Below are 242,321 nucleotides of genomic sequence, written 5' to 3'. Positions count from 1 at the left end.
CAGTTATTTTTTGTTATTGATTTCTAGTTTAATTCCATTGTGGTTTTAGAGCAGACATTATATGATTTCTACACTTTTAAATTTGGTAAACTGTGTTTTTTATGGCCCAGAATTTGATCTATCTTGGTGAGTGTTCTATGTGAACTTGAGAAGAATGTGTTATCTGCTGTTTTTGGATGAAGCAGTCTACAGAAGTCACTTCTATCCAGTTGATTGATGGTGTTGTTGAGTTCAACTATGTCCTCGCTGATTTTCTGCCTGCTGGATCTGTCCATTTCTGAGAGACGGGTGTTGAAGCATGCCTAATGTAGCTTTATATACCCTGTTGTTAGGTGCATACATATTAAAGATAGTTATGTCTTGGAGAATTGACTCCTTTATCATTATGTTTATCTATCTATCTGTGCCAGGTCTTAGTTGCAACATGTGGGATCTTCGTCGTGGCATGTGGGATCTTTGCTGTGGCATGCGGGATCTAGTTCCCTGACCAGGGATCGAACCTGGGCCTCCTGCATTGGGAGTGCAGAGTCTTAACCACTGGACCACCAGTGAAGTCCCTAATGTCCTTCTTCATTCCTGATAACCTTCCTTGCACTGAAGTCTACTCTGTCTGAAATCAATATAGTTACTCCTCCTTTCTTTTGATTAATATAAGCATGCTATATTATTTTCTCCATCCATTTACTTTTAATCTGTATGTCTTTATATTTAAAGTGGATTTATTATAGACAACATGTCGTTGGGGCTTGTTTTTTGATCCACTCTGAAAAATCTGTCTTTTAATTGGTGCATTTAGACCACTGATGTTCAGATATTATTATTGATTATTGATATAGTTGGATTAATATCTACCATATTTGTTACTGTTTTCCATTTGTTGCCTTTTTACTCATTCCTATTTTTGTCCTCTTTTTCTGCCTTTTGTGATTTTAATTCATTCCATTTTCTCTCCTTTCTCAGCTGTCAGTTATTTTTTTTCTCCTTTTTCAAATTGATTGTCCTAGACTGTAAATATACATTTACAACTAATCAAGGCCCACTTTCAAATGACACTGCTTCATAGTATAGTGAAGTACCTTAGTGTGAATACCTTATAATAACAAAATAATCTTACTTCCTCTTCCTCATTCCTTGCATCATGGTCATTTGTTTTACTTACGTAAAAGCATAAGCAAGCATATTTATATGATATATATGTAAGCATACATAATCAAATACATTGTTATTATTTCAGTTCTTAGATCAATTAATAAGAAGAAAAAGTAAGTTTTTATATTACCTTCACTTATTTCTTCTTGGATTCCTTCTTCCTTTCTTTATGTAGATCTGAGTTTCTGAATTATATTATTTTCCTTCTCTCTAAAGAACTTCTTTTAAACTCTCTTGGAAGGCAGGTCTACTGGCAACAAATTACCTCAATTTTTGTTTGTCTGAGAAAGTTTTTATTTCTCCTTCACCAAGTTGGTGGGTTTTTTTTTTCTCTCTCTCTCAACACTGTAAATATTTCAGTCCACTCTCTTCTTGCTTGCATGGTTTCTGAGAAGTCAGATGTAATTCATATCTTTGTTTCCTCTGGCCTCTTTCAGGATTTTTCGTCTCTGATTTTCTGTAGTTTGAGAATGTATGCCTAGCTAGAGTTCTGTTTTGTTTTATTGTCTTTGCATTTATCTTGCTTGGTGTTCTCTGAGCTTCCTGGATCTGGGGTTTGGTGTCTGAAATTTGGAGAAATTCTGTCATTATTACTTCAAATATTTCTTCTGTTCTTTTTTCTCTCTCTCTCCTTCTGGTATTCCCATTACACGTATATTACATCTTTTGTAGTTGTCCCACAAACTGAGTGTCTTTCTCAGTTTTCTTCTTCTCCCCCCCCCACCCCTATATTAGGTGGGTTAGGATGGCTAGAACGAACTGGAGTTGGGTATTTCCTTTCCCCCACCTCAGTTAGGCTCTGATAAAACCCTGCCGGTCGGGCTCTGATTAACTAGTTTCTCCTGAGGGCAGGACTTGTTAAGAACACAGTGCTCTGGCATATTTGAAAATGGTTCATTTTCCCTCCTCCTGCTGGAAGCACAAAGGAATTTTTCTTTAATATTTGTGAGAAGTTGGTTGAGCCCCAGGAGGTAAATCTCATAAAATTGTGGGGATCCCTGTGACTAGGTTCTCCTGGACTTCTGAAGTCTCAAAGTTGTGTGCACTTAGTCCCCAGGAATTTGTCAATACAGCTCAGGTCTTCCTACCCCTGCACTGGCTCCTGTGGTGGCTGCCTCTGTTCCAGTAAAGCCACAGATCCCTGTATTTGCCCGTCGGTCTCTCCAGTCTTGGGGGCAGCAATCTATCCTGTGTCGTCCACTGTCATCTGTATCCAAGAAAGGTTGTTGACGTTTGTTCAGATTTTTTTACCTGGCAACTTCTAAGCTCCTTCCATGTGAAGCTGGAAAACAGAAGTCCCTGTCATGCATTCTTGTGTACTTGCATTGCTTGGGTTATGCTATTTCTACCTCTTCCCCACTTTAACTTTTCCTTTGGACCAAATTCCTGATTCTCTTCTCTGTCATGTGGTACAATGGCTAAAATACTTAAGATGACAGGATTATGATTTAACTTTTATTTTTGTCTTACATGTAACTGACTTTATTTTCCCTTTTAATATTTTTCTTTGAGGTTTAATTTGCTGTATATACAGCAAAGTGCACAGCACTCAAGTGTTAAAGTCATAAGAGTTTTGACAAAACACAAAGCTTTGCTTCTGATATCTAATTGAAGCACATCACTAGGGGCTATCTTACTGAAATAAATTACAGAAGTGTCAGTGTGCAGCATCAATGAATCATTAACAAAGTAAGCTGTCATTGAGGCATAAGAGAAAAATTCAACACAGCAAGGCTATATAAACTACTACCTGGAAAGAACCAAAACTGCAACACACTGAGATCAAATTTGACCTTGAGTCGGTCTGTTTTACTGTATATAAGCCTTCTGGATTCCAAGAGTTAACTAATAAAACATAAAAACATTTGAATATTGACAACTCATTGTTGACTTCCCCACAAAGATTTAACTAAAATTGAGTGGAAATCTCTGTTCTCTAATAAGGTGGAAATACTGAAATTTTATTAGAAAAAAAGGATGAATCTGAGATATATTCCTGCAAGAGAATTTACAGCAAAAACTTCAGTTGCACTTAAACACAAGATTAGTAAAAACACCAAATGGGCATGGTTGTTACAGTAAGCAGGGTTATGTAGAGTAATGTAATTCTTTGTTTTACACTATTCCCATAAGAGTCATATGGTGATCCATCATTTTCAGTACAATATGTAAAAATAACTTATTTGATTGGCTACTTCATTGCTATAAATACCACTCTGAATTTATACTTCTATATTTGCTTTTTTTCTTTGTATAATATTGCTTTAAACTATTCTCTACTATCTTGATTTTGGGTAAATTATCAAAAAGTTACCATTTTGAGACAGCTATATTTCTTTCTGACTTAAGTACCTCTGTAAAAATGGGCATAATGCAAAGAAATAGTGAAATAAATACTTTTCTGTAGGGGGGGTCCCTTTAAGGAATATGTTTAAAGAATTACAAATGGGTGATTATATAAAATTGCACCCAAAATGCTAAATAAGTGATATAAATCTCCAACTGGAATGCTTTCAGGGAAATTAGAGAGCAAATCCTCTTAATATTAGGTGAGTGAAGGGGAACAAAAGTGGCAGAGAAGAAACCCAGTCTTTTTATAGCAGTAAATCCTTTTGATCATCTAAACAAAGCTATGCAGCACTCCCTGCCCCAAGTCGATTTTATTTACACACAAAACTTGGTGTATCTTTTCAAGGTACTCATGCCACTTGAAACTCATCCATGTACACTCTGGGGTTTCATATAAATGAACAATCTCCTTGGGATATAGAATAATCTGTAAAAACCAACAAAAGTAGAAACTGCTGTTAGAGGCAAGTGGCAGAAAATCCCACTTCAAAAACAGAGCTAACTTCCAAACTACATACATGAGGAAATAAGTTATCAATTTTAACACACTTTATTGAAAATCATGCCAGCACTACTAAAAATGTTGCCACATACCACTCCCACTTTTCATACAGTATGTGATGTACGAAAGAATGAGTCATAAAATATCTGTGTAAAGGTCTGTAATATTATGCCTATGGATAATCACTATAAAAGTTTCAGGTATGCCAAAAGATATTGGTAGAGGTAAATTTTTATAGTGATAAAATTTTATAGTAATAAATATTTCAAATATTTAAATCACTTTTAAAACATTTGCCATTGCTGAAATTATATCCCAACAGTGTTTGTTGGCTCATAAATTGAAAAATTATTTTGGCATAAAAACTTTTGAGCAGAGCACCTGCTGCCAGCACCTACATCAGCTGGCACCTCTCCCCAGGTGTGCCAAATTTTGTAATTTTCAGTGTGTGCTGTGACATGACAATGGTTGGGAAGCCCTACACTGTACCATAGGCAATAAGAGGTATGTGTAACATGAAGAATGTCAGGGCTTCTTCATTTAGATCTTTGAGTTTATTTTGGCAATAACCATGAAATGGTTCAACTATTCAAAGGGCAGACCTTTTTCTAAAAGACTCAGCATGCTCTGAGAAAAAAAATAAACTTGAAACTTGGAAGAGATTTTGTTCCCTGAATATTAAACATGTCGGCCAATGATAATCTAGAAATTTCTATGTATACCCAGATATTTAGTTAAAATTTTATACTTCTCTCCCTTACATATACGAATAATTAGTTTGTAATGACTACTGTAAGCATCACCAATTTTAATTTAAAATAATGGCAGGGGGACTTCCCTGGTAGTGCAGTGGTTAAGAATCCGCCTGCCAATGCAGAGGACACGGGTTCGAGCCCTGGTCTGGGAAGATCCCACATGCTGTGGGGCAACTAAGCCTGTGCGCCACAACTGAGCCTGCACTCTAGAGCCCACGAGCCACAACTACCGAAGCCCGCGTGCCTAGAGCCCATGCTCCACAACAAGAGAAGCCACCACAATGAGAAGCCCGTGCGCCACAACAAAGAGTAGCCTCCACTCACTGGAACTACAGAAAGCCCACGCACAGCAACAAAGACCCAACGCAGCCAAAAATAAATAAATAAATATTTAAAAATAAAAAATAAACAAGATAAAATAATGGCAGGCATTAGATGATCATTAATCTTTTTGCTAGTTTTTATTATACTATATAAGATTTGTATTTCCTGTGATCTGAGGAACATCAATATTCTATTTAAAATTTGTTCTTAAAAATATACAATATTGCACTTTAATTTTTGGCAGTTTAATTAAGGAACAGCTGAGTAAAAAAAAATCATACAAGAAACTACAGTTTTTGTTTTATAATAAGCAAAGAGCTTTGTATAAAAGCAGAACTTACAGTAGTGCCAAATAAACAAAATATTTACAGTGTCGCTATTAAAGTCTTACCTCTAAAGGAAGATTCAGTGTATTGGATGCAAACATTACTAATCTAACAAAAGTACACTCTGCCTCCCTGCCTTCTGCTGAACCATTTTACGCTAAAGGGTATTCGTGTGAAAAGTTTTTGTAATTTCTTTCTCAAGAGAAAATACATGGAAAGTATGCTTGTTCCTGAAGCATCAAAACTGCGTCACTAAACTCTTTCACAGTTTCCTACAAGACCTGAAAAATCTCTAAACTAAAAATCAGAATCCCAAGGTAAGCGTGAGTTTTAGTTTTTCTGTAGATATTCTTTTTCACAATTACAAGTATACAAGTTAGTTGGTTTTTAGTATGATTTTAAGGTCAGCTTCCTGTACTTTTTCTAAGATACATAAGATACTGACTATGCATCTGCCTAAATTATTTTTAACTTTTGTTACATTGTAGTAAAACTGTATACATTTATACTGACCCATAATTTGCTATTCTACTTTTTAGTTCCCAATTAGGTAAATACTCTAGACAGTGCAATATTTTTTACTTATCAACCAATTAGGAAGACAGTTTTGAATAGCTATTTGCAAAAACAAATATCAAGATTTCGACCTACTTAACAATATATTAAATATTCAAAAGACCAAAAAGAACATAAATAAAATGTATTGGTAATATAAATACATGACACAGAGATATTCGCTTTTGGCACCGCCTTAAAAAACAAAATCCAGCAGTACTTTATTTCCCTTCAGAGCTTTGGGAATACTTAAAATTTCTAAATTTCTATTAAACTTTTACTTTTCCTCCAGAGGAAAAATAATTCATAAATTTGAACTGGTATTTCAAAAGCACAGGATTTCCTTTTGTTACTTCTTAATTTGATGTGCAGAATGGACAGTTACTCAAAGTGTTAGCTAGCAGCCAATGAGTTAACTATGCTTTTATATTTTAATCCTACCAAGAAATGATAATGTCAAACAGTGATTCATTATGGAAAGATATGGTTTCTTCTTAAACAACCATGTACCAATTGCATAGTTGTGATCTGAGAACTCAAAGTAGAGAGCTACGAAGGCATTAATGTATGTTAACTGAACTGAAACAGACTGTTAAAAAACAGTCTATCTTGGGTAGATGTTAGCATAAACCTAGAGGGAAAAAGAAACAGTCATTAGCAAAAAAGTTTTCTTTAAAAATAGGTTAATGCTAAGAACAGTAGCTTTTAAAATTTCTGTTTAAAAATAAGCTTAATAAACAAGAATACAAATTTTAATTCAAAACTTAGTTCTCTGAAATGCCCTATTTTCTCGCATACAGCAGAAAATACATTTTTCATAGTTTTTAACATTACATGTAAAAATGAGGCACTAGTTAAACATATTTGAATATATTCACACAAACAGGAGTTTCCATGTCATCTGTAGGCTTATATTTGCTCAATGGGTTCTTGATGGCAGACTGCTCACAAAAATAAGTCTTCTGAAGGAGGTGCGTAAGAGAAACCAACAAAGGCGTCGTCGGCCTCCAGTACGCTGGCGTTCACTATGGAATAGTCAGAAGACACACACACGGAATATGGAACTGTTTCTTCTGTAAACGCTGCATCAAAGTTCCTGATATCATCTGGTCCTGCCTAAAACGTCAAAAAGCATACTATTACTCACCTTACCTTACCTTACCTTTCTTCCCCTTACTTCAGTCCCTCATTAAAGCCCCTTCATGAATTTGTCTATTTATTCCTGGCAAGTCTTCCTACTCCATCAATGTCTTTGAAACATTTCCTGCTTTCCCCTTCCTGACTCTCATTATTCAGGTCCTTCTTACAGTTAGGGTTCTCGTTGTTGGCGGGGGAGGAAAGATAAGGGTGAGGAAGGCTAGCGTGACAGGGTCCTCGCCTATGTTAATTTGAATCTTGGTTCCGGCAACTGACCCACTTTCTCTCTACCCATCACCACCTCTAAATTTAGAAAAGGGGCTCAGGGAGGTTTTCAGGAGAAAATTTTGCATCTCCACTTCCATAAAATGCCTGACCATCCAGTTTCTCAATTCTGGGGAGGTTGAAGCCTTTTGATGAAGAAATGAAGGGACAGTAAGTAAAATTATGAAAGGTGACTCTTGTGTTACAGAGGTCATTCACTGAGCATTCGGCTGTGACACCCTTAGCTCTAGAGACCTAAAGGGACTGGAACCTGGGAAATGAAGCATAGTGGCTACTTAGGCTTGAAGGTAGCGGTCAATCTTCCTTCACGAATCTGATACAAGCTAATGGACTCTCCCCTTCCAATTTATTTACAGATTAAAACTGGGATACAGATTCAGGTGATTTACTCTTAAAGCCCATCTGTGAAGCTCTAGGTTATCTCTATTCTAAGAGGAAGGGAATCCTTAAAATGTTCAAGTCATCAAGTGTAACCAAGGTAAACAGGTTCAGAGCACATATATAAACCAAGGACACAGTTAGCCTGGTGGTCTACAAACAGCAGAGCAGAGACCAGGGAAATTCGGGACGCTAGATTCTTCCATATGAGAAATTCCCCAACAGAGGAGAAAGAATGCTAGGAATTATACTCATGTATATATAAAAAAGTCATCAGGACTTCCCTGGTGGCGCAGTGGTTAAGAATCCGCCTGCCAATGCAAGGGACGCAGGTTTGATCCCTGCTCTGGGAAGATTCTACATGCTGCGGAGCAACTAAGCTCGTGTGCCACAACTACTGAAAGCCTGAGTACCCTAGAGCCCATGTGCTGCAGCTACTGAGCCCAAACAGCACAACTACTGAAGCCTGTGCACTCTAGGGCCCACGTGCCACAACTACTGAAGCCCGTGTGCCACAACTACTGAAGCCTGCATGCCTAGAGCCCGTGCTCTGCAACAAGAGAAGCCACTGCAATGAGAAGCCCGCGCAATGCAATGAAGAGTAGCCCCCGCTCGCTGCAACTAGAGAAAGCCCGTGCACAGCAACGAAGACCCAACGCTGCCAAAAAAAAAAAAAAAAAAAAAAAAAAAGTCATCAAATTCTCATTTATAACCTTAGAAGCAAGGGCACTGGAACAAGACTAAGGTTTGAATTCTGGCTGGGAAATTTGTTAGCTGTAATTCTTTATATAAACTACCCTATCTCTGTGAGCTTGTTTCCTCTTCTGTAAAATAAGAATACTGCCATCTACCTGTTAAGTTTACTGTGAGGACTGGATGCGTTAATACATAAAATTCCCAAAATTTGACACGCAGAAGGTGCTCAATAAATGATGAAAAATGTTCCTTCACTGGACTTTATAAACATTCTGTGAACGCCCTGATGGCTCCTGGCCAGTACTGAGAGGGATAAAACTGTACAACTTACGTTAAGAGTGAGAGAAGACTGTGTCTCCTTAAAGCACCTGAGCTCGAATTCTAGGTCTGCAATTTTAACTTTAAACTTCCGGCAAGTTATTTAACCCTTTCTGTGCCTAAGTTAACTCATCTGTATTACGTGGAAAATAACGGTACTATTTCGTAGGATAGCTGCCAGGCTTAAGTAGAAGGATACAAGTACTGAGGGCAGCATAGAAGCTCATTTTTTGATCTTTGTTTGTTACATGAGAAATGGCAACACGTTAGGGTTTTATCTTGCAATTCCTTAAATGTCGGTGAGTTAGAACATCTTTTAATATATTTAAAAAACCATCTGCATTTATTTTTCTGTAATTGAATATTTTGTGTCTTTTGTCCAATGTTTCTACTGGTCGTGGTCTTTCTTCTCAATGACTTATAAGAATGCTTTATGTGTTAGGGAAATTTCTCCCAGTTTCTTCTTTGCAGTGTTTTTTTCATGCAGACATTTCTAAATTTTATGTGGTCAAATTTATCACTTTTTTCCTCTTACAGCTTCTCCGTTGCAGGTCTTGCTTTAAAAAGTTTAATTATTTGTAGACCAGCAGGGATCCAAACGTGGAGGTGCCTGACTCCTCTGAAGTCAACACTGTTTCCATTTTCAGTGTTGCTTAGACAGGGTCCCTAATGCTTTAATGAGCCTGATGACACGTTCATTTGAGGATAACTAAACTCAGTAAGACTTTCAATATAAAGGAGAAAATTCAATAATTCTTAAAGGTCCTGGGTTCCTACTGCAAATTCTAGAAATGAGGACAGAAATTATTGCCAATGGAGTCAGTTCTGAAACAGACACTTCTGGATGAGCTACATGAAATAAATCAGTCTACAAATATCGTTACATTTATAGTGTACAATATCACATCTATTAATTAATACCAGCTATCAGCAATGTACTGAAACTGACCTTGAATGAAATCTGAGTACACTAAATAATACTTTCCTGAAGTGATTTTCTTATCCTGTTCTAATTTTCTAAAAAAAGTGTTTCATGAGCTTCACAGCAACACCAAAAAATTTTAAATAAAAGAAAAACAAATTCAGCTATGATCGTGTAATCTCAAATCAGTCGATTTATATTCTCTTCCCATCCTTACCTGTTACTTTTACTGCTGTAATCTTATGTCACAAAAATGATAATTACCATGTTTTCATTTAACATTATAAGGATTTTCCAAGCATCTACTCATTTTATATTTATTATCATTTACTTAACAAGAAAAGGAAATAGAGAGTAAGAAAGCATAGAAAAAATAATGACTTTGGGATCAGATACAGATCTGAATCTCAGGTCTGCTACTTTTAACCAGCTACGTGACATCTCTGAGTTTTCATTTCTTCATTTATAAAACATGTATAATAAGAATAGTAATAGCAGTAACTTGGTAGCTTATTTGAGGCATAATTTACATGTTGTAATGCATAAAAATTATATACGCCTACATATAGGAAGCTATCATTAGTAACATCATTATTGGCCTTCTGATGATTTATTAATAATCTCTCTATCATTATATATTTATTTCCAAACATTTCAACATTGTTAATCCTTTAAGTAAAATGTTTCCATCAGATTTAACAAGTCAAACATTATTTGACTTTTTTTATATCAATCTAGAAAAAAATTGTGCGTTAGTGTTACTTAAAATGTCTGTTGGTTTATAGGTATGAAAATGATGCCTCACAGTTACTCTAATTTGCATTTTTTTAAACCTGTTGGGCTTTCTTACACATGCTCTTAAGAAGCACTTCACAATTACTTTTCTGGAAGATATTCTGATCAATCTAATGTAACTATAATCTTATGGGTCATCTTGAAGTTATCAGTTGTACTAGACATCCTGAGTGACATGTTTCATAAGTACTAGGTACTGATTCAATTTGATTCAGGTTAGATTTTGAGATCTATTGCTACAATTATGTTGAGCTACAGTTCTATAATTCACTATTTAGAAAGAAAGATTTGGATGTAAACATACCACATTAGGATTAAACGGTGGTGGAATCTTCTTTTGTACAAGATCAGTCCAGCTGAGTGATTCAAAAAAAGGATGATTCTGAATTTCAAGCTAGAATAGTAAAGAAACAGATTTTTTACTAATGCTGAAGAATGTATTAAGTACGCACTGAAGAATTTTATGAAACCGAACCATTTCTACTTTGTCCCTCAGAAGTTCTTTTTAGGGGCTTCCCTGGTGGCACAGGGGTTGAGAGTCCACCTGCCGATGCAGGGGACACGGGTTCGTGTCCCGGTCCTGGAAGATCCCATATGCCGCGGAACGGCTGGGCCCGTGAGCCATGGCCGCTTAGCCTGCACGTCCGGAGCCTGTGCTCCGCAACTGAGAGGTCACAACAGTGAGAGGCCCGTGTACCGCAAAAAAAAAGTGCTTTTTAGGACATGTTTATCTTATTCAATTTGGCCAAATGGTGTAGTGAAAAGACTCCCAGAGCAGACATGGGAGAGTTACTCAGAATGACGGATTTAAGTTACATCCTCTTCACAGTCATTGTTTCCTCACAGGTACAGTGGGTTAACATTTCTGCCCTAGATATTTCATAGGTTGCTTCAAGAATCATTGGAAAATATGGAAAAGAATAAAGCACTACATAGGTACAAAGAATTATTATTACTGAAAGGGGAGGTAAAGATGTTAAATGAGAGTTTTTTACACAGTGGGGCAGGGGTAAAATCAAGGTGACAAGCTCTACTACCAAAAATGATTCCACTCTGGGCTGCTACTGTCAAAAGTCGGCACAGTATTGATGCTAGCTTTTCTTCCTACAAGGAGGCATGAGAGTGTATAAAAAGTAGGATCCAACCTAGTTTGATGGGTTTAAAAAGGCTTCTCAGAGAAAGTGGTATCTGACCAGAGTTCTGGAAGATAAGTAAGAAGTAGGCAGACAAAAAAGAATGAGGGGAGAACATTCCAAGCAGAATACAAAGGGCCTGAGGCGGCAAAGAGCTTAGTTCGGCCAAGAAAATGAGAGCCCCATATGGCTGCAGTATAGGAAAGGATTGGGATTGTCACACAAAGAGGATCTCAAGAGGTAAATGGGCTCATCACACTGGGTCTATGCTAGGAATTTTGGATTTTATTCTAGGGTCATGGGACTCCATCAAGGAGTTTTAGGAAGGGTAATGTCACAAATGTGGGGGTTTTTTTTGTTTGTTTGCTTTTTAAGATGACTCTGACTAATGGGAGAATGGACTGGGGAGTCATGATGAGAAAAAGGAAAACACCTACTATCGTGGCCAAACAGAAGATGACAATGCGAGGAAAAGAGTGGTAGCAGTGGGAGCAGAGAGAGGTGTCTGGATACGGGAAAGATCTAGGAGGCAAATATACTAGGTTCTGGCTGTTTGTTGAATACGGAAGAAAGGAAGAGAGAAGAGTCAGGAATGACTCTCAGATTTCTGGCCCGAAGAGCACAGAAGGAAGACAGCAAGGATTCAATTATGAACATGCTGAACTCTCCAGAATCCACGTGGTGGTGTTGAACAGGCAGGTACTCTTTGAGTTAGAGCTCACTAGAGAGGGGTCTAGACTGAAGATATAAATGTCAGATGAAGACACAACCAAAGCCATAGGGACAACTGAGATTGTCCAGGGAGAGAGCAACAGAAGAAACAAGGGTCTGGGGCCAGCCATAAGGAACTGCAACACTTAAAAGTCAGGGTGAAGAGGAGGAGCTTACAGAAGAGATTCTGGAGGAGGGCTCAGAAATATAGAGGAAAGCACGAGAGGAGTGTGTGCTCCTGCAGAAGCCCAGGAGAGGGCTGGAAGTTGAAATGCTGCTGAGAATGCAATCTGAGGAACAGAAGTACTCGACAATCCTAGTAGCTGTTGTGGGGTAGACTGAGAAATGAGAAGAGACTGGAAAAGGGAGAATGAATATAGAACTTTTCAACTTGGTTTTCTTTTTCTTTTTCTTTTTTTTGCGGTACGCGGGCCTCTCACTGTTGTGGCCTCTCCTGTTGCGGAGCACAGGCTCCGGACGCGCAGGCTCCGCGGCACGTGGGATCTTCCCAGACCGGGGCACGAACCCGTGTCCCCTGCATCGGCAGGCGGACTGTCAACCACTGCGCCACCAGGGAAGCCCCAACTTGGTTTTCAAGTCGAAAACTTTCAAACTATTCCCTTGGCTATGAAGGGAGAAAGAGACAGTATTGGAGGATCCAGGACAAAAGAGAGCAGTTATCTGTGCAGAAAAAAGCATGCACAAGGGTTCCTTGCAAGGGGTCAGGATCCAGGAAAGGCAGAAACCGACCTTTTCCACTATACTAGGAAGAAGGAAACAATTGGGGCAGGTGCATGTAGGTCTGCGAATCTGACAGCAGGAAGCTGAGTGAGTTCTGCTCTGCTGATTCTATTTTCCCTATAAAATATCAATAGAAGGCAAGACATCTGGTAAAAGTGAAGAAGAAAAGGAATCTGGAAATTTGGAGAGAAGGTCTAAAATAGTTAATACACAGAGTAGGAGCATAAACTGGAGAAGCACTGAGGAGACTAATGACTAGACTTCACAGCACTTCCAATATTCCCAGTTGTGCAACTCTCATCAGCACTGTTCAGCAGCCCAGGGGTGACAGCTGGATTCATCTAGGGTTGCAATTTCTGCCAGTGAATTCAACAAAAGGACCAAGAGACAAGGAGGTATGGAGCATTGGCAAGATTGCCCTGAAAAAATGGACTCTGGAGTCCAAGCTAGAGAGAAAACTGGACAGAGCTACCTGCTGCACTGGGGAGTGCAGGAGGGGAAAAGCAGCAGCAGACGAGTTTATTATTCACAGCTCAAGTTCAAGACTGGTAAAGAGCCCCCAAAAATTCCTGAGAAATTTTAATGAATTTTCATTAAAATTTCAAAGTTCATGTTCCTCAGTAGTTCATGAATTCACTAACATAACACTGGTAACTGCACTAGCAATTAAATTACCCTGATTTGAAGGAAAAAAAAAAAAAAGCAAACCTGCAGATCCCATAATTATTTCAAGGAGGTGTCACATTTAAATTCTCAGGAAAAAAAGTGATTTAATGACAGTTCAAGCAAAAGGTATTACCTCATGCAGTCAGAAGGCACTTACATTCTTGTTAAACAAAATGATCTAAAAGTTTAGGCAATCAAAAAATGCATGCCACACATTTTTTTTAGAAGGGGGTAGGAAATTCTAATAAATAATAGGGTATGAAAGCTGGATATGGGGGATGAAAAGGACAGGATCAAATTGTTATGAAGATCAAATGAAAAAAATGCTTGTACAGGAGCTTTAAACACTGTACAGTTCTATATAAACACTGGTGAAAATTGTTGGAGCAAGCATGCTTCTTTTTCATGGTGCTATTCTTTAAGAGCTGCATTCATTCCATTAAATACCACATAAAATAAGGATTTATCTTCAAATTATAAATAAGCTTAATAAAGAGGATACTGGGAAAGATGTACATACGAAGTCTTCTTTGGCACCGAGTCGGTTTTGCCTGTCTTTTTCTAGGAGTTCTTCCAGAATTGACCAGGCTGTAAGGCTCACTCCTGGCCTCAAACTTAGGGGCTTGTGAAGAATATTGTCATACATTTCAGCAACATCTCGGCAATAAAAAGGAGGCTGGGGGTGGGGGGGAGAGGAGAAAGTTAGTACTAATTGAATTATGCACAGATGGGGTTAAAATAGTTAGATTTGGCCTTGATGTACAAAGAGCAGTCTGGCTGCACAAGTACAGAAAAGCACAGGCCTCTTTGGGTGTATGAAAATCTACAGTGTGGCTTTCCATGTGAAGAGATTTTAAAACCCAGCGTGCTATAGAGCTTAATACATGTTCACTAAATGAATTAGGGTCAGTTTGTTCAATAACTCCTGCAGAGAGGTGTAAATTGTATATAAGTTGCAATAGGATCTGCTTTAAAGAAAACCACTACCAACCTCATCATTAGGCATAATGATAGAATTACTGGAAATAGAAATTCAACACAGATCAAACAAATAACTTCTTGAGACCTGGGAATAAACTAATTTAAAAAGATTTCTAGTGGAGATGGAGACCTAACCTGTGGCAGTGACAGTGTCCTGCAGAATTAAAATTTTACTCTCACAGCTTAAAGACCTGAGGTACAGCTCCAACATGAAAATTAGCCAGTTAATTTTTGAGTTACAAGTTTAAAGTAAAAATAATTTTTAAAGTTAAGGGAGTTACAAGCTTGTTATTTTTTTCTTTTGTATAGGAAAGAAAAACTTCATTTTTTAACATCTAATTTTATTTTTAAATTGTTAATATAAGTCTCATTTATGAAGTGTGTGTTTCAAATGTTCCCTTTTGAATCAATTACATTCTATATGCAATGATAATATTTTATACTTTCAAAGTCCTCTAAAGAAATACAAAGGATTTGGAAATATCAGGCTGACGAATCCCCAACACTTAAAAAAAGTAAGGTATAAAGTGGTTATCAGGTCTTCTAAGTCACCAGCATAAACAGAAAACTAGATCTTTTAACAAGCAGATCATGGTCAAGGGCAAAGAAGAGACAGCATTGGCTGTCATTAGGAATCTATCATTCAAAGTTAGCAACATGAGACAAAAGATGCTCTAAAACATACCTCAGGGACTGAATTTCACTGAGATCACCCCCATTTTCAGGGGAAACACACACACACACATACACATACAGAGCAAAACAAAAAAGCCAAGACCAGCTCAAGTCTCAGCAGACGGCAGATTTAGCTTAGTGGGAGCAGCAGTGTGGGCGATGAGAGCCTGGTCACCACCCTGAGGCTGCTGGCCACTCACGGGCCCACAAAGGGAACCTAAAAACTATTCTGAATGTTTAAAAAAGCCTAAAAGAAAAACATACATTATTCCTGCAAGGATATGTAAACTAATTAAAGTGCCTAAAATTGTTTGCTTTTGGTTGGAATGATATTAACTCAATGTAGTAAAACAATTTGACTCGTTAATCAGAAGCTCTGGCTAACTGTGTCTTTAATTAATAAAAACTGGGGAAACTGATTACACAGCACACATCACTTTTTTCCAATGAAATATTTACGACATGATGTTTATGATAAAGGGAATAAAGGGTTCCCAGTAATAAAAAAAAAGCAGAGCACCAGTATACTTATTAAATCCTATAAAAACAAAATACGAGGCAAAACCAAAAGGTATTATTATCTTCTGAGAAATAAAATCTTTTTCTTTTCATCTGTTTGAAATTAGGCAGAATGACTGGAGCAAACTGAATGAAAGTGGGTAATTTTAATGTTACAACTTGGTGTCTATTTCTTAAAAATGTAGTGGGATGAGAACATTTGAAGTAGTGATTAGTATGATAGAGAAACACTTATAAAAAATTAGTAAGAAAATGAAAAGTTTTTCTTTTTTGTTCATATCCCTAATGTGATTTTGGATTCATTTAACCAGGTTACTACTGTTCTGTTAGTGTTATCTAAGTGTCCACGAGACTACTGAAAGAAAGAGAAAACCGAAATCACTTTTAACATACTAGAATCATAATGACAGAGGAGAAATACATACCAATCCATACAGCATTTCATACAGAACAGCACCAAGGCACCACCAATCTACAGTATTGTCATAGGGCTGTTTTCTGATTACTTCAGGTGCTAGGTACTATAAAAAAGATTAAATATTAGAGCAACTCAATAAATAGTTGAAGACAAAATCTAGGAATAATTGAGAAATTTAATAAATTTTAGGTGTAATATCACACTAAATTAAACACGTTATCTAGATTTTCAGTGGGTTGGGTATATTCTATACCAGGGGTTCTTGGGTGGCACTAGTCTTCAGAATCAACTGGAGTAATTTTCAAAATACACATATTCAAGCATTTCTCCCCAGAAACTGTGATGTAGTTAAGACAAATAGAGGCCAACAAATGTACAAACTGTAATACTAAGTAGGTAAAGTAGGTATTTTTTTGGGGGGGGAGCGGGGGGAGTCTTTCTCAAAATTAATTTTAGAAATTCTTATGGCCATTATTCATAATTGATTCTCCTGAAAGAAAGAATTTTTAGTGTGGCAATTACAATTCATTTTTTTCTTTTTATTGAAAGAAAAAAGAATAAATTGCATTCTTATTTAAGAATTACAATAGCAATTCTTTAACATGTTATTTAGAAAAGTTGCTTAAGTTATTATATGGCTATTTACATTTCAAATTGTAAAAAATTTAAACATTATCATTTCACACATATAAATGGTGAATTTGAATTTTAGATTCCAAAATACATATTTCCTCTTCCCACATGAAATAGATATAAGGAAATACATTCTTAAGCTTTTTTATGTGATCCAAAGAAATGGCAACATATATAAAAAGGGTTTAATAATTTCTGATCATATTTAGGTTTAGATGACCAAAAAAACCTTCTATTTCCCTTCTAAAAATTACAGGACTTAAAGATTTTGTTAACTATTAAATGAATATACATCCATGAAAAAAGTTTCTTCATACATAAACCAAAATAGAATTATTACAAATATATACAAGAGCTAGGGTTAGATTAGCGAGAAAAAGGAAGAAAAAATACATTTCAAAGTAAATAGTTGTACTTATAGATACTTTAAGTTTCTCATCTTGATTAGAAATCTGATGTGAGCTATTTTATCACACATTTTTAACATATTTGCAATTACTCCACAATCTTAATTACTCTTAATTAACTGCAATTAAGATCACAATTAATATTTTAAAATTAGAACACTTTAAACGTATGTATGTGTGAAGTTAGAATAACAAGGCTTTCACATAAATTTTAAGGATTATTATTACTGTCTCAAATAGAAAGATACATTTTCTGCTAGTTAAAATGATTAGAGAATAGGATGTTCTGGTTAATAAATTCTGATTTGTAATTTTTTCACCCATATCCACTGCTTTATTTTCTTCCATTGAACAATTTTTATTATAAAATATTTTAACCATACAAAAAGTATAAAAATATAACAGAAACCAATAGTGCTGCCACCCAAATATAGGCAATGTTAACATTTTGCCATATTTGCTTTAGCTTATTTCTTTTAAAAAACAGCTTTATTACGATATTCACATACCATGCCATTCACCCACTTAAAGTATACAATTCAATGGCTGTTAATATATTCACAGAGTTGTCCTAACATTAACTCAATTAATTTTTGGACATTTTCATCACTGATTCATGATTGTTTTGTTGTTTTAAGAATTAGAAATGTAATCAAATGTTTGAAGAAATCTAAGGTAAACTTTTAACATTAAAAACAAGTAAGCATAATTCATCTTTGTTGGGTTATCTGTGGTATCTCAAAATCACAGTTAAAAAAATATCAACTATCAATAAACTTTAAATGTTCAGAAGGGATGATTATCAGATATTTCCAGCTGGCTGGAAGCTGAAAATATTTTTACTCTTCTGATTTCAAATTTTATATATACAAATTTTATATAAAAATTTTATATAAATTTATATATTCAATTTTTATATATACAATTTGTGATTCATTTTAGCATTTTATACATGAGTACATGAATGAGACATATATCTTACCTCTGGTGTCCCACAAAATGTTGTTGTGGTGTCAGAAATAGCAATTCCTTCTTTACAAAGCCCAAAATCTGTTAAGACAACATGTCCCTGACAAATACAGGGGCAGTAAGATAAAAGAATGCATGGACATAAATTGACACTTATTAAAACCATTGGATTTTGAAATAATCATAGATTAAAAGGAAATTGCAAAAACAGTACAGAGTTCCATGTCCCCTTCCCCCATCTTCCCCCAATGCTGACATCTTATATAACTGTAGTAGTGTCAAAATCAGGAAACTGACTTTGGTATAATACTGATAACTAGACTGCCAACTTTATTCAGTTTTTGCTATTTTACATGCACGTATTTGTGTGTGTGTATGTGTAGCCCTATGCAATAGAGACGTATAGATTCGTGTAACTACCACCACGATCAGACAGAGAATGTCCATCATCCCAAAGGAACAAAGGAACTCTCTCTCATGCTACTCCTTTATCTTTGAACTCCCCTATTCCCTCAGTCCCTGTCCCCTTGCAACCACTAATCTGTTCTCCATCTCCATAGTTTTGACATTTCGAGAATGTTATCTAATGGAATCGTGCAGTGTGGAACTGAGTCCACTTTGAGGTGGACTCTATGCCACTAAGCATAACAACACAAAAATCATAACTAGTAAATGGAACGTAATGAAACTTAAAACCTTTTGCACAGCAAAGGAAACCATAAACAAGACGAAAAGACAACCCTAGAATGGGAGAAAATATTTGCAAACGAAGCAACTGATAAAGGATTAACCTCCAAAATATACAAGCACCTCATGCAGCTCAATGTCAAAAAAACAAACAACCCAATCCAAAAATGGGCAGAAGACCTAAATAGACGTTTCTCCAAAGAAGATATACAGATTGCCAACAAACACATGAAAGGATGCTCAACGTCACTAATCATTAGAGAAATGCAAATCAAAAACTACAATGAGGTATCACCTCACACTGGTCAGAATAGCCATCATCAAAAAGCCTACAAACAATAAATGCTGGAGAGGGTGTGGAGAAAAGGGAACCCTCTTGCACTGTTGTTGGGAAGGTAAATTGATACAGCCACTATGGAGAACAGTATGGAGGTTCCTTAAAAAACTAAAAATAGAACTACCATACGACCCAGCAATCCCACTACTGGGCATATACCCTGAGAAAACCATAATTCATAAAGAGTCATGTACCACAATGTTCACTGCAGCACTATTTACAATAGCTAGGACATGGAAGCAACCTAAGTGTCCATTGACAGATGAATGGATAAAGAAGATGTGGCACATATATACAATGGAATATTAATCAGCCATAAAAAGAAATGAAATTCAGTTATTTGTAGTGAGGTGGATGGACCTAGAGTCTGTCATAGAGTGACGTTAAGTCCGAAAGAGAAAAACAAATACCATATGCTAACACATATATATGGAATCTAAAACAAAAACAAAAACAAAAAAAAGGTTCTGAAGAACCTAAGGGCAGGACAGGAATAAAGACGCAGATGTAGACACCAGACTTGAGGACACAGGGAGGGGGAAGGGTAAGCTGGGACAAAGTGAGAGAGTGGCATAGACATATACACACTACCAAATGTAGAATAGATGGCTGGTGGGAAGCAGCTGAATAGCACAGGGAGATCAGCTTGGTGCTTTGTGACCACCTAGAGGGGTGGGATAGGGAGGGTGGGAGGGAGACGCAAGACGGAGGGGATATGGGGATATGTGTATATGTATAGCTGATTTATTTTGTTATACAGCAGAAGCTAACGCACCATTGTAGAGCAATTATACTCCAATAAAGATGTTGAAAAAAAAAATCATGCACTAGTAGATTTTTAAAAGACAATACTTACTACTGAATCCAAAAGAATATTTTCTGGTTTCAAGTCTCTATCGAATTAAAAGGAAAGAAAAGGAAACCTGAATATGAACTGAAATAAAATAATAAAAAGACATTTTAGAAGTGAAATTTTAAAAATTTACCTGTACACTATTTTGATGGAGTGCAAATAACCCAATGCACTGGCAATTTCAGCAGCATAAAACCTAGCTCTGTGTTCAGGAAAGGACCGTTCTCTTTGTAAGTGAAAAAACAGCTGTAAAATAGAAAAAAAAAAAAAAAAAAAGAATATTAAGATCATTCACACATAAAGTGAAACAAATATATTCTAAAAATACAAAAACAGGATTTATTTTTGTTACTTTGAACGTGAGATAAAAATGCACCAAAGCACAGAACCGTGACTCCCCCTTGCCTATGTATCCCCTCCACCTGGCAATCATGGTCTCTTCAACCACAAATCTTTCCCTATCTGTGCTTACTGCTCGCTCATCTCCCATGTACCCCTCAATCCTCAGTGTGGCAGTATCCTCATACCACTCCAGGCAACCTCCCTAGAAAAAATTATTAATGGAGACCAATGATTTTGATACTGCCATGTAATTATCTTACTGGGCCTTTTTTGACTGTTCTTTCATTTGAAAAACCAAACACTATTTAGAGATCGTAAACTAGTGGCTGGAAGATCAAATCTAACCCACAGATATAATTTGTTTGAACCAAAGAATGTTTTCAGAAAAATCTAAAATAATTGGTAACATTTAAAAACTGGGAAATTTTTTTTTTTGGTTAAAATTCATAGTTTTGGTTTCTTCTGGGGAAAAAAAAAGGGTGGGGGGAGATCTGCACCATTAAGCCTAAATTCAATATGGTAGCAACTGGCTGGAGATCATTGGCAGCTGGACTCTCCAGTTCATTTCTTACACTTCCTCCCTAACTTTCAATGTATTTTTCACAACCTGTTCTCTAGTCATCAGGTTACCTGCCTAGGCAAAGTTTGCTCTAGGTCCTTACTCTAAGTCTTTGGACTTCTAAAACAACAATCTCTCGTTGGGGGCTTTCTTCTACCTTGGACAGTTCCATCTCCGCTCCTTTCTGGGCCCTTATGCTGCAGGGATTGACAAATTGTCTGTCCTAGGTTTCTCCACTGTTATTCTTTCTCTGGATACCTTCCCAGGCAACTTAATCCATTCCAATGATTTTAACCACCACTCTATGTTGATGTCTCTCGTGTGGACAGCCCTCTGCTTGGAGCTTCTACTGCAAAAATCTGCTGCCTGCTGCTCTTTCTTGAATATTTAACAAGCCAACAAATTCAATTTGTCTAACCCAGAGCCCCTGGTCTTCTCTTACAGACTTACTGCCACTGCTGTATTGTCTCATTTAATGATATCACCTTCTACCCAGCCCTCTAAACCATGGGAGGCAGCAAGGTAAAGTGGAAATAGATTTTCAAACTGAAAATCTAGCTGATCAGCCTTGGGTTCAAACCTTTTTGTGTGTAATTCATTTAACTTCTTTGATTTTCAAAGATTGTCCCCAATTTTTTCTTAGCCTCTTCTGAAAGGTGATGGTGAAGATCAGTTACAATAGATCGTGACAGAGTAGATAAATGGGGCTCACCTGGGATTCACCTCTACTGCTCCTTTACCCTTAGTCCCTATATCCAAAATATGAATAAATTCTTCTGTTTTTATCTCTTATTTATTTATGGGACACTCCCCCCTTTTAACCATTACCACTGCTTTTATTAGCTGCAGCTTACTCTACTGTAATACTTTATTTATTGACCTTCTGATCACATCTGTCTAATACACTACTACTGATGAAAATTACCCCAAATGAAAATCTGATCATTCACTAATAACAGCTAACAACCACTGCTTACTAAATCAAAGGTACTATGCTAAAGACTATATGCTTGTATTATTCAATCCACCCACCTATTTTGAAGTAGGAATTGATGAGGAAGCTGAGACTCAGAAAGGCTTGTTTACATGCCCAGTATCATAAAACTTATTTGTTTATACTCTACCTGACTCCAAAACAGATCTGAAGTAGTATACAAAGATAAATATCACAGGTCAAGGTTAAAATGCAAATATGAACATTGGGGGGCAAATAACAGTAATAATAGGAAACACATAATGAAATCACACTCCTCTTGCCTCTGTCCTTTCTCATCCTTATTCCTCTTCTACCTGTTGCCCCATTCAACCCCTGCACCTTAACATTCTCTTTTCTTCCCCCATTATCTTAGTCAACTCTATCTTTTAGAAGACAAGCCTACTTCCTTCCACCTTTGCCATCCAGTTTAGGAGTAGTCACTGTGTAATAAGGGCTCAGAAGCAAAGTCCTAAAACAGCATTAACAAACCACAGACAAGCAGGAAACGTGCAGCCAGTATCCCACCTGCAGTTAGATTTCTGCACGATATTTCAAAGACACAGGTGGTACTTAAGAATGGGCTTTGCAGTTGGGATGTCCAGGTTAAATCCGGGGCCTGACAAGTACTAGAGCACGGTGATACTGAGAAAGTTACTTAACCTCTCTGAGCCTTAATTTCCTTACCTACAAAATGAGTATAAGAGTGTTTATCTCAAACAGTTGTGATAATAAACTGATATAACACATGTAAAATAATTACAAAGTGCCAGGCCCTCAATAAATTCTTGTTATATGTTAGCACTCACCACATACAAATAAAACCACACCTTCAAGGTGGGAACGATGTGGGGTCATCCACATTCCTGAATCAGGGTGCATGGGGGATTCATAATCCCGCTTCTGAGGAGTCTTAAGGCATATTTACCATAGATGTAAGAGGTTGAATAATGATTCTTTTTATGACCATCCCCAAAATGATCTAGGTATGTCTGATCTTTCAGGTTTGCAGAATAGAAATCGGTCTTCTGTGTAGTTCCTTTATTCTACAGATAAGTGCACTATAGTAAGGTTGAAATACACTTCTCTTCTCCCTTTGCTCTGGGATTAAGGGATGGAAGATCCTTTTGTAAAGATATAATAACACTTACCAGTTAAAATAATTTTTAGAGACATTTACAGGTCAGAGATCAAACGAATTAGAAAAGTATGAGGATTAAGAAGCAGAGGAACAGGGGGTGGTCAGCTGCCTCGATCCTGGAATCAGACTGAGCTCAATTCCTGGCTCCATACTTACTAACCCACATGGCTTGATCAAGTTACTTAGCTTCTCTGTACCTCAGTTTCTTTGTCTTATGCAACACAACTGTTGTGAAGATAAAATAATATGTATAAAGAGCCAGAGTGCTGGGCACATAAGGATGCTCAATACATGTTAACTACTACTGGAATTATTATCTTAACAGCAGCATTTCCCAAAATGTATTTCAATATCCCTCTGATTCAGAGTTTTGGGGAATACTGTTAATAGACTTGGTTCAAACAAAAAACGGGACTGTGTGGTAAAAAAATTTTTTTAAAATAAATCCAGGCTTTCAGGCATAATTTTTCAAAGTCTTTAACATGCTGAAACATTGTAACTACCACGAAGCACACTGTTAATCACCAAGGGGATGTAACAGGAAACATTTTCCAAACTGGCTTCACCACAGAACCCTTTATTACAGGATCATCTCATCTGATTAATAGTTTGCACATTTTGGAAAATGACAGGCTAGAGTAATATTTATATGCAACTATTGAAACGATAATTACCAAATATTACAAATCAAGTTTCATTCTAATGTTTCAGTATATATTCTTGCTATATAGCTCAGCGACAAAACTACCCATGAAGTCTGTAGCTTCGTATCAAGGTTCTTTTATGAACCTTCCCACCTACACCATAAGCTGCTTAGGAAAAGAGCTTTATGTCTCACTTCTCTACATTCTGCATTGTGCTGATTAGCCAGTGCTTTAAATACTGCTGCTACTCAACATAGAGCTGTTTATGCTGGGCTTTGCTTCCAACACTGATAAGAGAAACTTGAACTCTATTTTTTTTCTAAACATTATCAATACTAGAAAACTAATTATAAAACTCACCTCCCCTCCATTAATAAAATCCAGAACAAAATAAAGCTTTTCAGTTGTTTGGAAAGAATAATGTAATCCAACCAAAAATGGATGTTTCACATTTTTCAAGAGCACATTACGTTCAGCCATAATGTGTTTTTGCTGTTAAAAAAAAAAAATGGTAAAAAATCAGCTTGTATTAGACACCAGAAAACAATTCTGTTAACTGAGAAAACAGGTTTAGGAGAAACAAAGCTATTTTACTTTACCTCTTTTCTGTTGAGAACTATCTTTTTCTGTAACACTTTGACAGCATAAAATTTTCCATCCAGTTTCCGTTTTGCAAGAAGAACCTGTTATAGTTAAAGATTGTACCTACTATTAGAAATTTCAATGTTTTGATAGGAACAATTCACTTATCAATAAGTCAATACTTAAATTTTTAAAAAATAAAGTCCACAAAGGACCCAGATAATGTGGTGTTTTTATTTTGAAAATTGAAAATTACTGAATTTATTTCTCCAATTCCACTTTTCCTTAGATATTTTAATAAAACCAAAAAGTGTTGATGATTTAAATGACCAGGCATCATTTCTTTGTCACTTAATGTGCTAATGTTTGAGGTTTTTACTAAATTTAAGTGTCAAAATCTATACTGCTTGAGAACTGTGTGTGTGTGTGTGTGTGTGTGTGCGCGCGCGCGCGCGTGCATGCATGCTAGCCCTGAGTCCTGAAGAGTGTCTTTAGAAAATACTGAGGCTATAAATTTCATGTCTACATAAAAAAAGGAGAGGAAAATGGTTTCTAGGTGATCAAAATGTATTTTTGTTTTAACATTTGGGTTTCTCTTACAGGTTTCAAATTTAGAAGCACTCAGAGCAAGAAGCACCATGTATAGCTGAGATTCTATAATGGGCTGGGGTGCATGCAGACACTTCATGGATTTGAAGAAACTTAGAAGATCTTGCCCCAGAAAAAAAGGCAGACATACTCAAAGGTTTACAAACAAATTTTAAGGGATTCAAGACACCCTACAAGTTGTGTAACTATTAGATGATATATTCTAAAACGTTTTGAGATGATCTGCCACTAGTGACAATGCTGGGCATTACTTTTGAGTACATCTGTGGTCTTCCTCACTAAAACCTGTAACCACAGTCTAATCATGAGAAAAACACCAGGCAAATTCCAAAAGAGATACACAATATACCTAACCAGTGCTTCTCAAAACCATCAAGGCCCTCAAAAACAAGCAAAGTCTGAGAAATTGTCATAGCCAAGAGGAGCCTAAGGAGACATGACAACTAAATGTAATGTGGTGTCCTGAATGGGACCAAAAAAAGGACATTAGGTAAAAACCAAGGAAATCTGCATAAATGATGGGCTTTAGTTCATAATAATGGATCAATATTGGCTCACTGGCTGGAACAAATGTACCATACTAACATGTTACTAAATAGAGCAAACTGATGGCTTGGAAATTCTCTGAACTTTCTCTTTACTCTATTTTTTTTTTTTGTAAATCTAAAAAGGTTCTAAAAAATAAAGTCTATCAATTAAAATGTTTGTTGTTCATAAAAAAGGAGTCAAAACATCTTCAGGGTGAAAATGTCCTGAGTTCAATTGCTGGCATCTTTCTCATTTCTCAAGCTTTTGTTTTTTACAATATTTGACTCTGTTGAATGTTCCTTCCTTCTTACATTTTTTCTTTTCTCGACAGCTCCCCAACCCCCTGAACTTCACTTCTCTACTTTGATTGGTTCATCTTTAAGTATATTCTAAGAAAATAATTCAAAGAATGTGGCCATTAGGAGGTACACTGAAGGGTAGACATTTTTTCAGCAGATTGGTAGACGTGGAAAATAGGTGGTTAAGAAACAGATGGGCAAATGGAAAGTGGAACCAAGACCACCCTTTGTAGAAAAGCTTAGAATAAATATGAGATTTCCATTATTTATTTTACTTTATCATGTATATTTTTCTATTTTTCAAATACATTGTGAATCTGTAGTTCTCCTTGCTTTTCCTTCTTTTCTGTATTCTGCTTTTCTTTGTTTTATTGTACTTTGTTGGTTTCCAACCATTTTGCAAGATTTAAAATTTTTATTAAACACGTATATAGAAAAACTCGTAAACATTACAGCTCGATAAATTATTCCAAAATGGACACATTATGTAACCACTTCCAGGTTAAAACAAAACCAAACACTGTCAGTAGCCTGAAGCCTCCCATTTGCCCCATTCCAGAAACTATCCATCCCTGTTCTTCCTCAAAGGTAACCACTATTTCCATTTGCAATAACACAGGTTAGGTTTTGCCTGTTTTTGAATTTTGTGTAATTAGAATCACATAGACAAAGTGGTCTCTGCTTGATTTTTTTCACTCTAAATTATGTAATGTGCGTTCACGTGTGGCATGCAGCACAGTCTTCATATTTTCATCACTGTGCAGAGTACTGCATTCCACAGACATACCACACACAATTTATCCACTCTCTCACTGACATTTAGATTATGAACAACGATGCTTACGAACATTCTGGCACACGCCTTTCCTAGCACATATGTGCTTGAATTACTGGTGGCTACATAGCTTGGAGGAGAACCAATGTGTCACAGGTAATGCATATATTCAGCTTCAGTATTTAACACCAGTTTTCACAGCATAAAAAATGAAACACACAGGAACAAATCGAATTAAAGATGTGTCAAAACTCTACAAAGAACAGTATAAAACATTATTGAGAAAAGTTAAAGATGAATTAAATTAACAAAGGGATATGCCATGGTCACAGACTGGAAGACTTGATATTGTTAAGATGACAATTCTCTCCAAATTGATCTAAAGATTCAATGCGATCCCAATCAAAATCCAACAGAATCTTATGGAACTTGCCATGCTAATTCTAAAATTTAATATTGATATGCAAAGAGCTAAGAATAGTCTCTTGAAGAGGAACAAGGAGGGGAAGACTTGTTCTGTTGGAAATCAAGCTACATTTTCAAGACAATGTGGTACTCATGCAAGGATACACAAATAGATTAATGAAACAAAATATAAAATCTAGAAACAGAAATATAAAACAAAATCTAGAAACAGATCCACGCATATAGACACTGGATATATGATGAAGTTTGCCATGCAGAGCAGTAGGGAAAGAACAGCCTTTTCAATAAACTGCGTGGGATCAGTTGAACATCCATAGGGAAAAAAATGAACTCGACCCTACACCTCACATTATAAGCAAGAACCAATTTCTAGTAGACTCTAGATCTAAACATGAAGTTTCCAAAAGATTAATGCTTTTTGTTTTTAACAACAGACTATCTCTAACATTCTAACAGACTGTGAGCATTTTGAGAGCAAGATCTATTTCGAACTTTCTATTGCTTATATTATTAGCACAATGCCCAGCATGTAGCAGGTGGCAAATACACATTTGCTGAATTAATGAACACACATGGGTGTAATTTTATGGTCGCAGTTTCTGGTCTCTAGGGAACTCAGAAAAAAAAAACTACATCTAGATATACTGAAAGCTATGAATACAGCACACTATAATTAAACACGTACATATTTATTTTTACTACAGATTGAAGTATAATGCAAAAAAGAACTTAAATATATTTGATGATTCTGACAACTCCATCTATGATGCCTCTGCCCTTAGGGATTCTTCTTGCTTGGTACGGTCACACTGTCAAGCTACGTGCTTCATCTGACATTCACTGCATGAAGGGAGACAGCGTCCTCAAACCTCCCTTTCCTTCTCCAACTGCTATTTACACAGCTGCTCACTGTTGTCTTTCCGGCCTCAACTTAAATAGCACCTCTTCAAAGAAGCCATCCTTGACCAATTCATCTAAATAGGGATTTTCCTCCCACTGACTATTTTCCTCTGTCTCTTGACTCTAGTCTTCATTTCCTTCGTAGCTCCATTGCTACGTGTAATTATTTACTTGACTGCATAATTTTTAATTGACTATTTCCCCCACTAGGTTGTGAGCATCACAAAGGTATTAACCATGTTATTTTTGTTCAGTACTATCTAACTAGGCCCCAGAACAGTGCTTGCCACATAGGAGCTCAACAAAATACTTATTCAACAAATAAATTTTGGGTTAGAATTTGAGTAGATGCTTAGTATCCTGAATTATTCTGTCAGTACTCTGAAGGTAGAGAAAGCATCTTAATTCCATAGCCTGCATACCAACAAGCCCCGTGGTCTTGCATGTATAAAGCATACATTCCTTAAGTACTTACTTACTGAATGAAAAAATAAAAACACTCTTACCTTGCCAAAGCTGCCTTTTCCAATAACTTTTAAGAAATCAAAGTCTGTTGGTTTAGCACTGAAATAAATGAACAATGACAAGAATTAGCCTCCTAGAAATGGAAAGATGTTAACTTTTCAACATTTTTTAGCGCCTCACTCTTTAATAGGCAAATCTTGGGTACACTTCAGCATGATAACTCCAGCTTTCACAGTGGTAGTATCTCATCTTTAATATAAAATAGGTAATAATGAACAGTAATAATATCTACTTTCTGATTAGATAAGACATTTTATAATTTTATTTAAGCCTTGTTAAGTTTGGCTTAAGAAGGACTTCAATAATAGTCTCTTTGGGAGAAAAAGATCTTTCTTTCTTTCTATCTATCTATCTATCTATCATTTCTCTATCGTTTTGAACTCAGGGTAGCAAACCACTTTTATTAACCATAAACCTCACCAATGCTCTTAATAAGGAAACTGAGTAACTATATAAATTAGTGACACATTGCAAGGACTAAGTAGTCTGGTAATTATTCTGAAAAGGAAGTTACTAGCTGGAATACCTAGTAAAATCACTAAGATTTTCTGACGGAGAAAAAAGTCATCACAGTGTTTTGCATACATATCACTTGTATGTTAAAGATAAAAGAACTCTCTACTTATTCTCATAGATGGTAATGTAGGAAAGCCAGGAGTCCAGAAGGCAGAAGGTTATTTATTTGCACCTCAGGTAAAAACAGCATTGGCTGTATACAGGCAAAAGCACGTGGCTGCAGAAAGATGAACTTAAGCAGCCACAAGAGCTGTTTTCTTTAACGTGGTATGAATTCCTAAGTTGTACTAGGGAGAGTGAAATGACTCCATTTAGATTTTAAACGTCCTTCAATTCATTACTGAAAGAAATAGTCAATTCAAACATAAGAGTAACACCAGGTCTGGGTTAAATAATAACAGGTCAAGATTAGGGAGATAAATACTTAACTAAGCTTAGATGCTTTTCTTCTTCAAGAACCTGCTCTTTGGACTAGTTATTTTGTTCTTTAATGATATGCTGAAATACTGAAATAATTTTTTGAACGAACGTAATAGTGAAAAAACATGCAAATCCCTCAAGCAGTAAACACGCCAACCGAGGCCATACCCAAGGCCCCACTGTTAACTGTTGGTGATGAATCCTAATTGAAAGCAAACTTCCATTTTGTGCTGCCTGACAAGCTCAATGCAATAATGATAGAAAAGATGCTCAAAACCAAATTTCCTCTTCCAGTTACCATCCCGTTTCTTTGCTGTCCTTTGCAGCAAACCCATCAAGTAAGTTGTCTAAAATCACTGTCGATACCTCCTATACCTCCTATTTCCCCTCCTGTATTTCTCTCCTGAACCCTTTCCGGTCAATCTTCTCCCCACCGCACCACTGAAACTGTTCACAGAGGTCACCAATGACCTATCAGGGGTCCATTCTCAATCTTCATCTTACCTGCCCCATCAGCAACATCAACAGAGTTATTTACTCCCTTTCTTCACCTGCTTTTGTGACACCCCATTCCTGGTTTTCCTACCTTACTAATTATTCTTTCTTAGTCTCCTTTACCATTTCTCCTGTCTATACTCACTCTCTAAGTGGACCAAAAGGGTAAGGGGAAGCACAGTGTCCTGTGATAAAAGATAGAATACTTCAGAATTAATCCAATAAGCCTATAAGGATAATTACAAGTAAGGATAGCAACAATGCATTCCTCTTCCAGCCCACAGCAGTTATGACTCATCTGTCAGGGCACTCCTCAAACTGAGCCAAGAAGTAGCCTTGGACTCCTTCTTTGTATTCCAGTGAACTGCTGGAGTTGACACTTAAGATGAAGTCCACATTTGTCACTCCTCAAAATGTTTCCCCTCTGCTCAAGTAAATCTGGGACTATGGGAGAAACTGGATAAAGAAAATTTAATAGCCTTTCATATGCTAATTTCCATCAAGACTCCTCTGGAACAAGCTGACTAACAACTAGGGTTGGAGTTGTGACACTGAGCACCAAGAGAATATCAATTTGGCCTCCACGGATGCTTTTGCCAGAGTACTTTCCCAGGTACCTCCCAGGACTTATGGTCCCCACACACACACCAGGAAAGTAACAGTGGCAAAATAGCCGAACCCAATTCAACAATCTGTGGATTAAAAACTCCTCAGAGCTCTACTAAAACAAGGAGAAGCTAGAGCAGTAAATTAGGCAAGCGTACGACAGTATTATATTCACTGTAACTATAGTTCTATTTCACAGGCTTCCAGTTAAACTGGTATAATTATGTACATCTGCACATTTGCAAAAAATCTTCCTCAAATCCAGTGAGATTGTTTGAAACAAATTAAACCTACTGAGGATTTCCAGATGGTCCCAGGTTAATGTTCTGTGAGGTAGAGTGTAGCTGTTGGGATGGAAAAAAAAAAAAAGAATTTAACATTCTTACTGGAGCGTCTTATCGGTTAATGGATATTTTTTAAATAAAATACACATAACCATACCACAGATATTTGTCATATTAAAGAAACCTAAAGCCCTAATGCTTAATAAATGTACAGACTTTTGGAAAGATACACAATCAATATAAACATAACCATTTTAATGATAAATTTCAAGAGCAGTTGTAAGGAAAAATGTAAGGCAGAAATCAAAGTCAAAGTTGGCAAATGAATGAAGTAAACTGGGGAAAGCTCTTTGGAAGAGCTGGGCATTGAAACCACAATTGAAGAGGAATCATTTTTTACATTAAAAAAATTGGTTAAAAATAGCTTTTGTTTTTAAATTTTCAAATACTTTTAATAAGCTATTATTAAAGATAGGAAATGATAGTATGATGATGATTAAGACTGCAAATGCTGGATTAAAGTTTTAATTTGAGAGGAAGTAAACTTATTTCTAAAGCAAATACATAAAATCAGGAGTGCTTTTCTTCCTAATTCCACCATTGTGATAGTATCAAATTTTTAGATAGGCTTTTCTCTTTACAACAATTAACAAAGTAAATTTAATCCCTGTTATTAACATAGAAGCAAATCTTTACTCACCTAGTATACCATAAAGCAATTTAACTAATTAAAATTCTAGCTCACTAATAATCAACTAGAAATTTAACTCAAAATCCCAAAAGATTAATCTAGTGATCCTTCTACAGTGAGCACTTCTCACAAAAGCCAAGTGTAAGTGAATTCTTCTGCACATAAATTCACTATGAAATTCTTTATACATTCAGAGAATTAAATCAGAGATGTCTCAAATATGTACACTTTTACTAGAGCTCTATATAATTATACTTCATATAAGCTATAGATATGAAGTAAGCTTTTAAAAACATCTCTTTAAGTTCATCAGAATCAACAAATTTTACCTAAGCAATTTCTTATTAGAGACATATGTCATATATATTCCCACTTAAATTCATTTGTAACTTACAATCTCCAGAATACAAGTTTTTTTTTTTTAAATAAAGGGCAAAAGATCGAAAGTATATTTCGTATGAAGTAACAACACTGGCACCAACTTTTTAGTGACAAATCAAATGTATTTCTTACTGACACCTTTACATGAAAAATCTTCATTGAATAAAATTTTAATCCACAGAAGACAGAAATAAAAGGAACCATAACAGTCTAGCTCAAGACAAAAAAAATATATAAACACTCCGGTTCATTAGATGAGATTTGTCCTGTTGTAGCATAGTTTTAACATGAAGTAATCTCCCCCTGCTCCCCAGTTTTTCTGAGATATTATATAACTGACATATAGAACCGTATAAGTTTAAGATGTATAGCATAATGATTTGACTTATATATATCATGATTATGTTTAAATATTATAGTATTCTATACAATCTGATAATGTAATCAAACTAAGTTGTAATTTCAATACACTTATTCTTTTAATGAATGTGCAGGGAACTGTATCATTTTTCTATTCAATGAACTTTTCTATAAGATGAAGAAAGTGAAGTAAATAAGTGTGGATTAAACAATAACAAGGATAACCTGTCCCCTGAATTACATTAAAATGTAATAAGATTTTATTACTTGGCAACAGTTTTTCTAATGGAGCACATTTCTGAAATAATGAAAATTTCTGAGGTATATAATTAGATAACTTTTTACTCTACCTATTATTATTATCTTTTTTTTTTTTTTTTTTTTGCGGTACGCGGGCCTCTCACTGTTGTGGCCTCTCCCGTTGCGGAGCACAGGCTCCGGACGCGCAGGCTCAGCGGCCATGGCTCACGGGCCCAGCCTCTCCGCGGCATGTGGGATCTTCCCGGACCGGGGCATGAACCCGTGTCCCCTTCATCGGCAGGTGGACTCAACCCCTGAGCCACCAGGGAAGCCCCTCTACCTATTATTTTTAAGATTACACCTAATCACTAAACTGAAGTTGAGGTATATTTCTTAACAGAATGAACACTAATCAAGAGAATAAGTTTCTTGACTTCTCTTGGCCTCTGTTTTTTTTCCTCTATATAAATTAAGAAGGTCCAGATGCCTTCCAAGATATTTTCCAGCTATTAAATTCATTTGATTATCCACTCAGAAGTCCTTAATAAATAGTTACAACTGGGGCTTCCCTGGTGGCGCAGTGGTTGAGAGTCCGCCTGCCGATGCAGGGGACAGGAGTTCGTGCCCCAGTCCAGTAAGATTCCACATGCTGCGGAGCGGCTGGGCCCGTGAGCCATGGCCGCTGAGCCTGCGCGTCCGGAGCCTGTGCTCTGCAACGGGAGAGGCCACAACAGTGAGAGGCCCGTGTACAGCAAAAAAAAAAAAGTTACAACTGGGGTGCGGGGAGTGAAGGAACTGGATGAAAGCAGTCAAATGGTACAAACTTCCAGTTATAAGAAAATAAGTACTAGGGATGTAATGTACAACATGATAGATATAATTACACTGTGTATGTTATATATGAAAGTTGTTAAGAGAATAAATCCTAAGAGTTCTCATCACAGGAAAAACATTTTTTTTATTTAATTTTGTATCTATATGAGATGATATCAATAGATATTCACTAAACTTACTGCGGTGATTACTGCATGATATATGTAAGTCAGATCATAATGCTGTACACCCTAAACTTATACCAGTGATGTATGTCAATTATATCTCATTAAAACTGGAAGAAAAAATAAATAAAAATAAAACTGATGCAGTTCCTAGAAATTTTAATTTAAAAAATAATAAAAGTTATAACTGTAAGATGAAATATAGCTCTTTCTTTTTTTTGAAAAGGTTTTTTTTAATCAGTATTTTAAAACAGGAAAAGATCCTAGTCTAAGTTCCAGATTTTATGGATGAAACGAGAAACAAAATTTAGATTGAAAGTCAACAGTGAGAGAAGAGGAGCCAGAACCCAGGAATTTCTCTTAGTCTGGTTCTTTCTTCAAAAACTATTCTCCTACAGCAAGGCAAGACATTCTTTACATGATCTAAACCTACATACTCTCTACATGATTAACAAACAAAACATGGAAAATCACGGTTACATAAATTTTACTCTTTAAAATATTTTTTGAATAATATTAAGATGTTTTTAAAAATCCATAACCTTACCAACAGACGATTTACAAATATTTATAGTACTTTCATATAGTCTTTGCATAACTTCGAAAAACTGTGATCACACTGTGTAAGTTTGCATAAAAAGTTTTAAACCCTGATTTCATTTAATGGTATGTCAAAACTTTAAATATTATCATCTTTAGAAATATTTTTTAAATGTACAATATATAGGGACAACCACTATTTGACTGATGACTATTCAAACTGATTCTAACTTTTCATTATAAATCACACTAAAATGAACATCTTTGTTCTTTTCTGTGAAGGGTTATTTCATTTGCATCAACTCCTAAGTGACATGAATTACTTTCATGCTTGATACATGTTGCCAAATTGCTTTCCAAAAGAGTTGCATAAATTTTAACACCAGTAATGCCCAAGGATGCCCATTTTACCTTACCCTTATTAGTCCTGGCGGATTTTATTTACTTTACATTTTTGTTAATTTGGCAGATTAAAAAACCTCTCATTTGAAACTTTCATTTGCTACTGGCATCAAGGTTGAATATTTTCCCATATATCTGTTTACTAAGAGTATTTCTTCATGTCCCTTTTCCTTTTATCTACTAGGGTCCTAAATATCATTCTTTTCAAAAATCCGTATGTATGAGCTTTTTTTACATAGACATTATTCCTTCTTATACTTTGTTACATGTTTTCCCAGCTTGTGGTTTCTCTTTTGACCGACTGCACAGATATAAAATTAAAATATCCTTTTATTGTCCTAAGAGCAACCATGTCACAGACGTAAGAGTTAAATCTGTTCTCTTAACTGAGAATCCTCTTAGAGCATCAGAGAAAGAAAACTACTACTTTCCAGTAGTCACATCTATTTTTCAAATGAAGATTTTTAGCTGTGGGACAGTAATGTTTCAACTCATGACATTACCTTTTAAATCACAAAAACAGAATCATGACAAAATTAAAAGACATTATAAAGACAAAAACGTACATCTCTGATTTTCATGTATATATTTAACAATAGTATTAGTCAATTTTAAATTATAAAGGTATTATCATATTTATATAATACTTGTAATTATACTTTTAATTGCTACATAATAATCCTGAGTTAAGTTGTTGTAATTTACCTTTCTAACATAACTTTCTAAAGTAAATGTTGAAAATATCTTCATAAGAAGGCACAAGCTTACGATATTTATCACAATTAATTAAAAAAACAAGAATATCCTATTCTTTATTCTTTTCGGAAAACGTATTGATTATGTACATATAACTACAGCAATAAAAGTTAGTTGATACCAACCAGCCCATGTATACTGATTGCTCTACATCTCAAGACCTGACAATGCAGAGGAAGAGGTATGTAATATTCTGGTTGAAAAGGCCTTTCCTGCTGGCCAAAATTCAAAACAACAGTTGCAATGGTGATAATCATGATGAAGATATATGACGATCAAAAAGTAAGATGTAAAGCAAAGAAAGCAGAACACAAAACTTTATATATTGTATAATTAAAGTTAGGTAATTTTAAAAATTTCCACATATTAGAGAAGATAAGAAAGAAAATCACTAAAACGTTAAAAATTACTAGGTCTGGTTGCTGATAATATGGGTAATACTTCTAAATTATTTTCAAATTTTTCTTTAATTAACATGTATTACTTTCTATTATAAAAAGTACTCATTTTATCAATTTTATAAGAAATAGTGATAAGTAAGAGGTATACACATTTGTTTTTATGTACTCTACAGAGTAGAAAATCTACAATGGATGAAATTACTTTGTTTTAAGTAAATGGGGTCCTAAAGTTGCCAATAATTTCATCTCTGGGGAATGGTATTTTTTTCTGTTAAAAAATACAATTCCTCTTACTACCTTCTGAGTACTTCTTTCATCCTCATCTTCAGATGGATCTGACTGATGTTTTGGACTGTCCATTTGAAGGAATGCTCTGACATCTGGACTAAAAACAAAAATTAACTTTATTATGACTTTGCATTTCTACAGCTTTTCTCCCTTTTAACATGAAAATAAAAGTAACTATAGCAGCATTTACAGTAAGAAAGTCAAACAAAATCCATTAATAATCATTATTATAAAAGGAATAAGCAAATTAAGTTTAAAAATAGGGAATCCAATAAACAAATGGGCAAAGGTATCAACAGTCAGTTCACAGAATAGAAAACCCAAATGGTAAGGAAATTTATGAAGATGCCTAACTTCACTAATAATCACAAAAAAAAACAAATTAAAACAACAATGAGAAATTACTTTATGTCCACTAGCCAGCAAAATTTAGAAAGACACATAATACCAAAAGTTGGTAGGGATACAGGGAAAGGAACACCCTCATGTATTGCTGGTGAGAATGTAAAATGAGGCAACTTTTCTGAAAAGCAATTTGGCAATATTTGGTTAAACTTAGTATGCAGAAATTTCAGTTGAGGCCAGAAATTTCAGTTCTAAGAATAAACCACACACACACAAAAATTATGTACAGGTTCAGTGAAAGACATATAACTAGGATACTCACTGCAATATTCTCTATAGCTCTGAATCAGAAGCAAAACAGCCATCTACCACTAGGGAAATGAGTAAGCAAGCTATGGTAACTGCCTGCAGAGAACAGCAGTCAGCAATCAGAAACAAGGAACCACAGCACACCACCATTTACGTGTATATATTAAACACTCACAGACACAAAGCAACAGTCGATAAATAGATAACCAAAGACATATAACAAACATGTTGAAGTGGGCATCACCAGTGGGGATGAAGAAATGGGTATGAAGAGGAAAAAAATGGACTAAAATAAAAGAGGGGCCTTGCATGGACTAATGACAATCCTGAGGAATGATTAAATCTCTTGTATCTGCGGTACCTCCTCCCAAATTGTTCTTTTTTTTTCTTTTTTACAAGTTGAGATGTGTTAATCCCCAAATCCTAATTTATCCTTCCCCTGCCCCGCTGCTATCCCCTTTGGTAACCATAAGTTTGTTTTCTATGTCTGTGAGTCTATTTCTGTTTTCCAAATAATTTTATTTGTATCATGTTTTTTTAGATTCCACATATAAATTATATCATGATATTTGTCTTTCTCAGTCTGACTTACTTCACTTAATATGATAATGTCTAGGTCCATCCATGTTGCTGCAAGTGGCATTATTTCATCCTTTTTTATGGACAAATAATATTCTATTATATATACCTCACATCTTCTTTATCCATTCGTCTGTCCATGGATATTTAGGTTGCTTCCATGTCTTGGTATTGTAAATAGTGCCGCTATGAACACTGGGGTGCATGTATCTTTTCGAATTAGAGTTTTCTCCAGATATATGCCCAGGATTGGGACTGCAAGATCATATGGTAGCTCTATTTTTAAGACACCTCCATACTGTTTGGGATTAACATATACACACCACTATATATAAAATAAACAACAAGGACCTACTGTATAGCACAAGGAACTATATAGTCAATATCCTGTAATAATAACCTATAATGGGAAAGAATCTGAAAAAGAATATATATATGTGTAAGTGAACCACTTTGCTGTATACCTGAAACTAATACAACAGTGTAAATTAACTATACTTCAATTTTAAAAAATGGTTAAAAAAAACGAGATATAATTGACATAAAACACTGTATCAGCTCCAGGTGTACGATATAATGCTTCTATACTTGTATACATTGCGAAACGATGACCACAGTAAGTCTAGTTAACATCCATCACCACACAGTTACACACTTTTTGTGTGTGATGAGAACTTTTAATCTGCTCTCTTAGCTACATTCAAATACGCTACCACAGTCCCCATGCTGCACATTACAACTGATGACTTATTTTATAACTGAAAGTTTATACCTTTTGACCACCTTCACCCATTTCGCCTACCCCCCAACCTCTGGCAACCACCAATCTGTTCTTTGTATCAATGATTATGAATCTGGGTTTAAGATTTCACATATAAGTGAGTTCGTGCAGTACTTGTCTTCCTCTGACTTATTTCACTTAGCACAATGCCGTCAATGTCCATCCACGTTGTCACAAATGGCAAGATTTCCAAAATTGTTCTTAATAATTAAATACAAATAATATACATTCATTGTAAGAAATTCAGGAAGATGAATAGTTTTTAAAAAGGGGAGGGGCTTGTGGGAATGTAAAATGGTACAGCCAGTGTAGAAAACAGGTGGTTCTTTGAAAAGCTATACACAGTTACTGTATGACCCAGCAATTCCACTCTTCAGTATATATCCAAAAGAAATAAAAACATATGGGCACACAAAAGCTCACACACACACACATTCATAGCAGCATTATTTATAATAGTCAAAAAGTGGATGAATGGACAAACAAAATGTGGCATATCCACATAATGGAATATTATTCAACTATGAAAACAAATGAAGTACTGATACATGCTACAATATGAATGAACTTCAAAAACATTATGCTAAATGAACAAAGGAAGATTTAAAACTGTATGGTTCCATTTGTATGAAATCCCCGTAACAGGCAAATCCATAAAAATAGAAAGTAGATTAGTGGTTGCCAAGGGTTGGGGGAAAGGGGAAATTAGAAAATATAGTTTCTTTTTGGGTTGATGTTAATATTAGCTTAGACTTGGGTGATAGAATAAGATAGTGATGTGGTTGTACAGCATTGCAAGTATACTAAAAACCACTGAATTGTACACTTCAAAAATAGATAAAATGGTGAATTTTATGTTATGTGCATTTTATTTCAAAAAAAAATTAAAGGTGGGAATCTTCATTCTTAACACCCCTACTATATTAATTTTTTCTCTGCACAGTTAAGATCATGCTATATTTTAAATATTTTATTTTACTGTTTTTCACCTAAAAATACAATGTATTCAATATATCAAAAGGTCTTTGCCATGTGGTTAAAAATTCTTTGTTAGCAATCACTTTTGATAGATGTATGATGCTGTATTAGGACACACTAAAAGTTACTCAGTGGTTCTTTCACTTTAGGATATATATATGTACTTTTTACATATATATATATATATGGCTTCCAACTTTTGACTGTACAGCTTTCACTACTATAAATAATGCTGCAAGTGACAATCACTGTGCACAACACTGGAACTGCATTTACGATTTTCACTACAGATTTTTAAAAAGAAAAGTATTTGCTCTGAACTATAAACCATTTTTAGGCTTTAAGTAGTTTGTTAAGCTAATTTCCAGAGAGGCTGTACCAATTTCTACTCTCCTAGCAATACATGAACATCCTGAAGACTTTCTCCAGCCTTGATTAAATGTTAGTTTATATTAGCATCTCTCATAGTCTGGTAAGTGAAAAATAGTATTTTAAAGAGACAGAACTCAATTATATTAGTAATCAGTGAAATGCAAATTAAAGCAACAATAAGATACCACTACCCACTCACCAGAATGGCTAAAATTGAAAAGACTAATGATACTAAGTGTTGGTGAGGTGACCCATGTGATCTCGTACACCGATGGTGGAAGTGGAAATTGGTACAATCACTTTGGGAAACTATTTAGCATTATCCACTAAGATTAAACATATACATATTCTACAACCAAAAATTCTACTCAAAGATACATCAGAAATGCTTGCACATGTGCAGCAAAAGATATGTTAATGTCAACATTACTCATTAGAGCCAAAAAACAGAAATAACTCAAATGTTGATCAGCAGAATTGTGGTATATTCATGCAATGGGGTATTATACAGCAATGGAAATGAACAAACTACTGTATAGCTATATGCAATAACACTGGTGACTCTCAATTGTTGAAAACAAGCCAGATATAGACCATGTAATATATGATTCTATTTACATAAAGTTCAGAAACAGGGCACATTAATCTATGCTGCTAAAAATCAAGAGAGTAATGACCTTTGAGAAGGAACAGACATTGAGAAGAGGCATGTGAGGGGCTGCAGGGGTGCTGGCAATGTTCTATTCCTTGGCCTGGGGTGGAGAGGGGGGATACTCAGATGTATTCATTTTCTCATAATTCATTAAGCTGTACAATCATGATTTGTGTTCTTTTCTATATGTGTTATAATGCAATGAAGCTAAAATAAGGTGTTTCGCTTCATCTGCATTTCTTAAATAGTAAAGAAATGTTCAGCTTCTCTGGTAATTAATCAGCCACTTGCATCTCCTCTTGTGTAAACTGTTAATGTGTTTTGTCTTTTTTTTGGTGCCTTAGGAATGTATTATCTGCATGAGCTCTTTTATTAAGTATATTTATCTACTGTCCTTTATCACGGGAAACTTTTTATATTTTTGGTTTTTAATTTCACTTGTAATTTTTGGAGGTCAAAAGTTTTTATTAATCAAATTTGTCATTATTTTACTTTGTAATACATCATTCACTACCAATATCCTCAGAAAACCCTTTTCTATCCAAAGGTCAGAGAAATAATAATATTTTGTTTGAGTTTTTAAATGATTTAAAATTCAATTTTAATAAGTTATCTTAAAAATAACCTTCCCTCTATTGAAGTAAAGCTATTTTTGAAGCACATATCCCACACATAATAAGAATAGACACATAGATGGTGTTCAAGATACACTTGCTGATTGGCTTCTCCTCTAACTCTCTTAAATCTGTACTATTTTATAAACAGTTTGATGTTCAAATGAAGAGTGTGAAAATTAACAAAGTTCCATTAACAGATGAGATCCAGAAAATGTGAAATGTCACTTTTTATTAAAAAGAAAATGTCAGTTAAACATTAAGTTGAAAAAAAAAAACCTCTTGGTTATTTACCTTGGGGTGCTGAAAAATGTCCTCTACCTTAAACAGAATAGTGGTAGTTACAAGGTGCATATGTATGTAAAAATCTATTGGGTAGTATACTTAAAAATTGTGTATTTTATAGTATGATGTTAAAATAATCAAATTGGTTTTAGTTGAATTTCAATACCAAATATAACATCTTTATAATACTACACTTCTAGATCCAAAATGAATACTTAGAATTTAACATATACTGTCAGAGGTTCTGAGTAACACTGTTCAAAATACCAGGAGAAATAATAAACACCACCGCCATTTATTCCACACTTATTCTATGTGAGGCTCTGTCAAAGAATGAGACATATTCAAGCTCTCAATGTACGAATTTCAAAAAAGCCAGTAATATGCCAATTCAAAGTAATCTCAAGTGCATATAACAAGAGTTAAACATTAGAAGGGTACATCTAAGCTGAAGATAACATAGAATTTGTCCTAGGGAAAAGACATAATGTTTAAAAAATAATTATACAAAGAGCCAAGTAATAACAGGCTCTCTGCTAAGGAACACACCAGACACAGGAACCCTGAGTTCAAGGATCCTGCCCAATTCTGTGCTCCTCCACCACCTGCTGGGGGCTCTGCGTGGAAAGTTGGCTGCTCCCCTTTGCGGGGGCTAATCCCAGAGCTACAGCAGGTGCTGGACCTCCCCGTGACCCTCGTCCTATCTGTGAGCATCAGGGGAAATGAAACCCAGAGCACTGGGCAGAAGACCTTGGTCACAGGAAGTCCAGCTCCAGTATTTTACTAATTTAGTAAATTAAATTAAGTTAAAAAAGGTCAGAGCACCTGCTCAGAAGATAGAAGCCCTCTATAAACTATAAAGAACTATAAAATGGTAATAATCGTTCTGAGGACAATTGCTAAAAACATAGTCCTTCAATGTTGTGATTCTGAAAAGACTGTTAAAAGGTGCCATGACTGCATCAATGTCCACAGGCAGCCTTTACATCTACCCAGACAGGTGAGCTGCAGAAACGTTCCCCAGATATTCTCCTTGGTTCTCTTTATTCTTCTTAGAATGTTAATACTTTATACATACTAAACAATATAAGTAACATACATGCACATAACAAATCACAATAAACATAATGAACACCAATGAACCAATTACCAGACTCAAAATGAAAATACATCTCAAACCACAGATCTACCTATACCTTCTAGGTATTTCTGATATGACCCACCCTTCTGCCTTCACAGGAGCTGCTGGCCTACCAGACACACATAGGGCTGGGAAAGCGCCCTCGTGTTAAGTGGCTGCCTGGAAGGTTGTGCTGAGAAGGCCTGAAGGCCTTGTCTGGGATGAGAGAACGCTGACCCAGGTCGCACAAGAAGTGGTAGCAAGTGTGCCTGGCCCTCGCCAACTCCTTCAGCTTCATCTCCTTTCTGTAAACTTACTCTGTGTTCCAGTCGTCGTGAAATGTTAATACGTGAGCATGCTGAACAATTGCAGGCTCTTTGTAGACTCTGTTACAAGCACTGCTCCCTTGGCCTAGAATGCTCTCCCTAGCTTTCTTCTTGAAAGACTGCACATCCTTTAAGTTCCAGGAAGCCTTCCTTGACACCCACCCACCCCAAGAAGAGTTGGCCACGTTTTTCTCTGTTGTCTTCCAGACTTTTTTCATAAAACTTTCTTTAATTGCTTGTTTCTACACCTGTTTCTCCACGTACCTGGAAGCCTATGCCTCTGGAAGGTAAGGATAACACTAATTTCTCTTTTTATTCCCAATGCACACAGAGGTACATACGAAATGCTTTCTCAATGCACGAATAAATATAACATCAAATAATTAGCAAAATGTTTTAACTGTGCAAATTCCTTTCAAGTTTAATCTACAAAAAAAATACAAGTACAATAGGAAGAAAGAAAATAACTAGGGCCTTGAGTTGATGGAGAGAAAAGAAGATTAAGAATACCAGAGGAAAAATTCTTGAGGAAGATTTCACAAAAATATACAGCACAATAATATTCCACAGAATGTATAAAACCTGGATCAGTAGCTTATTCAATAGTCTTAGGTTGGGTTTCAGTGCCTCCTTAGAACACGATGAAAATTACTTACTGGTTGTAAAGTTCTGGATGCCTAACTAAGTTCTGAATGAATTCATTCAGTCCCGCTCTTCTCTGTTTAATAAAATCTGTTAGGAGAGACAATACTATTATGATTATTTATATCAGACTGTAATTATCATCAATACAGTTATACAAGAATAGACAAGCACAAGATAGTGAATTTTGATTAAGAAGTTATTTCTTAATTCATGTTTCTTGATATACAATAAGGAATACTTACAAATATATATTTCTTAAATCTGTAAATACAATTATTATAAAATTAAAATAAAGCAGGTAGGACTTCCCTGGTGGCATAGTGGTTAAGAATCCTCCTGCCAATTCAGGGGACATGGGTTCGAGCCCTGGTCCGGGAAGATCCCACATGCCACGGGGCAACTAAGCCCGTGCGCCACAACTACTGAGCTTGCACTCTAGAGCCCGCGAGCCACAACTACTGAGCCCGTGTGCCACAGCTACTGAAGCCTGTGCACACAGAGCCCGTGCTCTGCAACAAGAGAAGCCACCGCAATGAGAAGCCCGTGAACCGCAACAAAGAGTAGCCCTGGCTCACCGCAACTATGCGCGCAGCAACGAAGACCCAACGTAGCCAAAAATAAGTAAATAAATTTATTAAAAATAAATAAATAAATAAAATAAAGCAGGTAACATATTCCCCAAAAGAAAATGCTCCCAAAAAATGCCTATTTTAGGTTCTAAACAGACTCACTACAAAACGTGGAGACACTTTGCTTTGTCCAACTCCTCGTGTACTACCAGGTAATAAGAATTAACACTATGACACTGGTGGCTGAAAAATCATGCTAACTTAAAAACAAACGAAATCAAGAAATACTGAAATTCTTGCAACTGGAAATTGTGATTAACTGGTTGAGTATTACCAAAACTCTGCTGCTAAAAATAGGTTTTTATTTTGTATAAATCGATTTCTCTTCAAATAGCAGAATTTAAAATTGAGAAATAAAAGTGATTTTCTATGTAAGTCATTGAAGGCTAGCATCATGCCTGTAAAAATTTTTTTCTAACTTTAGCCCTTAACACAGTGTCTTGGAATGTACTTAACTGATGTTTGTGAATGAATAAAAAAAATACCAAACAAAATGATTACACATTCTAGCATTCACAGTCTCCAAATTTCATATGCCCCATCCCTTATTTAACTCAACTGTTTTGTTACTTTGTAATTTTATTTTTCAGTAGTAAAGACAATCTTGTTTTGTTTTTAAAACTACCAAAAAAATGTAATTTATATATTGATTCCAAGATCCTATCAGCAAAAGGTTTGATATTAAACTATTTAGAATATAGAAGTATAGCTAATTCTGTGTATACTCTACAGAAAGATCCTTAAATTCAAAATGAAATTTTAACTTAGAAAAGTATAGGCAGAAATAACCCTTAAAATCTGCCTCAAGTATGTAAAACTTATCTTACAGAGGTTGGTAACCACCAACATAAAGTGGAAAAAAAAAGAGAAGAAAATGACACGCATGGACTTAGAAGCTGCAGCATAAGAACTCAGAAAGATGTATGGAAAAACTCTATATGGTAGCTGTCAAACACGGGGTTAAATTAAAAGGACAATTTCTTTCTTCATGCTCTAACTGTCCCATCTTTGGCCAGTGAAAGCCCCATCAATTGGGCCCCTGTGTCCTTTTGATAAAACCTCAGTATTCTTGTATAGCTTCTTTGCTTTCAGGCCAAGATATCCTAGGACCATCTTGTACATTTCTTGCCCAGCACCTGGAACTGCCATGGAAGTGTGGTTCCTTTAAGGGGGAAATGGTATTTAGAGATTACAACCTGGATGCTAAGGGTGTTTGCTGCTACTTATTTGTTATTGTTTTCAGGCATTTCCAGTGGAGAGCACTGGGAAATATGTATTGTTTTAGAAAGAGAAAAATAAATCATGATTTCATACTGTATTCCCAAGTTTAAAATTACAGGAATTTTTACTTAAAATCTTTGATTTTATATTTGTATCTCTTTCCTCTTCTGCTTAAAATTTTGGTTCTCATGACATTAACATAATTACAACATAACTCTATATTATCAATGAGACTATTGAATGCAGGATAAAATTTCTTTGTACACTTTTTTTTTTGCCATGAGGAATATAAAGCTGAGTTTCCATGTTTTAAAGTCATTTAAAGTAATTATTCTCCATGTGTTTCACCACCAATCAGAATACAGTTATATTTTTTCCTTGTTTATTTTCAGTTGTTAGAGACTTCAATATTGTTGCATTTGTTTTTGTTTTTAAATTGTTTAAAATATGCAAAGCTGTGCACAAGATTCATCCAGGGAGGTCTAACATCCACCTCTGTTGTCTCCAGTTGGCCTCTCCCTCCTTAAGGTCATCAGTTTTTAGTTTTTGGTTTATTCTTCCATTATTTCCTTTTGAATCTTCACATCCTTTCCTACACAAAAAATATACACTGTCCACATCTACACCTTGTTTTTTCCACTTAACCAGGTATTCTGGAGATCACTCCACAGTAATGCTCAATGAGCTTTTTCGTTCCTTTTTACAGCTGTACCATATTCCAATACTGGAAGGATGTTTCAGTTGTTTCCAGTTTTTGCTATGAAAAACAGCATCACAATAAACAGTCTCGTACATACATACATCATTTCCGATGCAGTTTATCTTTAGAATAGATTCCTAGAAATGTGATTTCTTGGTCAAAGGGAAATGTATATATAGTTTTGCTAAATATTACCAAATTTCATAAGGTTTGTATTCCCACCAGCAAAATATGAGAATGTCTGTTTAGCCAAAGCCTAATAAAATGAACATCCTACCAATCTTTGGTTTGTTGAGTATGACTTAGATTTGATCTCCCCAATGAAAGGCTTTCCAAAAATCTATAACATATAGTCTACTTCACTGTTGCCAAGTCATATACCACATGCTCAGGATTGATTTCAAAATGTTCTTCAATAAAAATCAATTTTTAGTATCAAATAATTAATCTACCAAACATAAATACCACAGGGCACTGTCTGGTATTTTGCCTTGAACCATGAAGTAGCAATGCTGCAGGTCTTTATCTCTTTGCCTCCTTCCCTGGATAAAATGATTCTGATTTTAGGGTTTAACTAAGGGCTCCACAGAACTCTAACCCAAGTTCAAGCCTCATGTTAATCACTAACATGTAGTTTGAATCCTCTTAAATGTCTGTCACTTCAAATTAATTAATTCTCTCATTCACCCAGGCCTGACACTTCAGTTATCTCTGATTCTCTTCTCTATATGTCTCCTTTACCTAAGCAATCACCAAGATTTCTTACAGATTTTTCATTAAAAGATTTCTTACACATGGCTCAATTTTTAGCCCCATTTCCACCTGAGTTGCAGCTCTCATCACCTAATTTGAGGACTACTGGAATATTCCCTTAACCAGACTCCCAGTCTCTATCTCGTGTTCCCTCTGCTGTGCCTACTATACATTATACACTGTTGGTTTCACATCATGTTGCCACTTCGCTCAAATATCTCTAAGGCCCCCATGTTGCCCTCACGATGTTTTTCAACCTATGCTCCACAGACATACTTCACTGCTGCACCAACAAAGCAGCTCCGTTTTTATTTGTTCTACACATTACATTTTTCTGCATCAGATTTCACTAGGAAAAAAGTGTTCTACAGCTAATAACAAAACAAGAGAACAAGAATACAAAAGCCACTGGCCGATAGAATCAATCCATGGAATGTGTAACTGGCTTTGCTGTGTCAACTCAATCGTCTCTTTATTAATGGATTCATGTATTCAAGTAACATTTATTGAGAATCTAATATTTATTAGGCACTATAATTAAATAAAAAAGATACAGTATCTACCTTCATAAAATCTACAGCCCGATGAGACAAACTGGCAATAATAATAAAGTGTGCTAAATTCTCCCAAGAGAATAAAAGTCTACATAAAATAGGGGAAGTGAAAAAGAACAGGGGAAACGAGAAGCCTCTCCATCCTGAGGTTCAGAAAGTGTAAAAGAATAAAGAGTCTCCAGCTGAGAGGGTTACAGGGGATTCCAGCACCCTCGCGGGGCGGGGCAGGGGGGGAACTCAGTTTTAATTACAGCAAGAACGTGAAAGAAATAAGAAGACAGAGGATAAAGGAGTTTGTTCATCGCAGGCAGAACTGCACAAGGTATAGTGAAAAGGTCTGGGAGGAAAAGGAATGGTATAAGGTTAGGTGGTAGAGAGGAAGCAAGATAAGCCATTTGAGAGCTCCTACATAAGGAATCACAGGTCTGATGGGTTACAAGGTTACAAGCAAATTAGTTTAGGAGGTAAGATGGTGGGGAGGGAGGAAACTCGATAGCATGTCAGGATCCACCTGTGGCATAAACAGATGACTTTACAGCATAGAATTTCTGGTGGATAGAGACTTCTATCTCTCTATAGGTCGCCATTTGTGTACTGGGTTAATTTCTTCTAGATTCTAGTTAAAAAAAAAAAAAAAAGTTTGAAGTTGAGGCTTCAGACATATATACAGCCTCCAGATTTCTGAGATCCTATGTGTCATCAGGCTCCCCAAGGGGGAACAACAGGACATTTTCTTGGTACCCCATTCAGAGGCCTGCAGGGTGCCGTGTACAGAGTACACATTTAGTAAATGTTTCATGGTTAGAAAAGTACTGCCCGTTATCCTTAATAATCAATAGATTTATCTGAAGCCAGACTGCTTGAATTTAACTTCCAAATCTGACTTTTACTAGCTGTAGGCGACCCTGGGCAAATCAGTCAACCTGTGCCTCAGTTTCCTTACCTATAAAATAGTGATGATAATAATACCCACCTCAAAGGGTTGTTGTGAGGACTGAATGAATTAAAACATATGAAGTGTTTAAAAACAACGGCTGGTACACAGTAAGCACCTTCCTGAGGCATTAATTTCATAGAGCATGAGATCCATTAGCTTTGTAACGTTATACTACTATACACTGCAATGAATATGTTAACTACTTTTTCAAACTTCAACCATCACTTATGGCTGGTCTATGAAGTTATTGCTTACCTGGATCAAAATTATCACCAAATATTCTCTTGGCAGGAATCTTCAGGGCCATAGCAGGAAATTGTTTCCTTAACTAGAATTGAAAACATAACATTACATGAACTTAATTTTATAGGTCTTCCAGGTATACATGTACCAAAACAAAATACAATCTGATTTTCAAAAAAATCCGCCATAAGACATACCTTTAAGTATATCATGATCAAATGTACAATATTAAATTGTACCAATAAAATACCATTAGTCTGACTAATCTCATTTTGTCCCAATAAAACACTTAGTATCTTTGTGACCTGGAATAAGTTACTTAACATCTCTGAGCTTCAGTTTTCTTGTTGGAAAATGGGGATAATCTTTGCACTTACCTTAGTGATTTGTTGTGAGGCTTAAAGAAAATCATCTATGTTAAGTGCTTAGACTAGAACCTGGAGTATAGGTTTTGAATACGTTACTCACTGTTTTGTTACCTCAGGAGATGTGATGTTTGTGTTCTCTCTAAGTGAACACACTGACAATTGTTTTCTGAGAAAGCTGATGAATTTTGCTTTCAATACCCTCTGCTCTAGCCTTCCTCCTATTAATAATTGTTTCTCAGATTTGCTTATCCCCAGAGAAAGAAAAACTTCGTCCTGAAGAAATTAAATTTGGGCAGTAAAGCCATAAAAATGGGTAAATGCTTATTTTTACTGTAAGCTTGATGTCAAAAAACCACACATACACAGTCTTACCAATCCTTGCATTCCTCTAGTAAATTTAGATGTTTTAGAAACAACAACCAAACATACACTATGTATACACAAACACACACACATTATATATATACCTCCACTGACAGGAAATACAAATAGGAGAATGTATTAATCACTCTATACCATGAGCATGCTCTCAGCAAAATTCAGAATGAAAAATCTGCAGACAAATGACCCTGTTTCTTTCAACAAAAAATTGTAAAAAAAAAAAAAAAAAAGGAAAGAGAGGTGGAGGGGAAAACAGTGATTAAAAGACAGGTCATAAAATCAACTATATTTCAACAAAATATTTTTTAAAAAGTTAAACAAAAAAATAAACTTATAACAATGTTAAAAAAAAGACACTTCAGGGCTTCCCTGGTGGCGCAGTGGTTGAGAGTCTGCCTGCTGATGCAGGGGACACAGGTTCGTGCCCCGGTCCGGGAAGATCCCACATGCCGCAGAGCGGCTGGGCCCATGAGCCATGGCCGCTGAGCCTGCACGTCCGGAGCCTGTGCTCCGCAATGGGAGAGGCCACAACAGTGAGAGGCCCGCGTACCAAAAAAACAAAACAAAACAAAACAAAACAAAAGACACTTCATAGACTTATCAACCAGTTTATATGACATTAAGTATTTGACATTAAGGCATTATTGTTAATTATTTTTAGATGTGATAATGATATTGTATGTATATTTTTTAAAGAATCTTTATCTTTTTAAAGATGTATACAGAAATATTTATAAATGGAAAGACATGATGTCTGAAATTTGCTTCATAATTCAGTGGGCTGGCTAGGGACAGAGATGAAACAAGAATGGCCGTGTACGGTAATTGCTGGAGATGGATGGCACATTACATTATCTTCTCTATTTATACTAGTCTCTCTACTTCTGTATGTGTTCAACAAGCTTTTAATAAAAAGCTTCCAAATGTAAACTACAGTCATAAATACACATTTAAACTGACAGTTAACATTTTACAGATTGGAAATTTCACTTTTTTCTTTATTCTAAAAGGAGCATAGGGAAAGAATTTGTGTTTTCAAACTTGGAGAAATCCAGTCCAAGTTTAACTTCACTTCTGTAGTTTCAAAGAACACAACTGATACCATTCCCCTGTTTTTTTCTTAGCTCCTCACCACAAAAGGCAGAATTGGAAGGAGTTACATAAGAAGAGAGGAAGACACAGAAAATGGGAAAATAAGAAAAAGATGAAAAAAGGAAGAGAAATACAGGAAAAATGAGGGAGATGGATGGTAAAGACTCAACTAACATTAGGGAGAATTTTCTGCAAAAAGCTTAACATGGGTTGCTTGATGGAAAGAGAATTAAAGTGATCATATGGGAGGAGTGCCCCCAATAAACTTTCCTACTTTACCTTTATAACTAAAGATACTCAAATATTAACACCTAACTTTCATGACTTAAGGAAACACAGGAAGTTGTGCAGCTAGACAACATTTGATTCATTCTGGCCCATTTAGGAAGTAATTTACCTCTTAACTGAGATATGCTTACCTTCCCCCATATTTAAAATATTTTACAAATGATAACCCATAGACATATATCCATCTAACACTATTTTTAAAATCAAGAGACAGGGATAAGAAAACTGAAAAAGTTAACTTTTAAAATATGAAACAGTTTTTTCTGGAGGATGCCTAATAATCTACTATTTTAAAAATAACAACATGAGGAGATTGCTATTTATTGTTAGAGCAGAAGAAATTTAAATTTGTGATTTGAGGCCCAATTGCTTTTTTTTCTTAACTGAAGCAAAGCTTGGAACCCAGAGCTGTCTCAATAACCTGGGGTCTCTAATGACCAACAAAGGCAGTGTCCTCTGGCCTCCTACGTATGCATAACCTTAAAGGCAATGCTCTCCACAAACACTGGTCCCTGTGTAAGATCTGGCCTGATGTGTTAAAATGACCATGGTGCTCTAGCTTCCTATGGTAGAAACTGTAACTGTAAACACTGGATGAAAAATAATATCTGAACTATGAATATATAAAACAGGTTTTAGTTATTTAAATAACTAATGATCTCAGGTAACTGTCAGGCTTTTGAAAGTCAATATTCATTTCAGCTGTGTTAGCTACTTAAACTCTGGAACCTTAGACTAATTTCTAACAGAGAATGAAACCATGGAAGGTAGGTAGGCTTATGACAGACTTTCAGACCTAAAGCTTATAGTTGGGCAATTTAACCACAAAGAGCATGATAATTAACAATTATTAGAAAGGTAGGTAGAAAGGATTTATTTCTAATCTCCTATGACACTGAAATGTATTTTAAGCTGTATATTTAGTTTTCATATCTTCAATAGTTTATCTGAAACTTCTCAACAGTCCTCTCTCCACCCTTTTGGGTAAGAATTCCAAAGTCAGGATGTTTTGAAGAACCCCTTACCCTTTTCTGCTTATCTGATATATATAAGTATTATTTAATTATCAAATAAATCTCATTTTCCAGTTTTCTCAGGTGTTTTGTTTTAAATAAAAATCTTGTAGACTGACTGTTACTTACAGTGTTGTAAAGCTTATCGAACTCCGCATATCTTCTGAAGACAAACCACTCACTCCTGCCCACTGAAACCAGAACTTTATAAACCTGTGGAAAGAAAAAATAACAAAAAAATTTGATCACACAAAAAAAGCACATTAGCTATTTACATATGCAAATAACCTGCTTTCATACTCATGAATCTGATATTAGACATTACTATTTATATGTGATTCTCCAAGATACAGAAGTATACCAACTGAAACTTATTTTATCTTGTTGAAAAGTGTTTTATTTTTAAAATGTTATGAAATATTTCCATAGTTTTCAGAGAATAACACAATGAATACCCATGTACTCATTATTTAGATACTCTGAATTCTGACATTTGGCCATTCTTGTTTCAGATTTTCTTCCCCCAAAATAAAACATTATAGTTTCAACGGATGCCATTCTGCTCTCTTCTTCCCCAACAGTAACCACTACCACGAAATGATAAAGTATTTTCAAAAGGAATGCCTGGAACACAGTAAACACTAAATTATTAGTTCTCTTCCTTTCAGGGCATCTTTTACACACTATTTTTCAAACTAAGAATTTATCCTCAGATTTCCTACTACCATCTTAACCTGTGTTTAATATTTTCATATATACATAATTTCACATAACCACAGTCAACAACCCTATGAGGAAATAAGCAGAATAAATATTACAACCCCCATTACAGATGAGGAAATGATGGCCCCCCAAAGTTAAGTAACTTGCCCAAGTCCACAGACTTGTGAGACTAAAATCTAAATCTTCTAACCCTCCATGCACTAGAACAAGTATCAAATCAACAGTTATAATACAGAATTAACTCTCATAATTCGTCCCACAGATACTCTCAGAATATAATTCAACATACCAATGTACAGAAAACAATTTGGAACCCCAAAGATCTTTTATAATTTCTAAAGAGAAAAATAACAAGGATCCAGGTATATGAGGAAAGGTTCACTGATGTATGGCTTGGGTTATCAATCTCACTATTTTACAGTGAAGATTAGGGCAAAGAGATATTTACAATACAATTGTCCACAGTCTGTTAGATAACAGAGTAAACCAGGTTTATTTTAGAAGACGGGCATACAAATATGTATAAACTATCCTTTCCCACAAAAGACTGGAAAGCTACACTCACCAGTTCATAGATAGATAATACTGTGAAGAAAGATCTCCCTGATACTGCATATGATTATAATGTAGGAATTCTGCAGTATTGTTGAAGATATGGTCACATTAACAGGCCCCTAGTACGAGGGGCCCCAGAACGTAAAGCCATATCCCCCTGTGAGAAAGGGATCAGGTCTCACCTGGAAAGTGAAGCAAAGTCATTGTATCAGTTACCTGGATAAGTGATGAATCACTTAAGCAGAGAGAAAAAGAGCATCCAGGCACCCTATGTGAGCTACAGGAGTAAGAGGATTTTCTGGTGTTAACTAAGAGGACATCAAATTGTCCTAAAGGAAGCTACTGGGTGTAAGATATCAGAATCGTTTATAAGATGACACTGCTCCCATGGGAGAGAGTGCAGAAGTAGAGGAAAAAGAACCTAGTCTGGGTGCTGACAAAAGTTGAGCCATGTTTTTAGGAGGAGACTACAGATTTATCTCCTACAGCATTCAGGATCAGATAGGCCTGGAAGCAGGCCTGCTACCGAAGGATCAGATACTTAGGTTTATATGATTACGAGATTCTTGAACAAACAGCACTGTTTGTGCTGACTTCCCAGTGGGATAAGTTGGCTTCCCATAGATACTCAAGTACAGCCAAGATGAGAACCCAAACCTAGGTTCCAGGCCAAAGCAGTTCTGCTGCAACTCTATTTACAGGAGCTTAAGATAAAGCCCTGTGAAGTTATTAATTGGCAGGATGATTTATGAACAAGGGCTTATTAAGTTCTAATAAAGTACCAACAGGCAAAAACAAAACCTCTTCAAATTTTAAAAAACACTCTCATTTGCAAAAATGCACAAAATTTCACAGAAACAGTACAATAATAACAGTACAATAAATCTTATTAAGTTTTTTAAAAATATATTGCCTGTCTTGCCCCACCAGAATGTAAGTTCTTTGAGAGCAAGGGCTGTATCATTCTTGCTACCCACTGTATTCCCAGTGCCTAGAACAGCCCTGGCATAAGACAAGAAACTCAAGGACAATTTGTTGAGTGGATAAATGAAAGTATAATTTAGACTTGGTTTAAGTCAAGACATCCTAGAACACAGTGCATTTCTCTGTAAAGTCGTTTAAAAGACACACGAAAACTAGAGTATAAAATTATTATTGAGGGGCTTCCCTGGTGGTGCAGTGGTTGAGAGTCCGCCTGCCGATGCAGGGGACACGGGTTCGTGCCCCGGTCCAGGAGGATCCCTCGTGCCGCGGAGCCGCTGGGCCCGTGAGCCATGGCCACTGGGCCTGCGTGTCCAGAGCCTGTGCTCCGCAACAGGAGAGGCCACAGTGGTGAGAGGCCTGCGTACCGCAAAAAATATATATATATATATAATTGAATAGTTAACGCAGTGTCTATTTTTGTTCCCCAATAATACACAGACATGCTGAAGCTGGACAGAGTCTGTGCTGGGTGGGGTCGGGTCTATCTGTGTTGTGTAGAACCAAGTTTCCCGAGGACCGGGGACTGTACTGCAGTGATCAGCAACTAACATGTGAACTTAATCCTACTTTTCGTTCAACTTCAATTCAACAAATACTGTTCTAGGTATTGGTGAAACAATAGTGAGGGAAGTTCTTGCTTCAAAGAACAAATTAAGGGAAGCACACATAAATAAACCCAAAGTATGTCAGGTGGTGATAACTGCTATTAAAAAACTACACAGGGTAAGCAGGACAGAGTGTGAAAGGGGCAGAGTGTGAAGATGCTGTTTTATATAGGGTGGTCAGAAAAACCCTCTCTAACAACAAGGCAACATCTGAGCATCTGAAGGAAGGAAGTGAACAAGGGGATGTGGATAGAGCCTTGGAGAACTCAGGGGACACCTCTGGGGACAGCCGGTAAGAGTGACACTATAGGCCTCCTCGACCTTTTCACAGAAGACGTGGAAACACCTCTACCACGAAAAACAAAAGGACACCTGAGATAACCCATCGCCTGTATTTGCTATGTATGAACTTCCATCAAACTTGGCAGGAGGTTATGCCCTTGAAGGAGAGAATGGTCCAAAGGTAAAAGTAAGGAGAGGGAAGGAAGGAAAACTTCACACACTCCACTATCTTATGCTAAGTATACCGACCTCTTGTTTACCATCAATATGATGTTTCTAAAACTGGCTTATACGAATGTGGAAGAAATGCTGAAGATATTGCTGCAACATCTGAGGAGAGGCAAATGGCCAGACACACACTGCAATCTCTCTGCTCTGGGCTTCTATGCAGGGTGTGGAGGTATGCTTATTAAGGAAGGGAGAACAGAAGACAGAAGGGCTGTTTCCAGCTCCTTGTCTGAGGCTCTGGGAGAAAACCACCAGTGGGGGGCCCCACCCCACCTAGTTAAGAAGGCAGAGTGGGGTGGTCCAAGGGTTTAGTTTAACTCCTCAGCTTTCCTCAACTCCCATGTGACATGGACCTGAGCTGAAAGTCACTTGTCATGGCACTCAGCTGGCAGGGGCCGGGTGACCCCCTGGTCAGAGACCAGGGTAGACCACCTGAGTCAAGAGAAGGTGGAGGGCACGCAGAGCTTCAGTGGGGTCTACAGCCATCACGAGCGAAAGGGAAGCTGAGTCAGCAGTCAATCACCACGACCCTTGCCAAGCCAACAAAGGGCAGATCACAAATCAGTTCATCAACTGCAGATGCCAGCAGTGGATGCCAACAAAATGCCCAGGACTGGCAGATCAACCACAGCTGGATGTCTGCCAGACCAGTCACTCTACACCTGGAATGGCAAAGATCTAAACGATGACAAGAATGCCAAGGCTTCAGCAGGCTACCATGAGGTCAGTCATCAACTGAACAAACACTGTGAAAGGGGACACCTCTCCTGCCACAAACCATGATGCCAAGTTGGAGAAGGAGTGTGTGTTCAAATAAGAGAAAGAGAGCACAATGAAGACAGGCTGGGCATTTTTACTTAAAAGAACTGCTTAGGGCTTCCCTGGTGGCGCAGTGGTTGAGAGTCTGCCTGCTGATGCAGGGGACACAGGTTCGTGCCCCGGTCCGGGAAGATCCCACATGCCGTGGAGCGGCTGGGCCCGTGAGCCATGGCTGCTGAGCCTGCGCGTCCGGAGCCTGTGCTCCACAGCGGGAGAGGCCACAACAGTGAGAGGCCCACGTACCGCAAAAAAAAAAAAGAACTGCTTAAATTTTAGCTCAAACTGTTGAACAGAATTGGGTTAAATGAATTTCTTCACACTGCTCAGTGGGTGGGGTCTTACAAGGAAGGCCAGATCAGTTACAGACACGATAAATGACATTTTTTTCAGGGAGAGGAGGACAGCAGATCTCTGTATATACTAACAAGACTACTGGAACTAAATACAATACGTTTCATTACACTAATTAGAAAAGTGACTATTCTCCAAATAGCAGTCACTGACTGATACACTGACTCAGCCAAATATTCATTGTGCTTATTCTTTATAAAGTCCTACAGTAGATACCATGGTGATAAAAAGTAAAATTAGAAATGGACTTTACCTTTATGGTGAAAAAATGAGTTAGACTACTCCTTTAAAAATATTTTTAAAATGGAGATAGAAAATGACAAATGTCTTAAGAAAGATACTGTGGAAATTTCAAGACAGTGGTTCTTCACATGGGATCAATGACTTTTGGAGGCCATTGACCCCCTGAGATGTGATGTGTCACAGAACCACACGTATGCACATTTTCTGGTGAGATGGTCTATCAGACAGTTTCACAAGTTTCTCCAAAGGGAGAGGTAAACAGGCAAAACTCTGCACTAAAAAAGGAAATTGTATTCCATTATAGTACACAGAGAAGACTGTGGAGGATATATCATTTGAAAGATAAGTAAAATCTGCAAAGTCTGGGGAGGCCATTCTAGGTTAAGGAAGAACAGCAGAATTGGAAATATTCTCTACGTTCCATTTTGTTCCATATGCTTTACATTACATACTTACAGTAAACCTCTTCTTTTTCTCTCTGTGTTCATCAGAGCTGGGAATGCTTACACTTGGACAGCTTTCCTTGTAGTCCATGGTATAATCCCTTTGAGTTTACTGCCTCAAAAGGACACCAAAAAGTGAGTCCGAAGAAATAGTCAGCAGAGGACAAACACAATTAGCTAATCCAAAACATAAAACCTCTTGAGGTAATGTTCAAATTCCATCATGCAACCTTAACCAACAGAAAAAAAAAAAAAATTAGCAAAATGATTTTAAAATACCGTGATTTGCCATTCCTTGCTCACAGAACCCATTTTATGCTTATTCTGCCAGGAATTTACCTTTGATCAAAAGTCTCAGCCCAGGTGAGAAACACAGTTTCTGTTATGTCCCTGTCAATAGCTAAGTCACAATCAAACATTTACATCCCATCTACCTTCTTTTCTACTAAGAAACTCCGGGAGTTTATACACCATGGCTCATATGGACTAAGGGCTAAAAGGACTCTCAACTAAAAGGACTCTAGTTTGATGGATTTAAGAGCAGGGTTTTTCAAAGGATGGTTTTCAAGCTTCTAGCATCAAGATGAACAGGTGAAGTTTGCTTCAGATTAGGAACCTGTATGGTAAGCTAATTATTTAACCCCCATTTTACAAGTGAGGCAACTGTCACACAGACAGGTTAAATGATTTGAAGCCAAGCTGTCTGGCTCCAGGGTCCTGACTCTTACCCACTGTGCTAGGCTGCATTTTAACAACTATGGATAACTCTTAGGCACTGGACCCCTGGTCAGAGATATTACAGTAGATCTTCATACAAAACAAATACAATTATGCTAATATTATCATCCCACCCACGGACAAAGGGCTCAAGATGTCACAATGATGTCACCTTTGCTACACACAGTAGCCCCCAGTCTCCACTGACACCAAATAATACTTTTTAAAGGGTTAGTCTGCCAGGTTCCCTCGGTGATTAATTTCAGGAAGTCACTGTGACTGATCTAACAGTTGCAAATAAATTATATTCAAGTAACGATTTCAAATATCCATCAGCAGACATCAAATAATCAGGTATAATGAAATTTAATTGATTACAAAGGTGGTTCCTTTGAGATGATTCAAAGCCTACTTTGTTGGATTTGCTGCTGGAAATGCAGTCAGGAAGGATTTATATGCAGTTAAATTAGTTGTTAGAAAACATGGTCCCCTCCTAAGCTTAGGGTGCAGCATTTGTTACAAGTTAGAATACCCTAAAACCTCAGAAGAGTAGCTTCCCCCCCACCTCCACTAGACCAGGGCACCATCTTGACAAGAGCCTTGTCCTCCAGGCACAGTGCTCTTCTGCTAAGCAATCAGAGCAAGTGGAACCACAGCTCTTCAAAGGCAGGTGAGCCCTGTCCAGGAGCCCCAGGACCCACACCAGCGCATTCTGCTCCATCTGCAGCAGACATGATGAGAGAGTGAAGGTTATGGTGCTACACTAGCCACACCTGTCCCTTGAGAATGTGGATCCAGGGGGTGGTAGGGCCTGCTGGTACTACATTTACGTACGCGCTCGAAAGCCTACTGTGCCTTACCGTGCGTGGTCCGGAGGAGCAGAACTAAAGGAGAACATCACGCCTCAGGCCTTCCCTATGGAACGGACATTAAGATATGACATTAAGTGGCATCAGGAACAGACGACGGAGAAAGACCTGAGGGGGAAGGATAAGTTGTCCACACAAGGTGCCCAGGGGACATCTCAGCCTACGTGGACAGCAGGTGGTTAAATGTAGAGCCCAGCACTCAAGGGGCACACTCAAATCTGGGCCAGAAATACCAGTCTGGCAAGAGTGCTAAATGGTCCCCATTTGCCCTTCCAGATCCAACACCACGCTTCTCCCCCCGCCATGGCCCAGAAGGCGGGCCTCTGTGGATCTCACATTGAGGCAGCCTGCCTCCTGCCCTTGCCCTCTGTCTTCTGGTTGGGTTCATCCAATGCGAGGCACTAGCAGGAGATGGAAGGGTAGGACGTATTTAGTTCTCCTCCTCCCTTTCTAACAGGCAGCGGTTTCTCCACCCAAGGCCACAGTCCCCACCAGGTGACCCCTCTCCCACAGCTACAGTTAAAGGCCTGGGAGTAGTACGGCTTCCAAACACTGTTAGAAGGGGTGCTTCACCACGCCCTGCTGCTGCTGCTTCTGTCACCTCTGCCCACAACAACTTAGTAAATAGTCCCTTTGTTCGAGTCCCTTCAATTACTCAAGTGTGTCACGACTGATGTGGTAACTGCTACCAAGAATGACCCCAGGACACAGACCCTCAAAAATGGGATGCATGTTTGATGCATCCTGATAACCTTCCTATAGAGGGAGGGGAGGGGAAACTGATAATCTGGCACATAGTGATACCAAGATCACTCAAATTCCCTGTCCCAGGATGAAGTAAAGGTGGTGAGCAAGGTGCTCTAAGTCCAAGTAGATGATGAAAATGTTGATTTCAAAGATTGTGACATGGGCTGCGGCTGCTTCTGATGATCTTTGAGAATGTGCACCAAGCAAACGACAAATTGAAAGTTATGAACTCCCAAACAGATGAGTGGAAAATCTACGGCTGTTATAAAGGAGTCCTTTTTTTCTAACAGCTGCTAATCTGACAGGGCTAAGGATCAAGCCACAGTTTGATGATAAGGGCTGCAGAACCAATTAAACATGCAACCCTGCAAAGTCAAATGATCCTAAATCATGGATGCAGCACTGGGGCAGATACAAATGAGGCTAAGAATGTTGAACTCCACATTCCGCTGAACATGTCTGCTGAAAGCAGCAATTTACAGCCCTCTGAGAAGACGCAGCCTCCTAACCCACCCCCCATAAAACCCTTTCAAGTAGTTTCACAAGGGGATGCCACTTCTCTTCACCACCTACTCCCACTAACCCCTCATGGCCTCCTAATGGGAATTAGGTGCCAAAAGAGCCCCGAAAGAAGTTCAAAGCCTACTGAGAGGAGCCTAACATTCACAGGATGTTAGACCAAGGAGGACTGAGTGTAAGATTGCTGTGGCCCTACACACAGCCACAGATGTATCCCACCAAGCTTTCTCCAGACCTTACCTAAGAGGTACCAGCAGCCATTCACAAGGGTGACTGTCCACTGGGGAAAGACAAATGTGTAGTCGTTCCAAGGGTTACCGGACACGAGCTCTGAACTGACACTAATCCCAGGAGACCTAAAACGTGGTCCACCAGTCAGAGCACCCATCTCACTCCAGAGAGGAGGTGAGAGATAAAGTCAACCCTGGTGTCTCATGGTGGGTCCAAGGGGAGCACAGGCCCATCCTGTGGTTATTTCCCTAGTCCTAGAATTTTAGTGGAAATAGATATACTTAGTAACTGGCCAAATCCCTGCATTGATTCCCTGTTCTGTCATAAAAGCCATTAGGGAAGACAGGGCCATGAAGAAGCCCTTGGAACTCTCCCCCGTTTCCCCACAAAGAAAGCAATCCAATAACTATACCCCATCCCTGGAGAAGCTCACAAACCAGTACCATCATCAAACATTTGAAGGATGCAGGGGCGTTGGTTCCTATTACATCCCCGTTTGGCATGCCTGTTTACCTAGACCAAAGGCAAAAGACCTTAGAGTATGACTACGGATCACTACAAATTTAACCAGATGGTGATGCCAATCACGCCTGCAATTCCAGATGGGATATTTTTGCTGGAGAAAATAAGCATAACCCCTGACATCTGGTAAGCAGCTACTGACCTGGCAGAGGGTAAGGGGAACGTAAAATAAGTACTAGAAAAAAAAAGGAATGATTACCAACTTGAGCCAAAAGATTAGCTACAGACGCAGAGACTACAGCAGCTTTGTTTCAGTTTTTTTCTGTTACATTACACAAAGAACACTAGCAGTGCCTCCATGGGGGAGCACGCATGAACTGGCTGCAGTGACTAGAGGACCTTCTGTTTCCCCTGAGTTAGGAACAGGAGCCTTACGCCCAAAGGGTGAGTGAGTACTAACGGACAGAAAGAGGAAGTCTGCGCTGGATATTCTCTGTTTTCCTTTTCAGATCCATCTCCACCCTGCTCCACACCCCAGGGCACCAACCTCTAAAGCCTGCACCCCACAGGCTCCCTTGCCCTATAGCTGCTGGTTGATTTCATCCAGAGAGGCACTGGCAGGACATGGGGTGGAAAGAAAGGGATCAGGAAACAGAATTCCTCACTCTGCTCCCTCCTGGGTAGGCTGCTGCTTGGCACTTGCTGCGTTCCTCTCTGTAAGGCCAAAGCTTCTGTCAGGAGATCCTTTCTCCTTTCTCCTATGACTACAAATTGTACAGATGTACAGTTCTCTACCTCGGGTCCTTGGACACGTTTAAATTATCTGAGCCTCAGCTTCCTAATCTAGGAAGTGAAGCTAGCAACACTTCATATGGTTGTTTTAAGGATTCGAGATGAGTGTAAAAAACCCAGCACTGCACAGGCAGTCAATAAACTGAATCAAATACATTAACAACTTGTTTCAAATTTGTTTTTATTCCTTCATTCAACAAACACTTATTAAAGCTTTCACTATGCATTAAGCAACAGAAAAACAAAGATAAAATTCTGCTTGCAAGGAACTTACCTAATGCGGTTGAATGATAAGCAATATAGAACCTTCAATAGTTGGCTAAGTATGATTTTAGATGTATGCATGGTACACTCTGAGAGCACAGAAAAGGGACACAGATGCAGACTGTCATGTATCCTCAGTCTTGCTAAAAATAAAGCCAAGCAGGTATGGGAGCAGAAGTTTGAAAGATATCACACTTGTTTGCCTCAATTTTCTCTGGAAAAACGAGCTAAAGTCATAGGTTGGAAATGAATATATTGCTGTGAAGAAAAACGTAGAAAGATTAAATCACTTGCCCTAGCTAGTATCCAGCAAATAGGCAATAGAGCTAGGGTTCAAATCAAATCTGTTCAACTCCAAAATCTATATGTATTAGTTTGCTATTCCACATTGTCTCTCCTTAAGAAAGATTTTCCTTTTCTTCAAACTAAATCAAACTGGCAACCTAACAATATTTAACATTGAGTGGCTAAGCAAGATTATAAACCAGACTGTGCTTTACTTGTATCAATCTGATTGCTCCTCACAACAGCCCCACTGAGAGGAAACCCAGCAGAAAATGAAGCATAAAAAGATGAAGTAGGGCTTCCCTGGTGGCACAGTGGTTGAGAGTCCGCCTGCCGATGCAGGGGACATGGGTTCGTGCCCCGGTCCGGGAAGATCCCACATGCTGCGGAGCGGCTAGGCCCGTGAGCCATGGCCGCTGAGCCTGCGCGTCGGGAGCCTGTGCTCCGCAATGGGAGAGGCCGCAGCGGTGAGAGGCCCGCGTACCGAAAAAAAAAAAAAAAAAAGATGAAGTAACCCACCCCAGGTAGTGGAGTCAGGATTTGAACCAGCAGTGGTCTGACTTTACGACCTTTACCCATTATACCACACTGCCTCTCCAACATATATATGCTCTAAAGAGTCCTCTGGAAAGCAATGAAGAAGGTTCATAGATGTTATTTTTAAGTGGTCAGAAGTAAAATTTTGAAAAAGCAACCCTATTACTGTAAATTTAAGGTATATTTATTCTGTAAAACTGAAGCAATTAAAATTCTGCAAAATCATCCAGTGGCCAGGCAGCCCAATAAAACAGAATGAGAAGAGGACTGATATAAGAATCCCACACTAAGAAAGAACAGAACAAAAAGCTGTGTTCACGTGGGAATAAAAGTTGGGACTTTTGGGCAGGTTAATAGGTATGCAGGGCTTTTCAAAGAGGAACCAGAAAAGAATCTGCCTTCACTCTGCTGGAGAGTCACAAGATAATCTTGTACATTGGTTCCCAGGAGCAGCTGGCTTGCCTAGGGGTAGATCACATGGCTCTAAGGAGACGTAGTTCAGATACTAACCCAGAAAGGAAGAGCTAACCTTAACATCCAGCTAATGAAATAACTCAGACAAGCCCAACATAACAAAAAGAAGTGGGTCAGATGAGGATAGAACTTTCAGAAGCCAGCTGGATCTTAGGAGTGAGAGTGCTTGGCAAAGATAATGTAACAGCTAGTAAATATTGTATTTATAGTGGTTCTCAACAGGGGAACATTTGGCAATGTCCAGAGACATTTTTGGTTGTCACAGCTTGGGCGGCTGCTAGTAGCTACATGTCAAGGATCATGCTAAGCATCCTACAATGCACGGGACAATCCCTACAACAGAAAATGACCTGGCTCAAAACGTCAGTACTGCTGAGGCTGAGAAACTAACATTTACTGAGTACTAACACCAGGCATCGTTTTATGTAACACATCACTTACTCCTCACAGAAGTGTCATTATTCCCATTTTACAGATGAAGAAACCTAGGCTATCAGCTCCACATCCTCACACAGCTTTGGGTGGCAGCACTGTGAAGTGAACATGGCTCTGACCCAAGAGCCCAGTGTGAACATGCTGCCTCTCAATTTCCTATGGTACTGCTGCATACACCCCATTCTTCTAAATCACCTCTGGAGAAACAAACTGATGGGAAGGGAGCACCAAGTGTCCATTAGCAACTGGGTTATAGAAAGAGACACGCATAGGAAAAGCAGCTTTCAACTCGGCCACCAGGAGGGGTCAGTGCAGCACAGAGTGTCAGGAGTGCTGCTGAAGACATCACCCATCAACATCTAACCAACAGCTTAGTACAGAGCACGCTGGGGTGGGGTGGGGGGTCCCATCACAAGGACGATCAAGGGCTAAATTATGAAATAAAGACAATACAAAAAGGGATGCTACCACAGGATTTTTTAAAGCATTAATAGATTTATATTTTTAATTTGGGGCCTGTAAAAAGTAGAAATATGAAAAAAAGATGAAATTTCATGATAGAAAACTGTCCAAATTCATGTTATATTAAAATTTTTTTGATAAATATTGATTAAAATAGATGGATATTAGTTAAAGATTTCTTTTTTTTTTAAAGAATTTTCCCCTTCATTACCATGCCCATCTTCTTGTCCCTTGTATGCAATTATTGTCCTGGATTTTGTCCATCTTTGTTTCAGACAGCCAAAAAAAAAAAAAATGTTCATAAGAAAGTCAAAAGATTCTTCTGCTTTTCCCTCTAAAATATAAGCAGAGACATTCTTAACTCCATTTCCTTCACAATCATGAAGACTGTTTGGTACTGACTAGTGGACTCTACCCAAATTACAAGGTAGATACTTTTATAATTATCAGTATCCACTCAACTAATATGGCAGAGAAGGGTCAGTGATTCATACCAAAGCACAAAGGGAAATTAAGAACAATCCTGTTCCAAAAGGAAGGCGCAGGCCTAGAAGAGCTACAGATTTTCTTCATCCAGGGGGACAGCACTGGATGCTGTGTGTTTGGAAACAAGGATCCAAAGGAGGGAGCCGACAGAGACAGTCGAGGAAGAGACAAAAGAAAATCTGTGCACAGGCTTTGGGCATGGCATGGGGACTGGTATGAGAAATGGGAGATGGGGACTGACCCAGAGAATAAGAAAAAGAATTGGGGGTGGGATGAGGGCAGGAATTATTACCTAGGAGGGTACAGGTCAAGCAGATAGGTTTCATTTTAAACTATATTAAAAGCACCTTCCCAGGACACTCTTACCCCAGGCTAACTGGTTACTTTATTGAAAGTTTACTGTAACAGTATATAATCTGTATCTGTTTATTTCCCCTTCACAGAATACCAGCTCCAAATGTATCTGAAATGTTTCAAGAGAAACAAAGCACATCTTTGTCACATCTGTAAATTAAGTTCATTGCAGAAGAGGTGAAAATTCTAACAGGATCTGCCAATGGAAGATACATAGTAACCTTCCCACACATATCACATGATGAATCCGTTACAACTTTTCCTGTTTTCCTTCCTTTCTCCTATATCCTTTCTCTAATTCCCACCCCACCCCCTCTTTGATTTCTCTCTTTCTGTATTCACAAAGCAGTCCTAGTTTTTCGTAGGTTTATTGTATCTCTTACTTGAGACATCTTTTATTTATCCTAATTCTCGATAAAGAAAAGTGATATAAGAATCAGAAATAAAATCTGTGCAAAATATCCAATGAGGAGGCACAATACAGAATAATCTGCACCCAACAATTTGATAGGACTGTTCCAGAATCGGGACAAAAGTTATGTGAGTCTGTTGGTTTTCTGAAACTGGCTGCATTTTATTAAAGACATCTGAGGAAGGGACTGAGTGAGGAGGTGGAAGTAACTGCTGACAGTCCGTTGTTCTCCAATACTAAAATCTAAACTGCCAGGAGAAACAGGAAGGCCTGAAACTTACCGCAACTAACATGCCCCTCTGCTGGTTCCAGAACAACAGGGCAAGGGTGTAACTGCAGCAGCAATGCTCTGCTCTACTCTCCTTGGCCTCCCAAGGCCACCATCTTGGGTTCCCCATCACCAGAACACCTGCCCTACTTCCAGCTTCCCAAGCTTTCCCACTGAGAGGCACACTACCACATAGAACACTTCCAAGGATGACTCCCTGGGGGACTGTGATCACTGGCAGAGAGATGGGGGGATGGTTGACTACACGAGGCAAAAGAAAAGTGAAGGGGGGATTCACATGGAACCACCAGTGGCAAAATACTGCAGGCCACAGGAAGCCTAGGGTAAAGCTGCTTCTGACTGGGGAGGTTGGGAGAATTCAGATTGAGGAGGTATCAAAAAATCCAAAAAACAAAAACCTAACTAAAAAAAAAACCCCACAAAAAAAACAATCACCATCACATCTCACAGTCTCTTGGGAGCACCTCCAACCTGGGATCTCTGCTCTGTTCTAACCCCCTTCCAATCCATTCTTCCCACAGCAGACAGAGTGATTTTTTAAAATCACTGTAAGTCTGATAATTTCACACCTTTGCTTAAGCTCTTTCCAGAATCACCAATTTCTCCCCCTTTACTAGATCAATTCATTACTATACATACTAATATGCTAAAATATCTTAATAAAATTCTCCCTAAAAATACAGATTGATTTATTTAACAGATACTTACACAGTGCTTACCATGTACTACAGATATGTAATTAGTCTATGCCCCAACTTTCATTATTTACATGAATGATCCTATCTGATAACACCCTTAACGAAGGCGTTTTATAAACAAGGAAAACTCAGGGTAAACACAGGTGTATAACAGGGTGATATGGATACTTTACTTCAAAGCAAATATTTGCTTTCAAGATTCTGCTTCTGACAGTAAAACTTCACTGGTTAGCACATTAGAAGAAATTTCCCAAAGGACAAAATTTACAACCAATTACAAATTCAAATTATCATACACTTTAAGTATAAGCTGTAGTATGTTAGCTTTAAATCCTGACCTATGTTAGCTGTTGTCAGTAAAGATAATATGCAGAATTTTACCTTAAAGTTTTAACATTTCAAAAATTAGGACTTAACCCAATCAAATATGGGCAGAAGATCTAAATAGACATCCCTCCAAAGAAGACATACAAATGGCCAAAAAGCACATGAAAGGATGTTCAACATCACTAATTATTAAAGAAATGCAAATCAAAGCTACAATGAGGTATCACATTACACCGGTCAGAATGGCCATCATCAAAACATCTACAAACGATAAATGCTGGTGAGGGTGTGGAGAAAAGGGAACCCTCCTACACCGTTGGTGGGAATGTAAATTGGTACAACCATTATGGAGAACAGTATGGAGGTTCCTTAAAAAACTAAATGCAGAACTATCATATGATCCAGCAATCCCACTCCTGGGCATATATCCGGAGAAAACCGTAATTCGAAAAGATACATGCACCCCAATATTCACTGCAGCACTATTTACAATAGCCAAGACATGGAAGCAACCTAAATGTCCATCAAGAGAGGAGTGGATAAAGAAGATGTGGTACATTTATACAATGGAATATTACTCAGCCATAAAAAAAGAATGAAATAATGCCATTTGTAGCAACATGGATGGACCTACAGATTGTTATACTGAGTGAAGTAAGTCAGACACAGACAAATATATGACATTGCTTATATGTGGAATCTAAAAATCGTACAAATGAACTTATATATAAAACAGAAATAGAGTCACAGATGTAGAAAACAAGCCTATGGCTACCAGCAGGCAAAGAGGGGGGGATAAACTGAGAGACTGAGATTGATATATACACAGTACTATATATAAAATAGATAACTAATAAGTACCTACAGGGAACTCTACTCATTACTCTGTAATGACCTATATGGGAAAATAATCTATAAGAGTGGATATATGTATATGTATAACTGATTCACTTTGCTGTACACCTGAAACTAACACAACATTGTACATTAACTATACACCAATAAAAATTATTTTTAAAAATCCACAAAAATTAGGATTTATATACATATATTTTTTCCCTACCAACTCTTTCCTGTCAACAGAAACTGCAGATTCATTCCAGGAATGGTAAAATAAATTTAGATGATACTTGTAAGAAAATAAATTGGGCTAATGGGTGCCCTAGAATGGGAAAACCCCAGTTGAGGTTTGGGAGGCAAGAGAAAAGAAAAGAGAATTAAATTGCAGAAGTGTCTACACAAGTTCCTGAAACAAGTTTTAATTTATTAGAAAAAAATCACAAGTAAAATAAAAGCATTCACTCAACTGGAATATGTGCAAGCGTATGTTTATAATGAAATGAAGCAAAACATAGTAAACCAAATGCTGATAGAAGACTTAATAAAACTGAAAGCTTCAACAAGAGACAAATTCAAGTATCTTATATCTATCACCTTTCTCTGAAGAGTTAAAAGCTTCTGGCATATATCTTCTCCATATATCCAGAAAATAAATGACGAAAGAAATACGAACATTTTATTAAACAATGAAGGGAAAGAAGGTAAACTATTCTCCACAGATCAGAAAAAGGAAGAGAATGTTCAGTCTTACCAGCTCAGAAAACAAAGGGAGACAGTATTATTCGTGCCTAGAGATGCAAAAACAAAATAAAGCTTAGGAATAATTCCTCACAAGAAAATCCAAAGCTGCAGATGGCTCCATGAAGTCTGTCTTGTCCTAATGGTTTTCTGAGTGAGTTTATGTATTTTTAAAAATTAATTAATTAATTTTTTGGCTGCGTTGGGTCTTTGTTGCTGCGCCCGGGCTTTCTCCAGTTGCGGCGAGCTGGCGCTACTCTTTGTTGCGGTGCGCGGGCTTCAGCAGTTGTGGTTTTCAGGCTCTAGAGAGCACAGGCTCAGTAGTTGTGGCCCACAGGCTTAGTTGCTCCACGGCATGTGGGATCTTCCCGGACCAGGGCTTGAACCCGTGTCCCCTGCATTGGCAGGTGGATTCTTAACCACTGTGCCACCAGGGAAGCCCTGTGTATATTTTTTAAACTTGTACCTGTCCACCTTCGTGGATGTTGGGTTTGTTGCTCTCCCTGTACTTACTCCCTTCTAAAATCCAGACCTCAGTAACTTCATTGGAATCTTTTTAGGACTGAATTTCACCTGCCTTCTTCCTGAAGTGTCCATATTGTAGAAATGATGGTTGAGGCTCAATATTTAATGACTTAAAGACCCATTAAGGAGAACTTTAAGTTCACTTTTATTTAAAAAACAAATAAGTGGGTGCATATCTTATTTTTCCTCAAAAAAGTAACTGGAATTTGTGTGTGCATGCTTTCTGTCCTCCAGGAGCTTATATGTAGCAAAAAAGAAAAGACAAATGCCCAAAGAATTACAATTCAAGGTAGAGTGTGATAAATTCTTAAAAAGGCATGAAAAGTCACTAGAATTCAGAGGAAAGCAATACCACATCCAACTGAACCTATCTAGGTATTTGGGGTAGTGGTAACATGTAAGGGAGGTTTTGAAGCCTGGACACTCAAAAACAGAAAGAGCAGCATAAGTTCTCGGTACAAACAGGTTAACAGTCATTAGTCTTATTTGTCTGAATTCCTGCCTACTTGGGGGAAAAGACGGACTCATTAATAAAAAGAGAGAGAGAAACTGTCATGAAGCAACCTTGGGATTTTACAGGGTATTACCATTAAAGCCTTATTTTACTTTCACATTTACAAGCATAAGTTGGAAATCACTTTTCTTATATACAGGAGATAGAGACTGGAAAAGTGGATTTGAGATCATGTTGCAGAGAACTGAATGCCAGATTTCTCACTCTGGATTTCATTCTGCAGATAAGAATGTGAAGGCAAACGAAAAGGGAGCTGGTAGAGCTGTAGGTGTAGAGAAGGAAATGAAATGGAGGAGCGCCTGAAGAAATGGGAACTTGGTAACTACTGGAATGGCAGGTTTGCAAAAAACTGGAGAAGTCAGTAGCTATTTGCACATGGAGTGCCAAGTAGAAAGAGGACTTAAGTTGCCTCAAGGTTTTATTCCTGGGTAACAGGAGAAATAACCAGAAATGGGGAGAGGGTGGAGCAGGGCAAAATGAATTGTGAATTGGCTTAAGTACTTACTAGCCCTAGTTGGAAATGTCTGCATGTGACACTCTCTGGTGCCAGTCATTGTTTCCAGGCGCTTAGAGTACAGCAGTGAACACAACAGGCAAGCACCCTGCCCCCGTGGAACTTACCATCTAGTGGCAGACAAGAGATAATAGACAAATAGATAAATAGACAAATACACATTACAGGAAGAGTAAGGTTGTATGGCATTTTAAATAGGAGGCTCTGACTGAGATAGTAACATCTGAACAAACACCTACAGGTGAGGGAGTGGCCTCTACAAGGGGCCAGGGAAGAGTCAGCAACTAACAGACAAATATCTCCAAATGATTTCACTCCATGATGCTTTTGAAGTTAGCAGCAACTGCAACATATCTCTTACAGGAGGGGACCCAGTCCTATTTCCTTGGGCTAGCATTCCATGCCTATCTTACCCAATCAAGAAAACTTCACTAATAACACAATGATAACAAACTGCCTAGAAGGTCAATTTGTTTATACTGGCTGTTCACATTCCCTACATGAGAGAAAAGGACTGCATAAAACAACAAAACCAAAGCACTGTTAGAACATGTTTGTACAAAGCTTAAGAAGACAATCCTCTTGTTCTCAAAGCAATCATTGATGTAGCAACTTTCAGACTTGTGATTTAAATCAAAGGTGCTGAAGAATGATTATGAATCATGCAGTTAAGCTACCAAACAGGATGTTGCTGAGAGAAAAATTATTCACAGCACCATAAAACTGTCAAAAATAAAACTAGTACTATTATCAACACAAGAAGTAATATCATCCTTTGCTTTTATAATTTGTTGCTCAGCAGAGCTGAATTCTGGTCTAAGCCCTGTCATTTATTGGTTTTGGGTTTTTGGGCCTCATCCTTATTTGTAAAGGGCAGCCCATCTGATTTTTCAGATTCCTTTCAATTCTGAGTTTCCATGTGACAGGTTACGATTCTTATGATGTTTATTTAGTTTATGTATTTGGGTACTCTGGTTTACCTCATTTTGCAATAATATTACAAATAAGCACCCACCCAAAATAGTACAACTTATAAGTTCTGTATAAAGTGATATGAACTTCTTTTTAAGCACCAGAGCTTGGTGCTTAAAATGAGGCTACACTCACTGGAAAAGTGCCGCCTTTCTTCATGCCTCTTTCAGAACAATCTTCAAGACTGAGGTTTCTGTATCATTTGAGAGTGGCTTTGATTTGGAGCAAGGTAGGTGGATCACGTCTCTAGTACAACAGAAGAGTAATGAGACCTTTTCCAGTGGGACTCAGTCTTTGAATACTGTTCCAAAGGAATCCCCAAGCAACAGCTCTGCAGAAGGTTTTTCTTTCTGCAGCTTTGAAGATTAATGCCCATCTGACTGCATAATAAAGAAAACAGCCAAAGTTATTGTGGACTATGAGGCAGACACTAAGTAGTAACTCATTTAATCCTCATAAAAATCCTATAAGGCTTCATCTCTTCTTATTCTCATTTTTCATATGCAGAAGCAAAGTCATAGAGAAGTTAAGCAAATTGCCCAAGTTTTCACAATTAATAAGGAGATTCAAAGCCTGCTCGCTTAATCTCTACAATCCACTGCCTGTGTAAACCCTGATGTCCTTGTTTAAATAACAGTCCCATTACCAGTCGCACTCTTCCTGCAATCTGAATAATAACACGAAGTCAAAATAAAGCCGCATCGTAAGTTCACTACCGAGTTTCTCCTCCAGTCCTGAACCACAAACCAGAAATGTATTTTAAAGAATACAAAGTCTCTGGAGTACCTGAGGTCTCTCGAGATTTGTGTGGTGCGTGGAGAGGGGGTGCTTCCCGGAACTAATGAGGTGAACAAGTGCTGCAAAACTAGAGCCCGACTCGGACTCCCTCACTCAGGGTACTCACGCCACGCGGCCGCCAGCCAGCGCCCTGCGCTCCTACTCCGCGCGGAAGTGGCACCGGGGCCCGTCCGGCCAAACCACACCTGCCTCAGGCGCGCGTCCGCGGGGTGCCTCCACCTGGCCCACGCGGCGCAGGGCCCCCTGCCCATACTTACCTTCGGGGACCCACGCCCGGCGTGTGGCGAGCGGGAAGCTCCGCCACAGCTACGCCACACTCCACCAGGTTCCACGCCGCGCCTCGCGCCCCCAGCCGCGCCGCGCTCCCTACCCGGGCCAGACCTCCGGGCCCCGACCCCCGCGGCAGGGCCCGCCCCCACCAATCAACGGCGCTGTCTGGGCCGCTGGCCCCGCCCAAAGCGTGGAGGCACGGCTTTTGCTCACTCAGCTCCGCCCCCGGCTCGCTCCGGCGTCTGTGCTTCCGACAGAAGCTGTAGGCAAGGGTGCCGCTGGGAACGGCCTGCAGATGTGTGACCCCGAGGGAGGAAGGGCTGGATGCTAGCAGAGGGAAGGGATAAAAGGAGAGAGACAGCCGTTGGGGTAAGAGGAAGAAAGTCTTGGGAAGGGGAAGAGAAGCCACTCTCCCCGGGTTCCAGCTAAGGTGTAGGACTGGGTGAGACATCTTAAAATAACGGCGTTCACTTAGGGCACTGACTAATCTCATTGTCTTCGGGCAGGGCAGGAGTCACACACGGATTCTGGGTTCCATGCGTGAGAAGTCACAGGGAATGGGGTTTAGAGGGGCAAAGAAAGGAAGTAATTCCTTTACTGATCTCCACCACACAGCCTCTTTGTTTTAAAAATTGTGGAAAGGACTCCCAGTAAGAATCCTCACTCCAGACTTAAATAAACGTTAATCATTCCCTCTCCCTTCAAACAGCTCCCCTCAGACAACTTTTCAAGAGAGCAGACCTGAGTTTGTCATTAATGCCCATAGGGTACGACTGCAAGGTTTGCGACGGCGTTTATGGATAGAGAAAAAAATCAGACTACTGGAAAGGAATTATCGTAACTATTAATTTATTTGATTTGGGAAGGTGAAAAACGATTTGAGGAATCAAGTCAATAACTAATTGAATTATGGTGGGGAAAACACAAGAGTCACTTTGCCAGCAAGCAGGATTGATACACAGTAACCTTTGCTAGAAGAATTTCAGAAAATAATGCCAAGAGGCCAGCCTAGCTGTGTGGCCTGAAAGAAAGTCACAATAAGGAAGTCCTCGATTTCCTTATCTGTAAAATGAAGAGATTAGGCCAGGTGCCTTCATGATCTCTAAATGCCCTTCCTCACTCCACGTCATGCTGCCAGGTTCAACAATTAAAGGAGGAGGACCACAGGAAAAGCGCTGTCCAGTCGGGAGCCACACAGAGAAATCGGGAATTTTCAGAAAAAGCCTCAGGGATCTCTGGTATCATTTCATTCAAGCTCTCCTCTCTGACTTTTCTATTTGTGATAATAATAACACTCTACTCCTAGCTCAAAACTTCAGGCTCTTCTTCCCACTCAATCCTCACATTTAGTCACTAGGTCTTTGGTTTTCTCCATTACAGGGTCTCTTCAATGACCCTTCTCATTTTCACTGTCATCTCTGTGCAAAGTACAAATTCAAAGAACTCAGAATCTTGCATCTGACCCCTACCTACTTTTTCTACCTAATCTCCAACCACTCTCTGTGTACACATTTGTCTGACAGACTGTCTCCTCACTGTACAGTATCCACAATGTACAGCCAACACTCCTGCCGCTGCCGCTGCAAACTTACAGCCACTGCTTCTCCACTCAGAATACCTCTCCTCAGTCCTAGCTACCTGTTGGGACTATGATAGCTCAGCTCAGGGACCTCAATGCAATAAAACTGCTATAATGCTTAGAATCTGTACTGCTCCACTTGGCACTTAGCAAGAACTACCTTGTTTTGTTTTCTCTCTTATTTATCATATTTATCTTCAAAACTAAACCATAAGCTACTCACTGGATGTGCTCAGGTTCCAGCCAATCCAGGAAGAAAAAGCTATTTTCAATATCTCAAAAACCCTAAAAGAAATTATACGTTCATCAGCAATTAGGCTATCCAGGTTACCACAACAGCAAGATTCTCTGTTTTTGTCTGAAATTTTACTGAAGTAACACCAATTACTTCAAGCGAACAAAAGCTTTGATGGAAAAAAAAATTATAGTCACATATTATTATATGTGACTGATTCAAACAACAGGAAAATAAGTTATCATTAAATAAGACTTGTTTTGAAGACTACATCTTTGAGATTCATGGAGGAACATAAAAATAAAAAGTAACCTACCCATTCTTTGTCACCCCATTGCCCAAACAGGTGATAAACCCATAGTAAGTGCTTAAAAATATATTCATCTGACTATGGTTATTTTCCGTTTTCCTTAAGTCCCCTCTCTCCCTTGCTGTAATTAAAATACTGGTCTTCTCTTTTTCATGCAAATAAAATTGTTGGAGTTTCCCCTTCTAATTCCAAATAAACTTTCAAGAATAAGATAAACAAGAATCACTCAGTACTTCTTGGAGTTGGACTAGAAAGGTTTTTAGTGTTCCAGAAATAAACCCTCGATTCACAGTAAATTGCCTGTGTTAGGGGGCCCTACATACTATTAAGATCTTTAGAAAGTAAAATTTCCTTAACTGCAACCTTGCCGAAATGACACAAGTAGAAGCAGAACCAAGTTTGCAGAATGACTACCAAGTAAGAGTGAAAACTGATTTGCAATCTATCAATGGCTCCTTGTGTTTTGAAAATGTCACTGGCATGTTTAAAGGAAGCCCCAGAGCTCTGAGGTCTGGCCCAAACAATCTATAAATCACTAGTCACAGCAAACCTTTCTAATATTCTGGAGATTTAAGAAGTATTAAATAGGCAGACTAAACAATAGTCACACTTCATTTTACAGAGTGGTTATACTAGAGGCTTTTGGTTAAAGACTCTTGGAACTTTTCCTCTCCTCAAAGTGTGAGGTGACTATTAAGAATAGAGCCTTGAGGGAACTTCTGAATCCAGCCAAGATGGAGTAACAAGAACCATATTTGCCCTCCCACCTAAACCAACAACAACAAAAAAGAGCCAGACAAAATAAATAAAACAACACTTTTTAAGATATTAGATGTCAGGCAGTAAAGGAGAGTGATCCCTCAGGGATGGGAAATGAAGAAGGTTTACCCCAGCTTACTACCTTCAGAGACATTACAGGCCATGACATAGGAAAGGGGAATCGCAGGAGAGCCCAGCAGATTCCCTGAGCTGAGGAGACGGAGCTGTGAGTTCAGGGAGAACAAGATGGTTGGAGTTCACAGGACAAAGTATGGGAGACATAACAACAGAGGATCCCAGGATCTGCAAAGGGTCCTCCTCCTCAAGAATTCAACAGAGTTGATCAGTGCATGCATGTGAGGAAACTACCCAAGGCTGAGGAAAGAACAAACCATTGAAAGCATGAGAAGGCACAGTACTGGGCACTCTCAGAGGGACAGGAATAGTGGCTGTTCACACCAGGCTGACTAGAAAACCTCCCAATTCAATGAGGAGAGTACTCAGAAAGGTCCTGCCTTAGTACTGGAGAGTAATTAGCCCTAGACTAAATGCAGCTTGGATGCCACCAAAAAAATAAAAGATCTGAAAGAATCAAACTATTTTAAAGCAATTTAACTGCATCTGAAGATAAAATTCAAACATCTTTACAGGAATACAAAAATATTCAGCACCCAACAAGATAAAATTCACAATATCTGCCATTCAATCAAATATTACAAGGCACAGCAAGAGGCAGGAAAATATGACCAATAATGAGAAAAACCAATCACTGAAACTAACCAACAACTGACACAGATGTTAGAACTAGCAGACAAGGACATTAAAACAGTTATTACAATGGTAATATACTTAAAAAATTAAGTAGAGACAAGGAAGGTAAAAAATTTCTAAATCCAACTTCTACAGATGAAAACAATCTCTGAGGTGAATAATACATTGGGTGGGATTAACAGAAGAGTAGACATTGAAAAGGAAAGGATTGGTGAGCTTGAAGACACACAACAGAAACTTTCCAAAATGAACTATACAGAAAAAAAGAAAAGAGAATCAATGAGCCATGGGACAAGTTCAAGCAGCCAAATATAATTGTAATTAGAGTCCCTGAAGGAGGGTTGGGGAAGGAGATCAGAAAAGACGTGTGAAGAAATATGACTGGTATTTTTCAAAATTTGATGAAAATTATAAACCCACAGATCTGACAAGCTGAATTAACCCAAACACTAGGAACATGAAGAAAACTATACCAAGACATTTCGTTTTTAATTTTTTTTTTTTTTGCGGTACGCGGGCCTCTCACTGCTGTGGCCTCTCCCATTGCGGAGCACAGGCTCCGGACGCGCAGGCCCAGTGGCCACGGCCCATGGGCCCAGCCGCTCCGCGGCACGCAGGACGCTCCCGGACCGGGGCATGAACCCGTGTCCCCCGCATCGGCAGGTGGACTCTCAACCACTGCGCCACCAGGGAAGCCCCCAAGACATTTCATAATGAAATTATTAAAAACTTGTCAGTGATAAAGCAAAAATCTTAACAGCAGCCAAAGGAAAAAAGGCAGACTGTGTATGGAGGAGCAAAGGTAAAAATGACAGCAGATTTCTTGTAAGGAATAGTTCAAGGAAAAGATAGTGGAGCAACATCTTTGAAATACTGAACAAAAAAATTGTAAGCCTAGAATTCTATACCTAGCAAAAACATCTTTCAAACCTGAAGGAAATACAAAGATTTTTTTCAGACATATAAAAAAAAAAGCCAAAGAATTCATAACCAGCAGACCCACACTACAAGAAATGTTAAAGCAAGTCCATCAGACAGAAGGAAAATGATTCCAGGTTTCTGGAAGTATAGATGTGCACTAAGAATGAAGAACACTGGGAATACAGGTTTCCCCTGCTATCCAAAAGTAGAGTCTTCCTACGAAAGCTTTCATAACCCAAAATGGTGTAAAACTAAGTCAAAACGATATTTAGAAAGAACAACACTGAACGACTTAAACTGCCTGATATTATAAAGACATAGTAAAGCTATAGTAATCAAGACAATGTGATCATTAGAACACACAAATAGATAATTACAACAGAATAGACAGTGAAATAGAGCTTTGTGACCTTAGAAAGAGAAATTGCCTGAAGTATCACAACCACTCAAAAATAAGACTTAAATCCAGGTCTCCAACTTTAATTCCTGAGCTCTTTTCACTGTAACTGCCTTTCTTATCCAAGCTCATGTCTTCAATTTTCATCTCCATACAGTTGGCCACAATACATTTACCTGAAGCATGACCTCTTTCCCAACTCTAGTTCCAAATTTCCAACTACCTGCTAAATATCTCCCCGCCAAAATAAATAAATTCATAGTTTTCCCTTCAAGCATATTCTATTAATATTACCTCCTAATTAGTACCTAATTCTATTAATAGTACCTCCTTTTACCCAGTCACACAAGTTCAAAACCTTGATTCTTCTTGGACTTCTCCCTAGATCTTCCCTCCCTTTCCCATTTAGGTTCTCAGAGCCTTTGATAATTTTTTTTCTTTGTTTTGGCCACACCATGTGGCTTGTGGGATCTTAGTTCCCCAACCAGGGATCAAATCCGGGACCACAGCTGTGAAAGCACCGAGTCTTAACCACCGGACTGCCAAGGAATTCCCGATAATTTTGTTTTCTTAGGCTAAAATAGGCTAACTCCTCATCATTCAGGTCTTAATTAAACAGCTGTCCCTTAGACAGCCCTCTCCTATCTAAAGTAGGCCTTCCTCTGTTATCTCTATCATAGTAGCTTGTTCATTTTCTTCATACAACATTGATCACAGTTTGCTCTTTATTTCACTGTTTACTGTTCCACTGTACCTGCCCCATGAGAGTGCAAGGTCTATGAAAGCAAAATAACATATCCATTTGTTCACTATAGCATCCTTAGTGCCTAGAGCATATAATAATGGGGTGCAAATCATTAAGTGAATGAAGAGATTTGTTTCAAGTCTGACTCCACAATCTCTCTGGCACTTGTCCCTCTTCACTCCCACAGTTTAGGTCCAAGCCATCCTGTTGTGCTAATTTTCTAATGGTCTCCTAGTGTCCTCTCTTGTTCTTTTCCTATTCATGTTGTAAAATGCTGTCTAAGGAGAATTCTAGTCATGTCATTTTCTCTGTTCAAAAATCTTTAATAATTGTAATGTAATCTCTATCAAAACTCCAAAAGCCTTGTTTTGCAGGAATGGAAAAACCAATCCTCAAATTCATATAGATTTTCAAACGGCCCTACATAGCCAAAACAATATTGAATAAGAAAAAGGTCTCACACTTCCTGATTTCAAAATTTATCACAAAGCTATAATAATCAAAACAGTGTGGTTCTAGCATAAGGATAGATCTATAGACCACTGGGATAGAATTGAGTTAATAAATAGACCTATACATCTATAGCCCACTAATTTTCAACAAGGGCGCCAAGATCACTCAATGGGAAAAGGATAGTCTCTTCAAATGGTGCTTGGCCAACTGGGTATTCACACGCAAAAGAATGAAACTGGACTCCTACTTCACAACATATACAAAAATTAACTGAAGATGGATCAATGAACTAAAAGAGTTAAAACTATAAAACTCTTGGAAACACAGGGATGAATTTTCACAACCTTGGATCTGGCAATGGATTCTTAGATATGACACCAAAAGCAGGAGCAATAAAAGAAAAAATAGATAAATTGGACTTCACCAAAATTAAAAATGTTTGTGAATCAAAGGTCATTATTAGGAAATTAAAATGACAACCTATAGAGTGAGAGCATATAACTGCAAATCATATATCTGATAAGAGTCTAATATCCAGAGTAAAGAACTTGTACAACTCAACAACAAAAAGATAAATAACACAATTAAAAAGTGGGCAAAGGACCTGAATAGACATTTCTCCCAAGAAGATATATAAATGATCAAAAAGGACATAAAAATATGTTCAACATCATTAGTCATTAGGGAAATGCAATCAAAACCACAAAGAGATACCACTTCACACGCACTAGGATAGCAATAATCAAAAAAGTAGAAACTAAGTATTGGTGAGGATGTGGAGAAATTAGAACCCTCATACATTGTTGGTAGAAAAGTAAAATGGTGCACCTGCTGTGGAAAACAATTTGGCAGTTGTTCAAAAAGTTAAACAAAGAATTACCATAGGACCCAGCAATTTCACACCTAGATATATACCCCAAAGAACTGAAAACAGGTACCCAAATAAATATTTATACATGTATGTGAATAGCAGCATTATTCACAACAGCCAAAAGATGGAAACAACCAAATGTCCATCAACATAGACAAATTGTGATACAAATACTCGATGGAATACTATTCAGTCATAAAAAGGAATGAAGTGCTGACGCGTGCTACAATGTGGATGAACCTCAAAAACACTGGGCTAAGTCAAAGAAGTTAGACATGAGAGTTTACATCCTGAATGAATCCACTTACATGAAATATTCAGAAAAGGTAGATTCAAAGAAACAGAAAGCAGATTGGTAGTTGTTAGGGGCTGAGGGGATGAGAGAATGGGCAATAACTGTTCAATGGATATGGGGTTTAATTTGGGGGTGACAATAATGGTTTTTTTTTTAATTTTTATTGGAGTATAGTTGATTTACAATGTTGTGTTAGTTTCAGCTGTACAGCAAAGTGAATCAGTTACACATATGCATATATCCACTTTTTTTTTTTTTTAACATTCTTTTCCCATATGGGCCATTACAGAGTATTGAGTAGAGTTCCCTGTGCTATACAGCAGGTTCTTATTAGTTATCTATTTTATATATAGTAGTGTGTATATGTCAATCCCAATCTCCTAATTTATCCCTCCCTCCCCTTATCCCCTGGTAACCATAAGTTTGTTTCCTACATCCGTGACTCTACTTCTGTTTTGTAAATAAGTTTATTTGTACCCTTCTTTTTAGATTACACATATAAGTGATATCATATGTCTTTCTCTGTCTGACTTACTTCACTCAGTATGACAATCTCTAGGTCCATCCGTGTTGCTGCAAATGGCATTTTTTGTCCTTTTTTATGGCTGAGTAATATTCCATTGTATATATGTACCACATCTTCTTTATCCATTCCTTTCTTGATGGACATTTACTTTGCTTCAATGTCCTGGCTATTGTAAATAGTGCTGCAATGAACATTGGAGTGCATGTATCTTTTCAAATTATGTTTTTCTCTGGGTATATGCCCAGGAGTGGGATTGCTGGGTCATATGGTATTTCTATTTTTAGTTTTTTAAGGACTGAGGATGACAATTATGTTTAAAACTAGACAGAAGTAGCGGTTGCACAACACTGTATCAATAAATATACTAAATATCACTGAATTGTGCACTTTAAAATGGTTAACTTTATGCTATATGAATTTCACCTTAATTTTTAAAAAAACACCTTAACAATGATGACTGAATAAGATCTTATCAGCCTAGCCTCCTGGATCCTCTATATTCTGACCATCATATGACCTTACTTCCCCTTCATGTACCCAGTGCTCCAAGCAAAACGAGCCCTTTCCTTTACATGCAACACAGACTTCATTTCTCTGCATATGTAAGTCCAACTGATCTTTCAAGGCATTATTCAACTATAAGCTCCTTTAAGATTTTCTCATTCTTAAAAAAAAAAAAAAAAAAGATTTTCTCTTTCTTTTTGTGGGGATACTCTCTTTCCTGTAAGTTTTTATGAGCATTTTATCTGCACCTCTTGTTTTCTAACTCAGAGTATTTATTTATATCTATATATCCTCTATTAGCCAGTAATTGCCAGCAAGATCCATATGTGATTCATCCTCTTATTCCCAGGCTCCTTAGGATACGCTTACACAGAGCAGACACCTAAAAAGTTACTGAAGGAAAAAGATGGATAGAAAATGAATTTCTTCGTGACCCGGTCCGGGAGGATCCCACATGCTGCAGAGCGGCTGGGCCCGTGAGCCATGGCCGTTGAGCCTGCGTGCCCAGAGCCTGTGCTCCACAACGGGAGAGGCCACAGCAGTGAGAGGTCCGCGTACCGCAAAAAAAAAAAAAAAAAGAAAATGAATTTCTGCATATGAATCCTCTTGGCTTTCATTATAGGACTAGAGGTGTGTTTTATATTTTGTATCTGTGAATATATTTGACTCTAGAATGTCTAAAACACTTTGAAAATCACATGGGGTAATATTACAATTTCCTGATGAAATGGTTATAAAAATATTTCTGAACACTAATATAACTAGAATTACTTGTATCCTTGACAATAATTGCTAATGTTAACAGTACAAGTCATAATAATAATAGCTAACAGTTCTATAGCACATATGTGCCACACTCTCCAAGCACTTTATATATACTGATCCTCACAATAAGCCTATCAGCTATATAAAATTATCACCCCATTTTACAGGTGAAGAAACACCTACAAAGTCAAAAAACATATCCAAATGTCACTTAGCTAGTAATTGGTAGGCTTGGGATTAGAACCCAGGTACTTTGGTTCCAGAATCTATGCTCTTAACCACTATGCTCTATCACCTCTCTACAATAAGTTTTACTGTGCCTAATAAAATGTCTTTGAAAGGTCAATGAGTGCCCAAGAAAACATTTCCTAATATTACAGAGCAGATTAATGTGAAACTTTCACTGTTTTCCCAGACTTTGTGTTTGAAATTTTGAGATGACTAATAACTTTTAGAAATAAACTTAATTTCACTATACTGAAAGTATAATGACTAAGAAACAAAGTTGAAGCAGGGACACAATGTAACACACAATTAAAGATATAATAATGAATGAACTATAATAAAGGAACACAATGAAAGTATAAGTACAACAATGGGACTGTAGACCTGAAATATAAAGGAGCCTGAAAATTTCATAAAGAAAGTCTTCTGATAATATAATTTTTAAAATGTGAATTTCTGTATCTCAAATTCCAATATAATTCTTATGTGAAACAGTGCTTATATATCTTTTTGCTTAAATGCATGTTGGTTTACATACATATTAATGTTATAGTGAACGGACCTAACTCTATAAAAGAGAATTAGTAACCTATGATGTAACTATATTCAAGTCTCATATAGCAGTGGACCAAAGAAAATAAAATTTGATATACAAACAATTAGAGGTGGTTCATCTTAGAGAGGAAATAAAATCTTTGAATTTGACATCCAATTTAATCATTTTTCTCAAGCCTCAAAAGTCTTTTCTATTAATCTTGTATGCAGAAAATCATCTTATTAATAAGGCACTGAGTAATTTTATTTGACACTGGAATTTGGAATAGGCCTTTGGGTTTAAATTTGTCTGAAATGATTTATATGATATGGTCAGCAACTTTTAATCCACGATTTATTACCCATATTTCGTTTAAAATGCTGCCTAATTCACATTCCATTAATTGACACGGAGATTACAAGGACATTTTTATGCATTCCTTTGTATGCTAAGGGGGGACATTATTTTCCACCTTATTTTCATGATTCAATAGACTATGTCATAAATAGGTAAAGTTTTTTTTGTTTTTTTCCAGTATGGATCCCAGAGTTCAGCACTAACAGCTTCATTCATATGAATTTACCTTCTAAGATTTTTTTAAAATTAATTAATTAATTTATTTATGGCTGTGTTGGGTCTTCATTTCTGTGCAACGGCTTTCTCTAGTTGTGGCAAGCGGAGGCCACTCTTCATCACGGTGCGCGGGCCTCTCACTATCGCGGCCTCTCTTGTTGCGGAGCACAGGCTTCAGACGCGCAGGCTCAGTAACTGTGGCTCACGGGCCCAGTTGCTCCGCGGCATGTGGGATCTTCCCAGACCAGGCCTCGAACCCGTGTCCCCTGCATTGGCAGGCAGATTCTCAACCACTGCACCACCAGGGAAGCCCAACCTTCTAAGATTTTATTGTAAGTTCACCTTTTACCTAATTAAAACACTTGCAAGCTCTATTCCTTTGTAATTTTTCTCTATTCATACCAAATTTACATCACAATAACATATCTTTTAATAATAGAGTAAGAGAAACATTAAAAAGGTGATGCAACATCCCAAGTCATTTACAGACAATGAGGAAAAAAGGGAAGAAGAGAAAGACGACTATTCCTGATTCTAATTCCTTGGTCTGATATAATGATCTATAAATTACTAATTATTGATTTAGCTAATATCTGCATTAACTGAAGACTAACATTTTATTTGGCAAAGAGTATAATAAAAATTCAATTTAATTTAGTAAGTACTGATTACCTAAGATGCACACTGCTCTCCATTGGGCCCTATGTATAGTACATTAAGTGTATAAAATTTAAAAATCTTTTAATCCCACCATCTATTGTTGATAGAACAAGAAACAAATGTTATTAAATATATAAGTTAGGGGGCTTCCCTGGTGGCGCAGTGGTTGAGAGTCCGCCTGCCGATGCAGGGGACACGGGTTTGTGCCCCAGTCTGGGAAGATCCCACATGCCGTAGAGCGGCTGGGCCCCGTGAGCCATGGCCGCTGAGCCTGCGCGTCCGGAGCCAGTGCTCCGCAATGGGAGAGGCCACAACAGTGAGAGGCCCGCGTACCGAAAAAAAAAAAAAAATATATATATATATAAGTTATAGAGTGACCAATGGAGTACTTAAAAACGGTGATCTTACTACAGTGATGGGAGGAGGGCGTGCTGAGTGAGCTCAAGTCTCATGTATTATATGTAATTGTAGTTCAAAGATAATGTTCAAAGTTGACAAAAATCAAGAAAGGTATACGTTCATTATTTAGAGATATAGGAAAATATAATAGCAAGTAAAAGCAAAGAAGATTAAAAATGGCTCCTTCTCAAAATTAACCAAAGAGACCTAACTAAGTGATTAGAGGAATTACTTCAAGTGACTTCAAAACCAAGCACATTTCTAGTAGGAAAAACCCTGAGAATAAAAGAAACAAACAAACAAAAACTTTAAACTCTATTCAAGTAATCATATTGGTGGGATAAATAAAATGAGTAATTATCTTCGTGTCTTTAAGAACCAAGAATTTTGTTGTGGGATAAAAGAGGTATAGATGGTATTTTTAAAAAAACCTACAGTACTGAATTTCAGTTGGAAGTAACATTATATTTTGTATTTTACCTTTAATATAATATATACATATATATGTATCAATATTACCCAGCTCTGGCACAGAAAAGGCCTAAAATCAATGACCATTCCAGTAAGTGAGCACCACCTGCACCTGGAGAGTGGTCTCTAAATACTTCCCGCTAAAATGAATTAGGGCTCCTTGTAGAATTGATTGATGTGGAGCTGGGACAGGAAATGTACAAAATGAGCCTGGAATGTCTTAACTTCCTTAATCACTGCTATGATATCAATGATTACTCGAGTCACATCAAAGGCTTCGGAGGCCAACTCAAAGAGTTAACCAAAGATGGGAAAATAGGGCCTAAAAAAGAATAATGACTACGATGAACTGAAACACACTGCATGTTAAATCCAGGAGTTTACAGAGATACTAAAAAATACAAAACAAACCTCATGGATTACATTTGAATGATGCTAAGGAAATAAATCATTTTTTTTTGAAAACTGGTAAATAAAGGGTAAAAAAATCAAGCCTTTATCATGCCTTTCCAATATAAACTGTACCCCAAGTTAACCAAAGAGTTGATGAGGGGAAGTTTTTCTTTACAGAATTTCAGCTAATGAATAAAGAAGAACAGAATTTAAATACCACCATTTTGTAACCCCTAATGAATTAATGCATCGAGGCAATGATCATCAATAGCGGCTCACCTCATAAAAGAAGAACCAGCCAGACATTTTATACCTCCTGATGGAAAAACACACCAGCATTCATGAAGTATTCTTGCCAAAAATTCTGAACCCAAATCTCACAAATTATTAGCTCTAACTTCCACTGTATAGGCAATTCAGGGATCAGAGGTACATGATAAACGATATTTCAGGGATGCAATCAATAAAATTTAGTGGAAAATTCTATAGGACAAAGGACCTTGTTTCCTCATTACACAAATCGTGAAAGAAAAAAGTAAGGCAAAAAACATAGATTAAAAGACTTAACATTGCAAAACAACTATACCCCAATAAAAAATTTGTTTAATTAAAAAAAAGACTTAAAACGATACATCAACTACCAATTCTAATGTATGCATATTATTTAGATCGTGATTGGACTAAACAAACTGAAAAAATTATGAGGCAATTGGGGAAATTTAAACATCTGATTAAGAAATCATTGTATTATTTTCTTTTAGGTATGATGATGTTATTGTGTTATGTTTTTTAAAGAGTTTATATTTTAGAGATAACACTGAAATGTTTATGGATGAAATGACTTGATGTCTCAGATTTGCTTCAAAATTACATATATGATGGCGAGGGAGCGATTAGCTGAAATAAGATTCAGTCATAAGCAGATAATAGTTGAAACTGGGCAACATGTTTATGGAAGCTAATTATACTATTCAGACTAGTTTTGTATATGTTTGAATTTTCCTATAATAAAAAGGGTTTTTTCCTTAAAACAGTGTTTGCTTCAGGGGAATGGTGAGGTGAGAGACTGCTTTTTCATTATAAGCCTTCCTGTACTATTTTTTAAAAAGTTTTAGATACATGCATATATTTCATGTCTAAGGAAAGAGTCCCATCAATAACGTAGGAAATACCCATACAGGGCTTCCCTGGTGGCCCAGTGGTTGAGAGTCCGCCTGCTGATGCAGGGGACATGGGTTCGTGCCCTGGTCCGGGAAGATCCCACATGCCACAGTGCGGCTGGGCCCATGAGCCATGGCCGCTGAGCCTGCGCGTCCAGAGCCTATGCTCCTCAATGGGAGAGGCCACAACAGTGAGAGGTCCGTGTACGGCAAAAAAAAAAAAAAAAAAAGAAAAAGAAATACCCATACATTAAAAATTTAACCAGTCCATGATGATTTAGTTTTAAACTGAATGGTATACACCAGGAGTTTTCAAAGTATAGTCTATGGGACCCCTGGAAGGTGCTAAGATCCTTTCAAGCTATTTTCATAAAACACTAAGATGTTATTTGCCTTTTTCACTGTGTTGACATTTGCACTGATGGTGCAAAAGCAATATAGCAGCTAGAACTGCTGATGCCCCTGCATGAATCAAGGCAGTCACACTGCCGTACTAGCGTGCACTGCATTCTCTGTCACTCACTTGCAGTTTAAAAAGAGAAAAAAGCTAAGTTCATTTAAGGATGTCCTTGACAGCACAGTAAAAATTATTAATTTTATTAAATCTCAACCTTTGAGTACAGTTCTGTGACAAAATGGGAAGTATGCATAAAGCACTCTGCTGTACACCAAAGTCTAATGATGGTCTGGAGGGAATGCCAGTCCCTGCATGATTGTTGGAGTTCAAAAAGCTGAACTAGCTGCTTTTACATAGAACACCGTTTTTACTCAAAAGGACAACTGACAAACGATAATATCTGCCAAACTTGGGTACTTGGCAGACATCTTCTTGGAAATGAACAAAGTAAGCCTATCACATCAAGGAAAACAACTCAATGTATTTGTTGGCAATGATAAAAATTCAAGCTCTCAAGTAAAACTTAAGAGTTTTGGAAAATTTGTTTCTGCCACCATGAGCTTGACTGCTTCTCTCCTCTGAAAGATTTTTCTGATGCACTCCCTTGGTGATACTAACAAATATGATTTTAAAACTATTGTTAAAATGAAATGTATCAACATTTGGAAGATCTTCATAAATCAATCAGTAAACCATATTTTCCAAATGACTAATGCATGAAGTTACAAAACCATGCATGCATCAAAGATCTATGCAAAATGCAAGAGGACTGTAGTGGGTGGAATGGTGGCCCCCAAAAGGATCACGAGATGAGATCATCTGGATCATCCACGTGAGCCCTAAATCCAATGGCAACTGTCCTTAAAAGAGACAGAAGAGAAGACACTGAGACACACAGAGGAGAAGGTCCTGTGAAGACGGAGGCAGACGAACACCAGAGGTAAGGAACGACTGTCCCCTAGAGTCCTTGAGGGAGAATAGCCCTGTTGATACCTTGATTTCAGACTTCTAGCCTGCAAACTGTGAGATACTAAATTTCTGTTGTTTTAAGCCACCCAGTTTGTGTTAATTTGTTATAGCAGCCCTAGGAAACGAATACAATGCCCATTGGATTTTAATGTAACTGAGTACAAGTGTATTGATATGGATTCAGAGCCCACACTACAGCTAATCTTGAAGAAACTACCACTTGCCAACTCTTGGTATAGTATCAAAGAAGAATCTCCACACTTTTCTGAAAAGGCTACTAAAATATCCCTGCTTTTTCTCACTACATATTTTTGTGAGGCCTGATTTTTACACATACTTCAATCAAAACAACATATTGCAACAGTTTGAATGAGGAAGCAGGTATAAGGGTTCAGCTGTCTCCTATCAAGTCAGATACTAAAACGATGTGAAATGTGTAAAATGATGCTAATCTGATTTTTTTAGTTTTGGGAAAAACTTATTTTTCATTAAAAATATGTTTAATATGCAATGGGATTATCTTTAAAATTTTTTTTAATTTCTCAGTTTTAATTTCTTATATAGTAGATATTGATAACCCACATAAATACTAATTCCTTGGGCTCCTCAATAATTTTTAAGAGTGTAAGTGGTTCTGAGACCTTCCTGTGAAAACCACTGGTTTATACAATCAGCAAAAGAGGACAAACTAGGCGCCTGAGTAGTCAGAGAGGTATCATGTATATAAAATTTTGGCTATTTTGAACTACATATTGGATTTTCAGCGGCAGGAGGAAGGCTGAGAAAGGTCCTTTTGTCAAAAGAACACTGTGAGTATGTAACGCACCTAGAAGCAGGTCTATGCATGATAAGGCCAGGGGAGAATGGGCCATCAATAAATACAGAATTTTACATATCCAGATTAGTATTACCTTTTTTTTATTAATTTATTTTATTTTTGGTCTTCGTTGCTGTGCACAGGCTTTCTCTAGTTGCAGCGAGCAGGGGCTACTCTTTGTTGCGGTGGCTTCTCTTGTTGCAGAGCACAGGCTCTAGGCACTCGGGCTTCAGTAGTTGTGGCACGTGGGCTCAGTAGTTGTGGCGCACGGGCTTAGTTGCTCCGCGGCATGTGGGATCTTCCCGGACCAGGGATCGAACCCGTGTCTCCTACATTGGCAGGTGGATTCTCAACCACTGCGCCACCAGGGAAGCCCAAGTATTATCATTTTAAAACAGTAGATGCATGACTCTGTTTAAGAACTCTTCATTTGCCTTTGGAAATATGTAACTTGAAAGGATGTTTGGTTTTGTAAGTGTGGGTGACATGCTAGTCTCCTTATTCCTTATGCCCCAAGTAGATGGAGTGAGTCCTTTTAAATACTGAACCAGCCAACCGCAGTCCTCCCCGAGTCTCCCTACGTTCACTCCACCTGAACCCTCACACAGCTACTTTTTGCTTGGTGTATTAGTCAGCTAGGGCTGCCATTACGAAGTACCACAAATGGGGTGGCTTAAACAACAGAGATTTATTTTCTCACAATTCTGGAGGCTAGAAGTCCAAGATCAAGGTGTCTGGAGGGTTGGTGGCTTCTGAGGCCTCTCTCCATGGCTTGTAGACAGATATCTTCTCCCCGTGTCTTCACATAGTCCTCACTGTGTGTGTGTCTGTGTCCTAATTTCTTCTTCTTATAAGGACACCAGCCATATTGGGTTACTGCCCACCCTAATGATCTCATTTAGGCTAAATTACCTCTTTAAAAATAGCCTATCTTCAAATACACTCATGTTCTGAGGTCCTGGGGGTTAGGACTTCAACATATGAATTGGGCAGGATACATTTCAGTCCACAAAACTTGGCTAACTCCGACTCACCCTTTGGGAATCAGCCTGAATCATACTTCTTCAGAGAAGCTGTCCTTGACTCTGGACTTATGTTAGGGCCCTTGTTACACTTAAATAGCATCCAATACTTATCCTACATATCATTTATCACACAAATGTAATTAAACACACGGTATAATTGTTTTATTACTGTCTCTCCTGCCAAACTCTAAGCACTGCGGGGCAGGGGCTGTGCGTGCCTGACAGCCCAGGGTTACTCAGTGAGTGAGTCAGGGAATGCTGTGTGTCACAACATAAAGAATTTCATCAGTGAAAGCTCCAGGTCTACAAGGCTGCCTGGGAAGCATTCTGAGTACTGAGGCAGCTGCCATCCATAATGTACCAGCAAATCAGTAATCTTGGTGGTAAAGTCTCCCTGGCTTTTAATCCCACTGGAGCGCTAGGGTAAGGGGGTACAGACTTAACCCTAGCTCTGGCTCAGTCATTAATTAGCAATATAAAATATGATGCAATGTTCCTTCACTTTGCTTTATCTCTCATTCCTCATCTGTGAATGCAGAAATTATCTAAAGTCAAAACCTGTCACAATTTACACAGAAAACCCCTGATCACTGAACATCCCAAAGATACAAACCAACTCTGCCCCATGCTACTGGGGGCCCTGTCTGCTTTTGATGGGAAGGTCAACCCCAGCTTTTAACAGCCAATTCTACTGAAGCTCTGGGAGACCCATCTCCAGGCTTCTGAAGTTTTCTCCCACGCTAATCAAACAAAGCTTTAAGGAGTCACTACCACTTTCCAAATCTTCAGGGTCTCCAAGGAGTCAGAGGAGTTCAGGGGGCTGTAAGGGCATTTGAAGTCTAGGGCCACAATTAATAACAGTCTTGCAACTTGGTTAGGAATTTAGAAGTGATATCTACGACTTCCAGGGGAAAATGCATTTGAATTCAGAAAACCAGAATACAAATGAATGGTAGAATACTTCTGGAGTATGGACAAGGGGTGGGATCACATTCTTTCCTTTTATTTTATTTTGAAGTCAGGAAAGTATGTAATGTGCAGAAAAGTCTCAGCAATTTATAGTCTTTAGCTGTCCTCTCCTACACATGGCCTAACCATGTATCTTGACTACCCATGTGACTCACCTGGCGATAATAACACCACAGAGGTGGTTGTGAGTGTCACGTGAAGTCACATGTGGAAATGTATTAAGTACATAGGTAAAGAATGAAGGGCTCCATAGAACCTACAGAATTCTGGCTTCTGCCTCTTAGGAACTATGTAACCTTGGGCGGGTATTAATTTCTTTGTGCCTCAGTTTCCTCATCTGTAAAATGGAGATAATAACAGTAGCTATCTCTTGTGGCTGTTGTGATAAGTTTGTAAGATACTTGGTGCTTGGAACAAAGGAAGCATTGAGTAAACGTTAGCTATTTCCTTTAATGCTTTGTAATTCTCAGAGCTTTTCCACATTCAACCATCTCAAAAACCTGTGATTTCCCACTCTCCTCAACCCTCTCACACCTCTTTCTTCTCTCCCTCCCTCAGCACTGTCCCAGTCTCACAGAAAACAGAGAGAACACCAGACTTTAACTCTTTCAACACCCCTACGTCCCTGAACCGCTGTAGTGGGAGCACCTGGAGTTTCTTCCCCAGGCCCTGCAGTAGAGTCCCCTTACCTTTCTAGAAAAAGCTACTTGTGTTTCTCTAAAAACCAAATGCTGCACGCTTTCTCTGCCTAAAATGTTCCCCCCTCTCCTCCCCACCCCGTGGGGAGTTGGAGTTGGGTTAACTCCTACTCCTTCTCTGGATTCATTACACCATCTCCGTGACAACTTTCTGACCATCTTCTGCAAACTGGGGAGTGTCCCCTATGTCTATTTTTTTACAACCTCAGAAACTAGCAGAGCTGAGCCATGTAGAGTAACCAATTGCTCCTGTTTGCCTGGGACTGTCCTGGTTTTAACATTGAAAGTCCTGCATCCCAGGAAACCCTGCAGTCCCAGGTGGTCACCCTACTTCACACTCACCAAGTTTTACTGAATTAACACAGCCCACACTTGTTGTCTTCTCTTCCTCTTCCACTGTTCACTCTTCCACCCATTGTCATCAGCTTCCACCTGCCACCTCCCCAAACTGCTTTCATACATAGCACAGTACTCTCCTCATGGCCAAATCTACTGACATTTTATAGTCCCTCATGGACTGACCTCTCAATAAATAAGATTTAATAACCAGAGATTATTCATATGGTATACCTGTTTTTTCTTATAGGAAAGCAAGCCAGTATTAAAATATCCACCTTTACAATGGAATACTACTCAGCCATAAAAAATAATGAAATAATGCCACTTGCAGCAACATGGATGGACTTAGAGATTATCATACTAAGTGAAGTAAATCAGAAAGAGAAAGACAAATACCATATGATATAACTTATATGTGGAATCTAAAATATGACACAAATGAACTTATCTACGAAACAGAAACAGACTCACAAATATAGAAAACTAACTTATGGTTACCAAAAGGGAAGGGGGGCAGGGATAAATTAGGCGTTTGGGATTATCAGATACAAACTATTATATATAAAATAAACAACAAGGACCTATTGAAAGAACAGGGAACTCTATTCAATATCTTGTAATAAACTATAATGAAAAAGAATATATATGTATGTATAACTGAATCACTTTGCTGTACACAAGAAACTAACACAATATTGTAAATCAACTATACTTCAATTAAAAAATAGTAATAATAAAGTAAAAAATAAAATATCCACATTTATTGTTTGAGTATACGTGGAGTCAAGACACCATCTTATATGTTGTTTACATAGTTCTAAATATCATGCCATACTTATGATTATATAAAAATAATCACACAAAAAAAGCTCAATGATTGTTAAATGTTTTCTAAATAAGAAGTTTCCAGAAGTCATGACTCATGGAATTAAAAAAAAATTATTTGAAGTAATAAGAAAAGCAGTTCTCCTTTTTCATGAAATCCAAACAAGAAAACAGGATGGTATTTTAGGAAGCTCGTAATTAATGATTTTTCTTTTTCTTTTAAGCTCTGAAAATATAAGTATAAAAATGACCTATAAAAATGAATAAGTAAAGAAGTACTTAAATTTATTGAGTATTTATTTTTAATCAAAGAACAAGTTTTTTTAAATATCTTAATAGTGGAGGCTTTCCCTCACCCCTTCTTAAGACTAAATGTGAACCAATCCTTATCAAAGAAAGATGCCTGCGAATTGCCTATGTGCATATTCCTCTCTCCCACTGAACTCTGCCTACTTCTATGAGGGCAAGATTGGATCTTGTTTCTTACTGCATCTCTAGCACTTAGATAAACAGGTGGCTGGCCCAAGCAAGGGCAAAAATAAATGTCTTAAGTAGGGAGGTAGGGAGGAAGGGAAGAAACCTAAAAGAAGGTGAATTTTAGACAGTTGTAAAACAAGGACTTTTCAGAAGAGAGGGCATTACATCAGAAATGCACAAAATTTCATTTGTAAAACATTCCCAGATGTATACAAAGGAAAGCACTGGCAATAAACACTAATTGTAAAGTTGACCATTATGATAGCTATTATTGATTCATCTTTTCTGAATATGTATAATTTCCAATATCACAGTGAAAAATTACTTCAGCGTCTTATAGTCCATCTTACTTCCAAACAGTAGAAGACGTATTGGGAATCAAAACAGGCTGAATGAATAGAAAATTCCTTTTTTTGTCCAAAATCAAGAAGTCCAGGGGCTTCCCTGGTGGTGTAGTGGTTGAGAGTCCGCCTGTCGACGCAGGGGACACGGGTTCGTGCCCTGGTCCGGGAAGATCCCACATGCCGTGGAGCAGCTGGGCCCCTGAGCCATGGCCGCTGAGCCTGCGCGTCCGGAGCCTGTGCTCCGCAACGGGAGAGGCCACAACAGTGAGAGGCCCGCGTACCGCAAAAAAAAAAAAAAAAAAAAAAAAAGTCTGAAGGCAATTTTTTCACTTTTCATTTTCAGACATTTACACATACACACACACACACACACACACACACACACACCAAACACTACTTCGAGGCAGTGGCTGATATTCAGTTGACATACACCAGTACAGTCATCCTGTTTTGTACATATTCAATAAAAGTTAGCCATTATTATTAATATTACACTCTGACTTCTGAAATTGACTATCTATATTTTTATCTTATATTTATATATCTATATCTCCATTTCTATGTATAAACATATCTAAATAATCTGGACTGCCTCACTTCCTGACCTTTCTGAATAAATCAATTATCTATAAATAATTTCAAAAGCAAACAATTTTCCTAGAAAAATGCTAAAATTGATACAAAATTATCAAACCACTGATTTGAATTAAATTATCTCAATCTCAAATCCTCCTTAAATTCAAAGAAAAGCAAATGGATTTTTCATGAAATTCAGAGATTAAGCAATTTGCCTTGCAATTCCACTTTTGCTCATGTGCAATAAGGAACATGTATAAGAAGTCAGTGTTTGTACTAGCCAAAAAACTAGCAATGACCCAGAAGTCCATCGAGAGAAGAACAGAAAACTAAATTGTGGAACAGTCATATAATGAGATATTATACAGAAGTGAAAATTAATGCACTACATCTGCATACATCAACATGGGTGAATGTCATCAATGTTACTTTTACTATGTTAAAAGTAAGTATCAGGAGTAATTATTCCATTTGTATAAGTTTAAAAAATGAAAAAAATTCAACGATTAGGGAAAAATATAAATGTTGCAAAAACTAGTTTTATAAAAAGTCAAGCGAACAATAAATACAAAGGTTTGTCATGGTTACTTGGGGGGTGGAGGGAGGTGAACTGAATTGGGGAAGGGCACATGGGGAATCTAATGTATTGCTAATATTCTGTTTCTTAAACTGGGTGATAGATACATGAGTATTTGGTTGTTATTCTCTACACTATGTACATATGCTATGAATTGTCTCTTATATGTGTTTAAAAATATGTTAAAAAAAGGAATGAACAGTTTATAAAAAATATTTTAAACAATGAAAATCTAAGTCCACTATATCCCTAGAATATTAAATCTTATTTTTTTTAAATAAAAGAAGTGTACATGGAGATTTTTAGTTTAATAAAAAATGGATCTATAAAGCTATATAGTATTTACCTTCAAAATTTAGAATAAGTCTTCCAAATGCAAGGAACAGCCCAGTAATAAAAATAATTTTTCTAACAGATGAAACATCAAATTTTGCCAATTTAGTTATATGGTGACCAAAGGTAACTAATTTCAGAAAGTATTTTAAAAAATAATATTCTGAATAATACAAAATGGATCCATCCCTTACTCCATATTTTCTTCACCTTCTCTCATATGAGCGCTTATGCAACTAGAATACTTAGTGAGAGCATCACTGGAAATAATTAATAGCAAAGTCAGAAATCCCTAATGGCCAACTCTGACATGATGGGTTTCAAATTGATGAGTCTACCATCTTTGTAAAAGTAACCCGGACAAATTGATGACAATAGTATGTAGGCAGTTTTCACAATTAAAATTGATGAGCGTGCTCCATCTACTTGTCAGAGTAGAGAGTTTATTGATCTTAAAATCAGTGGTGTTAGAGGAAAATGCAAGTCAGGGCAGGGCTGGACTGATCCTATAGGTCCCTAGCGTGAGTGGGCATTAAGTCAGGTCCAGGAGGATCGTGATTCTGGTGATGCCAGTAACAGTCTGGACAAAACATACCCCACAGGCAGGATCAGCCCAGCATATTTATAGTACAGTAACAATAAAAAGGAAGCATCTATCAAGGCTTGACATATTCATAAATTTTCCTTGGTAATACCCAAAGCCTAAGTAGCTTGGCAAATAAATTATTCCCCAAATTTACAGCTCCCTCCACCAGTTCACCATTGTTTTTATAGGTTGCTAATTCAGCACAGACGGGATCAACTCTTTAGAAAGCTCTGAGCATAAATAAATACTACTTTAGTGGCAGTGGTTTTCGGAATTTACCAAAACTATCTCCAAATTAAATCTCCTAAGAATTAGTAAAAGAAAGGAGCTGTATTATATAACTTCCAACTGGTAGTTTTGACTCAGCAGAACATCCTGAGTAAGTAGGATGCAAGTAGGAGGAAAAGGCACTGTGCTAGATGCTTTACATACCTCAACAGAATGAGCTACCATTGATGGAGGCAAGCCCCGTGCTAAGGACTTCACATGCATTCTCTCATGGAATCTCTATCAGGAAACCTTATGAACTCCATTTTACAGATGGGGAAAATGAAATATTAAGTAATTTGTTCAAATTCACGTAGCAAATGGCAGTGCTGGCACTCAAGTCCAACACTTATGCTTGTGTTCTACCTGCCATGTTATGCTGTAAAACACACTGCATTATTTTGATAAAGACTGAGCAAATCAAACATATTTTTAAAAAACTGAATTGCTAAGTGGCTAAAAGTTTAAAAGATAAGAGTCTTTTTAGCTTTATCCTAAAACAGCACACATGTCAAAGAATATGTGGAAAACAGCATGCCAATGAATACTTACACAAAGATTTCATCTTCATAAACGCATTAACATTGATTAATTAGGTCTCAACATCCCCATGTTGGAGAAACATCAGCATATCCCTTCCTTTTTTTTTTTCTTTTTTTTTTTTGCGGTATGCGGGCCTCTCACTGTTGTGGCCTCTCCCGTTGTGAAGCACAGGCTCCGGACGCACAGGCTCAGCAGCCATGGCTTACAGGCCCAGCCGCCCCACGGCATGTGAGATCTTCCTGGAGCGGGGCACGAACCCGTGTCCCCTGCATCGGCAGGCGAACTCTCAACCACTGCGCCACCAGGGAAGCCCCCCCTTCCATTTTTAATGATGTATACAGAGGAACTGAAAAGTTCAGGAAAGAACTTCTTGTTTTAAAACGTTGGCATAAAGAAGTTTCACCTCTTCCTCTCAGAAGTCATCTCAAAACAGGGAAAACACAAAACACAACAAAAACGCCATCCTACATGAAGCAGAAAGCCTGTGGATGAGTGGGAAATGGGTGCAGTGACAGAAGGTGAAACCTGAGAGCCTGAGAGGGGACACTAGGTAGGAGCCAGCTGACCTAACCTTTAGGTCCCGAGAACAGGCTCAGGCTTTGGGGCAACAGGTAAGAAATGAGAGGCTTCTTATGTGGGAAGACTGTATGGTCCTGAGAAGAGGGGCTGCTGATGAAATCTGTGATGGTCTCTACCTTTAACAAGTTCTACCAAGATACACAGAACTTTTATTCTGTTTTTAATATATTCTTTTAGTGTCTTACTCTTAAATAATTATCAGGCACTTAAGGAAACCTCTAACATAAAGGACCAACATTAAAAAAAATAAAAAACTAGACTACATTAAAAACAGAAAATAGAATGCTAGGAGTAGACAAAAGGTTTTCATCTACCAAAAAAAAAAAAAAAACCACTTCATAGAGACAGAAGATATTATATGAATGAAAGATTTTTTTAAATAAAATAATCTTAAAAAGCACAATTAGAGAATAATAAAGAGCTCTTCGAAAGTGATAATGACAGCAAAAACAAAAAATTCAATGGAAAGGTTGGAAGAAAGTTGAGGGATTCTTATAGAAAGTAAAACAAAAACACCAAGAGACGGACAACAGGAAAACAAGTAATAAATTTAGAGACCAATCCAGAAGATCATAACTAATCAAAGATCTACAAAGAGAAAACAGTGATAATGAAATTAGCAAAGAATTTTTCTTCTGAGACATGAACAACACAAATTCCAGATTTAAAAGGTACATTGAGGGGGGACTTCCCTGGCAGTCCAGTGGTTAAGACTCTGCGCTTCCATTGCAGGGAGTGCAGGGTCGATCCCTGGTAGGGGAACTGGGATCCCACAGGCCACAGGGCATGGCCAAAAAAAAAAGGTACATTGAGTACCTAGCACAATGGCTGAAGAGAGGTACCTCCTAAGGCAGATCATTGTAAAATTTCATTACAGAAGGTACCAAAAGATCTTAAGAGCTTCCAGAAAGGAAGAAGAAGTTCACATACAAAAGTTCAGGAATAAGAATGGCATGGCTTCTTAATACCAACCGTAAAAACTAGAAGACAGTGGAGCAATGTTTTTAAAAGTCTGAGGGAAAACAATTTTCAACCAGAAAATTCTTATAGCCCGCCAAACTATCACTCAATTGTGAAGGGCGAATATAGGCATTTTCAGATGATTTCATGTACTCATTTTCAGCAAGCTATTGGACTATGTGCTCTACCAAAATAACAGAATAAACCAAAAAAGAGGCAGCAAGGGATCCAGCCCAGGTAAGAGAGGCGAAGAGAATCCCAGAATGACAGCTGTGTGGTAGCAGTCCAGATGGGAACTGGAGTACAGAGGACTCCTAGAGGAAATTTCCAGAGGGGAAAATGGAGATTCCAATCTGCTAGACTGAACTGTATGGGAAATTCTATGTCAAGGCTGCTTCCTAGGATTTAGGAAGAATTAGAGAAAAGTTCAAAGAAAATCAACACTTATGATGAACAAAGTACCCTAGATACTATATATAAAGTGGAGAGGGTGGAGAATATTTAGAGCCTGAGTGAGAAATCCCTGTCCTAAAGTAATATATAATCTAATTGGAGAGCTAATTCATAGATAAGATGTGAACCAGTGTTTTTCAAACTTTTTTGACCAAGGGATAGTTCTTAGAATGATAAGCCAGCACACTCATATATATCTATTACTGCAACAAAAGTACCACAGAACAAAAGCATTACCTCTTCTTATATACAACATATTTTGACATTTTCTCTTCTGGTCTATTTTATTCCAGGTTTTAAGTGATGGTCACAACCCACTAAATTGGCTTCACGAGTCTCTAATTGGTTGCAACCCACATTTTTAAAGCACTGGAAGAGACTATGGTACGTTTTATTAAAAAGAAAGAAGAAACACTCTAAAGGAGTAGAGAACTGGAGGAGGCAAGAAAGATAATAAGAAATCAGAGACTTGATAGAAGAAGTGTGTGAACCGAGCTTTCTAGAAAGCATCATAGTTTGACGAGCAGTGAAAGGGAAGAAGGTTATGCCAGGTGAAGGGAAGGTAATAAAGACTTAAAATCAGGAAAACATAGGGTGTGCTAAAGGTACGGCAGAGCAAAGGCTAAGTCTGGATGAAGGAGAGAAGTAGAAAATAGAGACAGAGAGGTAGGTTGGAGACTAATCACAAAAGGCTTGAACACTATGCTAAGGAGTCATGTGATTCTAATTGCACTGGAGATCCAAGTGGCGGATCCAAGGAAGGGCTCCAAGCACTGGGGAGGCTGGTGGCGGGGTGGGAAGGTGAAGATGAGAGTGGCGGGAGGAGTGTGCTAGCAAACTGCGGGGATGTCTATACCATCTCAGTACGACATTAATTTTACATGCATAAAGATTACATAAATTAAAAACAACATGATATGTGACTAGAAGCGGCACAGTCAGCAAAACAACTACTCATTCTGATTTGTTTTCCTCAAAGAAGAAGCAAGTCTCTGATAGGACAAAGAGATCTCCTTTCTTTTCCCTCACGGTCTACTACAGTAATACAGATAGCTCCTTGTACTGTACCTGAGTTCCAGCCTTAAGAAAGTTCTCTCACTTTCTTGAGCGTGCCAGGCTCTCTTCCTACTAGACTGCTGCACCTGCTGTTCCTTCAGCCTGTAACGCACAGCCCATCAACTGCCATCAAGCTGGATGTCACTGAGCCTGTGAAGCCCTCCCCGATCCCACAGCTGGGTTAGGCGCCCTTGCTGTGGGCTCCTAGAGGGGCACTTTACACCCTGTATCATAATTATTAATCTTCACAATTAGACCAGAATCTCCATGAGGGCAAAGATTATGTTGATTTTGATTATCACCAAAGTCCCATTCAATGGTACAGTGCCTGGCCCGTAGTGAGCATTCAATAAATATTTAGTGAATACAAAGTTTTCGTTTAGTTTACTAACATATAACTTTAAAGTCTATACGCTGATGCCAAAGCCTAGATTTGAAAAGTCAAAATCTGCTCCAAGGAAGAACAACCAGTCAAAACTTCCTGCCTACTCTGCCTGTGAAGTAAACTGATCTAACTGCATGGACTGATTCTGTAGAAGCGTTGCCCAAAATTAGGCTGAATAGGTAAGATGGGGTGAGGAGTTTGGACTTGAGCTAATAAAGAGCTATTGTAGGTTAAGAAAGGTAGGCATGCAATTAAAAAAGGGCTTTAAGAAGATTAGTCTCTCCTGGTATGTGGAATAGAATGAGGGTTATTTTTTTCCTCCATTTTGTTTTTAGCCTGTTTTTTAAAGATGTGAGCAGATGACCAGACTGACATGAGCAATCAACTACAAAGGCTCAGTTTGCACAGATGAAGTTTAGTATTCATTCATGCAACAAAGATTTTTTTGAGGTTCTACTATGTTTTAAGAGCTGTGCTATATTACAGTCAAATAACTTTATATACTCTAACCTGACATTTAATGAAATAAATAAAAATTATTGAGCGCCAAGTCACAGTAATGTCAGCATTCTGGTGTAGTAAGGGGAGTCTTCCTGAAATGGCTGAACTTATTATTTTCATAGAACCAAATCACATTTTTCTAACTCTTTTCTTACTTTGTTGGTGCTCCTGTGTCAATAAATAATGTTAATGACAACGATGACTCCCACCTCTGGAATAAGCAGAAGCCCTGTTGAGGGTGTCTCAGAGCACCCAAGACTTCCTTGTGGGCTGCAGGAGATATTTCCAAGACAATAGAGTGTTAGGATAGAAGTATCCAGAGGTTACAGTGGAAGCGCAGGGTAGAGGTCAGTGCTTAATTTTGGGGAGGCAGTGTAGGGAGGAAAATGAAGGTTAAGGAAGATGCCCTAAAGAAGGTGGCTCTTGAGCTCAGTACCACTGACAATTAGGTAAGTTAGTGAACAACAGACGGACACACGGGTGCATGAGCATAGTGTGCGTGGAAGTAATTACTATTACTGGAGCTTTGGAACTGAAAGCATGAGTCCGAAAATTCCAGTAGATACGAAGAGGTTAGAGGATCACCGTAAGCTTGACAAGCCATGCTAAAGACCTTGACTTGATATTACAAGAAATGAAGAAGGTATTTATATGTAGGAATGACAATGGTCAGATCTTCGCTTTAGGCCACTTTGAAAGCAATATGGAGAATGAATGGAGGGGGGCAGAAAAATTTCTTAAGAGGGGGTCACTGAAAAAGGCAGAAGATGATGAGGGCCCCAAGAGGCTATAGCAGACTTAGAACAGATGGGGCAGACTTGAGAAATATCCAGGTGATAAAATCAGGAAGCCTTTGTAAATGACAGGATGTAGGCAGTAAGGGAGACAAAGCCTAGAATGCCTCTCAAGTTTCTGGGTGGATGGTGATGCCATAAATTGAACAGGGATGATAAAAGGAAGATGAAATTGGTGAAAAGTGGGGGTAGGGCATCAAGAGGAGAGCAGATATATTTTGTTTTACACATGTTGAATTTGAACTACCTGCAGGGTAGCACTATGGGAAGCTGCTTTTCTAGCAGTAGGCAACGGACATATCAGTCTGAAGGGCAAGGTATAAAGGTCAGGACAGGAATCATGGACTTGGGAGTCATCAGCTCAAGAGGCATGTAAACCAGGAAGAGTAACTTTAATCACCCATAGAGAGGGAGTGTAGCTCAAAGAAGGCAATGGGCTGAAGTCAGACACCTGGAGACACATTGGGGGCATGGGGTTATCACCTTGATCATCTCTAAAGAATCCTTCCTCCAGATTCTCCAGACCTCCTCCCTTAGGAGGAGCTTAATGACTTTGTGAGTCCAAAGGAAGACCACAGCTTCTTAGGACTTAATGAAGGAGAAGCTGTGGTCTTCCTTTGAAGTAATTAACAAAAAAAGAAAGTTAAGGCCATAAAATTTTATCCATTCAGAATGTTATCAATTACAGACATTTACTGAGTTACCTACCATATCACAAGCACTGTGTTAAGTGCTTTACAAGCATTATTTATTTCAAACCCTATGAGTTATGTCCTATTACTATGCCTATTCTACAGGTGAAGAAACTATAAGTGATAAATGAACACCTATTTGAACTATGGTCTGGGTGAATCCAGACCCCCATTCTTATCCACAATTAGTATAATCTCTCACAGGAGCTGAAAATAGATGAGTCACCAGAGGCAACCTGTTACTTCTATACACAACAATGCCTGTCGATGACATTCATTCCATTTTATAACATACATATTTTAAATAAATATTTTATTTTTACATATGATTACACTAAAGCTTGACTAAAGGTTCTATTAAATGCCACAGTCCAAAGACTCATTCTGCTTTAATTATAAGAGAAACATAAAAATTGAAACCTGAGTGGTAAACTTTAATGACAGACGTTAAAAGAAAATTGCTTTTTAAGCTGAAAATGTTAAGTCTGTAGCTAACTACCTCAGATGAAATGAAAAAGTGCTCCTTGCTTTTTCACAAGGAAAAGTAAGTCTGAAAGTCAATACTATCCACTAAAATAGGGCTAGATCAGGTGGGTCCTAGAAAGACTTAAGAGCAAATGCTGACCAGGGTAGAGCAGAATTACCCTACAAATACCTAGCCTTCGACACAATCACTTACCCAAAACCTTTTCCAAGTGTCCCAAACTTTATATTTTAATGATTAGAAAGTGCATGAGAAGAGACTTCCATTGAACATATACATCATCCTTTTCATTAAGGATTTGGGGAATCTGTCGTTTTAGGAGAGCTGTGCACCTGACAGATCCTCCCATTTTTGTACATACTTACACAATAAACCATAATGACTCATTACCAACATCCTCAGTGTTTTGCAACTTGTTTTCCACTTTTCGCTCCTTTTAAAACTGAACTTAAGGCAATGTACACAGAATTACGGTAAATGAACTTTAACAGTAAGAGTTTAAAATTTAAGAAAAGAAAAACCCACAGGACACTTAGATGACTTGCCTCCTGGTTTTCCCATGAAACCTCAAATGGATATTTAAAGTGTATTCTTTTAATAGAGGCAGAAAAAAATTTAGTTCTCATAACTTCAATAATTTTTAAACAAGGTATACGACTATTATATTGTGATTTATATTAAGATTAGATACAGATATTGATATATTTCGTACATCTGTTTCTGGCACAGAACTAAAACCCTTAGAATTTCCTAAGTGATAAGAGAAATAAAGGTGAAATAGGTATCTTTTGTTATTCATATAATAAGCCTCTTTCAGTCACACCTAATTGTATGTTAACACAGAGATTTAGAAAGCCCCTAGGTAATTTAAGGCTGGGAACTGGTTGCTAGGGCAACCAATCTGATTAGTTAGAAGGTTGGAGCTTTTAGTTTCCCCCACCTCTGGGGAGGGGAGAGGGGCTGGAGGTTGAACCAATTATCAATGCCCAATGAGTTAATCAACCATGCCTACATAACGAAGCCTCCATAAAAACCCAGAAGGAGAGGCTGGGAGAGCTTCCAAGTTGGTGCACCTGGAGGTGTGGAGAGAGTGGCGCACCTGGAAGTGCCCTTGTCCTTTCCCACATACCCTCCCCTAAGCATCTCTGCCATCTGGCTGTTCCTGAGTTAGATCCTTTTATGATAAACTGGTAATCTAGTAAGTAAGCTGTTTTCCTGAGTACTGAGAGCCACTCTAGCAAATTAATTGAAACCAAGGAAGAAGTCGTGCGAAACCGATTTATAGCCCTTGGTCAGAAGCCCAGGTAACAACCTGGACTTGCGATTGGCAGTTAAAAGGGAGGGGTGCAGTTATTCAGAATTGAGCCCTTAACCTGTGAGATCTCCAAGTAGACAGTGTCAGCACTGAGTTAAATTGTAGGACACCCAGCTGGTGTCTCAGAATTGCCTGGTGTGGGAAAAACTACCACACATTTGGGAACCGGAATACAGAAATGTCAGAGTATTGCATGCAGTGAGTGTAAAGGAAAACAAAGTTTTGATTTGATTTTGATTCCATACAGCATTATTAAAGCCAGGCATTGGCTTCATTTAAAAGCAAAGGTGGGACTTCCCCGGGGGTCCAATGGTCCAGACTTTGTGCTTCCAATGCAGGGGGTGCAGGTTCAATCCCTGTTTGGGGAACTAAGATCCCACGTGCCACGCAGCGCAGCCAAAAAAAAAAAAAGAAAAGGTGACCAACCACAACAATTCATTCTCTGTCACACCATACGTCAACATTTCAAAATGGTAAAAATGCTCCTGAAATCTACGTTATCATTAACTTTTTATTAAAAATCACACAGACCCAGAAGACAAATATAACAAAAAGCAGCAATAGTTTCTCCAACAGCCTCTCATGATCTTAGTCACACTCCCAACCTACTTTTCACTATGATTCCTGCAGTGAATTCCACCAGTACATTTAGAATTTTTGCAAATTAAGTTAGAAGTACTTGTTCACCTCGATTCATCCCTGTGAATGGCTGTGTGGAACTCTAAATTTAAGTACAACTGCATTACTGTTCTCTGATTAGTGCAGAATAATTATTGGATTCATGGCAATGCCAAGCTAGATGACACTGCAAAGAAACCCTTTGTTTTCAAATAAATCAGTGGTTGGCTTTAGATAATGCTCTAAAGAATCTTATTCATGTAGTGTACCCTAGTTAAAATTGTAAAAGTTGAGAACAAAAACAAAAACTTCCACCTCTATTAAAAGAATAATCTTTATTTAAAGCTTTTTTTTCTATATGAATTTAATAGAACCATAGAATTTTAGAGGTAGAAGAACTTTGGGTAATTTACCGTCAAAGAAAATAAAGTCACTTGCTAAGGATCACTTCACAAGTTAGTGGCAGATCTAACAGTATAACCTAGGCCTTCTAAATTCCCTAGTCTAGGCTACTAAATATTATAGAATGTTATGGACAAGTTAATACCAGCCAAAGTTTATCAAGTTCCTACTTTGTGCCCTTAACTAAGGCAGGCATTTTCACATCTCTCATCTCTTCCCTAAGTCAGCTAAAAGACTTAAAAAGACTTGATAAAAGAATCACATCCACTCCTTTGGACATTCAGTGTTGCCAAAAGAGAATATGCCACATGAACTAAATGGCAAGAGGTAATTCAATTACTGCAATGACTATACTACTGAATAGGCTGTGTTCCAACAACACACTTCACTCTCAGGAATTTCCCTCCCAGAGGTAAATAAGGATTTAGAAAGCCTAGGAATGCATTTCTGGGTACCAGCCCCTCTGCCAAGGACCAATAAAGACTTCTGCAGCTACCTCCTCCTCCTCCTATTTCTATACTTTTTCCACTATCACATTCTTTTTGATTCTTCTGTAGTTGTTGTTTGTTCTCCAATTAATGCTTTCTCCTGATCTGCTGTTCCCCGCAACCCCCTGCCACCATAATCTAGAAATGATGTAGCATTTCTCCTCTACGTTCTGATCCGTTCCTTTTATCTACCTAGGCCAAATGGCCTTCCAAAATGGTCACTGTTAGAAGACAGGATTCATTAAATGAGGGATCACTCTTACTACAAATACAGTTTTTTTTTTAAAACAACACTAAAATGTGGGTTTTTTTATAATTTCAAAACAATAGTTTATTTTTTAAATACAGAATAATTTCTATTTGTGCTACAAGGCAAAGTCAAATATTGTCTTTACAAACACATGGTGCTAAAATGCCCAAGTATTTTTAGTTGAGGAAAATAATTTACTGGTATTCATATGTCGATACATTTTTTTTTTTTTTAAGAAGATGTTGGGGGTAGGAGTTTATTAATTTATTTTATTTATTTTTGTTGTGTTGGGTCTTCGTTTCTGTGCAAGGGCTTTCTCTAGTTGTGGCAAGCAGGGGCCACTCTTCATTGCGGTGCGCGGGTCTCTCACTGTCACAGCCTCTCTTGTTGCCGAGCACAGGCTCCAGACAGGCAGGCTCAGTAGTTGTGGCTCACGGGCCTAGTTACTCCGCAGCATGTGGGATCCTCCCAGACCAGGGCTCGAACCTGTGTCCCCTGCATTAGCAGGCAGATTCTCAACCACTGTGCCACCAGGGAAGCCTGATATGTAGATACATTTTAAATTGCCTCTGCTAACTGGATCTCACATGGCCTCTCTACTATTGCAAATTGTTTTTTTTTTTTTTTTTTGTGGTACGTGGGCCTCTCACTGTTGTGGCCTCTCCCGTTGCGGACCACAGGCTCCGGATGTGCAGGCTCAGCAGCCATGGCTCACGGGCCTAGCTGCTCCGCGGCATGTGGGATCTTCCTGGACCGGGGCACGAACACGTGTCCCCTGCATCGGCAGGCGGACTCTCAACCACTGCGCCACCAGGGAAGCCCCATTGCAAATTTTGAAATGTGTATTTCATAGAATTCTTGGAGGTATGGATCAAATAATGTTACCATGAAATACCAGAAAGAAAATTTAACCATTTACTAATTCTGGTTACCATGAAGATGTAGTACTATTTGTTGCTTTTTTTGGAGCTGTCATTTCAACCACACATTAGCAAATAAACTTTTAATTCCTAACAAATAAGTTGATCAAACAGGAATGTTCATTTATTTGAGATGAGTGTCAATACAGTTTCAAAAACATTCCAGAGCACTTTACTAGCAAATCCTATCACATATAGACAAAAGAATCATGGACCTGAGAAAACAGCACTGAACTAAAGTTACATTTAAATTTAAAATTTGAAAGTAAATAATTTTATAACTTAATTCTGTTTAAATAGCCCACTAAAACAACATTATAAGTTTGCATTTGAGTCTTTTATCTTGATAGCAGGTTTTCATATTTATACCAATATGAAACATTAAAATAATGTTTAAAAATATTAAGAGGAACAACCAGGAAGAAGATTAATAAGGAAAGAGAAGATGTGAACAACACCATAAATCAACTGGACCTAATAGATATCTCTGGAACATTCCTCCCAACAAAAGCAAAATACACATTCTTCTCAAGTGCACATAAAGCATTCTCTAGGATAGTCTATATATTAGGCCATGAGAAGGCCTCATTAAATTTACAAGGACAGAAGGCATACAAAGTATGTTCTCAGAAAACAATGGATTTAAATTAGAGAGCAATAAATTATTAGAGAGATGCAAATCAAAACTACAGTGAGGTACCACCTCACACCAGTCAGAATGGCCATCATTAAAAAGTCTACAAATAACAAATGCTGGAGAGGGTGTGGAGAAAAGGAAACCCTCCTACACTGTTGGTGGGAATGTAAGTTGGTGCCGCCACTGTGGAAAACGGTATGGAGGTTCCGCAGAAAACTAAAAATAGAATTACCATATGATCCTGCAATTCCACTCCTGGGCGTATATCCAGACAAAACTCTAATTCAAAAAGATACATGCAACCCTATGTTCATAGCAGCACTATTCACAATAGCCAAGACATGGAAACAACTTAAACATCCATCGACAGATGAATGGATAAAGAAGGTGTGGTGTGTATATACAACGGAATACTACTCAGCCATAAAAAAGAACAAAATAATGCCATTTGCAGCAACATGGATGCAACCAGAGATTATCATACTAAGTGAAGCAAGTCAGAAGGAGAAAGGCAAATACCATATGATATCACTTACATGTGGAATCTAAAATATGACACAAATGAACCTACCTATAAAATGGGAACAGAATCAGGGACATAGAGAATAGACTAGTGGTTGCCAAGGGGGAGGAGGGTGGGAGAGTGTTGGATTGGGAGTTTGGGATTAGCAGATGCAAACTGGTATATATAAAATGGATAAACAACAAGGTCCTACTGTATAGCACAGGGAACTATATTCAATATCCCCTGATAAATCATAATGGAAAATAATATGAAAAAGAATGTATTTATATGTATAACTGAGTCACTTTGTTGTACAGCAGTAATTAACACAAAATTGTAATTCAACTGTACTTCAATAAAATGTAAATTTAAAAAAAATTAGGGAGCAATAACAAAAGGAAATTTGGTAAATTCACAAATATGTGGAAATTAACACACTCTTTAAGTAACCAATGAGTCAAAGAAAAAAAAAATCACAAGAGAAATTAGGAAATACTTTCAAATGAATAAAAATGAAAACATAACATACCAAAAATTCCAGAATTCAGCTAATATAATGTTTGGAGGGAATTTTATAGCCATGAATGCCTATATCAAAGGAAAAAAAATTCAGAATAACAGCCTAACCTTCCCCCTTAAGAAACTAGAAAAAGAAGAGAGCTAAACCCAAAGCAAGCAGAAGGAAGAAAGTCATAATGATTAGAGCCGAAATTAATGAAAGAGAATAGAAAAACAATAGAGAAAAATCACTGGAAACAAAAGTTGCTTCTTTGGAAAAAATTTAACAAAATTGGTAAACCTTTACCTAGACTGATTGAGAATAAAAGAGAAAAGACTCATTATTAAATAAGGAATGAAAGAGGGAACAACACTACCAACCTCACAGAAGTAAAAAGAATTTTAAAAGAATACTATGAACAACTGTATATCAACAAATTAGATAACCAGATGAAATGAACAAATTTGTAGAAAGGAAAAAGCTACTGAAACTAAGTCAAGAAGAAATAGAGGGCTTCCCTGGTGGCGCAGTGGTTGAGAGTCCGCCTGCCGATGCAGAGGACACGGGCTCGTGCCCCGGTCCAGGAGGATCCCATGTGCCGCGGAGCGGCTGGGCCCGTGAGCCATGGCCGCTGAGCCTGCGCGTTCGGAGCCTGTGCTCCGCAGCGGGAGAGGCCGCAGTAGCGAGAGGTCCGCGTACTGCAAAAAAAAAAAAAAAAAAGAAGAAGAAATAGAACTTATCTGAGTATATACATAACAAGTAAACACTGAATTAGTAATCTGAAAAAAAAAAAAAAGTCCTACAAAGAAAAGCCCAGGTCCAAATGGCTTCATTGGTGAATTCTACCAAATATTTGAAGAAGAATTAATATAAATCATTCACAAAATCTACCCCCCCCCGCAAGAAAAAAGAAGAGGAAGGAACTAACAAGGCCAGTATTATCCTACCAAAACCAAATGAAGATATCACAAAAAACGAAAGTTATAGGTCAATATAGGTGCAAAAGTCCTCAATAAAATACCAGTAAATCAAATCGAGCAGCATATAAAAAGGATTATATAGCATGACCAAATATGATTTATCCCAGGAATGCAAAGTTGGTTTATCATCTGAAAACTAATCAATGTAATACACTGTATTAACAGAATAAAGGACAAAAACCACACAATCATCTCAATAGATGCAGAAAAGGCATTCGACAAAATCTAACACTCTTTAATTATAAAAGCATAACAAACTTCAAACAGAAGAGAATTTCCTCCAACTAATAAGGGGCATCTACAAATAAACCACAGTTCACATCACATGTAATGGTGAAAGACTGAATGCTCTTCCCCTGAGATCAGAAATAAGACAAACATATCAGCTCTCTTCACTTCTCTTTAACACTGAAGGTTCTAGCCAGAGCAACTAGGCAAAAAAAAAATTATAAAAGCCTTTCAGGTTGATAAGGAAGACTAAAACTATCTCTATGAGCAGATGATATGATGATACAGCTGTCTCTTGGTATCCATGAGGGACTGGTTCCAGGAGCCCCTGCAGATACTGAAATTGGATGCTAAAGCCCCTTATATAAAATGGAATAGTACATGAATACAGTCCACCCTCTGTATGTGGGGATGCGAAACTCCCAAATATGGAGGGTTGACAGCGTAAAAAATCCTGATGAATCCACCAAAAAACTATTTAAACTAACAAATAAGTTCAGCAAGAATGAAGAATACAAGATCAATATTCAAAAATTGTACTAATATAATGTTATATAAATTATACTCGATTAAAAAATCAATTGTATTTCTATACAGTAGTATGAGTAAACATTAAATGAATTAAAAAAACAATTCCACTAACAATAGCATCAAGAAGAATAAGATACTTAGGAATAAATTTTAACAAAAGAAGTGTAAGACTTGTACACTGAAAACTACAAAACATTGTTAAAAGAAATTATAGAAGGCCTTAATAAATGGAAAAACAACCAATGTTCATGGATCTGAAGACTAAAATATTGTTAAGATGGCAATACTCTCCAAACCGATCTACAGATTCAATGCAATCCCTATCAAAATTCCTTGCCATTTTTTCATAAATTGACAAGCTGACCCTAAAATTCATATGGAAATGCATTTGACCCAAAATAAGAGAGTAATCTTGAAAGAGAACCAAGTTGGAGGACTCACACTTTCTGGTTCCAAAACTTACTACAAAGCCACACTAAGCTAAGATAACGCAGCGTGGCACTGGCATTAAGACAGAGCTTTCCACTTATACGCAGAATCTAAAAAATAAAATAAAAGAATGAATACAAAAAAATAGAAACAGTCTTATAGATACAGAGAACAAACTAGTGGTTACCAGTGGGAGAGAAGTGGCGGGGAGGGGAAAGATAGGGGAAAGGAATTAAGAGGTACAAACTACTAGGTATAAAATAAATAAGATAGGGCTTCCCTGGTGGCGCAGTGGTTGAGAGTCCGCCTGCCGGTGCAGGCCACATGGGTTCGTGCCCCAGTCCGGGAAGATCTCACATGCCGCAGAGCGGATGGGCCCGTAGGCCACGGCCGCTGAGCCTGCTCCGGAGCCCGTACTCCGCAACGGGAGAGGCCACAACAGTGAGAGGCCCGCGGACCACAAAAAAACAAAAAACAAAACCTAAAAAAACAGATCAACGATCTAAAAGTAAGAAATAAAACTATAAGGCTCTTAGAAGAAAATACAGTAGTAAATCTTTGTGACCTTGGGTTAGGCAATAATTTCTTAGATTAATGGCATGACACCAAAAGCACAAGTGACAGAAGAATAAATTAACTGGACTTCATCAAAATTAAAAACTTTAGTGCTTCAAGGGAAACCATAAGGAAAGTGAAAGAGAAAATCCACAAAATGGAAGAAATATTTGTAAATCATATAATGTGCATCCAGAATATGTAGAGAACTCGTACAATTCAGCAAAAAAAGACAAATAACCCAATTAAAAAATATCTGAAAAGACATTTCTCCAAAGAAGGTTACAAATGATCAATAAGCACATGAAAGATGCTCAATATCATTAGTCATTAAGAAAATGAAAATCAAAACCTCAATGAGATACCACTTCACACCCACTAAAATGACTAAAGTCCAAAAAGACAGACAATAAGTGTTGGTGAGGATCTGGAGAAATTTGAACCCTCTTACCTTACTGGTGGGCTTGTAAAATAGTGCAGATACTGGAAAACAGTCTGGCAATTCCTCAAAAAGCTAAACTGAGTTACACATGACCCAGCAATTCTGCTGCTAGCTATACACCCAAGAGAAATGAAAGCAGATGTCCATACAAAAAACTTCACATGAATATTCACAGCAGCATTACTAATAACTGCGAAAAAGTGGAAACAACCCAACTGTCCATTAATAGATGAATGAATAAGCAAAATATGGTATATTGATAAAATGGAATATTTTTCAGCAATAAAAAGACATGAAGTACTACATGCTACAATGTGGATGGACCTTAAAAACATTATGCCAAGTGAAATAAACCAGTCACAAAAGACCACATATCATAAGATTCCACGTTGTTGTTTTTTTTTTTTTTTTGGTCGCGGCTCGAGGGATCTTAGTTCCCTGACCAGGGACTGAACTCCGGCCATAACAGCGAAAGCACCAAGTCTTAACCACCGGACTGCCAGGGAATTCCCATAAGGTTCCACTTTTTATGAAATATCTAGAATAGGCAAATCTATATATACAGAAAGTAGATTCATCATTGCCACAGGCTGGGGGGAGATGGGAACAGGTAGACAGGGAATGAGGGATGAGTGACTGCTGATGAGTCCAGGGTTTCTTTAGGGGATGATGAAAACGTTCTGGAATTAGACAGTGATGATGTCTGCACAATTCTGTGACTAAACCACTGACTTGTACACTTTAAAAAAGATGAATTTAATGGCATATCAATTAAGTCTCAATAAAGCTGCTTTTCTCTTTAATGTATTGTATTAAGTGTAAGAGACTCCACTGTATGCTATGGGTTTATTCTGTCTTCTCCATTCACTTTCTGTGATATTTTAAACTTTTCTTGTCATTTGAATTTCCTCAGTATCTTTCTCACAATCTTTACCCAGAACATAAATATATTTTATTACATAACAGAATCATAGGAATTCAGACCTAAAATGTTCTTTCATTCCTACTTAGTTAACAAGAGCTCATCCCACTATGTGCCAAGACACAATATACTTGCGTTAGCTAATACCCAACATAAATCAGCAAAATGATAGACTGTACTGGCTGATGGCTCTACTTCCAAGGATTAATATAAATAGGGCTGGTTATCACCATTAAGGGATTTCAGAATATGACAACAGCATTTGTCAGTGTTGGCAAAGTTCATTGGGCACTGGTTGCTAAGAGTAGGAATTTGACAGCTCTGCAGATCAGACATAAGACATTCAAATTCTATAGGTTAAGAAAATTTAACATATCCAGCAATTAAATTTAGAATTTTAAGCTCTTTTCTATTAGGGAAGAAATATACGATATTTAAAACATTTTCAATAGCTTCCTTCCTGAAGCCTGGCAGCAGTTTCTAGATTAAAACATTAATATCATCTCAGAACCATAAAGTAAAAATGAAAAGCCAGTTTTCAAAACTCATTTAACCATTGCCTCATCAGCAGATGGTAATCAGAGTTACCTGTAAATCATTTCTGCCTGTTCTTTCTGATGAGGGGCTTTGAGGGGAGTCAGCCTTTACCCACTTCTCAAAAGCACAGGGGACCCCCTGGTAAAGCCACGTAGACCTGATCAGATCAGCTCTGCCCCGTGTTGGCCACACATGGCCACCTTCAAAGCCTCACTAAACCCTAATTTGCTCATCTGTAAAATGAAACTACCACCTACACCACGGAGTTATTATGAGTATTTAATAAAATAAAGTCTCTAAAGCACCCAGAACATGGTAGGTACAAAATAAATATTAGAACTCTTTGCTCTTCAAAAACTACAAAAATCGTGCTGAATGAAACTATTTGGTTTAGCTTGTACTGAAAAGAGCAGAATTATCTGAAAACTAAAAGTAGACCAACCTTTATTTTCTAAAATCACCAAACCCACAGACAATTTTTAAAACTACTTTTACAGTGGTTTATATATTCACCTGGTTAAAAAACAAAGAAAATATAAAAGAGACTCAGTGAAAAGTCTGCTTCCCACTCCTGTCCCCACCCACCCAGTTCTCATTACCCAATCCCCAAAATAGACAGAAACACTGTTAATCTCTTATGTATCCTTATTTATGCTTGGACAAAGCGAAAATATATTTTTTCTTGTTTCTCTACACAGAAGTAGCAACTTATATATATCATTCTACATCTCAAAGGCAAAATTTTATCCTAAAATGTTCCAATGAAAGTGTGAAAATGAATAAAGGAAACGTTATTTAAAATAGAAGCAAAAATAAACAAATGGAACTACATCAAACTAAAAAGCTTTTGCACAGGGCAGGAAACTATCAACAAAATGAAAAGGCTGCCTACTGAATAGGAGGAAATATTTGCAAACGATATATCTGATAAGGGGTTAATATCCAAAATATACAAAGAACTCATACAGCTCAACATCAAAAAACAAACAACCCAAATAAAAAAAATGGGCAGAGGACCCAAACAGACACTTTTCTAAAGATGACATACACATAGCCAACAGGCACATGAAAAGATACACAACATCACTAATCATCAGTGAAATGCAAATCAAAACCGCAATGAGATACTACCTTACCCCTATTAAAATGGCTATCATCAAAAAGACAATAAATAGGGACTTCCCTGGTGGCTCAGCGGTTAAGAATCTGCCTGACAACGCAGGGGACACAGGTTCAAGCCCTGGTCTGGGAAGATCCCACATTCCACAGAGCAACTAAGCCCATGCGCCACAACTACTGAGCCTGCGCTCTAGAGCCCGCAAGCCACAACTACTGAAGCATGCACGCCTAGAGCCCATGCTCCACAACAAGAGAAGCCACCGCAATGAGAAGCCCGTGCACCACAATGAAAAGTAGTCCCCGCTCACCACAACTGGAGAAAGCCCGCATGCAGCAACGCAGCCAAAAATAAATAAAATTTTTTAAAAAATGATGTTAATGTTAGTAGGAACTTGAAATAAAGGAAATCTACGGCAGAGACAAAAATCAAAGGGGAAAAGGGGCATAGTCTTATAAATCTCTTAAAAACTCTTCTCTGCTAAAATATTGGAGAATCTTAACTTCCATTAAATAAAAAAAAATCATTTCCTACAGACAAAAAAATAAATTAAACCAAATATTCATGAGAAGACAGAGTGGGGGTAAAAGGAGATGAATTAGAAAAATGAAAGGTACTGATGTCAAAATGGGCTAAAAAAATGTAAACTATGCACCACTATGTACACTTAGAACTACAAAACCAACAACCATTTTTTAAAAATTATAGTATAATCTTAACTTCTGAGTGTTTATTAACAGTGGTCCAGGTTCAAATAAGCAAATAATACAGTGCTTTCATGTTTAAGGCATCATCAATTTTAGCACCATGTTGTTTGGAAGCAGAATAAAAATGTCTTCTCAAAACCTTTTTCATTCATGTTTATGAAAAAATAGGCCTTTACTCTCAGTGTAACCTAAGTAGCTATTGCCTTGGTACTGAGCTCCTCATAATGTTTGGCCCAAGCACCTTTACAGGTGAGCTGAAGTTGGTATGAAGTCAGCTACCTGGGCTTGATCCCCAACATGCACGTTTTGAGAGAGTCCCCAGGGACACCTTAATATTCCTGCAGCCAGCATTGTCTCTTCTCTAATTCCCAAGGATGGAAGGCTGATCTACATGTGCTTCTCACCAATACATTTCTCTGCTGATGAAAGTTGGGAAGAAAAGGGTTTGGAACCTTGATACACCATTTCTCAAAGACTGCTAACCTCTGGTCTCAGATAACCTTCTTAGTCTTCAACTTACTTAAAAACAAAGAGATTGTTTTTAAACCAGAGATCTAGAACTTCAGATATATTTCCTAAAGGAATCAGTGATTTTACCTAGAAATGAGCTTTCAAGACCAAAGCACACTCTACTCAATCTAACATCTTCAATGGGGAAAAAAAATAGCACAAAACAATGCTACTGCAGTGACATGAACCAAAAAATATATGTAAACGGTTTTAAATTTTATCATACATGCCAGTGCTTAAGGAAAAACAGCTTATTTAGAGGCGAGGAGGTGGGTGGAGACTTCTGTGGAAATTCTGAAAGAAATTACTGGGTATTCTCAACTACTAGTTCTTTATAATATCTACCTTTCCTCCCAAACTAAAAGCTTTCCTTTTCCTTATTAAAGGCTTGTTCTTAACTGTATCACCATGATTAGTATCTTCTTTGCTCAAGACCAAAATGAAGAAAGTGCGATGGAGAAAGGACAGAGAGAAATTTTCTTAAAGCAAAAGCTGGAAGAAGAGGAAAAAAAGAACAAGGTTAAAAGGGGGACTAAGCTCTCAGAAAGTGGAGGAAAGCCACAAAAGGATATAAGAGAAAAGTGTGGGCGACAGCCTGTGCACATGTGCTGTGGGAGAAGAAAAAGGGCGTGGAGAGATTAGCCCAGACAGATGCTGTCTGGAAAAACTGGTGGGGTTAGTAACTAGAGAGTTGTATGCATGAAATTATACTAAATCAAGTGTTACTAACTCTGAGATAGCCTATAAGAGGATCACAAGAAACTTCAAGGTCACCTATTCCTACCATTGGAGGAAGCTTTGTTAAACCAATTACTCCAAACAATGTACTTATCATTAGGAGACTATTTCAAAACAGCTGAAGTTCAACTGTTCTAATTTTTAACTGAATTCAACATTTTTTCCTTCGTTCAGGTCCATTATTTCTGCTTTTCCTTTAGTGATCATAATCTATGATATAAGAATATTCTATCATTTCTCTTCTTAAATATCTTGTATTTTAGATGTACTTAGAATATTGACTGACCTCCATCAAAAGGATATATGCTTTTTGCTGATCTGAATGGATTTGTCCATCCACACACCCTTACCTCATCCTCTTTATGAGCAGTAGTATAAATTTCCAGTAGTGTTATCCAGATTTGGGGAATGGCAGGTGGCCAGGAAATGTAGTAAAATAATTGGTTCAAAAGTGCCTGGAATCTATGACGTTGGTTGACTAAATAAACGTGATTCTCTAACCAACAAAGCAAGCCCGCATAAAAGAAAAATTCTAATGTCATTGGAAATATGGATATGCACACACAAATGAAAGTTTAGAAGGATATACTCTAAAATGCTAATAGTGATTATTGAGTGGTAGGTTTACTGATGATACTTATTTTCTTTTTTCTTTGAATTTTTCTTAAAAATATTACTTTGGTGATTTAAATATTTTTAAAAGAACATATAGATAATAGAAATACAAAATGGATAAATTATTAACTACAAAGTGGAATACTATGCAGCTGTCAAAAACAATGATGTAGGGGGTTTCCCTGGTGGCGCAGTGGTTGAGAGTCCGCCTGCCGATGCAGGGGCACGGCTTCGTGCCCCGGTCTGGGAAGATCCCACATGCCGCGGAGCGGCTGGGCCCATGAGCCATGGCCGCTGAGCCTGCGCATCCGCAGCCTGTGCTCTGCAACGGGAGAGACCACAACAGTGAGAGGCCCGCGTACCGCAAAAAAAAAAAAAAAAGTGAAATGAGAACAAAGATTCCACTATAAGGAATGCAATAGGTAAAGGAAAACAGAGACACTGAGTCCCTTAAAATAATGTGGGAGCTGTTTCTGTCAGGAATAACATGTTACATAATTTGAGTTTCATGAATCAGCAGTTTAGTCAGTAATTTACATGAATTTTTTTAAAAGAGAAAAAAAAAAAACCAACCCTGAGGATTGGAAAAGGTAAAGTGGTTTCTGAACAAGGCAGGTTTCAAAAGTATTTTATTCCACCCCCACGCAGAAGAAGGCTGACAGGCAGATGACTTGGTCTGGCTTCATTAAGGGTTTCCTACCGTCTAGTATCCCTCATGGGAAGGGCCACTCCATCTCTCATGTTTCTCGATAGCCCTTCCCAATTCCTCCCACTAGGTAATGGCCATATTGACCTCTCTCACTGAAAGTTATCCATCTGGAGGTAACATACTTTAGGATACACAGTTATATTTGAAGGATAAAAAGTTGATGGATTTTTTGTTGTTGTTGTTTTTTAAAAGACCCTTTATATTAAAGTAATTGCAATACTTCAAAAAACACAGTAGTGATGTCAGACACTTCAAAACAAATTACAATACCTATGGTCACTGTATGTGAACTTGATCGTAAATCTAGGTAGCTGAATCATTTCACTTACGTTGAAAACCTACAGTGATTTGTAGTCCTTAAAAATGACCTTAAATGAGCAGGGAGAGACAAGAAAGCTGTCAACACAAACACGAAATCTATGTGTCCAATCTTAACTCTCTCCAATTCAGAGGAAAAAAGTAGGATGCTTGAGAAAGGAAAAAAAATAAAAAACCTATTTGTTTTTTCAAAAACCAGAGATGAGGGACTTCCCTTGTGGCCCAGCGGTTAAGACTCCACGCTCCCAGAGCAGGGGGCCCAGGTTCGATCCCTGGTCAGGGAACTAGATCCCACATGCTGCAACGAGAAGATCCTGCATGCTGCAAGGAAGATCCTGCGTACTGCAACTAAGACCCCACGCAGCCAAATAAATTAATTAAAAAAAAAAAAACAGAGATGCTAAATCCCAAGAAATGAGTCCAAAGGGCATTCCATCTCATCCCTTTTGTAGAAAATATGTTGTAGCAGATACTGTTTGAAATAACAGAGAAACATTGGACTAGGCCTGGCAGTCTCTTAGGCACAAATCAACTAAGGGGTTTGAGAGGCATAATGTTTTGAAATAGCAAGAAATCTGAAGTCATTGGGAATCATTTATTCCACAAATGTTTATTACAGGCTGGCATGTGCCAGACACTGTCCACACACCTGTTCTCCATTCAAGCTCTGCCTCTTACCAGCTGTGCCACCCTGGATAAAGCATTTTAACATTTCTATGCCTCAGTTTCCTCATCTTTAAAAACAGGAATAAAAAATGGCTACCAACCTCACAAGGACCCTCTCAAGAGCAAATAAGTATACCTGGAAGGACTTTGTAAACCATGAAAGTGTTAGTTGTCATTTGGCTGAATTGAATTCATGAATGTCTGTGTGCCATAAATTATATCAGAGGAAAGTGAGCCTTCCTACTTCTGGGAGACACTTCATAATCTTATTAAATAAGGCTTAGAGTGTCATTTAATCATCTCCCTGGAAATTTAAATATATGAAACAGAGAGAGAAAGCTAGTATGACATGCAGATTTTGACATTAGATTCATAATCACCATAATGACAAGAACCGTGTTTGTTTTATTCACCATTTTGGGTCTCAATCTGGCCATCAGGCCAAGGCACTCATTTGAAGAGGACACTTAATCCTGGAAAATATGCTCTCTACATATCTGCAAATCACAAATTGGTTACCTAGAAGGTTGATCCATCAACTCAGTGTTACCTGCAGCAAATGGCAGTAAAATTACAAAGCATTATTTGTTACATTGATGTGTTCAAACAAAAATGCTCTATTTTATGGTACATTTCAAGTTCAGTCTGACCCTAAAATATAAGCTACAGTCAAATAAATTGTCAATCATATCGGGAAGGAAACAAAATTAGCCTCAGTGCAGTGGCACTTGAAGAAAGGGGGAAGTTCTGGTCTCTCCAGAGTTAGCTAAGGATGGGCACTATGGCAGATGAGAAAGACCATGTTACGGAAGATGCTAGGCATGTGGCCAGAGATCTGCAAGGAAGAGGTCTCACTCCCGTGGCTCCAGACTCCCTTCCCCCAGGGAGTGGAGGGGTGGTGGCTTGCTTACAGGACTGGAAACAGAGAGCCAGAAGGCACACCCAGTCCTAAAATATGCCTGAAACTTCCTCTAATGTTTCTAGCTCTTGCAATGACATTCAGGGAACTGAAGTATGCATAGCCTCTTCGTTGTTAGAACTGCTATAATTTAACATTTTGAGTTAATATTTATAAAGCATTTAGAAAGAGCCTAACACATGTAAGAGCTATCTAAGTGTTTGATAAATAAATAAAGCACTTCCCAGATTGGCCAGGTGAATTATTAACCTAGTGACAAAGTAGAGAATCAAAATACACAACGATCTACTATTTTTTTTTACCTTGATAAAGCTTTGGAAACTGTCGTGCTCTGTATTTATTCCTGCACCTCAAGTGTACCCTACAGAGTCTTGTGCAGAACTGAAATTCTAATCATGGTTCAGAGATCACTGCAAAATTAAATAATGAAAGAGTTTAAGTCTCAAGAGATGAATTCTCTTTTCTATCTTTCCAAGTAACCACCACTGAAAAGGACAGAATCTAAAAATCTCAGAGCATTTCTAGATGGCACATACCAATGCTAAGGTGGGAATCTATAGAGCCAGATGCACTTTAAAAGGCATAGAAGGGGTTCAAATCACAGGGAACGTAAAGGGCAGCCACGCACGGAAGTCGCAGACTACAGGTCCGCTGACAACAGGTTAATGATTTCCATGCCCTCCGCTCCGAGGCCTCCTCCATCCCGGTTCTCACAGATGACCCGCATCCACTCTTGACCTCAGGTTGTGGCGTGGGTGGGATCTCCCACCCCCCGGTTCCCGGCTCCTCTACGCTCCGAAACCGCTCACGGGTTAACAACACCCGCCCCCCGCGCCAATATACCACTCGGGCGTTTAGGAATAGGAAGGCAGAATCTGAGTTCACCTCGAGCAAACAAAGACCACAAAACTCTCAGAGCCGAAGCCTGGGCCGGGGGTATGGTTCTTCCCCTCCGACCAACTCGGAGGTTTCCAGGCTGAGGGAGGGGGCGCTGCCAGGGGACCCGGGAAAGTCACGTTATCTCTGGGAAGAGGCAGCAGGCGAGGCCCGGGCTCCCCTCGCCCCGCCCCGTCTCACCTACCCGAGGGGCCTGACTGCGGCCCGGAAGCGCGCGGACCCTGCCGCCCGCCCGCCCACCCGCCTCGGGTCCCGGCGGCTCCGCACTTACCCGGCTCCGTGGTGCTGCCTCCGCGCGCGGCGGGCGCGGAGCCGAGCGCACTCGCGCTTCCTCCTTCCCGGCAGGGCCGCCGGGCGCTGGCGCTTCCTCCCTGACGCGTCACGGCGGCCGGCTCCTCCCGCAGGGTGCGCGGGGCCGCCGGGGAGAGCTGGGCGTCCGGCCGTGCTCCGGGTTAGGCGCCGGCTCCCGGCTGCGGGGCGGCTGGCGCCGGGAAGGAGCCGCAGGCTGAGCTGTGCCCCCGCCGCGGAGACCCGCTGTCCTCCCACTTCCCCGAGAACCCGCGCGAGAGCCCCGGCGCAGCGCGAGGTCCGGCCCCTCGCCGTGGGCGCAAAGTTCATAGGACCCCGCGGGATCCCGCCTAGAGGCTCATACTCTTCGTTTGTTTCCCGCTGCTCAGCTTATAGTGACCAATGCCCAGGGGCCCAAGAACGGCGTGGGCCCTAGCGCCCGGGCTCGGCGGGGGAACTTGACCCTGGCGCGAAGGGAGCAGGACCGCCGGACGCCCGGAGAGACGAGAGCCACCCGGGAGTGGCCTGGAGGGCATGTGATGGGGTGTAAACTGGACACTCAGAGAGGTGAATAAGTATCCAGATAATTCAGGGGAACACCTATGCTTCATGCTTCATTTAGCATTCTCTGAACAGTTTTCTACTTTTTCATCAGCAGAGTTTTGGCCTTTGTAAGACAGGAGAGCGCTTTCACAGATTGGCAGATCCTTTATACAGAGAAACTTCCTTTCCACACCTCTTTTTGGATCCTCTGTGTGTGTGTGTGTGCGCGCGTGTGTCTGTGTGTATATTGGCATTCCATTAATCTCCAAGTCAGCTGAGGGCACACTGTACAGCTTCTTATTACTCTGGCTATTTAAATACAGAAGTTGCATTTTAGAGCCATATGAATCTTTTTTTTTCAGACAGGGTGAAGAGAGGTACAGAATGTGTGCGTGATTAAATGGGTGTGGAGTGAAGTGGTCAAGAGTTTGAAGTAGAGTGCTTTTTGGTTTTGCCCCACAACCAGTTAGGTTTTATCAGATGTCACTTGAAGATAGACTCAAACAACTATTTAAAGAATCCCACGTGCATATCGTATTTCAGATTTTGAGTCAATGACCTATACTTTAGCTCATATGATTCTAGAGAACTTGCCACAAATCTATGAACAAACGAACTAATAAAGGTAATTAGAAGAACTGATTTATGTGTGGCTTCCCTAAATTCAGGGGACATTTCCTTATATTTAAAATATTCAAAAATTTAGTCTCACAGAAAAGGTAAGAATATTCATTTCTGATGTCAATTAACATTGTATGGCCTTCTCCTTCTTAAAGAAAATGGTTTGTGAATCAAATACTTTTATAGTTCAAAACATAATAATCCTACAAAACTTTCTAAACAGTGATATTCAGTGGCATACAGAAATGGATATAAAATACAGTGGATTCTAAAATCCAGTAGATACTAATCAACACATTGCCAGTGGTCCTTTATATGTTTTTACCGTGATCCATACAAAGCAATCTGCACAATAAAGCACAGAGAAGCTAGAGAAGTTCCTCTCTTGAAACAAAATCAATAAGTGATCAGTGATATATCTTAACTAAAGCCATAGTCACAGTGCTGAAAAATTTCTCAGACAAAAGGAACTTTTGTGACAATGAACTCCAAGTGGAATCATATCATTCTCACTTCAGAGACAAATACCTGGCTATCACCACTTTTCAACTTCTTTTTTCTTTTGTTTGAAAAACAAACATCTGGGAACCATTATATTTCCAAGATAAATTTGTCCTCCTGCCGTGAAGAACACACACACACACACACACACACACACATAGACACACACACACACACACACCCTCCAACTCCCACAAATGCTTCAAGACAAAAGTTGGCAGGTGACGTTCAACTGATAAAACGTTGGGTATTTTGCCTTTATAATCTGAGAGCTGCAATTTAATAGCTTGATTTCTCAGAACACTAGAGGTCATAAATATATTCACAAACTATTGAAGGGTTTTTTCACTTAAAATTAAAGTACACACTTTAAGACTGATCATTTTGATCAATCATATTCACCTATAGATAAAGATCATATCTCCTTTTTCCTTTATGTTTCCAATTTCTTTTAAGTTTACACTGTAAAAGTTGTTGAATGTTCAGCAATATCTAGTTGATGTTTATGCCTTTATAAAAGGTTTCATGTAAATTCATGTAAGTACATTTTTTAAATAGAGAAAGTTTTTTGTTAGACTCTGGATTCCAGTATTTTGTTTGAAAATATGATTCAGTTCATGCAGATTGGGCAAATGTTGTGTTCATCTGTTATATCTATAATGTAGACATTATGAGCACAAGCTTTGGAATCGGACAGACCCAAATTTAAGTTGTGGCTCTGCCACTTTCTACTTCCGACAAATTATTTCACCTCTGCAAGCAAAGGTTTTGTCAGGAACGTAAGGATGATAACAGTATTTTTTTCTCCTCAGTAAAACAGATAGTAATAGTGCTTATCTCATGAAATTGCTATGAGGATCAAATGAACCTAGTAGAATGACTGGAACATATTATTCAGTTGATTGCTATTGTCATCATCGTTATTGTTAGCTCTAACACAGATATAAAAATGCCAGTATTTCATATTTCATTTGCACTACTATAAAGAATGGTCAGTTTTTAGAGTTTTGGGATTTTTGTAGAAGTCCTAAAAGTAACAGGAAAAAATCATAAAATACTAAGATATAGTTATGTTCAGAAGTTTAGATAACTGGACTGTCAATACTGTAAACTATTGACCCAAACATAAAAAAAAAACAAAAACAAAAAACTACCTAACCAGGTTATACAGTATTTCTTTTTAAATAATATGTTACGATGAGATGAGTGCCTGTTGTTTTTTATTTTTAAGTGAGTTCTGGTTTATGATCTTTTTTAAAAATTTATTTATTTTTGGCTGCATTGGGTTTTCGTTGCTGCACACGAGCTTTCTCCAGTTGCGGCGAGCGGGGGCTACTCTTCGTTGCGGTGCACGGGCTTCTCATTGCGGTGGCTTCTCTTGTTGCAGAGCACGGGCTCAAGGCGAGCAGGCTTCGGTAGTTGTAGCACGCGGGCTCAGTATTTGTGGCTTGTGGGCTCTAGAGTGCAAGCTCAATAGTTGTGGCGCACGGACTTAGTTGCTCCGCGGCATGTGGGATCTTCCCGGGCCAGGGCACGAACCCGTGTCCCTTGCATCGGCAGGCGGACTCTCAACCGCTGCGCCACCAGGGAAGCCCAGGAAAGGTGTTTTTGATTCATGTTATTTGCATAGTTTTTATAGCACCTTTTCTTTCATTCTACTACAGACTCACCTACTTAAGTGGGTCAGACATCATGAGTTGTTGCTATAGTTTCCAGCTATGTTTATCCATTGATATACCAACCGTAATATCCCACAACTTCAGAAAAGAGAAAGCCATTTTTATTGGGAAAGTCGTTTAAGGCATAGTCCTAGCCATGAATTGGCTCAGAAAATAATTAACAAGAAAAGCCTGCTTGAGAATATGAGTTTAAATGACCAATTTATTGAATTTTTTGAGCAAAGCAATTTAATAAAGCAATGCAAAGTATAGTTAGAATAACTCAGATCCTCACGGGAACTGAAACAGACCGGTTTACACTGCCTTAGCACAAAGCAGAATTACCCTGTTTCCTTGATCTGGAAAACAGTTCAGAGCATGCTCATTTTGTGTGTTGCCTGTGGGAGTGGATCAAAGCTCAACATCTTTCTTGGGCCAAGTTAGCCATGTTCAAACTCAAAACTGAAATGCCTAAAGTTCAGGTGTGTTTTGTAATAAAGAGAAAACTCCATTTTAAAGCAAGACTATATTAGGGTCAAATATAAGGCTTTTCAGGACTTCCCTGGTGGCGCAGTGGTTGAGAGTCCGCCTGCCGATGCAGGGGACACGGGTTCGTGCCCCAGTCCACGAAGATCCCACATGCCGTGGAGCCGCTGGGCCCGTGAGCCATGGCCGCTGAGCCTGCAGCCATGGCTTTTCAGATCACAGAACTTTCTTACTTTCTATATTAGACTCATGAAAAAAACCAACGGGAAGTGTTAGGAGATCAAACCGCCTAAACTGCTAGCATCAGCTTTTTGATTAAAAAGCTGCTAGAAATTGCTTTAAATCTTGCTAAGAACATTCCATTATCTGAAGTAAAACTATTATCCTTCCCTGTTAAGGAAATCTCATTATCTTCCGATCTAGTTATTATGAGCATCAAGAACAAAATTAAAATTGCCCCTTTTTTCTTTCTCATTTTCCCTCTTTGTTTTTTTCTCTCTTGTTTGGATAGTCTGTTACATACATAAACTGTGTCTGTTGTTAGTTGACAGTAGCTTATTTACATAAGTCCTGTCAGGAGTTCCAGTGTCCCTCAGAGAATCATATTAGGCCTTTGAGCTCAAACCTACTAGGTAGACTTTGAAGATAATAATTATTTTAGTTAATTATCAGTATAGAATAATAGCTTTCTTAAACACCATTCATTTGGTGACTCAGTTATTTACTGTTAATTATGTGCAATTAATGATTGAACCTGTCTCATATGGCAAAGTCTTAATAGCCTTTGGCTTAAAGAGATGCATGCATTGCTGTTATTTCCTCATCTAGGTCCCTAAGGTATCTGTGTCTGGCTCAACCAGATATGTCAAAGGCTTAAATGGAACTTAAAGGACTATAACTCTTCATATACCAGAACACCCTTAAATTCCCTAGGTTTTCTAGAATAAACAGCTTCAGTTCTTTTAACTTTTTCCACACCTCTTTTTCTCTTTTTTTAATGTTTTACAACTCTCGTACAACTTCTTTCCAAATTCTCCACATTCTTTTTTAGATGAGATGCCCATTATGAGACATGGAATCTTCTTTGAAACGATTGGGTAAGTCCTTAGTATAGTGAGAGCATTCTCTCAGCCCTTCAATTCACACTCCTATAATGCAACTTAGAATTATTCTTACATTTAGAATTATATTTCATCATTAGACTTTAAAATCAGAACTCTAGATGCTTGTTTAGCATACTTACACTTCTCAAATTATATTTAAGAGGTTATTTTGATTATCCTATTGAACTCCTCTGCACCTGTTTTACCAAAACTATTTTTCCTGGATGATTTTTAATTTCATCACATTTGTTAAGACAAGACATCCAAAGTGGAGGGTACAAATCCTAGGAGTACTCAAGACAATTTACTACAGTTGAGAAAGAGGATATCCCAGTGTGTAACAGATCTTCCTCAACTTACGATGGGGTTACATCCCCAATAAATCTATAAGTCGAAAATACTCTAAAATGCATTTAATACACCCTACCTACTAGAGGTCATAGCTTAGCCAAGCCTAGCTTAAACCTGTTCAGAATCCTTACATTAGCCTACCGTTGGGTAAAATCCTCTAACACAAAGTCTACTTTATAATAAAGTGTTGGATATCTCATGTAATTCATTGAATACTGTACCGAAAGTGAAAAATGGAATAGTTTTCTGGGTCCAGAATGGTTGGAAGCGTATGGGTTGTTTACCCTCGCGATTGCCTGGCTGACCAGGAGCTGCCGCTATCCAGCATCACGAGAGAGGATCATAGCAGCATATCCCTAGCCCAGGAAAAGATAAAAAGTCAAAATTTGGAGTTCGGTTTCTACTGAATTCATATTGCTTTCACACCATCGTGAAGTTGAAAAATCGTAAGGTGAACCATTGTAAGTCACGGACCGTCTCTATTTGTTTTACCTAAAAAGGAAGAAATTAAGCTGTATTATTCAACATATGCACTGCCACTGGCATGCTCATACAGTCCTTTGTCAGTCATTCGTATGCTCTGCGAGGTATCCTGAGAAGGGTGCGCTTCCACTTGAAGGGAAACCTTCATTCATCCATCATCAGTGTGATGCAGTTTTGTGTGGTACAGGAAGTCACTGATGTGATTAATTTTGTAAAAACTAATCCTTTCAATAGAATCTATATAATATTTTGTATTGAGATGGGGAGTCATTGTGGAAACTCTTTATCTTCTATCATAGTATTCAAGATGCTTGGGCTTAAAAGCATTTGGAAAAATGTAATTTTGTTGCAAAAAAACAGTGCATGTGTCCTATTAAAACTAATATATGCACGCTTAAAAATTTTGGAAACAATTTTTTATTTGTTTAAATATTTTCCAAATAATGGATTTCAGTGGGTCTTAAATTCATCTGTTGAAAGGATAAAATTCTTTTAAGTCACAGGCAGACCTCTGAGATACTGCAGGTTCGGTTCCAGACCACTGCAATGAAGCAAATATTGCAATAAAGTGAGTCACAAATTTTTTGGTTTCCCAGTGCATATAAAAGTTATGTTTACACTCTACTGCAGTATATTAAGTGTGCAATAGCATTATATCTAAAAAAAGTACATACCTTAATTTAAAAAAGACTTTATTTCTAAAATATGCTAGCCATCATCTGAACTTTCAGTGAGCCATAATCTTTTTGCAATAGGGACATCAAAGATCACTGATCACAGAGCACCATAACAAGAACAAGTTTGAAATATTGCAAGAATTACCAAAATGTGACACAGAGCCACGAAGTAAGCAAATGTTATTGGAAAAATGGTGCCAATAGACAGGCTCAACACAGGGTTGCCACAAACCTTCAAGCTGTAAAAAGTGCCGTATCTGCAAAGTGCAATAAAGTGAAGCACAATAAAATGAGGTATGCCTGTAGTTTGCAAGAATTGCTGATTGATAGCAAGCAAAATGGAAATTTACTAGTCAAACTTCAATATAAACCTTTGTAGAACTGGTTGATGAGATTGAAAAAAGAAAATGAGTACTTTAATAGATACAGTCAACAACAATGCATTTCTTCCATTTAAATCTAAATATCTTGTTGAAATACCTTTTCCAGTTATGATAGTTATTAAAATGTAGTATTAGAATAATCTAACCTTAGGACCAGATCTGCAAATCACGACAGCAAGAAGAGTTAAGCCAAGAATTTTAAAAAGGAATAACATACCAAGTAACAAAACATCAAGTGAAAGCAAAACGCTCTTATACTATTAATCAAATACCATTAAATTATTTAAATATATTGATTATTTCATATTTTTAAATTTGGGGTTTATATTGTACTATGTGTACAATCTATTGCTATAGGTCACAATTACATAATTTATACAGGGGTGTGCATGCAGAAACATTCTTAAAGATGGGGTGCATTTTCAAAAAGCAAGTTGTCGGTTACCTTTCGCCATTCCTACTCCTTCATTTGGTGTCATCTAAGAATTTAATGCCTTTTGTTCTCTTCATTCTTCATTCAATAACTATTTGTTTAGTGCCTAGTGTGTGCCAGGTACTGTGCTAGGTTCAGGGAGGTAGAAATTAAAAATATAATCCCCACCCAGATCAGTAGTTTAAATCATTTATGAAACGTATAAAAGGACCTATTCCCACGACTAAACTCCACACTATCACCTGCTTCTCAACTCCTTCCCCCACCTCCAAACCTGGCCTTTACATATGTAATGATCCACTGTGGATGGGGACTTGAATCTGAAACTTGTCATTTGAACACCTACTTAATTTTTATGTAGTTTAAGTAAACCATTTATGACTTATTTTCTCTTCTAGATATCTGCAAGGTGCTTTTAAGGCAATCTTATGTAAATATAAATATTACTAATTCAACAAACACTTCCTCTGCAAAGCCCTGTGTTAAGACAGAGGGAAGTTTTTTTGTTGTTTGTTTTTTTAACATCTTTATTGCAGTATAATTCCTTTACAATGGTGTGTGAGTTTCTGCTTTATAACAAAGTGAATCAGTTATACGTATGTTCCCATATCTCTTCCCTCTTGCGTCTCCCTCCCTCCCACTCTCCCTATCCCACCTCTTAGGTGGTCACAAAGCACCGAGCTGATCTCCCTGTGCTATGCGGCTGCTTCCCACTAGCTATCTATTTTACGTTTGGTAGTGTATATATATCCATGCCACTCTCTCACTTTATCACAGCTTACCCTTCCCCTCCCCATATCCTCAAGTCCATTCTCTAGTAGGTCTGTGTTTTTATTCCCGTTTTACCCCTAGGATCTTCATGACCTTTTTTTTTTTTTCTTAGATTCCATATATATGTGTTAGCATACGGTATTTGTTTTTCTCTTTCTGACTTACTTCACTCTGTATGACAGACTCTAGGTCCATCCATCTCACTACAAATATCTCAATTTCGTTTCTTTTTATGGCTGAGTAATATTCCACTGTATGTATGTGCCACATCTTCTTTATCCATTCATCTGATGATGGACACTTAGGTTGCTTCCATGTCCTGGCTATTGTAAATAGAGCTGCAATGAACATGACTCTTTTTGAATTATGGTTTTCTCAGGGTATATGCCCAGTAGTGGGATTGCTGGGTTGTATGGTAGTTCTATTTTTAGTTTTTTAAGGAACCTCCATACTGTTCTCCATAGTGGCTGTATCAATTTACATTTCCACCAACAGTGCAAGGCTACAGTAATCAAGACAGTATGGTACTGGCACAAAAACAGAAATATAGATCAATGGAACAGGATAGAAAGCCCAGAGATAAACCCACGCACATACGGTCACCTTACCTTTGATAAAGGAGGCAAGAATATACCATGGAGAAAAGACAGCCTCTTCAATAAGTGGGGCTGGGAAAACTGGACAGGTACATGTAAAAGTATGAAATTAGAACACTCCCTAACACCATACACAAAAATAAACTCAAAATGGATTAAAAACCTAAATGTAAGGCCAGACACTATCAAACTCTTAGAGGAACACATAGGCAGAACACTCTCTGACATAAATCACAGCAAGATCCTTTTTGATCCACCTCCTAGAGAAATGGAAATAAAAACGAAAATAAACAAATGGGACCTAATGAAACTTAAAAACTTTTGCACAGCAAAGGAAACCATAAACAAGACCAAAAGACAACCCTCAGAATGGGAGAAAATATTTGCAAATGAAGCAACTGAAAAAGGATTAATCTCCAAGATTTACAAGCAGCTCAGGCAGTTCAATAACAAAAAAACCCAACCCAATCCAAAAATAGGCAGAAGACCTAAATAGACATTTCTCCAAAGAAGATATACAGACTGCCAACAAACACATGAAAGAATGCTCAACATCATTAATCATTAGAGAAATGCAAATCAAAACTACAATGAGATATCATCTCACACTGGTCAGAATGGCCATCATCAAAAAATGTAGAAACAATAAATACTGGAGAGGGTGTGCAGAGGGAAGTTTCAAGGTACAAAGATGAACTGTACTTTCAAGGGGGATTTTATATCCTTGATATAACATATGAAAAATGAGAAAAACACCTTAATTTTTTCTTTATGCAACGTAGATTGCCTTCACTATTGACTGTATTCCTCAGTATACTGCAATTTTTAAATATAAATTTATTTATTTATTTTTGGCTGTGTTGGGTCTTCATTGCTGCGCCTGGGCGCAGGCTTCAGTAGTTGTGGTTCGCAGGCTCTAGAGTGCAGGCTTAATAGTTGTGGCACACGGGCTTAGTTGCTCCACGGCATGTGGGATCTCCCTGGACCAGGGCTCGAACCCGTGTCCCCTGCATTGGCAGGTGGATTCTTAACCACTGCACCACCAGGGAAGCCCCCAGTACACTGCATTTTTAATTATCTTACCACTTTTGCCTTGTGTTGTTTCTTCAAGCCTAGTACCATCTGTTTGGAAGTTTTACAGGCATGGTATTTGACTTCAACCACGTCTTTCAAATTGCATCTCGTTACTTGTAATTTTAACCCATGATTGGGGTAAATTATTTTTAATTACTACTTATTTGCATTGGAGAACAATCATATGAAAAACAGGTAGAGGAAAATACTTCTGGAAACTAGATCATAGAATGATCCTATATGCTTAAAATGGAATCCTATACATTTCCCTAAATAGCAAGAAAATGTGGTGATTTGAGGTATTCAAGGCAAGAAACTGGATCACGTGATTTCCTGAGGTCTCGTTTATTTTTAAACTCTGCAAATAAACAAAGCCCAAAGCTCACAGCCTTTGGAGGAACTTATACCCGTTTGGCTTTTTAAAAAGCAAGCAGTATTAACAGTCCAGAAACTTTGGGCATGGTATAAAAAGTCAAAATTAGTTACAAAAGTCTGTGGTAATATAAAATTTCATTTAGAAAATGGTAAGCAGCACATAGAGGCAATAAAGAGACGGTATCTTTATTGGACTTTTAACTGTTATTTACTGACTATTAACTGGCTATCCCTCCAACAGAAAAACCCAATTTTCACTATCATAAACATTTTCTTAGAAAGTAGAAAGAAAAATACAATTTGAACAAATTTCAGTACAGTGTAGTGATTAAGGACATGGCTTTAGAGGAAAACAGTCCTGGGTTTGAATCTCACTCTTCTGTTTACCAGCTCTGGACCCAAGCACATCGCCTAACTCCCTAGCTTCAGTTTTTTTCATTCAGGAAAGTAGTTCCTACTTCATAAAGTTGTTACGATTAAGTGAGATAATCACACAGTAATAACACAATACATGGTAAAATTTTAAATTATATATATATACAGTTGACCCTTGAAAAACAAGGGGGTTAGGGGTGCTGACCCCCTACCCCAACCCCAGCTGAAAATACGTGGCTAACTTTTAGGCAGCCCTTCGTATCAACAGTTCTGCATCCATGGATTCAGCCAACTAGAGATGGTGCAGTACTATAGTACCTACTTACTGACAAAAATGTGCATATAAGTGGAGGGAGACTGTCTTTTCTCCGTTGTATATCCTTGCCTCCTTTGTCATAGATTCGTTGACTGTAGGTGCGTGGTCACCTTATCTTTGATAAAGGAGGCAAGAATATACTGTGGAGATAAGACAGCCTCTTCAATAAGTGGTGCTTGGAAAACTGGACAGCTACAAGTAAAAGAATGAAATTAGAACACTTCTTAACACCATACACAAAAATAAACTCAAAATGGATTAAAGACCTAAATATAAGGCCAGACACTATCAAACTCTTAGAGGAAAACATAGGCAGAACACTCTATGACATAAATCACAGCAAGATCTTTTTTGACCCACATCCTAGAGAAATGGAAATTAAAAAAAAATAAACAAATGGGACCTAATGAAACTTAAAAGCTCTTGTACAGCAAAGGAAACCATAAACAAGACAAAAAGACAACCCTTAGAATCAGAGAAAATATTTGCAAACGAAGCAACTGACAATGGATTAATCTCCAAAATATACAAGCAGCTCATGCAGCTCAATATCAAGAAAACAAACAACCCAATCCAAAAATGGGCAGAAGACCTAAACAGACATTTCTCCAAAGAAGATATACAGATTGCCAACAAATACATGAAAGGATGCTTAATATCACTAATCATTAGAAAAATGCAAATCAAAAGTACAATGAGGTATCACCTCACACCGGTCAGAATGGCCATCATCAAACAATCTACAAACAATAAATGCTGGAGAGGGTGTGGAGAAAAGGGAACCCTCTTGCACTGTTGGTGTGAATGTAAACTGATACAGCCACTATGGAGAACAGTATGGAGGTTCATTAAAAAATTAAAAATAGAACTAACATATGACCCAGCCATCCCACTACTGGGCATATACCCTGAGAAAACCATAATTTAAAAAGACACATGCACCCCAGTGTTCATTGCAGCATTATTTACAATAGCCAGGACGTGGAAGCAACCTAAATGCCCATCGACAGATGAATGGATAAAGATGTGGTATTTCTAAAATAAAAAAAAGTGGAAGAGGGAGGCAATAGAAGAGAGAGAAAGAGATGCAACTGTGGAAGAATGGTCAGAGAGATGCAATACTGCTGGCTTTAAAGGTGCAGAAAGGGGCAACTGACAATCAGTCTTAGTGAGAGGCAAGCAGGGCGTGACCTGCCCTGCTTATAAACAGTTAATAAACAGTTGCCTGTTTATTAACCAGGGCTCGAACCCATGTCCCCTGCATTGGCAGGCAGATTCCCAACCACTGCACCACCAGGGAAGTCCCAAAACAGGAATTTTTAATAGTGCCTACCTCATGGCTTAAATGAGTTTATATTCACAAACTCTTAGAAGGATACCTGCCTGGTTACCTAAGTATTTGTCAAATAAAATGAAGGATATGTACATGGGTCTCTTGTGTGAATGCTGGTCTCACAATTCTGTACACAGTTCTGATGAGGCTGTCCTGTTCAGTCAAACTGTCATGCTGGAAGAAGACACGAGACAGCTGAGTGAGAGAAAAAGAACTTTATTATTCACAGCACATCAAAAAAAGAATGAGCATCAGAATGTCTGCATCAATTCCCCTTGTCTCCAAGTTCCACACGGGTGACATGGAGGGGCCCAGAGAGATGCCACATGTGCAGTGGGTTTGTGTTGCAGCTGGGGAACAATAAACTTGGGGAACCCACTGCTTTTCTAGCAAGCAGCAAGCTAAGCTTGTCCTTTGTCCCAGGAGATGTTACTTCATCCCTCAAGACTGCCCACTGCAAACCCAACCATGAGAAATGGCTTGCGTACAGTGGTGTGGTAGAGAGCCTCCAGGACAGCCCATAACGGTCCCCAGTATTCCCAATACTTGCCTCCCAATATTCACTCTTTTGTGTGACACCCCTCCCTCCAGTTGATTGTGGGCTGGACTTACTGACTCACTTCTAACTAACTGAATACAGCACAAGAAATGGGATGTTGCTTTTGAGATGAGGTTATAAAAATACTGGCTTCTGTCTTGGGCACCATCTTATGTTCTCTCACTGACTCACTCTCTGGGAAGACAGCTGTCATGTTGTGAGATGCCTTATAGAGATAACTGCATGGCAAGGAAAAGAAGATGTCTTTGGCCAACAGCCAGGTGAGTGAGCTTGGAGGCAGAATCTCCTCCATTCAAGCCTGGAAATGACTGCAGCTTTGGCCAGCACCTTGACTATAGCCTTGTCAGAGGCAAGGCTGCAACCCTGCGCCAGAGGCACCCAGCTAAGCCGTGCCCAGATTCCTCATCCACAGAAACTGTCAGAAAATAAGTGATTGTTGTCTTAAGCCTCTATGATTTAGAGTAATCTGCTATGGAGTAACAGATAAGTAACACAAGCAGTCAGGGCCTTGCATTCTGGGCATCCCGAGCAAGACATGCAGGCGCGTGAGAGATAACCATCTCCCAACAACAGCCCAGGGGTCAGCAATGCTATCTTCCCTGAAAAGGGCTGGCATGCTTAGTGTCTGGCATGTAGGAAAGAGGCAGATACTGAGAGTGGAAACTAGAATTTGGAAGGAAGCCCATAGCTGGAACTAGCCTTACCAACCTTGGAGCTATTTTTGAGATTTTTTGCTTGCTTGAGGACATGATGCAGGGTAGAGAAAACTGGCTTCTGGTTTGTACGTGTAGTGGGAAGCAAGGTAGGGAGGAATCCTTTTACAGTGTCAAATACTGAGACGCCTGCACTGCATTCAATGAACCAAATTATCCAGTTGTATATTACTCCCTGTACTCATTTGTCTTTTGTTCTTCTGAAGCCCTTTGTAAACTTTTGTTTAAATTTTTTCCCTGGTCTAATCCCTACTCCATCGAATTGAGAGTCAAATGCTTGAGCCACTATGTTAAAGGGGAAATAGTGCCCCCTGGAGGCCAGAGTGGCAATGCTCAGAGACCCCAAGAGGCAGGAGAAGCTAGGACAGGCGCAGGAGATGGCAAAGTTCTTGAAAAAATGCTAGGAGAATATGTGATACTATTTCAAGTCTCCTTGATCTAAAGCCTTTAAGAAATTGGCATGAAAATTTTATAACTATGTGTGGTGACTGATGTTAACTAGACTTATTGTGGTGCTCATTTTATAATACATGAATTATAACATTATACATCAATTAAAAAATTCATTCTAAATAACTAAAAAACATTTTTTTTAAGAGAAAGAAATTGGTGTGGAAGGTTTTTTATTCTTGACTTGATAAAGAGCTTTTCTTTTTTCTTTCTTCCTTTTTTTTTTTTTTTTTTGGCAAAGAGAGTCAACTTTATATGTAATGAAGGGCCAGACAATAGTCATTAAGAACATGGTTTTGAAATATGACAGGCCTTCCTTTTGTTAGCTGTATGTCCTTGGGCAAGTTGATAAATCTGAGCCTATTTCTTCATCTGTAAAGGATAATATCTTATTACATTATAGTGAGGATTAACTGAGATTGTGTATATAACATCCTTAGCACTTGGTAAACAGTATTTGAAAGCTGCTATTATTATTAACTATTACTACTACTAGTAGTACTACTACTACTATTCAGTACATTAATGAGATGATGTGTCCCATGTAACCACACTTAATATACTATTCTACATGCTGGTAATAGAATTTTCAGATAAGAAGTATTTACAGGAGACATAAATTAGAATAGAGGAAAGGAAGACTCACTGGGAAAGAAAACCCAAGGACCTTTGTAAAGGTACAGGGGAAAATATAATCTTTAAAAACTTTCTATCCAATACATATAGAGAGTTGTTACAAATATATAATTAACATCTGTTGGATAAGTAGTCAAGGAGATGAAAAAGCAGTTTAACAAGTATGTTATTAAATGGCTTATTTATTAGTTAATAAATGCAAAATAAAACAACTTTCAGGTCTCATATACCTTTTAAAGTTTCAAATGTAAATGAAAATGGAAAGAACGGATATTGGAGAAGACACAGGGAGAAGGCACTGACCATGGAACACAACACACCTGACTTCGCCTCCTACCAGCTGTGAGCCCACATATGTCACCCTCCTTCTCTGTGCCCTATTTCCGTATCTGCACAGACTGATAGTAACAGCATCTTATAGACTTGTCATGAGGATTAAATGAGAAATGACACAGAAAGCCCAAAGCAAAATACCCAGCTCTCAACAAAGAGTCTCATCATCCTTGTTGCCATCACCTTCATCACTGCTACTGATGTGCTGATGTTGTTACAGGTAGAATTGGAAAGGTAGGAGAGCCCTTCAGGAGATTCCTCAGAGCACTATGCAGTAAGAGCTATAAAGTCACATATCCCTTTAATCTGTTTTTCCCATTTGCGGGAAGAAATTTAGAGGGAAAAATTACCTGATTAAAGATGTTTATAGCTAACTGTGACCATCAAAATTAGGAACAACCTAATGCCCAGAAATGAAGGAGAGGTTAAATAAACAAAGTATATTAATAAAAGATATTAGATACAAGAGGAATATATATAAATCATAGTTTTACTGGGTATCAGCAAGAACCAGATCGAAAATGTAATGGAAAAATATCCCAGGGCTTCCCTGGTGGCGCAGTCCGCCTGCCAATGTGGAGGACATGGGTTCGAGCCTTGGTCTGGGAAGATCCCACATGCCGCGGAGCAACTAAGCCCGTGCGCCACAACTACTGAGCCTGAGCTCTAGAGCCCGCGAGCCACAACTACTGAAGCCCGCGCGCCTAGAGCTCGTGCTCCGCAACAAAGAGCAGCCCCCGCTCAACGCAACTAGAGAAAGCCCGAGCGCAGCAACGAAGACCCAACGCGGCCAAAACTAAATAAGTAAATAAATTTTAAAAAATATCCCATTCATAATAACCACAACTATAAAATACCTAGAAATAAAATTAACAAGAAATGTTCAAAACAGTTTAAAAATACTATAATGTTTTATTGAAGGACATACAAAGATCTCTGTAAGTGGAGAGTCATATCTGAATAAGAAGCCTCAATATTTTTTAAAGCCAATTCTCCCCATATTGATCTGTAAACTAAATATGATTTTTATCAAATTCCCAATGGAATTTTTTAAATTTAAAAGTTGATTCTCGAGCTTATCTAAAAGAGTAAATGTTTGAAAATAGCCAAGAAAATTTTGTAAAACAACTATAACAAAATAAGACTTGGCCCACAAGACACTGAAAAGAACTATAAAACATGGTAAATAGGATAGTGTGGTACGGATCAGGAAAAGATAACTAGAACAGTGGAGTGGAACCGAGTCCAGAAAATAATAAGTATAATGGGTTTATACTTAGAGGGTTTCATACATGCTCAAGGTGGCATTTCAAGTCAGTAGGAGAAGACTGGATTATTCAATACAAACAGCACAAGGATAACTGGCTATCCATAAATTACTGATGGTTTAAAGATCTAAATGTAAAAAACAAAACAATAAAACTGTAAATATATATATATATATATAAAGATATATATAATATCTTTATAAACTTTGGGTAGGAAAGAAATTCCTTGGCCTGAAACAAAACCTAGAAGCCATGATGGACTGATTAAATTACATAAAGATTAAACACTTTTGCAGAGCCCTGCCTTTATGTACATCCTTCTCCCCTAGGAATTCCTAGGAGAGCAATAGTACTGAGTGGCAGAAGAGCGCTGGGAGGGAAGTACAGGGAGCCTGAGAAGGGCACCCGGAATTCTTTTGCTATGCTTTGCTTTGATCCTGGACATTGCTCCCTTTTCAGGAAAGCACAGTGTATTTTCCGCCTGGAGTTTTGATATGTTTTTAAAATGTATTCTTAGCTCCTAGTATTTTAATTTTAAATGAAATGAAAATTCATTTATATCCTCCCACAAACACCAACATAACTTCCATATAGCAAAAAAGACCATAAAGTTAAAAGATGAATGACACACAGAGAGAATATTTGCAAAATGGGCAACAAAGGGTTATTATTCATAATCTATAAAGAGTTCTTTTAAACAATAAGAAAAAGAAAATAACCAAAAGAAAAATAGGCCAAGGATATGAATAGGCAATTCAGTGAGAAATACAAATTGCCAATAAACAAATAAGCATATGTTTAACTTCACTACTCATCAGAGAAATGCAAATCCAGCAAGACGGCTTCTTAACCTACCTGTATACAGGGAGGGACGGGATGGTGTAGTCAGGAGGAAGGCAGGCAGGCAGTTTGGGGGTGCACTGTCTGGAGAGAATTTATTTTTTAATTTTTTTGGCGGAGCTGCGAGGCATGGAGGATCTTAGTTCCCCGACCAGGGATGGAACCCGCGCCCTCTGCAGTGGAAGCTCGGATTCTTATCCACTGGACCACCAGGGAAGTCTCTGGGGAGAATTTTTTAAACATAATAAAACGTATCATTATGCTCCAGCAATTCTAAAATATGTCACTGGTAAAATGTCCTTTTTCTGTTCCAGGATCCAATCTCTTATACCATACTGTGTTGTCATGTTTCCTTATTATTTTCCAATATGTGACAGATTCTTAGTCTCTCCTAATTTCTCAGGACATTGACACTTTTGAAGAGTACTGGTCAAGTTTTTTTTGTTTTCTGTTTTTCTGGTGACCTATAAATCCTATTATTCTTTTATTATTAAAAATTATTCCAGGATCAGACACAACTGAAACTGTGAACTCCCTGAGTGCAGAGACAGTATCTTTTCACCTTTCCATCCTGGTCATCAAGCATAGTGTGTGACGTACATCAAGGTCTCAATAAATGTTTGCTAAATGAATGGATGAACCAACACTCGGTTCAGCTCCTTGTCCTTTATAACTCCTAGAATATTATCTGCCAGTGTTAATCTCGTTGTTAGTGTAGTTTGTTTTGGTTTAAGTTGCTTTTGCTGCTTAATGACTACAAATCTTTCCTAATTGAAGACTGAATGATGAGGAGACATCAACATTTTCTGGCCATTCGAGTGCCAATTCGATTAAATAAACATTTATTGAGTTCTTACTACATTAAGAAAGTCTAGGAAGATAAATAAGATATGATCCCTACTCTTAAGATAGTTACATTTTAGTGGAGGGTATATAGTTGTACACAATAGCTATAATACAAGGAAGGGTATGATAAATCCAAAGAGCTATAGGAACACAAAGAAAAGAGTGACTTATTATCAGTGGACCACGGGAAAGATCATCCACTGACCACCCAATTCATCCCAGACAGTATGTCAAGGCTCCAGCCCTTACCTATGGCTGGTGTCTGTCTGGCCTGGTCTTCTACACACTTACATCTTACAGGGATCCAGAGAGGGCAGCTGAAGCCACAGTAGCTGGTTGGTTGAGGATTTAAGGATCCTGGTTCCCAACCCTCTCTTTCATCTTAAAATAACTAATATGTATCTCTGTCAAATGTCTCCTAGTTTAGGGCCTGATCCAAAAGATACACCCAGAATTACCCAAATGTTTGATTTGGAATTATACCTTTGCTTTGAATCTTCAAACTAGTAAAGATTCAAAATGATTAGCATGAGACAGATATTAAAAAATCTTTTTAGATTTGCAATAATATTCATACACTACAATCTGTTGAAACAACCAAGCCAAAAGAACCAGTGATCTAATTCTGGTTACTGCAGGTAATAAGTTCTCAGCTTCACTGGCAACAGATGCTAATTATAGCAAAGAAATCAAAGGTGAAGGCAGACACTGAGGTGAAGAAAACATGCATTGTTTGGTCACTGCTTCTTCTGTGCATCCTTAAAGTGGAACCAAATCTGGCTTTTACGAAGCTACCTCCAGTTTAACTATTTTTAATTTTCTAATTTCTGAAATAGAGAAGACTGAGATTAGCTAACAAGCTTTATCTTGATTTTTTTTAAATGCTTCAGAAATGGTGCTATTTTCAGATTCTATTTAAGAACAGTAGACAAATCACAGCGAGTAAACAGGTCAAGAACCTGAGAAGGCTGAATGATAAAATTAAAACATTCACTCATGTTTAACAGTCTGTGTATGCCTGCCAAGCATGGTGTGTTTATGGTTCACTGTACCGGACTGTATGCCAGACACTTCAAAGAACATTCCAGAGAGATGGGCTGACTTACTGGAAGTTGAAAGGCTCAAACTCCACAGTTTGTCTTTTTTTTTTTAACTTAAGAGTTTTTATTATGAAATATTTAGACATTTTACAGGACAACTAATCCAGTTTCTACAACAAGTCAATGACATAAATTTTTTTAAAGGAAAAAAGGAGGGCTTCCCTGGTGGCGCAGTGGTTGGGAGTTTGCCTGCTAGTGCAGAGCACAGGGGTTGGAGCCCTGGCCGGGGAAGATCCCACATGCTGTGGAGCAGCTGAGTCCGTGCACCACAACTGCTGAGCCCACGTGCCACAACTACTGAGGCCTGCGCACCTGGAGCCCGTGCACCGCAGTGGGAGAGGCCACGACAGTGAGGGGCCCGTGCACCGCGACGAGGAGTGGTCACCGCAGCTGGAGGGAGCCCGTGCACAGCAAAGGGGACCCAACACAGCCAAAAATAAATTAAAAAAAAAAAAGCAGTGACTTGTATTAAAAGAGACTTAAAAGGTCTAAGATGGCATGGATCTTAGATTCTGATTTGAACAAACCAACTATAAAAAGACATTAAAGAAATTTGGTTATAGAATTGGTATTAGATGTTAGCAATAAATTTTTATGTTTTGTGAATATGGCTTTGTGGTATGGAAGAAAATGTTTATATTTTAGAGTTGGAGCCTTAATATATGAAGGGACAAAATTACATACTTGGGATTTGCTTTTAAATACTTCAGCAAAGGAAGAAAAACAAGTGACAGATGAAGTAAATGTCAGCAAACAATATTCATCAAGTAACTGAGTAATTCCCAAGGTAATGGGAATTTATTATACTCTTCTCTTTTTACAGAAGTTTCAAATTTTCAAAATAAAAACTTTTTACAGGACTTCCCTGCTGGTGCAGTGGTTAAGAATCCACCTGCCAATGCAGGGGACATGGGTTCGAGCCCTGGTCCAGGAAGATCCCACATGCCACGGAGCAACTAAGCCCGTGCGCCACAACTACTGAGGCTGCACTCCTGAGCCCGCGCGCCTAGAGCCCGTGCACCACAACAAAGAGTAGCCTCCGCTCACTGCAACTAGAGAAAGCCCGCGCGCAGCAACGAAGACCCAACACCGTCAAAAATAAATAAATAAATAAATAAATAAATACTCAGAAATAAAAGGCCATATACACATGTGTACATATACACACACAGACACACACACTTCTTTAAAAAAAAAAAAGAAAACTTTTACAAAATACCCACACTTTAAATTGGGGGTGGGGTTATGGTTATAAATCTAGACCTTCCAGGCCTGTGAAGATGGTTATTTACAAACTGTATAAGCAATTCTTTTATTTTTTTAAAATTTATTTATCTCAGCTGCACCAGGTCTTAGTTGCAGCACTTGGGATCTTCGCTGTGGCATGTTTAGTCGCAGCATGCGGAGTCTTAGTTGTGGCATGCATGTGGGATCTAGTTTGCCGACTAAGGATCGAACCCGGGTCCCCTGCATTGGGACCGCAGTCTTACCCACTGGACCACCAGGTAAGTCCCTGTATAAACAATTCTTTACAGCTGAAGTTACTTTAAGTCTGTTTTATTTGCCATTGTGGTTTTTAAACTCTCTGACAAGAGAGAAAAATAATCTGAGGTCACAAAAACCTTCATTTGCCAAAGTTGCCCTGAATGGCAAACCTTCATTTGCCAAAGTTGCAAAGAATGCCCTGCTTCCACGTCTGACCTTCTTTCTCTACTCGTTCTCCACTTACTAGGTGGAGTTATATTAAAACCATAAGTACAGTCATCTCACCCTCTGCTGAAGCCCTTCAGTGGATTCCAATTCCTGGAGTAAAATCCAAAGCTGTCCCAAGGCTCACGCAGGCCCGCATGAGCCAGTCCCTGTGGGTCTCTCCTGTCTCCTCTTGGCCACTTATCTGCACCCACTATATTCCCACTTCGCTGGCTTCTGTCGCCCTCCAGTGGCTAAGGTCTGTCCTGGCCTGTGACCATTCCAGAGCTCGTCATTCCTCTTGGAACATCCTCCCCACCTATTGTTTTCTCCCTTATGGAAACGGTTCTTTTCTCTTTTAGCAATTTTCACAATTTATTAGGGTTTATTAGTTTTGTGTCTATTTTTCCCACTCTTCTCCATGTGTATTCTGTTTACCACTGTGGAGCCAACAACATTCAACTTTTGTTGAATTAGCTAAGAAACATTTTTACTAAGCTTCCGGTCCTGTTAAGTATCATTATCAATTTTGAAATTTAGTTTTGGAATATTGGAAAAAGGGAATATGGTGAATATTATCCAAAAAGTTAACTTAGGGACTTCCCTGGTGGTCCGGTAGTTAAGACTCCACGTGTCCAATGCAAGGGGCGTGGGTTCGATCCCTGGTTGGGGAACCCACATGCCACACGGCGCGGCCAAAATAATTAAAAAAAAGAAAAAGGTTAACTTAAACTTCAGAGGAATTAGGGTTGAGGGACCAGGGGGAATTTAAGAGGAAAAATATCAGAGTATAGCAAGTGGTGAGTAGGCTGCATAGCAATACCTTACACAGGGGAGATGTTGATGCCAGTGTGATTCCAGTTGTGTTTGAATTCATGAACTTCCATTTCCCTGGGACACCGTTTCCACTCAGCCAGTGCCCTAACTTCCATCCTAGGTCTCTGCTGTGCAGTGAAGCACAGCCCTCACTAATGGGAGGGATCGGGGGATGGGATCCAGACAACTGACCAGAATCTCTCACTTCCATGTCAAGGAGCAAAAGTTGGTAGAATACATGCAAAGATACACAGCTTTATACTGCTAGGGAGCTTTTAACACACTTCTCTAAAAATTGAAAGCTCATACATATATAATTTGAATAAGACAGTTAAAAAATATGAGCTAGAGGGGCAAGATAGGGGTAGGGGATTCAGAGGTACAAACTACTATGTATAAATAAGCTACAAGGAAATAGTGTACACCACAGGGGATATAGCCAATATAACTTTAAATGGAGTATAATCTATAAAAATATTGAATCACTATGATATACACCTGAAACTAATATAATGTTGTAAATCAACTATACTTCAATAATAAAACAAATATGAGCTAGTGGACTATATATATAACTGTACAACCATATGATTATTTTTAAAATTGAACACTTCCTGTTGCTTATGATGTGCCAGGCACTGTTGTAAGTCCGTGTATAGCTATTGGCTCATTTAAAGAATTAAAGAGTATACATTCTTTCCCAGGTTATATGGAACATTTGTAAAAGTGATCAAGTACTAGATTACAAAACAAGTCTCAACAAATGACCAAAAGTCAGTATCTACAGATCTAATCATTATGCAGTAAAAGGACAAAAACATGTAAGACAGCAGGTTCCCTGACAAAGGCAAGGGAAGGCAGGGAGGGGAGGGAGGGGATGATTGAGGAGGGGGAGTTTAGCTCTACCTACACGTTTTATTTGAGAAAAAGCAGGGAAGGAAGGAAAGAGAGGGAGGGAGGGAAATTTACCTTAAATGGCTCAGAAAAAAAAAAAATCTGCCTATGTAATATAGAGAGATGGGGACAAGCAAAGGTGGTGCAATATTAACACCTGGAAAACTGTGAAGGGTGTACGGGAATTCTTTGTAACATTCTTCCAGTTTTTCTAAACGTCTGAAAGGAAGTCAAACTTTTAAAAAGTTATAGCAATCTCAGTTTATGGGTAAATGAGTGACACATTATCTTCCTTACATAAGTTCATAATTGAAAGATAAAAAGAAAACATTTAAATCAAGCACAGCAAATCGCTTATAGGAGGAACCCCTTGTGTCAGAAGAGAGGAGGCCATCGTTCACCCACAGAAGGCTGCCTTTGAGCCAATGAAACACAGTGCTCTCGGGGACTCTGTAAGCAGAGGGGCCCAGAGGTTGGTCCCCACTCTCCTCTGGAGCCGGTGGCCCCGTGCAGGGAACGATCTAGCTGACTCTTCGGCCCTGGCTCTGCATCCCACTTATCTACAGTTGGCGGGTTTTCTCTATGACAGGATAAATAAATTAATAAACATTAAAACACACCTAAAATCCGTCTACCCATGACTTAGTTTCTGTGCATGTATGCCAACGTTGTTCAGCTGGCATTTATACGATGCTGCTGTAAACAAAGCACTGTACTTTATATAGTAGAAAAGTATAAAAATAAATACAAGACTTGGCAAATGCTCGCCCCCAAAACCACAATCTAACAGCGGAAGGAAAGGCACGAGTGCCTGTGTGTGCCAGAGGTTACAGGGTCCACTTTCGTTTTTGCTGGCTCATTTCATTTTCATACCAATTCTGTGAAGTAGATTTCATTATTCCTATTTTATAGATGCGGAAGCCTAGAGAAGTTATTAACTAGCCCCAAATTGCACAACTACTAAGTGACAAAACCAGGAGTTTACCTCAGGTCTGTCCGACTGCAAAGTCCATGCTCTTTCTACATCACTAAGTTTATAAAAGTCACAAAAACATAAATACTGTAAGATTTCATTTATTCAAACTCTCTTGGGGATGAGTCATGCTGGATAGATGACTAAGTGAAAGGGTATCCTCTAGGACAAAGAGCATTGTTCAAAACCTTCCAAGGCTAGAGCAGAATACTCCAGAAGCCTCTGGGGAAGAGGCTTTTTCTCCCTGCGTTTCTTCGCCCTCTTGGGCTTTTGGCATTTGAAGCCCAGCACACCTGGTGTCTAACTGACAAGGTTCTTTCTGAAAGCTCCAGCAAAGATCACTTTTGCCTTTTTGCTCCCTCAAAGTACAAATGAGATAAACCGATAATTTGGAAATAATTTTAGTACACATTAAGGGAAAACAAAACAAGAAGTATTTACAGAAACTACAAGCATAAAAATAGTTGGATTTCCAACACACAGTTTTCTGATACCAGATCGGGCCCCCATCCAGTCCTGAAAGTGACAACACTGCACCTTGGTCCTAAAGGGAGGTACACTGAAGTCTGTTTCTTATCTCAGTACTCAGCATTTTGCTATCTCCCGGCCAGCCGGCTCTCAGTATTTATCTTGTCCTCTAATGATTCATTCTACATATGGAAATATGTAACCTCCCTGAATTTTAGATTCCTCATCTGTATAAAGTGGGAATAAGAAAATATCTAACTCAGGCTTCCCTGGTGGCGCAGTGGTTAAGAATCTGCCTGCCAATGCAGGGGATACGGGTTCGAGCCCTGGTCTGGGAGGATCCCACATGCCGTGGAGCAACTAGGCCCGTGAGCCACAATTACCGAGCCTGCGCGTCTGGAGCCTGTGCTCCGCAACAAGAGAAGCCGTGATAGTGAGAGGCCCGCGCACCGCGATGAAGAGTGGCCCCCGCTTGCCACAACTAGAGAAAGCCCTCGCACAGAAACGAAGACCCAACACAGCCAAATAAATAAATACATAAATAAAGCAAACTGTCAACAAGTAAAAATAAACACTATTAAAAAAAAAAAGAATGAGGGTTACAAGCAAACATGGACTCAATTCCAGCAACACTACTTTACTAGCTGTTCAAACTTCTGTGTTTTCTCATCTATAAATGGGAATAATGATACCTATCATCTCGGGATACTGTTAGGCTTAAGTAAGACAGTAATAATTAAGGTGCTTGGTACAGTGCCAGATGCATCACGAGTACTCAAAATATTTTCCTTTTTACAACATCACAGTAATGGCTGTGCCAGGATTCATTTAACCCAGTCCCACATTGTTAAACATTTGGATCATTTTCAATATTATCAATAATAGAAACAATAGAAAAATTTCCTATACAGTTCCGGTTATTTATTTAGTCTTAAATCCTATAAGTGATTTGATGGATCAAAGAATATCAACCTTGTAAACTTGTGACACACATTATCAAATTATTGATCAATATATAGTTTTCCCAAGTGAATCTCTATGTTGAAGGTGATCTAGTCAACTCTTGCCAATAGTAGACATTATTTTAAAGAAATACACTAATATGCAGGCCCCCAAAATAACATGTTGTTATTTTACTTATTAGACATTTTAATTTCTTCCTTTGTTATATTACAAAGCTCTTAGCCTCTAAATTAATTTAAAGTATGAGATTGGCAGGAAAATAGAAAAATAATTGGAATGGGTAAAAAAATTTAACATAGCATACTACAGACATGGCATTTCAAGTCATTTATGAGGAGAATTTTTCCAATGGTTTTCAAAGTACTCCCTGGAGCCTCCCCTGTAGGGAGGGTGAGAATGGGGGTAGGGAGTGTTGCCAGGTTGCAATAACTCTCATCCTTCCGCATTTGAACCAAATTTTAACTGTTTTACATATTGAACTTATTGGTAAGTCGATCTGAAGGGTTCTGGACCTGAAAACAAAACCAAAAACACATTTAATGCAAGGTTTGGGGACAACTGGTATTCTGCAATATAAAATAAAGAGATAAATTAAAAAGTTGAATCTCTCCCTCACATCAAATACAAAAATACACATTAGCTGGATTAAAACATTAAGTGGAAAAAACCTCCATATACTACCAGAAAATATGGGCAAACAATAAACTGTTTTTCAAGCACACTCATAAAAGTAGATCGTAATGAGGGGCACTATTTGCCTGTGTTGGTTTTTCCTAAAGTGTGTGCCTCTGACACAGATTCAGAATGGTTCTGTAGCCAAAGAAGTGTGGAAATGCTACATTGTCAATAGTAAGGCCAAGGGGTGCCTTAGGTCATTACCTCTATCAGCATGCCCAAACCAACCCCAAAATATATACTCTAAGTAAAACCAAAAAAAAAAGAATAAATAAATAAAACAGTGTGCAAAGAAAACAAATGTAACCTAGGACCTTGTGCTGCCAGCACTCTGGTCACTAAGCCCTTCCTCTCCCTAGACATTCCAGAGCTGTCACTGCTGCTCTCTGGAAAGAGTCACGTTGTCATCAGGATAGAAAGGCTCTGAGAAGTCCTACGGCAGAAAAAGAAAACTTAGTTTACTCAACATTTCCTAAACTTATTTGACTGTAGAACCTTTCCCTCAACGATACCTATTAATATCCATAGAATTTGTGGAGCACACCTTAGCAAATGCCAGGCTATATGAAAATTAATCTTCGAATGGGAAAATGCTGGCTGAGGCATCCTTGTCAAGGATATACTGTCCATTTATCACTCTCCTATGTTGTGATTTGCTGACATCTAATGCCGATGCTTTAATTTAGTACACACACATAATTTCTTCAGTATACTGCTGCCCACTGATGTAAAACGCCCCCCCTTGCAGACTGCCTTGGATTTAATTTCTTGTATGTCATCATTACGATGTATTTATATCTTGGAATACTATGAATTTACATACATGATTCACAGGGCTAAAAAAGTATGCTGGCTTATACTTTTGCTCTACTCTTGCCTATTAAAATATCTTATGAAACTATACATATGAAAAATGTGTCAAGTACTTCTTGCTCTGACTTTTTGTGTCATATTCATGGAAGGAATGAATGAGACTGTGTTGAGGGCATAGAGCTAGAAGGTTCAGAGACAGGGGTCAGGCTATTCTACAAAAACTCAAAATTGCTACTGCAATGAAGATACAAATGTTTCTTTTAGTAAATTCTTGAACTTTCTTTTACCCTTCAGGTTCTAAATTGAGGGAAAAGAAAAAGAAAAAGCAATGCTAATATAACCGCAGTGATAAGAATTCTCCTGCTCCAAGGACAGTAGTTATTTTGTCCAGCCATTTAAAATTAACGTAAATTTAAATTGTAAAATGTTTGGTTTGTGAGTATTAAGATTCAACTTCTGATCTACATTAAATGTATCTCTGTATGTTTAATAATGTCAGTGCAAATGATACCTGTTTGCACAAAGTATTAATAACTTCCAAGATTTTTGCTTCTAGTTCAAGATAATCAGATCTCATATGTTCATAAAAATTCTGGTGCTACAAAATCCTGGAATGTCAATTTTAATTGAGGATCAATTGATAACTCTGTAAAGCAGCTTATTCACTGTAAGATGGGGTTATTATTTTTGAGTACTTGAAATCTGAATTAAATAGTATCTAATCTAATTATTGATGGGAACCAAAAACCAATTCCTCACTGTGGCTTTACTAGTTCACTTACAGCTACTAAGTTGTTGTGAATATATGTATGTGTATGTGTGTTTTGTGCAATTTCCGCTTCTAACTGGAATGTGGCATTGACAGTTAAAGTGCTGGTTCTTTAGAGTTTGGCATGTCTAGGCTACTGTGTGAAGTGAAATCTTTATTCATACATTGTGTCATGATGTCCTTTGGCTTTCATCTGATCCAAACAAAATCCTAAACTCAATGTGAAATCAGCACTAAAAAGTTTATGTTTTAAGGTGCTCATTTGGAAAATCATTAATAATAGTACCTTGCTTGAGATTAGTATCAGAATGATAATTTTTTTTTTAATCTTGTAGAGAATTTGTGGATTTTCTATGAACATACGCTTGGATCTCAGGCTGAGAAACTGCCATGGACGATAGCCATTCATTCATTCAACAGTATTTATGGAGGCTACTGTGTGCCTGGCACAGGGAGTCCAACAATCAACAAACTGCCTGCCCTTATGAACAGCCTTACAGTCTAATGGGGAAGGAGGACAATAGACAAGTAATTATATAATTTCAGATAGTGATTCGTGCTGTAAAGAAAGTGAGGAGGATAAGGGAATGGAGAGTGAAAAGGACAGGAGTGCTGTTTTAGAGAGGTTGGCAGGAATGGCATCTTGTTGGAGCTGACATCTGAGCAGATACCTAAATGAATATTTTCCGGGAAGGTTTTCCAAGTAGAAGAAGAGCAAGTGCAAAAGCCTTGAGACAGGCATGTACTTGGAGGGTCTGAGGACCAATAAGGTGGCTAGTGTGACTGAAACGTAAGTCAGGGAAATAATGTCAGAGAAGCAGCCAGGGGCCAGATCACGCGGGGTCCAGGGGCCAGACGACACGGGGTCCAAGGGCCTGATCACACAGGGTCCAGGGTCCAGACCACACGGGGTCCAGGGGCCAGATCACGCAGGGTCCTATAATTTTGTAGTAATGACTTTGGTGGTTGTTAGGGAAAAAAATGGGATGGATTGCAGAAGGCATGCTTTAGATAGAAAAGAAGGGGAATTCCTGTCTCTGAAAAATTTTTTTTTCCTTTTAAAATCAAGTTTATTGAGGTATAATTTACATACAACAAATGTGCTCATTTTAAGAGGACGGTCAGATGAGTTTTGGCAAATGTATATATCCCTGTCACCATCACCAGAATCAAGATAAAGAATATTCCCATCAGCCTCAAAAGTTCCCTTGTTCCCTTTTGCAGACAGTGCTCACCCCCTGATCCTCACCAGAGCCAGGAACTCACTGGAATTGGGGACTAATTTTTTTTTTCTTTTTGCGGTACGCGGGCCTCTCACTGTTGTGGCTTCTCCCGTTGCGAAGCACAGGCTCTGGACGCACAGGCCCAGCGGCCATGGCTCACGGGCCCAGCCGCTCCGCGGCATGTGGGATCCTCCTGGACCGGGGCATGAACCCGTGTGCCCTGCATCAGCAGGTGGACTCTCAACCACTACGCCACCAGGGAAGCCCTAGGGACTCATTTTTAATGTGGGCTGTAAGGACCTAGATCTGTGCTGCCTGATATGGTAGCCACTAGCCAAATGTGGCTACTTTAATTGAATTTAAATCAAATTAAATGAACAATTCAGTCCCTCAGTTGCACTAGCCATATTTCAAGGGCCTAATAGCCACACGTGGCTAGTGGCTGCCATATTGGACGGGACGGGCATGGGACTTTTCCATCGCTGCAGACAGTTTTATTGGGCAATGCTGAGATGTCACCCTGGCGGAATGTGACCTTCACCACACGGAGGTAGGCCAAGCGGTCTGAAAACTGAGTAAGCCATACACGTCACAACACCCAGCTTTATGTTACTATCTGTGTTTATTACCTTTATCACCAAGTAATTAATAAAGCCATGCTTGGGCCAGGGTGTTTAAGGAGAATGGTATGATGATGGCAACAGTAACTATGGAGTTGTTCATTGCATAGAAATTCTTTCTCCATTACTAAGTTTCAAGGATGTCCTATTTTTATTAAGGACATGCCTTTATAACTCATAAGGCACAATCTTGTTTTGAGTAAAATTAAACCTCAAATTCATAGTCTTACTAAATCTGTGTGTGTGTGTGTGTGTGTGTGTGTGTGTGTGTGTGTGTGTGTGTGTGTGTGTGTGTGTGTGTTGGAAGGGGGGATTCTAAAGCAAATACGCTGAAATGGAAACATTTGTTAAAACTAGTAGTGGTTTTTATATTATTTTTCTGTACACTCTTGAACGCCTGAAATATTTTTTAAAAGTAGGTTTTCATTTTAAATGTTGGACAAGAATATTTAATGTTATCAAGATTGTTCATGATGTGATTAAAGAATACAGGTTAAGGACTTCCCTTGTGGTCCACTGGCTAAGACTCTGCACCCCCAATGCAGGGGGCCCAAGTTCAATCCCTGGTCAGGGAACTAGATCCCACATGTCACAACTAAGACCCGGTGCAGCCAAATAAATAAATAAAATATTAAAAACAAAAAAGAATACAGGTTAAAAACAGTATGCGCAGTAGTATAGCATAACGGTCAGAATAGCCTAAGAGTCAGTATAGCATAATAGTTACATGTACTCTGGAGCCAGACTACTTGGTTTTAATCTTAATTATGTCACTTATTAGCAATGACACATTGAGTAAGTTACTTAACTTCTCTGCACCTCAGTTTCCTTATCTGTAAAATAAAAATGATAAGAATAGTACCTGGCTCATAAAGATATTACAAGGATTAAGTAAATATATGTAAGGGTCCTGGTGTACAGTAGATGCTCAGTAAGTGGTAACAGCTGTTATGATAAGGCTGAGGCTGAGGATGATACAATTTTGGTTTCTTAAAAAAGGATACTACACCCCCCACTTTTTGTTTTAGAAAAAAGAACTTGAACAGTCCATCAAAAATGTTAACAACTGTAACCTCTAATTGATAACAGACTTATTTTAATTTTCTTCTTTTTTACTTATAGACATTCTACGTCAAGTAATTCTTTTTGTACTTAAAACAACAGAAACACAGAAACAAAATCTTGGCTTTGAGCCCTTCCCCAAAAGTGCCCTATAGCCTGGTAAGCAGTGATTTTCAAAGTGTGATCTTTGGACCAGTAGCATCAGCAGAACCAGACAACTTGCTAGAAATGCAAATTCTCAAGGTCCACCCCAGATGTACTCATTCTGGAGTGGAGCCCAGCAATCTGTTTTAGCTTTATATTCGATTCTGATGCTCACTAAAGTTTGAGAACTACTGTGCTAAGGCATGATGTGTAGCTCTGTAGTTGACCTCTCTCACCTTTATATAGTGATAAATACTGCCAATCATTCTTCCTCAAATACTCTGCAACTCTTGTTCGCAGTGTCCTCTTTCCACCCTTGGACATAACTTCTTCGTGAGCCTTTTGAGAGCTATTGCTCCTATCCTCAGTTACTGCCTGGCAATAGAAAATGCAAATGCCTTCTGGAGCCAGGCAGGTAATTTGTCTCAAGGGGGCCTGGTGTACGACCTTAAAGAGTGAAGTGCTGGCCACTGCCCAAAGATGTTCACAATTTTTTGAAAAGTTAAACTGCTGCTGGCCAAACAAAACCACACCTAAGCCAAGTTTGGCTACTGGCCACCATTTACACTCACTTCTTGGCTAATTCTCTCTCAAATCACTAAGCAGCTATGATGTAGTGGCAAGAGTGAGTGCTGAACATGGAAGAAAACCTTGATTTGAAGCCCAGCTCTGCTACTTGCTAGCAGGGTGGTAATAATGATAATAATGTTAATCTCTCAGAGTTAAATTTTCTCATCTGTATAATAAGGACAATACTACCTATCTCACAGGATTGTTTTAAAGATTAAGATAATATACTTAAAACACCTGCCATATAATAAGTCCTCAATAAATTTTTCATAGCTTTTGTGGTATTTAGTTTCTTGTATTGTTTTGATTATATGCTTTATTCTACTTATACTTATGAACAACTTAGTTTAGCCTATTTATTCTATTAGACTCTAGGCTCCTTTGGGACAGGGATGGCCTTCTGCATCCCTTTAAGTTCCTATAATACCTACTTCAGTAATTAAGTCCCTCTCACATCCACCTCAAGCTTCAACAAAAGCCTGTGATTGTCTGGGGTAGGGATCTGGAGTGACAGAGTCAAGTCTCAGTAGAGATGTACATTTCATATGAGAAAGTAAGTGGCTTGCTTCTAACAATCCCCAAAGTTATGCTTCCCTTCTTTTTCCAACATAAAAGAGAAAAAAGGATGATGGTTACTCTGTTAAGTGGAGGCCTTTTGCTTTTCACAGTTACCACGTTTGTTAAAAGCAATACAGGATGTTCAGAAGTGCCATACTAGAAATTATGAAGAAAACGGGTTTCAGTTTTAACTTAATTTTGACAATTCAGATACAAGTGATGCTGTGTAGGTATCAGAAGAGCTAACATTAGGTGCCCAGCTCATTCTTCCCACCTGGAATAGTGAGGCAAGAACAAGAGCTATTATTTATCCCACAAAGAAGGTTATTAGGCAATAAATATCATGGGATTTGGGGAAGAGGAAGGAAGCATGTGTATCTCACATAAGCAGGTTAGAGGCTTTCTGCACTCCTATGGTTTTATAAGAAACAATGTCATATTTTGTCCTAACAAAATTTTCTTTTTCTTACTTTATAGGTACCCAGGCCTAAGTGCCTGTAAAGAATTAATTTCACATATTGAATTTGGTTAATATCATTTTAACATATAATAATATGGTTAACATATTATTTATGTTAGCTTTCTTACCTTCTGAACTTTGTATCTACAGACTCATTAAATAAATGACTTTCAGGTTAAATGATCTACTTTCAGAACTGTTTGAAAACTTACCTCCTCTACCTCCCCCCATTAACTATGCTTTGTACCAGGGTATTTCTATATTTTTCCGTCAAAAGTATAATCCTTAAAAGTAGGACAACTGTAGTAACAAATGGGTTTAGGTATCAAATTTAGTTTGGGAAGAATGTTTCTAACTAATCTAGGTTCCATATGGGTAAAGGAACACTGGACCAGTCAAATGGATTGTGCTTGAGAAGCCAGGGAAAGGCTACCCATTTCTTTAGTAGGGTAGGAAGTAGTTATTCTGTGAAGGCACAATTCAGAATGAAATATTCAGACGCAATTTTAAAAATCGATTTCACTGTTCGCATGTATCATCAATAAGGAAAATTTTGCTTGGTGGTATTGACATGAAAGTACATGACAGTGTTAGAACTGCACACTTGCTGTTATCTTTCCTGTGCTCTGAGGCTTTCATCATGAGAAAAATACAATTTCACTGCAGGTTTAAATTCTCAGTCACAGTAGAAAATAATTTCCACTTAAAGGGCATATCTAATTTCTCAACTTATAAAGAATTAAAAATCAGTTCCAAGACCACTTGTGTAGTTTACCACCAAACTACTGTCAGAATAGAAATAAATAAAATTTCCTGCATGAATTAATTCTTTAAGAAAACTTTATTGAAAATTATTCCCTTCAAGATAAATAACATTACCTATCTTGTACAGAGGTAACATTATTTTTGCAGGGGCCAGGTAGAATTGGGCAAGAAAATAATTAACATTTAAAGGATTTCCCGGGACTTCTGTGGTGGTCCAGTGGCTGGGACTGCACTCTTCCACTGCAGAGGGTGTGGGTTTGATCCCCGGTCGGGGAACGAGGATCCCGCATGCCCCACTGCGCGGCCAAAAAACTTAACTTGCTGGTTCACATTATGTAAATGTTGTTGTTGTTATTATTCATGTGATGACTGGTGTGTGAATAGCAAGTGTGGTGCTTGCAGGGAAAGAAAAATAAACCTTTAAAAAAAATAAAGGATTTCTCTTTGAAACATATTGCTTTAGAAGAAAATTGTAGACAATAATTAGGTGAAAGGCAGTACTAATACCTTTTAGGAATGTCTAGTCTACAGACGATTCATTTCAAAGTATCAAATTCTATTTACTCAAAAAACTTAACAAAGTAAACAGTAGACTTGGCAGCTACAGAAAACTGGAATGGCCTCATGGACTGCACTGATGTATCTATTTTGTGCCAAATGTTTCAGAAATTTTGAGGCAGTTCACTTATCTAAGGTTTCAGAAAGCAAGAGTTTCCAGAATTATAAGTGAAAGGAGCTGACTGTACAATATTAAAATAATACTAGCTTTCAATTAACATATGAATGTGTTTTGCGTGAAGAGGCAGTTGCCTAGCACACAAGAAATAAAATAAAGTTCTGTGGCCTCCTTAACGGTAAACATCCTTACAGCCCCTTGAGTCACTACGGGGAGATCCTGAGGCCTAACAAAAGGTCTGTGCTTAACAGCTCCTTTTTTCTCTTGTAGGAGGTAGTATAAAAAGCACTCCGGGGCTGCCCTGGTGGCCGAGGCTTCCCTGGTGGCACAGTGGTTGAAAATCTGCCTGCTAATGCAGGGGACAAGGGTTCGAGCCCTGGTCTGGGAGGATCCCACATGCCCCGGAGCAACTAGGCCCGTGAGCCACAACTACTGAGCCTGCGCGTCTGGAGCAGGTGCTCCGCAACAAGAGAAGCCGCGACAGTGAGAGGCCCGCGCGCTGCGATGAAGTAGTGGCTCCCGCTTGCCACAACTAGAGAAAGCCCTCGCACAGAAACGAAGACCCAACACAGCAAAAATAAATTAATTAATTAATAAACTCCTACCCCCAACATCTTCTTAAAAAAAAAAAAAAGCACTCTGTGTCTGAGAGATCCTGGTGATTTGACCTTGGACAAATAACTTAATTACTTCTAGTTTGTTTCCATAACTGTAAATGGAGCCAACAATACCTGGTAAAGATATTACAGTTGTGAGGATGAGATGATATATGTGATCATGTTTTGTAAACTATAAAGCAAGAGTAACCAGAAATTAGTTACTATTTTATATAATACTGTCCTAACATTTCCTGCCTATGTCCCTGTCTGTAAAACGGGTACAGATCTAGGTCCAAAAGCCTGTGAACTTGAGCAAGTCATTTCCTTTCTGGACGTGTGTTTCCTAGCAAGGTTATTATTACATTATGAAGATCAAATGATATCGTGTATGTAAATGCTGTGACAGGCATATATCAAGAACGCAATAAATGATAGCTGTTATTACTCTCTGAGGGTAGGATTGTAAGGATCAAACAATATTATATCTACTTAAAAGGCTCTGAATATATATTTAAATTCTGTACACATCCAAGGTATTGTTATTTGTACTGTAAACTGCAAAGACGTACATGGAACGACGAAACAAATGGCGCCTCAATGACTACCAGTAGGGGGGTAGGAAAGGCAGAAAGGGGGCTCAGGAGCCTCGGCGGCTTGTAATAGCGGTGGGAATGAGAAGAGAGGAGTGTGACAGAAGAAAAAAAAAGAAAAAACTTAAAAAAATACTCTGAGAATCAATTCACTATTCTCCCCCTTTTTCTCTTATGACCTCCAGCCTAGATTAGACCATTTCATTCAACTTCCCATCCCGCCATGTCGCTGGACATTTATTTACTGTACCTTCTTCACTGAGAGCCTTTCATTCCCCTCCCCTTCTAGGAGTCGTGAACTTCAGAACCTCTGCCTCCGACAACCATTCCCTTTAACTCTGATATTAACCAAGCTTCCCTATATTCTTCCCTCCGCCTAAGGGGGAAGTAAGTCTGGTCGCACCGCAGGGCATCCTAGGAAATGTGGTCTCTCATACTCATTTTGCTTGGGCCCCAGAGTGGGGAAGACGACAGAAGGCATACAGTTAAAACTACAACTCCCGGCAGGCAAAGTGAGCGACTCTCCGCCTTTCTGCCCCCATTTCGAGTGCCTTCCTCTTCCTCCTCTCCGCAGGCGCCGAACCTCTTGGCCTCACGGTATTTGTAGTTCTTTATGGACCCAGGATCCTAGCACTTGATGGCCAGGAGAGAGGCTAGAAAACTCTAATTCCCAGAGGGCAGAGCGAAAGGTGCGCCTGCGCAGTCTCAGTGAGGGCGTGTATGTCTGTGTGTCTGAGGGAGAGAGAGCGAGAGCGAGTGAGTGTGAGTGCGGGCTAGGGTGGTGGCCGTTACGTTCGGGGCAACGGCTACGGTAGTGGAGAAGCAAGAAGAGAAACAACGTCCGGCGCTTCCGCCTTCGCTTAGGAGGAGGAGGAGCTGGTAGGGAAAGGAAAGTGATTCGCCCTGGGCCTGGACTAGACCGAGTCGGGCCGGCGGGGGTTTGGCTATGAGCCTTTGAGGGTCGCTTGGGACGCGGAGCGAGACTCGGGAGCCGAGAGCTATGTCTCAGCCGCCGCCGCCGCCTCCGCTGCCGCCGCCGCCTCCTCCCCCAGAGGCTCCGCAGACTCCGCCGTCTCTGGCGGCGACGGCGGCGGCTGCTCCGGGAGTGCTCTCGAAGCGGAGAGACCGGAGAATCCTCTCCGGGAGCTGCCCGGATCCGAAGTGCCAGGCGCGTCTGTTCTTCCCGGCCTCCGGTTCTGTCAGCATCGAGTGTACCGAGTGCGGACAGCGGCACGAGCAGCAACAGCTGCTGGGGGTGGAGGAGGTGACCGACCCGGACGTAGTGCTGCACAACCTGCTGCGGAACGCGCTGCTCGGGGTGACAGGGGCACCCAAGAAGAACACGGAATTGGTAAAGGTGATGGGCCTTTCCAACTACCACTGCAAGTTGCTGTCGCCCATCTTAGCTCGCTACGGAATGGACAAGCAGACAGGCCGGGCTAAGCTTCTCCGGGACATGAACCAGGGCGAGCTGTTCGATTGCGCTTTACTGGGGGACCGCGCCTTCCTCATCGAACCAGAGCATGTGAACACGGTGGGCTATGGCAAGGACCGCTCCGGAAGCCTCCTGTATTTGCATGACACGCTTGAGGACATCAAGCGGGCCAATAAGAGTCAGGAATGCCTCATTCCAGTGCATGTGGACGGGGATGGACACTGCCTGGTGCATGCTGTGTCCCGGGCTCTAGTAGGCCGGGAGCTCTTCTGGCATGCCTTGAGAGAGAATCTTAAACAGCACTTTCAGCAGCACCTGGCCCGATATCAAGCCCTGTTCCATGACTTCATTGATGCCGCTGAGTGGGAGGACATTATCAATGAGTGTGACCCTCTGTTTGTACCACCTGAGGGTGTTCCCTTGGGCCTGAGGAACATCCACATATTTGGGCTTGCCAATGTGCTGCATCGCCCGATTATTCTGTTAGATTCACTCAGTGGCATGCGAAGCTCTGGTGATTATTCAGCCACCTTTCTGCCAGGCCTTATCCCTGCAGAGAAGTGCACTGGGAGAGATGGTCATTTGAACAAACCCATCTGTATTGCCTGGAGTAGCTCTGGTAGAAACCATTATATCCCCTTGGTAGGCATAAAAGGGGCTGCTTTGCCCAAACTGCCTATGAATTTGCTTCCTAAAGCATGGGGTGTGCCTCAGGACCTCATTAAGAAGTACATCAAACTTGAGGAGGACGGTGGTTGTGTTATTGGAGGAGACAGAAGTTTGCAGGATAAATACTTACTTAGGCTTGTTGCTGCTATGGAAGAAGTCTTTATGGACATACATGGTATCCATCCTAGTTTGGTGGCTGATGTCCATCAGTATTTCTACAGGAGGACAGGGGTGATAGGAGTTCAGCCTGAAGAAGTCACAGCAGCTGCTAAAAAAGCAGTAATGGATAATCGCCTTCACAAATGTTTGCTCTGTGGTGCCCTTTCTGAACTTCATGTTCCTCCAGAGTGGTTGGCTCCGGGAGGGAAACTGTATAACCTGGCAAAAAGTACTCATGGACAGCTGAGGCCTGACAAAAATTATAGCTTTCCCTTGAACAATTTGGTTTGCTCATATGATTCAGTGAAAGATGTTCTGGTACCAGACTACGGATTGAGTAACCTGACAGCTTGTAATTGGTGCCATGGCACATCTGTGCGAAGAGTCAGAGGAGATGGGTCTATTGTGTATTTGGATGGGGACAGAACTAATGCTAGGTCCACTGGTGGCAAATGTGGTTGTGGATTCAAACATTTTTGGGATGGTAAAGAGTATGACAATCTACCAGAAGCTTTTCCTATTACTTTGGAATGGGGTGGAAGAGTGGTCAGAGAAACAGTATATTGGTTCCAGTATGAAAGTGATGCATCTTTGAATAGTAATGTTTACGATGTTGCCATGAAACTTGTTACCAAGCACTTTCCAGGTGAATTTGGGAGTGAAATCCTGGTTCAGAAAGTTGTCCACACTATATTGCATCAGACTGCCAAAAAGAATCCTGATGATTATACTCCTGTAAATATAGATGGTGCTCATGCCCAAAGAGTTGGAGACGTACAAGGACAAGAGTCGGAGTCCCAGCTCCCAACTAAAATTATTCTTACCGGACAGAAAACAAAAACTTTGCACAAGGAGGAGTTAAACATGAGTAAGACTGAAAGAACTATTCAACAGAATATTACGGAACAGGCTTCTGTAATGCAGAAACGAAAAACAGAGAAGTTAAAACAAGAACAAAAGGGGCAGCCCAGGACTGTTTCTCCCAGTACCGTTCGTGATGGTCCTTCCTCTGCACCTGCCACCCCTACCAAGGCTCCCTATTCACCAACCACTTCTAAGGAGAAGAAGATCCGAATAACAACTAATGATGGACGACAGTCCATGGTTACACTTAAGTCTTCAACAACGTTTTTTGAACTTCAGGAAAGCATAGCCAGAGAATTCAACATTCCTCCATATTTACAGTGTATTCGATATGGCTTTCCTCCTAAAGAGTTAATGCCACCCCAGGCAGGAATGGAAAAGGAGCCAGTTCCTTTACAACATGGTGACAGAATTACAATAGAGATTCTAAAAAGTAAAGCCGAAGGGAGTCAGTCTGCAGCAACACACTCGGCCCACACTGTGAAACAAGAAGAGAGTGCTGTCACTGGTAAACTGTCATCTAAGGAACTTCAGGAGCAAGCTGACAAAGAAATGTACTCCTTGTGTCTTTTAGCAACGTTAATGGGTAAGATCAATTTAACTCAGACAGTATTTCTTAATTGTGAATGTAATATGCTGAGTTTTTCTGATGTCTTCATGGAAAAAAATGGTCATCCTAAAAACTATCTGATTATATATTTTAGAAGAAAATTATTTTCTTTAGTTTTTTGACAGTTAGTGGATAGATGTTAGTGTGATTTTCTATTGAGTAAATATTAGGAAAACGTAACTAAGAAAGTGAAAGTAGTCCCTAATTGTCACCAGATTATTTAAATATAACGTATTCTTGTAATTGTTTTTTTAAAAATAGGCTTGTAATGGATCCATTTAAAGGCTTTTTCATTTTTTCCCCCTTGGCTCTATTGAGCCTGCCCACCTTGTCCCTTTTCATTTATTTTTAAATTTCATTTTCCTGCGTGTCATGTGATTTCAGGACTTCCTGTTTGATGAATTGCAGTTTCTGGGTTTATATGCTCACTGTACTCCCACCTAATGGTCTCTCTCATCCATTTCCTGTTCTCCCTTTCCCAGTTCATCACATTTTTCTTATTTGTACATTAGGATTTGTGTTTAAGTAATTTCCTTGCTCGGTGACTCTTTGCCATGAATTGTAATGAACTATTATAACTGAAGAGAAACATAAGGAACCGAGGTAGATATTAACGGGGTTGCTTAAGAAGCATTTCTTTTTAATAATTCAACACAAATTAAAGGAAAATAGATTATCAATCAAATATATGATTTAAAGCTTTAGATGATTTGGGAAATAATCCAATGGTGTACTTTTTACATTATTTTTATTGACTAATCTTTGTGTTTAAATTACTGTTAATATGCTTTATTAAGGCTTGAAATAGAAGTAAAATTGAAATACATTACATATTAGAAGGGCCTTATTTTTGCTGAAATGAGAGCTTTCAACTGGAAAAGTGATCTGGGTTTTGATTGTGTTTTCTAAGAGTACTAAATATCAGTGAATTGGTCCTTGACCTTCCAAAACGAAGATTATTTATTTCTGGCTTGTTAAGTTTAGGGGCCTAGTAGTTAATAGGGGATCTAAAAGCCCTATACAAATTTATAACTTAATATTGCTGACTTTATTTTGGCAGACATAGTCATTGAATTGGGGGCTATGTCAAGAAATGTACTAGCTAGGCACTTTGCATTTTTTTCTATCTCTTAAGAGTTTTTAGTTTCTTAGAGACTGCGCGGAATAAAGGAAAAGATTGTGAATTTTGGAGTGAGAAAGACCTAGAATTTGAATTCCAGCTCCACTACTTGTTAATTTAGTGATTTCAGGCATGCTGCTTAACTCCCCAGTAGTACTTCAGTTGCCTCCTATCCACAAGATACCCCTTGTAGTTGGTACATAGGGCAACAGCAAAGTACTCCCAGAACTCCGAAAATTTAATAACATCATTAATAACAGAATGGATAAACTTAGATATGTGCTGAAGGCACTTTTAAGAAAACCAACAATCTCCCAGGTCAAAACAGGAAAAGACGTCTTTCTCCATAGAAGAGGAACTCTTGAGAATGTGGCTCATATATAACCTTGGATGTCCAGCACCTGGTATGATGCCCAGCAGGGAGTGGGCACTTTGAAATGTTTTTTTTTTTATTGAATTAAATAGATGACATTAACATATCCAAAGAAAGGCTGTGTCAGCAGAAATGGAATGGATGGTCAGCACTGAACACTGAAAAAGAGTTGAAAAGCAGAGTTTGGCAATGTTTATACACTGCTATACAAGGGGAAAAGATACATCAACTGGGGTTCGTGAAAATTCTGGTAACTAGAAAGGTAGTCTCAATTGAGGGGCAGGAGTATTTGATCAGTTCTCACTGTGGCCTGGCTCAAAGATCTGAATCCCTTTACTGATTGCACAGTCACCAAGCATCTAGTCTGATCACTCATTTAGCTTCCTGATGTAAGTATTGATAATACAGGTGAGAGTGCAGGTGAGGATTATATTCACTTGGAAGGCTGTGTTCTCCATGTAGATTAATAATTTGGCACGGGTGAGATTATGATCAGTAGTCTAAAAGTCTGGTCAGCATAATATGTTTCATAATGAAAATTAGTAAAATATAATTCTCATTTACAGTTAGTCACTTTTTGAGGTTGGATTGAGGTTTCTGGACCTGAATATCTGAGTACTGGACTGTGGACTGCAATGAGTTGACCAAGATAACGTCGTCTTGTTACGATCTCTTCCCTCTTCACCTCCAGCATTTATGTTGCTGCCCCTACAAACCCACACATTTCTTTAAGTCTCCCACTTCTACTTCTGACACAGAATTTAAGCATAAAAAGAGTGTTTTGCTAATTTTATGGTGGTGGTTCTTGAGAGACTTTCTGCTTTAAAGTACTAAGACAGTGCCTGGCCTCTATTAGTTCCTCTATAAACATTAGTTTTCTACCTCTAATTCTCTCGTAACTGTATTTGAATTACATAGAAGATTTTTTTTTTTTTTTTGGCCCCCTGGCTTGTGGGAACCTAGTTCCCCAACCAGAGATTGAACCCATGCCCCCTGCAGGGGAAGTGCAGAGTCCTAACCACTGGACTGACAGGGAATTCCCTGGAAGATGTTCTTAATTAAAAGTGATAGGTTTGTAAAAATGTCAGTTTGGGGTTAGCTAAGTAAGTACACACAGCCCTGTGTAAAGAGTGCTGAGGAACTCTTGATGTTTAGATTGGAGAGGGCTGGAAAATGGAAAATGACGGTTTATTTAGAAAATTGCAAATTTCAAAGTGCAGAAATAACTTTGTGAATTACCAAATGTGAGCTAAGCTGCTGGTATGTTGGTTTAGAAAATAGCTCATCAAGCTTTCTGCTGTTCAGATAGCTGCCTCCTTCTCACTTAGGTTAAGGCTTTACTACCACTTTCTTAAAGAGGTTGTCTCCTGACCACCTTATCTAAGGGTTTGAGAGACCTTTGCTAAACCACTCTATTACTGCACCCTGTTCAATTCCCTCTTAGCACCTGTTATAAGTTTTCATTATCTTGTTTGTTGGTTTACTTACTCATTTGCCTCCCCCATTATAAATGCCACAGAGGCAGAGACAGTAGCCTGTTTTATTCACCGATAAATACTTTATCACCTAGTACAGGCCCTGGCACTTATTAGGTGCCAAGTACATGCTTGTTGAATGAATGAATGCAGATTATGTCAGCAAAATGAACATCTGCTGTGAGCTAGAGATTGTGTTGTAGGTACAAAGATGAATGAGACATGGTCCTTGCCCTCCATAAACTTACCTGCAGGGTCTCAACTGAGGGCATCCCATACTTTTATAGTTTTCATTTATAATTTTTATACATAGAGAAAAGGAAGCTGGAGATCTGTTGATGAAAGCTACAAAAGTATGGGGGATATATATATAGATAGATAGATAGATATAGGATTGTGTGTCTTCATTAAATAGGCTGACTTCTTGATAGCCAGGGACGTGTGTGTTGCCTATCTACTGTTTTTAAGTAGGATATTTATTAAATAGAATTTATATCTATTATTATTTGTATCAACGAGACTAAGTGAGTACATCAATCTTTTGCTCAGTTCATGGAACTAGTCACTTTGAATCTAACAATGGTAGTTTAAAATGAAATAACAGTGTTCTACCTGTAATATTTCACAGATTTTAATCTGCTTTATCCAGACCACTTGGACATTATTAAACAGTTTTTTCAGACTGTTATCTTCATTATTTATACAGTATGTGAGTGACTTTAACTCTGGCATTGCAAAATATGTAATTAAATTTTCTTATAGACCAGTTTTTTGTGGATTCTATTTTGTGGTAGATATGATAGATAGTAGTACATCATCCACCGTGAATACTAGGCTAATTTCTTTTTTATTAATATTGTATTCCACTAACTTTTTAGTTAATTTTCTCTTTTAAGAGATAAAGACAGATTTGTGAAAAACGGTTTGTCAGTTTTATACATACTTTGTCAGAGTTGCTGTAATGGAATTAGGCTATTTGTGAGATATTTACCCCACTTTACTTACAAAGGTTAGCATCCTTTCAGGGGTTGAGAAACTTGTGTGATTTTTATATACCTTCTGTCTTTCTTAAAGAACTGTATGAGTTTTTAGTATACATTTTTAAATTACACAATATTTTATAATTTCATAGTAACTGCCTTGGGCTTTTCCAAAATCACACGTGGTATTCAAACACTTATTTTTAAGATGACTTGGGGTCTGAATATCATTGCATCTTGAATTTTTTCTTCAAATATTGGGTGAAGGACGTTTCAAATCTAGATAGGACTTAATGCATCTGTTATTCTTAACATACACTCTGGTAACCCTTCCAGTTGATTTGTAGACAGCATATTTCTAATGGGGGAGCTGTCATAAAGTTGAATAAAAAGAATGCATATAGATGTATCTTAAGGTAAATATGTACCTTCAAAGTATGATATTATAAAATCACCATTTATGACATAAGTGATAAATGGTGATTTTATAATATCATACTTTGAAGATTAAGTTAAACATCAATTCTATTTCCTTTATTCCTTCACATTTTTTTAATTATAAGATAATATTATTTTTAAAAATTCAAAGATCTCAAGTATGTATAAAGTAGAATATAGTAGTTTTCTTTAACATTTGTACTCCCCAGAGAGAATCAGACTCTGTGTGTGTGTGTGTGTGTGTGTGTGTGTGAGATAAATATATCTTTTTTTTTTTTTTTTTGCGGTACGCGGGCCTCTCACCGCTGTGGCCTCTCCCATTGCGGAGCACAGGCTCCGGACGCGCAGGCTCAGCGGCCATGGCCCACGGGCCCAGCCGCTCCGCGGCACGCGGGATCCTCCCGGACCAGGGCACGAACCCGTGTCCCCTGCATCGGCAGGCAGACTCTCAACCACTGCGCCACCAGGGAAGCCCCAAATATATCTTTTAATGGCTGATGATGACACTAAAAGACACTTAAGGGACTGAGTATAAGGAGAGAAACAAGCATGCCTTTCTTAGAAATGGTTTTGACTATTGATAAGGTAGATACAGTTTTAGATGGGAGGATCTGCAGGAAGGGTGGAGAGATGGCAACAATTTTTCTCAGCTAATGAATACCTTTAGGATTCTTCTAGTAGAAACAGCCCTATGTTCCTACTTTAAATTTACATTTTGGTCAGTTTATTTTATGGTAATAGGAACTTGAGTTCAGAATTAACTTAGGTATTTTGGGGGGGAACTTAATAATATATTTCATATATTTTTTATTTGTTTTGTTTTTTTAATATATTTCATATAGATGTTAGATTTTAAAATTTACTCACTTGTTGAAACTTCAAATTGCTTTTTAAAATATCTAAAGTTAGAAAATTGGAACGATGACCTTTTAAACTCACTTTTAACCCATGATTTTGTTACTAGTAGTAAAAATTAGAAAAACAATGATATTTTTAAAATGTTTAATTTTAACATACTTAAAAAAATTACCTCTTATTAAAGAGGAAAAAAATTAGATAACCAAAAGAAAAAACATCCATAATATCACTGCCATATATAATAACTACTGTTCAGGTGAGAGAACTGAAGACTATTAGGAAGGATTCAAGGAAGACGAGGTATGAACAGAGCTTATCTATGGTGGTGGTATAGACTTTTTTCTACATTTATACATATATGCAGTATGTTCAATATAAGTATTTTACTGTTGTACTATGAAGAAACAGTTGAATTATAAAGCAAAATTAATTGGAGACTAACAAAAATATGAATTAGTATAGTATTTGTTAGATGCTTTACCAGACTAGTCCTGTTCTCTAAGAATTTGTTTTCCAATGAAATGGTAGAAGAGTTATTCCTCCTCCCCCTTTTTAAAGCAGTTTTCAAATATGGTATTATTAAGTATGGTCACCATGTTGTATATTACATCCCTGTCACTTATTTATTTTATAACTGCAAGTTTGTACCTAAAAGCCTTTACTTTTGTTTTTGCTATGATTTTGTTTTATTAGATTCATGAAGAGGTACAGATGGTACCATTAGTTAACATTTTATCCATATAACATTAAAGAGCAGTTGTCGTTGTGCTGCTTCAATTAAGTTTTTCATGGACATCTCTCAGGCATTATTAAAAGAAAACCTCATTTATGCTAGTATTCATTTCACGAATTCTGAGTGCTACTAGCTCTCCAGCATTGTGCCAGGCCCGGGAATAGAAAGTGAAATAGGCCACTGACCTTTTCCTGACTCTGAAAATCTTCTGGTCTAGAAGGGGAAACAGAAAAGTAAACTGAGTTAACCTGCAGTGTGATCAGGGCTATGGTGTTTATATGCATGGGAGCATTAAGGAGGGTACCTACCTAACCACCACTGAAGAAGAATCCTAGAGGAAGTGACACCTAAATTGAGTTTTAAGGAATACATAGCTATTACTGGTCTTTGGGGAACTGGAGCAATTTGGTGGTGTTGCTTTGTAGAAATCAAGTTAGGATATGATGCGAGAGCTGTGAGATAGGAGCAAGGGTAAGGAATCTTAGGCTGCCTTTTATGCCGTGAGAAAGGAGCTTGGACTTACCATATGGTTTGGTGGAACCATTAAAGGTTTAACTCTGAAGGCTGTATGGAGTAGAGATTTGAGGAGAGTAAGATTAGAGGGAAAACCAATTTTGAGGCGGTGGCAGTGCTTCAGGCAGGAGATGGGCCTGAACCAGGTCAGTTGTAGAAGGAATGGAGAGAAATGTAGCAGAGAGCCATCTGTGACTGATGGGGGACTTGTGCAGTGTCACAATCCTTGCTTCCTGATCTCTGATCCCTTTTCCTGGTTCTGTTTCTAACAAACATGACTTCAGTGGAAGTGTGTATATACCAAAGGAAATAATTTGCCTAGTTTTTCTTTCAACCAGTTGTTGATGCCATGGATTTCTATAAGAAGAGAGTATGGATAGTTCTGCCAAATTTGTTGTAACATGATTTGACCTTTAGTAGAGGTTTAGTATCAGTGGAGAAGGTATAAGCTGTGGAACGATATACAGGATTCAGATCCAGGCTTTGCCGCTTACTAGCTATTTGATCTAGCGAGAAATATTTAAACTCTCTGAGCTTGTTTCTTTTTCTGTAAAATTGGGCTCAGTTTGGAGGAGAAAACGAAATTATGTGAAGTGCCTGATCAGAGCTGGGTAGACAATAGAGATTTAGGTGGTATCTATCCTTCCCTTAAAGCAATAGAGTATCCATGCTCACTGGGGCCATATAGGTCTGAAGGGGGTGAAAATTGGTTCTTGGGGGAGGGTAAAATAAATCTTACTCTAATGAAAAAAGTACAGATATACATATAGTATGTAAACAGATAAACAGCATATCTGTAGTATGCAAATACCATGGTCGAGGCAGATTAGGAAGATAATGGATAATTCTTAGGTAGATAATGAAAACACAAGGTTGATAAACAGTTCAATAGAGTTATTACTTTTTAGAGTTTTGCCTGCTTAAGTAAGGAATAGTTGGGTTTGTAAAGTATCAATATTAAGAAACATCGTTTTTCTTACTAGTATTTAGGTGTTCAGTTCTGAGGAGTTTACTATTTTGGCACCCGTTTAGATTTTTTTTTTTTTTTTTTTTTTTTTTGGCGGTACGCGGGCGTCTCACTGTTGTGGCCTCTCCCATTGCAGAGCACAGGCTCCGGACGCACAGGCTCAGCGGCCATGGCTCACGGGCCCAGCCACTCCGCGGCATGTGGGATCTTCCCAGACCGGGGCACGAACCCGAGTCCCCTGCATAAGCAGGCGGACTCTCAACCACTGCGCGCCACCAGGGAAGACCCCATCCTTAACTTTTTATTTGAAACTTCTTATTGATAATAGGCACTGTCAAAGGATGTTCTTGAAAACAACGTTTTTGTGAAATAGTGGGTTGCTTATAGCTATTTTGTGGGCTTCTAATGTTTATTCTAAATCTCATCAATAGGTCATTTCCCCCCTAAATTTCTGTTTTAAAAAGTCAAATTTGCAACAACAAAATACATTAATTACTTATCTTCAGTCTACCTATTTACTTTTCTCCCTAGTCCTTTCCATCTGTTTTTATTAGTTTTAACCTAAATATAGAATATATTTTTTATATTCTACTTTAAAAACATAGTATCTTTCTGTAACCTTTTTTGTTGTTCTAGTCCACAGTTGCATACTAGTTTACTTTGAACTGGATTGGGTCTTCATATGTATTTTGTTTAATATGCCCATTATTGACTCATGCAGCTTTAAAGACACTTTTTATTTTTAAAGATGTTGGGGGTAGGAGTTTATTAATTAATTAATTTATTTTTGCTGTGTTGGGTCTCTGTTTCTGTGCGAGGGCTTTCTCTAGTTGTGGCAAGCGGGAGCCACTCTTCATCGCAGCGTGCGAGCCTCTCACTATCGCAGCCTCTCTTGTTGCGGAGCACAGGCTCCAGACATGCAGGCTCAGTAGTTGTGGCTCACGGGCCCAGTTGCTCCACAGCATGTGGGATCCTCCCAGACCAGGGCTTGAACCCGTGTCCCCTGCATTAGCAGGCAGATTCTCAACCACTGCGCCACCATGGAAGCCCCTAAAGACATTTTTGAATTAGTTCCTACATTTAAAAATGGGGGGACTTACCTGGTGGTGCAGTGGTTAAGAATCTTCCTGCCAATGCAGGGGACATGGGTTACATCCCACATGCCGCGGAGCAACTAAGCCCGTGCACCACAACTACTGAGCCTGCGCTTTAGAGTCCGTGAGCCACAACTACTGAGCCCACGTGCCACAACTACTGAAGCCTGTGCGCCTAGAGCCCGTGCTCCACAACAAGAGAAGCCGCTGCAATGAGAAGCCCACACACTGCAATGAAGAGTAGCCCCTGCTCTCCGCAACTAGAGAAAGCCTGCGCGCAGCAGTGAAGACCCAGCACAGCCAAAAATAAATAAACAAATAAATAGAAGACATTAAAAAAAAAGGGGGGAGAATTAAACATTAAAAACCTGGATTTCTGGCTTCTCTTGAAATGCCATTTGATATTGAAACATTGGGCCTCTACTCTTCCATGACAGCACTTGGCGATGGCTGCCATCTTAGATGGACCATGCATTTTCTAGTCATGTTCCCTCATTCCATATCACTTCCTATATGTTGTATTACACCAGACTGCATCACTCACTTAGGAGGTCTGCCTTGCGATCTCTGTTCAAGGCTAATCCATATTAAAGCAAGCCTGGGTTGAACTCTCTTGTTAGTTGCTAATACTGTATCTTTATTTTACAGGAGAAGATGTATGGTCTTATGCAAAGGGGCTTCCTCACATGTTCCAGCAGGGTGGCGTATTCTACAATATTATGAAGAAAACCATGGGTATAGTTGCTTTCTGATTTTATTCTTAGATAATATCTCCACTCAAGCTATTCTAAGATTAAGAAAGTTCAGATAATATTCTTATGAAACTATTTCCAGTGTTAATATTAGGTACATATTTTTCTTTATCAGTCTGCCTAGTTAAAATGGATTATTATCCTGATATGGTCAGCTACGTTTTCTGCTATAATATTACTAAAAATCTCCTATCACTTTCTTTCTCCTGTTTTCTCATTTAAGTTATGTATATGATCCTTAACAGCTAAAGACAAATTGTGAAATTAGAGGCCGATTTGTTTATAATGCTAGTGACTGTCCCAGAACCAGATAATACAGTGTTTTTTTGTTGTTGTGTTTTGACTATGATTACTATATACCTCAGTATTTTCTGGATTCTAGGAAACAGCTCACTTTACATTTAACCTCTTTTCACATTGGGTATACATTGTTTATAAAGATATGTGCAAGTGTATAACTGTATCTTCACAGTTTCAAGAGAGAGGTTGCCAGTATGTATGTTTGGACCCCATGTGTTTTATCAAAAATTTGATGTGAGTACTTTTGGCCCCAGACTTTATCACTCTGGCTTATCTCACTTTCTTACCTACCTGACCTCTGTAGATATTAAGTACATAATCTCTATTTTATGTTTGTTCGTTTGTTTTCTTTCTCATACACTTCTTTTTCCTTCTTAAAAAAACAAAACCCAACTTGGCTATTGTAGAAATGTTGAAACACATAAAAGTAGCAAGAATAATGTAATGAACCCCTATTTACCTACCACCCAGGTTCAATAATTATCAGTACATTTCTACCTACCCCATCTCAAATGGACTGTTTTGAAATAAATCTCAGACATAATTTCATCTGTAAGAACTTCAGTATGTATTTCTAAAAGTAAGCACTGTTTTTTTTTCTTTTTAAAAAATAACCATCATACCATTATCACATCTAAAAAATATGAACAGTAATTTTTAAGATATTACCAACTATCCAGTCAGTGTTTAAATTTCCTTGATTTTTGATTGTCTCAAAAAATGTTTTTTCTTTTGATTTATTGAATTGGGGACCAAAGAATAGCCAGCTGGCCAGTTGCCTTGCTTCCTTCCTTCCTCCCTCCCTCCCTCCCTCCCTCCCTCCCTTCCTAAGATAGGATTATTGAAACATAATTTGCATACAGTAAAACTCACCCTTTTTAGGAATACAGGCATGTGAATTTTGACAAACATACAGTCACATAACCACTACCACAATCAAGATATAGAGTATTTCCACCATTCCAAAAAAGTCGCCTTGTGCCCCTTTCTAATTAATCCCTTACCTCTCCCCCTAGGCTCTGGCAACTACTGATTTGATTTCTGTCTCTATATGTTTTCCTTTTTCATAGCACCATATAAATGGGACCATATCGTTTAACCTTTTGTGTCGGCTTCTTTGATTGAGCACAGGGGTTGGCAAACTCCTACCCGTGAGCCATACCAGGCCCGCTGCCTGTTGTATATAAAGTTTTATCAGAACACAACCACACTCATGTTTACATATTGTCTGTGGCTGCTTTCGCAGTGCAGTGGCAGAGTTGAATAGTTGTGACAGAGACTATATGGTCTGCAAAACCTAAAATATTTACCAGGTTGCCCCTTTACGGAAAAATTTTGTCAATTTCACTTTTTAGCCTAGTGCTTTTGAGATTCATCCGTCTGGTTGCATGTAGTTTATTTGTTTTTTATTGCTGAGTATTATTCCATTGTATGTATGTATCACATTTTAAAAATTCCATAACCAATTGAAGGACATTTAGTTTGTTTTTAGTTTTTGGCTACTATGAATAAAGCCACTATAAACATTTGTGTACACATCTTTGTGTGGACGTATGTTTTCACTTTTCTTTGGTAAATACCTAGGAGTGGGATTGCTGAAAAATGTGGTAAGTATATGCTCATCTTTATAAGAAACTTCCAGACCATTTCCAGATTGGCTGGACCATTTTGTATTCCTCCAGCACTTGGTAGTATTAGTTTTTTTTGTTTTGTTTTGTTTTTTGCAGTACGCAGGCCTCTCACTGTTGTGGCCTCTCCCATTGTGGAGCACAGGCTCCGGACGCCCAGGCTCAGTGGCCATGGCTCACGGACCCAGCCGCTCCGCGGCACGTGGGATCCTCCCGGACCGGGGCATGAACCCATGTCCCCTGCATTGGCAGGTGGACTCTCAACCACTGCGCCACCAGGGAAGCCCTCTCTTGCTTTTTTGCACTGGCTATAAATTCAGTGTTGAATAGAGTGGTGAGAGTGGATATCCTTGCCTTGTTCCTGGTCTAAGGTGGAAAGCATTCAAACCTGTAGGTTTTTCAGAAATGCCCTTTGTCAGGTTGAGGACATTCCCTTCTATTCCTAGTTTATTGATGGTTTTATAGTATCGTGAATGGATGTTGAATATTATCAGGTGCTCTTTTCCCACATCTATTGAAATGATCTTATAAGGGCTTTCTTTTTAGTTTGTTGATAGTGTGAACTACATTGATTTTTGACTGTTGAACCAATGTCACATGCTGGATTCTTTTCTTTCTTTTTTTATAATCCATTAAAAAAATTTTTTTTGTTTATTTATTTAGTTTTGGCTGTGCCAAGTCTTAGTTGTGACAGGTGGGCTCCTTAGTTGCGGCTCCCGGACTTAGTTGTTGTGGCTTAGTTGTGGCTTGCTGGCTCCTTTAGTTGCAGCTGGTGGGCTCCTTAGTTGCGGCTCACGGGCTCCTTAGTTGTGGCATGTGAACTCTTAGTTACGCTGTGCATGTGGGATCTAGTTCCCTGAGCAGGGATCAGACCCACGTCTCCTGCCTTGAGAGGCAGATTCTTAACCACTGTGCCACCAGGGAAGCCCCTTTGCTAATATTTTGCTGAATGTTTTTATGACCATATTCATGAGGCATAATAATGATATGTAGTTTTCTTGTAATGACTGTTTAATCAGGGTAATGTTGGCTTCAGAAAATTGAGTGGGGAAGTGTTCACTCCTTTTCTGTTTTCTGGTAGATTTTGTAATAGCTTTCATATTATTTCTTTCTTAAATGGTAGAATTCACCAGTGAAGCCATCTGTGCTTGGAGTTTTCTTTATTGGATGGTTTTTAACTATGAATTTAATTTCTTTAATAGACTGCTCTTAAGGTTATTCCTTTCTTCTTGAATAAGCTTCGTTAGTTTTGCCTTTCAAGAAATCTGTCCGTTTCATCTAAGTTATCAATTTTATTGGCATAAAGTTGTTTATAATATTCCCTTACTGTCCTTTTAATGTCTTCAAGGTCTATAGCTCTGTCATTTCTGATATTGGCAATTTGTGCCTTTCTTGTTTTGCTGACTAGTCCAGCTAATGGTTTAGCAGTTTTATTGATCTTTTCAAAGAAACAGCTTTGGTTTTACAGGTTTTCTGCATTGTTTTCCTCATTTCATTTTCTTTGTCTTCTGCTATTATCTTTACTTTTTCTTTCTTATGCTTCCTTTGGATTTAATTTGCACTTCCTAGTTTCTTTAAGTAGAAACTTAGATTATTGATTACAAATTTTTGTTTTCTAATATAAGCATTTAAAGCTATAAATTTCTCTCTGAGCATCCCCCTGCCTTTTTTTTTGCATCCCTTTTTTTTTTTTTTTTTTTTTTTTTTTGCAGTATGTGGGCCTCTCACTGTTGTGGCCTCTTCCGTTACGGAGCACAGGCGCCGGACGCTCAGGCTCAGCAGCCATGGCCCACGGGCCCAGCCGCTCCGCGGCACGCGGGATCCTCCCGGACCAGGGCACGAACCCGTGTCCCCTGCATCGGCAGGCGGACTCTCAACCACTGCGCCACCAGGGAAGCCCTGCATCCCTTTCTTTTTAACTTTACATCTTTTTTTTTTTTAAATAACTTTCCATCTTTCACTTCATTCTACCTTCTGAAATATATCAATACCAGTTAATTTTTTTTTAAATAAATTAATTAATTTTTGGCTGCGTTGGGTCTTTGTTGCTGCGCGCGGGCTTTCTCCAGTTGCAGCGAACGGGGGCAACTCTTTGTCGTGGTGCACAGGCTTCTCATTGCGGTGGCTTCTCGTTGCAGAGCACGGGCTCTAGGCACGCAGGCTTCAGTAGTTGTGGCACGCGGGCTCAGTAGTTGTGGCTCGCAGGCTCTAGGGCACAGGCTCAGTAGTTGTGGCACACGGGCTTAGTTGCTCTGCGGTATGTGAGATCTTCCTGGACCAGGGCTCGAACCCGTGTCCCCTGCATTGGCAGGCGGATTCTCAACCACTGTGCCACCAGAGAAGCCCCAGTTAGTGGTTTTTAAAAAGTTATTACTTAATTATGATTGATGATAGGGCTCCCAGTAATTGGGGTAAGTATGCACTGTCTTTCATAGGACTGAAAATAACTTCCCTCAGTTGTTTTTGTGTGTGGGAGGGTTGTGGTGGGTGGTGTGGGGATGACGCTCTTGATTATTTTCTAAATAGTTTTTTGGTTTTGGTTTGAAATTATTTTTAAAATGTTAGCTGTGATGCTAAGACAATTTAATGCGGGAAAGAATAGTTTTATCAGTGAACAGGGCTGGGACAACTGGATATCCACATGCAAAAGAATGAAGTTTGACCTCTCCTTCCCACCAAATACAAAATTAACTCAAAATGTATAAAAAAACTGGAGTATGAGAGCTAAAACTAGAAAGCTCTTAGAAGAAAACATAGGCATAAAACTTATTGACTTTGCATTAGGCAAAATCTTTTTAGATATGACACCAAAAGTACAAGCAAAAAAATGTAGCTAAATAAAAACAAATTTTTGTGCTGCAAGGACACCAACATGAAAGTGAAATAACAACTCACAGAATGAGAAAATTTTGCATATTATATATCAGATAATAGATTTGCATCTAGAATATAAAGAACTCAGCAGTAAAAAGACAACCCAGTTAAAAATGGGCAAAGGATCCAGAGAAAATATATAAATGGCCAATAAGCACATGAACTGATGCTCAACATCATTAACCATGGGGAAATGCAAATCAGAACCACAATGAGATAGTACTTCATACTCACTAGCAAGGCTATAATCACAAAGACAGATATTAAGAATGGTGGGCAAGGAAATCCTGGTGGGAAAGTAAAATAGTGCAGCCGCTTGGGAAGAAAGTCTGGCAGTTGCTCAGAAGATTTAAGATGGAGCTACTATATAACCCAGCAATTCACTCTTAGGTGTACACCCGAGAGAAATGAAAGCATGTCCACAAAAAACTTGTACACAGATGTTCATAATAGCATTATTCATAGTAGTCAGAACTGGAAACAATGCAAATGTCTATCAACTTAGACACTGGATAAGTAAGATGTGATATATCCATACAATGAAATATTACTTGGCAATAGAAAGGAATGGGAATGCAGTACTGATACAGACCACACTGATGAACCTTGAATATCTTATGCTACATGAAACAAGCCAGAAACAAAAGACCATATATTGTATTATTTTACTTATATGAAAAGTCATATAAATGACAGAATAGGCACACCTAGAGAGACAGAGAGAGTAAATCAGTGGTTGCCTAGGGCTGGGAATGGGATGGGGGAGGAAATGGGAGTGACTGCTAATGGGTTCAGGGTTTCTTTCTGGGAAAATGTTCTAAAAGTGATTGTGGTGATGGCTACACAACTCTGAATATGCTAAAAAACATTGAACTGTACACTTAAAAATGGGTGAGCTGTGTGTGAATTATATGTCAGTAGAGCTGTTATATTTTTTAAATGTTACCTGTGGTATTTATTCTTATTAGGAGGGAGTTTAGAGCTCTGGAGTAGGAACATCTGATACTAAATTTTGGTTCTACTACTTATTCCTGTGTGACTTCTAAGTCTCAGTTTCTCTATTTGTAAAGTGGGTATGATAATATCGGGGTTATTATTAGGATCAAATGAGATTGTGCACATAAAGCAGTTAGCAAAGGGCCTGGTACCTAATAAATACTTAGCTAATGTTTGTTATTATTAGAATCCCAGCTGTTATTTGCAGAATTATTTTTAAAATTTTTGACTGTAACACAGACATTTGAAATGGGTCACCATCAGAAAATCATTTTACCTTTCAAAATATAATTTCATCTGATATTTGTGGTAAAATGTTACCTCTATTTTTAGGACAGATTCATGTGGCAAATCATTATCATCATCCCGTGGTCAAAGAATCAAAGCATAACAAGCCCTCCTCACCCCCAGACATACACCCATACCCTCCAAAAATTGGAAAAGAACATAATTCTCTTACTTTGTTCAAATCCACCCTAACAGATGGATGGTTATATCTACATTTGAACAGACATATTGCCCAATATAACAGATAGACTTTTAATATTCCTATTCTTTATGTTTGGAAAGTTATTTTTAAATTAATTCATGCATTGTTCTGGTGCACTTTAGGTAGTTTCCAGTTTTTTGATGTAAGAAAGAATGTAGCTATAAACATTATTATACATGTCTTTTGGTGTATATGTGCAATAGAATTGTTGATATATGATATAGAAATTTTAATACACCTTGATTCTTAAAATTCAAAGGACTATATAAGTGATATAAAACCTAAATGATTGTTTAATCACAACACAGTATTTGTATTGATTTTTCAACATATATTTTAAAGTTTTTTAATAATGTAAAAAGTCTAGAAACTATAGAAATAGGGAATATCACCTATAATTGCTAAATACTTGTCTTATACATGCATTTTTTGGTCATGATTGTAATTCCAATACTTAGATTTGCTTCCTGCTATTTTCCTGTATTATGCATATTTTACTGTATCAATGAGGCATCATAGGTTACTTATTTATATCAGTATTAATAGCTGCATATTACTTCTGTCAGGTAGATAGACTGTAATTTTCTTAACCCTTCTCTTCTTGTTGAAGCTTAGATTGTTTCCAGTGTTTCATTGTAAATAATACTGTGATAAACGTGTGGGACCGTGATTCTTTCCAGGGATAGCCAAGGGAAAGCATCACAGTAGCAGCCTGGAAACGACTACAAACCCTTGTGATCTAATATAGAAATTAAAACTATTGACTGCATGATGTATATTAGGCACTGTGGTATGTGCTTTGCATGTGTTCTCATATAATCCTCAAATAATTAGTTGAAATAAGTACTATACTCATTGTTATACTTACCTGATTGCATTATAATTGTCTATTGACACTCGTCTCCATCTCCTAACAATTACATTTTATTTTGGAATCTTCAGGGTCTACTTTAGCTCCTGGCATATAGTGAGGCTCAATAGTTGTTATCTATTGAAATGATTGTTTAAAAGCTTTTCCTTGGGGCATCCCTGGCCTTACCATTCAAAATTCTCTTTTTTGCTACCTTTGTTTCCTGAGCTATGGTTTACAGATCTCTGAGGTAGGGGATTGGTAGGAGGTAAACTGATTTAAGGGTTGTACTCTGAAAGGTACTATTTAGACATCTCTGATTTTAATTTTTGTACATCTATTTTTGTCAGTTCTCTCTGCCAAAAATGTGCCAAGAGGAAATTCTCATTAGATTTTCACTTATCACTGAAATGAATGTTTATTTGAACTTACTATATGGTATTTATTCATTTGAAGTTGTTTTTTTCTCTGATTATTTGGAATATTCACAGTAAGATACATTAGAACCACTCCGTAGCTTTTTTCAGAGAGGAAGGGACTATTCTTAATAACCTGCAAAACTGGAGAGAGACTACCTAAGTGCCCACAAAGCATTCCAGAGTTCACTCATCCTTCCCCTCTCTGAATTTCTGTAGTACTTACTAACAGTCTCATTCATTTTAAACTAGTTTGCTTTTGCCTTTATATTTTGCCATAAACATACCCATATATTATTAAAAGTTCATTTTTTTTAAACATAGAAAATTTATGGTTTCATAAAAGTTGAAAAGCCTTATTTTTGCATATTTGGAGTCTATACTTAAAATGTAAAGATATTGGATAGCTTAAAACACACATGCAATTTTTTTATGCCCAGGCTGGAAAAAGTATAAAAATTTGAAATACCATGTAGTGAGACCAAACTCTTCAGCTAGAAAATAAAGGGAAGCCTGCTTTAAAATTCTTACCCTCTACTGCTGCATTGACTGTGAGAAGGTATATCACACTGGGCCATTTGAAGAGCATCCATAACTCACTCTTGTTTTGGTGGTTCTGATCTGCCAGAGAGGAATAAGAGTTGTAACATGAAGTACAACTATTTCAAAGGAATTGAATTGAATACAATGTTATTAATCTTTTGTAACCAAATGTCAGTTCTTCCAGTTATACTTAAGTCACAGTGCCTTCCTTAATCCTAGCTTTCCTAAATGTGCCTCCACACCTATTTAATATGGAGTGTCTTATTTTGAAAGTTCATACTTTTTATATTTGTGAAAAATACATATATATACACAGAGAAAACTTTTATTCTGGTATTCTGTAATTTAATAGAATCACTTATGATTTTTAATTCAAGACACTGCGCAACATATGTACACAACACTTTGCCCTTATAGGTATTTTTAAAGTTTATAATTTGAATTTTACTAAATGAAAGTATATTTTCTTATTACTTTACTATGAGCAAATGCTTTACTAACACAATTGCTAGTGTTTTTCTTATGCAAGCTGTTTGTTTCAAGCCTAACAAACAGGTTTGTTTCAAGCCTAACAAAAGGTTTGTTTCAAGCCTAACTTTCCTAACCTTGTGATAGGTTAATGATATATATTTTTCAAATCCCCTGGGAAACTACATTAAGGTTTATGGTGGTATTTCTTTTTTTGTAATAGCATTAAATTCTATTAATAAGTATAATAAATTATTTGCTAATTAAGTTTGTTTTGAAAGCTGTTACCTGTAAATTATTATTGGAAGTTTACTATTCCAATTATAATTGTCTTTACTACACCTTTCAAGTAAGATTTTAATATGTTAAATTATTTTTCCTCTCTTCAGGTATGGCTGATGGCAAGCATTGCACTTTTCCACATCTGCCTGGCAAAACCTTTGTCTATAATGCTTCTGAAGATAGGCTGGAGTTGTGTGTGGATGCTGCAGGACATTTCCCCATCGGTCCTGATGTTGAAGATTTAGTCAAAGAGGCTGTAAGTCAGGTTCGAGCAGAGGCTACGACAAGAAGTAGGGAGTCAAGTCCCTCACATGGGTTATTAAAACTAGGTAGTGGTGGAGTAGTGAAAAAGAAATCCGAGCAGCTTCATAATGTGACTGCCTTTCAGGGAAAAGGGCATTCTCTAGGAACTGCATCCAGTACCCCACACCTTGAGCCAAGAGCTAGGGAAACTCCAGTTGTAAGGAAGCAGACCACAGGGACACACTTTAGTAGTTCCATTAAAACAGAGCCTTCTGTATTCACAGCTGCTCCTAGTAACAGTGAGCTTATTCGAATAGCTCCTGGAGTAGTTACAATGAGAGACAGCAGGCAGCTTGATCCTGATATGGTTGAGGCCCAGCGAAAAAAATTGCAGGAAATGGTTTCTTCTATTCAGGCGTCGATGGACAAGCACTTGCGGGATCAAAGTACAGAGCAGTCACTGTCTGATCTTCCTCAAAGGAACGTCGAAGTTGTGAGTCCTTCTGTGAAGTCTGGGAGTCTTCAGACTGGCTTACCTGAATCTTTTTCTGTAACTGGTGGCACTGAAAATTTGAACACGGAAACAACTGATGGCTGTGTGGCAGAGGCACTGGGAGCAGCACTTGCTACAAGGTCAAAAGCACAAAAGGGAAATTCCGTGGAGGAGCCTGAAGAGATGGATAGTCAAGATGCTGAGATGACAAACACAACTGAGCCAATGGATCACTCTTGATTTAATTAGAGGCTAATAAATGCAGAATGTTTATTGTGAACATGTAATATTTGTTGGCTGGGCCACATAACTTGATTAGTCATTAAAAATCTTGTACGTATATAATTCAAAGATTATATCTTGTTATTCAGTGCATGATAGCAAGTGTGTGATTGGCAATAGCTTTTAATATACTGCTGCCCAGGCTGGCTCTAAATTCCTATAAATTAGTTATTAGATCCGCTGAAATGACTTTCTTCCATATATGTGGTTCACTGTAATTTTAATTCCATGAAAGTCTTAATGTTTAAAACATGAAAATTCTCTTGCTACTTATGTTTGATTTCTGAAAAGGCTAGGGCTGGGGGGAAATAAGATTTTGCTAATGTTGATGTCATCAGGGTAACCATTCCACATATTTATTAGCGTGTCAAAGGATTTATGTAAATTTGAAGGTTATCTGAAGTAAATTGTATCTTGAAATTCATAAAAGGATATATTAGACACTGGGATCCTGACACTTTTGTGAACATGAACACATTCATAGAGATATATATTCTTGGTGAAACTATCTTGAGAATGTAGTGTAATGATATAACATTTTGCTGATTTGAGCAAGGTTGGGGAAGATAACTATTCTAGAATGATAAAGTCAATGTGATTCAGTAATGTTGCTGTCTGAGCCAACACAGCCAAGTGTGTGCTCTGTTGTTGATAATATGTTACCATTATTTTGAATCCTGGCCTGGTCAAGTACTACCAAATTTTTGTCCTTTAATCTTGCAGAAAAGTTGATTGCAATGTGTGGTAGAAAATAATAAAAATAATGGTAGCAGTAGTTAATCTCTAATTTTCAGAGTTTGTCAGATTCACAGAGCATTTATAAATAAGAATTTATCTTTATGAATGAGTTACATTGTTCTACAATTTCGATCAATGGTATTTAAGCTTGTATATGCTAAATGTATTTGAGCCCCTTTGAACCAAAAATGTTTCCCTTTTTTCTTAGAATCCATAAGATTTTCTTCATTTGTTGGCTTCACTTGGATTTGGATGCAAATTTGACTGCGTCATACCCTGATCAACCAGGCATTTGCTTAAATAGTGTATTCATCAAATCTTTAGTGCCAGTTTCCTCAAGAAGCAGCTTTCACGTTTACTCCTTAAAGAATGTTTATCCTGAGACTGGTATTGCACTATTTTATCCTATTCTGCAAATCTGTATTCTGAAATGTACACGTTAATCCATCTTTTTCCTCTGTTCACTGAAATTAAGTTGAATTTGAATGGATGAAAGACAAAATGTATGTTAATACAATCTCTTATCTAGAGCATTTAAAGCCTGGCTCTCTCTGTTTGCTCGTGTTAACAGATGCAGAACCGTTTGCATTTCAAGAAAATGTACATCAGAAATTATATTATCAGGTGTTTTAAAATGTCAACCTGTTGATTCATAAGGAATATAGACAGAACTTTAACTTGTGTTTCCAAATAAGGGAGTTTTTGGTTTCTTTCTATGAAAGTATCTCTGATGAATTCACTTATTAAGTTAACTACTTTATTTTGAATAGGGAAAGAATGGAGACTCTAGATATTTTGCAGGTGATATCTGAGCAAGATACATATTTGGGTTAGTTTTATCACATTATCACATTTTTAAAACCATATTGTCTCCATTCTTCTTCTAAATTTACTTTCAGATACCTCTCTCTATGTCTATAAATATAAGGAAATTTTAGAACTTTTATATTGTGTACTAGTTTTGCATAAAGAACTGCAGCTACCAAATAATATTTCCCATTTGGTTAGTACAGGTGACTTCTGTGTGTTAAATTAAAAATTACAAATATCACTAACCACTATAATTATTTTTGGGTTTTTTCAGCCACTAACACCCTCCCGCCCCTCCATCACCACATACTTTTTTTAGTCTAAATACAGGAAAACTGGTTAACAAACGAATGCATTGCTTCCAGGTAAATGATATAATCACCTTTTAACAAATATTTTCTTCACCTGTGGCTCGGTATGTTTAGTTAATAACTGACAAATATAATTTCATAGCATAAAGTAAAAATATCAGATGCACATTTTATCTCCCTATTAAATACTTTTGCATTTAGTCAAACTAGAATGCACCTGTGAACATTAGAAGGCAGGCTAATCTTTGACAACACTATTAATTTCTCTTGCCAGAGCAGTGCTATTTAGAAGCTGGTTAGGTGTGAACATTAAAATAATAGTTTGGGTTCTCCCTTGATAAAGAATAAAAGGCTCGATTCTGAGAATGGTCAGGTTTCTTGAAATTATTTTAGATAACTGAAATTTGGTTGCAGTAATTAATGGTTTTTGAGAAGTGGGCCAGGTATCATCTTCACAAAAAAGTTTTAGAGCAGAATTTCTTTAAGTTCTTGACTACCATCGTTTGCCCTTCCATATGGTTATCATAATCAAATACATAATTATAGGAATGATTATTTTATTAGTACTACCATTTTAATACTACCAGGACATCCGCAACTTTGAGTCCAACCTAGGGATCATAAATTAGTTGAAATATTTTCTTAGCCCTACATGTAATGTTATAACTCTAATTCAGTCCTATAGTTAAATTCTATTTGCAGTGTTTAACTGAAAATTGAAGTAAATTTTTTTCTTCACTAATCCATTTTATAGTTAGTCATACCAAGGTTGACTATATGACCCAAAGTCCAGGTAGAGTTGAAGATGATGTGTGTCTAGAATACTGGTTGTGAGAAACTGGTTGAAATTGAAGAAAACAAGACACTGTCAAATATTATGAGCAAGAATATAACGAACTCCAAGGGAATGGTTACTCAGGAACTAGTTAAAGAGCAAGCCTAAGGCCCATTTCCCCTCCTTTCACTATATTTCAGGTATTTTATTGGAAAATGTTAAGCTCAAGACCTGAGAAATTTAGCAAGTGCTATTGACTGTGAAACTTGCTTTATATCTTCTGATGATTTTTAGTTTCGTTTTTACAGTCAAGCCTACTGCTTGCAATTAAGATAACAAAGTGAAATGCATCTATGATTCCCAGCCACACAGGTCCTTATTGCCATTATTTTTAAGAATCTAACTTTATTGGAAATTAGCAAACTTTTGCATATGGTCTCTTACCTCAGGGAAGATCACTTACTAGCAACTCACATACTAATGACAGGTTTCTGAGAATTGTACTGACATCACATGTTAGCTACTAACTGCAAAGTTTATAACAGTATTATTTTATGTAGTTACCTACTAATAACTGGCTGCTAGTGAACATTTCTCTAAAAAATTTAGACCTCACTACTAACCAACCTTTAAGTATGAAATAAACTTACAACTTCTGTCTTTAATTAAGCTTTGGTCAATATAGTGACAATATCATAAAATGTTTATTTCAGAATATCAATACCATTTGGTCTTCATTTTTCAAACAGGAATTTTAATTGGCCCAGACATAAAATATTGCAGAGCAGATATTGAGAGATTCATGGTTCTCAAAACAAGGTTTCCATATTAAGATTTTCATAAAAACCTTTGCAAAATCAGATTAAACTCCACTCATCTTAATATGAATTTAAAATTACCTCTTATAACAGTAGTAGTGAGATACATACTCTAAGTTGGGGTAGCTATATCCTACATTTCCAGGTTATCATGTAATTTAACACAATTGCATAACCTCAAGGCTCTTAATATAATTTTTCAAACCAGAACTATTCACTTGAAAACATACCACAGTAGAATGTTTACTTAAGAAATAACAAAAGGGGCTATATCACCAATGTAAGATTTGTAGTTAATTGTAAGTTCTGCCATTCTTAATAATTCTTTGAGATGCTAAGTGTTTCAATTCATATTTAATGATACTTAAATTGTGAGAATTTTAATGTTTGCTCCAAAATAGCAGAAATTGTAAAAATTGTGAATTATTGGAGAAAATGCCATTACTTGTATATCTGACATTTAACTTTTTAAATTATGGAGTCTACATGCTTTTTAGTATAATATTAATACGATGATTCTCTTGTAAAAGAAAAGGAAAACTAGTAAAAAAAAAAGTTTTAGTTGATGTTATCTGCTTGTGAGTATCAATTACTTAGTATTTAAAAATTTTAAGGTATTGCATACTTTTCTTTAGAATGCACAAGTCCCTTCCTGAGCTTTTATGCCTGTGGTAGAGCAATAAAGGACTGAAAAGGTTGTCAGTATTTTCAGGTTTATTTGACTTTAAGAATTAGTGCCAAGAGCTGGAGAGTCTGCTTTTTAGAGGGAAATGTTATTAAGAATATGTAAAAATAAGTGTAATAGTGTAAATATTTAGAAAAAATTAAATAGCAAGTGCTTTAACTGCTCAATAAAATAGTATAGATGTTCTACCATCCCTAAAGCACTGGCTGTTATCCATTATTTTCTGATTTTGTGATTGCTGTATATATTACACTTGAGTAATAAATAATTGGTAATAGTGTATTCCATCTATATAGAGTTCTACAGCACACTTCACTGTACAGTATTTGAAGTTTTCTTTTGTATCAGTAATAAAACTATAAGTTAATACATAGTTTTCTGGAATTATACCTAATTATTATAATGCATGAAAATATAGTTCATTTTTATAAAGGAATTCTTAGTATAATAAAGTTTATTTGAAAACTTCCTTCACTGGGATATCATATAGGGACAGTGATTTCTCCCCTTAGTGCAGATTTCAATGCAAATGAAATGGACCCAATTAGAAAAGAGTAAGCAACATTTCCTTAGACATATTACATAATTGGGTCATGTGATGCTTACTGAATACTTAAAACAGATATGTTCTAACAAAGAGAAAACTTGTTCCATTCTTTTAAAAAAACTGTTAGAGATAATGAGGAAATGAAGGGAAATATAGAAAATGGCACTAAATTACATTTGTATAGCTTAGCAATCAACACAACTGATACATTAAAACTTTTAAGTTTTAATGTCCAATTTGTTAGAGCAGACTGTTTAAGTTAGTGGTCAGAGCATAGCTTCAGATATCAGACTTACAGATGAGTCGTGGCAGCTGCTTACTATGTGACCGCTGTGCTTCAGTTTCCTCTCTGAGAGGATGATAATGACATCTACTGGGGTTTTTGTGAGGATAAAACCAGTTAACACATATCAGATGGTTAGAACAGTGCCTGACATATAGTAAACACTAAAATGTTTGCTATTATTGTTATTTATACGTCAAAATAACTCAGTAGAGCTCAGTTGCCATTTAAGTAGGACAAATCTTACATAGGGCGTATGTTATTTAAATAGTTCATGTTAAAACTCGCTTTATTTGTGGCATATAATTAATGAGCTAAAAACGGATTGGTTATGTGTCCAAGTGTTTATGCAAGAGATTTATGATCACATGCAACATTGAAAAGCTGGAGAACTGACAGTCTCTGCTCTGTGACTAACTTATTCTGTGACCTAAGGCAAGTCACGAGCCTTTCAAGACCTCCATTTCTACTATAAACTTGTTTTACAGTTGTTACCCTTTTGTTCTGCTGACCACGTCATTGTGGTCTCACTTGCTGAAGGCATAGTGCTGATGGGAAAAACGACATTGGTATGAGCCCCAAGATAACTAAACGTAATTAGCTTTGCTTTGTGATTTGGCTACACTTGTCCCAAACTTGGACTTGAGGTCTTGTACATGCATGTCACTGGTCACATACTACATAGTTTGGAGCTCTCAAAAACTTCAGTGACTAAGACAAACATCCTACTTATGACAGTTCAGTATGGATTTTATTTTTATTGACTGGCTTTTTCAGACCACAGTAACTGCAATTCTGACTGCATAGTTGATTGTTTCTAATCATTAAAAATGTATATAGAAAAATTGAAGTAAGTCTTTAATTGATTTTCTAAACTGTATATGGTATACTGAGGTGAAAAACTTACGTGCTCTTCAAATTTGTACTCTTTCTTCTTTGGAACTAAACCCGCCTTTGGTTCATTTATCATACCACATAATTCTTTATCTAAAAACTGATAGTGTGAGAATCTGGGGGGATTATTCCTGTTTGTCGGTTATATGTATAGAAAGAAACATGTACATGTTGGTGGGAATGTAAATTGATACGGCCACTATGGAGAACAGTATGGAGGTTCCTTAAAAAACTAAAAGTAGAACTACCATACGACCCAGAAATCCCACTACTGGGCATATACCCTGAGAAAACCATAATTCAAAAAGATACATGCACCCCAATGTTCATTGCAGCATTATTTACAATAGCCAGGACATGGAAGCAACCTAAGTGCCCATTGACAGATGAATGGATAAAGAAGATGTGGTACATATATACAATGGAATATTACTCAGCCATAAAAAGGAACGAAATTGGGTCATTTGTAGAGACATGGATGGACCTAGAGACTCATGCAGAGTGAAGTAAGACAGAGAAAAACAAATACTGTATATTAACACATGTATGTGGAATCTAGAAAAATGGTACAGATGAGCTGGTTTGCAAGGCAGAAATAGAGACACAGATGCAGAGAACAAATGTATGGACACCCAGGGGGAAAAGCAGGGGGTGGGGTGGTGGTGGTGGTGGGATGAATTGGGAGATTGGGATTGACATATGTACACTAATATGTATAAAATGGATAACATTTAAAAAAAGCAAAAAAAAAAAAAGAAATGTGCAGTATGAGATATACCTCATACTTATTTGGCTTATGGAATCAACATATTATACTTGAATCCTTCATTCATTTAAAACTTTTTATTAAGCACTGATCAAATGCCAAGCTTCTGTTCTAGGAACTGGGGAAACTGTTCTAAATGAGACAACTTCCACGTGGCTCTTGGAGTTTACATCGCAATAATGGAGACAAGCAATGAACACGAGTATAATAACTATCATTTAGTGACCCTTTCCATATATCCAGGCAATAGGCAAAACACAACATGAAACAATTAGTTTAATCCTCAAAACAACTCTTTGTGGTTGAGTACCATGATTTTATTCATCTTTCAGGAAACAGGCTCAGGTAGGTAAGGTAGTTTACCCAAGGTCCTGAAGTTAATGGCAGAGCTGGGATTTAAACCTAGATGTTTATGACTCCATACACTGTGCTCTTAACCTCAGTGCTACATTCGTAGTTTAGCAAAGAAGTAAAATTTGGTGGTCACATCTTTTTTTTTTAATTGAAGCATAGCTGATTTACAATGTTGTGTTAGGTGTACAGCACAGTGATTCATATATATATATATATATATATATATATATGAGAAAGACATTTCTTACCTGCCTTTGTTATGCTTATATTTTTAGTGAAGGAGAGAGACATTTAAATAAGCAAGTGCAAATCTAGGGGGAATACTGAGTGGTGTGGGATGACACTACAGGAGGAACTACCCTGACCTGCTAGTGGTTAGAGAAAGCGTCCCAAGAGGTGATGTGTTAGCTGAGACCTAAAGAATTAACAGGATGTTTAAAAATCAAATTGCAGGCTTCCTTGGTGGCGCAGTGGTTGAGAGTCCGCCTGCCGATGCAGGGTACACGGGTTCGTGCCCCGGTCCGGGAAGATCCCACATGCTGCGGAGCGGCTGGGCCTGTGAGCCATGGATGCTGAGCCTGTGCATCCGGAGCCTGTGCTCCGCAACGGGAGAGGCCACAGCAGTGAGAGGCCCGCGTACCATTAAAAAAGAAGAAAAAAAAAATCAAATTGCAAGATACAGCACTTCCAAAAATGTTTTATTTACTTAAGTCAGTCCATCAAGCAAAATTAAGTTGGATGCTTATGTTTGCCATACTTTAGACCCCATCCAGTTGAATGGATAAGGATGAAAAAGTTTGAGAAAGCTTGTGCAAATAGGGTTGATAAGGAAAGGGAAACAGATTATAACAGAGGTTGAGATTCTAAATTCAGTGTATGAAACCACTTCAGAAACATGAGCTTATAGGTGTCTCTGCTACTGAATATGATCGGTGTAAATTAGATGCATAACAAAAATGTAAACAAAATAGTAAAGCAAGAATAAAATTAGAAGCTGGAAGCCCTCAATTTTTCTGACTTAACATTACCAGGATTATAGAAAGATGGTTCCATTTCTTCTTCTAGCTTCTCATGGCCCTGTCCCAGTATCTGTCACCTTGGTTTCCATTAAGCAGTATTACTCTCTAAGTGGCTAGTAACCAATATATATCTTAAGTTGTGCTTACAATATTGCTTTTCAAGTTAAGATTATCATTTTACCTTTCTTATAGCAAGTGATTTGGCTTTTTCTTTTGTATAGTAAACTTAACAATGTTATTAAATTTATTTTTGGTACAGTCATTAGAAAACTTAAACCAAAATCTGAAAAAGAAGTAATCTGTAAACGTTTTCCTTGAAATTGGACTTAATTGTTTTCCTTTTAAAAAGTTATTCTCAAGGCAATGCATGTACATGGTTAAAAAAAAAAATTTAAAACTACAGCAAAACACCCAGCTCCCCCATCTCAGTTGCTAAATCAACCATTTCTCTTTTGGTGGCTACCCCTATAACTTAAGTAAGATGTTTACAGGTCTCATCTCTTTTTTAAAAAAAAATTTTAAATAAATGTATTTTCTTATTTTTGGCTGCATTGGGTCTTCGTTGCTGCACACAGGCTTTCTCTAGTTGCCGTGAGCGGGGGCTACTCTTCGTCGCAGGTCGCGGTGCGCAGGCTTCTCAATTGCGGTGGCTTTTCTTGTTGCGGAGCATGGGCTCTAGGCACGCAGGCTTAGTAGTTGTGGTGCACGGGATTAGTTGCTCCACGGCATGTGGGATCTTTCCGGACCAGACCTCGAACCCGTGTCCCCTGCATTGGCAGGCGGATTCTTAACCACTGAGCCACCAGGGAAGCCCCTCATCTCTTGATTTATCAACTTTAGACAGTATTTGATTCCTCCATTATGAAGGCTGAGTCCCATTGCTCTTTTTAGGTTTTCTTTATAACTTTATATAATGTATTGAATAAAGTCTCTGTTTATTGAGCCATCAACTTTAGACATTACCTCTTAACTCTCCATTATATAAAATGAGGAAATTAACATTTCTATACTTTATCATGTGCCTTATCTTTCCATTCTACTTCCTTTTATTAGCTATACTATTACTTCTATGTTATCAAGGTTTATATATTCAAAATATGTTCTGTAGCCATAATTGCTTTAAAGTATAGTTTGACTAAGCTAATAAACAGCTGAGGTGATCTCAAATGTCAAAATGAGGACTTTTTTTTTTTCTGAGACGCCGACTAGAAGTTGGAGCTTTCCCAAGGCAGATATTGTAATTTAAACAGATTTATGTTTTAAAAGATCCCACAGGTGGCCAAGTGGAGGATATACTGGATTGGGACGAGAGATCAGTTAAAGACTTGCTGTAACCAGATAAGAGATGAAAGATGGGAGCTTGAACTGATCCACTGGCAGTGGGGATGGAGAGAAGAGGATAATGGAGAGTAAAAGAGTCAATCCAGACTCTCAGGTTGTGATGTGAGAGGCTAGATGGTGGTGCTACTAAATTGGAATTGGATGCAGGAGTAATTACACATTGGTGGGTAGGAAGTGAATCCCATTTTTGGACGTGTTGAATTTTGGGTGTTTAGTGCTTCCAGATGGAGAGAGATGGAGTTCAGGAGAGGGGTGGGGATTGGAAGTAAAGATCTGTGAATCATAGGATATGACTGAAATCACAGGAGTGGATGAAGTGTAAAGTGAGAAGAGCGCTAAAGATGCAATTTGGGGGAATGCCAACTTTTAAGGAGCAGGCAGAACAGAGACTAGTGAAGGAGTCTGAGGGATGGAAATCATGGAGGTGATGTCACAGAAAACAAGGGATGGAAGTTTCAAACAAAAGGGAGTAATGATGTCAAATGCTGTAGAAAGTTCAGGCAAAATTGATTTCCTTCTTCAAGTGTCCATGGGTTTTATAGCCACAATTTCAATGGCATGATGGTGGTAAATGTTAGATTGTGAAAGGACTGAAGACTAATTGGATAGTGAAGTCAAGACAACTTTTAAGAAGTTTGAGCCAAAAAAAAAAAGTTTGACTGAAAGGGAAGAACAGAATACTGCAGATACAGGGTTAAGGGAAGGATGGGTGGATTTTAGATAATTTTAAATAATATTTAGATCAATATTTTCAACTCTACTGGAGCCAATATCCCCTTTTTATAACAATATATTCTAGTCCCTATACTCTACTAAAATAAAATACATAGATAACTTATAATTTTTTAAAAAAATTTAATGCTCTACCTATAATATGACGAGAAACAGAAGAGATTTATAATAACACCCCTCTCAAGCACAACTAATCCAACTGATACATACGTAGACTCACCATGAACTCAATAGCTACAAATACAGATATCAGTGGGCTGTATTAGCAACTTAAAATCTTGAGTGTCTTAATACCTTCAGTGGTGTGATTTTCTAAAATAGGGAAACAACTCTTGCTTAAGTCTGAATAAAATAAAATACAATCTTCCCCCGGTTTACATAGTACTTGTGTTTCTGGAAATATTCAGTGTATTTCAAAACAGTGAAAAATCCCCCAGTACTTGTGTACTTCTGTTTATAAGTAAAAAGGAGTTGGTTCTAGGCTAAAATAATTATCACCAGGCTTTTCACTTACTGTCTGGTTGAACTTTGAATGGAACTCAACATAATTCTTCCTTGTGTAGGAGTCTCAGACACTGCAAGAGTCTTATGTTCCTAGGCCTGGCACTCTAAATGGCAGTAAGGACCTTCAATAACCAGAAATTCCCCTAAAATTTCCCGAATTCACTGTTCCCTTTGGGACTGCCTGGATGTGCTAGACCAGAGGAGAAGAGGAGGCTGAAATAAAGCCAAGCTAGATTATTGTCCCTGATACAGTGGGAGGTGATAAAATTGAGAGTAGAGGTAGAACATTTAGGATTTAAGAGGACAAGCACACATTCATATCTCGGCAGATGTCATGTTTCCCACAGATCAGTGATAGGTCTGCCTTAAGGATTTTGTGATATGCTGGTAAATTCTCTCTCTTTTTCAATGCCCTGAGTACCCTCTCCCTTAACTTGGAGTTCCTATCCTTTGTTTAAAGCCTTCAGCTAGTAGGCTCATTTGCTGTAAGTGAGGGCTAAATTTTGAACACTATGAAAGATTTCTTTTTTGAAGAGAAAGCACTATTTTTATTATGATAGGCCAAAAGTGTTGAAAATTTCAGAGAAGATATATTAGTTTCCTATTCCTATTATTGTATTACTGCTGCTGTAACAAATTACCACAAATTTAGTGGCTTAAAACAACACAAAGAGGACTTCCCTGGTGGTGCAGTGGTTAAGAATCCACGTGCCAATGTGGGGAACACGGGTTCAATCCCTGGTCCGGGAAGATCCCACGTCGTGGAGCAACTAAGCCCGTGCGCCACAACTACTGAGCCTGTGCTCTAGAGCCCGCGAGCCGTAACTGCTGAAGCCCGCGCGCCTAGAGCCCGTGCTCCACAACAAGAGAAGCCACCGCGATGAGAAGCCCGCGCACCACAAGGACGAGTAGCCCCCGCTCGCTGCAACTAGAGAAAGCCCGCGCGCAGCAACGAAGACCCAATGCAGCCAAAAATAAATACAATTTTAAAAAATACAAAGTTATTATTCTAAGGTTCTGGATGTCAGAAGTGCAAACGGGATGTCCTTGAACTAAGGTCAAGGTGTCAGCAGGGCTGTGTTCCTTTCCGGAGGCTCTAGGGGAGAATCGGTTTCCTTGACTTTCTAGTTCCTAAAGGCTGCCTGCATTTCTTGGCCCATGACCCCTTCCTTCATTTTCAAAGCTAACATCATAGCATCTTCAATCTCCTCAGACTCTTCTGCTTCCATCTTCCACTCTTAAGGACCCTTGTGATTACATCGGGTCCACCTAGATATTCCAAACTCCCCTTGTCAAGATCCTTATTTAATCACATCTACAAAGTCCCTTTTGCCATTAAGGTAATATATTCACAGGTTCTGGGGATTAGGACGTGGACATATTTGGGGGGCCATTATTCTATCTACCAGAAAAGGGTAGAGCAAGGAATATTGGGTTGAAACTGGGACACTTTAAAACATTTTTTTTTCTCTTACAGTATTTTTTTTTTCTTGCAGTTCAACCACCCTTACTTTTGCCTTTAAAAGCCAACCTAAGAATTCTATAGCTGCTTATGTTAGTACGGTTTCTATTTATAATTCCCATCAAATTTAAAATAGCACCCTAAATGTACAGATTAGCAAAATATATTGGTGGTGGGGAGACAGATGTTGGACCATACATTTATGTATTCAAAGTAGCATTCTAAACCTGATTTTGGTTTTCATATCAAATACATAATATATGGTTTCATTATTCTGCCAAGGCATATTTATTTAGCATTATCAATATTGGGACAAGTTTTACATATCATACTTGTGCTATTTCCTTGTGCCCAATTTTCCTCATTTATAAAGTGGAGGAAAGTAACGGTACCTATCTCATAGGGTTGTTACAATTATAGAAGTTGTGGCTATTACCAAAGACTAATGAATGCAAAGCACCTAGAAGGGCCTAGTAGTGTAACAGCCATTTAATGGCATTGTCTTAATATTACACTATATTTATTGGCTATATAATTGTTTTTTCCTGCTGATGAACCATTTAAACTAGGCTCAAAATGTGAATGCTTCCAAACTGGGGTTCTAAAGGAATACACTACTATAAGCACTCAAGCACATCTTTTTTGCTTGTATTGAATTATATTTTAAATTTTTGTCAAAGGCTGTGCACACATTTACGGCTTTTGCTTGGTATTGCTTTCCAAAAGGATTATACCAGTTTCAATACTAACATCAAGGAATTATTCAAACTTTGTTGGCAGGATTTCGAAAAATTTTGCTACCTTAGTAGTCATAAAATCGTGTTTCAAATCTGGTTTAATTTGTACTTGTTACATCCCTGTAAGCATAAATATTTACTCAATGCACTTATTTATATTTTTCCATTCATTCTACAGTTATATTTATTGAGCATCTGGGTGTGTCACTATTCTAGGGACTGAGGATCTAACAATAAATAGAACAGACAAAAATCTACTTATGGGAATGGTTGATACAGCTCTATGAAAACTATTGTCTATTAGGTACTATATTAAACCAGCATAAGCTTTTCAAACTAAGTTAGCAAACCTCTGGAGTATTTGGCCTTTGCAGGAGGATAAGAAGCTGGTGCAGTCATGTGAAGGATGAGCATGGTGAACCTTCTGCTCATTTATTTAATAATAATGAGGCGATTTATTTAAAGATTTGGAGTAAGAAAGTAAATAATTTAAAAACTCATTTTTAAATATAAAAAATGAGTTTTCAAAGAAATTTCCAGCACTTGCCCCCAACCCCTGTCTCCCCTTGGTTTTCCCCCCTATACCTCTGTGGAAAGACTTGAGAAGCATTAACAGACTATTCAAAACTAACTCTTGGGGGCTGAGGAGTAAATGCATGACAAAGTTCCTTGTGTTTTCAGCTTCTGGTGATTACAAATAAAGCCACTGTAAACATCTGTTTTCCAAAGTGGCTGTTTCAGCTGCATTCCTACCGGCAGTGTATGAAAAGTTATACTTGCTCAGCATCTTCATCTTCGCCAACACTTTTTACAGTCCCCCTCCCCCCATTCTAATAGCTGTGTAGTAGTACCTCATTGTGGTTTTACTTTGCATTTCTCTAATGATTAATGATGTGGAGCATTTTTCATGCTACTTATCTTTTTCGGTGAAGTGTCTGCTCTAATTTTTGCCCTTTTTATTGCTTCTTTTTTTTTTCTCATTATTGAGTTTTGAGATTCCTTTATATACTCTGAATTAAAATTCTTTATTAAATATATTTTGATTAAAAAAACGCAAGTCACAGGTTATATTTGAGTATGTGTATTCAAATGACTGTGAACCACTTTAATTCCACACTTTTTTTTTTGTAACTAATTTAAATGAATTTGCGATGTTATCTTTCTGAGGAATTATGTTTTTCTCTATCTCTAAAATGAGAGGGACTTAGTTTGCTGTCAAAATCTAAAACAACTCTCTTCAAGCTCTAAAAACGTATTCTGTATACCTTTTAGACTACAGCCTAAAATATAGTAGAAACTCTGCTTCCTGTTAGGATGTAAATAAGCGGAGTGATGTTTGACCCAAGAGTAAAGAAAACACTGTTTTCAAACGATATTACTTTCTAAATTAGTTTTTTTTTTTTAAGTTAACTAGCAACACAGCAAGCAATGATTTGAAAGAAAAGCTGTTTTACCTTCCCAGAACCCATACCTTGAGAAAAAGGAACTATAAAAAGGCAGGTGTTTTAAGTTTTAAAAGTAGTGCATGCAAGCTCCTCTTAATTCACATTTGCACCTGCATCTCTTATTTGCAAAGATTGATGCGTAAACTTTCAAAATAGCAAAATGTAAGTTTGTTACAATATTAACCTGTGGTTTCGTGCTCCATGCAGTAGAGCATGTTACCTTGCAAATTTGTATCCTTTACCATTTCTAATCCTTACTGTAGTTAATCTATTTTAACGCTACTTGAACTGAGCAGTTTGTAGTTATTAGACTTGAAACCTCTAGAGTAGTTTTAACTGCCAGAAGCTCCTCCAGTGCAGTTGCCCCGTCCTCCTGTCTCTCCTGAGAAGGAAGGTCACCTTCTACTGTTGACGACCGTACTCATTTATCTGGGCGAAATTCCCAGTCCGCTCCTTCCTGCATTCTTCCCCCGGATCAGGGCTCCTTCACCGCGCACAGCAGCTACTTCCCGTAGAGCCGGGGAGGAGATTAAGCACTTTGGAGACCAGCCGCCGACCCGGATTATTTCCCTTTTCAGTTCCAAGCACGTGTCCAGCTAAAAACTTTTTCACCTGTCACACTCCTGCTCATTCTTGATATTCGGTTTCCTGCTACGGTCTTCGCTAGTTCAGCAGCTACGATGTTTGGCAAAAATAGCTCGCAGTTTTGCTTAAACAATAACGGCCGCGCAAATTTTATGGTTAGATTTGTCTCAAGTCCGAAGACCGAGCCTCCTAACTAGTGAGGAGGGATACACCCGAGGACTGAAGAGCTGAGGCCGAGAGAAGGCTGCGGGGACATGCCCTGGCGGGACACCTCAACCCTCAGGGACACCGTCCGCTCACCCCGGGAAGTTTGGGCTCCCGCCGCCGCTTCCGGACACGCCTCTCCGCGAGCCTGGAACTCGCTTTCCCAGCAGGCCCCGCGCTGCCCTCGGCGTCCCGCCCCCTCGGGTGCGGCGCTCTGCGCGCTCCGGGTCCTGTCACTGCTGGACCCGCGAGCCTGGCCTGCGGCCCCACCCCCTGGCTCCCAGCTCCTTCCCCGACTCCCGCGGGTTCCAGTCCCGACTTCCAGCTCCCCAGCCCCCGCCCGCAGTCGCGCGCGCTCTCCCCGCCCCGCCCTCGTCCCCCCGCGTGCGGCCGCCACAGCCAATAAGATTCGGGGCCGCGTGCGCAGATTCAAACGGCGGCTCTTGAGGGAGGCTGGGCGCGAGATTCGGCGGTGCGGACAAAACCCTGCAGGAGGCTGTGATCCCTGCCGGGCTGTTCGCTGCGGGGAGAGGGCGGGGGTCGGCGCCCGCGGCGGAGCCGCGCTGGGACAGCGGCGAGGAGGCTGAGAGGTGGCGGGAGGGGCCGGCGGAGGGCGGGAGCGCGCCTGCTGACATGTTGGGGGCATCCGTGACCGGGCCGGGCCGGGGCTAGGAGCGGCGCTACGGACCGGGGGCGGGTCGCGGTCCGCGCCTCAGTCCTTCTGTCCTGCCCTGCCGGGGACGTGCGTTCCGCACTCGGTCGCCGCGGAGAGGGACCTCGGAGAGGGAAGCGGAGGGAGGGTCGGGGAGAAGGAGCATTAGCCTGAGGCTGGAGGAGGCTGAACTGCGTCCCCGCCCAGCCCGCGCCTATGCGGTACTTGAAGGATGGCGAAGAGGTCGCGCAGGTGGGTGACATCCCTTTCGCCCGGGCCCGTCGGCACAGTGTCGGCTCAGATTCCCTTTCCTTTCCCACTGCTTCCGCACCAGGCCCTCCCCAGCCGGGGCAGAGTTTTTCTTCCCGCTGCTCCACAGCCGCTTCGGCCCGCTGGCCTCAGCGCAGCCGTGACGTGTGGAGTTGGGGACCAGTGTGTTTCAGACTCAGAAAGTGACTAACAGATGCCCAGGTTGCTCTTTTGAGTCGACTCTCCCCACAGCGCACATCCAGACCCCCAAACGTTCACAGCCACTTCTTGGTGGGAGTTGACAGGTAAGTCTGTGCGCTTTCAGGGAATACGCTCCGCAGATGAAAGTGGAAGTGTCCTGCCTGGACGACCTGAAAATGGTGTTCAGAGGGCCTCTTTTTCTCTGAATGACTGGGCCAGTTAAAAATAGGAACTTTGTGATAAACCTGGGTGGGGACCCTTCTGCCGTCTTTGCTCCCTTGAAAGGTGTGGAAGTCCTCTGAGGAATAGCTGAGGAGAGAGGACCTTTTTTGATGTTTACTGTAATTACCATACCCATGTTCTCAGCTTTATGTGTGTATTTTTAATATCTTCTACTGGGAAGATGCCACACTGTTACCACCAGGAGCTTGATCTTAAAATAAAACAATGTGTTTGAGTCACTTAATATTTTGTGTGTCTGTTGGGCTCTGACTGTGCCTAAGTGTTGCAAAGAGGTAGGGCATGTTTTTTTGGAAAACTTGCTAGGATGAATTTACGCTTCTCATTTTTATTTATGTCATTATAGTAGCTACTCCTAAATTGTGTGTAGGAATTACTTAGATGACAAAAAACTACAGTATCTTTTAGTTGTCAGTATTATTAAATAAACATGAAAAGATGTTTGACAGGATTTCCAAATGGCTTTATTTATCTAGATCCACAGCCTCAAAGTCTCAACTGGAGGTGTATTTCCCAAGTTGAAATTTAGTACTAGCTTCATTCACTGCAGATTACTGTTAAAAATTGGCAATAAGTACACATAGTATTTGTTGCTCTTCATTTATTAAGTATCTGCTGCATGTAAGGTATCTTTTGCAGAAATCAGCATAGAATGTAGTTAAGTCTTTGTTAGATTATTACTTTGTAGCAACTACAGAATAGATCAAACTCTTGAGGTGGAACAAATGTACACACACACACACACACACACACACACTTCTCTAGAAGAGGCTTTTCAACCTAGGCACTTGATATTTTGGATCAGATAATTCTTTGTATGGGGAAGGCGGGGTGGGAGGGGTACTGTCCTGTGCTTTGTAGAATGTCTAGCAGCATCCCTGGCCTCTACCCGGTGGATGCCAGTAACACCCCACTTCCCCCAGGTGTGACGATCAAAAATGTCTCCAGACATTACCAAATGTCTGTTGGGGGCCAGAATCACCCAGGTGAGAATTATTACTCTAGAACATCAAGGACCTGACTGACTTCTCAGTCTTCAGAAAAGATAGATATTAAAATCTCCTGTAACTATAATTACTGAGGTATTGATTTAGGCCTTTTCTTTTGAATTTTTAAATATACCTTCATTAAGCAAGGTGACAAGTGAATATTGTCAAGTCAATAACAGGAGTTAGTTTATATTCAATGTGTGGCATTATCTACTTATCAGTATTGATGTTAATCTTATTTGAAACAGTTTCTTGGCTAATTCTGTCATTAGCAGTTAGTTATGGTTAGACATGGATGCTTGAATGTCAGAACCCTGCCTTCTCCAGTTAGTTTTTCTGTCCATAATTTGCATATGCTTCATAATAATAGGCTAAGAAAGAAGTGATTTAATGATTAATTTGCCTGTATAAGTTGTTTTATTGACAATACTGTGAGCTTTGAGATCTAAACATTAATTGCACTGTTGACTTTTATTCCTGTCAACTGTATAAATTAATTGAAATGTATTACAGAATGATTGAAAGAGTCATAAGTCTGGAGTAGTTAAATGTGGTGGGGTGAAGCTACACTCCCTATGGGAGTATGCAGGTAGAAGATGTGATGAGGAATTATCATCTGTGAATGGTGTATTTCTTAGGGTCTTCATTCTTGAATGTGTTTTGTGCTCTAAATTATATTTCTTGTATAGGTAAATATGACTTATTTATCTTAGAAAATAATAGGATGTGAAATGTTTTGAAGGATAAATAATCTATTGGGCAAAGTCTAGTCTCATGCCTTTAACTAAATATCTTAATAATAAATATGAACCTAATTTATAGTTGAATGAAAAAGGACATAATTCAGTCACTTTAAAATCTCCACTATACAACCATTTCAGTATTTGATTGAAAACTATACTCACTGTATAAAAGTTTTGCATAAAACTACAGGCATAAATCCTGTAATAACCTCTCCTGTATGATCTGAAAAAAAAAGTAAAAAATGTTACCTCAGGTTTAAACAACTGAAGGATGTTAGCTCTTTTGATCTTTAAGATAGCTATAGTATCTCTGATCTGGATTTACATAAAGGAAAAGGTTTATTTGGTGTTGTGACTTTAAATAGTTTTTAGATCCCACTGGGGGTTTTAATGACATAATTTACAGGCAATACTAAAATTGGTATATCTGTTATTAACATGTATTTGATTTTTAACCATATTTATGTATTAAGTAATTAATTTTAGGTTTTAAAAGCCAGTTCTACTCTTAAAAATAAGCTTTAAAAAGGGTCATTTAGACGCTAGAAGGCCTGTTTAAGTAGGAACAGATTCAGGTATTTACAGTTGGGATGACTGGTGACTATACTAAACTGGAAAGACAAAAGCCAGCTCTTTAGGTATGTGGTATGTGTATTGTAGGAAGCAATTTTATTGTGTTGTTTCTAGTGAGATGGGTGTTGTGGGTGAAGAATACTGAAATAGGAGAACTGATTTTTAAATCAACTTTGTAATTAGCAATATTGTTTGGGGAAAGCAAGTAAACTCTATAGCCCTGTTTTTTGTCTGTTAATATAAGGGGTTTGGATTTTGTGGTCTATAAGATACCATCTAGCTTTAATATAGTTCCTATTTTGAACTCTTTTTGTAATCATCTTTCCTCATTTAAAAATATACACACACTGATGGAATAAAATAGAAATGTTCTCGCATTGTTTTTGTTTATGGATAGCTAGGTAGAAATCCCTTCAGTATTTATTTCATTATTGCTATTAATGGTCAAATAAAGTCGAATTTGTCTTACTATAATGATGCTAGTTTGCAGATTTGGGAATAAAATATTCATGTATGCAGTACATCGTATTAACCACTGGGTGGCCTGATTTCACTTTATTAAATCAAACTGGTAAATTTTCATCCCTTGAATTCGACTGAACTTAAAAAATTCAGTTATTCTGTCAAGACAGTATAATAAAGATGTATTTTTTGATTATGATAAAAATATTCAGACTTGATGCAGTTTGACAAGTTGAAGTGATTTTACTGGAGCAAATTTTATAGAACTACTGATATTTCTCTAATTCAAATCAGTTTCTATTCAAATAAAAATAAATTAAAAAAAATTTCAAATTCTTCCTTTGGCACACCACGTTTTACTCTTTTTTAGGTGGAATAATTGATGTCCTTTAAAATTGAACTTCTCTCGAATGTTTTATCTTAATATTCCCAAGTGTGAATAGTTTGTGTATTATTTCACAGGGAAAGTTATGACTATCACATCCTATTAGCTTACACCCCAGTGTAGAATTACTCTTAACCACTTTCCTGGCCTAATGAGTCATAGTATTTTTGTGTGTGTGCATATGCTCTTCATTTTGCAGTTTCATAATCACCCTAATCAGTTTGTTCATTCATAATCTACACAAGTTTTTCAATATGGTACTTAGGTTATGCATTAGACAGTTACAGAATAAATATTTTATTTGACTTAAAAAATAAAACTGGCAGAATGATTCTGGAAACCAAGTCCTGAATGGAGATTCAAAGACCAAATTCCTCTTCGGTTTTTGCTTTGTGACTGGAGAAATAATTTCACCTATTTTTACTGTCTTCTAGATTAGTCACCCTAGGCTAAAAATGGTTTATCTATTTACAGATAGATAGTAGGAAGTTGATTTTATTTAACTATTAGACATTACCAGCATTGATAGCTACAATACAGAAATACTAAAAAATGAAGTAGAAAGCAGAAAAATAAAGCAAATAAAACAAATAAAGAAAATGAAATAATGATTTGTTTTGATGGTGTCTAACCATTTTTAAGCAATGGGACTTTTTCATTGTTAAATGGTGAAAGTAGAATATTGGTGAAGTTATTTGTGGGGTTTTATCTCTTCCCGTTTTTATTCGCAAATTGTAGGCATTCTCACTCTCAACCACTGCGCCACCAGGGAAGCCCCTCAGGCAGCTTTATGTTTTAGCTACTGATGAGTTTCTAGGATCTTCTTCTGTCATGCTTACTTGAAAGTTTTATCATCCTTTCAACAGTTACTTAAATAATATAGAAATAATGCTAAAACTAAGAGGTAGATAGATTCTAGGGAAGTCCCAGTGGTAGAGAGATGGATTCTAAGAATTCTACTTTAATCCTCCCTCACACTTAACCACTCAAAAAACCCAGCTTCCTGAACATGATGGCCATACTGATGCAAGACAGAATGAAACCTCTTGTAGAAATAGAAATTTCTCACAAATCAAGTATGTGGTTAAAAAATAAGGCAGGTTTTTAAAGTTAAAATGAACATGTTTTCAGGAATATTACTCCTTGGAAACTAGTCTTTTGACCAAAATAACATTTTTGGATTCATATCTTTAACTTAACATATTTTGATAAAAATACTGATAAGGTGAATTTTGTACAGATTAGATGTGATGTAAATATTTTTGTGAATACTCAAAATTTATATGGGTGAGTCCCTAAATTAGAAATTGTTTTCAAATAACCTAATTTTTAAAGCAACCTCAAACATGCTGTTATGGAAGGTGTTGGGGTCTGAGGGGAGGGAAGAAGAGATGGGAACCTGTAAAAAGCATTACTGAGGGCTGTTTGGGATGACAGGAAGTGATAATGTTGCAGGGGACAGTTCTAGGAAAGGTTAGGCAATATTAGTAGACACCCCAAAGAACCCCTTCTGTACTGAATATTTTTTTTATGTTTGTTTCAGCAGGTTATGCTTAAAATTCTACCACTTGGAGGTGCATTTGGATTTTGAAAGTTCTTTTTAATAAATGGGAATGCTTTTTATCTCCTCTTAGAGGTATTTGCATTTGTTAAAAAAAAGTTTTCTTTCTCATGTCAACTTGAGATCAGCTGTATTAAGGGAGGTAAAAGTTTTGATTGGGTTGGGAAGGAGTGAGGTAATTTTGGAATACAGAATACTTGGAGGAGGTGAAAGAGTAAGCAAGAACATTCAGTAATTTTACAAATGTTTGAATGGCAGGTACTGTGCTTGATGAAGAGAGGTGAACGTATTAGACATGGTCTTTGTACTCCTGAGTTTACAATTTGGTTGGGAAGGTCGACAAGTGTGATAGCATTGAGAAGGATGGGTGAGTTCCATGAGTGCGTACAGTGGACAGCAAGCTTCAGTATGGTGTTTTATCTGGTTTACTAGCCTTCTTAGAAATTTATGAAGTCATTGGATCCTGAACCATCTCCAATTTAACAGTTTAATCGTGGCTAATCAAGTGATATTTCTGATAGCTGAAGATGGCTGCAAATAACAGGTATTTAATTAAACCTGTGCTTTTATTTTCAGCATAGTTTAACAAAACAATCATATATGGAAATAGGACTGGCAGATCATTAAAATAGACATTGACTTTAGGGGAGAAAGTATTGGAATACAGAAGTGCATTAAACTAAAGAAGCAGTTAGGTGCCATAGGTAGGTGGGTGGGGGATTTTGGTGTCTTGTTTGGTCAGATAAGAATAATTTTGGTCCTAATGGAATTGACAAATCAAGGGAAATTAGTTCTGCAAAGGATCTGTAAACAGTATATATTAAATCTAGGCCTTCATTTTCCACAATGTCTGGTACTTAGAAACGTTAAGTAAATATTAGCTCATGTTATTTTCAGATGCTCATAACTTTATTCAGTCCATTGACTACTCAAAATCCTCTAATTCAGTTTATCATAAAGACCTGCCCTCTTTTCTGGGGTTTTGTGCTCTCATGGCTTTAACTGTTCTCTGTGTGCTGGTGATTGCCAAAACTGTATGTCTACCCTAAACCTGTTACCTGAGCAGAAGATCCATGTGCCCAGTTGTCTTCTAGATCGGCTCTGCCTAGTAGGAGAGCCACTAGTCACATGTGGCTGTTGAGCTCTTGATATGTGGCTAGTTGGAATTGCTATGTACTTCTAATTTTATTTTATTAAAAATTTTTAAAATTTAATTTTTATTTTTCTGATTAGCTCTGTCTGTAGCTAGGAATTCACTTTGTTGCTCCTGGGCTCTTTCTATCAGCTTCATCTTCTTGTATTTTTTTCCTCTTTCTCTTTTGCCTTTGGCACTCTCTTCCCTCCTGGACAATGCCACACCAGATTTTGAAGACTTAAGTAAGAAGAAAAGAATGTAAAAGATTTTGTGATTATGTTGATTACATGTTGAATTGACAATTTAAAAATATATTGGGTTAAATATTATTTATTATTAAAATTAATTTCACCTGTTTCTATTTTTTTTAAATGTGGCCACTAAGAAATTACATATGTGGCTTGCATTACATTTCTATCGGACAGTGCTGTTCTGGATATATCCAGTATCTACCTGTATATTTCTGAAGTGCCTTAAAATCAGTCCAAATTGCTTACTCTCCTCATTCCCTTCTACCTTCCAAAGTTCTGTTTCTCCTTCTATTCCATATCTCAGTGGATAGCTCTATTTATGCTCCCAAAGCCAGAAATTTTGGAGTCTTCCTTGAATCTTCCTCCCATGTCTCTCAGATTCATCAGTTGAAAAATCCTTTTGTTTCTACCTTTTTCATATCTCAGGTTTATGTGCTTCTTTCTATAACTACTGTCACGACCTTAGTTGGTTTATTCTTTTATGGTTTCTTGATTTTTGTCACATTTAGATTTCTTCTACTCAAGGATGTAAAAAATAGAATTCAACCCTATTATAGTACTATTATGTTTTCATTTTTTTAAGTGTAAAATATTTGCTTCATCTGAAGTTTTTATTTTAAAGTAAGACTTTAGCTTTATTTTTTAAGATAGCTACCCAGTGTCTTACCCTTCATTGAAAAGTCCATCTTTACCCCACTGATTGATATGTTACAATTTACCAAATTCCCATACGGGTTTTGTGTTTTTCCTGAATGTTCTATTCTGTTCCATTGATTTGAGTATCTGCACATGTGTCAGTACCATTCTGTTTTATTTATTGTTTCTCTACAGTATATTCTGATATTGGGTAGTGCTAATTCTCTCTCTCCTTTTTTAGAACTTTTTTGGCTATTACTGCCTGTTTATTTTTCCATATGAACTGTAGAATCAGCTTGTCTAAGTTCCTCTGAAAATCTGTTCATATTTTTATTCATTTAATCTAAATTTATGAATTAATTTACAGAGAATGGACATCTATAATATTGTTTTCCTTTCCAAGAATGTGCTCTGAATGTTTTTTCATTTGTTCTTCTGTGTCTCATAATAGTGTTTCATTGTTTACTATAACTTGATCTGTATACTCAAATTATTTCTACATATTTTAACTTTTTTTGTTGGTGTTGTAAATGGCTCATTTATTCCATTGTGTCTTTTAACTGACTTTGTTTTGTATTTTACCATTATCGTTGCCAGGCCCTAATAATTTCTTACTTGGGGTATTGTGAAAGATTACCAACTGGTCTTCCTTCCTCCATCTCTCCACATTCCTGCCAGTGACTTTTGCTGAAACACAAGATACTGATCTTTTACTCCCTTACTTAAATTCCTTTAACTCTTTAGGTTAAAGGTCAAATAAAGAATAAAGGTCAAACTCCTTAGCATGACATAAAGGTTATCACTTGGCCTCTGCTGACATATCTAGCTTCATTCCTCTGTGTCAGTAAGAACTACAGCTCCTCTCCATTGTATGACTCTTAATTTTTTTTATACTTTGAATAATCTCGTTGGACATATGTCTGCTAGTCTGAGTGGCTTCTTTTCGTCGTAACTGTGTATTCAGATTCAGTGATTGAATTCACATCTTTAAATAAAATTCTTTTTTTTTTGCGGTACGCGGGCCTCTCACCGCTGTGGCCTCTCCTGTTGCGGAGCACAGGCTCCGGACACGCAGGCTCAGCGGCCATGGCTCACGGGCCCAGCCGCTCCGCGGCATGTGGGATCTTCCCAGACCGGGGCAGGAACCCGTGTCCCCTGCATGGGCAGGTGGACTCTCAACCACTGCGCCACCAGGGAAGCCCTAAGTAAAATTCTTGATTTCACAATTGTGTTCTTTTCAGTGAGGATGAGGATGATGACCTTCAGTATGCTGATCATGATTATGAAGTCCCGCAACAAAAAGTGTTGAAGAAACTCTGGAATAGAGTAAAATGGACAAGAGATGAGGTAATTATGTGATAAGGCTTACTAATTCCATGCTCGTATTTAATGATTAATAATATATATTAAAGATATTTAGAAACAAAACATGAGAAAAGTTATCCATCAACTGACTTGCACATTATTTTTCTTCAACCATACATGAATAGCGGGTTGATATTGAGACTGACAGAATCAGTTTAGTAAATGGGAGAACTTGTGTTATAATGGCTTCAGTCCTTCTAAAAATGGCCACCAGATACGACATGGAAGAATTGGAGAGTATCTATATTCAGGAATAGGGTGAGGGAGAACTTTCTAATTTTTCATACCTGTTTTAATAGGATGATAAGTTAAAGAAGTTGGTTGAACAACATGGAACTGATGATTGGACTCTAATTGCTAGTCATCTTCAAGTAAGTGAAACATTATCCTTTATTGCTGACATGAATGATTTAGGCCATGGGGTTACATTTGCTATTTTTCAGAAATGTGTCTACATTATTTTAGATTTAGATTTCCTTCCTAAAAACATCTCTTTTGTTCTGATCTTCCTACAGTTGGAAGTTTTTAAAGTCTGATTTTCTAGTAATTAGTTTATCCAGGGATCTAAAAAGATTAATAATCTAAAACAAAAATGATACGAAGTTTGGGTAGGGCTTTATAAATATTTGCTGATAAATGTTAAAACATTTTGAGAGAAGTTAAATATATTGAAGTATTTTGGTAGCTAATTAATAAAACCAGAAAAAGCTACGTTGCTGTGAGAATTAGAAGTAACATAGGATGTTTGGCACAGTTCCTGACATTTAGCATGTGTTCAGTAAATGGAAGCTAAATTAGAAAAGCTATTTACATTAGCTTTATCAGTTTAATTTCAATGGTATAACAGCAAATGAAGTGAACAGAGAAATGCTACAAGGCTATACAGGAACAGCCTAATTATTTTGAAAAATTGATAACCTTAAAATGGATCAGCATTGATGTACAGAAGCTGTAAATGAAGAAGCTCAGTTTGAATAAAAATAAGTCCACTAGGCACCAGGACAGAGCTATTGGTAAATAAAGTATTTGTATTTATATGCTTCTAAATCATCTGTAATCCTGTATATGAGCTAATATCTTTGGAAACTGAATCGCTAATGAAAAGTTAAGTGTTATTATTATTATCCTTGTAATACATAGGAGTTACTAGGTTGTGACTTGACTAAAATAAGGCTACACTTATGAATCATTTTTGGAGTTTGGGATGTTTCTACATAAGGTTTTATCCTGGTAAATTCATTTTCCTTTTGAACTTCAACACTTAAATAATTTAACTGGTATATAATGCACATCTTCTATCTAGGTATATTTAGTTTTTACTTGATAACTTGGAGGTTGTCATTTATAAACATCCTTTAAATACCATGAGTGGTCTAATAATGCCTTTCAGGATTTTTTAATTTTCTAGAGTTATGTACTGCTATACTATATGAATCCAGACTGCTATGCTGTTTGAGTTCGTCTGTCTGCTTTGTATAGTTGTCTGTTTACTCCCTTTTATTCATCAGTACATTTCTTTATGGCAGTATCTGTGTTGTAGCTTTGCTTTTTGCTGTTATAAGGCAGAGTATAGAGATACATAATTTAACTTCAAATGTATATTGTCTTTATTTATAGTCTAAGCAATGCTGACAATTTTAATTAAAAATGAATTGGGGCACAGGCATGTAAAATAAATACTACATTTTTCAAGAATGCTATTGAATGCATTATTCTCGAAAAACTTTCTTCTTAAGGTTGTGAGATATAAGTTTGGGCTGACTTGCTTTCTGGAAGACAATTGTTCAATAACAAAATCATCTGAATTCTTTCAGAATCGTTCTGATTTTCAGTGTCAGCATCGGTGGCAGAAAGTTTTAAATCCAGAATTGATAAAGGGTCCCTGGACTAAAGAGGAAGATCAGAGGGTAACATGTTCATATTCTTTATTTTCACTGTGTAGGTGGACTTGCTTTTTTTCTTCCTAATACATTGGTTTTTTGTCACATAAATACATATTTAAATCACTTTGATTTGTTCTCTGAGTTACTGCTGGCATAAGAATTGAAACTTGAGTATCTTGAAATGTAGTTTTTTCAGAACTGAGTCAAACCAAATATAATATATATAGCCTTTGCTTTCTGAAAGTTTGGTTTGCAGAAGGAAAAATACTATCAGCTTAGTCACCTTCTTTAGAGCTTAGGTTAGCAACATTTAGGATATAATTTCTTGGTGAAAATTGAGTTAGCATTTTAAAAACAGAATTTAATTTTATTCCTATTTTATCTGAAAATGTGAGGTGTAAGGAAGTCATTCTTAACTTTCCCTCTTGACCTATAATGAACCCCCAAGTAAGATAGATATCAGAGCATCATGTTCCCAAAGAGTTGGATGATTCAAAAACCAAGGTAATTCTTTGTGTTACGAAAGTGTGAGAAGAATGGGAGAGTTGCTGTCCTCTACTGAGAATTGCTCTTTAGTTCATGCTCTTTATGGCATAAATGTTGTTAGTGTAGTTGGGAAATTAGAGTATTCTTACTGCCACTCAAAGTAAAAAAAAAAACCAACAAAAAACAAAACAAAACAAAAAAACCCCAAACTTCACTAGGTTCAGAACTGATCTGATTTATTTGATGGCCAATGATAAGTTTTAAAATGTATGATTTGTATCCTTTCAGTTTGAGAAAGGAAGAAATGAAAAGACAGTAACTGTAGATCCTTCCTGCTTCCATAATGATTTATTAGGCTTTCAGCTGAAGCTTTAAAAAAAAAAAAAAAAAAGTAAGAGTAGAAAATGCTTAAGTCTCAACGTTTTTACTGTTATTTCATATTAATGTATGAAACAATTTAACTTACAAGTCACTTTAATTAACTTGTATTTTAGATAAGTTTGGAATCAATTTTTGATTGCAAAAAAAGATGGCAAATGCTGAAGGAATAGTTACTAGTAAAATTGTTTTTTTTTAAGTTGTAGTTGTGGTTTGGATTTAATGCATTAAAAATGGCATTCTTGAGTTATGTTTTAAAATTCTGTGAAGGTAGTGCTTTTTTAAAATTGAGATATAATTATGTATTAGTTTCAGATGTACAAAATAATGTATATATTGCAAAATGATCACAAGTCAAGTTAATATCTATCCCCATATGTAGTAAAAATTTTTTTTTCTTGTGATGAGAACTTTTAAGGTCTACTCTCTCAGCAGCTTTCAAATATGCAATACAATATTACTAGCTGTAGCCACTATACTCTACATTATACCCCCATGACTTATTTATTTTAAAAAAGGTAATGCTTTTTTAAACTTTGCTTTCTGTTTCTTAGGTTATTGAATTAGTTCAGAAATATGGGCCAAAAAGATGGTCTTTAATTGCAAAACATTTAAAAGGAAGAATAGGCAAGCAGTGTAGAGAAAGATGGCATAATCATCTGAATCCTGAGGTAAAGAAATCTTCCTGGACAGAAGAGGAGGACAGGATTATCTATGAAGCACATAAGCGGTTGGGAAATCGTTGGGCGGAAATTGCCAAACTACTTCCTGGAAGGTACTTATATAAATGTATATACATTTTTCATTTTTACTTAAACTTGATCTTTATTATGTTACTATTAAATATATTTATAAGTACCCCATGACTTTTATTTATAATTAAAATTTAGACTGCAGAATACAAGCAACTCTTTGCGTTATTTGTAATATCAGTACATTTTGTGGTAAGGGATATAATTAGTTTTTTAATGATATATTTTATAGCAGTAATTTGTGCAACAAAATGATGGACCTTTAGGTTATGTGAACATTTAATGCACTCCCAAAATTGTGTTTACACATCAGTGCCATTTAAGCAACCTTCTTTGTACAAACTAAGTTGGAGTGGAATCTGAGTTGAAGAGATTTCTTTCGTATTGGATTCTGTGTATAAGACCAGAGAATAACAAATACACTGGCTGAAAAAAATTGTTACGAAAGTACATTAGAGAAAATTCAATTCTTAATTAATTATGGTATCATTCAGATCATGAGTAGTGTGTATATATACATGTGGCTAAAATATAGCACTTCCCTCAGGGGCACTGATGTGCTAAGTACACTATACATGGCACTGGTTCAAATGTTTCCTAGCTGTCTGTAGTACAGTAGACCAACAATCTTGGGAAAATCCATACCTCACTCGGAAGATACGCATTTGTTTTTTATTGCTGTAATCTCTGTATAGTACTTAATAGTTTATAAAATGCTTTTTACATATATTCTTTTTTTTCTTTTTTTTTTAGAGAAAGAAAACACTTTTACTGTTGAATAAACATTAAATCAGAATGTGATGCCCATCATAGGCAATCTGATAAGAGATTGCAAAAAAACGGAGAGAAATCCCACCTTTCACCCACATAGCCAAGCAGATACCACCCATTACATACAGGTTCTCAAGATAAACAATAACTAGTCCTTAAGTCAGAAGACTTGACAGCACCATTTTATTTCACACAGTTCATCCTATTGTACACTTACCTAGCAATTGGAGTAGCCATCTGTGTTAGTTACTTGGCTTTATATAAAGGAAAAACAAACTTCTCATATCTTTTTTAGAAAGTAGTTTTACAACTTGGAGCCAGGTCAGCTGAAGTTGGGCTCCTACCCTCCTGCTGAAACTTGGAGATAGCGTGTTATATTCTATATATTCTTAATTAATCTTCATATACTTGTGAAATATGCAGAGCAAACATTGCTGTCTTTGTTTTATAGATAAGGAAATTGAAGCATAGTGTTAAGTTTTTTTATCCAAGTTACTGAACCTGGTCTAGGAACTTCTGATGTTTTCAGTCTTTGATACATCTTTTTACTGTCCATAGAACCTAGCTTAGTGCTTAGCATAAAGTAGATTCTCAGTAAATGTTTATGTATTTTTAAAAATTTATACTACAAGTAGCTGTAGGTTGAAGACTTCCATTTTTACAAGGGGAACTTAGGTAAAAGGGCAGCCAATGAACTCTTTCTTTCGTAGGTATTTTGTTGTAAGAAGTGAAAAAGAATACCGGGATTCTGTATTTTGTGGTTTGCATTTTATTACCATGTTTGATCTTGGCTTTAGGGCTTTTGCCCTCACTATGCCCTTTGCCTGGAATGCTCTTTTTTTTTTTTTTTTTCTGTTCTTGTATAGCTGGTTCATTCTTGTCATTCAGATCTTAGCTTCACTGTAACCTCACAGAGGACTTCCTGGACCACCTAATCAAAAGTACTATAGTTACTCACTTTTCTTATCCTACTTTAAATGATCTGCATTGCACTAGTTTTCTTATTACTTATTTTTTTGTTTTTCTCTTCCTTCCTCCTTTCCTGCCCCCATGCTTCCAGTGAGAACATAAAGCCCTATGAGAGCTGGGACTTTCTTTATCTTATTCACTGCTGTATCTCCAGTGTTTAGAGCTTTATCTGACAGAGACATACAGTTTATTCTTTGAATTAAAAGAAGTGTCTAATTTCACCAGTTGTAAAAATTTGTTTTAAGTACTTCGTATACTTTATACAGCGTTAACATTTATGGAATCCTCTTTTTCTTTTTAAATATATACTTTCTTAGGACTGATAACTCTATCAAAAATCATTGGAATTCTACCATGCGAAGAAAAGTGGAGCAGGAAGGCTACTTACAAGATGGAATAAAATCAGAACGATCTTCATCTAAACTTCAACACAAACCTTGTGCGACTATGGACCATTTGCAAACCCAGAATCAGTTTTACATACCTGTTCAGGCACATATTTTTAATACCTTTATTATTTAAAAAATATCTTTAGTTGCTATATTTCTTTAGTTTCTTTAGGGAAGGTGTTTAGTTTCTTAATAAGACAAAAACAACATATATTAAGAGGAATAGACATTTAAATTTCCAAACTGAAGAAATAGGCCATGACTAGCTGTTAAACCATTAGTGGAAGTTTATCTCTACTTGTTTTGATTGATAAATATTTTGAGAACAAACTCATTAAAATATTTCCTTTTATATATAATTTTTACGTTATCTAGTTAAGAAACTTAGTATGTACATTTCCTAATACTATCATTCTTTGAATCTTCATGATTCAAAGCTAATGATCATTTGTGCTTTAATAGTGATTGTAGTTTACTTTTTAAAAAAATTTTGTGTAATTGTAGTATTGCTTACCTCTAAGAGATAAGTGTATATAAAATGGTTTAGAGGAGAAGATAGTCAAAAATCATTCAAGCCATCATTTTGGAGTGTGCAGTAAATAATTGGTTCTTTGATGGCATTCAACTTTGCTTTTCCCTCATCACTCAACTGACTGAGTGACTTCAGCCTTTGTTTAGACAGGTTCATTGGAGATCACCCACGTTCATCATAGGGCAAGCTCTGTTTTCCTTACAATGCATTTTCCTACCTGCAAGAAATTAGGAGTTTTCATAAGATTTGTTTTACGTTTTCCTATTTGTCTGTCGTGCCATTTTTCATGTTGAGCAGTTCTTGGTTCTTGTCACATAAAATGTGACAAGATAAAGTATCTACCAAAAGATAAAAATTGGCTAATGGTTAACAATCTGTGCTTAGTATGCCACAGATTTGATTTTATTCCACTAAGTGGACATTATTTTTTTAGCCATAATTTCAAATGAATCACTTAAAAAAGGTAGTGAGATCTTAATTTACAAATAGGGAAACATGTAAAGACAGTACAGTTATCTGCTGATACTCAGTACCTTAAGGTTTTTATGGTCTGTTTCTTTACATTTTTCTTTAGAGTCCTAGATTTCAGCAGCATAAGCTGAAACATTCTGCTTCTATCTTAGAAAGGTTATCATATAAATGTATTTTTTTAACTCATAGGAAGACAATTTTTTTTATTATTTGGGGCCAATGGAGTGTTTAACACTCAATCAAAATATATTGGAAAGTAAGGATATTTCTTGTACTTTAAGAATTATTTACCTTACTTTTAATAATTCTTGACAGGTTTGTGTATTCATAGTTCAATTCATTTAAACTGCTAAAAAGATAATTCTAATTTTGACTTGAAAGAAGAAAATGGATTGGTTTGAAATCCTGTCACAGATTAAAATGAAAAGTTTGAGAAAGATAAGTTTCTAATTCATTGGAAGCTGAGCAATAACTGATACTAATGAAGTGTTGTGAAAATTAAGTTCCATGTTAGAAGTTATATATAATGTTTCTGCATTATGTAGTGATTTAGGTAGTCCATTATGGAAAATAGACAATTTCATATTTATATTTATTAGATTTTAAGGTTTTAAAAAACACTTCTCATATTTCTCCTTACCAGTGCTCACTAAGTTTGCATGCAACTTCAGAAATTTTATTACAGATGCTTTAGAAAAGAAACAGAATAATTCTTAGTCTATTTTCAGAGTATTAAAAAGTACATGAGTGATTCTGATTGTTTTTCTGAGACAAGTAATAGAAGCAGCCTCTGTTTTCATATCTTTCTGTACAGAGATTGGCATGGGGTGGTGGTAGAAGTAGGAGTTAAGAATATTGAAGACTTGCTTTAGGCTCTAACTTGGAGAGTGCTTCATATGGACCAGCCCCTTCCTCTGAAGGATAGGAACACAATTACTTTGTCTTCTGCAGGAGGCAGAGCAATCCTTTAATAGCAGATTTTAAAAAATACTTGGTGGGGCTTTCCTGGTGGCGCAGTGGTTGAGAGTCTGCCTGCCGATGCAGGGGACGCAGGTTCGTGCCCCGGTCCGGGAAGATCCCACATGCTGCGGAGCGGCTGGGCCCGTGAGCCATGGCTGCTGGGCCTGCGCGTCCGGAGCCTGTGCTCCGCAACGGGAGAGGCCACAACAGTGAGAGGCCCGCATACCGCAAAAAAAAAAAAAAGAAAAAAAAAATACTTGGTGGATATTGTAGATAATAGATAGACTGACTGGGTGATAAATCTAGCCCAGATAATTCTTATATTTCATTCAGGAGAAAATAGGTGTTTGCTGAGTTATGACTTTTAATCAGTAGGTCCTAAGATTAAAGATGTAGTTATTAAGGAACTATTAATATGTATAAATATTCAAAGTTAACAGAGATACTGAGTTTTTCATGTTGATTTTCAGTTTTTGTGCTTTGTCTCAGATTTTTAAAAATTTCCAGAGCATTATATGTATGATATTAATGTTCTAATTACTTTTTAGATCCCGGGCTATCAGTATGTGTCACCTGGAGGCAATTGTGTAGAACATGTTCAGCCTTCTTCTGCCTTTATTCAGGTAACTTTTTATTTATAAAAAGCAAAAAACCAAAACAAACCCAAAGGAAACACTTTCAAACATTTTCAGATCTAATAGTGCCTGTTTCCTCATCTTTAAAATTAGGGCAAAAATAGTACTATCTGGTCTATTTACTTTGAGTATTGTAACATTAAAGGAGAAAGTTCGTGTGTTTGAGAAATATAAACTGTACAAATGAAAAGTAGTTCACAACAAGAGTAAGGTGGTTCTTTCATTCTTCCAACTTAGAGCATTCAGATTATGAATGGACATATTTTTGCTAAATTGGATAGAATATATTAAGATTCAATAAATTAAAACAGACTCCACACATAAGTTTTTCAATTGATACAGATGATACAATGTAAGGTTTTTCATGCATTTAAATTTCCCACATTCTTTCTGTTAAATTGAAAATATTTACCAGCACCCTCTTTAGATACCAGAAGGATTGTGGTACTATTTGGGATTTAGTAGTATTAAGCTTTATTAGAGAAAATAGATTTTATGTTGCATAGAAGAAAATAAAAATTAGAACATTAATAATAATAATAAAGCAATTTTGTAAGTAGCCTGTTTTTTTTCTTTTATTTAACTTATTTTAGCAACCCTTTGTTGATGAAGACCCTGATAAGGAAAAAAAAATAAAGGAACTTGAGTTGCTTCTTATGTCAGCTGAGAATGAAGTTAGAAGAAAGCGAGTTCCATCAGTAAGAAATAAGCTTAAGTGTTTAGATTTTATTGTTAGAATCTTTTATATGCTTTATATGCTCTTATAGTTTTAATCAGGACTGACTTTCACATGCCAGCAAGTGGAAAAAGCATATTCAGTGTGACTTCAGATTTTAATATGGACTAAAAATAGTTTTTCTAATTTGCAACTTTGAAGTTGCCTGTTTTTGATATGCATCTCTTTGAACATATTTTACAGTGTTCTGTATTAAGATGCTTCTTGAGTCATAAATATCAAACAGACTTAAGGTATAACCTTCAATATGTATATCTGTGAAAATGTCGTGTGGTTCAGATTAGGCTTTGGTTTTACTTTGGACATTCCATGTGATAATGGCCTTAATAGAAAAAAAAAAGCTTAAAAAACAAGGAATTTAATAGATGTGTACAGATTTTTGTGCTTCAGAATTATTTTTATTGTCTCTTTGAAAATGTTTTCCTGTTTACTACATTTAGAACACAAATTCAGTAAATTGGAAAAAGTTATAATGTTAAAAATATGGGAAAAGGAAACATTTAGATTTTATGCTCTCTAAAGAAATTTTTCTATGGATCTTGGGTTTTGGTTATCAGGTATGAAAAGTATTGTCTGAGATTTGGTTGATAAGACCAACTAGGAGTATTAAATCAGGATAAATGGTAATGATTCTAGCTAAGTTAAACAGGCTATGCTAGATGGATTAAAAGGAAAAAAAAGTTTATATTTAAATGACAATTTAAAAAGTTTAATACCCTGGGCCTTCTTACGTTTAGGAAAGTGTTTTTCTTGGTTTGGGGCTGAATGAGGGGACAATATATTTAGAGTGACTAATACAAAATTACTAAATAGAATAACCTGAGGACTTGAAATAGTATTATGAGGCAACTGGCGATGTCTTTATACCATTTCAGAGAGTATTAATAAAAATGACATTTGTTAATTGTAGTAGATGAGATATACACCATGAGAAAAGTAATTTTTGTTTTGAAACTGCAAAAACCGTGGGCAAATAGGGAGACCTGAAGTGTACTTATTTTAAAGTTAATTTCAGTTTTATTAAGAAGCTGCAAATAAATAATCATGGTTACAGAGTTCACATTTGTAGGTTATCATGTTTAAGCACATTTAAAATTTTTTGATAATAGTCTATCATTTTTACTATAATAGGAAAATTTAATTAGCTAAAAGAATTGCAATTTGCATTAAAAAAGAAAGTTATTAATTTTTTTTCATAGTTTCTGTCTAAAATCCACTCTCATAAAGATCTGGTTGAATAGGGAGATTGGAGGTTCTAGAGGGAAATTGCTGCACCCAGTATAATAGACTCCATATGCATATAAAGTATTTATTCTAGACAATTATGTGATGATAATGATTGCCACTTTACTGAGCATTCATTACGTTCCACTGTTGTAGATGTGTTATATGTATTCCTGGTGATCCTTATATTAACCCTGCAAATTAGGTGGTTGGTTGCTAGGGATTCAGAATCGGGCCAGTGGGCCTAGTAAACCTCCCTCTTTGAACCTTTTTCCTGCCCACAAACTTAGTTGAAATGTATATGTTTGGAAGTTATCTCCAGAAAGTGATTGTAAACTCGGAAGGTGGCTCTGCTAGTGAAATAAGATTGCTTTAATTTCTTTTATTTATAGGAATCTTTAAAACAGGTGGGACCTGTTTTGCAACAATGTTGAAAATTTGTTTTTTCACCTTACTAAACTCGAAACTTAACATTTTGCTATTGTGAATATCTAGCATATTCTAGTAATTTTTTATTTAATAGTCATAGGTACTGTTTATGGAGTGCTTCCTATGGACTGAGCAGTGTGCTCTCTAAAATATGGTAACTGTTAGACACATTTAATTCGAAATTTAAAAATTCAGCTCCTCAGTTGCACTGGCCACATTGTTGTTGCTCATGTGGCTGGCGCCCATATTGAGCAGTTTCAGGTGCAGAACATTTTCATCACCTCACAGATTCTGTTGGACAGTGCTATACACTTTACATCCTGTTTCTTTCTGTTTTTTTCCTAGTTTTTTTGAAATATAATTAACATATAGCACCATATAAGTTTAAAGTGTGCAGCATAATGATTTTACTTACATATTGTGAAATGATTACCACAGTAAGTTTAGTGAACATCCATTGTCTCATATAGGTACCAAAAAAAAAAAAGAAAAAGGGAAAAAATGTTTTTTTCCTTGTAATGAGATCTCTTGGGATCTACTATTGTTAACAGTTCTCAAATTACATAATGTTTCTTGACCATGGCTCTTCAAGGTCTCTCTTCTTGTTTTTCATTATGAGACACTAGGAAACTAGGCTCAAAAGATAAGTAAATTGGCCAGTGTACATCTCTAGAGAGATAAAGAAAAATGACACAGTCCCTGAATTCAAAGGACAGTGGGGACACAGATAAGAAACAGCATCCAGTGTGATATAATAAGTAACACAGTTTTATGGGAGTTCATAGAAGATGGAGATTTAGGTAGTCAGAAGGGTTCCTGGAAGAAATCCTATTTGAGCTCAGTCTTGAAAGACAGGCAGTGATTATATATTAGCAAAAAGATGAACTAGGACATTATTATAAACAGAAACAGGTAGAAGTGTATAATCAGATGGGGAACTTTCCAATATTTGAACTGTATCTTAAATGAGGAATAGGAATTTTCCCTGGTCAGTAGGTTGAGCATTCCAGATGAAGGGAACAGCAGTGTGTGCAAAGGCTGCTCCCTTTATCCAGGGTGAAAGACCAAAACTTATCAGGGAATTGCAAGTACTGTACTATAGTTGGGTATTCACTATTCCCTGGGAGCGGGGGCTTGAGTTGGGAGATGAAGTTAGAAAGGTAGAGAAAAGACAGATTCTAGGAGTTTGGACCTTATGTTGTAGTATATATGGTACATTACTAGTTTTATCTCACCATGACTTTATAGATTTAAGAAAAATTTAGTTAGAAAAAAATATAGTCAAGATGAGGTTTAATTTAAAAAGTTTTTATATCAGTTTTGAGGAAAGATGGTATATTTGCTACTATATTTTTAGCTGAAATGTTGTGAAGTATGTTGGTCTAGAAAAAATTTTTACTTAAAATCCAAATTTTTGCTTAGATTGGGAATGACAAATAATGTTCAAATTTCTTTTGTACTTTTAGCAACCTGGAAGCTTTTCTAGCTGGTCTGGTAGTTTCCTCATGGATGATAGCATGTCTAATACTCTAAGCCTCGAGGAGCACACTAGTGAGTTTTACGGTCTGGATGAAAATCAGGCTGTGTCTGCTCAGCAGAACTCACCCACAAAGTTCCTGGCTGTGGAGGCAAACGCTGTGCTGTCCTCTCTACAGACCATCCCAGAATTTGCAGAGACTCTAGAACTTATTGAATCTGTAAGTTTGAAATTGTGAGATTATCAAAAGCTCAGTTTTTGTTATGTGGTTACATGTTCAGAAACTCGGTTTAATAGACACTGACCAGTTTTATGTTACACATTACCTTGTCATGCTTAATTTTGTTCTGATATTTTGCAGTGGTTTCTGGCAAAAAAAAAAAAATATATATATATATATATTTATGTATTTATTATACAAGTTGTATATTAGAGATAGTTGGAAAGTAGAGAACACTGTAGGAAGAAAATTAAAACCCCCATAAACCCAGAGTTAATAATTTGAGGTATTTCCTTGCAGGCTGTGTTATAGACATATAAAACACACATATATGTATACATTTTTAAACCCAAACATACACTAATGTATTATGTTTGTGAATTTTTTTCCCACATTATATCATGAGCATGTCCCTGTTTTCTTAACTCATTTTTTTGTAAACATCCTTGCTTTCTTTTTTTTTTTTTTAATTTTATTTATTTATTTTTGGCTGTGTTGGGTCTTCGTTTCTGTGCGAGGGCTTTCTCTAGTTGTGGCGAGTGGGGGCCACTCTTCATCGCGGTGCGCGGGCCTCTCACTGTCGTGGCCTCTCTTTGTTGCGGAGCACAAGCTCCAGACGCGCAGGCTCGGTAGTTGTGGCTCACAGGCCTAGTTGCCCCGCGGCATGTGGGATCCTCCCAGACCAGGGCTCGAACCCGTGTCCCCTGCAATGGCAGGCAGATTCTCAACCGCTGCGCCACCAGGGAAGCCCTCTTAACTCATTTTTAAACTTGAGTTTTAATCGCTTCATGGTATTCTGTCATATGAATGTAGCAAAATTTATTTATCCAACATACTATTATTTATTTATTTACACCATTTATGTGGTGTCCAGTTTTTCAGTATTACAAATTAAAGAACATACATAAAGCTTTGTGCAAAATCATGATTATGTCCTTAGGTTAAACTGAATTTTTGGATCACGGTGTATGACCACTTTGAAGATATTCCATACATATTACCAAATGATTATGTAGATGTGGAATAGAGTGTAAAGTTTTCTGATGTGGAATAGAATGTGAAGTTTTATGACGAACTGTACTCTCTTATAAAAATAACTTAAAATAATTTGTTATTTTCATATAAAGTACTTTGACAGTAAGCTTCAGCTACTTAGAATTAGATGAAATATTACTTTGGAATGTTCCAACTGGAGTTGTCGTAAAAGCATAATCTGTTCCTCTCGTATGGGCTTGCTTAAAAAAAAGATGAACCAAGGAAAGCCTATTTCTACTGATAAAAATGAGTAGTTAATTAACTCTGGAAATCATCATCCTATGTTCAAGACTAGATTTAACGAGGTTATAATATTAATAACTTTAGTTAAGAATTTAATTTATTGCAGGATCCTGTAGCATGGAGTGATGTTACTAGCTTTGATCTTTCTGATGCTGCTGCTTCTCCTGTCAAGTCCACACCAGTTAAACTAATGCGAATTCAGCACAACGAAGGAGCCATGGAATGTCAATTTAACGTCAGTCTTGTACTTGAAGGGAAAAAAAACAGTTGTAACAGTGCAGACAGTGAGGCTGTTCCTTTAACATCCCCAAGTGTGGCTAAGTTTAGCACTCCACCAACCATCCTCAGAAAGAAGAGAAGAATGCGAGTGGGTCAGTCCCCAGGCGGCAACCCTGGTGATGGCTCATTCAATGATGGTGGTAATACGGCACTAAAACACACACCGGTGAAAACACTACCATTTTCTCCTTCACAGGTAGTAGTGTCATTTTTATTTATGTTTTCCAAATGCTGACGAGTTGGATTAAATTAGATCTTTAACATCCATACTAACAGTTCCTTGCTTTGATAACACATAACAATGGATAATGTATTTAAATGTATACAGGAGAGTGCTGAGCTATGGTAAATCAGCAAAGTATCTCACAAAGTGTAGTAGTTGCATTTTATCTTACAATTTTTAGAGCGGAAAGGGATGTTTTAGGTACATAGTTCTACATCTTTATAGAACTCATCAGGAAATAGGCCCAGAAAGATAAAATGATTTGCCCAAAGTTATCTAATGGCAGAGCTGAGACTGGGAGCCAGTTTCCTGACTGACTGTTCAAGAGATATCAGGTATATATTCATAGACAACTGCTCCCTATAAGAATTTCATGTGTCAGTAGGTTGTTTAGGGATGTCAGGAACTATCTGCTTTCTCCTGTAGTTATATCCCTGGGGAGCAGATATTTATATCAAGGCAAACTGCACCTTTTATTTTATAATACTATCTTTCTTAATGAACACCATGTTCCAGGCTGTGTGCTAAACATTTTTCTTATAGTATCTTAGTTAATGCTCTTTAAGAAAACCTTAGAGGTAGGTAAATGAAATTCAGAAGTTAGGCAATTTGTCCAAGGTCAGTTATTAAGAAAGAGATGAAGCTGGTGTTTGCTTAAAGTGTCTTGACAGAGGTTAAAAAGTCCAATAGGAGAAGAAGGAAGTTTAATGGCCAAATAAACTTGGAGGATGTTGGGATATTATTGGAGGTATGTTTTTGATGCTGGGAAGATGAGGATCTGGTAGTAAGTATACAGCCACTGTTTTCTCTGAAAATGGCACCCCCTCTGCTTCAGGGGATGCTATTTACATAGGCTACAATGCAGGTAGTGTGTCCACCCCCCACCCCAAGAGTTACAGAGTATCCTGAGGAAGGTGAACCAGGCTTGAGCAGACTAGCAATTTTCTATTTTTGGAGTTTTGTGTACCTGCAATTTTCATTGAACAGTAAATTGTAAGGTGGAAAATGGCTGAGAAGGTGAGGCATGATTATAAAGATTGTATATCCCATGGCAAAGAACTTGGATTTTATCCTATGATTTATGGGCATCAGAAGTGATAGAGCTATTATAGAATTCATTCCAGTTATAAGCAACCTTAAAGCGATTTCCATTTTTTTCTTAATTTATTTATTATTATTATTATTTTTTGGCTGCGTCAGGTCTTAGTTGCAGCATGTGGGATCTTCACTGAGACATGCGGGATCTTCTTTCCTTGCAGAGTGCGGGCTTCTCTAGTTGTGGCGTGCAGGTTTTCTCTCTCTAGTTGTGATGCGCAGGCTCCAGAGAGCTTGGGCTCTGTAGTTTGCGGCATGCGGGCTCTCTAGCTGAGGCACGTGAGCTCAGTAGTTTTGGTGCCCACGGCATGTGGGAACCTAGTTCCCCGACCAGGGATCGAACCCGTGTCCCCTGCATTGGAAGGCAGATTCTTTACCACTGGACCACCAGGAAAGTCCCTGGCAAGTTCCACTTTTTCTTACCATTGCTTCTACTATGTTGGCTACAGAAATAAAGTAGTATTTCACAATTGTATGTAAGTTAAGATCCAATGAGTAAATTGTGTCATTTGGAAAACAGGCTCTATGATACCGATTTTGGCTGCTCAAAGGTTCTGAGCTGTGTTCTAAATAGGCAAATTTGCCAGACAACTGTACTTCTTCTTAGCAAAGCACTGTTATTATATTCTGAGTTCTAAATATTCTTATAGAAAGGAACACTTAAGATCATTTATTAATAAAATCATAAAACATTTTTTTCAGTTACACTGTTGTACAAAGCTTACATTTAACACAGCAGCTATTTATGGTTTCTATAGATTCCTATTTGATAAGATGCACTGTTTGGAAATTTTTTTATTGTGTTTTGTTACTTTTGAATATTTGTTAAGCGGCTATTTTTTGAATACCTGTTACCTCTTAAGCACTGTTCTGCGGAGGCAGTGATGAACAAAACAAAAATGCCTGCCCTCTTGGAGCTTAATTTTTATGGAGTGGAATGTAAATGTATTATTGATAATCCTTTCCTAAAAGGAATGGAGAAATAATTTGAAAATCTTATCAGTTTGATATTTGGGTAGGATTTTTGACATTTTAGAAATTGTCTTTGAACTCTCTTCCTTTTTTAGTTTTTCAACACGTGTCCTGGAAATGAACAAATTAATATAGAAAATCCTTCATTCACATCAACCCCTATTTGTGGGCAGAAAGTTCTCATTACAACTCCTCTTCATAAGGAAACAACCCCCAAAGATCAAAAGGAAAATGTAGGGTAAGTACATATTAAATAATTATGTTAGAGAAAATGGGAAGCACAATTTCAAGAGCAGATTACCTTTTGTCCATTTATACATATATCATCACCCCTGTCCATATGGGATTTAGAATTTTAAAAAAATCATAACCTTATGTTTTATCCCTAGGAGACTGAAAACCAGCTAAATGTAGTATAAAACTTTGATCTTGAGCAAACAACATTTTTAGTACTTATTTCTGCATTAGTCTTTTTTCTATTTTAAGATGATTGATTGGAATAAGAATAGTTTAGGCAGGCACGCTTTAAAAGTCTTGGAATGTTTAAATAAAGCATGTGTATATACAAGAAAATATAGTGTGTGCTTTTATTGTGGCTTTACCTTCCTTAACTCATATGAAATCAAATTTTGACTGTAATACAAATATCTAAATGATTGGATAGGTTTAGAACACCTACTATTAGAAGATCTATATTGGGTACCACACCAAGAACTCCCACTCCTTTTAAGAATGCGCTTGCTGCTCAGGAGAAAAAATATGGACCTCTTAAAACTGTGGTATGTATACTCCTTTTATTTTTAAGAATTTTCCTAATTTTAATAAGACACAAATTTTGATTTTTATCCTTGATTTTTAACATTTTAAAAAAGATGTTCAATGAACTGGATTAAAAAAATGTTATCTCGATTTATAAGTTTGAATTTGTGTTAATCTTTTTCCTTGTAAGTAAACCTTTGCTTGGCTTCTTTTGAATTCAGACTTTCTTTATATCGTCTAGAGAAGGCAAGTCAAGTTTCAGTAGAACTCATTGCTTAATACTAAAACCCACCTTTTAGTAGTTTCAGTAGCAGTTACCTACAGTAGAATAAAATAATTTTAATATTTTGATATACATAAGTACTTTCCTAATAATATTTATGAAACTGATTGATCATGATACCTCTTTAAGGCTCAGTTTCCTCTTCTATTCAGTGGATATCATAAAACACCCCAGCAGGTTATTTGTGAAGATAGATAATAGAAATAAAGAGGCTGGTACTAAGTTTCAAGTAGTATGTGCTTAGTTGCTGCTATTATTATTTTAATAATAGTGGTAACAATAGTAGTACATGAACAGAGGTGGGAATTGTTACCTGTGTTAGCACACAGATAATTTTGAAGTACCTTAGGTGAACCATGGGCACTCTGATTCTAGGCAGATAAAGACTTCTGACAAATTACGTACATTAGAAATAAAATATGATTTTTAAAATATTGGTCACTTCTAGGGTACTTTAGTTATCTTCTATTTTTAGTCACATTTTGAGTAAATCAATTAATAAATTCTAGTTTACTTGATTTAATCAATTTTCTACCAAAGAGCATGTCTCACACTCAGATCTCCTAGTCTTTTCCTTTTTTTGAAATACTGTTTGAGGGTACATAGTAGGATTGATCAAGTCTTTTTGTCACTTAGTTCCATATGCTACTATGAACAATTATATTCTCTTTAGAGTTCTCTAAACTTTTTAGTTTTTATGAATATATACATAATAAAAGTGGGATCACACTGTGTACTCTTTTGTAACCTTTTAAAATTTAATAAATTGTATATATTTATCCCATAATTTTTAATGTTTTTGTATTAGTCCATTGTATGGAATTACCTAATTGATTTAATCTGTTTCAGCATTTTGTTATTCGTTTAAAAAATTTATCATTAATTTGATAAATATTGATTGAGTGCCTATTATGTGCCAGGCACTGAGCTAGGCTTTTGGGGATGTAATGTTAAACATGTCAGGTATGCTTCCTGCCTTCAGAAGGGTGTGTAGCCTAATTGGGAATTCGACAAATAAGCAATAATTTGAAGACAGTTGAAAAATTCTGACAGTGCCTCAGGGTCATTTGGTCAACATATACGTTGAGTAAAAATTATCATTTTAATAATAGTGCATAAGAAATTAGGTTTCAGATATCTAAGTCCCTGTCAGTTTGTTCATGTTTCGGAAGAATTTATCCATTGCCAAAACAGGTCATTTTCACCAGCAATTTAAGATAAAAAGAAAGTATTGATTTTGTAATTAAAATTTCTAAAGTATCTGTAGGCTCATTTGTAGCGAGCTGACTTTTCATTCCTTCCGCTCCTCCTCCTCCAGTTGTTTACTGAGTACCTACTATGTGCTCACCACTGAGCTTTCTTGTGTATCTTACAGTGGGTCAAAGGCACTTCTTAGAGGTTGGCTTTCTAGGACACTTGTATTCTTTCTTTTTTTATTTTGAAACTGAAGTATAGTTGATTTACAGTGTTATGTTAATTTCTGCTATACAGCTAAGTGATTCAGTTACACACACACACACACATATATATATACTTTCTTTTTCATATTTTTTTCCATTATGGTTTATCACAGGATATTGAATACAGTTCCCTATGCTATACCGTAGGACCTTGTTATTTATCCATTCTATATATGATAGTTTGCATCTCCTAGCCCCAAACTCCTAATCCTTCCCTCCCCCACCCCTCTTCCCCCTTGGCAACCACAAATCTGTTTTCTATGTCTGTGAATCTGCTTCTGATTCATAGATAAGTTCATTTGTGTCTATTTTAGATTCCACATGTAAGTGATATCATGCGGTATTTGTCTTTGTCTGACTTACTTTACTTAGTATGATAATCTCTAAGTCCATCCATGTTGCTGCAAATGGTATTATTTCCTTCCTTTTTATGGCTTGAGTATTATTCCCTTGTACATATGCACCACATCTTAGGACACTTGTATTCTTACAGGGGAAAAATAGATTCCAGGTTTCTTTTTAAGAGCACCTTATCTATATTCTTTGTGAAATGTAATCCTTAAAACAAGATCTCTTGGAGCAACACACAGAAATACTGACATAATTCCTGCATGTCTCAGGCTGTAGATGAGAGCACTTTAAAAAAATTCTGTTTCCATTTTTAAAGTTTTTGTAAGTGCTGTGAAATCTCATTTATATATGAATGCTACTCTCCCTAACTTTGTCGACTGGGAACATAAGCTTCTGGTCATTACATGCTGCCAGTTTGTTCTTTTGTTTAGTGGCGCTTTGATTACCTTTTTTTTTTTTTTAAACAGATAGATGAATAATCTTTTGAGACTATTTCATCATTCAGCCCATATTCACGTTTTTTTTGTATCCTGCCTTCCCACACTCCAGTACACACATAGACACACACAGACACACATGCACATGCACACACTTCTTGAACACTGTGTCTCAGCTCTAAGCTTAAGGCTAGGTGTGCAGAGATGTATACACAGATGAAAAAGATGTGATCACTGCTCTCAAATAGCTCACATATTTAGTAGTAAGAGAAACATGTAAACTAGTAATTAGACACTATGCAATAAGTACAATAAAAATAGAAGAAGGAGAGCTACTGTAGTCCCAATTCGTTCTATGTTTCCTATTTTTATATAAAAATACTTGGGGAAATAATCGCTTTTCTGTTTAATTTTGAGGATCCTGATTGAAGCAGGAGCTGTAATAGGTTCCCCAAAAGGAAGACTTTTGTTTAGTGCCCTAGCGTGAAGAAAGTGGCACACTTCATTCAGTGCTTGCAATGTGCAGTATTATTTTTGCCAATAATATTTTGCAATATTATTTTTGCCATAGCTATTTGAGAGCAGTGATCACATCTTTTTCATCTGTGTATGTATCTATAGGGACTGGGAGAAAGTTATGCCAATAATGAAAAAGTATAAAAGATGGGTTTCTATATATGGGGAGAAAAAGGAATTGCTATAAAAGGCTTTTTAAAAACCCTTTTAAAAATAATTTAGTCACAGCCACTTGCCTTCTTGGAAGAAGATATTCGGGAAGTTTTAAAAGAAGAAACTGGAACAGACATATTCCTCAAAGAGGAAGATGAACCAGCTTACAAAAGCTGCAAACAAGAGGTGATCTTTTAGTATTGTTGTTAATAAAAGTCTTACCGTGTTCAAGTGACTTGACCATAATGTTCCTGTTGTAAATTATCCATTCTAGCATACTGCTTCTGTAAAGAAGGTCAGAAAATCACTAGTCTTAGATAATTGGGAAAAAGAAGAACCAGCCACTCAACTAGTAACTGAAGATCTTTCAGGCATGCAGGTTTGTAAAGAATTTTTCTTATATTAAGATGGTTGCTTTATGTCCTAGTGGTTCCTGTGTTTTACTCATTGTGTGGCTAATTCATTAGAGCTTCTTAGACGGTTTCCTTTAGTAGTATTCTGCCTAATTCAGAGAGAAACAATTAACTGTAGAGAATATCTTATTTACTTCTTTGCTTTTTATATTTGTTTGGTCTTGAGGGGAGTTAGCTCCCTTATGTATGATGTCAAAAAATGGTAGTTCTCAAAGCTTTAAATTTCAATATCTTTGGTTCATTTCTTAAATATTTAATTTTACTGCATTACTAGAAATTTCATCGGAACCAGAAGCTTTCTTGGAGGGAAATGAACAGGGCTTCCACTACCACTTACTCAGTAGTCCCTCTATTTGTCTCCATTTTTGAATTAGTTATTTTATTTTCCTCTTTCTTTTTTCTCTTAGTCAGAAAATATATTTACAACATCTTTATTAATGATACCATTATTGGAAATACATGACAATAGGTGCAACTTGACTCCTGAAAAACAAGATATAAATTCAACCAACAAAACATACACACTTAATAAAAAGAAACCAAACCCTAACACTTCCAAAGTTGTCACATTGGAAAAGAATCTTCAGGTATGAATTTATAAATTTCTTTCAGTGATTTTTGTTGTTGTTCATTCAATTATTACTTTGGACCTACTGATCAGAAATTATACTTTTTCTTTTAAATTCAAAATTGACTATAATAGTAACTAGACATTCACCATTGTTTTGTCACTCAAACTAGATTTGGGTTTTTGAGAGACTCGCTCATCAGGGCACATATAAACTAAACAATTGGAATGGTAGCCAATGTTGTTTCCTGTTATTACAAGCTAACATAGTAAAGACAATTGGAATCACTCTTCTGGTGATTTCTTAAGCACTGTTGCATTTTTAAACTAAAAATATCTAAATCTACTTCTGGCACCTCTTCTGTAATAAATAATTGTAGCCCTGATTGCTACTTTTAAAGGGTAAGTGGTTGGAAGCAGTTTCAAACTTGATTTTGTTGGTATCGATATAATGGTTTCCAGTGAACTTTCTGGCTCAAAGTTGTAAAACAGAATCCTTTTTTCTGATGCTATGCAGCCATTATGTAACTGCAAATGAAGGCTGGAGAAATTTTTACTTTGTTATCTTAAGAATTCAACCAAGAGAATTTGAGAGGTCATTGAGGAGGAAGTTTTCTTCTTTACACTGCAGTGACTGCAGAGCTATCCTTGCTGACATTCAAGCATTTCTTGAAAACATCTTTGGCAATCAGATGTGGCCACCTCCTCTCTTTCTTGAGCCACTGCTCTTCACAGAGCCATGTAACACATTCTCTGAATCCCCATTTACCAGTGTTTAACACAGAACTTTTCAGGAAATTTTATTACATAGCAGGTCATACCTATGGAGTAGTAACCTTTACTCTATAATAAGGGAAGAAAACAAATGAAACAAACGTAAACTTGACTTTGTGTTATGATATATTTCCTGATTTGCAAGACATAAAGCATTCTTGGTTCATTTTTTGACATTGCATTCTCTCTTTAAATCTTTTGCAAAACTTTGAAGCAGTAATGACTGACATTTCTTTCCATGTTTAGACTGATTTGATTTGAGGGGCAGTTGTGGGAACAGAAATTTTAAACTGCCTCCACAGTCCTATAGATAGCTAAAAAATTGACTTAAAAAACTTGATCATAAATATTTTAGTATGTATTTTTGAAACATCATTATTTAAAAAGAATCACAATGCTGTTATCAAAAACATTTTTTACAATAATTATTAAATATCCAATCAATTAATTGATTTTTTAAAAGTCTAATTGTGAAGTAGAATGGATAGTTATCTTAGTAATTTTCACATCACTATTAATATTGCCTTCCTAGTCTTGTGAATGGGAAACAGTGGTTTATGGGAAGACGGAAGACCAACTTATCATGACGGAACAAGCAAGAAGATATTTGAGCACTTATACAGCTACAGGCAGTACCTCAAGAGCTCTCATACTGTGATTGTTATTAAAACGGATGAAATGCCCCACTTCCTTATTAGATTCTATACCAAATTAGGCTGCAATGAATTTTTTTTGTTGATTAACTGTTTTTAAAGTTTTAATACAGCCCTAAAATGGTTTGCATCCTTTTTCATATTGGGCAAGCAGAAAGCTAGGCACTTAAGTAAGGGGTAGGCAATTTCACAGTTTATTTTTTAAGACGTAAGATTTTAAAAAATTGTTTTTAAAGAACAAGATGGGGAAATCATATTAGAATATTCCTGGGTATTCTAAAAGTAAATTCTCACATATTTTCTTCAAAAGATATATGTTGCTACTCTCCTGATGCTGCGGTTTTGTTATAGATAGGTTTTATGAGTATGTATGATTTCTGAAACTAGTCTCTGTATAGAAAGCACTCATGGTTTTATGAAGTACTTTTGCCTATCTGCTGATTTACTTAGGCTACCATTTACAAAGAAACACAGTGGAAAGGAATTTAAAAGAAAGAAAGTCGCACTACTAATTTTTGGTATTTTTCAAAAAACAGTAAAATTAACTACAGTGTTAAATGTATTTATTTGAGCATAGTACTAAAAATAAAAGGCATTGCAAAAAGGTTTTTTCCGTATTAGTAAAGAGTCAGTATTTTCTTCATAAATCTCAGAAGAGCTGAGAGTTTTGTTGAATGTATTGTACAGTATGTAGGAGCAGGAAAACTTTGTAAATTGGAAAGAAGTCTGTTTTTATAATTTATTTTCATTTTTAAAGCTTAAATGTAGATATTTATACCTATACAGGGTGTCTAGAAGCCAATGTTGTTTCCTGTTATTACAAGCTAACATAGTAAAGAACAGTTTTGAGTTTTAAGTATGAAACAATAGTAAGTTATAGCTGCAAAGAATACAATATCTATACTGTATGTCACATCTACCTAAATATTGCACTATGTCCTTTAAATCATGTTGGTTATATAAAGTAGTTCTAAAAATGTACTAAATAATAATTTAATATTTTCTTTTTAAATTATATGGGGGGTCATATAATTTAATCTGGTGATTTGTATATGTGTTTGAAATTTTTGCATTTTGTTTAAAAAATAATATGGTACTTGGTCCCTAAAAACAGTCTGCACTTAGACGTTTATTATATTTACTCAATGTTTCAGAAGTAGAGAACATTATCTTTTATTTATAAAAATATATGTCCTTTTATAAATGTTTTGTGTTTCTCTACAGGTTACAACAGTTGCTTCAGTTGCCTGTTTTAGGTGTTTGCACTTATTTTATTTCTTCTTGAAAGAATGTCTTTATTTGCTTTTGTGTAGAGATTTTATGTAATTTTTTTTGAGACATATAATGGTGTGCTGTCAACTTAAACACTGACAGGTAAATAGAATTGTACACTGTAGTTTTAATTATTTGTAATTGACACACTCTCTCCCTCTCCACTCCTGAAGTATGCTGCTATAGAAGATAGCAGAATCGGCTTGCTGCTATGAGAGAAGGAAAGAGCAACCACCACTTGCACTGTGTGAAAAGATAAAAAGCAAATGATGGCAAGTTCTCAAGTTAACTTAATGGAATCAACCATTACCAGGCAAATTCTTGCAAATATTAAAATGCTATGCCTTAAAACAAAAACAGCTTAAGATTCTCTGATGTTTTTATGTTGATAGAAATGGAAATACTATTTTAATGCCTAGCTTTTGAACAGTAGACCTAAAAGGGTTTTAAGCTATTTAAATCTACTTGCTCATTTTTGCATATTATATGTAGTGAGAAGTGAAGAAAATGTGTGGTACTAAGATTATGCCTTGTTGATACAAATAGATGAACCAATTTGAATCTTCGTAGCATGTTTGTTAAGTATGTTGATTGCTTCCTAATTAGTGAACTTCTCACAGAAACTTCACTTTGTAAAACCAGTGATTGTAGCAAAATCATACTGGATCATTTCAATTTCAGTTATCTTGAATAACATATAATGGTTCCTTTTTTTTTTTTTTTTTTTTTTATGTAGCCCTTAGCTGGTTTGGATGAACATAGTCTCCAATTACCAAAGTATAATATCTTGGAAGAGCTGTATTTTTTTAAAGCATAATTTTTCTTGAGCATTAAATTATCCCACATGTAATGTATTGAAAATCAGCTTGGGCTTTTTGGACAGAGTACATATTTGGGTTGGTATTGGTTGAATCCTCTAGTTAACTGCTTTGTTGCTTTTTGCAAGAAGATTTCTTAATCTTAAACATGTCAGGCATCTTAAATCACCTTTTATACTGTTATGTTCCTTTGAATTTCTTTCAGTATGTTATAAAAATGCCAGACATACATGTAGCAGCCATACTTGCATGGAAACTGACTACACATATATAATACCACATTTTGTTATAAGGTTTTCGCATTAATACAGCAATTACCCTGACTAAATTGAGTTTTTTGATGTATGGGAAAACTTTCCATTGTAAGAGAATCTTGCATACAATGTTGACTGTTAACATCCAAAATAAAACATCTGTGTACAAGCTGACATGGCATTGCTCATTTCACTTTGTTTTTGTATTTTATGGTATTGATCGAACCTTTAAGGACTTAACCCAACATTCTGTTCTTAGACCATTTTTCTCCTTTAGAGCTCCCTTTGCAGGTGATTTTATCTGTTAACACAGCTTCACGTCTTTACTCAAGAAATGGAAATACTTGAGCCTCGTTTAGAGCCATATTTTCAACTGCCTTTTTTTTTTTTTTTTTTTTTTTTTGTGGTACGTGGGCCTCGCACTGTTGTGGCCTCTCCCGTTGTGGACCACAGGCTCCGGACGCGCAGCCTCTACGGCCATGGCTTACGGGCCCAGCCGCTCCGTGGCATGTGGGATCTTCCCGGACCGGGGCACGAACCCGCGTCCCCTGCATCGGTAGGCGGACTCTCAACCACTGCGCCACCAGGGAAGCCCTCAACTGCCTTTAGATATGACTCTCCATATGACTCTTCTGTTGGTACCTTAAATGTAGTATGTTCTTTTTTTCCCAACTTGGACCTGCCCCTTCTTTGTTCTATCTCTTAGTGGTGTTATTTTCCCTTTGATCACCCACTGTGAAATCTCGTGCTTCTCCCTCACCCTGCACATTGAAATCTGTTGTAAAATCTCAGCCCACATAAAGGCACAGCTCTAATTCCATTCCTTCATCTTTTATTTAGATGATTGCACTAATCACTCTGATCTCCATTCTACAGAAATATGAAGAAATTGTTCTGTGACATCAGGGTGTCACCTGGGCAAAGCCAACTGGTCACCCAGTCAGGTTTGTGCAGTATTATATCACCTCGGTGAATTTGCCACCATCTAGATTTTACTTTTAGCCTTAGAAATCTGATGGGTTAACGCACCAAAAATGAGTTTACCTCTCACTAGAATGCCTATATCAAGTGTGTGAGACTGACACATGAAACCAGAATGCTAATTTATTAATTTACAGTGTGAAATATAACTGCTGAGAGGAAATACAACTGCTTATATGTGAGTGTAAAGAAACTTATAAAAAACACACAGGTTTGATCACATCTCTCCTATTCAAAGATCTTCCATAATTGTCTGTTGCCTAAATAACAAGACTTCTTCACTTCCTAATCTGGACCTGGCGACTTGGATCTTTCCGGAACATATATGTGCATGCTTCTATCTCCGTGCCTCTCCTCATGGCTGCTTGTCTTTGTCTCCCTACCTGTTAGAATCCTACTCAGCCTTCAAGGCACAGGTCTGTGAATCATTTCCTGATTATCCTGGTGTCTCCATAAAACTTTCCCACTAGACTTCATGTTTTGAAGAGTAGGGATTGCTATTTACAGCTCCTGTGTCTAGCGTGGTGCTTAGAAAATCTCAGTAAGTGTTAAATTGAAAGAATGTTATAAAAGGAGTCATGATGCTTAGGGAATATTAACTATACTTATTTTACACAACAGTTGTGAATAGCTTTGGTCTCTCAGTTATCTGCATAAAACCAGTGTTGCTTTATAGTCAGTAAGCTATTATTTTGTTAAAATCTTTTAGTTCATTTTATAACCATGTGATTTCTTGCCTGATTTATCCAGTTATAGAGTGGTAGGCTTGCCAGCCAATCAGACTTTTAATTGTAATATAAAACAGATGGGAGGTTTTGAAGAGGTACTTCTCACTCTGTGACTCTGTGAGAAGTGAAAAGTTATTTTTAATTAAGTAGTGGAGGGTAAAAGGAACCAAGGGCAATTGCATCAGAACATTACTTTCCCCTTCCCTGGCCGTGTTTGTTTGTTTGTCTTAATAAATGGATAATGTCAAGAAGATGTTTAAAAATATTGGTGGAAAACCAAGATAAAGTACACCAGGAAAAAAATTATTCATGGCTGACATGTTGGGAAGAGAGTGTTTTCAAAAACTTTTTAGCATCTTGGCATCAGTACATTAAAAGCTGTTGAGTTTGAGCAAACTCCATATTAAAAGCAGTGTACTATCCTGCCCTTATTTTTGAAGGTCTCAGATCCGGTATACTTACTCAGGTTCCAAGTACAGAATGTGCTAGATTTGAGTGGATTTTTCTTGCCAGCACAGGGAAAGAAGGAGGGAGATTGACTTTACTCTGGTTTTACTACTGTAATTTTGCCAACCATAGCTCAAAAGACTGGATCAGTTTCTGACATAATTTCCTAAGCCCCAGTACAGTTAGCACTTATTTATTTGTTCAACTAGCAACCAATACTTAACTGTGTGTTTACAGTACCTGGCACTAGGTACTGGGCATGCTGTGGTAAACAGGATAGCTTCCCTTGAGGAAGCTGATATTCTAGAAGAGATGCATAAATATGTAACAGAAATGGCATCTCTCCTCCTTTGGCCAAAAGTGGGATCAAGTAGCCAAGTTCCGCCCAGATAGTGTGGATTTCCTCCCTTACACTATGGAGAATTGTGCCCAGGGGTCTTCCACCTCCCAGGAAGTTCACTGACTGGAAGTTTGAGTACAAGTAACAGCTGCAACCATGTGCCAGTCACATATATAATCTCATTTAATCCTCCCAACAACTCTATTAGATAAACATTTTATAATCCACTTCTATGGATATGGAAACAGGCTTAGGTTAAGAGGCTTGTCCAAACTCAGTAAAATGCTGAGCCTGGATTCATTCAGTCATCTGAGATTTGGATTGATTCTTTAAAAATTAAGCATAGGGCACGAAAGAATACATATATGATTCTATTTCTCTAAAAGTATAAAGACAGGCAAAACTAATGTATACTATTAGAAGTCAGGTAGTGGTACCCTGGGTGGGAGGATTGTTGAAGGGAACCTTGAGGGGGGTGTCTGGAGTGCTGCAGTGCTCTATTTCTTGCTTTGGGTGCTGATTTGGGGGGGGGGCGCACCACACAGCTTGCGGGACCTTAGTTCCCCAACGAGGGGTTGAACCCGGGCCCCGGCAGTGAAAGTACAGAGTCCTAACCACTGGACTGCCAGGGAATTCCCTGGGTGCTGATTTTATGGATGGTTTTATGTTTATACAAATTCAAGTTTTACTATTACATGTGCACTTTTCTGTGTTTATGTACATTACACTTCAATGACACGTTTTTAAAAATTAAGCCTAGGTTGGATAGTAGAGGAAAATACAAACGAATTATGCCTTGCACTATTCCGTTCATATGCTTACATGTAAGAGTCCACAATGCTAGCACTGTTATGGATGTCTCACCATTATTCTCTAGTATATGTTGGGCCCATTTCTTCTGGTAAATTTATGTTAAAGTGCTGCATGGAATAAGTGACTATTTCCTTGGGCTGTATATACCAAATATACCAAAAGTTGACCTGTAAGAGCTTCCTACACTCCACCGAATGAACTTTTGTCAGAGTCCTCCATAACAGTCCAGTTACATCTCTGAACCTTGCCGCCACCTTAAAGTTCAAGCTTTCACTCCTGCCCCACTGAAATTTCCATATTCTCCAATTATACGTCTCTCTAATGTGGTCCACTAGTTACTTTGTACTTTGTCAGCTACATTGCTTTATAGCACAATGTGTTATTACCTTGTTTATTTAGTGTTGATGTTCTCTCTCTCTCTCTCTCTCTCGCTGTTTTTTTTTTTTTTTTTTTTCTGGCGGCGAGACTTGTCGGATCGTAGCTCCCCAACCAGGGATTGAACCCAGGTCCTCAGCAGTGAAAGCACTGAGTCCTAACCACTGAACCGCCAGGGAATTACCTAGTATTGACGTCCTCTTAACCAACATTCACTTAACTTACTCATCTGATTGACGGTTAGTAAGCTAACAGGTCTTCTCCAGGTTATTGAACACTTTTGCTCAATTAACAGTGAGTGCAAATAATGTCAGATAAGAGGGCATCTACATTTTTAAAAGTTCAATAATTTATTTAACCCAGTATATCCAAAATATTATCATTTTAACACGTGATTAATATACATTTTTAGTGAGGTATTTTACATTCTTTTTTTTCCCATGCCAAATCTTTGAAATCCAATGTGCATTTTATACACATCTCAACTAAGACCAGCCACGTTTCAAGGGCTCAATAGCCACATGTGGTCAGTGGCTACCGCACTGGGCAGTGCAGTTCTAAATCACTAGGAATTTACAGAGAAAATGTTCTGTAATTCAGAAGAAACACTGCCTATTTCAGGCCACAGCAGAACAACTTCAGAAGTTATAGTCATTGTAATAATTCTTCCCACTCTCCCTTCCCTCTTCCCCTCCTTTCGGCCTAAGTCTTTTGGAGTTCATTAATTTAATCCCAGTTCTTCTCCTTACTGACCGAGGGGCTGGGGACATCTGCTACATTCTTTAACCTCCGTATGACTGACTGTCTCTCTCAGTGGATTGTAAGCTCCAAGGGAATGTGTCCAGAATTTAGCACACTGCCTGGAGCTGTGCAAAACGCAAAGGATGCAATAGCAAAAGCAAGCAGCCCAGGAGCATGCTTCCATCTGGGAGGGGAGACAGACAGAACTCTAAGTGCTGGGAAGGAGAGAAATACATCCTATGAGAGGCTGTGACAAAGGAAACTGATCCGTTTTCCTCAGGAGAAAGTTATGTTTGAAGTGAGATCTGCCAGATGGATAGGCAGGAGGTAGTTAGGTAAAGAAGATTGGGGAACAGCAGGTTAAGGTCCCATGGAGGGAGCTAGTGTTCCACATGCAAAAATCCTTAAGGCCAGAGGGGCTGAAGTGTTGAGATGAGTGGAGAAGGAGGACAGTGCAGAGAAGGCTCCTGAGGAAGAGGGCACAGAGCGGGGAGGACACGCATGCCCTGGGAAGCAGACCCTGGTGGGGATTAGCAGGCGAGAGAGAAGTGAACTAGGGAGCCCTCTTGTAATCAACGCCTGAAGAAGGAAGGAAGCAGGACTGGGCAGAGGGAGGAGAAGGCCTTGGCCAGCTCCATGGGGACTTCTGAGGCTCGGATGGCCCTTCAAGTTGTTCCAAGTCAGGTGAGGAGCCCAAGTCTTTCTAGCCCTGGGTCTACCATTGGAAGTGGGCTCCCCAGGATGGGGGCCTGCCTTGGGCGAGCACTTAGCTCAGCAGAGGCAATTCTTTGACTTCAGTTTCTTTGTGGGGTAAGAGGCAGGGACTTCTGCTGAGAAAAAAATGGAGGAATGGTTGGTGTTAGAGGCACCGTCAGAGATCTGAGGAGAATAAAGGGTTTCTGAAACAATTCTTGAGAAGAATGGAGAAGGGATTTGATCAGGGAAACACAGCAGAACTGCCAAGCAGCATGGAGGACTTGTTTTAGGTTGGCAGGTGTGGTTTTTTGTTTGTTGATGTTGTTGTTTCGTTGTTTTGTTTTGGCTGTGTTGCATGGCGTGCCGGATCTTAGTTCCGCAACCAGGGATCGAACCCAGGCCCAAGCAGTGAAAGCGCCGAGTCCTAACCCCTGGACCGTGAGGGAAGTCCCAGGTTGGCAGGTGTGAGGTCAGGCCCTCTGCTAGGTCCGTAATGATGCTTTTGTGTTCATCCAGCCCCACTTGTCCCCTTGGATGGGTGCACAACCACAGGCAGGGCCCTGCACCGAGACACAGTGCTGTGTGTCTGCTCTGCCCTTGGTGCCCACCACAGGGGCCCGTTGATCACATGCAGCAGCAGAGGAAGCAGACAGCGTATCCATCTGCCAAATGTATGTGACAAAAAGACTGAGGGGCAAGGGACTGTGGAATGTTATCAAGAGAGGTAATTCACGGACTAGGCAGGGTAACCTCCACTGGAACTCACTTTGCCTCTTCTGACTTCCCACTGCACTTTATCTGTCCCTCACTGCTGGTTGTCATTACTTCTGGCATTTTTTTGTGGTATGCGGGCCTCTCACTGTTGTGGCCTCTCCCGTTGCGGAGCACACGCTCTGGACGTGCAGGCTCAGCGGCCATGGCTCACGGGCCCAGCCGCTCCGTGGCACGCGGGATCCTCCCGGACCGGGACACGAACCCGTGTACCCTGAATCGGCAGGCGGACTCTCAACCACTGCGCCACCAGGGAAGCCCACTTCTGTTTTTTTGTTGTAGTTTTTTATGTATGCCTTAGCTCCTCTTGCGGACTTGTAGCTCTCTGAAGAGTTCCAGCTCCCACTGGGCCCTCAACATATATTCTCTAAATGTTCCAGGATGTTGTGTTCCGGTTTTATTTTGACTCACCTACGCTGACTCCATTTATAACTTAACCAAGTATTTGTTAGGGGAGGAGGAGAGGAGCCTGGATCCTCAACCCATGTTCTTTTTTTTTTTTTTCTGGTTCATTTACTTTTTTTTTTTTAACATCTTTATTGGGGTATAATTTCTTTACAATGGTGTGTTAGTTTCTGCTTTATAACAAAGTGAATCAGCTATACATATACATATATCCCCGTATCTCCTCCCTCTTGCGTCTCCCTCCCACGCTCCCTATCCCACCCCTCCAGGTGGTCACAAAGCACCGAGCTGATCTTCCTGTGCAGTGTGGCTGCTTCCCACTAGCTATCTCTTTTACATTTGGTAGTGTATATATGTCCAAGCCACTCTCTCACTTCGTCCCAGCTTACCCTTCCCCCTGTCCATGCCCTCGAGTCCTTTCTCTACATCTGTGTCTTTATGCCTGTCCTGCCCCTAGGTTCTTCAGAATCTTTTTTGGTTTATTTTTTGGATTCCATATATATGTATTACCATACAGTATTTGTTTTCTGACTTACTTCACTCTGTACAACAGACTCTAAGTCTATCCACCTCACTACAAATAACTTAATTTCGTTTCTTTTTATGGCTGAGTAATATTCCATAGTATATATGTGCCACATCTTCTTTATCCATTCATCTGTCGATGGACACCTAGGTTGCTTCCATGTCCTGGCTATTGTAAATAGAGCTGCAGTGAACATTGTGGTACATGACTCTTTATGAATTATGGTTTTCTCAGGGTATATGCCCAGTAGTGGGATTGCTGGGTCGCATGGTAGTTCTATTTTTAGTTTTTTAAGGAACCTCCATATTGTTCTCCATAGTGGCTGTATCAATTTACATTCCAACCAACAGTGCAAGAGAGTTCCCTTTTCTCCACACCCTCTCCAGCATTTATTGTTTGTAGAGTTTTTGATGATGTCCATCCTGACAGGTGTGAGGTGATACCTCATTGTAGTTTTGATTTGCATTTCTCTAATGATTAGTGATGTTGAGCATCCTTTCATGTGTGTGTTGGCAATCTGTATATCTTCTTTGGAGAAATGTCTATTTAGGTCTTCTGCCCATTTTTGGATTGGGTTGTTCATTTTTTTAATATTGAGGGGCCTGACCTGCTTGTAAATTTTGGAAATTAATCCTTTGTCAGTGCTCCATTTGCAAATATTTTCTCCCATTCTGAGGCTTGTCTTTTCGTCTTGTTTATGTTTTCCTTTGCTGTGCAAAAGCTTTGAAGTTTCATTAGGTCCCATTTGTTTATTTTTGTTTTTACTTCCATTTCTCTAGGAGGTGGGTCACAAAGGATCTTGCTGTGATTTATGTCATAGAGTGTTCCGCCTATGTTTTTCTCTTAAGAGTTTTATAGTGTCTTGCCTTACATTTAGGTCTTTAATCCATTTTGAGTTTATTTTTGTGTATGGTGTTAGGGAGTGTTCTAATTTCATTCTTTTACACATAGCTGTCCAGTTTTCCCAGCACCACTTATTGAAGAAGCTGTCTTTTCTCCATTGTATATTCTTGTCTCCTTCGTCAAAGATAAGGTGACCATATGTGCATGGGTTTATCTCTGGGTTTTCTATCCTGTTCCATTGATCTATATTTCTGTTTTTGTACCAGTACCATACTGTCTTGATTACTGTAGCTTTGTTGTATAGTTGAAGTCATGGAGCCTGATTCCTCTAGCTCTAGCTCTGCTTTTCTTTCTCAAGATTGCTTTGGCTATTCGGGGTCTTTTGTGTTTCCATACAAATTGTGAAATTTTTTGTTCTAGTTCTGTGAAAAATGCCACTGGTAGTTTGATAGGGATTGCCTTGAATCTGTAGATTGCTATGGGTAGTATAGTCATTTTCACAATGTTGATTCTTCCAATCCAAGAACATGGTATATCTCTCCATCTGTTTGTATCATCTTTAATTTCTTTCATCAGTGTCTTATAGTTTTCTGCATACAGGTCTTTTGTCTCCTTAGGTAGGTTTATTCCTAGGCATTTTATTCTTTTTGTTGCAGTGGTAAATGGGAGTGTTTCCTTAATTTCTCTTTCAGATTTTTCATCATTAGTGCATAGGAATGCAAGAGATTTCTGTGCATTAATTTTGTATCCTGCAACTTTACCAAATTCATTGATTAGCTCTAGTAGTTTTCTGGTAGCATCTTTAGGATTCTCTATGTATGGTATCATGTCATCTGCAAACAGTGACAGCTTTACTTCTTTTCCGATATTGATTCCTTTTATTTCTTTTTCTTCTCCTACTGCTGTGATTAAAACTTCCAAAACGTGTTGAATAATAGTGGTGAGAGTGGGCAACCTTGTCTTATTCCTGATCTTAGAGGAACTGGTTTCAGTTTTTCACCATTGAGAACGATGTTTGCTGTGGGTTTGTCATATATGGCCTTTATTATGTTGAGGTAAGTTCCTTCTATGCCTACTTTCTGGAGGGTTTTTATCATAAATGCGTGTTGAATTTTGTCGAAAGCTTTTTCTGCATCTATTGAGATGATCATATGGTTTTCCTCCTTCAGTTTGTTAATATGGTTTATCACATTGATTGATTTGCATACATTGAAGAATCCTTGCATTCCTGGGATAAATCTCACTTGATCATGGTGTATAATCCTTTTAATGTGCTGCTGGTTTCTATTTGCTAGTATTTTGTTGAGGATTTTTGCATCTATGTTCATCAGTGATATTGGCCTGTAGTTTTCTTTCTTTGTGACATCTTTGTCTGGTTTTGGTATCAGGGTGATAGCAGCCTCGTAGAATGAGTTTGGGAGTGTTCCTACCTCTGCTATATTTTGGAAGAGTTTGAGAAGGATATGTGTTAGCTCTTCTCTAAATGTTTGATAGAATTCGCCTGTGAAGCCATCTGGTCCTGGGCTTTTGTCTGCTGGAATATTTTTAATCACAGTCTCAATTTCAGTGCTTGTGAATGGTCTGTTTATATTTTCTATTTCTTCCTGGTTCAATCTCGGAAGGTTGTGCTTTTCTAAGAATTTGTCCATTTCTTCCAGGTTGTCCATTTCATTGGCATATAGTTGCTTGTAGTAATCTCTCATGATCTTTTGTATTTCTGCAGTGTCAGTTGTTACCTCTTTTTCATTTCCAATTCTATTGATTTGAGTCTTCTCCCTTTTTTTCTTGATGAGTCTGGCTAATGGTTTATCAATTTTTTTTATCTTCCCAAAGAACCAGATTTTAGTTTTATTGATCTTTGCTATTGTTTCTGTCATTTCATTTTCATTTATTTCTGGTCTGATCTTCATGATTTCTTTCCTTCTACTAACTTTGCGTTTTTTTTGTTCTTCTTTCTCTAATTGCTTTAGGTGTAAGGTTAGGTTGTTTATTTGAGATTTTTCTTGTTTCTTGAGGTAGGATTGTATTGCTATAAACTTGCCTCTTAGAACTGCTTTTTTTGCATCCCATAGGTTTTGGGTCATCGTGTTTTCATTATCATTTGTTTCTAGGTATTGTTTGATTTCCTCTTTGATCTCTTCAGTCATCTCTTGGTAATTAAGTAGTGTATTGTTTAGACTCCATTTGTTTGTATTTTTTACAGACTTTTTTCCTGTAATTGATATCTAGTCTCATAGCATTGTGGTCGGAAAAGATACTTGATACAATTTCAATTTTCTTAAATTTACCAGGACTTGATTTGTGACCCAAGATATGATCTATCCTGAAGAATGTTCCATGAGCACTTGAGAAGAAAATGTATTCTGTTGTTTTTGGACGGAATGTCCTATAAATATCAATTAGGTCCATCTTGATTAATGTATCATTTAAAGCTTGTGTTTCCTTATTTATTTTCATTTTGGATGATCTGTCCATTGGTGAAAGTGGGGTGTTAAAGTCCCCTACTCTGAATGTGTTACTGTTGATTTCCCCTTTTACGGCTGTTAGCATTTGCCTTATGTATTGTGGTGCTCCTATGTTGGGTGCATAAATATTTACAATTGTTATATCTTCTTCTTGGATTGATCCCTTGATCATTGTGTAGTGTCCTTCTTTGTCTCTTGTAATAGTCTTTATTTTAAAATCTGTTTTGTCTGATATGAGAATTGCTACTCTAGCGTTCTTTTGATTTCCATTTGCATGGAATATCTTTTCCCATCCCCTCACTTTCAGTCTGTATGTGTCCCTAGGTCTGAAGTGGGTCTCTTGTAGACAGCATATGTACGGGTCTTGTTTTTGTATCCATTCAGCCAGTCTATGTCATTTGGTTGGTGCATTTCATCCTTTTACCTGTAAGGTAATTATCGATATGTATGTTCCTATTACCATTTTCTTAGTTGTTTTGGGTTTGTTATTGTAGGTCTTTTCCTTCTCTTGTGTTTCCTGCCTAGAGAAGTGCCTTTAGCATTTGTTGTAAAGTTGGTTTGGTGGTGCTGAATTCTCTAGCTTTTGCTTGTCTGTAAAGGTTTTAATTTCTCCATCAAATCTGAATGAGATCCTTGCTGGGTAAAGTAATCTTGGCTGCAGGTTTTTCCCTTTCATCACTTTAAATATGTCCTGCCAGTCCCTTCTGGCTTGCAGAGTTTCTGCTGAGAGATCAGCTTTAACCTTATGGGGATTCCCTTTTATGTTATTTGTTGTTTTTCCCTTGCTGCTTTTAATATTTTTTCTTTGTATTTAATTTTTGATAGTTTGAATAATATGTGTCTTGGCATGTTTCTCCTTGGATATACCCTGTATGGGACTCTCTGTGCTTCCTGGACTTGATTGACTATTTCCTTTCCCATATTAGGGAAGTTTTCAACTATAATCTCTTCAAATATTTTCTCAGTCCCTTTCTTTTTCTCTTCTTCTGGGACCCCTATAGTTCAAAAGTTGGTGGGTTTAATGTTGTCCCAGAGGTCTCTGAGACTGTCCTCAATTCTTTTCATTCTGTTTTCTTTATTCTGCTCTGTGGTAGTTATTTTCACTATTTTACCTTCCAGGTCACTTATATGTTCTTCTGCCTCAGTTATTCTGCTGTGGATTCCTTCTAGAGAATTTTTAATTTCATTTATTGTGTTGTTCATCATTGCTTGTTTGCTCTTTAGTTCTTCTAGGTGCTTGTTAAACGTTTCTTCTATTTTCTCCATTCTATTTCCAAGATTTTGGATCATCTTTATTATCATTACTCTGAATTCTTTTTCAGGTAGACTGCCTATTTCCTCTTCATTTGTTTGGTCTGGTGTTTTTTTTCTTTCTTTTTTTTTTTTTGTGGTACGCGGGCCTCTCACTGTTGTGGCTTCTCCCGTTGTGGAGCACAGGCTCCGGACGCGCAGGCTCAGCGGCCATGGCTCACGGGCCCAGCCACTCCGCGGCATGTGAGATCCTCCCAGACCGGGGCACGAACCCGTGTCCCCTGCATCGGCAGATGGACTCTCAACCACTGCGCCACCAGGGAAGCCCTAGTCTGGTGGGTTTTTACCTTGCTCCTTCATCTGCTGTGTGTTTCTCTGTCTTCTCATTTTCCTTAACTTACTGTTTGGGGTCTCCTTTTTGAAGGCTGCAGTTCATAGTTCCCGTTGTTTTTGGTGTCTGTCCCCAGTGGCTAAGGTTGGTTCAGTGGGTTGTGTAGGCTTCCTGGTGGAGGGGGCTGGTGCCTGTGTACTGGTGGATGAGGCTGGATCTTGTCTTTCTGGTGCACAGGACCCTGTCTGGTGGTGTGTTTTGGGGTGTCTGTGACCTTATTATGATTTTAGGCAGCCTCTCTGCTAATGGGTGGGTTTATGTTCCTGTCTTGGTAGTTATTTGGCATGGGGTGTCCAGCACTGTAGCTTGCTGGTTGTTGAGTGGAGCTGGGTGTTAGAGTTGAGTTGGAGATCTCTGGGAGAGCTTTTGCCATTTGATATTACTTGGAGCCGGGAAGTCTCTGGTGGACCAATGTCCTGATCTCAGCTCTCCCACCTCAGGGGCACAGGCCTGACACCCAGCTGGAGCACCAAGACACTGTCAGCCACACGACTCAGAAGAAAAGGGAGAAAAAAAGAAAGAAAGAAAGAAAAAAGAAAATTAAATATATTAAAAAATTAAAAATTATTAAGAATAAAATTTTTTTAAGTAATAAAAAAAAAGGAGAGACAGAACCCTAGGACAGATGGTAAAAGCAAAGCTATACAGACAAAATCACACAAAGAAGCATACACATACCCACTCACAAAAAGAGAAAAAGGAAAAAAATATCTGTATCTCTCTCTATATATAAAAGAGGAAGAGAGCAACCAAATCAATTATCAAATCTACCAGTGATAATAAACTCTAAATACTAAACTAAGATAAACATAAAACCAGAAACAAATTAGATGCAGAAAGCAAACCCCAAGTCTACAGTTGCTCACAAAGTCCACCTCCTCAATTTGGGATGATTCGTTGTCTATTCATGTATTCCTCAGATGCAGGGTACATCAAGTTGGTTGTGGAGGTTTAATCCGCTGCTCCTGAGGCTGCTGGGAGAGATTTCCCTTTCTCTTCTTTGTTCTCACAGCTCCCAGGGGCTCAGCTTTGGATTTGGCCCCGCCTCTGCGTGTAGGTCGCCGGAGGGCGTCTGTTCCCACTCAGACAGGACAGGGTTAAAGGAGCAGCTGATTCAGGGGCTGCGGCTCACTCAGGTGCGGCGCGGGGGGGTGGGCACGAAGTGCGGGGCGGGCCTGCGGCGGCAGAGGCCGGCGTGACGTTGCACCAGCCTGAGGCGCACCTTGCGTTCTTCCGGGTAAGTTGTCCCTGGATCACGGGACCCTGGCAGTGGCGGGCTGCACAGGCTCCCAGGAGGGGAGGTGTGGAGAGTGACCTGTGCTCGCACACAGGCTTCTTGGTGGCGGCAGCAGCAGCCTTAGCGTCTCATGCCTGTCTCTGGGGTCTGTGCTGATAGCCGCGGCTCGCGCCCGTCTCTGGAGTTCCTTTAAGCAGCGTTCTTAATCCCCTCTCCTCGCGCACCAGGAAACAAAGAGGGAAGAAAAAGTCTCTTGCCTCTTTGGCAGGTCCAGAGTTTCCCCCGGACTCCCTCCCGGCCAGCCGTGGCGCACTAACCCCCTGCAGGCTGTGTTCATGCCGCCAGCCCCAGTCCTCTCCCTGCGCTCCGACCGAAGCCCGAGCCTCAGCTCCCAGCCCCCGCCCGCCCCGGCGGGGGAGCAGACAAGCCTCTCGGGCTGGTGAGTGCCGGTCGGCACCGATCCTCTCTGCGGGAATCTTGCCGCTTTGCCCTCCGCACCCCTGTTGCTGTGCTCTCCTCCGCGGCGCCGAAGCTCCCTCCCTCCGCCACCTGCAGTCTCCGCCCGGAAGGGGCTTCTACTGTGTGGAAACCTTTCTTCCTTCACTGCTCCCTGCCACTGGTGCCGGTCCCATACCTGTTCTTTGTCTCTGTTTTTTCTTTTTTCTCTTGCCCTACCCAGGTACGTGGGGAGTTTCTTGTATTTTGGGAAGTCTGAGGTCTTCTGCCAGCGTTCAGTAGGTGTTCTGTAGGAGTTGTTCCACGAGTAGATGTATTTCTTATGTATTTGTGAGGAGGAAGTTCATCTCCACGTTTTACTCCTCCGCCATCTTGAGGGTCTCCCCTAAAGATTTTTCATTCCCTGTAGATTGTGCCAGCGAGGTGACAGTCTGGACAGATGATGACTGTAGATCAGCCCCCTCAACCCAGTGCTTTGACACTATGTAAGCTGGGTCACTTGGAACAGTCTGAGGTGGTCTGCCTCTTTCTTCAGTCTCTCCTTTCCCTCTGTGTACAGGGGCCGTTTTGGGAACCAACAATTATGATTACAAACTAAGTAGAGTTATACGTATGTTTGGATGAGAAATCTGGGTTTCTAGAAAGGAAGTCTTCGTTTCAATCTCATGCCATTGTTACTGACCCTTTGGAGTCAGGCCGAACAAGGGTCCTCCTGACCAATGTTTTGCTCACCAATATAATGAGACCAAGTTTGGTTCAGAAGCAAAGGAAAGCGTTATTCTAGGATCCAAGAATGGAGAGTTTCAAGCTCCAGCTATATAGAGTATACCGTTCTCCCTGACAGGCCAGCAGCGGGGCTGCTTCAGAGGATTACATCCCATGTTCTTATTCATTCATTCTCTCAACAAATGTTGACCATAACCGTAAACTAGTAGGGACAGATCAGACCTGGTTCCAATCTTACCTGATTTAATGTTTAGTGGGGAGAAAGACACACTAAACAAACAATGATCCTAATGAGTGTATAACCACAAACCATGATGAACGTTCTGAAGGAAAGGAATGCCATGTTTTATGCATGTCTACAATGTCAACTAGATGGGTGGTCAGGCAGAGAAGGTTTCCCCAGGGAAATGATGCTTGAGCAGAATCTCTCCCGAGAGAGAGAGATAAAATATAAGAATATGAACAGAATGAAGCTAAACTTATTTATTAGCTGGAGTTTGCTCTCCAGGCTCTATGTTGAACACACCTGCAGTCTGCACACCCCCTCAGCAGGGCAGGCTCTCTCGGCTTCTACTGCGTCCACTGAAACACCGCATTCTAAGATCAGAGGCCACAACTGCAGGATGTGTAGGGTGCATGCCTGAACATGACCTCAGCATCTTTCAAAGTTTCAGGAGGGCACCTAGTTGGGGAGTGTTGGAAGAAGGGATGCCAGCTCTCAGGAAAGCTCTTTGACCTCTGGTTCTCAATTACCACCTCTAGCTACTTCTGGCCGAAACTTCCTCTCCAAACATGTACAGTCTATTACTATAACTATATTGAATCTAGAAAAATCAAGCTGAACATATACTGTTGGGGCCTTATCAGTTATTGTAATTGTCAGAATACTGTGTTTACTATTATCATTAAGTCCCATAGGACTCTAGAATTTATTGAAATAGTATTTTTTTAAAAAACCTGAAATGGCTTGAGAGGCATATAAAAGCAGTTTTGGGGTGAATTCTTTCTTTAAAAACAATGTAATAATAAGTAAAGGGTTTCATTGGATTATGTTAACGGATTTTCCTTAGACAATTTTAACTTCTAGGTTGGTTGGCTTTTATTGGTTGGTTTTTATCACCCACCTGGCTCTTGCCCATAATCTTGTCATTCCTGCTCAAGGAATATTGAAACTGGGCCCCATAGAGTGAACAGAAGCTGGTGGCTAACAGGAATTCTTGAGATTGTCTTGCAGAGCAACAGATAGGGAAACAGCTTGTTAAAACCCTTCTGCTCTTAAACTGCCTTTGCTGATTAAGCTGGCTTTTGTTTTCTTCCTTCCTTCCTTCCTTCTTCCTTCCTTCCTTCCTTTTTTTTCTCTCTTTAATTGCATGCCTTCCCAGCTTCACATAGCCCCACTGTTTTACAGGAAATTGGAGGGAGCTCTTGTCCAGTGCCAGCCGGCTGAGGCTGGTTGGGACCACTGACCCTAAAACTGGGCTTGTGCAGGTGTCCAGTGGATGGTCTTTTGACATCAGAGGACTGGAGAACTCTACCCTAAGATCATGTTAAGTGCCTCCATTTTTTTAAAAAAGTTTTATTTATCAATCAATTAATACACAGTATAGTCATTGCTTATAACATTATATATTGCTGTTTATTATATAGTTTTATTTATTTATTTATTTTGGCTGCACCAGTCTTAGTTGTGGCATGTAGGATCTTTCAACTGCGGCATGCGGACTTATTTGTGGCATGCAGACTCTTAGTTGTGGCATGCAGAATCTTAGTTGTGACATGCAGACTCTTAGTTGCGGCATGCATGTGGGATCTAGTTCCCCAACCAGGGATCAAACCCGGGTCCCCTGCATTGGGAGCGTGGAGTCTAACCCACTGGACCACCAGGGAAGTCCCAAGTGCCTCCTTTTTGAATATGAGAAGCATGTAACCCAGATATGCCTGTGCAGAACACATTATCTTACCTTTTCCCCTGCCCCCAGTCACCTTTTTCCACGCCTAAGTCCTCCCTGCTTATCCCTTAAATATCCCATATACCCATCGACTTCAGGGAGGTGGATATGAGACTTGTTCTTCCATCCCTGTACTTGGCTGCCTTGTGAGTAAATTCTTTCTTGGTTGTGAACCTTGGCATCTCAGCACTTGGCTTGCTGTGAGTTGGCCAACGGACCTGCTTTGGTAACAATATCAACTCGTCTTATTCAAGTCACTGTGCTCAACTATTTTGGCTCATAGAAGTTTGAAATAGAAAGATCTTAGGTCTCTCTCTGTAAAATGGGAATTAATACACTATACTCTGCTGTATTAATTTCCAATTGCTGCTGTAACAAATTACCACAAATTCAGTGGCTTAAAACAATGCAAGTTTATTATCTTACAGTTTGGAAGTCAGAAATTTGAAGTCAGTTTCAATGGGCTAAACTCAAGGTGTCAGAAAGCCTGCATTCCTTCTGGAGGCTCTAGGGGAAAATCTATTTCCTTGTATTTTCTAGCTCTAAGAGGCTGCCTGCGTTCCTTGGCACTTAGCCCCTTCCTCCATCTTCAAAGTTAGGAGTGGTTGGTGGAACCTTCCTCATGCTACATCCCTCTGACATTCCTCTTTCTAGTCAAACCTCCCTCTGTCTCCTTTGTGATTACACTGGGTCCACCTGGGTAATCTAGGCTACTCTTCCCCATGTCAAGACCCTTAACTTAATTACATCTGCCAAGTCCTTTTTTTACCATGTAAGGGAACATGTTTACAGGTTCTAGGGATTTGCACATCGACATCTTGGGGGTCATTATTCAGCCTCTCATATTAGGCTACTCTAACAGTGTGAATTGTTGCATTTGTGGTAGATATGTAGTCCATGGGCAAATTTTTAATAATGGAGTAAATATAACACAAATGACATAATGCTCAGGAATTGTAGTCAATGAAAAGAAGCTATCCAGATAGCCCCTTGTAAGATGAATTTTATCTTTAAAGAATTTAAAAAATTTGTTTGGTCTTTATCTTAAATGCTCTTTTTCCTATTACGGTATTTTAGTTCCATTTTTAACTTTTTTTTTTTTACAAAGTTGGATACACTCTCCTTATTAGGAATTCATCATGTTACATTGATGTAACCGGAAAGAAAAATCAGGTCAGCCTAACGTTTGAAGAATATGAAAGCCAAAATTCAAGATGTGGAGAAGAAACCTGGGTTGAAGCTTTCGGAAAATTTAATTTAAAATTTGAGGTCAATTCTCTAACAGAAGGCACCGTTATTAGATATTTACTTTCAGTATTTAAGGAAATTCACTTATAAGTATTTAATTATCTCCAAATATTAAAAATATATATACTTTTTAAATTATGAAAGCGAAAACTGTAGTCTCAGGAAAATCCTGGGAAGTGATAGTTATGCCTCACCACCCACTCTTTAAAATTAGTTAATTGGTTTCTTGTCTCCTCTCTCCAGCACGCAGAGGTGGTGTCTGGCCCGTCCTTCTGTCCCTTAGTCTGATCTGCTTGGAAGGTGGCACCCAGCCTCCCTGTTACGTTCATCCGTTCATCTCTCCTGCCCACCGTGTGGTCCTTGGGCTCCATTCCTTCCTCCTTTGTTATGTAGGTAAGGTAACTTGAGCTGAGGCTGGAGTAGTTGTAATTGCAGAAGCTTTTTTTTCATAAAGGCAGGACTAAAACCGAGGTAAATTGTTTAAAATGAGACACTTGGCATCTCTTGCCTGTTGAGGTATTAACACCATTCCCAGATTGTGTATTATTTTACAGGTACCTAATGAATCCCTGTTTGTCAGAGCCAGTAGGATATCAGGTAAAATGCAGCCGCATGAAAATGATCGTTGGAGGGCTCTATGTTGTAAAACCTGGAAGAGACCACTTAGGGACAACTTTCAGAGGTCACCTTCAGATTTTAGCATTTTGGAAAAGTTGCCCCAGAAGAGGGTGCCTTTCTTGGTGAGGCTGCAGTAACAGGAAATAGTTC

At 38.0% G+C, this 242,321-nt stretch overlaps 3 protein-coding genes across 16 annotated transcripts; 2 read left to right on the top strand and 1 right to left on the bottom strand.

The window, feature by feature from the left end:
- Nucleotides 1–3,111: 3,111 nt before the first annotated feature.
- SGK3 (serum/glucocorticoid regulated kinase family member 3) lies at nucleotides 3,112–152,279 on the bottom strand. 10 transcript variants are annotated; one of them, XM_060286987.2, is made up of 18 exons: nucleotides 117,770–118,013; nucleotides 57,898–57,952; nucleotides 56,334–56,432; nucleotides 51,217–51,300; nucleotides 47,958–48,030; nucleotides 42,920–42,995; nucleotides 35,912–35,999; nucleotides 30,856–30,905; nucleotides 28,506–28,563; nucleotides 24,480–24,563; nucleotides 24,241–24,372; nucleotides 20,355–20,467; nucleotides 20,225–20,261; nucleotides 18,358–18,444; nucleotides 16,343–16,438; nucleotides 14,263–14,418; nucleotides 10,796–10,885; nucleotides 3,112–7,076 (listed from the first exon to the last, which is right to left on the bottom strand). In XM_060286987.2, exons 3-18 carry the CDS (start codon nucleotides 56,409–56,411, stop codon nucleotides 6,906–6,908), a joined length of 1,473 nt encoding a protein of 490 aa, XP_060142970.1. In that variant the 5' UTR covers nucleotides 56,412–56,432; nucleotides 57,898–57,952; nucleotides 117,770–118,013; the 3' UTR covers nucleotides 3,112–6,905. The 10 variants fall into 10 exon arrangements, with proteins under 10 accessions (XP_060142970.1, XP_030715487.1, XP_060142966.1 ...); XM_030859627.3 differs by having other exon boundaries at nucleotides 56,334–56,550; nucleotides 117,770–118,012; XM_060286983.2 differs by lacking the exon at nucleotides 117,770–118,013 and adding an exon at nucleotides 116,904–116,966 and having other exon boundaries at nucleotides 56,334–56,550.
- A 386-nt stretch (nucleotides 152,280–152,665) lies between these two features.
- VCPIP1 (valosin containing protein interacting protein 1) lies at nucleotides 152,666–176,631 on the top strand. The gene is made up of 3 exons (XM_030859634.2): nucleotides 152,666–155,650; nucleotides 164,874–164,960; nucleotides 173,932–176,631. The coding sequence occupies exons 1-3, from the start codon at nucleotides 152,938–152,940 to the stop codon at nucleotides 174,798–174,800; spliced, it is 3,669 nt and encodes a 1,222-aa protein (XP_030715494.2). The 5' UTR covers nucleotides 152,666–152,937; the 3' UTR covers nucleotides 174,801–176,631.
- Nucleotides 176,632–190,522: 13,891 nt separating this feature from the next.
- Nucleotides 190,523–224,328, top strand: MYBL1 (MYB proto-oncogene like 1). 5 transcript variants are annotated; one of them, XM_030859635.3, is made up of 16 exons: nucleotides 190,523–190,756; nucleotides 199,171–199,276; nucleotides 199,594–199,665; nucleotides 201,109–201,201; nucleotides 202,596–202,816; nucleotides 204,851–205,025; nucleotides 207,434–207,508; nucleotides 208,114–208,218; nucleotides 211,376–211,606; nucleotides 212,991–213,359; nucleotides 215,549–215,691; nucleotides 216,118–216,232; nucleotides 219,482–219,598; nucleotides 219,687–219,791; nucleotides 220,233–220,412; nucleotides 221,700–224,328. In XM_030859635.3, exons 1-16 carry the CDS (start codon nucleotides 190,737–190,739, stop codon nucleotides 221,823–221,825), a joined length of 2,253 nt encoding a protein of 750 aa, XP_030715495.1. In that variant the 5' UTR covers nucleotides 190,523–190,736; the 3' UTR covers nucleotides 221,826–224,328. The 5 variants fall into 5 exon arrangements, with proteins under 5 accessions (XP_030715495.1, XP_030715498.1, XP_030715499.1 ...); XM_030859638.3 differs by lacking the exon at nucleotides 208,114–208,218; XM_030859639.3 differs by lacking the exon at nucleotides 219,482–219,598.
- The last annotated feature ends 17,993 nt before the right edge of the window (nucleotides 224,329–242,321 follow it).

The sequence above is a fragment of the Globicephala melas genome, chromosome 17, assembly GCF_963455315.2.
Source record: "Globicephala melas chromosome 17, mGloMel1.2, whole genome shotgun sequence".
NCBI lineage: Eukaryota > Metazoa > Chordata > Mammalia > Artiodactyla > Delphinidae > Globicephala > Globicephala melas.
The sequence above is the reverse complement of the archived record's forward strand: the minus strand, read 5'-3'. Positions and strand labels throughout refer to the sequence as shown.

Excerpts from the sequence above, each read along its gene's own strand:
- SGK3 (XM_060286987.2), bottom strand. The coding sequence starts at position 56,411 with ATGGACTACAAGGAAAGCTGTCCAAGTGTAAGCATTCCCAGCTCTGAT. Across the intron at positions 36,000-42,919 it reads CATCCAGAACTTTACAACCA|TCCAGATGTCAGAGCATTCC; the intron begins GTAAGTAATTTT and ends TTTTGTTTTTAG. Across the intron at positions 14,419-16,342 it reads ATGAAATGCTGTATGGATTG|CCTCCTTTTTATTGCCGAGA; the intron begins GTATGTATTTCT and ends CCCCACCCCCAG.
- VCPIP1 (XM_030859634.2), top strand. The coding sequence starts at position 152,938 with ATGTCTCAGCCGCCGCCGCCGCCTCCGCTGCCGCCGCCGCCTCCTCCC. Across the intron at positions 155,651-164,873 it reads TCTTTTAGCAACGTTAATGG|GAGAAGATGTATGGTCTTAT; the intron begins GTAAGATCAATT and ends TTTATTTTACAG. Across the intron at positions 164,961-173,931 it reads TATTATGAAGAAAACCATGG|GTATGGCTGATGGCAAGCAT; the intron begins GTATAGTTGCTT and ends TCCTCTCTTCAG.
- MYBL1 (XM_030859635.3), top strand. The coding sequence starts at position 190,737 with ATGGCGAAGAGGTCGCGCAG. Across the intron at positions 201,202-202,595 it reads CTAAAGAGGAAGATCAGAGG|GTTATTGAATTAGTTCAGAA; the intron begins GTAACATGTTCA and ends TCTGTTTCTTAG. Across the intron at positions 205,026-207,433 it reads AGTTTTACATACCTGTTCAG|ATCCCGGGCTATCAGTATGT; the intron begins GCACATATTTTT and ends ATTACTTTTTAG.